This window comes from Nyctereutes procyonoides, unplaced genomic scaffold (genome assembly GCF_905146905.1).
Source record: "Nyctereutes procyonoides isolate TBG_1078 unplaced genomic scaffold, NYPRO_anot_genome, whole genome shotgun sequence".
In the NCBI taxonomy this organism is placed as follows: domain Eukaryota; kingdom Metazoa; phylum Chordata; class Mammalia; order Carnivora; family Canidae; genus Nyctereutes; species Nyctereutes procyonoides.
The window spans coordinates 29,047,916-29,336,273 of NW_026575135.1; the positions used below are offsets into that span (position 1 = coordinate 29,047,916).

The 288,358-nt window shown below is 36.5% G+C and overlaps 4 protein-coding genes and 1 long non-coding RNA gene across 6 annotated transcripts; 3 read left to right on the forward strand and 2 right to left on the reverse strand.

Moving 5' to 3' along the window:
- Positions 1-2,512: 2,512 nt before the first annotated feature.
- On the reverse strand, positions 2,513-84,047 carry IFT74 (intraflagellar transport 74). Of its 2 annotated transcripts, XM_055302613.1 has the most exons (20): positions 83,885-84,047; positions 81,388-81,526; positions 76,666-76,801; positions 74,186-74,234; positions 72,581-72,679; positions 72,360-72,420; positions 68,099-68,158; positions 66,324-66,385; positions 53,782-53,920; positions 52,217-52,279; positions 48,173-48,316; positions 46,458-46,498; positions 36,877-36,956; positions 20,289-20,342; positions 18,650-18,747; positions 17,749-17,875; positions 8,610-8,773; positions 7,918-8,043; positions 4,412-4,472; positions 2,513-2,809 (listed from the first exon to the last, which is right to left on the reverse strand). In XM_055302613.1, the coding sequence occupies exons 2-20, from the start codon at positions 81,505-81,507 to the stop codon at positions 2,691-2,693; spliced, it is 1,803 nt and encodes a 600-aa protein (XP_055158588.1). In that variant the 5' UTR covers positions 81,508-81,526; positions 83,885-84,047; the 3' UTR covers positions 2,513-2,690. The 2 variants fall into 2 exon arrangements, 1 of the variants encoding a protein (XP_055158588.1); XR_008661468.1 differs by lacking the exons at positions 2,513-2,809; positions 4,412-4,472; positions 7,918-8,043; positions 18,650-18,747 and having other exon boundaries at positions 8,644-8,773.
- Positions 56,401-65,695, forward strand: LRRC19 (leucine rich repeat containing 19). The gene is made up of 5 exons (XM_055302614.1): positions 56,401-56,448; positions 57,353-57,442; positions 59,279-59,792; positions 60,453-60,638; positions 61,164-65,695. The coding sequence occupies exons 2-5, from the start codon at positions 57,362-57,364 to the stop codon at positions 61,490-61,492; spliced, it is 1,110 nt and encodes a 369-aa protein (XP_055158589.1). The 5' UTR covers positions 56,401-56,448; positions 57,353-57,361; the 3' UTR covers positions 61,493-65,695.
- A 2,061-nt stretch (positions 84,048-86,108) lies between the features above and the next one.
- On the forward strand, positions 86,109-124,337 carry PLAA (phospholipase A2 activating protein). Its single transcript, XM_055301653.1, has 14 exons — positions 86,109-86,464; positions 93,015-93,208; positions 101,970-102,070; positions 102,161-102,281; positions 104,571-104,738; positions 105,175-105,310; positions 106,990-107,159; positions 110,879-111,036; positions 111,760-111,979; positions 114,147-114,218; positions 117,512-117,580; positions 120,630-120,731; positions 122,034-122,198; positions 123,611-124,337. The coding sequence occupies exons 1-14, from the start codon at positions 86,316-86,318 to the stop codon at positions 124,174-124,176; spliced, it is 2,391 nt and encodes a 796-aa protein (XP_055157628.1). The 5' UTR covers positions 86,109-86,315; the 3' UTR covers positions 124,177-124,337.
- Positions 124,338-127,293: 2,956 nt separating this feature from the next.
- On the reverse strand, positions 127,294-135,827 carry LOC129494715 (uncharacterized). Its single transcript, XR_008661393.1, has 2 exons — positions 135,728-135,827; positions 127,294-129,761 (listed from the first exon to the last, which is right to left on the reverse strand). It is a non-coding gene; the product is annotated as an uncharacterized LOC129494715 (long non-coding RNA).
- Positions 135,828-135,936: 109 nt separating this feature from the next.
- CAAP1 (caspase activity and apoptosis inhibitor 1) lies at positions 135,937-184,501 on the forward strand. The gene is made up of 6 exons (XM_055301654.1): positions 135,937-136,356; positions 141,365-141,565; positions 142,321-142,405; positions 143,461-143,536; positions 163,406-163,479; positions 182,099-184,501. The coding sequence occupies exons 1-6, from the start codon at positions 136,033-136,035 to the stop codon at positions 182,443-182,445; spliced, it is 1,107 nt and encodes a 368-aa protein (XP_055157629.1). The 5' UTR covers positions 135,937-136,032; the 3' UTR covers positions 182,446-184,501.
- The last annotated feature ends 103,857 nt before the right edge of the window (positions 184,502-288,358 follow it).

Genomic DNA, 288,358 nt, shown 5'->3' on the forward strand with positions numbered 1-288,358 from the left:
CCCGGTGCATGGAGCCTGCTTCTCCCTCTGCCTGTGTCTCTGCTCTCTCTCTCTCTCTCTCTCTCTCTCTCTGTGACTATCATAAATTAAAAAAAAATATATCTTTTTGGGGCACCTGGCTGGCTCAGTTGGTGGAACATGTGAATCCTGACGTCAGACATTGCAGTTATGAATTGGAGTCCCATTTTGGGCAGAGAACTTAATTTTAAAAATTAAGTTGTCCTTTTAAAGATGCTTAATATCTGTTCTCAAATGGTGAATCTGCAATTTCAAGACATAACCTACTTTTATTTAGAGAGGTGTATGAAAATGAAAGATACATCAATATTAAAATAAATGGCAATAGTGCTCCAGTGGTCCATCTTTATTTCTTCTTACTTTAAGTCTGTTCGAATTGCCTGGCAGGGAGATAGCAAGAACCCTGGGAGCTTCTATTAATTCGTCTTTTATCTCTAGTGTGAATGGCATTACTCCATGCTCTAATCCTTTAACCCTGCACTGAATTTCACACGTTTAAATGTGGTCCAAATCAAGGACTCCCCAGTTAGTGAAAATGAGATTCAAGAACTCATGTTTATTTATTGATAAAAGATAAGGATGGGAAAAACAAGGACTTGCTAATTTTCCCATGCTGACTTTCATTAGTAAAACTACTCAGCATGTTTGTTCAGTCTGCAGCTTCTTTCCCTATGACTTACAAGATGTTGTTTTAACAGGAATGGAACTCACTGAGCAATGTGACGGACTGAGGAAGAGCCGGTTCATGCAGATAGTAGCCTCCAGTCCTATCCTAGCAGAGAAATATTCTTGTTGGATTTGTTGAAAAGCTCTGAGAGGAAGGAAGAGACATTAGTGAGAATTTCCCTCAGATAACACATTTTAGTTTAAAGAAATCCTGCTCTATTATTGTTCCACAAACATCATATATGAGTAATTTAAAACAGAGGTTGGAAACTTTGCTTTTTTAAAGAAATTTTCTTCTTTTTCTGCCAAGCTTCTCATTCTTATAATGCAAACACATATGTTTATTAGATAGGTCACTCTTCCTCCTACCTTCTTTCTTGGTGAAGACTGGGTCAGATTTAGTTCAATAACAGCAGAGTTGTCTATCACACTTCCTTCCCACAGGTTAGAAGTACTAACTGTATACAGAAGTGTATTTGAATTTTTGTTGTACTTCTAAATATTTTATGTACATGATAAATGATTTTGAACCCTAAAATTTTCAGACCAAAAAGTCTGAAGCAGATTTAAACAACTGCAATCCCACCACTCAGGGGGAAAAAAATCCCTAAAACCTTAAACATCTATACTCCTCCTGATCTTATTGCACATTAGCATATTAAAGGCTCTTAGCAGTCAAGATGAAAGAAAATTATTTACCTTTGTTTAAAACCATGTTTCCCAAACTTCTTTGATCATGAATCCTTTGGTGGCATAACACCTATTAATAACCTGAAGAACTCAAGATCTGAGGAGCGCATTTTCAGAATGCCACCTTAATGACTCTATCACTTTCCAGGATCTTTAGCCATATTAGTAATCCAGAGTTAACCAAAATCAACAATGTTCACCCTTTCTCCTAATCTCACACACACTAAAGTTGAAGAGTTAATGATAAATGTTTACTTCAGGAAAGCAACATGTATGGGTAATTTACAGTATGTAAATTATATCTCAGTAAAGCCCTCCACTTTTCAAAGAAATATGCTTGTCTTTCAGGATTACTGAGATGTGGAGTTACTTGATGAACATGAAATCAGAGCAAAAGGAGTATAGTTTTAAGAAATATTTTATGCTGGCCAAGATGACTCATTCCTGCCCAAAGACATCTTTAGTTATTACAACATCTCCTAGATTTACACAATATAATTCTACCTCTTCTAGTTTTTCTTTTCAAATGTTCTGGCAATGCTCACAAATTAACCTACTTACAGTCCATAAGAGTGAATATATACTCCAGAGTGACAATGAACAGCAACAGCCATTGCCTAAAACAGACTACCCCAATAAAAATTAATTTATTAAAAAATAATAATAAAATTAAAAAAATAGGTGCAGCATTTCTTTTAAACTTCATGTTTTTCCTAGCATATACACATAAGAAAATATTTGTAAAATACAAAGGTCAAAGTTTTTAATTCTGAATCTTTAGGGATAACTGATATGCAAAGAATAGGAGTTAATATACTTACCTGCAACTTTATATTCCTTAGAATACATCAAATATACCCTATTTGAGAAATAAACCTCAAAACTAAACATCTGCCTTCCATTCTTTCTTTTTCTAGAAGCAAAACTTGACAAGATTGATCTAAGTGCTAAGTCAGAATCTCACTCCGTATATCCCTTCTAGAGTTGACACATTTAAAAAATGATCTCATTTGCTGCCATAGGTGGATTATACCAACTAAATCAATCTCAATGGCCACTTTTAGTTTATCTCTTGGTTGTCTGAGACATTTTTATCACTCACACACAAAAGAAATACGAAAAGATGCTTTTTTGTATGCAAACTTTTTATTGAACTATTATGCTGTTTAAAGTAGTATACCTCTTCAAAGAGGTCACAAAAATTATAGTAGTTAAAAATTTTAGGTAAAACTCTTCAAGGGTATGAGATTCTTTTTCAGTCAACATACAGTTTAGCAGAAAGCATACTATTATAGAGACTTGCAGTTGGTTCAGACTCAGTTTCTGCTCATGCTATGTAGAGCGTCCACAATGCTTTTATTGTACTCTGCAATCTGCTTGGTCACATTCTTCATAATTGACTGGTAATCACTCTCTTGACTCTTGGTTGCTATGACTAATTACATGAGTTAAGGGGAAACAGTGATCAACAAAAACAGTAATCCACTTTGGCTTAGGAAGGGACCAAATCATACTGGTATTTTTCTTATGGAAAACTGAAAATGGCCAGAAAAATAACAATTAGAATATATTTAAAAATATATATTAACAGATTAAGATCAACTGAAATCTAAAAGGCTAAGGAAAATGTGTTTCAAAAAAAGTTCACCTACAGTATGACCTGAGCCAAAATAGAGTTAGACACTTAACTGACTGAGCTACCAACGCACCCATAAGAGCTTTTTATATTTAATGTTGTGCATTTCAATCTAATTCTGGTCTGAGAACAACTGAATGTTCAGAAGAACCATGTTCTCTAGAGTACTGCACTGAGTTACAGAAGTCTCTAGAATTCACTCTATTTCAAAGTCCCCTACTTTGTGTTGCATAAACTAGACTGCTGGACTAAAGCATACTGAGTGAGAGTCTTTTGCTTTTAAAATAAGTAGCAACAACTGCTAGGAATAGAGCACCTGATGCATTTGATCTGGAAGTAAGCTGGGATCCATGCTGCCCTGAGCTGAAGTTTAGCAGTTTCCTGGAAGAGAATCTAAACTACCAATGAGTCAGGAACTACTTCTCCAAGCAGAGATGTCCTTAAAGGGTCAAAGAAAGGAACAGAAAATAACTTTCAAAGAAGTGTTTCTTACAATTTCAAAACATATGTCCTCAAATAGGTGCTTCCTCCTATATAATCACACAAAAAGATAAAGCAAGAAGGTGGGATGTAAGTGCCATCTTGGTAAAAACGTGAAGTTGAATTGGCTGAAACAGATGAGCTTGAAGGTCAAATTTCTCAGGATACGAATGTGTTTACTTCCCTTTGCTGCCCAGATATCCAAGGTACAGCACTATAAGCAACAGCAAACAATTATGCACATACATATTTCTGTAGGTATACATAATTCTCCCAATAACTCTATGAGAAAGAAATATTAAGTATATTTGAGATGATAAAGTTGAGGCTTAAACAAACTTTAACAATAATAAATTGTCCAAAGTCCATAAACTACAAGTAGTAGAGTCAACAATGAAAATTAGATCTCCTTGCTCCAAAACCTGTGCACTCAGTCACTATGCCACACTAACTTTGTATAGTCTGCTTTCTATTGTTACTTTGGTTGTTAGCGTGCATGTACACACATGCACGTGCGCGCACACACATACACACCCTAATTATTGTAGATTGGAAACGAAGTCTCATTCATTTATTCCCCACATAGTTTAGATTGAGGCTTTGTACATATTAGGTATTTGATAAGTGTATATTAAATTTCATTTCATTTCCGTCTTTAAAACATTCTTAGGAAAAAAATCACCCTGGGTGCCTGTGTGGCTCAGTCAGTGGGGTGTCAGACTCTTGGTTTGGGCTCAGGCTGTGATCTCAGGGTTGCGAGATCAAGCCTTGCATCAGGCTCCCCACTCAGCGGGGAGTCTGCTTGAGATGCTCTCTCCCTTTACCTACCCTGCCCCCTGACAGATCTCTCTCTCTCAAATAAGTGAATAAATTTTTATAAAACAAAAATCACTCAGTCATTTGTTTCTTTTTAAAGGATACATTCTTTCATCACAAAATTATTTTGCTCATGGTGTTGCCACTTCCTCTCCAAATTTGTAAGCTAAAATCACAAAATAGAAATATTAAACAGTACCCATATTCAAAACAATTATACACGCTTTTAAAGGATAAGAAAAAAAAAACATTCAAAATTTTAAATCTTATCAATTCATTGCATTTTAGTTGAGATAAAGCCATGGCAGACAAAAAGGAAAATTAGAAAGGATTAAACAATAGTAAATACATTAATAAATACAATGTTGAATTTGACAAGTTTTACTCTATGTGTTTATCTTAATTGGAAAATACTTAACAATATTTATTATGCCGATGAACAAGCCAACTGAAAGACACATTATGATTTTTCCCTTTCTTAAAAGAATTTGAAAGAAAAGAACGGGACATGATGGGAATCTCTCCTTAAAATCTGGAAGTCTAATGCCACAAACGTGATATATATTCTAACACTGTCAAAGGTTCAACTATATAGGAGTAACTTCCTTATTTCCAGGGCTAAATTTCCTGTCTAATTCCACAAGCTGTGATAAGAGCAGAGCTGCAGTGTGAAGATTATAAGAGGGCTGGTAAAAAGCTGGCACTGTTACAATAATTTCTGCATCAACAGGAAGCTAATGTGGATATTATATTGATGGTTGCTTCCTCAGAAGACAATTTTACTGTTATAGAATTAAATTGTTTTTCTGATTTAATTAACCTTGTAACTCTGGGTTATGGTCTTTCTTTTTTAAGATGCACATAGTATTTTTCCTAGGGAAAGGACTGTCTGAAAAACGAAACATTAAAATAATGTTCTGTGTGGACATTTCTAAGAGGTAATGATCATTTTTAAGAATTTGATAACTGAAGTAGCATTAATAATATTTCTTTCTACTCTTATGTTAAAATTATTTTCAGGGCATACATTCAGTATTAATGTAGCAACCAGCCCATTGTTTCCTCTAAAGAGATATATCTAGATATTAGGATAAATCCTAACTAATTAATTATGTAAACTGTATGTGCTGTGAGTTAACACTAGTAAATCAGATCTGGCTCCCTAGATAGGAACTCAAAGTTAAGATGGACTTAAGGAAGCAGTCAGCACTTTTTGGCAATAAATCTCTAATAACCTTTTGCAAAGTCAAGTACCAAACTTTTCCCCTTTGTTTCATACAGAGAGGAGGCCTTCTTAGAATGCAGACCTCTTAAGTACTAAATGAATAATGCTATAAAAGCAACACTGTGTTAGATGGTCAACTTCCTTCCATATTATACATCTATATTAGTGACCTGCCTTAAAACCTCCAAGAATATCTTGAAGCATGAATCTGTTTTTTCCCTACAACTTAGTCTGTTGTGTGTTCTTTATATATTAATCCCTTATCAGATAATTATTTGAAAATATTTTCTCCCATTCAGTTTTCATTTTGTTGATTGTTTCTTTTGCTGTGCAGAAGCTTTCTAGTTTGATGTAGGCATACTTGTTTATTTTTGTCTTGTTGCTCATGCAATTGATGTCATAAGCAAAAAACTGTTGCCATGCTGATGTCAAGGAACTTTATCCCTTGTTTTCTTCTAGGAGCTTTATAGTTTGTTCCAATATAAATATGTTTAAATGATATCAAATAAATAACAGCCATTCATCAAAAAGTCTGTTATGAAAATTATTCGTAGATGTCAAAAAACAGTTTTCAAGAAAATAGTTGCAAAAACGAAAGAGACCAGATTTTATTTGATCAGTGGGGATTCCCAAAAAGCAACAAATAATACAGAGAAGGACTGTAGATTGTGAGTTATGTTATGAATTCCTCTTACCTGTGTATGGTGTTAAGTATATGATTAGCACTTGATGTATGGTGTTAAGTATATGATTAGCACTTGATGTGTGAATAAACAAGGTAACCATTACCTGGCTCTAAGAAATTGTGTTTGTCAAGTGTTTTCCTCCTTAAGTGATCTATTCAGTGAAAGAAGAGGGGTGATATTCCATAAGCAATATCAGCATTTTTTCCTAAGAACCACTTAAGACAATGGCCTCATAAACTTTTTCTTAGATTTCTTCTCCAGCATCCATCCCAACTCTCAACAGCATAGGATAATTTTGTCACTTCCAAATCTAGACCTGTATATTATGAAGTGTAGATAGAATAAATGATGAATTTGGAAATGTAAATTAATGATTTCTAAGCTTTTAGTAGCTGTGACAAACTCTGATGAAACTCTACCTCTTTCAAAAAGAATATAAGGTACATCTCTGCCATGGTATAGTATGGTAAATCCATACAATAAAATAGCAGTCATAAAATATCAAAAAAGGAGTTTGCAAATACTTAAGTGACAAAATGAATCTTTAAAGACTATATGCATAGAATTTCAGTTTTTATAAAATAATATAATTAATATGGGTGTATAATGGCAAAGGAAAAAAGTTTACAAGGATAATATACCAAAATATTAACAGTGATTGTCTATCATGATCATATTACCATATAAAGAAAAGGAAGAATGCATTAATTATAAGTTGCAAATAGTTAACATATATACTAATTAGATGAGAATGATCAATTTTATCAGACCCTAATTACTGATTTTATACATGTCACACATGCTCATTTAATCCTCCAACAAATACTTATTGAACAGCTATTATATCCCAACCATTGGCACAGGGTGGGGAGAAAATGAATGAGACAGATATCAACGCTATCCTCTTAGAGTACTCAATCTAGATCTCCAACATTGTTTAGGTAATTCTATCAGATAAATGATATGAAAAGGGGGCTTGTCTGTGCATCCTGTGTAAAATAATCAGAAATCTAAGTCAAGAAGTTCAAGGACAAGTCTGCTTTTGACAGCATTAAACAGCTTTAAAACTAAAAGTAACCTAAATGTCCAATAATATGAAATTGGTTCAGTAAATTATACTAACTCCAAATATTATACATAATCATATTTTTAACAAATTTACTGACAAAGTAGTTATTAGGTATCATTAATAATGAAAAGCAAGCTTCCAAATATGTACAATATGATACCATTTCTATAAATACATAGAAATAATGTATACATATGTATATATATAAAGTATGTGTACATATAACATATACATACAGACTAGAAGGACCCACACAAAAATGACAAGAATTATGTCTTCTGTGGGATATTAGTCATTAAGGTTTATTCTATTTGTGGTTTTTGTGAGTTAGCAAAGTTTCTCAATTAAAAATGCTTTATTTTTGAAATATTTAAAAGCTATTATTTTAACAGCTGTGCCCAGAACAAGGCCTAGCACAGAGTAGTCCTTCAATATAGGTTCATAAAAGAAGAGCAAAAGTAAGTTCATTCTGAGTGGAGACTGTATATAATCTGGCTACCTTCAAATCCAGAAAGTCTGGAAGGATAAATAAAGCAAGTTAAAAAAATTGTTTTGGGATAGAAATATACATTAAGAACACAAGACAGTCTAAAAACAGAAATAAATTTCAGTCTTTGTTTTTTCTTTTTACCTGAGAATGTGTCTCATTTTCTTGCAACTGTGTTTTTAATGTCTCATATTCTATGTTTAGCTTCTCTGTTATTTTCTTAAAGGCATTTCTGCGGGTTGTTAATACTGTTCTCTCCTGATGTAATTTCTAGATAGGTCCAAAGAGAAGTGAATAACAGAGCTTAGCAAATAACTTGTTAGCCTATATAAATCATTTTTAACTTAAATAATTTCAACATTATTCTGGTAAAATTCTACCAAGACTATACTCCAAAGCCTGTTTGTAAAAATTATCTTTTGAGTTTAATAAGATAAATTAGCACTAACTGAATTAATAACACTATTCAGGCTAAATTAGTATTAATTGTGTTAATAATTCTATTAAGGCTGCTATATATGTGTTCCTATCCAAACAAATTTAAGTTAATCTAAATGGCAATGAAAAACCACTGATGAATAAGTATTAAGGAGGGAAATTTCATAATCAAACCTGCATTTAACAAAGTTCAGATTTGTTGAAATGCTCTTGCTTTTCCTTTCTTTTTACCTTTTGTTTAAAACTTACATCTCTCTAAATTCCTCCTACATACATAAACATCTTAGCTTATATATCAAATAATCAACTGAAAATAAATTCTATGAACTACATATATATTAAATTTGATCAAGAAAATACAATTCGAATTATAATTCTGTAAGACTGTTATCATTTACCTTTTTCTTTTCTTCACCTGCTGATTTTAAAGCTGGCAAATCATTGTATGTCTCCAGGTCAGTTGTCATTTGCTTAATTTTGTTTTTCAGAGAATGCTGTTCCTCAGTCATCTTACTTTCCAGAAGTTCCATTTTCTGTAGATCCAACTGTAGACGTTGACTATCTGAAACACAAGAAAATTCAAGAAGTCAAAACTTTATTCCTTTCACAAATAGAAATGCGATGCAACCATTAAAAAGGTTTTATAAGAGTACCTGCAAAAGGAACAAGTTTCATTGAAACCAGTGAGACAATACAAAGATAAATTAAGAAAAAAAAAATACTCATCCTCCAGGTAATCAATATAACCTGATATATATCAGCCAAATTTGTCTCCATGCTCATACAAACATTTAAGAACACACAGGTATTTTTTTCTTACTTAATAATATGTATTATGAGATAAAGACCCACTATTTTTAATAGGGGTATGAAAGCAAATTATGAAACATATATATATATATATTTTGAGCAAAACTGTATAACTATATATGTGGTCAAATCTCATTATTCACAGTAGTTATATTCTATAAAGTCACTGTAAATACTGAGTTAGCAAATACTAAACTATTGCTACTAGAGGAGATATGGGGTTAGGTTCCTAAAAGCCTCTGGTCACAATATTTTCATCAATCAACTAACACATAATCTTTTTTTATGTGGGTTTCTGTTTAAACACACCGTATTTAATATATATTTTTCAGTCATTAACCCTGAACTCAAGGCCAACTTATGCCTGAATGAAACTAATCTAACACACATTTTCTCTGCAAGGAACACTGAAGCCTTCTTGGGCCTAGGAACACAAGCCAACACTTCAATATGCTTGGGAGCCTTTTTTTTTTTTTTTTTTTTTTTTAAGATTTTATTTATTCATTCATGAGAGACACTGAAAGAGAAGCAGATACATAGGGAGAGGGAGAAGCAGGCTCCCCGTAGCGAGCATGATGCAGAACCCGATCCCAGGACCCCGGGGATCATGACCTGAGCCAAAGGCAGATGCTCAACCACTAAGCCACCCAGGTGCCTCTGTTTGGGAGCCATTTTATACAGCAAAATCACCAACAAAAAGTACAAAAATGTGGGAAAAACTAGCACTAAATATGCCACAAAAAGGATACTTGTTAATAGTATGAGGACTAAAACAAGAAGACAGAGTTGCCTTATGTGATCTCTGCTGCAAATGCAGTCGGGCAATTCACCTTTTTGACTCTGCACATATCCACAAATGACTGTGAAAGTGCTACAAGTACTGATTTTGGGATTACAAATTAATTATGGTGAGTAGGCAAATTTACAAATAGGAATCCATGAATAGGGCAGCCCCGGTGGCGCAGCGGTTTAGTGCCGCCTGCAGCCCAGGGCATGATCCTGGAGACCTGGGATCTAGTCCCACGTCGGGCTCTCTGCATGGTGCCTGCTTCTCCCTCTGCCTGTGTCTCTGCCTCTCTCTCTAGCTGTGTCCCTATGAATAAATAAATAAAATCTTTAAAAAGAAAAAAAGAATCCATGAATAACGAGGACTGACTACATATATGTGTGTGTATGTGTAGGAGGGGGTGTGCGCGTCTCATACTTTGTTTTAAAAGTGTTGAGCATCTACTATGTGCTAAGTGTCTAGAATATAATGGAAATCAACAGAGACATTGTTTTTGCTCAAGTAGCTATATTCTAGAGGTAGAACCAGAAAATTAAATACGCATTTACAATAAATTGGATAACTACTATGAAAATAGTGATAAAGGGTGCTATGAGAACATGTGGTACTGGTCAAGAGAGCTCTCTAAAGACATGCCTTTTAACTGAGTAAGGCCTTAATTAAAGATTAGGAATCAACCAAACCAAGGAGAAAGTAATTGTGTTCCAGAGAACACAATCAACATGTGCAAAGTCTAGAGGTAAGAAAGCATGATACATCTGTGCAAATAACAGAAGTTCAGTATGACTAGAACCCAAAGGTCAATGTAGGGAGAATTTCAGTTCATGGAGGGCTTTTGTAATGAAAATGGGGAGTTGGAACTTTATCCTAAGGGCTATATTAAGTAATTGATGTAAAATCCATTAGTGTGGCATAATTAAATTTTAGAAAGTTCACCCTGGTTTCAATGAGGGCAACTAATTGGAAAAGCATTACTACATGCAGGAAGACCAGTTAAATGTTGATTCAGCGATCTACATAAGAAATCGTAGACTGGTATAGTCACTTTGGGTTTTTTTTTTTCATTAACATTATTTATTAAGTGCTTTCCATGTGCTAGGCATAGGGGATACAGCAATGAACAACGCATATGAGATCCCTATCATTACAGAACCTATACTCCAGTGGAAGACAACTATATATATGAAATCTAAAGTTATATCACACAGAAATAAATGAGGGAAAAAATGCAGGAGATGTGGAGGGACTCAGGAGATATCAGAGATTTGGGGTTAACTAAATAGGCAATTGACCAGATATAGTAGTTGAGCAAAAAGAGTCAATGCAGAGTCCCATTTCCAACTTCAGTAAAAGAGTAGATGATGCGGAGGCAGAGGGAGCTACCAACTTTTGTTTGTAGGAGGGAATGATATGAAGGGTTCAAGTCAACTTAGGATATGTTCTCTGAATTACCTCAGAAGCACCCAAATAGTAAAAAGGCCCATGTATAGATATATGGGTCTGAAGTCCTGAGAGAAATTTGAAGATACAGATTTTGAAATCATCAACATAGAGACAGAACGTGAAACTATGGGGATGGCTGAAATCATCAAGAGAAAATAATTCATGATAGAACCTATAAGAATAACAAAATTTTAAAGAATAAACTGACATGGAGGACCCCATAAAGGAGAATAAGAAATGACTACAGAAATAAAAGAAAAATCAGAAACTATGGTGAAAAGTCATTTTAAGAACAAAGGAGTGATGTGTAAAGCAGAATACTACTTAGGGATTTAAAAAAATATATCGCAAAATACAAGTTGGACTTACTGTCCAGAAAAACCTTGATATATTTCTTGAGAACAGATTTCATAGGAAAAAAATGAGAGCAAGAGTGAGAGGAAGGCTTTTGAAAATTTGGATGTGAAACCCCTGAAAGGGAGGGATGATAGCTGGGAAGACAATACTTGGAAGAGGCTTTTAGGATTTTTTTTTTTAAAGATTGATTGATTGATTGATTCATGAAAGACAGAGAGAGAAAGAGAGAGAGAGGCAGAGGCAGAGACACAGGCAGAGGGAGAAGCAGGCTCCATGCAGGGAGCCTGACATGGGACTCGATCCCAGGTCTCTAGGATCACGCCCTGGGCTGAAAGCAGTGCTAAACTGCTGAGCCACCCGGGCTGCCCTAGGATTTTTTTTCCAAGATGAAATATAGAAAAAAGATTGGTGAAGATATTGGCAAATGAATGTATCTGCTAAAGGGTTAGTATCCAAAATAAATAAACAACTGATACAACTCAACACCAAAACCCCTCAAATAATCCAATAAAAATGGCCAGAAGACATGAACAGACATTTCTTGAAAGAAGACATATGATAATCAACAGACACATGAAAAGATGCTCAACATCACTCACCATCAGAGAAATGCAAAAACTACAATGACAGAATGGCTAAAATAAAAAACATAAGAAACAAGTGTTGGTGGGGATGTGAAGGAAAAAGAACCCTTGTACACTATGTGTGGGAATGCAAACTGGTGCAGCCACTGTAGAAAACAGTATGAAAGTTCCTCAAAAAGTTAAAAATAGAACTATCCTATAATCCAGTAATCGCACTACTGCGTACTTATAAAAAAAAAAACAAACCAGTAATCCAAAGAGATACATGCATTCTTATGGATAGATACTAAAATAGAACTGAAATATATGTATCATGCACATCCAGATGAAGATACCTGAATTCAAACCTGCCTAAGCTAGTTTCCTATGTTCCCAGGGCTAGGTATGGTAATAATCCTAAACATCCTGTAATTACTTATTTATAGACAGAGGCATGTAGTGATACATTTTCATCTTTGAACATGTTGCCTTCACTTTACTTCTATTTTAAAGTAGGGATATGAATAGCCTCAGAAAAATGTGGTGTTTCATTAAAAGACAAACAATGAAGATTTTCCTTTTATAACTTAGAGATTTAGGGGTAACATAAAAAAATTTTTAATCTTATAGTAGGATATATTATTCCCTGTATATATGTATTTTCTCTGGTATTTTTCATTGTTTTTTCTTTATGTTGCATTTTAGCAATTTAACTAGGATTTGCTTAGGTAAGGGATTTTTAAATCAATCCTGTTTGGAGTTCAAGAGCTTCTTATATCTGTCAAATCTGGTTTTTCATCAACTTTGGGAGATTTTCAGCCATTATTATTTCTTCAACTATCTTTTCTCCCTCATTCTATGTGCGTGCCTCCACTCCTTCTGGGACTCCAATTATATGTATGTCAGATTGCCTGAAACTGTCCCACAGAACATTTAGGTTCTGTTCATTTTTATTTCTTCTCCAGATTATATCATTTTTATTGATCCTCAAGTTCATGGACCCTTTATCTGCTGTCTTCAATCTTCTATTAAGGTCATTCTGTGAATTTTTCATTTTTGGTATATTTTCAATGCTAGGATTTCTACCTGATTCTCTTTTGTAATTTTTATTTTTCTGTGAGATTCTCCATCTGTTCATTTGTTGTTTTATTTTCCTTTAATCCCTTAAATATGTTTTTATACATTTAAAGTCTTCTGTTCATTTCAACATCTGGATTATCTCAGGTCAATGTTTATTGACTGCTTTTCACCTTGACTCACATTTTCCTATTTCCTCACATGGCTAATGAATTTTTATATTATTATTGACACTTTAAATGATATGCTGTAGAGATTCTGGATTCTATTGTATTCCTTTAAAAACTGTTGATTTATATTAAGTGAGCAATAAACTTTACTGAACTAAATAAAACTCTAAAACTTTTCTCCTTTGGAGTAGGCAGTATGCAAAATCTCTGTACTCAGCTTTTTCAACTTTTAATTGCTGCTTTTTCCTAGGTTCCCTAAAGTTACCTAATGCTTACATAGTTCACTGGTCAGATTAGGGTCTAAATAGAGTTTATGTATGGATTTTGGCACTTACTTGCCCTCTTACCAGGAATGTCTCCCTCTGTGTGGGCAGGCAATAACTTGCTGCTTCTTATAAAATTTAGCAAAATCTACTTGGAATTGAGTTTTATTATTTATACAGATTCTCTACAGGAAAAATCAAATATAAAGCTGCTATTAAATGCTTCCATCTATGAAACCAGAATTATGGATTAAAATATAGGTAGAAGGTGAGATATAGTAAAAATAAAACTTTCAAAAACTGAATGACTTCTTAGGTATAACGATTGCCATAAAGATTAAAATATCAAAGTTTTTTTTTAAGGATTCAAAGGATAGTGATCTAAGAAAGAAAGTTTTTACCAACCAAGTTGAAATTGGTATGATTAAACTTGAACATTTCCTTTTGTCCCTTTAATAGTATTAAAATTCAATCATATTGACATATATGTTCTAAAGAATATTATGGATATCTGGATTTAAATGTTGTTGAGTGGGTTTTGTTTTGTTGGATTCATATCTCAACTAGGGTTGGAAACCATTAAAATGAAAATCAAAGTGCTAAATCAAAGTCACTGAGGCTTATGGTGTTTCAATGCTCCAAAAAGGAAATGTACATAGCTTGTATAAATTTTGACTGTTCTGTGAAAATGCTACTGAACTCTAAGTTTAATTTGAAGATATATTAGGGACATACATTTAGGAGTCATACAAAATGTTTTTCCTAGAGAAAGGGAGAAAATGGTTGGTTGGTATAGGGTAAAGTTTATCTTCCTTTAACAGCAGGTCCCCTTGAAAAGCTAAAAACTTCTCCAAGGGAAGAGACAGGAAGAGGATGCAGACAAGTTCCTTCTGATATGCTATGAAGTTGCAAAGTTTACTAAGCAGTGTGTACATAGTAGCAAAATCTCAGAAGGAACCACTTTGACATGGGGAAATGTTTCTGAAATATTCTGCCATCAGTGCATTTGTTTATTCCCTGGAGTTTCCTTTCCAAAAATATAAATAAAAACTATTGCTGACAGATTCCTTGCCTCTTTACTCATGCAGTACACTAGCATTTCACAATCTTTTTTCCCCCATTACTGTCGCCCTAAGGAGCCTTTTGTAGACTATGTTTTTCCTAATCACCACCCTCCCATGAAACTTTTATATTACAGATACAATGTATATCTATGTATAGTGATCATTGGGGGGGGGGCGCCACAAACCATTATAATCAAGATATTTTTACTGTCCGCCCAAGAAATAATTTTGTCCCATTAAGAAACAGAGTACACTAAGAAAAGCAGGTGATTTACAATTAGAAACCCAAAAGCCAAAAGGGAGGCAAAATTCACAAGTGGAAATGTAAAATTCATTGTCTCTGAAAGGTGAACAAGAATATTATAGACTTCTTATGGTGATTTCTAGATACTAGAAATTTTTGATGGTGGATGGTGTTAAGAAAGAGAGAAAAAATAATTTATATGCTTAGTTTAAATTAAAACTTAAAAATAATTGAGTAAATGAAATTAATTGTAGGGGCCAGAAAATTCAGACCTTAATAAGGAATATTTTCAGTAAAATCTTTATCATAGTAATAAACTTGAATAAAATTAAGTCAGTTCTCAGTCTTTTTCAACCCTATGTCACTGTAGAAAATATAATGAGTAGTTTTTAAAAGGAAACATTAAACACAAAATATAAAAATATGAAAGGAATTAAAAGGCCTTATAACTGAATTCATTTCCTGATATTGATATTTACCTCTTAAAAAAATATGTTTTTCAACAGCCATTATATAAAGACAGCTTAGAGGAGGCAAAAACTTTCTAAATTAAAATTGACTTTAGATAAATGAAAACCTTAAAACTACCATCTAAAACACAAAACAGAGATTTCCTAGATGGAATAATTAAAGATAAAATGCTTTAGCTTTATAGAAAGAAGAAAATAAAGATGTAAAAATACTCATAATTGAAGAGGTCTCAAAGAAATATTTGCACACCCATTTCATTCCAGCGTGAATCACAGTAACGGAGAAGTAAAAACATCCTAAATGTCCATCAACAAATGAATAAAAAAATGTAGTACAAAAAAAATGTAGTACATATATACTATAGAATATTATTCAGCCTTAAGAAAAAAATACTGTCACATATTACACCACTAATGAACCTTAAGGACATTATGGTAAGTAAAATATCCATTCACAAGAAGACAGATATTGCATGATTCCACTTATGAAGTATTTAGAGTAGTTAAACTCATAGAAACAGAAAGTAGAATGTGGTTAGCAGAGGAGAGAAGTGAGAGGGAAATGGATAGTTCTTCAATAGTATAAGTTTCAGTTTTGCAAGATGAAAAAGTTCTAGACATCTGCTGCCCAACATTGTGTGTATAGTTAATGGCTAAGATGATAAATTTTGTTATGTGTTTTTTATCACAATTTAAAAAATTCTGATAGTCAAACCAGTAGTAGATATAAATCAAATTTAGAATGTACTTTTTCTATTTGTTTAGCAGAGAACTCAGATATATATATATATAAAACTACAGCAAACTCTAAATAAATCTGGGCAGATAAAATATACTTAAATGTATAAAATAACCATTAGCCACTTATATCATCAACCTGAATTCAACTGTATATTAATAACATTTAGCATGGATTTATAGGTCTACAAATGTATAAATATAAAACTCCTAGGTAATTGTTTTAGAATGCAGAATTCTTCGGATTTTACAAAAGTAATATAGCACATATATTGATTATAACTCCCACAGCAGGGTCTAAGGGAGCATCCTGTCATCAAGTACATGACTATTTCTGCAGCAAAAATTATGAACTGTCACTTTAGAAAAGATAATTAAAACATCATGTCAGTTCAGGTCAGGTTTTGGGATTTCACATAAATGAATATTATTGGACCCATTATTCTATTTCAAGAATCTCAACATTTTTAAGTTAGCAAGTATTCTTATTCCTCATAATTTCACTAATTGCCAGTTTAATTCCAAGTAGATAAAACAACAACAACAAAAAACAGCTGATTCAATACCACCACACACAAGCATTAAAAAAAGACCGAAAGGTAGAAACCATCAGTTCAAGAACCAAAGATTCTATACAAATTTTGACTTTATCCTAAACTTTTTTCCTCTTGAGTCTAGCTTTTTAAGCTCTATTTTGTGTATTTGTTTTTAATCTCTATCTATACTGTCCAAATGGCAGCCATTAGCCACTTAAGGCTTTTGAACACCTAACGAGGTCTAGATCCAAGCTGAGATGGACTGTAACTGCAAAATCTCATTGATCATTTTTGTACTGATTACATGTTTAAATAATAATCTTTTGGATAAACTGGGTTAAGTAAAATATATTATTAAAATTCACCTGTTTGTTTACTTTTATAACACACCATGAGGAAATTTAAAATTATGTGTGGGGCTGGCATTACATTTCTATTTAAGAAATGTATCAACATTTCTATTGAAGAGTGTTGCTCTAGTATCATGTAGTCATAACGGCTCAAACTAATTATAATTAAAATATTTCTTTCTCAAGGATATCTCTCCTAACTACTCAAGACTGGGGTGGATATAAACTCAGTGTAATTCTGTTGCTCTTAATGCTTCTATCCTAGTACTGTTTGATTATATTTTAATTTTTTGTCATTATTCCACCAAGTTGGAAGTTCCTTGAGGAAAGAGACTATTTTTCTTTTATCTTTGCGTACCAATGTTATAGTACAGGCACAAAGCAAGCATCCAGTAAATATTAAAAATGAATCAGAATGTCCCAATGAAATAGTATTAAGTTAAAAAAATACTATTAAGTTGATGTGAAAGGTCACACAAAATTCTGAGGCTATTAATGACTGGACTAATAAGCAATCCTAAATTATATTCTCAGCCTTTCAAAAAAAAATCAAATAAAATGACATTAAAATTTTAAACTTTCAATTTGTTACAGAAAAAAAGGATATTAAAATCTGTTTTCTAAAAAAATATAAATAAATAAATAAATAAAATCTGTATTCTCACCTGAAGTCAAATTCCTAGCCGTACTTTGTGATTTCTGCATTTCAGTAGATTTAAAATTGAGATCATCCTGCATCATCTTCAGCTCTTGATTGGTGATAGAAGAGATCTGTTTCATACGATTTATATTCTGTATTTGTAAAGAAATAAAAATGGAAAAAATTCCACTGATTTAACTCTCCAAAATAACTCTTGGAAAACACTGTTAAGAACTAAAAGTTTTAAATTGGTATTCTTTTTGAAATACATCATTTATTATATATGTTTTATGTAGGTTTAGAAGAGTAGAGTGAGACTCAATGAAAGTCAGATTTTCTCAAAGGAGGACTAAATTAAAGCTAATGTAAAAGAAATAATTCTGAATTTTATCTCACTGTAGAAAAAATTCAAATACATTACATTAAGAACTGCTTGGGAATCTTAAGACACTTAGAATATTTAAAAGAGACTGCACATTTTTCCTTCAATGTACCACTCATTAGTAGCTGCTCAATAAGCATTTTTCAATGAATCAAAAGATACTCCTTGATAACCTATATTTTTGTAGGTTCTTACTAGGAAAGAATACCTTGTATTTATATGCAAATGACTGTGTAAAAATGTATCAACATTTTCCATTATAACATTTAGATTTTTAAGTTAGCTGTGCAAATGTTACTTCTCCAAATTCAGATACATTAACATAGAAGAAAATCCTAACAAAAACTCTGAGTTAGTCTTACTTACTGCTAAATATTGACATTATACATATATCATCCTTTCCTTCTATTGTCCTTAGCTGAATTTTGCTAGAAATACACAAATTAATAGCTTAAAGAAATAAAATAATAAGTAAGGGAATTTAAAGGATACATTAAATGAGCAGATGCAATAGTGGACCACTGCATTTTCTGATGGTACTTACTCTACTACAGTGTTCCAAAAGTGCAACTATGTTGGCTTCTATCTGTGCCTTTCTTTCCAGTTCCTGATTCTTAGTTTCCTCAAAAGTCTCAATAAAAGCTGCAGATTCAAAATATGATGAGAAGCTACTGTTAATATAGTTAACAGTAGATAAATACTAATTTGCAGGTCTTAACAGTACTTTTTAGAAATTCAAAGCAAATGTGAAATTATCATTATTTAATCTTTTATTAACCCAAGGGTAATTAAATTAATAAGAACATTTCTACATACTCTCAAGCTTTTAAAGCTTAATGGTTATGATCTTAAGACAAATAAACCAAAGATTATAAATATGGACTCAGAAGTAACAACTGATAAAAAGGAGAACAGAAAAAAAATCTGTTTTTACATAGGATCATCTTGATACATCTATAATTATTCCTATTTATAATTAGCCACTAATTTTAATACTGAAAAGTTATTACCAGTTTTATCTGAAAATGAGTATTCTCTTTTTTTTTGAGTATTCTCTTTAAAATGTTGCATTAATCTCAACTAAATAAATTTAATAATTCATATTATATTCTAAGAAATCCTCCTTTCTCCTAATACAGAATCGGTATATAATTTACTTTTTTATATTCTTAAGGCATTTCTAGGACTCTTCCAAAAATAAAAACTTACAGTTAAAAATCACTTTACTGTTAGCATGAAACAACAAATTAATTCTGAGGTAATTTTTGGTACTTGCTGAGATTTTAAAGAAATCTTGGGATATTGTTGTATCAGTTGGCAATTACTACTTTATGGCCTGCTTCTATGAAGGTAACAATTGACACCACACCCACAGATTCTGGCAAAATGATTATTAAAACAGGAAACCAGTAACAGGTAATATAGCTCAATTTTGAAAATTTTCTGAATGTACAATCCAATTAAGTTTAAGTGAAGATCTAGTTACAAAGTTAAGACTTTTAAAAAGTAAATGAGAAGCTGCAACAGAAAGCTACTAAAGCTACAGTCAGTGATAGAACCAAGTAACAAGGTCTGAGGAGAAAGCTGATAAATAATAAGAGGGAGTACTATGAAAAGCTAAAAAATAAAAAAAAGCAAAAGATACTAAAGATGAATACAGTGAAGCATGTAAAACAGAACACTCAATATTCAATCAGTAAGTCATCTTTATACAGACAGTAAATAGAAGTACTAGCTTTACAATCTATCTTTACCACAAAAATACTCATACACACACAAACGTACAAAACCTTTTTCAATTTTTCTACCCATCCCTAAGTCATACTACATATTTATTAATTTTTCAAGGGATGCCTGGGTGGCTCAGCGGTTGAGCGTCTGCCTTTGGCCCAGGGCATGATTCTGGGATCCAGGATCGAGTCCCATATCGGCTCCTTGCAGGGAGCCTGCTTCTCCCTCTGCCTATGTCTCTGCCTCTCTCTCTGTGTCTCTCATGAGTAAATAAATAAAACCTTTAAAAAAAAAAAAAAGAAAAGAAAATAATTTTTCAAGGCAAATGCTTGTAATGTCTACACTTCTACATTTATTACTAGCCATTGTATCTTCCCAAGATAAGATCTCTGATTTGGTATATATGAATAGACATCTGAGAATATTTTCGTATCAATAAGATAATCACTTACTGTCCATATTTTCCTCTCGTTTTTTAAGTTCCTTATACTTCTGATTCATTTCACCTGTAAGAGATACAAAATATAACATTGATTTAAAAAACTTCAAACAGTGCTCTAAATGTAAAATATGCCTTAGGTTTTCCACATACCATTATATTAATATATGTTTGATATATATATGTTTGATAACTTGGAAAAAACAATCTCCTGACTGGAAAGGACTTAAAGGCTTTCCAGTGGTTCTCTGTTTCAGTCCCAACTTGGACCTATTCAACCCGTACATGAACACTACTGGTGATGGATTTTGGTGGAAGCACAAATTTATTCTGCTTTCTCTACCTGGGACTTTGAGAATACAGGGCTGCAGCTGTCTCATTAGTCCAGGAAAATACTGGAATGCTAAAAAACTGTATGACTCAGATAAAGAAATTATAGATTGATTGATGCAAGTGCAAATTTATTCTGCTTTCTCTATCTGGCCCTGAGAACACAGGCTGCAGCTGTTTCACTAGTTAAGGGAAATAGTGGTGTCCTTCCAAAACTCAGTTTTTGTTACTCTGAAAATCCTTTTATTATAACATAATCATGATCCATCTTTTTTAAAGATTTTATCTATTCATGAGAGACACACACAGAGAGAGAGAGGCAAAGACACAGGCAGAGGGAGAAGCAGGCTCCCCACAGGGAGCCCGATGTGGGACTCCATCCCCGGACCTGGGATCACGCCCTGAGCCAAAGGCAGACACTCAACTGCTAAGCCACCCAGGCATCCCTTGATCTGGATGCCTCTGTTAATGGCCCCTTTATATCACTAAAGTGTCCAGTTTCATCCATTTGTCAGGGTCTTAGATTTTTACTCTTTTAAACATGTCTTTCACATGTATTAAGTGTAACATGTCCAAACCTGTTGTGAGCAACCTCTTCCTAAACTTGCTTCTCTTTTCAGTTAATAACACCACCAACTCTTCAGTTGCCCAAGTCAGAAGCCTAGAGTCATATAAAATCCATTTTACTCTGGCTCTTAAGTATCTGGATCAAAAATCTACTTTCCATCCTAATTGCCCACTGCTCTACTCCAAGAAATCTTCATCTTTTACCTGGATTACTGTGACTACCTCCTAACTGGTCATATTGCCTCTAATATTACTTGCCTTTTCATTAACCAGAAATATTTTTCAAAAATGCAAACTGTTTTCTCCTTAAAATTCTTCAATACTTTTACCGTCGTCCCTAGGTGGAAGACCAAACCTTTATGTGTTTTATAAGGTCTCTCATGATTGCCTCCCCTTTGTGCCATTTTTTTACTTCACATTCCCTGCCTCTGCCATACCACTCTTCCAGTTCCTTGAGTTACTATATTCATCCTCTTTCTCTTTCTTTCTTTCTTTCTTTCTTTCTTTCTTTCTTTCTTTCTTTCTATTTATTTATTTATTTATTTATTTATTTATTTATTTATTTCATCCTTACTTTCAAGGTTCTCTACTTGAAGTGCTTTGAACCTCTTCACTGTTCCGACCAGGTACATTTATTTATTCTTTATAATGCAGCTTAAATATTATTTTTTAGAGAAAATTTCTGGAAATCTTTTTTTTAAAATTAATTTATTTATTCATGAGCGATAGAGACAGAGACACAGGCAGAGGGAGAAGCAGGCTCCATGCAGGGAGTCCGATGTGGGACTCGATCCTGGGTCTCCAGGATCACACCCTGGGCTGCAGGCTGTGCTAAACTGCTGGGCTACGGGGGCTGCCCTGGAAATCTCTTAACTAGATAAGTTGTCTTTTGCTCTGTGCTCTTATGTACCCCTTTTCATACAGTAGCATTGGGTATATTCTAATTGTTTGTTCAGATTTTAAGGTCTGTGAGGGAGGTTACTTTGTTATTTTGCCTGCTGTTGTGAGTTATTCAAAGATGGAATGAAATTTTTTGGGAGCAGCATAAAGGGGCCATTAACAGAGGTGGATCGTGATTATTTTATAACAAAAGGATTTTCAGTGTAACAAAAACGGAGTTTTGGAAAAACACCACTATTTCCCTGGACTAGTGAAACAGCTGCAGCCTGTGTTCTCAGGGCCAAGTAGAGAAAGCAGAGTAAATCTGCACTTGCATCAATCTACAATTTCTTTATCTGAGTCAGTTTTTAGCATTCTAGAAAAGCTAAGGAAACTTAATAAGATGATGCCCAGTAAGGATGGAGAGAATAATAGACTAGACATTCCTAAGGGCGTTCCTGATAAGAAGCTTGTATTCTGAAGAACATTAACAGTTCAAAGAAAATGGAAGCCAAAAGTTACAGTGCAGAGGTTAAAATGCAATGGCCAGCCTGTGTTCTGTATAAACTCCTATGCAGTTTTTCAAGTAGTGGCTAGAGTAAAGGTAGGAAGTAGAGGATGTCAGTTGGGGTAAAGTCTCAAATTACAGAGGCATGAACTTCTACTTGTATATGTATTTACTTGGGTAAGAAGTGAGCTACAAGTACATAAAGGTGATGGCACAGAAACTTGGGCCCCCAGTTTTATTGCTTTCTGGTCTAAATATTTTCCCTAAACTCACTGAGAAGGGCACTGATACATAGAAAATCTTGTCATGGGCCCTAAAACAGTACTGGCAGTAAAAACTTGAGTGTGAAATCTACTGCTTAAGAAGAGTAAATACCCAGTGGTCATGAATTCCCAGCCAGCAAATACCCAAAACCGATGGGAAACATAGGGTTCATTCCGACTGGATGCATTAAGGGGAAGGGAAGAGATAGTTTGTTATTAATAATAAATTTGTATGATTAAGTTTTTTAAAAAATAGATTATAGACAAATTAAAATTATAATGTCACCCCTGAATCACCTTATGGCAATAGTTTTTGAATGGGAAACAAAGAATTAGAGCTGAAATACCATGGGAGAGAAATTTGCAAGGAACTCTTATACAACATATGTGAAGTAGCAGAAAACCCAGTGTCTGCTGAACCTGCCATAGCCCAGGTTTCTAAGAAAGTTCGGTTGTCTGAGAAGTTCCACTCTTCAGAGATTGGTCAGACATTTAGGAGGAAGGCCTGCATCTTAGGCTTTACAAAAATTAAACTACCATCTTATCTTTCTTCTTATAAACCTAAAAGAATCTCCTATTCATGCTGTTTCTTGTTCTTCATCTTGCTATGAGACCTCAAGAGATGGTAATGAGGCTTCTCTTTCTGCCATTCCAATGAAATTTCTCTCAATAAGATTATGTGACTCTTTAATTATCAAATCCAAAGAGCAGTTTCCAATTGTTATTTTATTCTGCAATATCTGACAGTATTGATACATTCTTTCTTCAAATTTTTTTCTTATGTTTTTGTCATTGGGGTGGGAACTTCTGTGGTTTTTCTTCCTCTCAGATCATTCCTTCTGTCCTTTCTTCATGGCTTTCCCTTTCTTCTACGTTTAAATTCTACTCTCTGCCTTAGGTGACTTCTAATGCTACACTACATCCAAGAAAATCCCATTCATTCTTGTGGTTTAAGAACTCTCAAATTTGACCTTTTCCTTACTTCTCTGATTGTTTTATCCATCTCCTTACTAGATACATTCATGTGGGTATCTTTTAGAACATCCTAATAGTATATTAATAATTAAACTCATCATTCTTCCCTCTCAAAGTCCACACCTCTTGTACTCCCTATTATGTTTGGAAGTCCTTCACCACACATTATCCAAGTCAGAAATCTAAGAGAATATTTCTTTCTTCTCTTCTTAAATCCATGTTCTTAACTGTCATCAAATTGAGTTAGAAGACATATCTGGTCAATGTCTCCAGCTACACAGCTGGCCAGCAGGATTAGATAGGACAGAGCTCTCATATATCTTAGATTCCCAAGCTTCACAAAACCTTCTCTCTTATCACTGATGCTAAGAAGAAAAGAAATCAGGGTGCTAGTGAACTCCTCTATTTTACGATTTCTCAGTTGGAAGATTCATATCTGAGCTGCCCATGAGAGTCAATGTAGATGAGGACAGTCCTAAGATAAGGTAAAATACAAGAGTTATTACCAAATCTATTCTTAGACTATCGTAGGAGAGGAGATCATATATTGGAGAAGCTAAGTAATATGTCACAAGGTGCAAAAGCAGGCAAGCAAAAGGTCTAAAGATTAAGGAAACCAAAAGAGAAGGAAAACGGCATAATGATAAAAGCTATTTTAGAGCTGTCCTCAAATTCTTAACATTTAATGTGATTATAGTTCTACACAATTTAGTTATTCCAAATTTACTGAATGCCTGCTATGTGCCAGATACTGTTAGCAGGTGCTGGGGAAATCAAAATGAACAACAGTTACAACTCTCCTAGAAGGGTTTACAAATTATTAGATGTACAAAACCAAAAGTTATAATCAAACAAGAGTGCTTTGAGGTATATATGAAGTCCTGTAGATAGATGAAAGGGTTCAGAAGCTTCTTCCATAGTATCGTTATCAGCCAGGCACTCGAACAGGTAATGTAGAATTATAGCGATGATGAAGACTTTTGCCTTTAAAACATTTATACTCTACCAATACAAGTACCCCAAAATTATAAATTCAGGTTTTTCCCTTGCATGGAGGAAAAAAGAAATGGGTACGAACTATTACAAAAGACTTGGGGGGCAGCCCAGGTGGCTCAGCACTGCCTTCAGCCCAGGGTGTGATCCTGGAGACCCAGGATCAAGTCCTACATCAGACTCCCTGCATGGAGCCTGCTCCTCCTCTGCCTTTGTCTCTGCTTCTCTCTCTCTCTCTCCCTCTCTGTGTGTGTGTGTGTGTGTGGCTCTCATGAATAAATAAATAAAATCTTAAAAAAAAAAAAAAAGACCTGGGATACTGTAGAGGATATCATTGTTTTTTGATGCTGCCTGCCATAGAAAGCTAGTGGAGGAAGGGAGATATGCTCTTATTTTGCTATAAGGGGGCTGAATAACACCACAGTCTCCTTTGTCCTTACTGCCAGTACATCTGACTCTTCTCCACCATCAAATGTTCTACTGACTCTACGCTTACAGAGCTATCTTGACTTTTATATTCTGAGAAGTAGTTCTGCCCCTGGAGAAGGTGTGAGTACCACTAGCCCCCACTGCATCTTCTCTCTTGATCAATATATAACAAGGCATATGCTAATGACTCTTTTGGCCTCAAGCCCCGCAAATAGGCAGGCCTAATGATTTTGGAGGTGAAAGAGCAGCAAGAAGAAAATAAAATTAGAGAAGTGGGCCAAGAATAAAACCTCAAAAGACTTTTGCATATCCAAATTCTTTCCTATCCAGCACTTGCGGTACTTCTGAGGCAAGGTAAGTCTCCCCAGTGTCTTTGAGTATTCAGTACCTTTGAATGTGCCTTATGTGGCATGGCTTTAGTCTCTACCATTCTGCTCATTCTACTTTTAGTGAGTTCCAGGTCTTTTTTGTCCCTTTTAAAGTATAATGCCATGGGGCGCCTGGGTGGTTAGTCGGTTAAGCGTCCAACTCTTGATTTTGGCTTAGATCAAGATGGCAAGGTCATTAGATCTGGCTCTGCACTAGGTGTGGATCCTGCTTAAGATTCTCTCTCTCCCTCTGCCCTCCCTACACCTTAAATCAATCAATCAATCCAGTCAGCCAGCTAGCCAGCCAAGAAATAGGATTCAAAGCTATCACTTCCCATAGTTTATATACTCATCTTTTTGTTAATGATCCCTAGGATTTCAGCTGTGAATTAATGTATACTGAGTTGTTTAGTTGTTGTTTAAATCTCTGCTAACATTTTCACATATTTTGTAAGCCAAGATACTTTCTCCTCCCCTTTCCTACTTTGATTTTAATTAGTTTGGGGGTCCTGTTAAATTGCACCTTTTTATATTCAGTCTCTCTCTCCTGCCTACTTTTCACCTATCATTATAAAAGTAATAAACTAGCATATCAAAACTACCAAACTAGTATGTTAATGAGTCCATATAAGTTTATTTTTTTTAAATTAACTTTTAGCTTCAGGCTTCATCCAACTTACCAACCATACTTTCTCTGCAAAATGTTTTAAATTTAGGCAGACAAGTTTCTTTACAGCTATGCAGACCAAGTCTGATAATTCTATTTCTACACCCTCGAGGCACTTTAAAAGTAAATAATAAAAATTCTCTAAATATGTAAGAGTTAAATTAGTACTAAAAGCTTCACCATATAAAGAAAAGGAGGAGGACCATGAAGATAGTCTGTTTTAACAGAGTAATGTCAATTAAACCGGAATGGTAATAATGAGTGGTTCTTTTTATGTACTAAACACAACATGACTTCTTAAATATTTCCTAAAGCAGTAGTTATAAACTTTACCATGCATCATAATCATCAGGAGGGGTTGGTGAAACACAAACTGCTAAACCCTACCCCCAGCATTCACACTGAGTAGGTCTGAGGTAGAGCTCAAGAATTTGTTTCAGATGGTACTCATGCACCTGATCTGGAAATAATACCATCATTCTAAAAAAGTATAAAATGTTGTTTAACCAATCTCCAAATTGAACAATAAGCAAAGATCCATTCTTCTTCATTGAATCTATATTGAGTCTCTATAGATGGCAATGTATAAATACCATTTGATAGCTCAGAAATCAGAAAATAAACCACTCTGAAACTATTATTTCAGAATCAATTATTTTATATATCCTGGGGAAAATATGTTTTGGGAAAATATCTAGGAAAGCTATTCAAGTTTCAGTTTATAAATTAAGAGCATTAATAATCACAGCCAATAACTAACCTTATATGCACTTTTGTAATTGTATGCTATTCTCAGTCTCTCTCTCACACACACACACACAAACAACCCCATTCATCTAATCTGCACAGTGACCTAAGTAGTTGGAAGGTACTGTTATCACCTTCATTTTAAAAAATGAAGAAACTAGGGATGTCTGGGTGGCTTAGTAGGTTGAGCACTTGGCTCTTGATTTTGGCTCAGGTCATGATCTTCGGATCTTGAGACTGAGCCCCAAGTCAGGCTCTGTGCTGAGCATGGAGCCTATTTGAGATTCTTTCTCTCCTTCTCCCCTCTGCTCCTCCCCTGCTCGCACATATTCTCTTTCTCTCTCTCTCTCTCAAATAAATAAATCTTTAAAAAATAACAATAAAAATAAAAATGAAGAAAATAAAAAATAATAGAAAATTAAAAAATAAAAATGAGTAAACTAAGGTATAAAAAAAAGTCAAAAAGTATTCCAAGATCAGCCAGTAATATAGAACACCTCAGATTTGAATCTAGTCATTCTGGTTGTAGACATGTGCTCTTAAATAAAATTATCCTGTCCTTATAAATTCCGTATTACCTGACATAAGCAAAGAATAAAAACTTCTAAACTAGACCCTGGAACCCTCTGTATGAAAAAGTATCCTATAAACAAACCAAAGAAAAATGTTTTATATTTTTATTACTCTTTAAAGAAGCATATAATTATGGAGTAAACTGACAAAAGTTAGGATGGTAATCCAATGATTCTATTGCACTCTACATATATTTCTATCATAATACATATTTATCACATTCTAGTGGTTAGATATTTAGATGTCTGTGATCGGCTGTATCAATAACCACATATTTAGTTTTACAACTTAAGCCATCTTTGGAAAGATACTGTACTCTAAAAATGAAGGAATAATTTGTAGTAATGATGCCCCAAAATCCTTCCTGTAGGGATAAGTGCTTAAAAAAAAGATACTTTTTAAAAAATGTGACTGTATTTTTTCAACTGTATTCCTCAAACCTGGTATTTATAAGTACACATCCAGAAAATTAGCCCCACCTTGTGGATCATGGTAGTACTACAAATTCAGGCCTTTAAGAACTGTGAACTGTCAAAGTGTGTATTCTTTTGACAGACAAAACTAAGAAATTTATAAATAATTAACATTGGTGAGGAAGCACTTTCACATACTGTTATTGGTTGTATAAAATGACATTACCTTTCCTGGAAGAAATTTGCAAAAACAATAAAAATTGTAAACATAGGTAACATTATATTCATTAATTTCACTTCTAGAAGTTTATCCTATAGAAATATGCAAGTTAGTAAACGTATGCAACAAGGTTATCTACTACAGCATTATTCTTGGTAGTGAAAAATTAGAAGCCACCTAAATGTCAATGTGGATACAGTAAACACTATTTAACCATAATAACAAAGATGATGATGGCAGCTGACAGCTGTTGGGAGTAATAAATAAGTGCCAGGCCCCATTCTTGGTCTGGCTTTAAAACCCTGACAGTGACCTCTATGCTATGTTTCTTAGAATAAAGAATACATCCGCATATGGAAGAATGTACATTAAATGTAGTTAAATAAAAACCTCAATCTCAGAGGAACTATATAATATTACTCCATCTTAAAATACAGATGCTTATAAATGTACCCAAAAAGTATAAAAGGCTAGAAACACATCGAGTTGTAAATAATGATTACCTCTAAAGACTGGGAGGACTATGAGGAGAAAGGAGATGACTTTTTATACATTTTGTATTGCTTGAATTTTTCACATTAAGTACATATTAGATTTATATATTAAAAGTGTACAATTTTTAAAAATAAATTAACTGGAGTCTTTAAGATAACTAGTTTAAGGAACAATTTTTTTAAAAACAGGAAGGATAACCTTATACATGCTAAGGTTAACTGCATAGTTAATGGAAGCATGAGAATGGGCATTTGAAGGAACACAAAAACACACACACTCATAAAATGAAGTACATTCGGGTGATTAAAACTCTAGAAATTCTGAGTAAGTGAGGTTTATATCTGGTAATTTTTTGATAAAGATGGCAAGTTGAATATGTACAGCTAACTCTAATCCTCCTTGAAACTCAACTAAAAATATAGTAAAAAGAATTTTTAAAGGTAAAACTCCCAGCAATAAGGAATATTAAAAAGGAAATAATAGTAATAAAATTTTGGAAGCTTTAAATAGATGGACAAGTGGTAACTAACTGAGCAAAAGCCCAAACCTAAGCTAGCATTGGGTAAAGCTGAGAACCAACCCAACTTCAAAAGGTTTTGTAATTTTGCATAGAAGACTGATCACTTGTTCTGTGTTCCTACTTCATGAAAAGTTTTGTTACATCTGAAAATATTAACACTCTTCTTTCTAGAATTTAATGTAATATAGTGAAGAATAAAGTAAGGAGATCTGATTTAAGTGGACCAATAAACATTATTTACTTTGAGGAAACTTCAATATGAGATATATAAACTTTTAAGTATTAATTTGTGATGAGAATAAAAAATTTATCAGTCAACAATTACAAAAACAAATTACTCAGCTATATGTTAGAAGTAAACCCTGAGGTAAATGGATGCTTATTTGAAAGGGTATTCTGTGTTAAGTGAGAATATAGGCTACTATTACCTATTTTTTGTTCTTTTCTTTATCCAGAACAGTGCTGTTTCATACCTTCTCATTCAGAAGGAATATTTTTAAGAGTTTTAATTTAAATTCCAGTTAGCATACAGTGTAATATCAGATTCAGGGATACAATTTAGTGATTCATCACTTACATAAAACACCCAGTGCTCATCTTAACAAGTTATCTCTTTAATACCCATCACCCATTTAACAAATTCCCCCACCCACTTTGCCTCCAGCAAACCTTAGTTTATTCGCTACAGTAAAGAATCTGTTTTGTGGTTTGCCTCTCTTTTTTCCCCTATGTTCACCTGTTGTTTCTTAAATTCCACATGAGTGAAATCATATGGTGTTTGTCTTTCTCCAACTTATTTCACTTAGCATAACACTCTCTAGTTCCATCCACATTGTTGCAAATGGAAGATTTCATTTCATTTTTATGGCTGAGTGGTATTTCACTGCATATAAATATATCACATCTCTTTTTACTCATTCATCAGTTGATGGACATTTGGGCTCTTTCTCGTTCTGAACGTTGCCTTTTAGTTATGTTGATTGCTTCCTTTGTTATGCATAATCTTTTTATCTCGATGAAGTCCCAAGAGTTCATTTTTGCTTTTGCTTCCCTAGCCTCAGGAGATACATCCATCCAGTAAGAACTTGCTACAGCTGATGTCCACAAGGTTACTGCCTGTGTTCTCTAGAATTTTGATGGTTTCCTGTCTCATATTTAGGTCTTTCATCCATTTTGAATTTATTTTTTGTGTATGATGTAAGAAGTGGTACAGAAGGATCCAATTCTTGGAGTTTGCAGTGCCCGCAGCAGGGCAGGATCCAATTCTTCTGCATACTGCTTTTTTTTTTTTTTCCCTAACACCACTTGAAAAGACTGTCGTCTTTCCTGCTATGTCAAAGATTAGTTAACCATATAGTTGTGGGTCCATTTCTGGGTTCTCTGTTGTGTTCCACTGATCTAGGTGTCTGTTTTTGTGACAAAACCATACTGTCAAAAAAAAAAAAAAAAAAACCATACTGTCATCATCACTACAGCTTTGTAATATCGCTTGAAGTCCAGAACTATGATGCCTCCAACTTTGCTTTTCTTTTTCAAGCATGGCCCCTGCACAAGGATGACACATAAATTCCGTGATGCTTTTCTTTTTCTAGATTGCTTCAGCTATTTGAGGTCTTTTCTGATTCCATAGAAATTTTAGGATTGTTTATTCTAGCTCTGTGAAAAACACTGGTGGTATTTTGATAGGGATTGCATTAAATGTGTAGATTGCTTTGGGTTGTGTAGGCATTTTAAAAGTATTTTTCTTCCAATTCTTGAGCATGGAATGTTTTTTGATTTCTTTGTGTCATCTTCAATTTATTTTATATATAAGTCTGTTATAGTTTTCAGAGAACAGATCTCCTACCTCTTTGGTTAGGTTTATTCCTAGACATCTTACGGTTTTTGGTGCAATTGTAAATGGGAGTGATTCCTTGATTTATCGTTTCTGCTGCTTCATTATTGGTGTATAAAAATACAACAGATTTCTGTACATTGATTTCGTATCTTGTGACTTTACTGAATTCATGTATCAATTCTAGCATTTTTTTTGGTGTAGCCTTTTTTTTTTTCCCTAAGATTTTATTTAAGTAATATCAACCTCCAACGTAGGGCTCAAACTCACAACCCCAAGATCAAGGGTCCTATGCTCTTCAGACTGAGCCAGCCAGGCATCCCTTCTAAGTTTTCTACATAGAGTATTAGGTCTTCTTTCTTGCCAATTTGGATGACTTTTATTTCTTTCTGTTGTCTGATGGCTGAGTCTAGAACTTCCAGTACTATGTTAAATAACAATGGTGAGAGTAGACGTCCCTGTCTTGTTCCTAACTAAGGAGGAAAAGCTCTCAGTTTTTCCCCACTGAGGATGATATTACTTTTCAGTCTTTCATACATGGCTTTTAGGATGTTGAGATATGTTCCATCTATCTTTACTTTGTTGAGGGGCTTTTATTTAAAAGGATGCTATACTTTGTCAAATGCTTTTCTGTGTGTACTGAAAGGATCATATAGTTCTTATCCTTTCTTTTATTAATGTGGTATATCATGTTGATTGATTTGCAAATATTGAACCACCCTTGCAAACCAGGTATAAATCCCACTTAATCGTGATGAATGATTCTTTTAATGTCCTGCTGGATATGATTTGTTAGTATTTTGTTGAGAATTTTTGCATCTATGTTCATTAGAGATAATGGCCTGTAGTACTCTTTTTTTTTTTTAGTGGAGTCTTCATCTGGTTTTAGAATCAGGGTAATTCTGGCCTTACAAGATGAGTTTCAAAGTTTTCCATCTATTTCTATTTTTTGGAATAGTCTGAGGAGAATAGGTATTTTTTTATTTTTTTAAGCTTTTTTTAAAATTTTTATTTATTTATGATAGTCACACAGAGAGAGAGAGAGAGAGGCAGAGACATAGGCAGAGGGAGAAGCAGGCTCCATGCACCGGGAACCCGACGTGGGATTCGATCCCGGGTCTCCAGGATCGCGCCCTGGGCCAAAGGCAGGCGCTAAACCGCTGCACCACCCAGGGATCCCAAGAATAGGTATTAACTCTTTAAATGTTTGGTAGAATTCCCTAGGAAACCGTCTGGTCCTAGACTTCTGTTTGTTGGGAGATTTTTGATTACTGATTCAATTTCTTTGCTAGTTGTTGGTCTGTTCAGTTTTTCTATTTTTCTACTTTTTTCAGTTTTGGTAGTTTATGTTTCTAGGAACTTAATCATTTCTTCCAGACTGCCCAATTGGTTAGCATATAATTTTTTGTAATATTCTCTTATAATTGTTTGTATTTCTATAGTGTTGGTTACTTTTCTTCTTTCATTTGTGATTTGGATAATTTTCCTTTTCTTTTTGATAAGTCTGGCTAGAGGTTTATCAATTGTATTGATATTTTCAAAGAACCAGTTCCTGGTTTCATTGATCTGCTCTGCTGCTCTATTGTTTTGTTGTTGTTGTTGTTTCTATATAATTTATTTCTGCTCTAATCTTTATTATTTCCCTTCTTCGGCTGGCTTTAGGCAGAAGCAGTATTTTAAAAAGCAACAATTAAGCAGATTTTTAATGCCTGGCATTTAGCTGAGAAAGGAGAAATCTGGATGGACTCTGCCTCTTCTGAAAAATAGCACAACATCTGATGATAATGCTCTGCTTTAGCAATGATGCAGTTTATACCCAAAATCTGACCATTTTAGTAACTTTCAGTAGAACTGTTTCTCATTACTTCTAGTTTGCATAAATAATAACAAGTTACTCACAGGACAGTATACATATTTCAATCTAAAGCCTTTTAGAACCCATGTAACAAAATTACCTCATCAATCAATAAGGTAAAACTATTATCTGGCTGAGGGAGGTCTAACAAGTACTTAAGATGATAAAATTAAATCCTCAGCAGTTTGAAAAGAGTAATGCTATCTTATTATATTGAAATCTTTGAAAGGAGATTTTTTTTTAGTTACTTACGAAGCCAAGGTAAATATCTGAGAGCAAAGAAGTCCATCCAGAATTGGTCAAAAGTACAAGCGTATTATGAACATTGTTCAGCATCTGAACAATGAAGATTTTCATAGAATAGGCACTTAACTGTTAATTGGATTTACTTAGTTAGCTTTGGGAAATAGTTCTTCAGTGTAACTTCTGGCAAATTATAACATTAGGGACTTACCGAAATGAGTAAATATAATGCACTTTAGGAAGATAATTGGACTACACAGCCACCATTAATACATAGCACAGAACACAACTGTACCTAACCCAGTATCCAGGGATGCCTTTGAGTTTAAACTGAATTATGCAAAACTGAAAGGATGAAGCAACTACTAACAAAGTGAGACATAAAAATCATTTACAGTTTATATAACCAAGCAAAAGGTGGCATTAGTTGGATTATACATAAACAACAGAAGCTAAGGTAGCATGTATAAAATTAGTAAAATGGGCCAGAGGGAATAAAGCCTGGGGCAGGAAGAAGTATGAATTAGAAAGTTAAAATAACTTGATTATCCTCCACATCTTAAGGAGCAGATTTTTTACAACCTTGTGTCAAGAGACTGCTGAGAATGCAGATGTAGGAGAGAACCCACACTTTACTGGAAATCATATATCAGGGTAGGAATCCTCTAGAAAATAATGAAACCTTTGCTGGCAATCAAGCTGTCTCTGAAAAAGTGCGTATGTACATCCTAGGAACTAGAGGGTCCAAAGAAGTGATAGAGCCTGTCACCTTCTGTTCATTCTAAAAATCCTTCCTTGCTAAAATATAGCAACTGTTTCATTCATTCCACAAACATTTATTGAGTATTTATTTTCCCAGACACAGTGTTGCTGAAAGAGGTTATTACCAGAGTGAACAGACACAGTCCAGGACCTTTGAGGATGTATGGTCTCAGAGGAAAGACGAACATCCAAGCAGATACTGGTAATATAGTGTGGCCAATACAGTGATATATTTATGCACAATCTACTCTGATAATGGAGGAGGTCACTCACTTAGCTCAGCCCAGAAAGAGGTCAGGGAGGGAAGTCAGGGTTACTGTGCTGGATTAAAGTATAGCTGAAGTAGATTTTAAAAGACAAGAAACTAGTAAAATAAATAACAAGGAAAAGAACATTCAAGACAAGGGAATAAACAGTAGGAGCTGAGGACTGAGCATGAAACAGATTTAGAGTAAAGGGGGTGAGGTGTGGGGTACCACAAGGAGATTATTAGAATGTTAGGATAGGGCAGCCCAGGTGGCTCAGCGGTTTAGCACCGCCTTCAGCCCAGGGCCTGATCCTGGACACCCAGGATTGAGTCCCGTGTTGGGCTCCCTGCATGGAGCCTGCTTCTCCCTCTGCCTGTGTCTCTGCCTCTCTCTCTCTCTCTCTCTCTGTGTCTTTCATGAATAAATAAAATCTTTAAAAAAAAACACAAAACGCTAGGATAGAGATAATGAGGAGTAGGAGATTGACAATATTCAGGCCAGATTGCAGAGGGACTATGAAGCCATGCAAAGATTCTTAAACTTTATCTCCTAGGTCAGGGGGAGTCACTGTTAAACAGGAGAATCACACAGAATCAATTTCACATTAAGTCACTCTAGCAACATTGTGGTGGATGAATCTGAGAGGGGGCAAGACTGGAAGTGGGATAACCGTTAGAAGGCTACTTCAATAGGTCAGGCAGGAAATAATGAAGTCTTGAGCTAACACATAACCTTCTAACAAAACCCCCTGTGCTGTTATATCCATAATTCAGGATGTTCACACTATAGCAAAAGAACAAAAAATGAATGTATTTATACATACATATAGAAGCGTATATATATATATATGAACATATACATATATATATATTTATATATATAAACACTTTCTCACTACTACTATATTATAGATGGTCTTTTCTCACATTAATCAAAAAGTCCAAAGAAGGTTAGAAAACGAAAAGGAAAACAGAGGCTAAAATTCAAAACATTCTATTTATTTTAGAACTAGCAAATTAATAATAATTTGTAACCCTCAAAATGAGTTACTTTACTGGAAAAATAAATCAAATGTCATTAGAAATTTAAATTTAGGAAGAAGAAAACTTTAGAAAGTTTCATATACATATAAAGCATCTAAAATCAAGAACATGATCAGATTTCTCAGAATAATTTAAGCTATTAATAAAGAAAATCTAGAATACTAGATCTATATAAAGTAATAAAATAATTTAATGAAGAAAATAATATGACCTTAGTCTTAAAAATTCATTTTGAGCCCACCCTGCCATATATATATATATATATATCACTTAATATTCATAAACCGTAATGAGGAAGGATCATTATATATATATATATATATATATATATCACTTAATATTCATAAACCGTAATGAGGAAGGATCATTATATTCATTTTGCAGATGAGAAAATGAACGCTCAGGTAAGTTTATTTACCTAATAAACAGGACTTAAAGTTTGCCTGCCTTATATGCCTAATATACCTAAATATGTCTTACCTAAAGCCATTACAAGCTACATATAAATAAAACTATATAAATATTTCATAAGAATATTTTTATTTCACAAATGTAGCACTTCATATCAGAAAGCCAACATTAGGCTTGGAAATAGAATAAAACTCTGGGATCAAAGAGAACTTGGTCTAAATAGAGACTTTATCTCTTACTAGCTGTGGAAATTGAGTAACTTCTCTGAGCTTCATGTATAAAAGAGCTTACAAGATTTCAAAAAAGTTCTTGCAAAGAACACATAGTGCTCAGTCCAGTAATTAAATAATTAATCAATAGTAGCTAATGTTATACATCAAGAAAAAAATATAAATAAAACTAATATACTACCTTTAAAACTGGAATAAAAAAATAATTTAGGAATAGACCACCCCTCTTCCCTGCTATGAATGTTTCTTTAGCCATAATAGGTATACACATGTATGTATACTGTTTACAATACCATACATAACTCCTAAGAATATACAGTCAATTCTTACTAATCCAAGAGCACATAAATACTGGTTTTCAGTTAATTTGTGATTACAGTGCCATGAGGAACAACACATCTTTCTCTTCTTTATTAGAAAGAAACTAGTAAGCAAACTATAATGCCCCATCTCACCCTCCAACCACACATACACTATAGCTCTCAAATCACCACCACAAACATTTCCATTTCACACCTCAGGTTCTCATGTAAGTGTTCTAGTCCCTTTGGCTCTTCAAATCCCACAACTGAGGAAAGTTGGGAAAGAATCAGAATAATCAGTACTTGCTACCTCATTACTGGAACCCCTACATAATTAATTCTTTCTGTTTGTGACTTGATCCTCTCTCAATTCTTACCCCAGTTGATTGATAGTTCGGAGGTATTAAGGAGATATAAATTAGAAATCCAAATAACTTTCGACCTTTTTACATCAGTTTTTAAAAAACTGCTTTAGAAACCAAAATAAATTCTCATCATTAAACCATTTTAAGTCATTTCAAGTTTTTAGTCAGCTTAAATACTTTAACATTAATTATAGTATTTACTATTATAGTACAGTTATGCATTTTTGTAATTAAAGCCCGGGATATCAGTAAGAATTAAATAATAAATCCCAGTTAAATAGTCCCTGAGGCCCAAGTTAATACTAAATCAATACTGCTATGTATCTCTTACTATACATTATAAAAATAACAGAAAAGTTACCTTGGTGTTCTTCTAAATCCATGTCTAGTTGTCTAATTTCTTCACTAAATTGATTTATTTTTTCTTTTATATCTGTTAACCTGTTGAAAAAATTATTTAATACATTTATGACAGTTTATATATTTTCAGTAAAAACTTTTTCAGTAAAAACATTAAATGATGTTATGAAATCTTTTCTAAGTTGCAAAAATAGTATCTATGTGTAATATGCCCCATTCTGAAGACAATACAATAAATTTAGAGAGAAAACTCTTTTCTAGATTCTTTTTTTTAGGATAAAAATTTAAAGTATATATTCAGAAAATGTTAGGTTGCCTGATTTCAAAAGCAGACCTTTCCCCCATGCCTCTTTTGAGCTTAACTTGTGATATTAAAGTAAAAAATCTATAGAAACATTCTTTTTTGTTGGTTTGTACAAATTGAACTAAGCTGGCAAATTAGTCTCAAAAATTAGAAAATAAGAGAAAATTTATCATTGACTGAGGTATAAAATTTTAACAAACAGGGCAGCCCAGGTGGCTCAGCGGTTTAGTGCCACCTTCAGCCTAGGGCGTGATCGTGGAGACCCACGATCGAGTCCTGTGTCAGGCTTCCTGCATGGAGCCTGTTTCTCCCTCTGCCTATCTCTCTGTCTCTCTCTTTCTCTCTCTCTGTCTCTCATGAATAAATAAATAAAATCTTATTTATTTATTTATTTATTTATTTATTTATTTATTTATTTATTTTTAAAGGTTTTCTTTATTCATGACAGACAGAGAGAGATAGAGAGAGAGAGAGAGAGAGAGAGAGAGAGAGAGAGAGGCAGAGACAAGGCAGAGGGAGAAACAGGCTCCATGCAGGGAACCTGACATGGGACTTGATCCTGGGTCTCCAGGAGCAGGCCCTGGGCTGAAGGCGGCACTACACAGCTGAGCAACTGGGCTGCCCAAATAAATAAAATCTTAAAAAAATATTTAACAAATAGCATTTGTACTTATAAAGCTACAGTAATTAAGATAGTGTGGTACTGGAATATACATATATAAAAATATATATATATAAAATATGTAAGGAAGATATATATATAGCAATGAAATAAAATTGAGAATCTAGAAATGAAACCCTTTACCTATATATAACTGATTTTTGACAAAGGTGTCAAAATAATTAAGTGAGGAAAGAATACTAAATAATGTTTGTTGAAAGAATATTTCTACAAATGTTGCTGGGACAATTAGATATGCAAAAACAAAAGAATAAAACTGGACTCCTATCTCACACCATATACAAAAGTTTATTTAAAATGGATCATAGATCTACACATAAGAGCAAAACTATAAAATTCTAAGGTAAATCATAGGCATAAATCTTCCCAAACTTTGGATTAGGCACTGGTTTCAAAACCATAATCAACAAAAGAGAAAATAAACTATCAAAATTTAAAACTATTGTGCTTCAAAAAACACCACTAAGAAAATGAAAAGACAACCCACAGGAGAGAAACTTTGGAAATCATTTATCTGTTAAGAGACATGTCTCTGAAACATAAAAATATTTCTTACAATAATGAGAGATAAATAACCCAATTAAAAAATGGGCAAAGTGGGCAGCCTTGGGTGGCTCACAGGTTTTACGCCACCTTCAGCCCAGGGTGTGATCCTGGAGACCCAGGATCAAGTCCCACATCAGGCTCCCTGCATGGAGACTGTTTCTCCGTCTGCCTGTGTCTCTGCCTCTCTATCTTTCTGTGTCTCAAATAAATAAATAAATAAATAAATAAATAAATAAATAAATAAATAAAATCTTTAAAAAAGAATGGGCAAAGGAGGGGTGCCTGGGTGGCTCAGTCAGTTAAATGTCTGACTCTTGATTTCAGCTCAGGTCATGATCCCAGGGTGGTGAGACTGAGCCCCATATTGGCTCCCAGCTGCTGAGCATGTAGGCTGCCTGAGATTATTTCTCTCACTCTGCTCCTGCCTCCGCTCACATGCACACACTTGCTGACTCTCTTCCTTTCTCAATCTCTCTCTCCCAAATAAATATATAAATTGGGAAGAGTTAAGATGGCAGAGGAGTAAGGGGCCCTAAGTTCGTCTGGTTCCTGGAATTCAGCTACGTAGTTATCAAATCAATCTGAACATCTGAGAAATCAATCAGAGATGTGAGAAAAGAAATGTTGCCATTCTAGCAATAGAAAAGCACTACTTTTTGGAAGATAGGAGGTGTGAATCTGGGGCGATATATATTGGAGGATATTGTGAGGGGAGGGAGCCTTAAGGAGGCTACTGCAAAGTATTAAAGCAATGGAGCAGAAAATTGGAAGTCAGCTACGGTGGGGGAAGTCAGGTGACAAAATGGGGCAAAATCTCAGGTGGGACAGCAAGTCTCAGGATCCCTGGGGTCACAAAAAGAACGAGAGTGCCTGAGTACAACAGAGTTCCCAGGCATCAGAAAGGGGAAACTGGCTGAAAACAATGAGTCTAGGTGCCAGCTTTCAGCTCAGTGTTGCCATAAACAGAACCGCTGCATAGTCTCACAACTGCTCTCTGGACAGGGACCCGGCAATAGAAAGAAGCATGGCCAGAACCCCCTCCCTCCCCTGGGAGGAATGGCGTGGATCCATGCCACAGGAGTTAGAAAAGTTTGGAGACTCAAAACTGGGTCATGTGCCTGAGATAAAAGCATTCAGGTATGACTGGGTGAACACACAGTTCAGAGAGAAATCAGAAAGACAAGAGTGAATGACTGCCTTTCAGTGAGGGCTCTCTGAAGAGTGAAGGGCGCAAACTTCAGCTTCAGGATTAGAGATTGCAGTGCTGTCATCTCCCCCACCCCGCCCCCATCAGTCTTCAGGAAGCAAAACAGCACCACATAGTGCAATCTTGAGTTTTTTACACTGAGCCTGACCCTCCTGGCAGCAGTGGCGCATTTCCACCAGTCCAAGGACATTGGAGAATCAGCACAACAGGCCCCTCCTCAAGAAGAATAGCAGGAATGACTGGCTAGCACAAAGTTTACTGATCATAGAGAACAGAAAATAGGTATTCAAGTCCAGGATATATAGAGAGCCCTCCTTGAAATCAATAAAAATAGGTCAATACTGGTGCCCCTATCGGCTCAATTGGTTAAAAGTCTGCCTTGGGCTCAGGTCATGATCCCAGAGTCCTGGGATCAAGTCCCAGTCGGGCTCCCTGCTCAGCAGGGAGTCTGCTTCTCCCTCTTCCTCCACCCCTCCGCCCTGTTCATGTTCTCTCTGTCTCTCTCTCTCAAATAAATAAATAAAATCTTACAAAAAACCCAAACAGGTCAAAACCTTGACATATAAGAGTGAAACTTGCAAATTTCAAAGATAAAGAGAAAATCCTAAAAGCAGCTTGGGACAAGAGGTTCTTAATCTGCAAGGGTTAGAAACATAAGGCTGGCAGCAGATCTGTACAGAGACATGGCAGTCCAGAAAGAACTAGCATGATATATTCAATATGTTAAATGGGAAAAATATGCAGCTAAGAAAATTTTACCCAGAAAGGCTATCATTCAGAATAGAAGGAGAGATAAAAAGTTTCTAGGCCAAAAAAAAAAAACAAAAAAAACAAAAAAAACAACTAAAGGAATTTGTGAGCACTAAACCACCCCTGCAAAAAATATTAAAGGGGATCCTTTGAGCAAAGAGAGAGCCCAAAAGTAACAACGGCCAGAAAAGAATCAAGACAGCCTTCTGAGACAGTGACTTTACAGGTAATATAATGTTACTAAATTTATATCTTTCAATAATTACTCTAAATGTAAATAGGCTAAATGCTCCAATCAAAAGACACAGTGTATCAGATTGGATAAAAAAAAAAACAATGATCGATATGCTATCTACAAGAGCCTCATTTTAGACCCAAAGACACCTCCAGACTGAAAGTGAGGGGGTGGAGAACTATTTACCATGCTAATGGACATCAAAAGAAAGTTGGAATAGCAATCCTTATATCAAACAAATTTGATTTAAACCAAAGACTGTAATAATAAGAGATGAAGAACACTATATCATAATAAAAGGGTCTATCTAACAAGAAGATCTAACAATTGTAAATATTTATGCCCCAAAGCTGGGAGCAGCCAACTAAATAAGCCAATTAGTAACAAAATTAGAGAAACACATTGATAATAATACAATAATAATAGGGGACTTTAACATACCACTCACAGCAATGCACAGATAATCTAAGAGAAGATCAACAAGGAAATAAGGGCTTTGAATGACACACTGGACCAGATGGACTTCACAGATAAATTCAGAGCATTTCATCCTAAAGCAAAAGAATGTACATTCTTCTTGAGTGCTCATGGGACATTCTCCAGAACAGATAACATACTGGGTCACAAATCAGGTCTCAACTGGTACCAAAAGACTGAGATTATACCATTGTATTTTCAGACCACAATGCTTTAAAACTTGAACTCAACCACATGAGAAAATTTGGAAGGAACACAAATAAATACATGGAGGTTAAAGAGCATCCTACTAAAGAATGAATGGGCCAATCAGGAAATGAAAGGATTTTTAAAATACATGGAAACAAATAAAAATGAAAACATGACAGTTCAAAACCTTTGGGACACAACAAAGGTGGTCCTAAGAAGGAAGTATTTAGCAATACAGGCTTCTCTCAAGAGACACAAAAAAATCTCAAATACATTACCTAACCTTAGACCTAAAGGAGCTGGAAAAAGAATAGCAAATAAAGCCTAAAACTATCAGAAGAGAAATAATAAAGATTAGAAATCAATGATATAGAAATAAAAAAAAACCAGTAAAATAGATCAATGAAACTAGGTGCTGGTACTTTGAAAGAATTACTAAGGTCAATAAACCTTTACTAGCCAGACTTATCAAAATGAAAAGACCCAAATAAACAAAATCTTAAATGAAAGAGGAGAGATCACAACCAACATCAAAGAAATATAAACAATTATAAGAGCATAGGATGAGCAATTATATGCCTACAAGTTAGGCAATCTGGAAGAAATAAATGCATTCCAAGAAGCATATAAACTACCAAAACTGAAACAGGAAGAAATAGAAAACCTGAACATATCCATAACCAGCAAAGAAACTGAAGCAGTAATCAAAAATCTCCCAACAGGGACACCTAGGTGACTCAGTAGTTGAGCATTTGCCTTTGGCTCAGGTCATGATCCCAGAGTCCTGAGATGGAGTCCTGAATTAGGCTCCCCGCAGGGAGCCTGCTTCTCCTGCTGCCTCTGTCTCTGTCTCTCTGTCTCTCATGAATGAATAAATAAAATCTTAAAAAAAAAAAAAATCTCCCAACAAGAGTCAAGGGCTGGATGGCCTTCCAGCAGAATTCTACCAAACATTTTAAGAAGAATTAATGCTTATTCTTTTGAAGCTGTTTCAAAGAATAGAAATAGAAGGAAAACTTCCAAATTCATTCTATGAGGCCAGCATTATCTTGATCCCAAAACCAAAGATCCCACCAAAAATGAGAATTACAGACCAACATCCCTAATGAACATGGATGCAAAAATTCTCACCAAGATACTAGCTAATAGGAGCCAACAGTACATTAAAAGGATTATTTATCATGACCAAGTAGAATTTATTCCTCGGCTGCATGGGCAGTTCACAACATTCTCTAATCAACTCATGTGATACACCACATTAATAAAAGGAAAAACAAAACCATACGATTCTCTCAATAGATGCAGAAAAAAGCATTTGACAGAACACAGCTCTCTGCAGTGTAAGGATAAAGGGAACATATCTCAATATCATAAAAGTCATGTATGAAAAACCCACAAATATCCTCAATGGGGGAAAACTGAGAGCTTTACCTCTAAGGTCACAAACATGACAGGGATGTCCGCTCTCACCTTTGCTGTTCAACACAGTACTGCTGGAAGCCTTAGCCTCAGCAATCAGACAGTCAAAAATAAAAAAATCAAGGATCTGAAGCAAAAAAAGAAGTCAAACTTTCACTCTTCACAGATGACATGATACTCTATGTACAAAACCTAAAAGACTCCAACTAAAAATTGTTAGAACTGATACAGGAATTCAGCAAAGTTGTAGGATAAAAAATCAATGCACAGAAGTCAGTTGCATTTCTATACCCTAACAATGAGCCAGAAGAAAGAGAAATCAAGGAATTGATCCCATTTACATTTGCATCAAAAACCGTAAGATACCTAGGAATAAATCTGACCAAAGACGTAAAGGATCTATACTCTAAAAACTATAAAACACTTATGAAAGAAATTGAGGAAGACACAAAGAAATTGAAAACCATTTCATGCTCATACATTGGAACAACAAATATTGTTAAAATGTATAGCTACCCAGAGCAATCAATATATTCACTGCAATCCTTATCAAAATACCACCAGCATTTTTCACAGAGCTGGAACAATCCTAAAATTTATATGGAACCAGAAAAGACCCTGAGTAGCCACAGAAATGTTGAAAAAGAAAACCAAAGCTGGAGGCATCAGAATTTTGGACTTCAAGCTGGTTACAAAGTTGTAATCGTTAAGAAAGTACAGTACTGGCACAAAAACAGACACAAGATCAGTAGAACAGAACCCAGAACCCAGAAATAGACCCTCAACTCTATGGTCAACTAATCTTCCATAAAGCAGGATAGATTATCCAATAGAAAAAAAGTCTCTTCATTAAATGGTATTGGGAAAATTGGACAGCCACATGCAGAAGAATGAAACTGACCACTTTCTTATACCATATACAAAAATAAATTCAAAATGGATCAAAGACCTAAATGTGAGAAAGGAACCCATCAAAATCTTAGAGGAGAACAGAAATAGCAAGCTCTGCGGCCTATGCTGTAGCAACTTCTTGCTAGACATGTCTCCAAATGCAAGGGAAACAAAAGCAAAAATGAACTACTGTGACTTCATCAAGACAAAAAGCTTTTACACAGCAAAAGAAAGAGTTGACAAAACTAAAAGACAACCCACAGAATGGGAGAAGATACTTGCAAATGTCTTATCAGATAAAAGGCTAGTACCCAAAATCTATAAAGAACTTATCAAACTCAAACACCCAGAAAACAAAAAAAAAAATCCAGTCAAGAAATGGGTAGAAAACATGAACAGTCATTTCTCTGAAGAAGACATACAAATGGCCAAAAGACACATGAAAATATGCTCAACTTCACTCATCATCAGGAAAATACATATCAAAATCACATATCACCTCACATCTGTCAGAATGGCTAAAATTAACAGCTCAGGAATCAACAGATGTTGGCGAGGATGTAGAGAAAGGGGAACCCTCTTACACTGTTGGTGGGAATGCAAACTGGTACAGCCACTCTGGAAAACAGTATGGAGGTTCCTCAAAAAGTTAAAAATAGAACTACCCTACGACCCAACAATTGAAGTACTAGGTATTTACCCAAAGGATACAAACATAGTGATCTGAAGGGACACCTCCACCCCAATGTTTATAGCAGCAATGCCCATAAAAGTGAAACTATGGAAAGAGCCCAGATGTCCATTGACAGATGAATGGACATGGATGGACACACACACACACACACACACACACACACACACACACACACACTGGAATATTACTAGCCCATCAAAAAGAATGGAATCTTGCCATTTGCAATGACATAGATGGAACTAGAGGGTATTATACAAAGTGAAATATGTCAGAGAGAAAAACAGCATACAATTTCCATTAAATGTAAATTTAAGAAACAAAACAGGGGAAGGGAAGGAAAAATAAGATGAAAACAGAGAGGGAAACAAACTGTAAGAGACTCTTAACTATAGGAAACAAACTGAGAGTTGCTAGAGGGGAGGTGGGTTGTGGGGTAGGATAACTCGGTGATAGGCATTAAAGAGGGCACTTGATGTAATGAGCACTGGGTATATGCCACTGATGAATCACTAAATTCTATCTCTGAAACTAATAATATGCTATATGTTAATTAAATTGAATTTAAATAAAACAATTTTTTAAATAAAAAAAATTTTAAATAGTTTTTAAAAAATGGGCAAAGGATATGAATAGTCATTTCTCTAAAGAAAATATAGATATGGTCAATAAGCATAGGAAAAAAGGCTCAACACCAGTCACTAGGGAAATGCAAATCCAAACCGTAATATATCACTTCACACCCATTAGGATGACTCTAATCTAAAAAGACAGGGTATCCCTGGGTGGTTCAGCAGTTTAGAGCCTGCCTTCAACCGAGGGCCTGATCCTGGAGACCCGGGATCGAGTCCCATGTTGGGCTCCCTGCATGGAGCCTGCTTCTCTCACTGCCTGTGTCTCTGCCCCTCTCATTCTCTCTCTCTCTCTCTCTCTCTCTCATAAAAAAAATCTTTAAAAAATAAAAAAAAAATAAAAAGACAGGTAATAAGTATTGGTGAGGATATGGAGAAACTGGAATATCATACAAGGCTGGTGCAAATGTGAAATGAGTGCAGGTGCTTGGAAAATAGTCTACCAGGTCCTCAAAGAGTTATATATAGAATCAGCAATTTTACTCCTTGGTATATACCTAAGAGAAGTGAAAGCATATGTTCACATAAAACTCACACATCAATGTTCATACCACCATTATCCATCATAGGCAAAATGGAAACAATCCAAATGCCATCAATTCATAAATAGCTAATTGTGGCATAACCACACAATGGATTATTATTTGGCAAAAAAAGGGAAATTAAATACTGATGCATACTACAACACATATGAACCTTGAAAATATTATGCTGAGTGAAAGAATCCAGCCACAAAAGACCACATATTGTATGATTCTATGTATATAAAATGTCCAGGATGGGCCAATTTACAAGGACATAGAGTACAGTGGTTACCTAGAGCTAGGAGTGGTGGATGAGGGGGGCGAGGAAAGGGATATTGGGTTTTACTGGGGAGATTAAAATGTTCTAAAAGTTACTGAGATGATAGTTGCACAACTCTGAATACACTAAAAACAATTCTGAGTTGTACACTTTAAATATACGAATTGTATGGTATGCATTATATCTTAATAAAGCTATTTTTAAAAAATAAGAGCACGTGGATGGCTTAGTCAGTTAAACTTCTGGCTCTTTGATTTCAGCTCGGGTCATAATTTCAGGGTCATGAGATCAAGCTCCACATGGGCCTCTGCACTGGATATAGAGCCTGCTTAAGATTCTCTCTCACCCTATGCCCTCCCTCTCACTCAGCAGAAGCTCTCTCTCAAAAATAATAATGTAATAATAATAATACTATGCAATGGCTCTTAACATTAAAAAGGGATGCCTGGAATGGCTTAGTGGTTGAGCATCTGCCTTCAGCTCAGGGCGTGATCCCAGAGTCCCACAGGGAGCCTGCTTCTCCCTCTGCCTCTCTCATGAATGAATAAAACCTTAAGACAAAAAACAAAAAACAAAAAACCCCCAAAAACTAAACATTAAAAGAAATATTTAAAGTTATAAATAAGATTGAAAGCTGAATCAATAATATGCCATAGGAAGAAAATAACTATAACAATATGTACCTATTGTATATTTAGAATGTAATTTAAAAGAAGTGAAATGGATGTAATATGTCCTATTATAAATGTACTTACTGTCGCTCCATGCTGGCTATTTCCTGATTATCTTCTTTAACCTATAAAGGCATAAAAAGAAAATAGTACTTAAAGAATTACTCATTGTTAGGGTACCCTAAACACAATTTCCTTCTAAGGTATGCTGTATCAAAATGTCAAATGTAGTCTCTTTCTTGAAACCTAGTTCTTAAAACTCAACCTTTCAAGTTAAAAAACATATCATTAAGGAACTATTCACTGATTTTTTTTTCCTTTTTTCCTCAAAGGAAGGGTGATGACTTATACAGCTATACCTATCCACATGGCACCATGAGGTTAACATATCTTCAGGCCTAGATCAGTTTACATAAATATCCAGAATTTCCAAGATTTCTAAGACTGTTATCCCTCACCCCAACTCACACACATAAGGCAGAGGGTGCCAGATTTAGTAATTGCCATTACAACTGAATTTCAGATAAACAATGAGCAACTTTTAGGGCATGTATATACCATGCCCTAATACACCATGCATACACATATACACACACACATATACACACACACTACTCTAAACAATTATTCATTGCCTTCTGAAATTAAAACTTAACTAGTTGTTTTGTATTTTATCTGGCAATCCTATCTCAAGACCACACTTTCTCTCCCCTGCCTCCAACGATCTCTTTCCAAGGAAGTTCAGAGATTCTAGATTATAATACCTTTCTGGAATGACTCTAATACTTAAATAGCTCCCCCAAGTTGATCCCTAAGGTTCTTCCAAACCATTTGGGTTCAACCTAAGATCACAAAGGAGTCTCATTTGTAGGTTCCTGATGGGTGCTATTCCCAAATATATATATGCATTTATCCTAAGGGCCCTTTAGTTAAGAGGTCTCATTATAAACAGGCTAATTATAACAGTGCTAAAATAAAGCTAACCTTGGGTAGTAATAAATGTACTGAATACATGTGACACAATCAGGTGACATACTGTGATTTCACAGGACATTTTAGTTCCATTCACTTTCATGGAGACATGGATGATAATAACCACAAAAACTTATTAACCTTGGAATACTTCATTTTTTAAATATGAAGCCCCAAACACATAATGGAACAGATCTTCAATAAGATCATCAAACTGGGGGTACCTGGGTGGCCAAAATTGAAACAGGAAGAAATAGAAAACCTGAACATATCCACAACCAACAAAGAAACTGAAACAGTAACCAAAAATCTCCCAACAGGGATGCCTAGGTAGCTCAGTGGTTGAGCATCTGCCTTTGGCTCAGGACGTGATCCCAGGGTCCTGGGATTGAGTCTCACATCAGGGAGACTGCTTTTCCCTCTGTCTATCTCTCTGCCTATGTCTCTGCCTTTCTTTATATATCTCTCATGAATAAATAAATAAATAAATAAATAGTCTAAAAAAAAATAAGTGACCAATAAAGAGGGCTTTCAGTGTCCTTACATGGATCCAAAACATGAAAAAAAAATGGCCAAAATGTGCACAAAGACCATATAAAATTATGACTTAAATCAAGAAACAGTTTATATGAGAAAAGACTTTCACCTAGATTTTCTTTGTCAAATAGTTCATCTTAATTTAGATGAAACTCACTTTTCACTGTTTTTTAAGACAATAAACGTACTGGATTTCTGTTCAATTCATATGCCTTAAATCAAATAAATCAATACATTTACCGTATCTTGATAGAGTAAAATAAGTATTTTTGTTTTTTGTTTTTTTCTACCTGCTTAAGTAATCTCTCTCTCTCTTCCATTGGAGATCCCATGCTTTTGTCTTCAGCAATCATTTGGTCTCGATGGGACTCCAACTCATAAAGTTTCTCATGCAGCAATACAGCCTCCTGTTTTACTTGGGAGTGTGCTATTTCCTGAAGGGCACAAAAAGAAGAAAAATTTAATTAGGATTTTATCAAAACCTATTCTCAACTAGGTTTCAGTTTATAAGAATAAGGACAAATTTAAACCATCAGCATCCTTAAATAGAGGTATCAATATCTACAGTACTCAATAATGCTCCAAAGCACATTTGTAAATTAGAAGAATAAAAATAAACCCCTTTTCCTTCATAAGTTATTTTCAGTCTAAGATTCATGAGAAGATGGGAGTTTATCTTATCTTCTAAATATAAGACCTGAACAAGGATAAGGCAACTCTACCAGTGGGAAGATAATAAAGAAAATGTCACAATGTATGTACAACTTTAATCACAATATTAAAGTCCAAATAACTGATCTCTAGAGGGAATATATTCTCATATATATATATATATATATATATATATGAAATACACACATATATGTGTGTGTGTATATATATATAGAGAGAGAGAGAAAGAGAGAAAGAGTCATATACATACTCTACTACAATGTTATTGGTTGAATTGTGTCACCCAAAAAGATACGTTGAAGTCCTGGTAATCTCCAGTACCTGTGAATATTATATAACTTGGAAATGGGGTCTTTGCTGATTTAGTCATATTAAGACGAGGTCATTAGGGTAGACCTTAATCAATCCAGTATGACTGATGTCTTTAGAAGACATGCAGAGACATAGAAGAAGAGTGTCATGCAATGACACAGGGAGAAAATGGGGTGATGCACCTAAAATAAAGGAATGAATACCCAGGACCGACAGGCACCACCAGAAGCTGGAAAGAGGCCAGGAAGGAGTCTAAAAGTCTCAGCAGAAGCATGGCTCTGCTGACACCCTGATTTTAGACTTCTAGGCTCTAGAAAATTTGTTGTTTTAAGCCACACAGTTAGTGTTATCTTATTATAGCAGTACTAGGAAATTAATACACATAAGCAGAATAGTTATTGTGTATTCACCACTGTTCTACTGTTTACGAAGAGAAAATGAAGGCTGTGGTAACTTTATGAGATAACTAAAAAAGCTAGGGTTGTTCATAGTGTAGAGGAGGGAAAAAATGGCATTTGAAGCTGTTCTTTATTGATCATTCGTTCTGTGTGAGGCACTGTATTCTGTGTTCTCTATACACTATCTCTAATAGTCAAGGCAACTGTAATCAGATAGTTATCACCTCTGTTTTACAGATGAAGAAACTAAGGATCTGAGATCTAAATAATTTTCTAAGTTAACAAAAATAAAAGCTAATGATGATATCTGAAACTAGGTCCACAGTATGAACAAGGCCAAATTTTTAAGAGGCAAGACCTCCTCTTTTTTGAAAGCCAAAGAGAAGGAATCTTAAAAGGAAAAAGTGAATTAGACAAAGTCTGAAAGCCTATTTAAAAAACACAATATAGGAGCACCTGACAGCCTCAGTTGGTGGAGAGTGGGTCTCTTGATGTTAGGGATTGTAGGTTTGAGCCCCATGTTGACTGTAGAGATTACTTAAAAATAAAACCTTTAAAAAAAAAGAAAGCATCGTATATATAGCTCAATAATGGATTAGCTTCAAGTCAAAAAGTGTGATAATAAAATATAGACAGAAGAAATGCAGATATTTTGGGGTATCCCTTTTCATAATTATCTCCCCTTTCCTTTTGCTTAATCATCCTAACTAGCTGGTCGACATTTGACATGTTTTCTTGAAGAACAAGTCCAAAAAAAAAATAAGGAATCTGGCAAAAGTTAAATAGAATTAATGACATATATTCTTTACATATATATATGTGTGTATATATATACACACACACACACACACACATATATATACACAATATATATTATATATGATAAAATATATATTTTATTTATTTAAGAGATTATATATTTTATTTATTTAAGAGAAAGAGAGCACGCGAGCAGAGGGAAGAGAAAAGGGAGAGGGACAAGCAGACTCCAAGGTGAGTGAAGAGCCCAATTTGGGGCTTAATCTCATAACTATGAGATCATGACCTGAGCCAAAATCAGGAGTCAGATGTTTAACCAACTGAACCACCTCGTCACCCCACAACTTATATATTCTTAGAGAATACTGTAAGTTTTTGTAAAATTTCATGTTATTTTAGGCACACATGTGTGTACTGATGCCAAAATGTGGTATCAATACAAACACTGAATCCAAGGATATAGTTTACACCTCTTCCCAAAGATACTAAATTTGCCAACTGAAGTAAGACCTGACATTCCTCACACACCCTAAATCAGATAATGAATTCTGTAGGCCAGCTGTGTTAATACTAAATTGGTCCTTATTCTTCAAAGCATATTTCTATTACCAGAGAGATCCAAAAATATTAAAATTATATATACTCACATGTAAACAATAAGTATAGAAAGCCATCTTAATTTTTTTTAAGCAAACTACTCTTTCAAAAGCAAATTTCTAAAAGAATTCCAAAATACTCATGCTTATTTCTTTTGCAAGAGAGATGACAGCAATCCTGTCAATCTACAATTGTTACTAATCCTATCATCATGATACCTACCTGAATCCATAGGAAATCAGGAAAAGCAGGTAAGGTTTGAGGTATAGACAGTATACTGAAGTGTAAAGGACGTGAAAAGGTAGTTCACAGAAAAAGAAATACATTGGCCAACAAATATATAAAGAAATACTTAATTTCATTCATAAATAACTGAAAATTAAAACAAGATAGAAATGTTTACCTATCAAACTAGCAAAAATGGAAAAAGTGAATAATGCTTGCTATTAATGAGTGGACAGGATAACAGGCCCTCCCTTAAACTGAGTCTAGAAGTAGAAAATGGAACCACCTTTTTGGAAGGCAATTTGACAACTTTACATTTTAGAAGTGTGTATTTATCTTTTGACCCACTGCAAAAAATTCATCTGAAGACCTACTCATTTAACTTTGCATAAAATGCATGTTTTCACTGCAGCATTGTTTATAATCCCAAAAAACTATAAACAACCTACTCATCTACAAGGCTGTACTATAGTCATGCAATGTAACACAATGCAGTAATTTAAAATAATGAGGGAGATCTCTGAGAGCTTATGTGAATAAATATTCAAAAGAGAATGTTAGGTGCAAACAAAACCATGCTGCAGACAGTACATTATATGGGCATTCCATTTGAAGTTTTCCCAATAAAACCAAGATAAGGGGATCCTTGGGTGGCTCAGCGGTTTGGCGCCTGCCTTTGGCCCAGGGCGTGATCCTGGAGTCCCGGAATCGAGTTCCATGTCGGGCTCCTGGCATGGAGCGTGCTTCTCCCTCTGCCTGTGTCTCTGCTTCTCTCTCTCTCTCTCTCTCTCTCTCTCTATCATGAATAATTAAATAAAATCTTTAAAAAAAATTAAAAACCAAGATAAGACCATAAAATTGTTATAAAGACTAAATAATGCTGTTAATCTATGTAAAGAGCTCAAAAAGCACAGAGTAAGCACTCAAAAAATACAAAGTAGTTCTCTCTGGAAAGAGGGAAACAAAATAGGCATTTTCACTTTTCATCTTATTTAATTTTTTAACATAAACACCTTTTTTAAATTAAACTGCTTTAAATAAACAACATGTAAGCATTTACACCTTTAAAATGATGAACTGATCTCTTTCCTTCACTCGTTTTTAATTTCTTGTGCATGTCTTTAAATAACCATTAGATTTTGCATGTCTTAGCATGGCAGAGTGATTTTGCATACAGTAGGTACTCAATAACTGAAACTAATTTCTTACCAAAGTAGGATATTTGTGGTGCTGAATGGGAAAAAAATTATACCTCTCTTAGAAAATTACTAAATAAATATATACTTGAATGAGTTCCATTAATATATGTAATATGTAGCTGAATTATCTTTTGTAGCTAATAGAAGAACCCTTATTTGATTTTACACTTACAGCTTCCAAGCTCTCTTTTTTCATGTTCAGTGAATCTAATTGTTGTTGAAGTGTGTCTAACTCCTAAAAAAGGGAAAAAAGCAAATAGATATACAAGTTATATTTAAAATGTGTCTGTTTCTCAACATTTCAGATATAGATATGACAAAGTAAACTTTATAAACATATTCAACTCATATCTTGCTACTGATTAAAATTTAACATTATTCTATTTTTGATCATTTCATAATGTATAAAAATACTGAATCACTATAATGTACACCTGAAACTAATAAAATATTGCATATTAATTACATTTCAATTAAAAAAATAAGTTTGTGTTACTCGATCATAGGTTGAAACGTACCCATTCACAATCCTAAATTTTGAGTTTATAATTTGCCTGTTCTACTGCAAGCTTTTCCTAATTTCATCCAAAACAAAATTAAGTTTTTCAGTTTTTGAAAAAAAAAAAAAACACCCAAAACACATTATTTCTATTTTTGCCAATTTAACTATTCCTAAAAACTTTGCCAAGATCTACCTTGAAAAATACTTTGAGCTTGTCAAAGGTAGCCAGATCTTTTCACAGTGAATCATCTCAATCAGAGAAGGACAAACATTATCAATCGGAGAAGCACAGTGAATCATCACTGTGTTTTGAAAATATTAAATATCAGCAACTTTCAAATTCATAATGTTCTTGTTTAAAGTTATGATTTTTATTTTTTATTTTTTAAACCATGTTTCCACATCCTTTGCCTAATTTCTTTTAGGGCCAAGACATACAGTAATTTATGTGGCTCACTCCTCAGGAGAAGATTTTTTAATCTGATTACTTATTATTCAAAAACAGCTGTGCAAGATTAGCTACATTTTGATGGTATTTTGGCATTTCTATTACACTCTTTCTTCAGTGTTTTGTTCTAGTTTATAAATCTTGACTAAAATAAAAAGTTAAATTGTCCATGAAGTAGTATCTGAGAAACCAAAACCACATTCACTTTTGGCATTTGTGCGGACTCATTCTCTATTAACTGTTTGGTTAAGGGACATCTGGGTATGTAAGGCCACTAACTTGCAAATCCGAGTCAGCACCATGACTGTATGTTGGGAGAATTCTCAATAACCCCTCAGCAGATTCCCAGATTGCTTATTTAAACACCATGATTAGGAGGCAAGAGATGTTCAAATCAAGGACCCAGAGGTAAACGATGTGCTGCTTATTAGGCAGGAAAGAAAGTAAGCATCCCTATTGCTTTAGTATATGAGGTTCTTTATTATTTCCATCAACAGTTCATTTAAAATAAAGTGTTTTCATGTATCTTTATGACATGCAAAAGTGAAAGATGCATAGGAATGAATAATACAGTAAGATTAGGTCATTATGCAGCATAAAAAAAAGAAGTTTTCTAGATCAGTGCTTCTTAAATTTAAATGTTCATCCTTAAAATTATCTGGGGACTTTAAGATTCTAATCAGTAAGTAGGTCCAGTCAAGTTCTCAGGGATGCCAATGCTGCTCATCTTTAGATCATATAGTATTAAGACTTCTAAATGCTTGGACCAAGTAGTGATTAGTATTACCTGTAACAATTTCTCATTTGTGGTTTTCATTTCTATATACTTGACTTGTTTTTCAGGAGACATGTTTTTGATAATGCCATCTGCTGCTTGCTTTTCCTGTTCAACTTCTTCTTCTACACTTCTAATTTGTTTTTCCTTCCTGAAATCAAAAGTATCCAATATTCCTCTTACTACATTGAGGGGAAAAACATCAATACATTTTACTTAGGGTAAAATCATTCAACATAGTTTGTAATCCTTATAGATGTACAAAAAATTCTATTTGGAGAACTAGTGGTAGGTTGCCAGAGGGGAGAGGGTGAGAGATGGGCAAAAATGAAGGGTCCTTATAACTAGTACAGGCTTCAAATTATGGAATGAATAAGTCACAGGGATGAAAAGTACAGCATGGTAATAGCCAGTGGTATTGTGATAGTGCTGTATGATGATAACTTGTGGTGAGCATTGACTAACATATAGAACTGTTGAATCACTATGTTGTACACCTCAAACTTAACATTACGTGTCAACTATACTTCAATTAAAAATTAAGAAAACAGGAGAATCCCTTATACTTCTGAAAAAAAAAGTTGCCCTCATCAGCAGACTTATTTCACATCTTTCTCTTTTCAATCCCCAAATCCTTCTATTTCCTTATTGTTCATTTTCCTTTACTTTCTTTTTCTTTTTTTTTAAAGATTTTATTTATTCATGAGACACACACACACACACACACGCAGAGAGAGAGAGAGAGAGAGAGAGAGAGAGAGAGAGAGAGAGAGGCAGAGATACAGGCAGAGGGAGAAGCAGGCTCCATGTAGGGAACCTGATGTGGGACTCGATCTCAGGACTCCAGGATCACGCCCTGGGCTGAAGGCAGGTGCTAAACTGCTGAGTCACTCAGGGATCCCCTTCCTTTACTTTCTTGCCAAAAAAAAAAAAAAAAAAAAAGAAAAGAAAAGATTATCACAGAAAATCCTTAAAGCATTGTATACTTGAAGATGTATTTACACTTTGTCATACCTTCAAGACAAGTAAGACAATTAAATTTTAGAATAGTGGTTTTAAAACATCTTTTATCTACAGAATTTTGACCAAATGAAATCTTGCATGGTAGTTCGTCATATAAATGATATAAAGTAACACAACTCTGACTGATCTCTGAGTAGGGAAACCTACAGTGCAATTTGATTAAAAAAAATCATAACTTTAATATATTTTTCCTACCTACTACTTTAATTAAAATTGGTATTCCAAAAGCTATATATTTAGTGTTACAAAATAGTAAATTAATTTCCCAAAAAATGTAACAGAGACATCACAGGCATAATCACATAAAAGTAGGAATCAATTACAAACAAAAACCATGTTTATCATATAATCACAAGAAATACCAATGACGTGCCATCTACTACCTAAGCAAGGTCAATTATCAATAGGGCAGAGAAAAAATCTGAAAAAAATAGAAAGATGCTAGTTATCATATAAATACTTCAAGATTTACTTATAAAGACTACTTGAAGATAAATGTTTAGTCTCAGTATCAAAATTTCTATTTTGAGTTACAAAATAGGAGTAATATTCTACTATTTATTCTTTCACATGTAGTTACCAACTTCTACAATTTTTACATTCTCTAAGCCCTACAGATCCACCTATTTCCCACACAATTTTTACATACTCATATCCCACTGCCAGAATAAAGAATCTAAACTCAGAAATTTTCCTACAAACATCTCATAATAATCCAATAAAGGATGAACAAATCAACCTGGAATTTCTATTTATTTTTGTCTCACTATTGGACAAGGAGTGATAGCTTCACTTTGAACTTCAATTACTATAGTATAACAAATGTGTTTGCTGCTGAATTTATATGGGTTTATGGGCTCATAGTACTTTCAAGCAAAAAAGGTAATCAATTTCAATCTCTTTGCTTCACAGATTAAGGATACTAATGATCATGGGAGTTAATCTAGAACTAACTCATTCTGCACTCCATGATTATTCACTATCAACAATGAATCTTAATCATGTTTTGGCCGATATATCTGTCTACTATACTTACATGGGAACTAGTGTTATACAGAATTCCATTTTACAGAGGGGAAGCTGCAGCACAAGGAAGGTGATTCGTTTTTTGAAGGCCACCTATGGCCAGAGTCAGGTCTTTTGATGCTTTGAGCACTTTGCTCCTGTTATAACTTGGCAGTAAAACCACCAATGACAGTGTCATAAAAATGAGTAAACAACAAAGCTGAAACTTAGGGGAATACGAAACTCGGGGGTATCTTTTCAACTTGAATCTCTCTAAATACAAAATACCTTTAAGACTAACTTTAAATCACTTTAACAATTTATCTTTCAAAGTATGCTTGCATTTTCAATATTATATACTCTAGCTCACAAAGTACATTTGCTAATACATTTTTCAAGAGTAACTAAGAAACACAAAGGTTAAGCAAAGCACTTGTTATGCTAAAAAAGTCAAAGATGACTAAGAAATTATACTTCTAGTCAATCTTTTGCTAAGGAAGTCTAGCTTTTTTTTTTTATCACATGTTCATTGGGTACAAAGGTTAAAACATAGTGAAATGTGATCATATGACACTTTTTTTTTTTAATGGTGTAGAAGAAACAGTAGATTCCTTAGGACACGAGTCTCAAAGACAAAAGAAAAAAGTAAAGGTAAGATCCTATATATATTTACAGGTTTGACTGGTGCTGAGTTTTTAGAGAAAAAAAACTATATTTAGGTTTGTCAATCTATATAAAAATCTTTAATAGGCGATGAAAGAGCAGAAAATATGATTATATCTTCTCATGATCTACCTTAGAAATATAAACCTGGGAGCTAAAAAAATCTTTCCCAAATAAATTTATCATGTAATACAAAGTAATTACTTTTCTTTTGGGGGAAAAAAAAGGTTTCATATAGCTAATCAAATTTATAAGATCTTTTTATTCAGAGCATTCTGAAACACTGAGGATTCTTAAAGTGACATTAACTTAAAAAAAATTTACAAGATGAAAAAAGACCAAAATTATGAATAACTATGTTTGGGGAATGAAAAGATAGAAAGCATACATTCGATAGACTGAAGATGAAGGTAGGAAGTATATGAGAAAGCGGAAGCCTCTTATCTCCCACAGTTTTAAGTCAACAGGTTATACCAATAGACAATGCCTAAATTAAAAAACCAAGAGATAGCAATATAAATATATACTTAAACATGTACATATACATAAGTATAGAGTCTTGACTTTCTTTTATGCACATATACTAAAATTTTAAAATATACAACCACTTCACTTGTCTTATAAGTTCTTTTCAATTGATCTAGAAACTACTGAGACATTCTAAAAATACTTTCATTTGCCAGGGGCTTTCCAGTTTGTTAAGATTACAATGTTGGAAAAAAAAGAAAAAAAGATTACAATGTTGGGAGGGTGTGGGAACATGTACTTGTTTCACATTTCATATATTTTAAGAAAAAACAGATTTAAAAGGAGAAAAAAGGAAATCAAAATATCCTCAATGATCTCTAAAGTTCTTCTCCTACTAAGATGAAAATACTCTCTTTTCTATCAGGCCTGCGATATGAAAGCTACATGCATCACAATCTTGTTTTGGCCCCTCTTCATGCTATTATTATCAGAGGAAAGGCAGTCTTCTAAAACAGTAAGTTTTTACAGTCACGGTAGTGAAAATATTTCCAAAGGCATACTTTGTGTACAGTTAATAAAATATCCCAAGGCAATTCAAGCAAAAAAAAAAAATCTAAGCTATCAAAACTAATTGGTTAGCTATGTATATTCAAAATCTGTGATGTGTGAGCTAGATTCTAATTTGACAAAACCGGTTTTCATTTTATTTAAACTAAGTTTTTTTTTTTTTTTAACAGTTGGTTAAAGAAGTCTGTAAGTTTACACTATAAAATCTGAGATTAGTTTCAGGATTTAAACACCATTTTTATTTTTTATTTTTTTATTTTTAAAAAATAATCTCCATGCCCAATGTGGAACTCAAACTCAGGACCCTGAGGTCAAGAGTCACACATTCTACCGACCAAGCCAGCCAGTCACCCCCAAACACCACTCTTTAAAATGTCGGAAATATTTTTTAAAAAATCACATATTTATGAGGAAAATTACTGTTGTTGCATTACTATAACTAGGGAAATACTTCAATTGCAAAACAGTCAAAATAAGAACTATATTTTTGGATCTACAGCCACATAAGGGAAGAACTTCATGTTGCCTGGCTCTTAAATTCAATATATGGTTCAATTTGTTAATAAAATAAATATGTTCTGGGGGCACCCGGCTGGCTCAGTCAGTACAGCATCTGATTCTTGATCTTGGGTTCATGAGTTCAAGCCCCCACATTGGCTGAAGAGTTCACTTTAAAAAATATTAATGAAATAAATATTTTCTTTTAAAACACCAAGCTTTGGGCAGCCTGGGTGGCTCAGTTGTTTAGCGCCGCCTTCAGCCCAGGGACTGACCCTGGCATGGAGTCCCATGTCAGGCTCCCTGCATAGAGCCTGCTTCTCCCCTTGCCTGTGTCTCTGCCTCTCTCTCTCTCTCATATTAATAAATAAATAAATAATCTTAAAAACAAAAACAGAAACAAACAAAAAAAAACGAGCTTTAAGCTGTTAACCCTATATAGAGTTATGTCCTGAGTATTATTTCTTGTTTAATAGCCCTAGGTGTAGTGTTGATAGCTCTGATTTTTAAAAACAAAAAAATTTTAAAATAATTTCACTATAAATCACACACAAGTGATACACTATATATGTTAAGAGAATTATTTGCCATGTATTTCCATATATATAATAGAATTATACCCATATTTTCTGTAAAAGTATGTTATAACAGAAGATATCTATATGATTAACTAGAATCTCTTTGCTCAGTTATATATAACAGAATTTCTTTATTTTTTTTAAAGAAATTTTTTTTTAATTTTTTTAATTTTTATTTATTTATGATAGGCACACAGTGAGAGAGAGAGAGGCAGAGACACAGGCAGAGGGAGAAGCAGGCTCCATGCACCGGGAGCCTGACGTGGGATTCGATCCCGGGTCTCCAGGATCGCGCCCTGGGCCAAAGGCAGGCGCTAAACCGCTGCGCCACCCAGGGATCCCAACAGAATTTCTTTAATCTTCAGTATTTCATCCCAGTGAGGAAATAAAAGTATTTGCTTTACTTTTTACACACTATAGCATCAAAATATTAAAAAAGGAAATGTTTTTCTAAAACTATTTTCTTAAAAAAAAATAAAAAATAAAACTATTTTCTTCCAGGATTGCCTGGGTGGTTATGCATCCAACTCTTGATTTTAGCTCAAGTCATGATCTCAGGATTGTGAGATTCCCTTCTCCCTCTGCCCCTCCCCTCTAAAAACAAAACAAAACAATCTTCCAATGTCTAATTTCCTGCATATGAAAATTTGGCAAATTCTGTTAATATTTTTCCTGATTAATGCATTTCTCATTTTTTTCTTTTTTAGGAAGTCAAATATAATTTCACTGAAAAGAATTATTCTTTGATTCCAGCGGATATCAATAAAAATGTAACTATACTTGATCTCAGTTATAACCAAATTACTTTGAATATTATAGACACAGGAGTTCTACAGACATATATTTTACTCATTGAACTCTATTTGACTGAGAACAATGTCACTATGTTATATAATAATAGCTTTGGTAACCTCTCCAATCTAGAAATTTTAAATATCTGTAGAAATTCCATCCACATAATCCAACAGAGTGCATTCATGGGCTTAAATAAACTAAAACAGTTACATCTCTGTCAAAACAAAATATCTCAACTGAGTCCTGACATATTTGTGCCTCTAAAAAACCTGATACTTCTGAATTTGCAAGGCAATTTCATAAGCTATTTTGATGTACCACAATTGTTTCATCTGGAATTAATAATTTTATATGGAAATCCATGGAACTGCTCTTGTAGTCTACTGAATTTACAAAACTGGTTGAACACATCAAATGTGACACTAGGTAAGTTTTTATTATTTAAATTAATCAAAACCAAAATGTGATTGATTCTATCATTCTACCTCAGGAAAGTCTCTCACTTCATGTTTTAAAGAGAAAGAAACTATTCCTGTATAAGGGAAGCAGACAGAAACCCTGAAAAATACTTGTTGAACAGATATCCTTCCTCTGTCTTTCAGGGGGAAAAAAAGAAGAAAAGAAATTTAAATGTTCTGTATAATGAGATGATACTGTCACTTCATGTATTAAGTTTACAGTTTATTTTTTTTAAGTTTACAGTTTAAATATGAATTCATAAGAGAATTTTGTAAGGCATTTCCTTTTCTTAGGATAAAAACAGATATCCTATTTTCTTAACTGCAACCATGCACTGCCTGAGATCAATTTTTACCACAATCTTAATCATAGCATCTTTATTAACACAAACCAAACAATAGATACTGCACTTAAACTATATTTGTAAAATAACTTAATAAACAAGAAGGTGAACCTTACCCTTCCTGTGTTGCTAGGCAAATACAAGAGTTTCTAACTAATAATCTTTAATAATGACAGGTAGATATACCAAAAAATTCTAGGTAAAAATAATTATTAAATGCTAGCCATTATAACTTAATAATAATAATCCTATTTTCCATAATAAATCTTATTCTGATTTACTAGAAAATGAAAACGTCACCACGTGCATCCACCCAGGTATCCTGAATCACTACAGTATCAAAACAGTACCTTATAATGCTGAATGCTACTCAAAATTTCCTCCACCTATAAATGAAGATCTTTATAACCACTTTCACTTCATTAGCAACTCAACATTCAATAGCTCTTTGAACAACTTACAAAATTCAGGTAATGTACTGGTTTTGAATATTAATATTGCTGAAGGTAGTATACTAAATTAACTGAAGTAGTTCTGATTATTTTCTGAATTTTAAATTCCTAGAAACAATGTAAAAGAAAAATTCCTTAACAAAAGATTTACAAAATACTAAGTTTCCAAACTAGGCTTTCCTAGTTACCATCCAAATGCCATTATGCAACTTATTTAACTTCTTTGGGCCTTATTTTTGACTAGTTAAGTCACAATTCTATTTAATAGGTATAAATCAATAATATTCTTTGGTAAAATGATAAACAATACCTACAAAGACAAATAGTTATTTCAGAAAAAAAAAAGGTATTTTTTAACCACACTATGAAACACCTTTATTGTAGTTTTAGTAACTTTTGCTTAAAGAGAATTATAATGTATGTTTATTTCTAATACCAACATTATGGAGTTATTAGGACATATGATTAATGATTATTTTATTTTTGTCAATTTAACAAAATCAATCTCTCTTGCTTTTTCTCTCTCTTGGTGTTCCAATTCAGAACGTAAACTTCTTGGAAAAAGTTGGGCTCTTCTTGTTGGTGTGGTAGTTACTGTACTGATGACTTCACTCCTCATTTTTGTTGCTATCAAATGCCCAATATGGTACAATTTTCTGCTTAGTTACAATCATCATCGCCTGGAAGAGCATGAAGCAGAAACCTATGAAGATGGTTTTACTGGAAATTCACGTTCTCTTTCACAGGTTCCAGATACAAACTCTGAGGATACTACAGTAATATTTGAACAACTACATTCATTTGTGGTAGATGATGATGGGTTTATTGAAGACAAATACATAGATACTCATGAATTACATGAAGAAAATTAATTCCGTTCAATGTTTGATTTTTTAAAAATGTTATAAGTTCACTCACAGTTTAGACATAAATGGAGATTAAGCATGTGCCATACCAAACTGTGGCTAGTAGATTTTTTTTTTGCTAGTAGACTTTTATATTAATTGCAACACACGAGTATCATAAAATGATGTTTTATCATTGGTATTGAGTAAGTAGGTCCAAATACAGTAACAGTGATAATACTAGCATTACTATTTTCAGCAGTATTCCGACCATACATCCTAATAAGGAAAAGACCTAAACTATTCATTAATTAAAATGAACTGATTCTAATATTAGCCCAGATATTTTATGTAATACATATTAAATTATATTACAAGTTTTATTGATTGGAATCAGTAAATAATAAAGGTTTGGGGGGGGTGCCTGGGTAGCTCATATGGTTGAGTATCTGACTCCTGGTTTTAGCTTAGGTCATCATCTCAGGGGGCCAGGATCAAGCCCCATGTTGGGCTCTGTATTAGGTGCAGAGTCTACTTGGTCCTGTCCCTCTCCCTCTACTTCTCCCCCTGCTCATATTCTCTGTCTCCATCTCTCCCTCAAATAAAATCTTAAAAAAATTTTTTTCTAAATAAAGGTTTTGAATTTGTCAAAGTGAAAAAGCTTAAACATACAACACACTAAGACTGATTTTATGCTCGCAGAATGAATTTATGGAATTGGAAAATATTTAAATGCTTCCTGAATTAGCACAATAAATTTTCTGAAAATTTAGTACTAACTTAAGGTATAGGTACAATGTCCAAGCACAATGTTAATAAGTTACTACTTCTTTCAAATATAAAAAAAAGACTGTGACCATAAAGGAAGACCATCACAACTGAATAGTATGGTAGCTTCCAAAGTGGGTATTACAAGTCTCCATGAATCTGTTTTTAAAAAGCTGTATTTCTGCCTCTCTTTGGGAGAGTTCTATTCAAATGAGTCTGTGCTGGAGTTGAGGAATCTTCAGTTGGTCCATGGACAGCTGTTTGGGATCCTGTAGATAGAGCAATGTTTCCCAAATTGTTTATTCTAGAATATTAATTTCCAGGGAAATGCTCAAAAATATTGAGAGAGAGAAAACAGTACATGGTCAAAGTACTATAGAATTACTATAGGAAATACTGAGTTTAAACACGATTTATTCAAGATTCTAACAAACTAAAATGCTCTCTGCCCTTCAACAACTAAGCATTAAGAATTTTTCAAACTTACTGGACAACAAAACTCTTTCTTCGAGGTATGCCTACAAAGAGTCCATAGCACAATGATTGTCCAAAAAAACGTAGTTTGGACAACAATGACCTTGGGACTATAACAGGAAGAGTCTAAAGTTAATTATTTTGCTAATTCCTTATAATCAATTGGCTGTAGTCATAATTTTAAAAACTTAATGCAGAGTGGCATTAAAAATTGTAACAAAATCCATCATTTTTACCTTCCATGGTGAGAAAATTAAGTGTATTTACACCTTTTAGAGACTTCTAAAACACTATAATAAAATACATTTATAAATGAAATAATACAATGTCATATTTTCTTCACCACCATCATACAGGAAAGGGCATAGTGCCTAAAGGTCCATTGATTCAAATATAAAAAAAGACTGTAGGATTGAACATGAGCTGAGGAGCGGGGAGATAGATATTTAAGTGTATAATAACACTATTTATTTTTGTGTATGTTCAAATTTCCCTATAATAAAGTTTTTAAAATGCATATGTACTTGAGAGTTTCTCAGACTAAAAATAATGTATATGTATGTTATATTCTGCAGAATAGTTATTTTAAAGGTTACATCAATAGTAAATTCAGTTCAAATGTCTATTTAGGAAAATAAAAACTGTTTAGGATGACACACAGTCTGTGAAATAAGAAGACTCACTTATTTACAATGCATATTTGTATTTATGGAAACATGTGTTTTTTTTATAAATTAATTTTTATTGGTGTTCAATTATGGAAACATGTTTTTAATAAAGGATATAAGTGTTTTACATGTAATAGTTCTTACTAGAAGTGAGATAATTATGGAAACAAAATACATCTTTCTCTAAATAATCTGTTATTTTACCAAACTACCATTTCCTGATATGAGGCAAATATTAATATCTGAAAAATCTAGTAAAATGAAATATAATTATGAATGAACAAAGACTACATCTAATCTCTTAGGCCCCTTATAATTGAATGTTAGCATGTGAAATTGAATTAAAGCCGAGTGTAATGTTATAGTAATATTTTAAAGGCTGTACTCTATAACTAACTTATTTTGAATAGATGTTCCATAATAAACCTGACAGTTTATCCATACTACACTAAATGGAAGTTTTCTTAGACCTGCCTTCTCAGGGTATGGCATTACCTGCTCCCTTTGAATGTGTAGCCAAGGAAGATCCTTGTCTCACTGAGATGTTGGCCCTCTAATTAACACATGAAATAAATCTATTCACCTGGTGCATATAAAAGTAAATTTCATGAAAATAACTTTTGTTCTTAAATTTCTGCTTATGTCAGGAGAACCAATTATGTCCAGCCTCAATTACCAACTACAGATATTAAGAAACTGCTCACATTTCAGGACAAACTATCATATTTTAAGAACTCTTCCCTTAACTAAATGAACCAAATAGACATAAAAGCCTATGACAGTCTTAAATTTATAATCTGTGAGCTATCTTTCTGGATGAAATATCTATAAAACAGGTTCATATATTTTTAAATCTGACCTAAGTATTATATAACTGTAGATAAATGATGAAATAAAAATTAGGACCTTAATCTGGAATGTGTTCAACAGACTAAGTTCATTATTTACTTTATAGGTACCTAGGGGAGTTATTTTATGCATGATAAATGATAAACACTTGCTGAGTGGTTTAAACAGAACAAACACAGCAGTAAAAAGTTTTCAGGTGAAAGCTTGGTCACCATGAATATAGAATTTTCTTTGTAAATAGAAGAGTTTTCCAGTATTTATAATTTTTAAGGTAGCATTTTATAGCATCAAATGATAAAGAAGAGGTTCCTTTGTTTTTAATCAACAGAAAAAATTGTATTATCTTTCAAATGTTTTATCATTACATATTAACAATTCAATTCTTCACCAATTGTTTTCTCTATATGCATAAGTAAAAAGACAGTATATTTGGTGTTACAGAATGTCAGTAATTTGGGTTATTACCCTTGCTGTCAGAGATTAATACTGATAAAATTCTGAGACAAAATATGTACAGGGTGAGTGTATACAAAATGGTATATTTGGTGTTACAGAATGTCAGTAATTTGGGTTATTACCCTTGCTCTCAGAGATTAATACTGATAAAATTCTGAGACAAAATATGTACAGGGTGGGTGTGTACAAAATAGCTTATGTTTGTACTGCCTAGACAATATTTAATTAAGGCCAAAAATCAATGAATAATCATGTTAACTACCGTTATTATCTGAATATTTACGCCCCTCCAAAATTTGTATTAAAATCCTAGTCCCCAAAGGTAGATGGTATTAGTAGGTGGTCTCTGGGAAGTGATTAGGTAAGGAGAATGGAGGCCTCATGAATAGAATTAGTGCCTTTATAAAAGAGATCCCACAGACCTCCTTCTACCACGGGAGTATACAGAAAGGAGATACCTAATATGAGCAGAAAGAGGGACCTCACCAGAATGGGACCATGTTGGTGCCTTGAGCCCAGCCTCCAGAACTGTTAGCAATAAATTCCTGTTGTTTATAAGTTACCCAGTATGTGGTATTTTGTTATAGCAGCCCAAATGGACTAAGATAACTATATCAAATCTACCTATTACCTTTGTAGGCCTTTGTCACTGCCACATTGCCATTTATTACCAGAGTCAAAATTATTTGCTATCTGGTCTTTATATAAAAAGATACCTTTATGTGTGTGTATATATATATATATATATATGCATTAATATAACTATTAATTATAAATTAATAATTGAATACTGAAAAATGTAAATAGCTCACTAATAATGTGACTTTTATTAGACTGGGACTTGAATTCCAGAATTCAAACTAGTTAAAAGCTCTGGTTAAAATTATAAATGGTAGAGATGAACATATTCTTATTCATCTTAAAATTTAATATTATTTGAAATAGAAATTTTATTTATCTAATCTATGTAATAATTTTATTTATCCAGGATTTCGGTACTTAATGGCAAATGATAGTAATTTTATTTATATAAGACTTGGGTACTTAATGGTAAAATAAAAATAATAGATGTGTAACCAATAACATTTGTATTCCATATATTCAACTTTTTAAAATAAAATGCAAAGGAAGGGGTGCCTGAGTGGCTCAGTTGGTTGAGCATTCATTCAGTGTTTTCTTTTTTTTAAAGATAGATAGATAGATTAGTATTTATTTATTTATTTATTTATTTATTTATTTATTTATTTATTTATTTATTTATTTATGATAGACATAGAGAGAGAAAGAGAGAGAGAGGCAGAGACACAGGAGGAGGGAGAAGCAGGCTCCATGCCGGGAGCCCGACGTGGGACTCGATCCCGGGACTCCAGGATCGCGCCCTGGGCCAAAGGCAGGCGCTAAACCGCTGAGCCACCCAGGGATCCCCTCATTCAGCTCTTGATCTTAGCTCAAGGCTTGATCTCATGGTCATGAGTTTGGGCCTGCATTTGCCTCCATGCTGTGTGCAGAGTCTACTTAAAAAAAAAAAAAAAAAAAAAAAAAAAAAAAAAAAAGCAAGGAAAAAAAAGAGAAGATTTACAAAGAAATAAATGACTTCAAAATTAAACTAAGAAATGTTTGATTTCTAAATGGATTGTACTTACGCTTGTCTTTCAGTAAATATGATATCCATACTTTGTGTTTCTCGATCATTTTGAGCTTTAAGCTGAATAAAGAGTTAATACAGAAGTTAGTGATAAAAAATTACCATTTAACTTTAAAAGTTATTCTGATCATGAATAATTGAAAGATTATTGTAATAATCCTAATGCCACATGCAAAAATTTTTTTTAAAAATACAGTATCTATTTCATTTGACAAACTACTTGAAACAGGAAGTCTTTCATAGGTAATATAATCTCACATCAAAGATATTCACTATTCTTCAGTTATCAAATAATCCAATATAAACTTAATTTATATAAATAGAATTTCTAAAATTTATTGGGTGTCCAATAGTTCATTAGTAATACGTTGGTTTTAGACCCAACACAAAGTTTTATCCTTAAACAGAATTTTACCTGAGTACTCCTACTTGACTCTACTGTTCATACTCAGCCTAGAATTTGGTTCTTCCCCAAATAATTGACAGAACACATAAAGAAGTTTCCACATTTTACATGCAGCATTAAAACTTTTTTTTTTTCTTAAAGATTTTATTTATTTATCCATGAGAGACACAGAGAGAGAGGGAGGCAGAGACACAGGCAGAGGGAGAAGCAGACTCCATGAAGGGAGCCCGATGTGGGACTCAATCCCCAGACTCCAGGATCACACCCCAGGCCAAAGGCAGGCGCCAAACCGCGGAGCCACCCTGGGATCCCCAAAACTATTTTTTTAAATTGGGAATTCTCATGTGTTCTAAAGTTAAGACTAATTTCACCAAGTTATGTTTTTAGAACCCCAATTTAGAAAAAAGTCATTGTAGAAATTCTAGTCTGATTATGTAAGTTAGAAGCTATATAAGTTATAAAAATTTGTATAAAAGTTGTAGAAACTATAAACTCTATGTAGGTAATTTTCTTACAAATGTTTATAATCAAAAGAAGTTAGCTCCTAACATATTGTCATCTACCAAAGACTCAAAGAACATTAAACACCAATTCTCATTTATCAGTCAAGAAGTAGGGTTATATATGGCATCATAAGGTAACCATTCATTTTTCTCTCTCACTTATAAAATGTTATAAAGGTTACCTTATATTTCCAGTGAGTACTTAGCTGCTTTTGTGCAAATGTTAAACCAAAAGTATTCCATAAGTTGGAATACTTAATCTGTATACAAGGAATATAGATGAGACTCCCTAACACTGTGGTGTGAGACCAGTTCAACCTAGCCTTGTAGAAAGACACTAAAGCATCCATTATGGAGATCTAACAAACAGGAAGAAATTTAAAAAGAGCAACCTAAGGGGCATCTGGCTGGTTAAGTAGTAGAGCATGCAACTCTTGATCAGGATGTGAGTTCGAGCCCCACAGTGGATATAAAGATCACTTAAAAACAAAATCTTTAGGGGATCCCTGGGCGGCGCAGCGGTTTGGCGCCTGCCTTTGGCCCAGGGCGCGATCCTGGAGACCCGGGATCGAATCCCACGTCGGGCTCCTGGTGCATGGAGCCTGCTTCTCCCTCTGCCTGTGTCTCTGCCTCTCTCTCTCTCTCTCTCTGTGCGACTATCATAAATAAATAAAAATTAATAAAAAAAAATCTTTAATGAAAAAAAAGCAACTGAAGGAACTCAATTATAATAGTGGCACTTAAGATCAGAGTAATACCTATCTGTAAGGTGTGCAAAGTTTTATCAAACTATTTCTAGATATAACTTTATAGTGGAGGACATGATCTACTTGGTCTATTGCTTATACTTATAAATTTTCTTACCATGTTGTAATCATTCATCACTTCTTCCATTTCAGTATTGGTATTAAGTTTATCTACCAACTAAAAACAAAGATACAAAAAAAAAAAAAGCACTCTGTTAGTCTTTATAAATTTTCTCTATAATTCATAAGCTGGTATCTAATCTTACAAACAATGAGTAGTCATTTAAGCATTAATACAAGTATTTTATCTTCTAAGATAAAAACAAATACTGAGCTAAGTATATATTATGCATTTGGCCAATCAATAAATCACATTTTTAGGGTGGAAAAGTGAGTAGTAATAAACTATTCTTCCCTCAGACTGTACATTGAAGAGCTTTGCCTGCTTTGAAAAGATGTCTGGACTTAAAGGAAGTGTCTAAAGCATACAAAAGTTTGGGGAACATGTGTCTGTCTGTCTTTTCCTCAGCAGAGAGGGTATTAACAGAATTATAAACAGAGTTATATTATAATTATATAATATTATGATTATAAATATATTCATAATTATAATAATATAATTGTGATATAATATAAAAGTTTGGGGAACGTGTATCTGTCTTTTCCTCAGCAGAGAGGGTATTAACAGAATTATAAACAGAACTATAATTATATAATATATAATAATTAATATTATATTAACATATAATTGTAATATAATATATAATAACACAATATAATTATATAATTACAACATATTTATATTTTTAACAGAATTATACCAGTAAAAATGCAAAATTATTTTCTTGGTCTTCCAAAAAAAAAAAAAAAAACCAAAATACAAAAAAACAACAGGGTAAGGCACCATCAGCTTACTTATACCAGTAAGCTTATTTAAAAAAATTAGGCAATGATAGAAATAGCTAACATATTTACCTGTGACAAACATTATTCTGGTCTGTTGAATATATTCACTTAATTTTAATAATTACTCTACAAAGTATATACTATCCACATTTTGCAAATAAATTTAGCAAGCTGAAGAGCCAGAATTTAAACAGGAAGGCTACTAAAAGCAAACTATTTGGATATAACTGCGCCTAAAAAACTAAGCTTTATTAATGTACTATGTATTAGTATATATCCTATTTCACTTGATAAGAATAGTAAGTGCTACTAAAACCTAACATTCTCAAATGTTTTTCTATGTGTTAGATATGGACTAAATGTTCTCCTTATATTAGTTCATCATCCTACAAACAACATATTTTACACATTATTAATATTATCATACTAAGTAATTTACCTAATGCATTCCAATACAACTAAAAAATGGCTTTTATCTAATATCATTTCATATAATACAAAAAACTTTCTCATATTTAAGATAAAACATTTACTAAAAATATTGCACTGAATACTAGGCTCTACAAATTGTTCATTATGGATTATACAGTCCAATGTATTTGAGAATTACAATATTCCATAATCAGCAAAATTTGTTTATGAGTACAATGTAACAATATCAAGTAGGTACAGCATAATTTACCTAGCCATTATGGTAGAATGTTTTGTATTTTATGTAACACTATAAAGTGCACTAACATTCTTATCATAGAAGTCCCAGAAGAAGAGAGGGAGAGAGGGCTGAAAACTTCCCTAATCTGGAAGGAAACAAATATTCATATAAAAGGTGTAGAGAACATCCATAAAAAATCAACAAAAGCAGGTCAACACCAAGATTATCATAGTAAAATCTGCAAAATACAGAGATAAGGAAAAAAAATCCTAAAAGCAACAAGGAAAAAGAAATCCCTAACTTAAAGGGGAAGACAAATAAGGTTAAAGCAGATCTACCCACAGAAACTTGGCAAGCCAGAAAAAAAGTGGCATGATAAATTTAAGTGCTGAATGGGAACAACATGCAGCCAAGAATACTTTATCCAGCAAGACTGTCATTCAGAGTTGAAGATACAGTGTCCCAGATAAACATAAAACAAGTTTGTGACCACTATACCACCCCTGTAAGAAATATTAAAGGAGACTCTTTGAGTGGGGAAAAAAGACCAAAGGCAACAAAGACTAGAAAGGAATAGAGAAGATCTTCAGAAATAACAATTTAACAGGTAATAAAATGGCACTAAGTGTCATATAACCATTCCGAATAAAAGTGGAGTAAATGATCAATCAAAAGACAAAGGGCATCAGAATGGGAAAAAAAAAAAAAGAGACTCACCTATATTCTGCCTATAAGAGACTCATTTTAGACTTAAAGACCCCTGCAAATTGAAAGTGGAGGGATGGAGAACAATTTACCATGCAAGCAGATATCAAAAAAGAGCTAGAGTAGCCATACCGAAACAACTAGATTTTAAACAAAAGACTGTAACAAGAGATGACAGAGGGTAGTATATCATAATTGAGCAGTCTACCCAATAAGAAGATCTAACAATTGTAAATATTTATGCTCCCGACTTGGAAGCTCCCAAATGGATAGAACAATAACAAACATAAAAAAAATTGATAATAACACAATAATAGTAGGGGACTTTAACACCCCACTTGCAGCAATGTACAGATAATCCAAGCAGAAAAGCAATAAGGAAACAACGGCTTTAATGACACACTGGCCCAAATGGACTTAACAAATATATTCAGAACATTCTATCCAAATGCATCAGAATACACATTCTTTTTTCAAGTGCACTCTCCAGAATAGATCACATATTGGGTCACAAATCAGGCCTCAACAACTACAAAAAGATTGAAATAATACCATGCATATTATCTGACCACAGTGCTATAAAACTGGAAGTCAACCACAAGACCACTAAGAAAAACTTTGGAGGGGGGGCGGAGTGGCTCAGTAGTTGGGCATCTGCCTTTGGCTCAGGGCATGATCCAAAGGTCCTGGGATCGAGTCCTGCATCAGGCTCCCCTCAAGGACCTGGCTTCTCCCTCTGCCTATGTCTCTGCCTCTCTCTGTCTCTCATGAATAAACAAAATCTTTGAAAAAAGAAAAAATTTGGAAAGACCCCAAATAAATGGAAGTTAAAGAATATCCTACTAAAGAATGAATGGAAAAAAAAAAAAAGAATGAATGGGTTAACCAGGAAATGAAAGAAAAAACTTTAAAAATACATAGAAACAAATGACAATGAAAATTTGATAGTCTAAGACCTTACAGATGCAGCAAAAGTAGTCATAAGAAGGAAGTATATAGCAAGATAGGCCTACCTCAAAAAGCAAAAAAAAATCTCAAATACACAATCTAATACACATGTAAATACACACATAAGGAGTTAGAAAAAATAAGGCAAATGTGAAGCTAAAGCCGGCAGAGAAAGGGAAATAATAAAGATCAGAATAGAAATAAATGATACAGGAAACAATATAGGTTGGTAAGGATGCGGAGAAAGGAGAACGCACTGCTGGTGGGAATGCAAATAGGTACAGCCACTCTGGAAAACAGTATAGAGGTTCTTCAAAAAGTTAAAATAGAAACTACCATATGACCCAGCAACTGCACTACTAGATACTCACCCAAAGGATACAAAAGCACTGATTCAAAGGGCACATGCACCCAGGTGTTTATAACAGCTTTAGCAACAGCACCGAAACTATGGAAAGAGCACTAATACCCATTTGACTAATGAATGGATAAAAAAGATGTGACACAGACACACATAAAATGAAGTATTACTCAGCCATAAAAAAATAATGAAATCTTACCATTTGCAATGACATAATGGAGCTAGAGTGTATTACTGCTATGCAAAATAAGTCGGTCAAGAAAGATAAATACTGTATGATTTTACTCATATATAGAATTTATGAAACAAAACAGATGAACATAGGGGAAAGAAAAGAGAGAGAGGGAAGCAAACCATAAAGGAGACCCTTAACTATAGAGAACAAACTGAGGGTTGCTGGGGGGGGGGTGGGGGTGGAGGGCAGGTTAAATGGGTGATGGGTATTAAGGAGAGGACTTGTTGTGATGACCACTGGGTGTTATATATAAGTGATGAATCACTAAATTCTACTCTTGAAACTGATACATTACACTGTATGTTAACTAACTAGAACGTAAATAAAAATTGAAACATTTAAAAAAAAAAAAACGACGATGACTGGCAGAATACATATTGATCTGTTAAACCAAATTATCTCTGGGGAGGGCAATGAGGGAAAACGCAAAATGATATTTTAATCTCTAACTTTTCCTGTTTTCAATCTTTTACAGTAAGCATGTATTTGTGTATTATTTGGTATTTAAAATAACACATTTTTAAAGCAGCAAAAACCAAAAAAAATGTTCAAAAAAATCTTTGAACAAATACCATGTTGTAGTCTGCTAGTTGTCCTTGAAACTCTTTGATTTCAACAGCTAAAGTCTCAGCTCTGTAAGCATAAAATAGATTTATAAACACATAAACATGCAGAAGTGAATTATAAACATTATTTAACTACAAATTCAGTATTAAATTTCTGAAATATATTACATTAAATGTTGTTTGTAATAGGAAAGATCTTGTATGATTTTATCTCCAAAATCACTTACCTCTTTTCATATGACAAATATACTGAATTCTCTTGATTGTACATTTCTATTTCTTTCTGAAGTTTATTAATTTCCATTGTAAGTTCACTTATTTTACTTCTAAATGAAAAGAAATTAGAAAGTCAGTAATACTTCTAATCCAGAAAAGAGCCTTTCTAGACACACAAAACAAACTTCTCATACATGTGTAACATTATAGATGGTTTTATAAAATTTCACTAAAGGAAAAACAATTTATGTGGCTTATTTGACTAAGAATGAGGAATATCCCAACTTTGATAAGAAACTAAAAGAGATTCTCTAATCATTAAGATGAAATATGACCAGAATATAATAAGGCTGGTCAAACTAACAATCTTTAGACAGAAGCAGATGCCTTAATTGTCACCCTTAAACCACTAGCCATCCTCTAGGACAGGGCTTCTCAAAAGCAACACTATTGACATTTTAGGTCATTAAAGAATACTCTGAAGTATTCTGAAGAATACTCTGAAGAATACTTCTTTACTTCAGGGGAAGGGTCTATCCTGTGCACTCTACGAAGTTTAACTATATCTGTAAAAGTTGTCAGTAGCACAACCCGTCAATCCCAAGTGTGACAACCAAATTATTTGTCTAAAAATTGCCAAATATTCTCTAGAGAGCAAAATCAGTGCCAGTTGAGAACCACTGCTATAGAGTCAAACAATTACATAAATAGCTAGAACTATTTTTTTATGCAGAAACATAAATCATAGAAAAGCAAGGAAATGAAATGATGAAAAATAGTGCTATTTCTTTTCCTTCTTTTGATTTAAAAGTGGCTGGATATCAAGAGATGCTATACAACTAACATCCTATCTTTCTTGCTGATATTAGTTTAGCTTAATGCTAAACTTAATGGACTGATGGGGAAAATGTACACTTCTCTTTACTGCCTTCTAGAAGTTTGAGAATCATAAAGGATCCTGATTATCAGAGAAATGAAAGGATCCAGAACTGAGAAAGAAAACAGTACTTTTAGGATATGATAGAAGAATGGATTACATGAAATGGAAGTAAGAGAGAAAGAGGATACTGATAATGAGCCAAGAAGAAAACAAAGTAAAATGGGAAAATGGAGATAGGACAGTAGGACATCTGAGCAAGAAAAAGGTAGGTTGAGAATAAGAAAAAAGTTCTCAATTTAGAGCTTCATACTTTGAGACACATAATAAACCTTATTAATTAAAATAGCTCACATTTGTAGCAGTTGACCAAACATACATTTATGTAAAACCCTGCACTGATTAACATGTCATAAATAACTTTTCCCTTTCTTATTAGATGCAACTAGTGACATGTCAGTGGTATAAATAATATACTTCACAGTAATTTGTGAAAGAAGCATAAAAGATTATTCTTATCAATATATGAAAAACAGTGAACTTGACATAGAGTTCATATACATGCAAATATACACAATTTAAAATCTCAGCCTAATTGTATTATCACATATATTTTGTAACATAGCCAAATTAACAAATTATATTATAACACAAAATAATTCTTAGAAATCGAAAGATAATTATCTTAATAAAAGTACCAGAGTTAAAACTTCACGACCATGCATAGGAAAAAACATACCGAAGAAGCCCAAGATAATAAGATTTGTCTAAAATTTGCCTCTGAGGACCTAAAAAAAAAAAAAAAAAAAAGTTTTTAATTATTACTGTACAGTTTGGAAATGCTGCCAAAACACCAAAGCCAAAGCACAATAAAGTTACACTCCATAATTCTGACAGTTCTTATTTATGCTCCAATAAATCTGATAATCAAGACAAATCATTAAAATGGAAAAGAACACTGGAGCACCAGGCTGGCTTAATTAGTAGAGCATGGGACTCTTCATTTCAGGGTGAAATGAAAGGAGAATTAATATCCTGGCATTATGACATAATGGAAACTTGAATTAAGACCATGAAAATGGGATTAGAGGTAAGGCTGTTAAGACAGTAGACTCTATGGGTCAGGTTGACTGAATGCACACTAAGAAAGTCTAGAACAGGGTTATCCAAGAAAACCTGCAACAATCGAAATATTCTATATCAGAACTGTCCAGTGAAGTAGCTACCTGGGATTACTGAGCACTTGAAATATGGCTGATGCTACTGGAGAGCTAAATATTTATTTTACTTAATTTTATTCAATTTAATTTTAAATAGCTACATGTAGCTATTGATTATCATAAAGTACAGTACAGATTTTGGACTGTGAATTTCTCAGTGCAAGAGATTATGATTTTTCAGAATTTGTCTCAGACTTTTTTAGAAACATGATCTTATTTCAGTAGGAATAAGAAAGTATTCCTAAGGAAAAAAAAAAAAAAGAAGTATTCCTAGGTTAAATGTCCCAAACCTTGAGAAATGAAGTGCTCTGCAAGGTGGGAGAGGTAAGGGTAGAGAGTACTGACTGTGAGCTCTATGCTCAGAAGAGGTAGAGAATGTGTTAGAAAGGGAAATGGGGCACTGGAGTAGGTAAAAACAAGTCACAGCAGATAGTAGTACATAGTGCTAATAATCAGAACTCTTTCATGTAAGACTCTGAAATATACTGGTAGAAACTATCTTAACTGATATTGGTTCTGTTGTAAGGAGAAATCAATACAGTAATAAATATTTGATAAATTATTTATAGGATTATTTAATAAAATAAAATGTGCAAATATTTCTGTGAATATATTTTCAAAGACTATATAATTTTGACACTTTTTCACAGTACTCATTATTATTAAGCAAGCATTTCTAAATAACCGTTTATTAGTATTTAGTGAGCTAAGTGGTATTACAATAAAGAAAGAAAATTTGTCTTCTCAAAGGCATGGCATGCTATATTATACAAAGTAGTGTATCTTATAATTAATTTTTCTCAATAGAATATCTTCATCCCTGATAAGTCATTTGTCACAAATACAGAAAATAAAACTCATTATAAAGCAGTTCATCATGCTTTGATTTGTACATATTACAGACCAATTTTTTGAATCCTAACATACCATTATGTCTCTTTAAACACAGAGGCATAAGGAAAGATGCAGCAAAAATCTATACATTAGTCTCATTTCCTTACTTAAAGAGTTACATATTACAATGGTGCATTAGAAAAAGTAACACTCAACTAATTTCTCATAAAAATATAAGTATCTTAATAGTGTCACTTTTATATCAAAAAGTATTTCAGAGTATTTCTACATAGTACTAGAAATCTAATTTTCATTCCTAAGCTTTTCTTCAAATTATTTCAAATTTCTTCAAGTTATAACAAGTTACATGTTCAGAAAAATAAAGATTAAAATACCTCACATATGTATTTAATCTCTATTCCACAATGTGTTTTCACATTCATTCTTTTAATTACTTAACCCTAACCACAATTTTGTGAATCAACGAATAAAAATGGAGTAAAATAGCCTTCTTATAATTCTCATTTAGTAATAAGGTACTGTAATATATTTTTTTAAGATTTTATTTATTTATTTCTGAGAATACACAGAGAGGAGAGAGAGAAGCAGAGACACGGGCAGAGGGAGAAGCAGGCGCCATGCAAGGAGCCTGAGGTGGGACTCGATCCTGGGCCTCCAGGATCAGGCCCTGGGCCGAAGGCGGCACTAAACCACTTGAGCCACCCGGGCTGACCATAATATTTTTTTTTAAAGATTTTATTTATTTATTCATGAGAGACCCAGAGAGAGGCAGAGACACAGGCAGAGGGAGAGGAAGGTTCCTCACAGGGAGCTCGATGTGGAACTTGATCCCGGGACTCTAGGATCAGGACCTGAGCCCAAGGCAGACGCTCAACCGCTGAGCCACCCAGGCGTCCCTACTTTTCTTTTTTTTTTTTTTTTTTAGGTTTATTTGAGAGAAAAAAGATTTGAGAGAAAGAAAGAGAGAGCATGAGCAGGGAAAGGGACAGAGGAAGAGAGAGAAGCAGACTCCCCATTGAGCAGGGGGCCTTATCCTTGCTTGATCATGACCTGAGGCAATGGCAGATGCTCAACTAACTGAGCCACCCAGGTGCCCCTGTTTAATACTTTATACAAAATATACCCATTTTCTTAAAACAGATACCTTTCATTCCAGTTTTCATTCCACTCAAACCTTGCTGTGTTACAGGACGATCAGCAACTTTGATGTGAGAAGACAGAACACCTCCTGTCCCTATGGGACCACCACGAGAGCCTGGTCTTGCTGTTCCAGGTGGCATCTAAATGAAAAATATTATTTCAGTTTTAGTAAACTAGAAAAATACTGTACCTTCTACTACTGTTAAGACTGCAAAGAGAATATTTTACGAATTAAAATTCTATTTAATTCGTAAAATATTCTTTATACTTTTGAATTTCTGAAGTATTAAATATTAATAAAACTCTTTAACATTTAAAATTCCATGAACATTAAATAGTACACTTCCTTAAAATTTAAAATTCTAAAATAAAATTTTATTTTTTGTCAACTATATTTTAAGGAAAATAAGATTACATAAATATATAAATAAAATTCTATGTGTAGACACTATTTATAACACCCCTAAACTGGAAAGGAACTAACTGTACACATATTTGTCCTTATTTTAACCATAGGAAATGGTTGAATAAGTTGTAGTATATTAAAAAAGTTGACATAACAGTATTTATTTATTTATTTTAGATTTTATTTATTTTATTTATTCATAGAGACAGAGAGAGAGAGAGAGAGAGAGAGAGGAGGCAGAGACACAGGCAGAGGGAGAAGCAGGCATCATACAGAGAGCCTGACGTGGGACTCGATCCAGGGTCTCCAGGATCACGCTCTGGGCTGCAGGCGGCGCTAAACCACTAAGCCACCGGGCTGCCCTATTTATTTATTTTTTTAACAGTATTTATAATTCCATTTTGTAAAACAAAAAGTATGGAGAATTTTATAAAAAACAGTAACAATTGTTATCCTAATAATGCTGTAGTTCATTTTTATGTTATCTTTTCACAGCTTGATGTTTTCAGCATTATTACAGTAAATATATATTACCTTCAAAATTAGAAAAAAAAAAAAATGGGGCAGTCCTGGTGGCGCAGCGGTTTAATGCTGCCTGCAGACCGGGGTGTGATCCTGGAGATCGGGGATCAAGTCCCACATGGGGCTCCCTGCATGGAGCCTGCTTCTCCCTCTGCCTGCGTCTCTGCCTCTCTCTCTCTCTCTGTGTCTTTCATGAATGAATAAAAAAATAAAATCTTTAAAAAAATTAGAAAAAATATGAAAAATTTTCTTTTTCCTTTTTTCTTTTTTAAAGATTTTATTTATTTATTCATGAGAGACACAGGGAGAAGGGAGTTCTGGGATCACGCCCTGAGCCCAAGGCACACGCCCAATGGCTGGACCACCCAGGTGTCCCTGAAATTTTCATTTTAAAATTGAAATTATATATAATTCCATCACAAGATAGTCAAATAAGTGTTAAATGGCTTACATCATTCAGCAAGCATACAGATTATTACTCTACATGATTTTCTATTTCAGTTCTGCAAAATCCAATAGAATATTATACCCTCTGAGGAAAGAATAAAAGACTCCCTTCTTGGGGTGCCTAGGTGGCTCAGTTGGTTAAGCGTCTGCCCTTAGGCCCTGGAATTGAGCCCCATGTGGTGGGGCTCCCTGCTCAGCAGGAAGCCTGCTTCTCCCTCTCCCTCTGTCCTCTACCCCCTGACCCCTTCTTGTGCTCTCTCTCTCTCCAATAAATAAGTAAAATCTTTGGGAGAAAAAGATTCCCTCTTTGCCAGTTCATACAGCATGGAGAGGTTGGAAAGGTATGAGACAATCCAAAGCTGTTCCACATTATCCTTCTGTTATCTTCCATTCTTTCTTTCCTTTTTTTCCTCACTCTCTGCCAAAGAGTAAAGCAGTGATCTCTGGAAGAGAATGCTAAATCTCTTCCTGGGTAAACTTTACCAAATGAAAATACAGAGAAATATAAATTAAAATCAAACACATCTAAAAGAATGAATAGACATGTATGTATTCACATAAAAATATGCTTACAATATAGTATTAAAAATAATGGATAAGGTAGACAACAATGTATACCATTGTTTCAGAAAATATTAAAATCATACAATCTTATATGCATGTGTCTTAGTGTTTGTAAATTAACAGAAAAAATTTGGAGAGATACATATCACACTGTTGACTATCATTATAGCTGAGGTAGGAAGGAACTCTGGCACTATTCCTTTGTATATTTAATGACAGCACCAATAGTTTAAAAACTACTAACATTAAATAGGTGAAGCAGGGGCAGCCTGGGTGGCTCAGCGGTTTAGTGCCGCCTTCAGCTCAGGGCCTGAACCTGGAGAACCAGGATCGAGTCCCATGTTGGGCTCCCTGCATGGAGCCTGCTTCTTCCTCTGCCTGTGTCTCTGCCCCTCTCTCTCTCTCTGTATGTCTCTCATGAATAAATAAATAAAATTTTTAAAAAAGAATAAATAAATAAATAAAGCACCTGGCACTGAGTAGGTGGCCAGTAAGTGTCCAAATTCTTTTATAAATATTTCATTAGCAAGCATAAATTCTTACTAAAATAAAAATTCTTACTAGCTCAGTACCATGCATATGAAGACTTTAGAAAAATCATTTTAGTATAAGTTGATGTTGATAACGTTACATAAAACTCTAGAAAAATCTGAAAACATTAAGAAAACCTGACTCTAACAAAATCATTCCCTCCAAAAATTACTGTTCTTCTTATGAATTAAACACAGGACCGAGGGGCACTTGGGTGGTTCAGTCAGTTAAGCAGCTGCCCTCAGCTCAGGTTACCATTCCAGAGTCCTAGGACTGAGCCCTGCAGCAGGCTCCCTGCTCAATGAGGAGTGTTTCTCCCTCTCCCTCTGCTCTTCCACCCACTTGTGCTCTCTCTCAAATAAATAAATCTTTAAAAAAATAAAAATTAAAATTAAACACAGGACCTAGCATTATCTCTAGTTTGCAGTTAACCTACTGTATAAGCTTGACATACAAAGAGTCAAAACCATCTGTTGCAAGCATCAGAATAATTAATATGAATATTTTGGTGTATTCATTTCTTTCTATGTATGTATAAATATGCTTTTATGTTCAACGGGCACCACACTGCTTTTTTCACTTAATACTATATTATAAAGATATACAATTTCTTCAAATATTCTTTGAAAATAATTTTTAATGACTACTTCATAGCTTATTATAGGAAGAGATGCATCACATTTTAAGACTCACTTGCAAGGTAATTTAAGTTGCTTTCAAATTTTTACTGTTATAATTCTAATGAAACTGTAATAATCATCTTTATAGGATATTATTTTGCTTAGAATTATCAGTTTATAAAGTTTATCCAATTTTTTTCTAATGTGGTACATGTTTGATGACACTCTCCATTTCACATTAAGCTATTAAATTTTTCTAGTCTGTTTCTAGGCTGTTGTGGCAACCAAAATATAGTTTTACTTATTACTTATAATGTATTTATAGTGGAGTACTGTACTTTTCCTTATTTTCGCTTTATTGCTTTAGATGAATTTTAGAATAGTTTTAGAATGGTATCTCATATAATTTTGATTGAACATAGGGTTCATAGCCTTAGTATAGCAAGAGCTCTTATAAGTTTGCTTTTTCATCTATGTTACAAATAATTTTTACCCATTTGTCATTTTTAACTTTTTTAATGGTGTTTTCAATTTTTAAGAATTCAAATATAGGGATCCCTGGGTGGCGCAGCGGTTTGGCGCCTGCCTTTGGCCCAGGGCACGATTCTGGAGACCCGGGATCGAATCCCACGTCGGGCTCCCGGTGCATGGAGCCTGCTTCTCTCTCTGCCTCTCTCTCTCTCTCTCTCTCTCTCTCTCTCTGTGTGTGTGTGACTATCATAAAGTAAATAAATTAAAAAAAAAAAAAAAAAAAAAAGAATTCAAATATATAAATATAAAGATACTTTCCTTTTCAGTATTTGGTGTTTGTTTTACAAAGGCCTAGTCTACACCATGTTTATATGAAATACTTGCCTATATTTTCTTCCAATACATTTATAGCTTCATTTTTTAAATATAAAGTTTCGGTGGGTGCACGGGGGAGGGGGAATGAATGAATGAATGAATGAATGAATAAATAAATAAATAAATAGTTTCTAAAATATCTAGAATTGGGGCACCTGGGTGAGTCAGTCAGTTAGGCATCTGCCTTCAACTCAGATCATGGTCCCAGGGTCCTGGGATCCAGCCCCGCACTGGGCTCCCTGCTCAGCAGGGGAGCCTGCTTCTCCCTCTCCCTCTGCCACTCCCCTTGCTTGTGTGCTCTGTCGAATAAATAAAATCTTAAAAAAAAATAATAAAAATAAGAATAAAATATGTAGAATTCTGCGTGAGGGAGGGGTCAATTGTTAATAATCAATGGTTTACCCATTATTTGAATGCACTACTGAATGTTCTATGCTTTTCCCACTATTTTGAAATGTCACTTTAATCATTAAGTTCTTACATATGTCTGATTCTGTTTCTTGTCTATTCCATTTCATTTGATCCTGCCACCAATAAACTATACCACTTAAATTACTGTACCTTTAAACTAAATTTGAATATCAGTATGAGCAGGCATTTTCTCTCAATAATGTCTTTCAGACATCCTTCCACATTTATACTTCTAGGTATTCCCTCCCACAATACAAAGTCATATATAACACTATCCGGACAGAATAAAGCAAGAACAAAGAAGAATTATAATAGGCAGGCTCTCCAACCTCTACCAGGACATATGCATAAGAATTCAACAGAACTGTTTGAAACTTACTCCAGTTGCCACTCGAGTATTTCCTGACGGGGGTCGTATTCCAGAAGGAGGTCTTCCAGGTAACCCAATTCCACCTCGCGAAACAGGGCGAGCTGCTGAAGGCTTGTGATTACTGGCCATTGTTTGTACGCTTTAACCACTATTTGGAAAACAAGAAACAGTTCAATTCTCCTTTGGTGCCTTCTATAGTAAGACACTGGGGATCTACATAGCTTTCCTTCAAACATTTAAACCACAATAACTTTTCTTGCAAATGGCCATTCCAAGTACCACTATGAGGCCAAACCTGCTTCATTTTGTTCAAATTTGACATTAATGTTATATCTACAATGGAGTCATTGAAGTCAATGAAGTCATTTATTATAGTATGCCTTCTTCATTTCCCTGTTTTCTTACCAAAATGCAAGCCTCTCTAATTATCTGTCTTGAGCTCTTCCTATACTCTAATAAAATTTCTTTTTTGACTCATCCAGCACCTTTCTTCCGTTTAGACTTTTTCTCTGTGCTCTATGATTCACTTCCTTATATTCTCAGTTATCAAATGCTTCATTTTACTCTTAACCTCAGCTTCCCCGCAAAACACTTTTAGTAGTAAAAGCTATTTTAGCTTCTTAATCCACAAGTCAAAGCAAAGGGAGTACACAACACTCCCCTTGCTTCTCAGTGTCACTTTCAAAACACTATTCTTCCAAATGTTAAAAAAAAAAAAACAAGACTCTCTTCCTTTGACAACCAGGGAACGCAACCTTATTGCCTTGGATCTTGCCTGGTTGCTCTTATCCAAGGACCACCTAATCTCTAACACCATCTTCACTAAAGTCTTTTAGTGACACCTAGTTCAGTGTCTCTATTCCAGTCCCACCGAAGCCCTGGATGACTTCCACGGGGATACTGGATTCAATACCTAACATTCTAGGTCACGGTTCCCGGACCCAAATTTCAGTTACCATCTCAACTCCATTTCAGTCATCTATAGCTGTGTGTCGACCTAGAGCTTGTCATCATCTGGAATTGTTTCACCCCAGTATCAAATGAAATACTTCATTCTACGACCTTAATCTCCACATGCCTATCTCACCTTTATTCTAACTACATCTCCCTTTAAACCAGTTCCTTAATTCACTCATTCTCTTCCAGTTTATCAGCCCTCTCCTTTACCCATCAGAATACATTACTTAAAGTTTGGCTGATAATTCAGAACAGCATTTTTCAGATTATGGGTCATGACCTGTTAGTGGGTTGTGAAAAAAATTTGGCAGATTCTAACCAATATACTTTGTGAAATAAAAATTATAAGAATTTACTGCACATAAGAAGGGTGTTGTTTCATTACGTTTTGTTTCAGTTATGTTGACCTAAACAACGGTTTGAAGTATCACCAGAATTACCAAAATGTGACTGACATGAAGTGGGTGAATGCTGCTGGGAAAATGGTGCTAGTAGACTTGCTTCATGCAGGTTTGCTACAAACCTTCAATTTGTAAAAACAAAAAACAAACACAGAACACCCCGTAGTGTATGCGAAGCTCAAGAAGATGAGGTATGACTGTTGTCAGTGTAAAATCTAAGTCTATTAATTAACTCTAGCTTCCTTGACAACTTTAAAAAAATGTACAATATATAGAATTTCTACTTGATTGCCACTGCTTTACTGTCTTGGTAAAAGCTTAGCATTAGATCAGTCCCAGAGGGTAAAATATAAAGGGTCACTAGCAACAAAACAGGCCAGGAACTCGCGGGGTATTCATCACGCAAACATTCACACAGTCTCCACCATTATTCACACGGAGAAGCAGCCTCGCCTTTGGCTCCAGAAAGAGGAGTGATACAAACTTCAGTTCTGCCAAAACAGTTATCCAGGGCAGCCCCGCTGGCTCAGCGGTTCAGCGCCGCCTTCAGCTCAGGGCCTGATCCTGGAGATCCCGGATCGAGTCCCACGTCGGGCTCCCTGCGTGGAGCCTGCTTCTCACCCTGCCTGCTCTCTCTCTCTGTCTGTCATGAATAAATAACTAAAATCTTAAAAAAAAAAAAAAAAGTCACCTAATCCCCGCTGGATGTTTCCTCATCTGTGGGACCCAAGTGTGGCAATGAGGTAGATCTTGCAAAGCCTTTGTGATACTACATATGAAACCTCTAATCATTACTACCACTATGCTCCCCGAGGCAGCCATTTTTAACAAGGAAAGTTGCTAACACGAGAGAGAAATCTATTACTTTGAGTAAAATCCCTCAAAGAGAATTTTCTCTCCGAGGCTCTGGAATCCTTTCCTGCGGCCTCGCCTTGTCAGGTGTCCTCAGGGCACTGCCTGACGCGGTCTCTCCACACGCTTTGCGGGACTGGAGTCGGACTCCCCGAGCCTGGCGACAGGCTGAGGAGAACAGCCAAGAGCCGAAAAGATCGGATTTGTTTTGTTTGGAGCGGATCAGCTTCTCCAACGTGAGAAACCCGGATCCGGAGGGACTGCAGGAGGGACAGAGGAGAGCTGGGATTTCTCACCTCCTCCGTCGCGTCAGGAGGGAGGTCGCGAGGTCGGGGAAGGGCTCCAACTTGTTTCCGAGGCGGGCGCCTCGGCGGAGCCCACCAGCCTGTCTCGTACCGGTCGGCTCACTCGCGACTCCTCGCTCACCCTCGCGCAGCTCCCGAGGGCTCCGACCTAACCTCTGACTGCCCCGCGCGACTGCGTATCCCGGCAACGAGGGCGGGGCGGGGAGAGGGCCGTCGTCCTGATTGGCCAATCTTCGGCCTCGGCCCTGGCAACTACAGGGGAGGCGAGAGTAAACCGCTCTCGCGAGATTGGGGGGCTAAATTTTGTTGTTGTCCGGGCGCGTCCGTGCTTTTCTGGAAAAATTAGGAAACAGCGTCTTGGCTGGGAAGGAACACTTTATTGGAAAACCTCAGTTTGCTTTCTAGCTACAGCAACCTCTCTGTGTGCCCGACCTGAATTCACGCCTAGCGAGTTTTATTATAGCGCTATGTCCCCTCACGTGCTGTCGTTTTTATTTTTATTTTTCAGTCGTTTTTAAGAGACGTTGTTTAAAGCTATTTGTGATAGGAAGGCTTGTACGTTCTCTTCACTTATTAAAGGTCGCTTTCCTTCCTTTTAGAACCGCAAAACGTACACGACGTTAAGTATAGATGCGTTTCCGGGACCGTCTATTCCTCAATTGGTTGGAAGCTCCCTTTCAGAATTCTTTTGATCCAAGTTCGTGAGCAAGGATGAATTAAACGGACAATGGGTTTAAAATAGCTATGTCAGTATCGTTGTTTTAAAAACAAAAACAAAAACCACGATGTTAAGAACTGCTACATCTCATATCCCACCTCTCTAATAAAGTAACTTGCAGTTTGTTTTCTTCCAGTCTTCCTACAGGTGCGATTGCAGCTATATTTTACTTTTGGCGTGTTTTTTTTTTTTTTTTTTTTTACATTATTTCCAACTCCCGTTTGAACCCAACATCTTTGCAGCGATCATTTGTTATCCTTTTGTTCACTGTAGTGAATGGGAGTGGCATTTACCGCTCCAAAATATGCCACTTTGGAATAAGGATTATTTTGAGCTAAATGCAACTGGAAAGAAGGAGATACAAGAAAAGCTACCATTTCCCGACTTGCCTTAAAAGCAGGACATAAATTTTCGAAGGAAAGACAATAGTCACGGGACACAACTTTAGACCCGTTGTCAGGGGATCCCTGGGTGGCGCAGCGGTTTGGCGCCTGCCTTTGGCCCAGGGCGCGATCCTGGAGACCCGGGATCGAATCCCACGTCGGGCTCCCGGTGCATGGGTCTCTGTGTCTCTGCCCCCCTCTCTCTGTCACTATCATAAATAAATAAAAATTAAAAAAAAAATAGACCCGTTGTCAGCCTAGAGACTACATGAAAGAAGCTACATAACAAACTTTACCAACTGGCCTTTATTTGCCATTAGTTCCCATGTTTGCCTGTACATAATCGGCTGCTCTAAAGACTTTAGAACCTCTTCTTTTCTTCCGTAAATACTGTTCCTTTGTTAAGATATAAGCCCAGACTCTAGCCACCTCTTCTATTTATTATACATGTTAATAAATTTGTTTTTCTCTTGTTAATCTATCTTTTGTTGCAGCGCCCCCACGGATAGCCTAGAAGGGTAGTAAGAAAAAAGATTCTTTCCTTCCCACTAACCTCTGTCCAAGCACTCCGTACACAGAATCGTCGGAGAGAAGCTACTGACATTACGCAGATTTCTCCCCGAGTACCTCCAGACACATGGGAAGGGGGCCAGCATTGGATACTTTTATGTTTAAAAACAACGTTTAGCTTGGGAAAGTCTCAGGAGACCACAGAGTAAGTTCGAAGGGATCGGGACTGGGCTGCCCCGACGCAGCGTCCGAGGCAGCCTCCCGCAACCACAAGGGAGCGCGCAGCCACTCGGATCAGGATTTAAAACATCCGGATTCGGCGCGCCGGCCGCTCAGGTCCCGCTGGCGCGTGGCATTGTGGGATTTGTAGTCCCGGCCCGCATCTCGGACTACAATAAATAGTTCCCGCAGGACACAGAGAGGGGACTGGGGCTCGCAAAGGATCTGGATTGGGGCGACCGGGCCCAACGTCCGGCCGTTAGCTCTGCCTTGGCAGGCGGCCCACGGCGCTTTAGGGAAGTGAGGCTCACCTCGGCGGCGGCCTCGGCAGCCGGGACGCACACGCTTTGCGTCACGGCGGGCTGAGACAGATGATGAATTCCGGTGTGCCTGTCAGGGTTGCTGTGTCACTCGGCCCGCTCGGCGCTCCCCCTCCGCGTCGCCCTTCCGCACCGGCTGTCGGGCTCTTCCGGTGCGCAGCCGCCCCTCACCTGCAGGCCCTGCGCCCGCCGCGCTTGGGCGCACCCCCGGCGTCTCCCGCGGACTGATCTCGCGCGGTGCCTGGGCCCCGGGCGCCCGACGCACCAGGGCCATGGCGAGCAGCGCCGCCAGGTACCGGCTGAGCTGCTCGCTCCCGGGCCACGAGCTGGACGTGCGGGGCCTAGTTTGCAGCCTCTATCCGCCGGGGGCCTTTGTGTCCGTGTCCCGAGACCGCACCACCCGCCTCTGGGTCCCAGACAGGTGAGCGCTGCGGGCCCGGGGGCTCCCGCCGCCCACCCCCGCCCGGGGTGCGAGCTTCCTACTGTTGGTGGGAAAAGAGGGACGCTTCCCTGCTGTTATCCTGCGCTCTTCCCGGCCCGGGCTCCATCCCGTTCGCGCTCCCTCCCAAGTCTGCGCGCACAGTGTAAGAAACCTGTGAGACTTAGGTGGAAGGAGCACAGCTTCCGGGTAAATTCTTGTCCTTAACTTGACCACAATCGAGGAGGTGACCTTGGACGAACCTCTTATGTTTTGGGCTATGACTTCCCATGTTTCTTTTAGATTTGAAAGTCTACTGATGCCGGGTGCAGCACACACCCCCACCCGCCGCCCCCAAATGAGACGTTGTGAGACATCTGACGTGTAATTGAAGTAAATCCTTTTCTTTCCCTAGAATTTGCTCTGTAGTCAGCCTTCCCTCAAGTTTAATTTTTGAACTAGGGTTCTCAAAAATTGCATGGCAGAAAGTTGCATTGGCTCCTCTCCTCGTTGTCCAAATCAGAGTTTCTTAGTCTGGGGCCTGGGGTGGGCCTGGATGGCGGGGATGAAACTTATCACATATTTTATGGATGTTTGGGGATGTGCTGTTTCCTTGAGAGAAAGCCCATTGCCTTCAAAGGATTGTCACAGAGATTGAACAAAAAGAGAAATTAAGGAACGGAAGGTTGAGCTCAGGTTCAAATCAAGATCAAGGGGTCAGTCCTGATTTGGACTGGATTTTCTTGTAAACAAGAAATTTACAACCTGGGAGACGGATTTTGGTTCAGAAAGAAAATTTAAGGTGATTTGCTTTGTTATGTAGGACATCTCCCATTAGTATAGTTTTCACTCAGAGTTTGGGTAACCGTGCATAAATTCAGATAGATGGTAACTATTGGTTGTGTGCCCCCTATTTGTTTACAGTTCTAAAGAAGAATAAGACAACAGACAAGTTCTCTGTTTTAACGGATCTTTCTTACAGTCTGGGAGGGAAGGTGGATCAGAAAAAAAATGTAAATATAGAATTGTTCATTGGCATGTATACTATGAAAACGAATATAGGTAGAGAATTGAGTGGAGGAATGTTAAGGAAGGAAGCCCCTCCCAGGAGGGTTTCAGTTTGGGTTTTTTTTTTTGTTTGTTTGGTTTTTTTGTTTTGTTTTGTTTTGTTTAAAGCTCACACCAAGATGAACCTGGTCATGGGAGCAAGGAATGAGAAGTGTTGAATTCAAAGAGCTCTGTAGAAAGTAGTAGGATCAAGCACAGAGACCCTGGAATAAGAAGGAGGCAAGTCCCTTTGTGCAGGAGGGAATGCTCTGTGAGGTGAGGGCCGGAGCCAGATGCCATGATATGAGTGCTATGAGAAAGAGTAAGCAGAAACCTTCAGTGAGTTTCACACGGGGAGGAGCGTGATTTGATTGACCTGTGGAGAGGTTCTGCTAGCTGGTGGTGGAGATTGGATTGCAAAGGGATAAATGTGGAAGTAGATCTGTTTGGAGGCTTTTGCTGTAGTACAGCCAATACAAGATGATAAACAGACTAGAAATATTATAGAGCAAACTCCTGTATTGAATTGGAGGAGATGCTCTCTAACGTCTCTTTTAACTCTAAGATTCTGTGATATTCCAAATAACTTCGTAACACTAATAATACATAACGTTTTGTGTTTTGGAGTGTAATTACTGATTAACTTTGTATCCTTAAATTTTAGGGCAGTAGGGTTGACTGCTTGGCTCAGCAGTTGAGTATCTGCCTTCAGCCCAGGGCGTGATCCCACAGTCCTGGGATCGAGTCCCACACGGGGCTCCCTGCATGGAGCCTGCTTCTCCCTCTGCCCTCTGTCTCTGCCCCCCCCCCCATAAATAAATAAATAAATAAATAAATAAATAAATAAATAAATAAATATCTTTTAAAAAAAATTGAGTGTGGTAGAAGCATATACCCAGTAGGATAAACATTACGGTAAGGATGCGTGCTGTAGTAGTTGAGTACCTGTATGTATGTATGTATGTATGTATGTATGTATGAATGAATAAATAAATAAATAACTTTTTAAAAAAATTGAGTGTGGTAGAAGCATATACCCAGTAGGATAAACATTACGGTAAGGATGTGTGCTGTAGTAGTTGAGTACCTGTCATTAAACTTCACAGGTTTTGTAGGACTCTGCTAAGATTGTCAAGAACTTAGATCACTGAACATTTGCATTTATCAGGAGCTTCAGGAATTTAGGGCTGACATCATCTATTTGAAAAGTGGTGTGTTTTATTTTAAACTCATGTTGTTTTTGGTTTGGTTTTGTTTTTTAAATATTTTATTTATTTATTTATTTGAGGGCAGCCCAGGTGGCTCAGCAGTTTAGCGCCGCCTTCAGCCCAGGGCATGATCCTGGAGACCTGGGATGGAGTCCCACGTCAGGCTCCCTGCATGGAGCCTGCTTCTCCCTCTGCCTGTGTCTCTGCCTCTCTCTGTCTCTCTCCTGAATAAATAAATTAATTAATTAAAAAAAAGATTTTATTTATTTATTTGAGAGAGAGTGAAAGCGATCATAGAGAGGGAGAAGGACAGGCTGGCTCTATGCTGAGCACATGGCCCAATGGAAAGCTCAGTCCCAAGACCCTGGGACCAGGACCTGAGCTGAAAGCAGATGCTCAACTCACTGAGCCACCCAGGTGCCCCTTAGTTTTGTTTTCAAAATCATTAATGAATTTATTCAACTAGCACTGATTGAGAGCCTGCGTTGTGCCACACACACACACAGGAGTGAATAACCGGTGATTAGTGAGATAAGATTGTTTTATTTCTCACTTCCAAATGCTCAGAGTAGGGTATCTCATAGTCACTGGGTCTCATGGTCATGAATCTCTTCTACATCCATATCAAAAGCGTCCTCAAGGCTGATGTCCTGACAATTTCTATTTTATGGTATATTAATAAAGTTAATGTGCTGTAAATGTTTGTAGCCAAATAATAAATGAAAATTGTTTTCTCATGTACATTGTTGATAGAGTTCTGGATCAAAGTAGTTAGTGTACAGATAGATTGGGAATGTTGGGGGGGATTTAATTTAGTTTTAGTGCATCCCTTCATTCTGGGATGCTCTAAACCAGATACTATCTTTCGCAAAAGACCATTGAAAATCCAGGAATTCTCTGGGCCTTCTGAAGACCCCTCAGAATGACGATGTTATTTTTTGGGTGTACGTGGAACTGAACCAGTCAATATGCCATTGTTTCAGACTGCTTCAAACCTCCATAAGCCCACTTCAAATTAAACTGGATTTCTCAAGTCTGTTACCAACTATTGTGTTGCCTTTTGAAAACGACCTGTAAATGAAAGATGCAACTTCAAATTTAAGATTGTGGGCAGCCCCCGTGGCCCAAAGGTTTAGCGCTGCCTTCAGCCCAGGGTGTGATCCTGGAGACCGGGGATCGAGTCCCACGTCAGGCTCCCAGCATGGAGCCTGCTTCTCCCTCTGCCTGTGTCTCTGCCTCTCTGTCTCTCTCTCTCATAAAAATTTTTTAAAAATTTAAGATTGTGTACCCATCTTCTCTGACCAGGCTGAGTTTGAAATGACTTCTCCCTCATGTAAACTCTCAACACTTTGGGTCTTAAGTCAAATAGTTCCTTGGAGTTTGTTAAGAAGTTAGAGCCATTCTCTTCGTAACCTCCATTTCCCTTTCTTGGAGATAAAATTTTAATCTTTTTTTACCTGCTTATTTTTACTTTACTTCCACGTGTATGTATAAAGTGCTTTATTGTGTCTTTTTATTTTTTAAATATTTTAGGCATTTTCTATTCCTTCTATGCAGTATTAGAATTTAGCTCTTCCCCCATTAACCCTCGTCACATATGCATTTTTTCTATACTCTGACCCTTATAGTTAAACTTAATTTAGATAAAATCAGTATTTTATAACAGAACAGAGTCTATTTACACCAGAGCTGCGGAATAAACTATAACTTTTCCTCAACCATTTTATTATCTCCCTGTAGCTAGTAAGTGCCCTGTTTTGGGGTTTTCGTTTGTTTCATTTTCTGTGTATTTATCTCTAATTCAACTTCATATTCTTTGCTAGTTGTCTAAATCTCTTCTAAGACCTTTAGACACACTGGATATTTTACAGTTTCATCTTCCTGGCAATGAAAACTTTCTGACCCTGGTCTCTACTCCTGGTGCACAACCAATCCTGAGATCTCCCTTCATTGTACTCTCCACAGTTCCTTCTTTGGGGCCTTTGTTTTGGATTTCTATTATCTCTATCTTTTTACTTTCTTAGTTTTTTTCTTTCTTTCCTTTCTTTCTTCCTTCCTTCCTTCCTTCCTTCCTTCCTTCCTTCCTTCCTTCCTTCCTCTTTCTCTTCTTTCTTCCTTCCTTCCTTCCTTCCTTCCTTCCTTCCTTCCTTCCTTCCTTCCTTCCTTCTTTCCCTCCTTCTTTCTTTCTTTCTTTCTTCTTTCTTTCTTTCTTTCTTTCTTTCTTTCTTTTCTTTCTTTCTTTCTTTCTTTCATTTTATTTACTTATATGATGGGAGTGGAGAGGCAGGGAGCCCACACACAAGCAGGGAGAGTGACCGGCAGAGGGAGAAGGAGAAGCAGGCTCAGGGAATCTGTGGGGCTAGATCCCAGGGTCCTGGGATCATGACCTGAGTTGACAGCAGACGCTTCACCACTTCACCACCCAGGTGCCTCCCTAGTTTTTTTCCTTGATGCCTAATTGGAGCATATCTTCTAGGAGCTTCCTGTGAAATACAGTGCACTGATAATAAATGTATTAAGACCTTGCAAGTTTAAGAATGATTTTATTCTGCCTTGCTACTTGAGTAATAATTTAAATGTTTGTAGCATTCTAATGCCCAAATAATTTTTCTTCAGAATTAAGGAGCCATTGATCCTTTGTATTCTAGCCTCTAGTGTTATAATTGAGAAGTCTGAAGCCATTGTGATTCTTGAGCTGTCATTTTTTTCTCTCTGGCAGGCTGCGTATATTCAAGCATAGTTAAGGACCATTAGTGGGACCTTTAATGTGAAAACTCGTGTCTGTAAATTCTGGGACATTTTCTTAAGTCAGTTCTTAGGTTTCTTTCTCTTGATTTCCTCTGTCCTATTTTCAGGAGCTTGAACTTGTTTCTAAATTTATTTTCTCTCTCCCTCTCTCATTCTCTCCCTGCTGTGTTCTCTCAGAAATTGCCTTGACTTTTGTGAAATTATGCTCATATTCCATGGTTGAAATATCTTCTATCTCTAAGAATGATAGTGATTTTTCTTTTTAAGTTATTTTCTTCTTAGTGATCTGTTTTCTTTAAATAGGTTTTTCCCAGGATGCCTGGGTGGCTCAGCAGTTGAGTGTCTGCCTTTGGCCCAGGACATGATCTGGGATCAATTCCCACATCGGCCTCCCTGCATGGAGCCTGCTTCTCCCTCAGCCTTTGTCTCTGCCTCTCTCTCTCTCTCTCTCTGTCTCTCATGGATAAATAAATAAAATCTTTTATAAATAAATAAATAAATAAATAAATAAATAAATAAATAAATAAATAAATAAATAAATAGGTTTTTCCCCCTTCCTATTCTTTTTTTTTTTTAATTTTATTTTTATTTTATGATAGTCACAGAGAGAGAGAGAGAGGCAGAGACACAGGCAGAGGGAGAAGCAGGCTCCATGCACCGGGAGCCCGATATGGGATTCGATCCCGGGTCTCCAGGATCGCGCCCTGGGCCAAAGGCAGGCGCCAAACCGCTGCGCCACCCAGGGATCCCCCCCCCTTCCTATTCTTTTTGATCACTGTATTTCATGCTGGAGAGGGCTTTCCCCAGACCTGGTAATCCTTATTTTGTGCTCATTGTTAAAGAGTGGAGGACTTAAAAAGCTCCTGGGAGGCTCTGCTCACAGTTGAGGCTGCTGGCTGTGAGCTTCACTGTGGGGTTATCTGGCTAGACCATTTCACTGGACTGATCTACCTAAAGGAATGTGAATGTACATGCTCCTCATACCCCAAGGCTCAACTATGCCTTGTGTCCTCCTAGTCAAAGATTTTCAATTTTCCTAAAGAAGAAAACTTCAGGCTTTTGCTTTGTGCAAGAGGGGCTATTTAGATATACATACTGTACTAAATGGGTACTAAGTTAATGTTTTATAGTGTGAAAATATCCTAATAGTCGTAAGGCTTATCAATAGTAGATTCTATTATCCAATTGCATGAATATTTCGCTTCACTAGGTATTTCTGAAGGTAACAGTCACAGATAAATAGAAATAAAGATGGAATATGAGAAAAAGCTACTTGTTTCCCTCCCTTTCCTTCCTTATTCTTTCTGTTAATTGACATACTCTTCCCAATGAAATACAAATTAAACTTCAAATCTGATGTGAATCTCAATAGTAGCTAATAAAATTAAATATTTAATGTTTAACTTTAAAAACAATAGATTCTTAAAGTAGTATGTACCGTAAAGTTCAACCTAGATACTAAAAGAAAGTAAATACTTAGACAACTCATGTCCTATGCTAAGTAAGGGGAGAATGTATATCTTATTAATTACTATGTCATGTCTTTCTAGTCCTAACAGGGGCTTTACAGAAATGCACTGTATGAGTGGCCACTCCAATTTTGTATCTTGTGTATGTATCATACCTTCAAGTGACATGTACCCTCATGGACTAATTGCCACTGGAGGAAATGACCACAATATTTGCATTTTCTCACTGGAAAGTCCAGCACCACTTTATATACTAAAAGGTCACAAAAATACTGGTGAGTAGAATGCTTTGGGTTTTTACTATTTGAAGTTTTATCCTTTTGAAAAGAAAATTCACATATTTGCATTCCGTACAATTTATTATATTTGTTTTACCTATGGCTATAGCTTGGTAGTGAAAACCTTTTTGGACCATCATCATTCTGTAAATTCTATTTGCAGATTTGTTGTCATTGGTAAAGGTTGACGTGCTTATATGTAGAAAGTAAAGTGTTCCATTAAGCAGCTGTATAATTTTAATACCATTTCATTTGTAAATACTTTCTTACGTAGCTCTAAAATAGGGTTTGCAAACTTTTTCTGTAAAGGGCCAGATACTAAATATTTTAGTCTTTGCAGGCCATATGGTCATTTATACAACTATTTAACTCTGCTGTTGTATACAAAAGAAGCCACTGACAATAAGGTAATGAATGGGCATGTCTGTATTTCAATAAACCTCTGTTTATGGACAGTGAAATTTAAGTGTCATAATTTTTGCATATCAGGAAATAGCTTTTAATTTTTTTTCCCTCAATCACTTAAAAATGTAAAAACCATTCCTAGTTTGTGCACTGTACAAAAATAGGTGGCCCATAGGCCGTAGTTTGCTGATCCCTCTAAAAGATAAGAATTGTCTTTTTTTTTTTTTTGAATCATCATTACACCTAAAACAAAATCTAATTTCTTATCAAATATCCTGTGAAGGCTCAAATTACACTCTGTTATCTCATAAATTTTTTTTACAGTTTGTTTGAACTGTGACCCAACTAAGGTCCACATGTCTTTTAATCTATGGATTTCTTGCCTTTTTTCCCCCCTCTCTATTTGGAACCAGCTTATTTAACTTGTAGGATTTCCTACATTCTGAATTTTGTTGATTAAAGTCTCATTGTTTCCTTTTAACATGTTTGTCAATCCCCTGTATGTTTTATAAGCTATTAGATCTAGAAACTTAATCAGATTCAGATTCAAGTTTTTGGCAAGTACACATTATAGGTACTATTATGTATTTTCTGTTGTAGCACATTAAGAGACACTTAATATCTCTGTGATGTTAAGGTTAATTATAGATTCAAGTGTTGCGTCATTCATTTTAAATTTCCATCAGTCTTTTATGTAATAGTTTTTAGCATGTATTGATCACACACGGGTCTAGTATGTCATTAAGATTTGTGAAATCATTGTATTCTAATTCTACCATTATTTTTGCATTTAATAGCTAGCATTTTTTTAAAATGTAGAATTTCCTCATATTAATTCTTTGGTTACATGTGAGACTTTTATACAGGAAAAACAGGATAAATACTCTTTTACTGAGTTTCAGGATGAGTAGTTTCCTAGCATCTTTTTTTTTTTTTCCATTCTCAAATTTTCCCGTATTTGGATCGGAAACCTCAATTGCCCCTGTGGGCTTTTGACTAGATCTTTAGCAGCCTTCCTTGCTTTTGGTAGTACAGAATGTTCTAGGTTCACTGTATGCATTTTTCGTTCTAACCCGAAATCAGCTGTTTTGCCAAGAAGCCCTGTGTTTTTTCCCTTTTTTTTTTTTTTTTAGTGAGAATAAAAAGTGGAAACCTCAGTTCAGACTGTAATGGTACTCAACAGGATTTTTTAAAACTTAATCTTGTTTTATAATTCTGTAAAACATATATATAGTTTCAAAGAAAAAAGAATTCAAGGTATATTCAAAAAAGTCTATATTTAGTCTGTATTGCCTTCTGGTACCATCCCTTTCCTTATACTTTATTAGCTGTGTTAACAGATATGTATGTATATTTATATTGCTCCTTTATATGTAAGATAAAAGATAAAAAGATAACATACCCTATGCAATTTTCTGCCCCTCCTCTTTTTGCTTAGTAATATTATTACCTTGGAGATCTCTTTATTACACTGTATAGAAATCTTATTCATTCATTTTTACAGTGGCATTGTAATTTACTGTTTAGTTAGCTTTACCATGGCTATTCTAGCTTATTCAGCCAGTCCCCCATTAATGGACATTTGAATTTTCAATATTTTGTATAGATAGTATACAAAAGTATAGATATATCCATTATAAATGGTTCTGGGCATGTGTCATTTCATTCTTTTGGAAGTGTCATTTAAATTTAATATTCATTTCTGGATCAAAAGGTAAGTGCAGGGCAGCCCAGGTGGCTCAGTGGTTTAGCACCACCTTCAGCCCAGGGTGTGATCCTGGAGTCCCGGGATAGAGTCCCACATAGGGCTCCCTGCAGGGAGCCTGCTTCTCCCTCTGCCTGTGTCTCTGCCTCTCTGTCTCTGTGTCTCTCATGAATAAATAAATAAAATCTTAAAAAAAAAAAAAGGTAAGTGCATACTTAATCAAAGCTGAGTGTTCCCTATACTTATTGAAAGAGATTTATTTTGTTATTCATTCTTTCTGCCTGATCTTGAAAGAAATTTTAAGAAAGAAATTTTCTGAGTTCTCTAAAATAATGTTTCTCTTGAATTATATGTTACATTGATCTCTGGGAGAATATAAAAAAAGCATTCCCAGTTACAACTATCAAGATATGCTTATGGTTCTCTGTTTTTAGGCATTAATAATGTATTCATATAAGAATCAGATGATTAAATTTACTACCCTTCTGGATATTTGAATTTAAAGAGCAACTGATGATACATACACTTTAAGTTGATTTTTTAAAAAATTTTAACTATTTGAAAAGCAACTTTTCATATAAATGGAAAAACTTACTTTGTTTTCAATATTCAAATCGTATTTTTATGTGTATAGTAATCTCTTTCAGTCTTTGTCCCTGTGACTAAGCATGGGTAATACTTTACTGATCCATAGAAGATATTTTCTGTTCCAATCACCAAGACTATTTCTCGACTATCTAATTTTTTAAATTTAATTTTTAATTTTATAATGTACAAATATATTACATGTATATATATTTAGTCTCCAAGGAGGAGATATATATATTATATATAATAAATAATATAAGTGACTTTCTGGAGTAGAGTAGGGTAACAAAATTTGGGAAATGTTGGAAATGTTTATTCAATCAGTGTATATATATATATATAATTCTTAAATTATATCCGGTAAGAAATATCTTTTTTTTTTTTTTAAGGTTTTATATATTAATTCATGAGAGACACAGAAGCAGAGACATAGGCAGAGGGAGAAGCAGGCTCATTGCAGGGAGCCCAATGTGGGACTCGATCCCTGACCGGGATCACACCCTGAGCCAAAGGCAGACACTCACCTGCTGAGCCACCCAGGTGTCCCTATCTTATTGATATTTTACAAGAGTTTCAGGAAGTCTCCTAGATGCCAATTATGTTTTTCAAATAGTCTAACATATAATGAGTCAAAATAGGCTAAGTCATGGTATAGTAACAGACACTTCCATGATCTCAGTGTTCTCGCACAACAGTTTTTCTCACTCACCATATACATTCATCATGGATTAGTGAGGGGAATCTGCTCATCAGAGTTTCTCAGGGGCCCAGGCTGATGGAGACTCTCTATGTGCTTCAGAAGTTTGTTGTAGCAGTGAAAGAGCAATGTGATTAATAATGCATTGACTCTTAAAAGCATGTACCAAAAAAAAAAAAAAAAAGCATGTACCTAAAAGTGTCAGCCAACGTTCATACTGTTGACTAATGTAGATACAATTGACTGTCCCTAACGTCATGCACAAAAAGGGCAAGCTACCACAGTCTGCCTCTGGTTATCAGTTATTCAGCTTGTTCTCTGTCCTTTGTGCAGGCAGAAAATACCCACCATTCTCTCAATGTCAGAAAAGCTGAAATTCCCCTCCAATTACAGCATCAATCCCAAAGTTAAGAATCTCGGTGATAGTGTTTTAAGCATCAAGCAGATGAGGCTTAGGTGTTTTGACATCAGGTCCAGATATAATTCCTCTTAAAGTCAGAGATCTATGGGCTAAAAACACATGCTCTCTGTCATACTTTCACCCAGTCAGGATACAATTGTGGAACTGTAGGGTAAACACTACCATTCAGAAAAGGGAATGATGCAAGACAGCAGTTCCTAATCTGTAGTCATTCTGACAGCTAGATGGGCGGCTGTTTCCAGGACTTGGCTACTATGAGAGTGAAGAGATTTTTGTGATCTGGTCCCTCGGGTCTCTAAAAGGGGCTTGCTAGTCCATTGTCCTTTACAGCTCTACTTTTGGCCCTCCAAGGTATTCCTTCTTTTCTGTTATTCTCCTGGGTCATCTTGATGTATACCCTTCTTGGAGACTAAACTCAGCTTGCCTTCTCCCTGTGATGTTTGGTGCTTAGGGGTCATTTTAAGTTTTGAACAGTCACAGACTTTCTTTTAGTTCTTGGCAGTGCAACTCTCTTGTTGGCTTCTTGCCCATTTGGTTCTAGTCAGACCTCTGTGTCAATAGCCGTACCCTCAGTTGTAGTCTGATTTGTTGTATTTCTCCCCCTCTCTCCTTTCCTCTTTCCGTACATGCCTTTCCGGATTTTACTCTTGAGGCCATGAGCCTGTCAGACCTCAGTGGGAAGCTGCACGCTCAAGTTCTTTTCCCTGAGCCATTTGTTCAGCTGAAGGCAATTATTTTCATGGTGACAACCTAATTTTCTTTGCTTTGGGTATACTTAAAATCCACTTAGAAATTTTGGCACTGTACATGCTGGTCATGTTTTTTATTTGTTCCTCTTGCATGACTTAGTTTCAGTTGTCCTTTGCTGCTAAAAGGCCTTCTCAGGTTGGTATTTTATCATTTGGGGTTGAGAAGCAATTGGTTCTTCTAACCCCGCAAGTCCTTAAGTTTCTGACTCCATTCCTGCTTGAGAACCAGCCATGTCTTGTTCTCATTCCATTATTTTAGTACTTAGATGTAGCTGATACTGACACCTATCACTGAAGTCCCATTTTCCAACCTCTTTCTTTAGAGCTGCTAGTTTATCATGTCTTGGGTTCTTGCGAGCAGCAGTTTTACCAGATATCCCTCACTGCATAAGGATTACTACACTTCCACTCTCTGATTAGTGTCCTCCTCACCACCTGCCCATTAAGCTAATGCCATTTGTGGGTTCTTGTTTCATCAGGGCCTGGCTTGTGCTACCAATTTCTAAATCAGGCTAATTGACATTGTGGTAGCAGACAACTTCAGAATTGCTGGAGCTTAATACAATGAAAGTTTGCTAGTTACACATCTAGTGCAGTGCAGCAGGGGGCTCTGCTTTGTAGAACTCTGCAGGGATCTAGGATGACAGATGCTTCATCTCAGTATGTGCTTTCACAGACATTGGAGCAGCAGAGAGGGAACATGGCTTAATCGTGTACCTGTCCTTTAAGCTTTCACCGGCCAAATAACATTTCTGCTCATCTGGGCAGCCCTGGTGGCTCAGCGGTTTAGCCTTCAGCCCAGGGCGTGATCCTGGAAACCCGGGATCAAGTCCCATGTCAGGCTCCCTGCATGCAGCCTGCTTCTCCCTCTGCCTGTGTCTCTGCCTCTCTCCCTCTCTCTGACTCTCATGAATAAATAAATAAAATCTTAAAAAAAAAAAAACATTTCTGCTCATCTTTCAATGTCAGAACAAGTCACAAGGCATGCCTAAAGCCAAGACAACTGGGCAAGGTCAATATTACCATTTGTTTGGAAGGTAAAGAGCACAAAATATCTGATGAATATCACTAATGGCTACCACACACATCACAATATTATCTGTTCTGTGTTTTTCCTGGAAACTTAACCTCTTCAGGCCTAGCGTTGGATTGATGTTCTGGGCTGATGTCAACCCTGGTTTCCCTTTGCCAGTGTATTTCCTAGAAAAAATTCTCATATTTTTCTCATTCTTAACTTACACTTTTGTTTGGGTGTAATACAGCTATCACAGCTTAAGAAAGCTGTGACATAGGGGCTAAATATATTTGTATACTAGAAAACGACTGTATTCTCTCCTTACATTTGATTGTTAATTTGGCTAGATGTAAAATCCTGTGTTAAGACTATTTAATCTCAGAATTTTTTTTTTAATGATTTTATTTATTTATTCATGAGAGACAGAGAGAGGCAGAGACACAGGCAGAGGAAGAAGCAGACTCCACACAGGGAGCCCAATGTGGGACTTGATCCCGGTACTCCAGGATCACGCCCTGGGCCGAAGGCAGGCACTGAACCACTGAGCCACCCAGGGATCCCAAATCTCAGAATTTTGAAGGCATTGCTCTATTGGCCTTTAGTGTAAGGTATTAACTGAAAAGTTTGGTGCTGTTCTAATTTCCCATCTTCTCTGTAGAACATACTTCTGGTCTCTTTGTAAGCTTTTAGATCTTGTCTATTTCTGATGATACAAATTTTCACAATGTATCTCTGTCTCTGAAAGTGCCTTTCATTTGGCACCTTTGTGGGTTCATTGAATCTAGACATTCATGTCCTTCACTTTTGAGAATCTTTCTTTTGTACTGTTTCTTTGTCCTCTCTACCCTGTCCCTATTATCTATTTCTAGAATCCCTATTTGTTGGATATTGAACATTCTGAAATTATTTTCTGACTGTTTAAACTTTTTCATTTTTTGTTTCTTTTTAGTCTAATTCTCTGGGAGACTTTGTTTTTCCTAGTGTCATTTAATTTTGGCCTGGGTTCTTCTACTTTTAGCTTTTATTTTTCGTGTTCTCTCATTTCTTTTCTTATATAATATCTATTTGCAAATATTATAGTATTCATTTTTTTGTTTTTTGCTTCCTTTTTAAAAATTTTTTTTTTTTTTTTTTTTTTAATATCTGAGAGAGAGAGTCTCACGCAGACTCCACACTAAGCGTGGGGCTCAGTCTCAGGATCCTGAGATCACAACCTGAGCCAAAACCAAGTGTCAGATGCTTTAACTGACTCCATCACCCAGGTGCCCTCCCTGCCTCCTTTGCTTCCTGAAGTTGGGTTTGTCTCTTCTGGATTGCTTACCCCTTTCCCCCTTATTTTTATGTTTGGATTTTTCTCTTTCATGTTGGAGACTTTGATTAAATGGTTGTTGATATTAAATTGGCTGCTCATGTTTAAGAATAAGGTATAAAGAAGTTGAAATTTTTTTAGCTTGTGTAGATGGAGCTTGGTGATTGCTGGGCTTCATTAGAAGGCAATTTGATGGTGGTCTGACCTTTAGATGGGACACCCTTTTACATGTCTTTATCTGAAATTCTTTAGCATTATTCAGTCTTCTAGAGCAGAATTCTCCTGCCTCTTGCCTGGCTGCTGGTATTGGAGAAGGAATGAAGATTTTCCATTTATATTCCCTTGTGTTTCATGGGGCTTCTTATTCCAGACCTTTATTTTACCTGACTTCTTGAATCTGCAAACTGTGCTTCAGTTCCTCCAGTGAATAAACCTTGAGTTTCCTGCAGTAGATGAGGTTGTACTTTCCCGACACAGTAGACTGAAATGAGAGATCTGCATTTAAGTCCTCTGCCTAGCCCATTCTCCATCAAACCTAGTAGCTGGAAATTGAGTTTCATGAGAATTCCCTGGGGGAGTCACTTGATTTTGGTCTTTTTCTGTGGGTGTTTAAATTATAACGTCCACCATTTTGCTAAGTCAATTATGTTGTTTTCTGTTTTCTTTGTCCTTATGGATTAACACCATTGATAGCTTTACTCTGAACAATCTACCAATTTTTTTGAGAGATTTACTTATTTGAGAGTGAGCGAGTAAGCAAGCGTATGACTGGGGGGAGGGAGAGAGCATCTCATGCAGACACCTCATTGAGCATGGAACCTGACACATGGCTCAATCCCAGGACCTGAGAAAATGACTTGAGCCAAAATCAAGAGTCAGACGCTCAACCAACCGAGCCATCCAGTTGCCCCAACAATCGGCCATTTTTAACCAGAACTGTCTTTTGTTTCTGTATTTTTAGATAATTTTTCAAATGTTTAATTTTTAGCTTATATAATTTTACATTAAGATAATAAGACATTTAATTACCTATTCGTTACTCTTGAATATTTAGCTGGGCTGAAGTGTTTTGTGGGTTTTTTGTTATGTTAACTAAATATCGGGTCACCTGGGTGGCGCCTGGGTGGCTCAGCAGTTTGACACCTGCCATCGGCCCAGGGCATGATCCTGGAGTCCTGGGATCAAGTCCCACATTGGGCTCCCTGAGGGGAGCCTACTTCTCCCTCTGCCTATATCTCTGCCTCTCTCTTTCTATATGTTTCTCACGAATAAATAAATAAAATCTTTAAAAAAAACTAGACTAAATATCTGTATAAACAGCATTTCAAAATTATTTACATTATCTTTCTGTGTAGTTTTTTATAACCAGAAGGCACTGTGCAACCCCTTTGATCCTGCTTCTCATTTTACAGATGAGGAATCTAAGTTTGTCCCTTGGTCAGACAGTCATAAGTTGTACAGCCTCAACTTGTACCCAGACATTCCTGTGCAGAGTCTACTCTTGATCACTACACTCTTTTTCATCTCCATTCAGTAAGCTTAACTAGCCAAGGTATTCTCAGTTCAGAAAGTGTTTTTAAAATGCAGTGCTTTGGGAGCTCCAGGGTGGCACAGTTAGGTGTCTAACTCTTGGTTTCAGCTCAGGTCGTGTTCTCAGGCTTGTGAGATCGAGCCCCGTGTCGGGCTCCATACTCAGTATGGAGTCTGCTTGAGATTTTCTCTCCCTCTCTCTTTGCAGAAGTGTTTTCTCTCTCAAATAAATAAATCTTTAAAAAATTAAAAAAATAAAATTGCAATGCCTTAATAACCAGCAAGGTTGAACATTTTTCTATATAACACTGTATTAACTAATGCCTTTTCCCCCTTCAGTTTGTAGTCTTTCATCTGGAAAATTTGGGACATTACTGAGTGGCTCATGGGACACCACTGCTAAAGTCTGGCTGAATGACAAGTGCATGATGACCTTACAGGTATAATAGTAGTTCTTTGTGAATGTTCTACATGATAACTAAGTGTGATGATTCTGTGGCAACCTATATTAATTCCTGTTTCACTCACAGGGTCATACAGCTGCAGTATGGGCAGTAAAGATCTTACCTGAGCAGGGCTTAATGTTAACTGGATCAGCAGACAAGACTATTAAACTGTGGAAAGCTGGAAGGTGTGAGAGGACTTTTTCAGGTAAGATCAGAGTAGACAACTTTTATAGTCTTATCATTTCATATTCACTCCAGTGGTGTTTTCTCAAAAGTTTAGAAGAAAATGGCATTTGAGAAACATCAGTATTTGAATCATTTAATTTGGGTAAATGTAATTTTTCTGACAATATTTAAAATCTTGTAAAAGATATGAGACCTCCCGTAAAACAACTAGATGTGTACTAATAAATGGCTACTTGATGAGATTATAATATGGTATAAATTTTTGATTTAACAAGTTCAGCCTGAAACTTCCAAACATAATAATATATAACATAATCTTCTTTTTTGAAGATTTATTTATTTGAGAGAGTGGAGAGAGCGAGCATGTATATAAGCAGGCAATGGGGCAGAGGGAGAAGCAAGAGCAGACAGCCTGATGTGGGACGACTCAATCCCAGGACTCTGGGATCATGGCCTGAGCTGAAGGCAGACATTTAACTGACTGAGCCACCCAGGTGCCCCAAGTATAAGCTTTATGAATAGTGGGTCACTATTGTTAATTTCATATATAGAGGAAGACATCATTAGTGCTTTTGTGAGTTTTGAAGTACATTATTTAGTAATAACAAATTTCAGACTCACGTTGGGATTTTAGGTGGTTGGTCTTTTTGAACCTCACCTATTAAATAACTCCTGCACTGAGGCATCTGCTTACTGATACTGGTATTGCTGATTTATCTGTGGAGCAATTAAATTTTTGTTGTGAATTTTTTATTTATTCATGAGAAACAGAGGGACAGAGAGGTAGAGACACTGGCAGAAGGAGAAGCAGGCCCCATGCAGGGAGCCCAACGTGGGACTCGACCTCGGGTCTCCAGGATCATGCCCTGGGCCAAAGGCGGTGGTAAACTGCTGAGCCACCGTGACTGCCCCTTTTGTTGTTTTTCTTCTCTTTTATTTTTCCTTGAAAGTTGATCACTAGTCTGGGAAATACTTTCAAGAAGTCCCTTTGTGCAGATAAAAATATTTGTAGATGGACAAGTTATAACTAAGCATCACTGTGTTCCTGCTTCTGTACATACAACATATGTTATCAAGTTGTCATTAATCTTCAATAACTTGGTTGAACAGCAAATACTGAGCATGGGAAATATTTTTGATTCCTGATCTCTTTTATTAGATCATAAGCTTCAGAGAATTTTCTGTCCCTTGGGGGAAAAAAAAAAAGTAATATCTTCTGTACTGCCTCAATTAACATTAAGAGAAATTGAGTTTTATGAAGTTTTAAAAATATTTTAAATCTTTTGATTAATGGAATATATGTATTTTTCTAGTTACATAATTAAGAATATAATGAACTTTATTCCATAAAATACTGCCTTTAAAAAACTTGATCATTAGTTTTTATTGTATCATTTTAATGCTTGTATTTGTATATATTATGAAATGTTTTTGTTAATAAAGCAGTAATGTTTGTTTTTTATTTGTGTTTTGTTGAATCAAAAGAAGTGGGATTATAAGGCAGGAAACTTGGATTCTTGTTTTAGCTTTTCCACTAGTTGTATGGTTTCAGAAAAGTTAATTTCTCTCAACCTATTCTTTTTTTTTTTTTTAAAGACTTTATTTATTTATTCATGAGAGACACAGGGAGAGAAAGGGAGAGAGAGAGGCAGAGACACAGGCAGAGGAAGAAACAGGCTCTATGCAGGGAGCCTGACGTAGGACTCAATCCCAGATCTCCAGGATCAGGCCCTGAACTGAAGGTGGCGCTAAACCCCTGAGCCACCTGGGCTGCCCTCTCAACCTATTCTTTCATAATTTAATAAAGTTTACCTTTTTTGATAGTTTTTATTTCAAATTCTTAAATAATTGAGATCTTTTTTATGATTTAATTCTTAATTTTCATTAGTGCCTTATAAATGTTAATTTTAGTATTATGTGGTGAGAAATTTACAGGCTATTTGTCATGTTTGAATGTTTTGTTTGTTATAGATTACTCTTGTTTTGGGGGATGAAAAGTTGAAAATGAATTGTCAGGTAAAAAAAAGAATTGTTGGGATCAGAATCTTCTTTCTGGAGAGCTTTAAGAAGTAATTTACAGAAGATAAAATAAATGTAAATAACTTCCAAAGACTGGTAATAAAAAATATTGTAAACCTAAAATAACCAATTTTTATTACCAGGCTTTCCTACAGAAAAAAATGAATTTCTCTGCCTTGAGAATTGGTTTTTACTACTCACTGATTATGTTTTATAATGTTAGTTAAACACATAGATCCATCAACCAAATTATCTATCTTAACTGGTTTATATTATTCTTTTAATATAGGGCATGAAGACTGTGTAAGAGGTTTAGCAATTTTGAGTGAAGCAGAATTTCTTTCCTGTGCAAATGATGCTAGTATTAGAAGGTGGCAAATCACTGGCGAGTGTCTTGAAGTATATTATGGACATACCAATTATATTTATAGCATATCTGTCTTTCCAAATTGTAGAGGTAAGATTAGCACATAATATGCATTTCAAATTTTGTATTGAGCATTGTTCCATTCTTGAGGTGGGGGTAAGAGGGCTAATTACTTAAATCAGTTTACTGTGATTTGAATAATTTAGTAGCTTTATCTCATAAGCATCTTCTCATGAAGGAGAAAATTATGTGATCATGTTTATATTCACATTTGGTGGTTATGTCAAAGTTTTTTGAGTATTTAAGGAAAGACTGTATAATTGGTGCAAAGTATATAATATGTAAGGTGTGAAATGTAGAAAATGTGATTTTTGAAGTTGTATGTGTATAAGTGATAAATACATAAAATGTAAAACTAAAATAGTGTGGGGTTAAAAAGTATTCTTAGGCCTTCCTAGAAAAATGGTATATAATATATTTAATTTTATTTACTCAAGCTAATTTTACCTATATTCATTAATTTTAGATTTTGTGACAACAGCAGAAGACAGATCTCTAAGAATCTGGAAACATGGGGAATGTGCTCAAACAATCCGACTTCCAGCTCAGTCTATATGGTGCTGCTGTGTTCTAGACAATGGTGACATTGTGGTTGGTGCGAGGTATTTATATTCTAGTCAGTCAATAAATATCATGTATCTAGGCCTCTGGTGGACTCTCTAGTGCACAGAGATAAACTGAGGGAGCTTCAGGTGAATTGGGAAATCATATGTGTGTATCTGGACTGAAAAAACAGTACTAGGCAGGACAACTTTTACATCAGTGATAAATGTTACATTACACCGGTCTTATACTGCAGGTTGTGCAGTCAAAACATTGAAAACAAAAGAAATTGGAGAAAGAGATTAGTGTGGAAAAACTTTATGAAGAAAGAAGAAAAAAATTGAATTTAGTATTGAAAGATCCTGAGTAAGAAGGGAAATGAGAATTTCTCTCAAAACAAATAGTATGAATAAAGGTGTAGCATGGGCCCAAGAGTCAGATGTGTGTGGAAAATGAAGGAAAATAGTAGAGGACTCATGCTGGGAAATAGTAGGGATTACTGATAAGGTGGTAAGGCAGTAAAGTGGGGAACCTTGAATGCTGGGCATTTTTTAGATTCCGTGCTTGGGGTAAAGAGTTCTAGCTTTTGAAGAAGTGACGTGATTAAAGCATAACCTGTGAATTATTACATACATAGGCTGAATTTAACTAGTGGTGACAGTGGACAGGAAAGCAATTTAGAAAGCAGTTACAGTAGTAGGGATGTGTCATTATGAAATAATATCCTCACAGTGGTAACAGATAAAAGGCCAAAATACAAGATATTGCAGAGGAAGAATGATCAGAAGAAGGATGAATGAAAAAGGTTCTAACTTTGGTGATTGCATTAATAAATTGGGGCAGTGGGAGAATTGGTGTGGTCCAGAAGATGAGGACCTCAGTTGTAGACTTCTGAGGTCTGAGTGGGGATGAGCCACCCTCATGCCAGATCTGCCATGGAAGGCAAAGGAAAAAAGCAGCAACTATAAAGGATGGAGGTCCTAATAGAATCAAGGTAACTTACTTTTTGGCTGGGCGAAGGATAGATTTGTTGGCTTAGTCATTTTCTCCCTAAGCATATTTAAAGTTGAAGAAAAATGAACAAACTGAAAGGGTGAAGTTCCTGTTAGTAGAAGGTTAACTACAAAACCAAGTTCTCTGTAGAATTGAGCAGGATTAGTGAATTTGAAAGTGGCTAACTTGCCTTTCCTACCCAAACATAGGGGTTGTCTAGTCCAAGGCAAGGCTGGTATTTTCCTGATTAGGATTACATCGCTAGTTAATCAGAGTAAAGATGGACTCCATGTTTTCCGAATGGACAGATAATGAGCATCTACTATTTTCTAAGCTTTGTATTGAGTATTTGAACCCTTTGTACAAATCAAACCAACACATTGTCCTTCTTTATAGTCTTGTACTTATATAATATTGACTTGAAGTGTATATGAATGTCTCTAGATTTTTATGATGCTCAGTACTGAACTTGGAATTCAAAATTGTGTCAAATATATATTTCTCTGTTCTTTGCCAGTGATTTTTCCCTTAAATTATATATTTTTTTACCCTAAACATGGCTTTAGGAAGCAACAGAGGATAGTGTGTGAAGTTAGCATAGTGCTCTACTCAGCCATAAATACATAATAATGTTTTTCATATTCATAAAATACAGATTATTTTTGCTTTGGATCATTCATTCAGGTGTAATAATGTTCATGCACTATGGCAATGACTTCAGATGTGTTTGTTTTTTTCCTTATAGCGATGGTATTATTAGAGTGTTTACAGAATCAGAGGATCGGATAGCAAGTACTGAAGAAATCAAGGCTTTTGAAAAAGAACTCTCTCAGGCAACCATTGATTCCAAAACTGGTGATTTAGGGGACATTAATGCCGAGCAGCTTCCTGGGAGGGAACATCTGAATGAACCTGGTAAATACTTCAGCGTATATAGTAATAAAAAATGCTAACACGTTCGCCTTTCAGAATAATTAGAATGATAAGAAAAAAAGAGGTTCTTTTGCTGGCATTAAAGTGTTATTCTCATTGCTAGATGGGGATTTTTTTAGAATTTTTACTGTTAACCACTGTGAGAAACCATATTCTTGCCTCTGTCTCATAGTTTTAAAACTGTGAGCTAATAAACTCCTCATAAACAGGAATCCTATTTTTGTTTCAAATAAATCTCCTAGTACTTAGCTCATATACAGTAGGTACTCAAAAGTCACTCATTTAATACCTTTCAGTTGATTGGATTCTCTGAGAGAGGTTATATAGATTAAAAATGAGTTCAAATAAAGCAATGTCTGCTTAATGAGTTGGAGATCATTTGAGTTTATATCAGAGGATGGTGATTATTTCAAGTGAAATCTAGATATATGCCTGATCCATTATATCAGTGGTTCTCAGAACTTGGTCTACAGACCCTTAGGAATTCTGAGGCTCTTTTGGGATGTCCATAAAGTCAAACTAATTTTATAACACTAAGCTGTTATTTGACTTTTCCACTTTGTTAATATTTGCACTAATGATTCAAAAGCAGTGGTGGATTAAAAAAAAAAAAAGAACTGCTGGTTCCTTGTATACAAATCAAGGCAATGGCACCAGACTATTCTGGTAGTTATTATGCTCTTCTCTAGCATGTAGTTGTATTAAGAAAAAATAACTAAAAAGCCATTTGCCCATAAGAATATCCTTCATGGGGCAGCCTGGGTGGCTCAGCAGTTTGGCGCTTGCCTTTGGCTCATGACACGATTCCGGAGACCCGGGATTAAGTCCTGCATCGGGCTCCCTGCATGGAGCCTGCTTCTCTCTCTGCCTCTGTCTCTGCCTCTTTTCTCTCTGGATCTCTCATGAATAAATAAATAAAACCTTAAAAAAAAAAAGAATATCCTTGATTAAGCATTAAAAATTAATTTTACTACATCTTGACCCTTTAGTACATATCCTTTTTAATATTCTTGTTGACAAAATGTGAAATACAGATAAAGTACTCCAAGGTACCATGGTGTCTCAAGGATAAGTACTTGTGCATTTCTTTGAGTTTCATGTTGATCTTTTTCCATGAAATGCTATATTTATTTCAAAGAACAATTAACTATGGTTATTCAAGCTTGGGTTTGGGGCAGACATTTTTTTTGAAAAAGAACAAAATTACCGTGTGTCACTTTGAGGAAAATACGGACAGTATTTATTGCCAAAGATAAAATTCAAAACTCTGAAGTGAAAATTGAAATTTTGAAAAATTTGTATCCGCCACCAGGAGCTTATAAGATAGTCCAGTGGATTTTAGTGCTTAATAGAGCATGAAAAATGCACTGGTATGGTTTCAGATTCTAAGTTATAACCTTGAAAGACCTACTACTTGTAGAATATTCACATCTTTCTGAAAAGGCTATTATACTAGAGCTTTTTCTTTCAATTATACTATCTGTGTGAGGTTGGATTTTCTTTTAAAGATTTTTTTAAATTTATTCATGAGAGACGGAGAGAGAGAGAGAGAGAGAGAGGCAGAGAGGCAGGCAGAGGGAGAAGCAGGCTCCATGCAAGGAGCCCGATGCGGGACTCGATCCTGGAACTGTAGGATCACTCCCTGAGCCGAAGGCAGGCGCTAAACCGCTGAGCCACTCAGGGATCCCCTGGATTTTCTTAATATACTTCAAACAAAACGTATTGGAGCAGATTAAATGCAGAGGCAGGTATGATAATCTGTCTTCTATTAAGAGAGACAGTAAAGAGATTTACAGATACATAAAACAATGCCAGTCTTCTGAATAAATTTCTAAAACTATTATTATTTTTCATTAAAACAGTAAAATGTTATTTGCTCACTATATAATAGATCTATTATTGTTTTCCTTTAAAGGATATATTTACTTTTTTATTTTTAATTTCAAATCTAGTAAATCAATCGATATAACCCATGTTAATAAAAGTTCTTTGGGATTCTTAATAACTTTTATGACTGTAAAGAAATCTTGAAATCAAAAGTTTGGGAATTAATGCATTATACTGTCATGTTTTTAATATTGTTACAATTCTTTACAAAAATATAGTCTGTCACTACACACACACACACACACACACACACACACACCTCTGCAGTAAATACTTGCTAAGTGCCCAGTGTATGCTGTTGTTCTAAGCTCTGGGGAATATAGTGAATAATAAGAGGAACAAAAATTTCTGTTCTCATAAATTTATGTTCTACAGGAAACAGATAATTAAAAAGTAACTAAGTAAATATATGTCAGATAGTGGTAAGTACCATGGGAAATAAAGCAAGAATTGGGTATTTTGTAATTTTAAATACAGTAATCAGGAAATATGTAATACTTAGGATAGCATTAGTTGCTGTAACAGATAAACTCTTAAAATCTCAGTGACTTAATACAAGAGGAGTTTATTTGTTGCACATTCAAAGCTCAGTTGATGGCAAGGTATGTAAGCATGTTTGTAGAGCAGTTTTGCTCCTTGTGGCCATTCAGGGACCCAGGTTGATTGAAACCACCATCCTCAGCATGAAGCTTCCAATGTTCTCTTTTGTAGAAACATTCAGCCATCAGACAGAATGGAAGAAAATGGTAGAGGATGATGGCCTAGGCCTAGAACTGGCTCAGATCATAGCCACTCAGATTCCATTGATCACTTCTCAGTGTGTGACATCTAGGAACTTCACCTTGCTATAGCTACAGCTACAGCTCTATCCTATGGAATAGATGCATGAATCTCTGGAGGACACCTGGCTGTCTCTGCCACTAAAGGCTTTGCTGAGAAGATGACATTCAAGTTGTTAAGGAGGCAAGGGAGCAAATCTTGCCAACATCTGTGTGAAAGGTGTCATGGGCTGAATTAATAGCCAATGTAGAGACTCCATGGCTGAAGTGGGAAGATGGGTTGAGAGGAGCAGTAGTAGAAGGTGAAATCAGAAGAATGATGTATTTGGCCTTGTTCCTCATTCCAAGGATTTAGGCTTTAACCGAGAGAGATGGGACGTTACTGAAGGGTCTCCGGCAGAGGAGTGGCAGGAGCGCTTTCAACTTTTGAAAGAATTTTTGTGGTTGCTGGGTTGAATATAGATTGTAGGAAGCCCCAGGGCAAGAGTAGGAGGCCATTAAATCAGCCCAGCTGAGAAATGATGATGGCTTGTACCATTGGGTAGAAATGAAGATGGTGAGAAGAGATAATTTTCTAGATCTTTTTTAAAGATAGAACAGATAGGATTTGCTGAAGGATGGCTATGAGGGACCCTGCAAGCCAGTGCTTGTAATGCCAGGAAAAGGAATCAGACTCTTCTCTACTTTGTGGCCTGAGAAGCTAGAAATGTGGAGAGTCATTTACTAAAATGAAAATGTTGTCAGAAGATATTCAATAATAAAACTTGTTTTATTTTTAGTGGGCTCCTTTCTAGTAGAAACATACTTTTTTAACCTTGCTTTATTTAATACAGGTTCCTTTTAACCATTAAGTTTGTTTTGGGCCACTTTCCGGTAGAGGAACATTTTTAAATCTTTTAATAAAATTTTCATTAAAACAAATACATATTCTCTTTTCTGTGTAAATTTTAAAGTTAACTTATTTTTTTTTAATCTAAATGGATTTGAATTTCACTTTGCTATTCTACCTTTGATTCTTAAATGTTTTATTCTTAGGCACTAGAGAAGGACAGACTCGTTTAATCAGAGATGGGGAGAAAGTCGAAGCCTATCAATGGAGTGTTAGTGAAGGGAGGTGGATAAAAATTGGTGATGTTGTTGGCTCATCTGGTGCTAATCAGCAAACATCTGGAAAAGTCTTATATGAAGGGAAAGTATGTCAACTTCTACTTTCTAATTACCATTATCTTAAAGCATATGGTTTTCTTTTTCACTTTTGCCCATTAATTAAATTTAACATTAAAATCTATTTCTTTGGAGATTATTTTCTCTTCCTGCCTTGAACTTGACTTTTAGAAAAGCTCTTTCCATGTAGGAGCTGTATTTGATAGATTAACTACTATTTGTCTTTGGTACTTAACATGAGTAAACTGTTCCCAATCATTTTGGATTAGAAGCTTCTATGCCATCTTTTACCTAGTGCTTTGTGCCTAGCTATATTTAACTTAGCAAGATATACGGACCCTGCAGGGCAGTGCTTGTAATGCCAGCATGTTTTGCTGAGTGGGGCATGGTAACATTTAATACTTTTGGCCTTTAGATCAACCAATTGGAAACCCTTCTTTAGCCTTAGAGTTATTCTGTATGTTGGTAAATTGAACACCAATAAAAATTAATTTATTAAAAAAAAAAGAATTAATGTGTAGTTGTAATACATCCCCTGCCTCCACCCCTAGTGAAATGCTAATCTTGCAGCACATGCAGATGGTTGCTATCAATCATCATATGCCAAGTGGAAGATTTTAACTTCGCACTTTGGAGAAAGTTTATTATAATAATTATCTTAAAAAGGACACATAACATCCGTGATATATATGTTATTAATATGAACAGATAAGTTAGTAATCATTTATCTCCTTTTTGTATTCCTATTGAAGGAATTTGATTATGTTTTCTCAATTGATGTCAATGAAGGTGGACCATCATATAAATTGCCATATAACATCAGTGATGATCCATGGTTAACTGCATACAACTTCTTACAGAAGAATGATTTGAATCCCATGTTTTTGGATCAAGTGGCTAAATTTATTATTGATAACACAAAAGGTCAAATGTTAGGACTTGGGAATACCAGTTTTTCAGATCCTTTTACAGGTAAGTTAGGGTTTATATTAAGTCTTCTGTACTTTCATCAGCATTGGTTGATATTTTGTTTGTTTGTTTTTAATGTGTTTAAACATGCACTATGATTAGCTATTGAAGTAAAAACTAAGACCTAAGATCTGTAGCAGGCTTTTACTTTAAATTCATGTATTTAAACCTCAAATTACATAGTAATTCTGTATTTATAGAAACAGTTGTATGTCGTTTCAAGATTCTGCCTTACTCATTTATTTTAGAGCAGATGGGGAGAGACTGTGCATGTGCAGAGTGAGGGAGGGAGCGAGAGAAAGGGAGGTGGGGGAGAGAAAGAATCCCAAGCCAACTCCATACTGAGCACGGAACCTGATGCAGGACCTATCTGGAAATCCTAAGATCATAATCTGAGCTGAAATCAAGACTGAGCCACCCAGGTGCCCCTTTTCCCTTTCAAAAATACAGCTACACTGTAAACTAAACAAAATTATGAAATTTAAGTTAGTCATTTGAAATGAAAAGAAACTTAGAAGTTCCTTTAGATGGTTACTCCTTTTAAAAATACAAATTTTGGTGGATTTTACTAAACAAATTCTTTTTTCATGTGAGGCTAAGTTGGTTAGTTGGGCATCAAATCTAGGCCTGGACTATGAGTAGTTTTACTTTACATGTGATTTGTATTCCACATAATGATTTTAAAGTCAGTTATTTATAACAGTATACAGTGTCTAGAATGTTATAAATGGAGACTTGAGGGGAGACAGGAAAGGGAAAAGATATTATAAATGTCCCTGGATATAATCCTAGCAGTATTAGTCTGGCTCTTGATTCCTAGGAAATGGATTATAAGACTAGTTGTACTAGCCTGAGTTTTGGGGCCTGGGAATTGAGGCCATGGTACAGGAGGAAATAAAATGCTTCCGTTTTTCTTAGGTACAGAGCGAGCTCTAAATAAAATTCTAAAATTAGCACGTTATTGTCAATGTTTTCCTACTGTCATTTCTCACTTCATTTTTCACGTGCTAGTACGCTTCCTTGTTTTACAAGGATTCCATATCCCTTCCTATGTAAGTACTTACGTAGATCTTTTTTTTTTCTTCTTCCCTCACAGGTACTTTATGCTCCTAAGTTATATCCACCTTCTCTAGTTCAGAATTCCATTGCCCATTCACCTAATAAAGTTAATGTCCCCTGCATGTTGACTTAAACAGAATTACCAGACTGACTCACTACTGAATATAAGTGATGTAACCCCTCCCAGTAGTTGCACTTGACAGGGAAAAAAAAATATGTTTAATATCTGGGTATTCTGTTGATGGAATTTCAGACTACAGTACAAAAGAGTGAACACATGAGTATAGTCTTGTGTAAGCTATTTTGTGGAGCAGAAGACAGATATTAGAGCAGCTGGCTCCATATGGAAATCTTAACCCTGGCTTTTTTTTTTTTTCCTCTCCTGAATCTCATGCTGCATAATCTCATGAAGCATAACTTTATATGCATCCTTTCATATATATCTTTTACATATATCTTACTGTAGATGCCTCTGATTATTTCCCTAGAGGTGCTAACAGAACATATACTCACACATACCACACATTTATAAGAGTAAAATTGGAAATCTCTTTCCTTTGTGACACTCATTGCCTTTGTAATTCTCTTCTCTAGTAGGTTGTAAGCTTCAGTGGATACAAGCAATCTTGTTCCCTGCTGGATCCCTAGCACTGAATGCACTATTTGACAGATGAGTTAATGAACTCGGGGTTCTTTAAAAGATTAACATTTGATGCCTATGGTTTTGATGGCAACAGCAGCAGCAGGAATTCTAGTGAATTTGTGTAGGAACAGGAACTGATTATATATGTATATTATTGAGGTCAGAGACCACTTGTAATTTCTCCTTTTATATTTGAATTTCTAGTTATTTTAATATTTAAGGGCAGTGGCTAACACTTAATAAAGTAGTAAAGGTGAGAAAAAGAAAGTTGGAGAATCACTGAAGTTTTAGTTTCTTAGTAGTCTTTCCTATTGTAAGACTGCTGACTAATTTCTGTTATTCTCTCATGTGACAGCGTTGCTCTTCTGTTTTTTCTCCAAGCTTGGAGTCTTCTAATATAAGCATTGTGTTATTTGTGAAATTCAAAATTTTGGCATTCTTCAGCTTTTCCTTTGTTTGCATGCATAGGTGGTGGTCGGTATGTTCCAGGGTCTTCATCAGGATCTTCTAACATGCTTCCTGCAGCAGATCCTTTTACAGGTGGGATGAAGTTTTGATAAATACATCTTTCTTCACTTAATGAATAGCATTTTGCAGTATATGGCTTTACATTTTGGAGACATCACCCAATAATTAATAATTCCCTTATCTATATTTCTAATTTTGATTCATCTCCTTTTCTTTAACTTCTAACTTTTGCTTTTTCCTGGAGTGTTTTGTAGTTCTTCTTATGACTTACATAGCATATTGTTAGAACTCACCGTTTTCTCCAGTGGTCCTTCCTGCAAGGAGAGCAAGAGTCATTAAGGGCATAGTTTTTAGAGTCGATAGACCTTGATTCAAAATCTGGCTCTACCACTTACTTGCTATGAGAAGTTGGCAAGTTGCTTAACCTGTCTGAGCCTAATTTTTTTATCTGTGAAATTAGATAATAGGGGAACCCAGCAACCAAGACACAGCATGAGTGCTATTACTGGCAAGATTCTACTGATCACAAGCAAAGAAGGAGCCATGTGAGTCCCTGCCACTGGATGATGCAGTGCAGTCAAGAAGCCTGTTCAGGTGTATTTTGCATTAACGTGGGAGGACACAAGTCCACCCAGGATTAGTCTTCTAGCCTTTGTTATTAATGGCCTTCATGAAGCCCTGGAAGTGTTGGTGTATCTCTTCACAGTGGCTTTATTTATCAAGGTATGCATGCCTCGACATCAACGGTACTGGAAAAAAATTGCCAAGCTTGGACTTGAATGCAGCTGAAGAAGTCTCTGTTTTCAGAATAGCTTTTGATGTATTTTATGATGCTATTGTTGGATCAGCAGCCAGAGTTTCTAGACAATATACCCAATTTGGAAAGAGATTTTTGGCACTTAATGGTATCCACTGGCCTTGCCAATATAGATACCTGTCTAAACCATAACTGGGAGCAACACACAACCTTCAGTCAGTCTCATGAAGTTGTGAATCGTTCTCAGTGAGCTGCTTCTCTCCTGTGAATGAATTGGTGGCCTTGATGCACGTAGCTGTACCTTGTGCACTGGTAACCAGTATGCTATAATAACCAACCATCAAGACCAAGCTAAATGTTATGATAGCACAATGGTTATTAAGGAAATCTTTGATGACATAATGCAACTTGAAAAGGTAGTAAGGATCCGAAAAGTAAATAAAGTGATGATTTACTCAGACATAGTGATGCCCTGAAACGTAGAACAACAGAGTTCTTAGATCTCATTAGCACCTTTTTCTTGGAACAGAAGAAACATACCAAGCTTCAAACAATACCAACAAAATTAAGAGAACTCCTGGGGCCATCATCACTGGAACATGTCTTACTGTTGTGCAATGTCAGTAACACAGAAAATTCAGTGATAATGGAGATATGCAAGATAGCATGCCAAATATCCAAGAGAATTATGGAATTATTAGGATAACTGAGCCTAACTGAACAATTATCAAAAATAGATAACAGACCTGATATTGAGCTGTTAGGAAAATTAAATGGTACAGTACATGTGAAGTGTTTAACAAAACGCCTGAACTATATTTAAGCAGGCCCTCAGTATATTTTAGTATATTTTCCCCCAATTTAACCAGTAGCCCTGGGACAAAGAGTTTTTCCCATTTACCTTAAGACTTAAGGTCAATCTTAATTCTCTTTTCTCTTCCCTATTTATGTGGTTCTCAAATTTCTAATGTCCATTCAAATCATCTAGGATGCTTGTTTATCTCATCACAAGGTCCTTCTCACAGAGATAATCTGATACACTGGGTTGGTGAGGAGGTTAAAATCACTCATGCCCTGATCCCTCACCCATGGATTCTGATTAAATGTTCTTTTGTTGTTTGGTCTGCTGTTAGGTAATTTTAAAAGCTCCCTATGAGTTTTTAAAGTGAAGGGACACCTGGGTGGCTCAGTGTTTAAGCTTCTGCCTTTGGCTCAGGGCGTGATCCCACATCAGACTCCCTGCGAAGAGCCTGCTTCTCTCTTTGCCTATGTCTCTGCCTCCTCACTCTCTGTCTCTCTCATGAATAAATAAATAAAATCTTAAAAAAAAAAAAAGGTTTCTAAAGTGAAGCCAATTTGGAGAGCTACTAGGTTGTTTTGGGTGGGCCCTGGGAATCTGCATGTTGAACAGGTGACTCATTCAGGTGGTTGGAGAGCCACATGTAGAAAAGTGTAGGATTGTACTGTGTCTCATAATTAAAGCCTTGGGCAAGTTTTTCAGCCTTCTAAAATATTGTTAATAATCATGGTTTCTAACTAATACTTAAATGAGTATATAAATATAAGATGCTTAGCATGCAGGGCACTTGGGTGGTATAGTCAGTTAAGCAACTGGCTCTTGGTTTCAGCTAAGGTCAGGATCTCAGGGTCATCGAGCTCCACCTCGGGCTCCACTCTCAGCATGGAGTCAGCTTGGGTTTCTCAATCTTCCTCCACCTCTCCCCACTGCACATGAATGCTCACGCTCTCTCTCTAAATAATAAATCTTAAAGATGCTTAGCATGCTACCTAGCATATTAGTAAAAACTCAACAAAGCCTCTTACTCTGTGTTCTTCATTATTTTAATTTATTTACATCTGCAGTTTTTGTGAGTTTTTTTTTTTTAGTATTATATATGTTAAACTGGTTATATCAGCTCCTAGATATTAAATTCAGAGAGGCTAGAAAAGTAGCTCATCTTTCTTTTCTCGCAAAGGCTCATCCAGGACTTGAACATCTCCAAATCATGATAATTCTTTCTCTACACCTGTTTTTCATGTTCCTTTCTTTCCATTTTCAATTAGGATCTTAAATATGAGACCGCTGTTATAGCATCCCTAAATCTTACTAATCTCTTGTTTGCTTATGTGTCAGCTAATCCTATTTCAATAGAATAATCACATTTAGTTTTTGTTTTTAATTTTTTAAGGCTTTCTTCTTATGTAATCTCTGTCCAATGTGAGATTGGAACTTAAAATACTAAGATCAAGAGTTGCGTGCTCTACCAGCTGCCAACCAGTCACCCCATGTTCACATTGCATTATGAAAACCTTTTTCTTCTCTCCAATCCACTAATGCTTTTTTAATTCATTAGCATCTGTAATTATAATGTTTAAGGCATCTAATGTTTATTTTGTAATTTGAGAATTACTTTTAAGGCTAACATTTATTGGTCACCAACTATATGCCAGGTACTATTCTAAACAAATTTATAGCCCATTTATTATGTATATAAAGATGCCATTCTGAATTGTGACTCATGAAAATAAGTTATTCTGTGTAGAGAGGAGCATTTTGAACTTTAATTTGCAGTTACCTTTACTTATTAGATGTGTTACTGCATTTTAGGTGGTGGTCGTTATGTGCCAGGGTCTGCCAATATGGGAACTACCATGGCTGGAGTTGATCCATTTACAGGTACACACTTTTCATTTCTTTTTCTTCTCCTCCTCCTCCTCCTCCTCTTCTTCCCTATTTTTTTTTTTTTATGTTTTTAAAATTCATTAAAAATTTCTCCTTGCTAGAGAACTTTTCATATGGTAGATCAAGGGCAAACTTCTTGACCTGGCATTTAGAGTGTTCTCAGAATTGTGTCATACTGCACATTAGACTCATGTAGGAAGCTTAAAAAAGTACTTCAACCTCATCTCGAGAGATGCTCATTTGGTGTATTACTGCTGTGGTTTGGGGCCTTGGCAAAGTTAGTTCTGATAATTTTCCAATGTGATTCTAATGTGTAGCCAGGATTGAAAATTGCTATTCTGTCATAGGTCTGGTTTTCTCACTACTCTTATAAAAACTGAGTTTTTTCACATCACGCCTTTGTTCATTTTTAATATATTGAGAATTTTATTCACTATGCTACATATTGTTCTATTTAAGAGGACCCAGAAAAAAATTACTTTTATGATTTAGGCCTATACTATCTGGCCTTCTCCTGAGCAATTAATTTTTCTTTTTTATTCGTAGTATCTTGCCTAGAGTCTGACACATCTTACTTGTTCATCACTGTTGAGCATAGGCAAAGAAGCTTTCCTCTGTATCTACTGCTAGTAAAATGCAGAACTAAATTTGTGGTTAATCTTTTACAAGTTTGATGGCTGTCTTGCTATATGTTTTCCTCTACTTGTTATTTTCTACAAAAGTCTAATAGATGTGAAACATAAATGTTCTTGACCGTATTAAGATTGATAATTACAAACCCAGCAGTCTACTTCAGAACTAACTTGGTATGTGATTTTTGTAAGCTATTTTTTCACTGCAAAAGTAACATTGGCTGGCATATTGAAGTATAAGCATAATGATTAAGATTGGGGACTCTGGAGTGAGAATGCTTAGATTGAAATCTCAGTTCCACTATTTTTTACCTGTTTTGCCTTGAGCCAGTTATTCTGTTACTGTGCCTCTGTTTTTCTCATTTGTAAAGTGGAAGTAATATCTACCTCTTGGAGTTGTTAAGAGTTGTAATTTAAAATTGTTCAAGTTGGAATTTAAAATTGCAAAATGTATACAGCACTTTATATAGAATAAATGCTTAGTAATTGTTGGCTGTACTTGTATTATAAAGTGTAAAGTTAATAGTGCTTCCTACCATTTTTCAGAAGTTACAGTTTTTAACAGTTTGGTGTATATACTGAACCTTATATAGTATACCTTAGTCCAACTTACTGTCATCTCTTACTTAGACAAATGAAGCAATAGCCTCCAAATTGGTCTCTCCGTGGTCCATACTTCAGCCAGTGATCTTTTTACAGTCGAACTTTATTTATACTGCTCCCTTGATTAAAACCCTTTAATGATTTCTCATTCAATATTTTTTCTTTGCTGTATCACCTTCCTCTCTGCATTTTTTCTGCCAACCATACTGGCCTGTGTCTGTTTCTTGAGCATCTCATGCTGTTTTCTACCTCAGAAGTTTAGTACATGTTGTTCTGTTTTAGAATACTTGAGCCCTTTGCTTTGTTATTTAGATCACAAATTATTATTTGTTTTTTTCTCCTTTTTCTTTATTTCGCACATAGTATTTATTAAACGAACATTCTCGGACACTCATATATGGCCCTTGCTAGATCACTTACTCTATCATAGGCTCTGTTACACCCTGTACTTTTCCTTCTCATTTTACTCAGTTGGACAGTGTTTGATTTGCATTCTCCTTACCACTAGTCTCTAATGACCAGGACTCCAGGCAATGTCTGTTAGCTCATCTTTGATTGTACCAATAAATATTTTATGCTTTATAAGCAATGAAAATTAATTTTGTGTATTTATTTCATAACTTCATCTTTACCTACCCTATTCCCCTTTCTGATATATATTCAGAAAATTAAAATGTTTTATTCATATTTTTGCAAAATGCCTTACTTTTTGCATTGGAACGAAAGTAAATAAGATTTGAAATGCAGGCAAAATACAAATTAGGTTTAAATTATGCTTTAATTGAAGTAACTTTAGATATTATGTATTGTGATAAATTTTTATCCTATGCCAGTTGTTTGTTAGACACTGCATTTTGGTTACTAAAATAGGGACTTAGGAAGTAAAAATGTATAAAAGACTAGGGCCCTTTCACTTTTCAGGAACCTACATCATTTATTAAAATGATGGAAATCATAAGTTGTTATTCTTTCTCTGACTGGCTGACTTCATTTAGCATAATACACTCTGGCTCTATCCACGTCGTTGCAAATGGCAAGATTTCATTCTTTTTTATGGTTGAATAATATTCCAGTGTGTGTGTGTGTGTGTGTGTATGCCACATGTTCCTTATGATTTCACTCATAATGTGGAATTTAAGAAACAAATGAGCAAAAGGGGAAAAAAGAGGCAAACCAAGACACAGGGTCTTAACTCTAGAGAACAAACTGATGGTCACTAGAGGGGAGATTGTGGGGGAGGGGTTAAACATGTGCTGGGGTTTAGGGGAGAGTACTTGTGATGAGCACCAGGTAATGTATGGAAGTGATGAATCACTATATTGTACACCTGAAAGTAATATTACACTATGTTTAAACTGACTGGAATTTGAATAAAAACTTAAAAATAAATAAAATGATGGAGAAAATGACAATGTGGACTATATATCATTTGGAATAAGCAGTAAAAGACATGAGAAGAAAGAGATCAATATGCCTTAAGATGGGAATGGCAAGTTTTGTAATTGTTATATATTCTTTGATCTTTTAAAAATTTGTGATTTAGATTGAATCTTAAAGGAATGAGAGATGTAGAGAATACGAAATGGAAAGGCTTTTGTTTTAAATTTTAAGTTTACATTAAGAACTAAAATTTATTATGTCAACAAATATATACAGTATATAAAATTTTATGATTTTTCTTTTTTCCATAGTTGTTTTATTGTATGCACTGAGTAGTTCTATATTTCAATAATCGTGAAAAAGTCATACAATTAGAAAAATTTCAGTTTTGACTATTACTAATGATTTTCATCATCTTTTTTAAATAGGGAATAGTGCCTACCGATCAGCTGCATCTAAGACCGTGAATATTTATTTTCCCAAAAAAGAGGCTGTCACTTTTGACCAGGCAAATCCTACACAAATATTAGGTAAGTACATTTTAATTAAATAGTTTGCTCACATATCCATAGACTCTTTGCAGTGCACTCAAGACTGTTTCTCCTCCTCACATGAGCTAGGAACTGGGTGCTTACATGATAGAGACTTCTGTTGTGGGATTACACAATGGCGTCGACTACAAATACACAGTCTGATAATGGACCCTTAATACTTGCAAGAAGCCTTATACAAATATAAGGTAAATGCTTTATGATGATTTTAATGAGAAAAAAACTAAAGGGAAAAATATAAATCCCATTCCCTAAGATCTTAATGTTTTCAGGAAAAAAAATAATGAAAACGAATGATTAAAGCACTTAAAAAATTTTTTTTCTCTTAAAAAAATTAATGGCCCTTAGGAGTAGTAAAAATTACATTAAAAAATGAAACTGCTCAGTTGACTTTGCTTTGTCTGTTAACTTGTTTCTCTGAAACAAAATTACTTATGTGTTTGCCACTATTACTTCATGAGAATTAATTGAGATAGCATATATACCTCAATATAAGACAAGGGTTTTTGGTCAGAATTGACCTTTATACCATCTTTATAAAAATCATAAGGGGCACCTGGGTAGCTCAGTCAGTTAAGCATCTGACTCTTGGTTTCAGCTCAGGTCATGATTTCAGGGTCATAATAAGGTCAAGCCTTGCATTTGGCTCTGCGCTCAGCGGGGAATCTGCTTGAGATTTTCTACCCTCCACCCCCACCCCTGAGTACTCTCTCTCCCTAAAATAAATAAATCTTTTTAAAAAATTGCTTCATGAAATGTGAATATGGTGACAAAAGGCAATATTTCCATTAAATATGTTTTTAAAGCCGGGTGATGTCAAATGTACATATGGAACTAAATTAAATATTAGGCATTTAACTCTTCAGTTAATTCATTGACAATCGAAGAAGTTAGGCAAAGTTGGCTAAAGGTTGTTACAATTTTTTTCTTTGAGGAAAATAGAGCATTGACTTATACTTGGGTATAATGACATGATACTGCTTCAAAAACCAAAATGATTACAAATATGATCTACTTTAAAACTTACTTGAAGCAGAAAGTTTCATAAGATCTTAGACAATAACAGGTAAAATCATCACAGTAACCTTTTTCTCTACTGTGTTCGAATGAAAAATATTAATAGGCCTTATCCTTATTTTATGGTCTTTGATAATTGCCATGAAATGTCTTACCTTCCCCATGGTGTATAGTGGAATACTCTTAGTGAAAGTTTAGACATCTTTATATTATATCTGGCTAAATACAGTTAGAGAATTTTGAAAGTTTGGGTTTGGGTTCTAGGTAAACTGAAGGAACTTAATGGAACTGCACCTGAAGAGAAAAAGTTAACTGAGGATGACTTGATACTTCTTGAAAAAATACTGTCTCTCATATGTAATAGCTCTTCAGAAAAACCCACAGCCCAGCAACTTCAGATTTTGTGGAAAGCTATTAACTGGCCTGAAGGTATGGAAACCGTTTTTAAAATGTAATCCAGAAAGTAGTAAGTATGTCTTTTCATTTCTATCAGTATTACTATCAGTATTACTGATGTTTCTAGATTGAGTAAGTATGTCTTTTCATTTCTATCAGTATTACTGATGTTTCTAGATTGTTTTACCCAGAGTAAAAGTTACCCTGGGTAGTTGTAACTCACATTGTGTGAAACTTAACAAAAAAGTACTCACCATGCCCCTGTAATTCATAGTCTTGATTTGGTCCATGCTTTATGAGCATCTGAAAGGAATGTAATGATCCCCATACCATTTCATGTACCATTTCAGAGCATTTGTGGGTCCCCTGCAAGCCACCCAAGAACGTCTTGTGCACTATTAACCCCAGTCTACAAACGGTTGCAATAATTATTTTTTTGACTCACTTGATTCCTTTTAAATTCCAAAAGTGTCCTCTCTCATTACTTTTTCATGCTATTGATTAGAGAAGAAAAGTCATTTGTCCTGCTTAATATCCCATATTGTGATTTTGGCAGCTCACTTAATGTGTACCATGATCTCTGTAGCTCCTGCTAGACATAATTAGATTCTGGTTAAATAGATTTTTTTTTTTTAGGTGAATATCCTTTATTTTTTTTTATTTTTTTATTTTTTTGGTGAATATCCTTTATAAATGATGCTGCATACTACCTTTATATCACAGGGCACATAATTTCTGGATTCCTTACTTTTAGTGGTGCTAAGATTATAGAGTGGATTCATTCAAATGGTGTCTGCCCAATCTTTTGAATGTAAAGCCCTCCACCAACCTGTAAGCATCGTATATTATCATTTGTCAACTGGAATTCTATTTTAAAAAAAACTTTCCCTCATGGAGCACCTGGGTGATTCAGTCAGTGAAGCATCCGACTCTTGATTTTGCCTCTGGTCATGATCTCAGGGTTCTGAGATTGAGCCATGAGTCGGGCTGTACACTAGGCATAGAGCCTACTTAATATTCTCTCCTCCCTCTCTAACCCTCCAACCCCAATCACACGTGCATGTACTCTCTCTCTTAAAAAACAAAGAAAAGATATACTTAAAAAAAAAAACTTTCCTCTTGAACTCTTTGGTCTAAGAGGATTTTTACAAGCAAGGTCCCCATCCCATTCATTCCACAGGGATTTACTGAATACTCAATATATATATCAGGCCAGTTGATAACCCATTTACATCATCTCATAGCAATAAATCGTTTCTATAAATATGAAAAATCAATTAACAAAAGTTTTAGAAATACATATATTTTGTAAAGCAAGCACATGGCACTTGGTTTTTTAACATTTTCTGAAATGGTCGTGTGTTAATAAAATTCATAAAACCAAATGATAGTCATAGGAATTTTATGGGTTTTTGTAAACATTAATGAATTTTTCTTTTTAATAGATATTGTCTTTCCTGCACTTGACATTCTTCGGTTGTCAATTAAACATCCCAGTGTGAATGAAAACTTCTGCAATGAAAAGGAAGGGGCTCAGTTCAGCAGTCATCTTATCAGTCTCCTAAACCCTAAAGGAAAGCCAGCAAACCAGCTGCTTGCTCTGAGGACTTTTTGCAATTGTTTTGTTGGCCAGGCAGGACAAAAACTCATGATGTCCCAGAGGGAATCACTAATGTCGCATGCAATAGAACTGAAATCAGGGAGCAATAAAAACATTCACATTGCTCTCGCTACATTGACCCTGAACTATTCTGTTTGTTTTCATAAAGACCATAACATTGAAGGGAAAGCTCAATGCTTGTCAGTAATTAGCACAGTCTTGGAAGTTGTACAAGACCTAGAAGCTACTTTTAGACTCCTTGTGGCTCTTGGGACACTTATCAGTGACGATTTAAATGCTGTACAGTTAGCCAAGTCTTTAGGTGTTGATTCTCAAATAAAAAAATATGCCTCAGTATCAGAACCAGCTAAAGTAAGTGAATGCTGTAGACTTATCCTAAATTTACTGTAACAGTGGGGATGGGCTGAGATTTTAAATTGATTAGTGTTTTTTCTCACATTTTACATGACTGATTACAGATGGTTTAAAAAAAATGCTGTGGATTAAGTAAAATTTCAGATCTTGTAAAGTGGGGGGTAAGAAGAGACAAAGAAATAAAATTTTTGCACTGATGAACTGTGAGATTTTCCTGTGTAATGTGGGTAAGTTTTCAGGAGTTTAGAAAGAATGAGATAAAAAGAAAAACAATGCAACTGCTACAATGGCATAATTTCCATACCTTTGCCACAAAAGAGAAGATAACTTTTATTTATATACTCTGCTTTTACATTACTTGTTGGTGGTTGTCTTTTATTTAATTTCTGCTCTACTCATTTTCATTGCTGATTCTTTGAACAGCACCAGCACATTTCAAGATCTTATTTTAGGATAAGTACTTTAGAATTTTCAAAAATTAAGTTTGTTGTAAATTATTCCATATATAGAAAACATAAAATAATTTCATCATTTAAGTTACTTGTATATAGAAAATTACATTTGATGGCTCATTTTTAGATGAAGGGAAAGCAATTTACTAAGCTGCATTAGGTTATGTATCAATTCAGACAAATGAGACCCCTAATTAACTCCAGGTTTATAATCCAGTTTCTTTTGCCCCTCCCTATTTGAGGTAACTTCATTATTCATTCCAGTTTTGATGTTAGTTTATTTTTGGTCATTTCTATTGTCTCAAAGGGAATTTGCAATGTGTTGACTTTTATCAAGCAACTACACAAGCAAAAACTGTTACTGGCAAGTCCAGAGCCTATCATGTAAAACTAGTATTTTTGAGCTCCTAACATGGTCCAGGCACTGTGCTAACCACTTTTGAGATTTGATCCCCAAAACCCCTTAAATGAAGAATGATGGTGTCTCTATTTTCAGAAGTAAAGAAAATGATATAAATCATGGTAGGAGAAAAAAAAAAAGTGCATACCATACCATACTTCCTAGAGAAAGGCATCACAAATTTGTCTCTGAATATCCTAACAACTAACACGAAGGAACTACCACTTTAATTATATAATTTAATATGTTTAAGAGAACTTCAGTTTCTTAAGAGAAGCATAACTATTCCTATTTTTGAGTGGGAAAGATCTTTTCACAAAGAGGACTTTGCCTAAAATAATGAGCAGCATTCTCAACATTTATGGTATACAGAACCATCAATTTACTGGCTTAATGACAAATTGTAGTCAAAGAACAGTTCTTCCCCAATATGGGAGGGAAGATTTTCCATCATCTGGATTAATTCAAAGAAAAACTTTTGGAATATCAAGAGAGAATGGGTAAAGTATAATTAGAGGAATGTGTATTTTGTTGAGTAGTAAATTGCAGCATTCTGACATGTGCTCAGACTTTAAAAATTCTGTTGGCTGGGCTGGTTAGGAACCTTTGCTTTACTTTTTGTTGAATCAGGTTTTAGGTGGTTATGTCACAGTTAAATGGCAAAGTCAAGAGTTTAACCCAGGTCAGCCTAGTTCCATTATAATACACTGCTTTCTTATTAACATGTCCAGTCTAGCATGCAGTTCTGAGTACAAAGAATTTATCTACAATATATTTTGAAATACCAGATAGAACCTTTGGATGATGGGAGGACATTAAGAACATGAGCTGACTCTTCAAAATGTAAGGGGTGGCAAATTGTAAACATTGTTTGCTTCTTGTAGAGTACAAGTCTTTACAACAACTTTTATAGTACCAGTATTTCATGTTTATTGAAGAAAAATTCTAAAATACAGTTTAGCTAAAGAACTAAGATAATTCACCTGAAAAATAAGTGTTATATGATGGTTTTGTGAATTTTGAAGTCTTTTTCAGTTAAACTTTTTTCCATGGTTCCCTTAATATATTTTTGTGAATATAAAAACATAACATTCATCTAATAAAACAGACACACATCAAATAAAAATTGTAATCCCACTACCCACAGAGAACCATTCTTAACATCTTGTGGTATATTAGTAGGTATGTAAATGTATTTTTTTTTCTTAAAGGACTGTGTGATACACATTGTTCAACAACCTGATTTTTGAACTTGACAATATATAGTATGCATACCTCTACCTTAATAAACATATATCCATTATATGGATATATCCATTTCCTATTATCTGATATTGTTTTCAGTTTTCAGCTATCAAGCACTGCTCAGACAAATATCCTATGTCTTACTAGCTACTTAGGCTACATTTTATACATGGAATTGGTGGGCCAAGTTAATGCACATTTTTTAGGCGACACATGCTGTCAAGTCACTTCCAGTGGTAAAAGCCTTGGAGTTAATATCCTTCATATTGCAAATTCTGGGGATGAAACTTGGACATTCGCTTCCTTAGCAGTTATCAATGTTATAAATGGTTATTTTGTTGAGAAATGATAAAATGTAAAGAGGATCATTTGTGATATACTTACTAACAGTCTTGAGATTAGGAAATGTTATTCAGTCTTTTTAAAAAACAATTTATGATCTAAAAAAATAAAAATAAAATAATTTATAATCTAACTTCTAATATATTTTTCTATAGAAGGGGATCCCTGGGTGGCGCAGTGGTTTAGCGCCTGCCTTTGGCCCAGGGCGCGATCCTGGAGACCCGGGATCGAATCCCACGTCGGGCTCCCGGTGCATGGAGCCTGCTTCTCCCTCTGCCTATGTCTCTGCCTCTCTCTCTCTCTCTCATGTGACTATCATAAATAAATAAAAATTTAAAAAAATATTTTTCTATAGAAGATTACACACAGGGTGTTAGTTTATTTGGGCTGCTGCAACAAAAATCCAATAGATTGGGTGGCTTAAAAACACATTTTCACCATTCTGGAGGCGAGGAAACCCAAGGTGAATGTGCTGGCATATTTGGTGTTTGATGAGGGTTCTTCAATGGTAGGAGGAAGAAGCTCTCTGTGGTCTCCCCATTCCTGAGGATTCCACCCTTATCACCAAATTATCTCCCAGAGGCCCCATCATATTGGGAATTAGGTTTCAAAATAATGAATTTTCGGGGTGACACATTCAATCTATAGTATAGTGTAGTTGTGATTATAAATACAATTTTGAAGATTTTTTTCATTTACCATTATCATTCCATGTGTTTTTCTTAAAATTTTTAATGAAAATGTTCATACATCAAAGTTCAAAGAGTACAGTGAACACTCGTGAACTTGCCAACCAAGTTCTACAGTTGTTAACATTTTGCCATATTGGTTTTATCTCTACTCTTGAGATTACAGATATCACCTTTATCAACTAAATACTTAAATATGTATCTTCTAAGAATAAGGACATTTTAAAGAATGTTCTTTATAACCATATCGCTGTATTACCAGTCAGTAATTTCATAGTATCTAATATGTATTCCAAACTCAAATTTCCTTGTTTCATAGTAACTATTATCACTTTATTTAAAGGATCTAATATAAATAATCAAGGTTTATGTATTATATTTATTTGATTATATGTTTCTTCAGTCTCTTACTCTAGAACAGTTCTATTTTTATTTTTTAGTGTCATTGACTTTGAAGCATCTCTGCATTGCAGAATGCAAGGCACCCCAATTTTATATTTGTAAAACATTTCTGTAACTCTTCTGTATTAATTACCTATTGCTGCTTAATAAATTACCCCAAAACTAAAGTGGCTTAGAACAGCACACATTTACTATCTAAATTTTTTGCAAATGAAGAATCCTGGCCCAGCTTAGCAGGATCCTCTGTATCTTTGTTTCACATGAGGCTGCTATGAAGAGTATCAGCCATGGCTGAGGACTCATCTGAGGGCTTGATTGGAGAAGGAAGCATTTTCGAGCTCATTTACATGGTTAGTGTTCAGTTCTTTTCCAGGTGTTGGATTGAGGACTTAAAATCCTAGCTGGCTGTTGGCCAAAGGCTGTCCTCAGCTTTTTGGGTGTTTTGTCTTTTTAAGAATGTTTTCCAGGGGTGCCTGGGTAGCTCAGTCTGCCTTTAGCTCAGGTCATGATCCCAGGGTTCTGGGCTTGGGCCCTGCATTGGGCTCCTTGCTCAACAGGCCCTCCACCCTTTCCTTTATTTGTGCTGCTCTCTCTCTCTCTCTCTCTCTCTCTCTGAAATAAATAAAAGTTTTTAAATGAATGTTTTCCTTTTTTTTTTTTCAGAGAAGGAGGTGGGGGAGGGGCAGAAGAAGAGAGAGAAAGAGAATCTTATGTAGGTTCCATGCCTGCATGAGGCTCGACCTGAACTGAAATCAAGAGTCACTTAACCAACTGACCTACCCAGGCTCCCCTGCCCTCAGTTTTATGTTTTATGGGCTTCTCCATCATGTCAAGTGGTTTCATTAAAACCACCAAGGGAGAGTCTGCTAGCAAAATCAAAGTCATAACATTTACATTTACAAACTACAAATATGCCACCCTCTCAACATCAAGGCTGGAAGCAAGTTACTCAAGGAGAGTGGATTACACAGGCTGTATCAGAAAAGAGATCACTGGGAGCCTTCTTAGAATGTGCCTGCCATACCTATTTCCTATAAACTAAAAGGTAAACCCAAAGGCTTGGTAGATTAAGATTAAAATACTGTAGCAAGAATACTTCATGGGTGTGTGTACTTTTTTTTTTTTTAACTTGATGGCATCATACCTGTGCTTCCTTAAAGTTTATGTTCCCCTTACCATAACTAAAGGAGGCTGAAAGAACAGAACAGAGTGTAATTGGCTTATTGACCATCTTCACAGAGATGGGTGAATATTTTTTAAAAGTTTTTTTCATTCTATATTTTTCTAAGTGATTATCAGGTTTTGCTTGTTTAATAATTGAAATCAGGGTGCTTGTTTTCTGGAGGTACTAAGGCAGAATCTTGATTTTGAGGGCAACAAGTAAAAACCACTTTGGTGCTTCTCATGGAGGAAAAAGAGTCTTTAGCATACAGTGAATAAGGAAGCTTTAAAGAGGAGAACACCAACTAATGCCCTTCTGTAAAGCAGGTAGGCTGATACTTAGGCCTAAAATGAGGTCCTGGAACTTAAACTTAAACTTGATCTTGGGGCTCCTGGGCACATTGTAATAAGTCAGAAAAGTAAAATGACCAAATGGCAATACTTTCATTGTACATACATCACTTAGATGTAAAGGCACATGATATAGCAATACTTATACAATGGTTTGTAACTGAATTTAAAGCAAACTAGTTAAGTACCTTTGCAAAAAAAAAAAAAAAGACAAGTTTAAGTAAATTAGCATGCATTAAGCAATTACTTTATACTAGTTTCAGGTTTATCCTCATTATCCCTATGGGGTAAGTACTGTTAGTAATCTTACAAGTGAAGAAGCTGAAAGAGGTCAGGTAACAAGTCACTAGTAACAAAACAATGGAGAATAGTATTTAATAAATGATGTCGGCAAAGCTGGATATCAAGATGAAGAATATCGGTTTGTGGGGATCCCTGGGTGGCGCAGCGGTTTGGCGCCTGCCTTTGGCCCAGGGCGCGATCCTGGAGACCCGGGATCGAATCCCACGTCGGGCTCCCGGTGCATGGAGCCTGCTTCTCCCTCTGCCTGTGTCTCTGCCTCTCTCTCTCTCTCTGTGACTATCATAAATAAATAAAAAAATAAAAAAAAAAAAGAATATCGGTTTGTGGTAGCCACTTCACTTCATCATAATAGCAACTATGGTGGGTGGTAGTGAAATGTATGCTTGATACATAGAGCAGAAGGTCGCTTGAAATAAGCTCTCCCACGTTTCTTTCATTCTTGTGTCTTCAAAGGAACTAATAAATTCAAGAAATGTGGGACACCTGGGCGGCTCAGCGGTTGAGCATCTGCCTTTGGCTCAGAGCGTGATCCCAGAGTTCCTGGATCCAGTCTCACATCAGGCTCCCTGCAGGGGCCTGCTTTTGTCTCTGCCTCTGTCTCTCATGAATTAAAAATAAAAAATAAAAAAAATTTAAAAATTCAAGAAATGTTTTGCTTATTTCTATGACTTTTAAAATTTTTCAGTAGTAAAAACAACCAGGGGTACAGTACAATATGGTGAAAGAATACTAGCTTTGAGGTTAAAAAGGCATACATTTCAATGACATTTCCACCACTTGCTATTGAATTAAGTTGCTTGATCTCAGCCCCAGTTTAAGCAAAGATATGTTAGGATTTTATAAAATAGAAGAATAAAATATGTAAAATGTCTACCACATGAGTACTTATCAAGCATTGCTTTCACAGATAACACAAAGCTAAAGTCCTCTTTAACAATAAAAGTGCTGTATACAAGGAACATTTAGAAGAGAAGTATTTTATTGCTACTGGAAAAAAAAATGCTCATGAGCAGGGGTATCCTGTTATTTTGCAAAATTGGTTATTTGGAACTCTGAACACAAATATCCTTACACTTCATTTAAATTTCCTATAATGCCACAGAACCTCACTATGAAATATAGTTTGTTTCTGTTGGAACATAAGAATTATATCTGCCCATATTACAGCACTGACATTGAATGACTTAGGCAGTATAAAGCTAGTTTTGAAGACCCTTCTAATGCCTAACAGAAATACAGAAAAGGAGGCTTTAGAAAGTGTGTATCTGTTAACTGTAGCCACCATAATACTACTGTTCAACAACTAACAACCAAAACAATAGCATTTATTGACCTAAGAAATTACAATCTTAGAGGTGGCTGATCCTGACTGGGCTCATTCATGTCTGCAGGCTGGAGGAGGACTCTGTTCTAGGCTAGGCTTGACTCAATAGTTTAGCTGGGCAGCTCAGCACTATTTGTCTCTCATCTTTCTCCTGGGACCAGTGTGCTGAGTATATCATTTTCATGGTGATGGTGGAAACATAAGAGTGAACCATCACAATTACAAGATTTTTGTTTGTCTTGTTTTTGTTGTGTTTTATTTTTTATGTAGGCTCCAAGCACAAAATAGGGCTTGAACTCACAACCCTGAGATTAAGAGTTATATGCTCTACCAACTGAGCCAGTCAGGGGTCCTGTTTTTGTTTTTTTAACATGTGCTTGCTACATCTGCTAGCATCTCGTTGGCCAAATGAAGTCAACTTCAAAGGCAGGTAGGAATTACATGTTTTGTCATAAGTGGAAGGACACTGCCAAATAACATGGCAAAGAACATGAATACAGGAAGAGGTGAAGAAATGGTGCCCTTAATGCGATTTACCTAATTGGTGTTTGGAATGAAGCTCTGAATGTATCCTGAACTTCTCAGCTCAAAAATTAACATTGCATTCCTAGCGCATGCCGAGCACTCTTTAGGTGGTGACAGTACAAAGATATATAACACACAGCCTCTATTCATGAGAACTAACAGTATATTGGAGAAAATATGTAACAAATACCTGCAGGCAAGAGTTTTGGATGCTCTTTAGGGAAGACAATGTCTTACAAAGGAAGAAGCATTTCAACAAGATTAAAAAAGGTGATTTGGAAAGGTTTTAAGTATGAAGTGATACTTAAAAAGAATTTTAGATTTAACCAGATGAGAGGAACTCTGGACACAAATATCCTTACAGTTCATTTAAATTTCCTATAATGCCACAGAACCTCACTATGAAATATAAAGTTGAATAGGATTGTTGAATAGGCCCAGAGGGCATATTTCTAAAAAAGACATAGGGCTACACAGAAAAATGCTGTCCGGATCATGCCAGGTCTTACATGTTGTATGTTGAATTCATCAAGAACCTAGATTGCAAGTGGCAGAAACCAATTCAGATCAGCTTAATAAAAAGGAATTATTGGCTCATTGATATGAAAATGACAGTATTGGGACTTCTAGGTCTTGTTTCATAAGTGTCTTTTGTTGACCTTCCACAAGACAGATAATGTGACATCTAGAGGTAATTTCCTTACAGTTTATTTAAGTGGAAGACTGAATTTCTCAACTAGTGTCTCTTTATAAATTCCAGTTAAGTACTGAGTGGCCATAGCATTAATGCATGCATATTCCAGGCGGATCATTGTGACTAATGCTCAGTGAGTTGCTGAAAAGCAGTTATAAAAAAGGGCATGTAAATTCCAATCTCTGCCCACCCTCCCATGTATTTGTTCTAGGAAAAGCAGGAAAAAACAGAAAAACAGTCCTGCATTAGTTTGCTGAGTTTTAAATCTGTTCAGTGCTGGGTCTCTTCAGCTCTATAATATACTGAACATATGAAACTATCCACATCAATCAGTTTTGACCTCCAAAAAAGGCAATTTCCTATAGTTCAACCTAAAAAGAAAATGGCGTCTCTGTAGCTTCAAGCCAGCTAACCTTGTGATGTGTCTATGTCATGTTCACACCAAAAGTCAGTTCTTTCCCTGTTCTCTGCATGAAGAACTCCATGTAGAATTATCCAGTTTCTGTTAGAAAGCTGTTTGTACCTACTCTTCCAAACCCTGCATGATTGCCAGTGTCACCGTGACAGCTAAGGCCCTGTAGCTAAGTGTCTCTGCCATGTGATGAAGGAGCACTGAACTATTCCCAGCAAAGTTCCTACTGACCTCCTTTAATAAAGGAATTTCCCACCATTAATTTCACTAGGTAGTTCTACGCTCATAATTTAGTGAGTTCATTTAATCCTGCACAAATCTGGTTCTTGTTCTCCATCTGAAATTGTGTTTCATTCATTCACTTATGCAACAAATTTTTTAAATTTTTTTTTATTTATTTATGATAGTCACACAGAGAGAGAGAGAGAGAGAGAGAGAGAGGCAGAGACATAGGCAGAGGGAGAAGCAGGCTCCATGCACCAGGAGTCCGACGTGGGATTCGATCCCGGGTCTCCAGGATCGCGCCCTGGGCCAAAGGCAGGCGCCAAACCGCTGCGCCACCCAGGGATCCCTGCAACAAATTTTTATTAGGAAACAACTATAAGGGAAATTTTTCTATTAAAGGTATTTCGGTAATGGGAATACAGACGTGAATAACACCAAGTCAAAACTTTCATGGAGCTTACATTCAAGAGAAAGGAGACAAATAAATGCATGTGCAGTGGTTAAGAGCACTGAAGAAAAATAAAGCAGAGTAAAAAGAATGCAGAATGCCAGAGCAAGTGATGATGGAGGCACTTCCTGTTGCGTATGTTTTTTGGTTTGCTTCTCCCTGCTAGAATATAAGCTAATGAAGACATGGATTTTGTCTATTTTTTACTCTATCACCAGTGGTCAAACAATGCTTTTGCATTCTAGAACAAGAATATGGAAGAGTGGACAAAGACTGGAATTCAGCTGCCAAATTGATAAATTCTTTAGCCATCTAGTTGGCAGTGCCCTGGTTTCTTGCTCCAGCCAAATAAATATGGGAACTCTTTGTCAAGCTGCTATAAAATGAGGTAGAAACTGAGAAGCTTCTCAACTGATTTTATAAGGGGATAATTTGCAGGCAGTAATTAATAAGCAACTATTTTTATCCAGTACTTTGTTATGGCAACTTGAGATGACTGATATAAACCTAAAATGGTATAGTTTGCCTTAGAGGGCAAAACTAAGGGTGGAATCAGGGGGTAGAGACGGCTGTTTTCCCAGGGCTGGAATTACCCCTGTATCTGGTTTGTTTTACACACTAATTAAATAGTTGTTGAATGGCTAAGACAGGTAGGAAATGAGGTCAAAAGGAAGTCTCTTTTTTAAATTACTTTCTATACCTCAGGTGAAAGACGTAGGATTACTATCACTCAGTGTTGCCCCAGGCCCTGTCTTTTTTCTTCTGTGGCTAAAGTCCCTGATGAGACAGACCACTCCTGCCAAATGATAACGCATTTTTGAAATATGTATTCTTGATCCTGGTTATAGAACCTGACTTGTGTTTCCAAAATCCTACACATTAGTCCACAAAATCTAACACTGATAAACCTATGACACATACTCAGTTTTGAAAAACTCACTCAAGTCCTTTACTTGTCCTTCATGTACTCTCTGCATGAAATAAATAATCTCCAGAAATACCCCCTAAATTCTCTTCAGTTGTCTTCTATTTGTTGCCGTTATGCACTGTTTTTCTTTTGCATTTCTTGCCTCAAATTCTTTCTAAAAGTGGCCTGGGACTTCATTACCAATTCTGTGCACTCCTAAACTCTTCTTGTTTTCCTCTCCTTTGAAAAGTAAGAACTAGTCTGAAAAGGCAATTTGGGGGGAAGGAAGGGAGAGAGACAAGATAGGAACACTGATATACCAATAATATTTTATCCCTGCTCCCCTCTCTGTCTCACCAACATAAATAACTTATGTACATTTAAAAGGGCAAAACACTAACTTCAATAGAAAAATGGTTAAACTTATTTGCACTTGATGAGGAAATAGTGTTCCGACCAATGGTAAAGTATTCAAAATTACAAGTCAAAGGATATATGCATCCCAATGTTTACTTTGGCATTATCTACAATAGCCAAGATACAGAAGCAACACAAATGTCCATTGATAGATGAATGGATAAGAAGATGTGATACTATATATATAATGGAATATTATTCAGCCATTAAAAAAGAATGAAATCTTGCCATTTGTAGCAATAAGGATGGATGTAGAGGGCATAATGCTAAGTGAAACAAGGCAGTCAGAGAAAGACAAGTATCATAGGACTTCACTCATCTGTGGGATGTAAGAAACAAAGCAAATGAGCAAACAAATGGAAAAACAGAGACAAACAAAAAGACATATTTTAAATGCAGAGAACAAAATGGTGGCAACCAGAAGTGGTTGCTGGATAGGTGGGGGTATAGTTGAAATAAATAAAGGGAATTAAGAGTACACTATCTTAATGAGCACTGGGAAACGTATACAATTGTTGGATCATATACAGCTGAAACTAATAGAAGCGTCCATTATACTTGAACTAAAGTAAAATTAAAAATGTAAGATAAAACCCTTTATATTAGAAAAAACTGTAAGGTTTCAGTGTATGGGTGACATTTTAAGTTAGCTTACTCTTTCTTCAAAGGAATCTGATTAAATAGGACAAGGAAAATAGGCGTTGATCAACTTGTTTTGGGGGGGGGACAAAAATGCCATAAGGAAAATGATGTAAATTTTTTTCGTAAGCTGTTCATAGCTGCATTATTGTAAAATATAACAGATTGACAACTTAAATGCCAGCATTCGAATATTAGTTGAATAAACGGAGAAAGTATACAATAAAATAGTAGATCCAAATGACTTTAAGGCAAACGTGCCTAAAAATTAGTGTGAAGGGGGAAAAACAAGGAAGCCCAAATTCCTATTGCAGTATAATTCCCTAAAATATACATTTCTTAAAAAATGTGCTCCGGTGATAATAATGAGATTTCCCCTTAAGTTCTCTTTGTTGTTGAGAAACATTTTAGGGGGACGCCTGGGTCGCTCAGTGGTCGAGTGTCGCCTTTGGCTCAGGGCCTGATCCTGGAGACCCGGGTTCGGGTCCCACGTCGGGCTCCTTGTGGGGAGCCTGCTTCTCCCTCCGCCTGTGTCTCTCATGAATAAATGAATAAAATAATAAACAAACAAACAAACAAATAAACAAACATTCTAGTGTCATGTACTTATGACACTAAACATTGGAAAACAAAACAAAAGCTACGCCGTACCTTACTGTGTAGGAGTATACGACAAAACCTGAAAAGAGGCATCAATCAATAGAGCAAAGAGCTACCGTAAAGCTCCACCTTCCGTCCTCCGCAGAGAGGCTCCGAGACCCGAACGCGAGAGGCCCCCCGCCTCCTGCCGGAAGCGCTGCGGGCACGCCTCCCGGGCTCTGCGACGAGGCCGGAAGTGACGCACAAGCTGCGACGCCGGCGCCGGCGGTCCGCAGCCGCCGCCGCCGCCGCCGCAGCTGGGTTTCGGGAGCTTCGGAGACGGCGGGCTCGCCGCGGATGGTTGCAGCAGCGGGATCATGACGGGGAAGAAGTCTTCCCGGGAGAAGCGGCGCAAACGAAGCGGTCAGGAGGCGGCCGCAGCGCTCGCGGCGCCGGACCTGGTGCCCGCCTTAGCCAGCAGCGGCAGTGGAAGCACCAGCGGCTGCGGGAGCACCAGCGGCTGCGGGAGCGTCACCTGCTGTGGAAACACCAGCTTCAGTGGCAGCGTCACCGGCGGCGGGAGCGGCGGGAGCGGCGGGAGCGCCGGCAGCTGCTGGGGCGGGAGCAGCGTGGAGCGCAGCGAGCGCCGGAAGCGGAGGAGCACGGACTCCTCCTCCAGCGTCTCGGGGTCCCTGCAGCAGGTGCGTGCGCGCCCTTCTCGCCGCGCCCGGAGCTGCTGCGCCCTCTGACCGACGCAGGCGGGAGCCGAGGCTGGCGACCGTGGGGCTCTTGCGGGAGCGCCCTCCGCGCCGACGTCTCGAGGTTCCGCCCCTGCTTGAGGTTCCCGTCCCTGGGTACCGGTGAACCGCACACTCCCGGGCCTTGGACGGAAAGTTCCTGGCCTAGCTGGTCATCTAGCTCTTTGCCTTTTGTCCCTTTCCCTCTCGTAGCAGTCCGCCCGCAAAGTACGGGTCGGGAGCGCGCCCTCCGCGCCCTTGAAAGCCACGGTTCGCTTCTCTTTCCCTCTTCACCTTTTAGATGATTCTCTTTTAGATCATACAGGATGAGAAAATTGAGGCTCGGAGAGATTAGTGAAGTTTACCCACAGTCACAGTGTGTTACCGACAAATTTGTTACTGACTAAATTTGGATCCAGTCCCCGATTAGAAAAGCCATGAGCTCTCTACTCCATCGATCTACCAAGATACCGCCGTCAAAAAAAAAAAAAAAATGCAGTTTGCTTTTATTATAAAACGTAAGCATGAAAACATAAAAGTCATACAACACAGAAATCAAAAACGTGAGAGTCTGTTTAAGCCTCCCCATTATTTGCTACGCAGCCGCGTTAGCTTGTTACATGTGTACTTAAGTTCTTACACATAAGCTTTATAGTGCTATTACCCCCATCGATTTAGATGTTGCCGTATTTTTCAGTGACTGTGGGATATTCCATTTTATCTTTATTGATGAATACTCAGATTTTTAGTTTTCTTGGCGTTACAAGAGTTGATGGGAGAATGAACCCTTGTTCATATGTATTGTGCGACAATTACTTTAGGATAGAATCTTAGTGAAGTTGTTGGGTCAAAGTTTATGCATTGAAACAGATTTGAGAGGTACCACCAAATGCTTTTCAAAAAAGACTTTATTGATTTTATAGTATGAACATTACAAAAGAATCCCCGTTTCTGCAAATACTCACTATACCCATTTTTGAAAAAAAAAAAAAATTGTCAGCTTAGTGGGTGAAATCTGTATTTCATTTGTTTTGATTTATGTTCTCCTGATTAATAGATCGAACATTTTAACATTTTTATTTGCCATTTGGTTCCTTCTTATGTAAATTGCATGTATATATTCTCTGGCCATTTTCTTTTTGATTATGTTGAGCTTTTTACTGATAACTTCTGAATGTCTACAAAAAGTCTTGGTTCTGATCCTCTCTGTTTCAGATGTCACTGTAACTTTATCTGTGGGGTACTGAAGTTTTTTATTTCTTTGTGGTCAAGACTAACAGTATTTTCCTTCGCCTTCCAGATTTTGTGTGTTGAGAAAGATCTTTCTATACTCTCAACCTATCCTAAAACTATTCTTTGTTTTCTTACAATATTTTTAAATGTTACATCTTTAAGTTGGAAGCTGTAGAAACACAGAAAACCATTTATTCTTATGTATTTTTTATATTTAGCCACACTATTATTTAAAATTGACTCAGAAAAATGTGTGTGAACAGGGGATTTTTGTCTCTTTTTTTTTTTTCAGCACTAATATTTGTTTTTGTACTTTCACATTATTTAAGACTTTTAGTGTGGTGCTGAACAGAAGCAGTGATAATAGGCATTTTTTTCTCATTTAGTTTTTAGTGGGAACACTTTTTATGCTCTATCCAAAAGTGTATTTGCCAAAAGTAATGAAAGATACTTTTGATCAAGTTAAAGAAATTTTTTTCAGTTCCTAGTTCACTGAAGGTTGTAGAGTTTTATCAGATGCTTTTTTGGCATTCTGTGGAGATGATCACATAGCTTTCCTTCTTTGATCTGGTAATGCAATTTTTAAAAAAGATTTATTTTTTTGAGAGAGTGAGTAAGAGAGATCACAAACGGGGGTGGGGGAGGGGAGGCATAGAGGGAGAAGCAAACTCCCTGCTGAATGGGGAGCCTGACATGGGGCTTATCATGGGATCGTGACCTGAACCCAAGGCAGACACTTAACTCACTGAGCCACCCATTCACCCCTGAGAATGTAATTTTTAATAAATTGGTAAATTAACTCGAGTTGAACTGTCTTGTCATCCTGGGATAGATCCAATTTGGTTTGTCGGTTTGGTTATTATACTCAGAATTCAGTATTGTTACTTTTTTGTCTATGTCCCTAAGTTAAATCAGCTTATGGTTTTTATTTTTGTAATTATCCTTTTGGTTTTGGCATCAAGACTATGCTAGCCTTATGGATTGATTTGGGAAGCTTTGCATTTTTGGAATGTGTTCGAGAATAGTCTATGGCTTTTCCTTGAAGACTTATTAGAACTGGCCTATTGGACCGTCTATCTGTGTGGGTCTGGTGGGTTTTTTTAGAGTAGTGTTTTTGTCCCCACCTTCCCCCCACTCCTAATTCTTTAATAGTTATAGATCTATTCAGTTTTTCCACCCCTTCTAGATTCTATTTTGGATATCATCATTCTTATCTTTTTTTTTAAGATTTTATTTATTTATTCATAGAGAGAGAGGGGCAGAGACACAGACAGAGAAGCAGGCTCCACGCAGGGAGCCCGATGTGGGACTAGATCCCGGGTCTCCAGGATCACACCCCAGGCTGCAGGCAGCTCCACCAGGGGCTGCCCTCATCATTCTTTTTTTTTTTTTTTTTAATTTTTATTTATTTTATGATAGTCACACACTCAGAGAGAGAGAGAGAGAGAGAGAGAGAGAGAGGCAGAGACATAGGCAGAGGGAGAAGCAGGCTCCATGCACCGGGAGCCCGACGTGGGATTCAATTCGATCCGGGGCCTCCAGAATCGCGCCCTGGGCCAAAGGCAGGTGCCAAACCGCTGCACCACCCCGGGAGCCCTGCCCTCATCATTCTTAAATGGTTTCTGTATCTTTTGTACTCTTTATCCTGATGGAGAGACCAATAAGTTAAATATTATAAACATTTCCATACAGAACTAAACCCTACTTCTTATTTGTGAAGAAAAAAATAAATCATTATATATTAGGCATGTAGGTAATATCTCACAAATCTGAGAGTGCCATTACGTCTGTTGTATATTGTGTTTCCTATTGTTGTTTTTGGTAACAGCTTTATAGATATGTAATTCATATACCATACAATTAATCTATTTCAAGTATACAGTTCACTGGTTTTGAGCATATTAATGGAGTTGTGCAACCATCGCTTTAGTCAGTTTTATTTTCATCACCCCCAAAAGAAACTCAGCTATCATCCCTAATACTCACCTCCACCATGTTTCATCCCTAGACAGTCACTACTTCTTTTCTCCATAGATTTTCCCTTTTAGGGACATTTTTATATATGAATGGAATAATATTTCATTGTATGGCTATACCACAGTTGGTTTTTCCATTTGTTACTTGATGGGAATTTGGATTGTTGCCATCTTTTGGCTATTATGAATAATGCTGCTATGAATACTTGTGTACAAGTTTTTGTGCAGGTGTGTAGTTACATTTCTCATGGATATATATCTAGGAATGGAATTTTTGGGTCATATAATTTTTCAAGAAGCTGCCAAACATTTTTCAGAGCAGCTGTACCACTTTCTATTCCTACTAGCAGTGTGTAAGAGCTCCAGTTTCTCTACATCCTCACTACTTAAATTACTTTATGAACCATTAAAATGAGAACTGACCTTTATTTTTTCAGTCTAATTATTACAGTATTCTTTAAAATTGGTGTGTTTTTAAACTACTTTTAAAACAATTCTATTAGAAAATATAATTTAAAAAAGCCCTACCTAAACTATATAGTCAGGGAAGATTTTCTTGAAGAGATGACTTTAGAATTGATATCTAAATTTGTTAATTTTAGTATAATGTTAATTTAGAAGTATAGCATTGGGGGGAAATGAAGAAGAAAGACTCTCTTAGGCAGAGTGGTACATACAAAAGCCCTGCCTGAATGAGGTGAAGGGAGAACACGTTATATTTGAGTAATTCTTTGAATTACTTTGTATTACTTTGTGCTTGTAGCACGATCAGTGAACATGTAGGCCAAGCTAGGTTTCATTACCCTAAGATCAGTGTGAAGTCATTGAAAGGTTATAAATAAAGAGGATGAGTATATATATATTTCATAGAATCTATTCTAATAACAGATTGGAGACACCTCAAGTTAGATTCAAGACCTCCAGTTAAGTAGCTGTTGAGGTGATCTAGGCAGAAGATGATGGTACTTTGGACCAGGATTATGGGAGTAGATTTGAGAGACAGGAGGTGAAATTGACAGAAATGTCTTAAATAACTTGGCTACTTTGAATATGATTAATTTATATAGCAGTTTTAAAAATGAGTGTAGCTCCTGGGAAGCAATAATACTTTATAATTGTGATGTTTAACATTTTTGCTGTCATCTCACTTTTTATGAATTTAAGAAGAATAACCATGGGGGCACCTGGGTAGCTCAGTTGGTTAACTGTCTGCCTTTGGCTCAGGTCATGATCCCAGAGTCCTGAGATTGAGCCCCAGATTGGGCTCCCTGCTCAGTGGGGAGCCTGCTTCTCTCTCTCCATTTGCTGTTTCCTCTGCTTGTGCTCTCTCTCTCTCTCTCTCTCTCTCTCTGTCAAATAAATAAATGAAATCTTTAAAAAAAAAAAAGAAGAAGAAGAATTCATACTTAAAATTTTGGGTTGAGTGGCATGCTAGAGGAATATCCTAATTCTTCAGAAGTCTAAAACTGTAGGAGATCACTCAATATTTCTTTTATTTATTTATTTTTTAATATTTAGTGTATTTTCACTTGTGTGTCCTGAGATAATATTTCTTCACTTTATATCAGCTCATCGAGTTAATTGTAGTTTGGACAGTAAGACGAAAGTATACTGAACAATTAAATATGCTTTTTAATGGTTTTAGGTAAATATCCCAACAAAGAATTTGGAAATATTAGTGAAGAAGTAGTTGTTAAATGTAAATATATGACATCATATACATCCTCCTTTATTTAATGGTTCTTTGTGTCTTTTAATTTTAGGATACCAAATACCTTTTGCCAACTTTGGAAAAAGAATTATTCTTGGCAGAGCACAGTGACCTTGAAGAAGGTGGACTGGACCTGACTGTGTCATTAAAACCAGTTAGTTTCTATATATCAGACAAAAAAGAAATGCTTCAGCAGTGTTTCTGTATCATAGGCGAGAAAAAGTTACAGAAGATGCTTCCTGATGTGTTAAAGGTATTTCATTACATATATCATTGAATCACACACATATATAGAAAAATACAAACACATTTTCTGTAGCAATCATTTTACTTCATGTAAATTATAATTGGATGTTTTCAACTCAAGCTACTTCAAAAAGATTTAAAAAAGGAATTTTAGAGAATTAGTATAAATGGCCTTGTATATTTAAAAGTTTGCCAAGAAAAAAATGGAGCCGTATACTGTGTTTTGGTAAGGAATTTATTAACCTTTTAGAAATAATTCTACTAAATGCAGGTAATTTTAGTGACTAAATTAGAGATATGACTCTGGTGCCTTAAGAAGTAATACTCTGCTATGTAACAATACACATTATTGGTTAGTAAAAGCTTACATTTCATTAAATTCACAAATGTTTTCATATATTTATTTATGGTATTCGAATTTTACAGTTATGGAAATAGGGCTTGGAAGATTCAAGATGTATAGAGCCAGCACTTGTGTATTTAAATCTTTAGAGGAATTACCTAACATATAGGCTGCTATTCGTTATGACTTACTCTTTAATTTGTTCTTTCATAGTAAATGTGACTTTATTCTCATCAAATGTCTATAAATTATAACATTTACATATTAAGTGACAGTTTTCAGATTTCATGTCATGAAAAGATTTATGTAACTTTTATTGTAAGATTTTGCTAACCAGACTTTTTTTTCTGATTGCTATATTCTAGTTTACATTGGCATTATATTACATAAATGTATATTTTTAATGTTATTTTCTTTAGAACTGTTCAATAGAAGAAATTAAAAAACTATGCCAGGAACAGTTAGAGCTCCTGTCTGAAAAAAAAATCTTGAAGATTCTTGAGGGTAAGAATACATATTTTTATGCTCTGTTAACTCATTACTTAACATATCTAGCATAAATCCTAAGTTACTCTTTTTTTTTTTTTACCTGATTATTAGTTTAATTTCATTACTGGGTAACCATTGAGTAATTTTACTTCTGTTTGTACTTTGAAATATAGTTTACATAGCAGAACAGCATTTCAAGAGTAGACTTTTTGATGTATGTATCATTTTCTCAAATCAAATGTAATCAAAGGTAAGAGCATGTTTGTATACAATAATAAAATGAAATAAAAAATTTTACCCAAAGTGTCCTAAAAAGTATCAATTATTGAGATGGCTTTTCTTGAAATAATTTTTTATTTTCTGCTTTACATTCCTATTGCTTGTAATTGCCTGTTGCTTTTGCTCTAATAAGACCTGGCTGCAGAGTTGGAAGGATTTTTGCAATTTGCCTACATTTCTCTCTCTGCCTAAAGTATGACTCTTCTTTGTGATTCTCTTACCTGTCAAATTTTAGATTTTCAAGCTTTATTTTTTTCTTTTGGAACTGTACATTAGCATTACAAGAGAAGAAGCCAAAAAATGGAGACTTTAAATTTCCAGAGATAATATATTTTTTTTAAATATAAAATGCCCTAATGGACACACTTGGCTCTTTCACTTGGTAGAGCATGCTTCTCTTGGACTCAGGGTTGTGAATTTGAGCCCCATGTTCAGTGTAGTGGTTACTTCAAAATAAAATCTTAAAAAAATGGTTTAATGGAATTTATAACTTTGCTAATAGATGTATAAATCTGGGTATAGCCTGTAAAAAAAAAAAAATATATATATATATACACATGTTTTGTGTGTTTCTGTGTGTGTGTGTTTAAAATAGGTAACAGGAAGGCAGTGAAAAATACCTAATAAGCCACTGAAAAATCTCATTTTAAATATAAGCAATTAAAAAATGTCATCTTTCAACAACTATAAGTTTCTTTAATCTGTATACTTTATAGATGGCACTTTGTGTAATGCTTAAATTGTTCTGATATGTTATAAGCATGCTTTCAATAGTTTATTTTATTTATAAGGTGACAGTGGTATGGACTCTGATATGGAAGAGGAGGCAGATGATGGCCCTAAGATGGGATCTGATTTAGTCAGTCAGTAAGTTAACTTTCATTTCCATTTCAAAATTTCTTTGTTGTTCCTTCCATGATACCTTACCTCCGGAATGTGATTGTTTTTCTGTTGTATTTATATAAAATGATTCAACAGGTTGGAATTGATTTGTTTACTTATAATGATTGGTCTTTTTGGTATATATGAGAATATAGTTCATTGCTTTTAGGGTTAAGATGATTTTCTTAAACTACTACTTACACATATAAGACAGCAGTGATGCCAGCCTGAAGCAGAATCACATCTCTCATTTGGAATTTGAATTTGCTACTAGTGATACTCATAAGTGCTTACTCTATCAAGTTATTATAGTAGTGGTTTAGAACACTTAAAATTCTTCTAGTACTCATTAATGTCAGATGATAATTGTCTCATTTCACAGATGAGATAGTAAGGTGGTTCATTTTACATAGGTACATAAAATTTTTCTATTGTGATGGTAAAAATGCCCAGAGTTTTGGGATACTAATATAAACCTTTTTATTTTGGAAAATTTCAAACTTACATAAAAATTGAAAGAATCATAGAATGAAATCAATAACATTAATGTTTTGCTATTTTTTTGCTTTCTCTCTTTGTATTTACTGTTTTTCTGCCAGAGCCATTTGCATTAGCTTGCTAGGGCTGCCATATCAAAATACCATAAACTGATTGACTTAAAGAACAGAAATACATTTTCTCACAGTTCTGGAGGCTGAAAGTTCAAGATCAAGGTACCAGCAAGGTTAGTTTCCTCTGAGGCCTCTCTTCTTGGCTTGTAGATGGCCACTTTGTTGCTGCTGCTGCTTTTTTTTTTTTTTTTTTTTTTTAAATATTTATTTGAGAGAGAGAGGGTGGGGGGGGCAGGGCAGAGCTAGAGAATCCTCAAACAGACTCTTCTCTCTGAGCAGGAAGCCTAATGTGGGGGATGTGGGCTTGATGCCAGGACCCTGAGATCATGCATGACCTGAGCCAAAACCAAGAGTTGGATGCTTATCTGACTAAGCCACCCAGGACCCTGAGATCATGCATGACCTGAGCCAAAACCAAGAGTTGGATGCTTATCTGACTAAGCCACCCAGGTGCCCCTTGCTGCTGCCTCTTGAGTTGGTTGCCCTTATGTGTGTGTGCCCCCTGTGTTCTAATCTCTTTTGATAAGAACACCAGTCAGACACCAAGGTCCCACCATGATGGCCTCATTTTAACTTAGTTACGTCTTTAAAGGTCCTGTCTCCAAAATAGCCATATTCTGGGGTTTGGGCTTCAGCCTTCAAATTTTTTAGAGGGGAGACACAGTTCAGTCCACAAATCATTTAAAAATTCAGATGTCATATATTTCATGCGTAAACAGTTTAGTAATGCCTTTCCTAAAAATAAGGACAGTCTACATAGCAACAATATAACATGGCTTTTAAGAAAATAAGCAATGTTTCAATAATGTTTTCTAATATATTGCCCATATAAAATTTTCCTGATTACTAAAAAAAATTTTTATATTATGTTTATTCATTTTAATTAACAAACTGATTCTGATCCAAGATTCAGTTAGAGTTCATGTGTTTCATTTGATTGTTAGCATCACAAAGCTGAGTTTATTTATTTATTTATTTATTTAAACATCACTGCCCTCGTCTTTCCTGCAGACACGGCCTATTGGTTTACTTTTTATTTTTTTTTAAGTTAATTATTTTTAAGGTTATTTATTTATTTATTTATTTATTTATTTATTTATTTATTTATTTATTTATTATGAGAGACACAGAGAGACACAGAGAGAGAGAGGTAGAGACACAGGCAGAGGGAGAAGCAGGCTCCATGCAGGGAGCCCGATGTGGGACTCGATCCAGGGTCTCCAGGGTCACGTCCTGGGCTGAAGGCGGTGCTAAACCGCTGGGCCACCTGGGCTGCCCCCACAAAGCTGAGTTTAAAGGGAAGGGTTAGATATGAGAAATAATAAGCTTAATGACTAGCCCAGGAACCCAGTGCACATTTTAAAGGAATTTAAAAAATAACAAAGTAAACCAAAAGAAAGTAGGAAAAATGAAACAACGAATGTAAACATTAAAACAAAGAAATAGAAAACAAATAAGCAAATGAATAAGTCCAAAAACTTGGTCTTTGTAAAGAAAGTCCAGATTGTAAACTCCTCCTGGATCTGATAAGGGGGTAAGGGGAGAACCATTATAATTGAGATTGAGAAGAAAGGAGATATAATCACATAATCATAGGCTGGTTGTGAATCCACATACAGCATTGTATGAACAAACTTGAAACTAGCAAATGGATTTTTTTTTAATCAAAATACAAATAAACCAAATTGACTTTCTGCAAAAGTAGAAAACTTGAAGATTAACATAGAAGAAATTAGAAAGGTGAATAGAGATCTACCATTGAAAAAAACACCAAGATAAGGTGGATTCATAGCTGAATTATTACTTAATGTGGGTCAATACATGTAATGTGTTTACCTCTAATAAAATATTCAATAATGCTCTCTGTTGTTATTTTTGAACATATTACACCTGTTATTTAAATTATTCCAGGCCCTAGGAAAAAATGAAAAGTTCTTAATTTACTTTATGCCTTCTACATAGCTTTAATACCCCAAATCTCATAAATAGTGACAAAGCATATGGGGGGATTCAGGCGTTCTCACTTGTGAATATAGATGTAAAAATTATAAGTACATATTAGCATGTAGAATCCAGCAGTGTATCATCTGAATAGTTATACCACTAACCAAATAGAATTTATTACAGGAATTTACAGGAAATTTAATTAGAAAAGCCTCCTAGAGTAATTCATATCAGCAAATTAAAGGAGAAAAATGATGTGGTCAGATAAGTATATACTAAAAAGACCTTTGGTAATATTAGGCAGTCATTTCTAATATAAGCTATAGGTAAAAAAGGTACAGGAGAAAACTGCTAAGATATAATTAAGACAGTTGACCAAACTTAACTACCCACTTAGTGAATTAAAATGAGAGACTAGACAGGAAGTCTGTGTGGTCATTTATTTTAAATATTTTCTTAGAGGTTCTAGCAAATGTAATTAGACCAAAAGAAAGATGGGTGGTGGAGATGAATTAATTTTGACATAAAAAACTTTGGAAAAGAAGAAATAAAATTATTTCCCTTTCAGTTTATAAGATTATAAACCTAGAATAGTGAGAGATTCTAGGTTTTTTAAAAAGGTAGAATTTGATAACATGGTTCGTATAGAAACATAAGAAAATCAACAGCTGTTCTCTCTTATAGCAGAAACATCTGTAAAGGGAATGTGTTAGGATTTTCCAGAGAGACAGAACTTTTTTTTTTTTTTTTTTTTTTTTTAATAATAGTTGTTTTAGAAATACAGGAGTACTTGTTCCCCGGGGGTGGGGTTGCTGGGACCAGCCTGAGACCAGTGAGGGTGTGAGGGGATCCCAGGGGGCCACAGTCATAGGGGGGACATTGGAACATCTCTTCTGTTGTTTCACACGTTCTAGAATAATAAAAAGATTCCTTCTGGCCCAACTGTTTGCCAGAAGGGTAAACAGAGACTGCAGATGGGTCAGAGCAGCACAGGGTCAGTCACCTGTGGGCAGCAAGGACCCCGCCCTCCACCATCATTACTCACAGCTGAGGCCAGGAACCTCAGTACCTGCCCAGGAACCCAGGGAGCAAATAAATAAACAATAAATACACATAAATAGGAGGGGCCCTCTTTGGCGAGACCCCTGATGTATAGATATGTAAAATTTTTAAAGGAATTGGCTCCTGTACTTATGGATGCCAAGGAGTCCCAAGATCTGCTAATTTGTTGTCTGTAAGCTGGAGAACCAGGAAAGCCATTGGCAAAACACAGTCTTAGACTGAAGGCTAGGGAATGTGGTATAAGTCCCAGTCTAACTCCAGAAGCCCAGAATCCAAGAGTGCTCCTGTTCCAGGGCAGATGGATTTCTGAACTCTAGCAGACAGAACTAATTTAATTTGCCTTTCTGCCTTTTTTTTTTTTTTTTTTTTTTACCTGAGAGAGAAAGCACAGGGAGGAACAGAGACAGAGGAACAAGCAGGCTCTGCCCTGAGCTCAGGACCCTGAACTCTGTACCTGAGCCAAAACCGAGAATTGGTGGCTTTTAAAAAAATTTGTATTTAAATTCAATTAACATAAAATATATTATTGGTTTCAGAGGTAGAGGTCAGTGATTCATCAGTTTTATATAACACTCAGTGCTCATTATATCACGTGTTCCTTAATATCCATCACCCAGGGGATCCCTGGGTGGCGCAGCGGTTTGGCGCCTGCCTTTGGCCCAGGGCGCGATCCTGGAGACCCAGGATCGAATCCCACGTCGGACTCCTGGTGCATGGAGCCTGCTTCTCCCTCTGCCTGTGTCTCTGCCTCTCTCTCTCTCTCTGTGACTATCATAAATAAATAAAAATTAAAAAAAAAATATCCATCACCCAGTTACTCCAACCACCCCCCTCCCCTCGTGACCCTCAATTTGTTTCCTATGATTAAGAATTTCTTATGGTTAAGAATTTGTGGCTTAACTGACTGAGCCACCCAGGTGCCCTGCCCTTCTGCCTTTTTAATTCCAACCCTCAAGGGATTGGATGTTACCTACCCAGGGCTACCTGCATTACTCAGTTTACCAATTCAGATGCTAATCTCTTCAGGTAACATCCTCAAAGACACACAGAAATAATGCTTTACCAATTATTGGGCATTCTTCAGCCCAGTGATGGAGAACTAAAAGAAAAATATTCCATTAATACTAGTTACAAAAACTCTGATATGCTTTCAGATATATTTAACAGAAAACTTATGAAGAAAACAGTAACATTTTACTAGAATACAAAATCATGATCTGAAAAAAATAGCATACTAGTTGTAGAATCTGTGGGGTGGTAGGTGAAGTTCTTAAATAATTTAAGACTAAAAACCCAGAAGCCATAAAAGAAAAAAAAATTTGTGTGAAAAAATTTTGTTTGGGTGTAGTCATAAATAAAATCAGTAACCAAACAAAAGATCTGGAAGAAATAATTGCAAGCAATGTATGATAATCCTAATGTTAGTGAAGGCTGAATTCAGGGCCAATTTATAATAATGTGAAACTCACAAAGAATATCCACAGGAATATATGCCTTACATATGAATCTATCTGTATTTCCTTTATAGCTTTTATAAGGCAAAAACTACGGGAATCATGATGTGAAACAAGAAGTGCATGAGTAGTAGAAAAATAAGTAGGGATATTGAAGACCTACATGAATTGATTGCTATAGATCACATCCTGTATTCTGAAAACATATCTCCTGCGGAGTATCCACACACATTGATAATAAATTTGGTCATAAAATGTCAGTAAAGTTCCCTAAGAACTATTGTCCTGATTTTAGAGCAGTAAAGAAAAAGCCTATGGAACTTCACCATCTACATATTGTAAAACTCAACAGCTTTTAGATTAAAGAGGAATTATAATCCATCTAAAAACTAACAAAAAAAAAAAAAGCCTTAATGAGCTCTAGGGGATACAGCTAAAGTAGTATCAGAGGAAAATTTTAGCCTTAAATATGTATTATTAATCCCCAAATATCTAAAATAAGTCAACTAAGTATTCAATTCAAGAAGTTAGAAAAAAAAACAAAACAAAATAAACTTAAAAACAAATGCATACAAATATGGCATACTTAAATAAAATCTGCATGGTTTCCAAGATAGAACCAAGCAAAAATATCTTCTCTTATTATTCCTACTCAGCAATGTTCTGGAAGTCCCAACAGGTTTAACCAAGCATGAAAAAGAAATAAAAGTCACAGATTAGAAGGAAAAGTAAAACTCTCTATTTGCAGAAGACTTAATGTGTTAATCTGTTGGGGCTGCTATCACAAAATACCACAGGCTGGATAGTTTATAAACAGAAATTTATTTTTTAGTTCTGTAGGCTCTGAGATCAGGGTGTCAGCATGATTGAGTGAGGGCTCTTCTGGATTACAGATTTGTATTCTTACATGGTGGAAAGGCCTGTGAGATCTATGGAAAATCTTTTGTGAGAAGTGTAATTTGTTCCTGGCTGGCTCAGTCGAATAGCATGCAACTCTTGATCCTTAGGAACATGCGTTCAAGACCTATGTTGGGCGTAGAGATTACTTAAAAAAAGAAAAAAGAGATAATCCCATTCACAAAATCTGCAGTCTCATGATTTAACCACTTCTCAAAAGGTTTCACTTACTAATACCATCACTTTTGAGAATTAGGATTTCAGTATATGAACTTTGTCATGGACACAAACCTTCAGACCATGGCACAAAACTATCTACACAGAAAATCCCAAGAATCTATCAAAAAACTCCTAGAAACACCTATGCAGTAGACAGAATAATGACTTCCCTCCAGAGATGTCTGTGTTCTAATATCCAGATGAACATATTAATTTACATGCACAAAGAACTTTGCTGATCTGATTAAATTAGGAATCATTAGATTATCCTGGATTAGCCAAATGGGACCAGTATCATCACAATCCTTATAAGACGGAGGTAAGAAGGTCAAAGACAGCCAAAAGAGATAGGGTGATAGAAGCAGAGGTTCCAGTAATATGTTTAGAAAGGAGTCAGAAGCTGAAGAATGCAGGGTGGCCTGTTAGAAACTGGAAAAGACAAAGAAATGGATTCTTCCCTAGAACCTCCAGAAGGAGGCAGCACTGCCTACACCTTGATTCTAGTGTCCTAAAAACTCATAAACTCCTATTTTAAGCCACTAGATTGATGGTAAGTTGTTGCAGTGGAAATAGAAAACTAATACTTGATTAAAATGTAGATGGAAGCCAGAGTTATAGGCTAGTTACTTCCAGCTATAGAGAGGTTTTGTTTGATTTTAAACATTTAAAACTTTTAAATGGTTTCTAGCATTTAAAAATAAAGTGATATCATACCAAAAACCTGGATTTCCTAGGAAGGCAAAAAATTATTTGAAGCTGAGTGTAGCTACTATCTTTCTTTATGGTATATGTGTATGTCAGTGTGCTACATAGTACTTCATTTGCCTGTGTGTTAATATACAAAATATCTATAAAATGAAACTGTAAAACAATTGATTAAAGGAAAAATACAAAAGGGCCAAAGGTTGGCCTTGGAACCAATAATGTCAGTTTGTCAGTTTCTTATCAACTGAGATGTACCTTTTCTACCTTTTTATCACAATTTTGATGAGTAAAAATAATTTCAAAAATAGGTCTAGCTAAAGCAATCTGTCATTAAAACATGAAAATTTGATACTTTATTTTATTGGGCAACCTATGTACTTTTGTTTTCATTTTTATTGGAAAGCACATAACATTAATAGCTCCTTGGACAATTGTAATTTATACCTTTCAGTATAAGGTGTGTGTATGGGTGTGTGTATGTCTATGGTGTTGAATATGCCCTATGTAAATCAATCTTGTTTTAACTACCAAAAATAACAAAAGAACAGAAGCAGTAGTTATAAGAAATTTTTGATAGTGCACTACTTTAAAAGTTGAAATTAATGAGTGTTAACTTAAAACAATTACTATAGGAATGAGATTTAGGAACTATTAAGGTAAAACATCCATAGTTTCTAAATACCTTCATTTTCAAAAGGGTGAGGGATGGGATTGCCATTTAAGTTCTAAGTAAACGAATGAATTTATATTATGTTAAAGTCTAAAAACCTCAGTATCTATGATTTTGCAGTATTTTAAAACTGCTAGATATTGTGACAAGATTTGCAAATATTACAGATCATGACAATTGCATAAGAAGGACAACAATTTCAAGTAAGTAAGTTACATAAAGACCTGGAATTAGAGTGCTGTCTCCATTTGGAAATGTGCTGGAAAAGAAGCTTTATATCTAAAATAGCACTAAAAATGAGAGGTATTAGCTTGGCCTATAATGTAAGATGATTATACTGTAGAGAATATGTTTGTAATATTTAAATTTTGAATAGTGCAGTAAAATAATCAGGATTGGGGTTTATATATAAAGAATAAAAATACAAATACTTTAGGGAGATCTTAGCAATATTTTAGAATTGCTAAGATCTAATAAATATCTTTTCATGAATTTTAAATTAAGGTGCTTTTAGTGAGCAATATTGAGAGAATTTGGTGGAAATGAAACTGTGATTCCCTATAGTTAATAAGCATAGTTGAGATAATATCACAGTTCTAGAAGATAAAGAAATTTAAAAATCCAGGTTCTTAAAATAAGGTATACTGCAAAGTAGTTTCTATATTAGTGTTTTGGAAGTACTCTTCCTAGTCATTGCTACTTTCTTAGCAGAGGATGAACATGTTCTAAAGTAGTTATTAGATTCCAGTTTTATAAAAAAAAAAAAGATTCCAGTTTTATTTAATTTATTTATTTTTAACAAACAAATTGTATTCTTTTTTTTTTTTTTAAGATTTTATTTATTCATGAGAGAGAGAGAGGCAGAGACATAGGGAGGGGGAGAAGCAGGCTTCTCACAGGGAGCCTGATGTGGGACTTGATCCCGGGTCTCCAGGATCATGCCCTGGGCCGAAGGCAGGAGCTTAGCCACCAAGCCACCCAGGCGTCCCTGGATTCCAATTTTAGATATTAACTTTTTAAAAAGAAAATAAGAGTAGACTGAATAGACTTTAGAGATTTTAGGTGACACATAAATTGAACCATTTTATATTCACTAGAATATTAAACTAGTGAATAAAATACACAGGAAATTGTTTTGCAAAGTGAATAATTCTTTGGCAGGAATTATTTTTAAATCTTCATTCTTCATTTAAGATGATTACATCTGTTTTATGAATTTCAGATGTGAATATATTTGTTCAAAATGGAATACTTGGGTATTAAATATAAACGGTTGAAAGAGAAGTTGGTGTCATCTACTACTAGTTACTTCTTACAGAGTGCTGGTTACTAGTTACAATGTACTAGGCTTTAGGAACACCTGAGTGGCTCAGCGGTTGAGTCTTGGAATCTTGATTTTGGCTCAGGTATGATCGCAGGTTAATGGAATTGAGCCCCGCTTCAGGTTCTAGGCTCTACCCTAGACTGAGAATCTGCCTATCCCTCTCCCTCCCCCCTTTTGCACTCTCTCTCTCTCAAATAAATAAATCTTAAAAAGAAAAAAATAAATTCACTGATGTTTATAGTATGCTAAACAGGTTGTTAATGACTATTCTCTAATAAGCCATGTGAACTTGCCCCACCATTTAAAGTGTTTGCTTACCAAGAATCATTTATGTTTGTTTCCAATTCAGTTTTTGTAGTAGCATAATTAGCTAAATGTATAAACAGATGAAATATCAATATGAAAAGAGTGGTTGATTGCTTTGAAAAACTCAAAGTAGAATTATTAAAAAGTTGTCAGCTGTGGAATAACAATAAAAGTTTGGGGAAACTTGTATAAGGGGTCATTTTTTTTGCACTCAAATGTTTGCATTTTAAGTAAGGCAAAAGTAGAAATGGTTGATAGTAGGATGAAATTGAACTATTTTCCGTAGATTCATAATAAAGGCAAGGCTGTGGCATCAGTTCTAAAGATTGGTAAAGGAAGGTAACATTTCTGTTTTATGTTAACCTAAAATGCTTAAATTATATATAACTTTTAAAGATATTTCGCTATGTTAGTAAGAACTTTTTTTCAGGTAAATGACATTACTTGTCTGAGTTAAGTAAAAAGGAATTTCACTGTATTATGTTTTTGTTTCTGTTTACTTTTATAAAAAATGACAAGGGTATAGGTAGGTAGAATAATAGTGTAATGACACTCCCATATACCTATTGGCTAAATCTAACGATTATAGCAGTTTTCGTTTTTTTCACTTTTGTTTCATCTTTTTTCTTAAAGTATTATAAAATGACTTATAGATATCTTAATTCTGACTATTTAAATTTCCATAAAATAAGGACATTTTCCCACATAACCATATATCTAGTGTCTGTTTTTTAAGAGTTATTTATTTGAGGGTAAATGCATGCACATAGTTTAAAAATTTTTCAAGTATGTAGTGAAAATAAAGCTTTTTCCTATTCCTCATTCTACTTTTCTATAGGCAACCATGGTAAGCTAGTTTTCTGTGAATCCTTCTAGAGATATTCTATAGTTTATAAATATGTGTGTGTATATTTTTTCTTTTCATACATAATGGCAGCATACCTGCAAACTATTCCATACCTTTTCCATTTATTTTTTTCTATATAATAGTATGTCTTTTCTTGGATTTTCTTTTTTCTAATACATACAAGGCTTCCTATATATACCTACTATTCCATTGTTGGATTTAGCAAAACATAAAGTCTGTTGATGGACATTTAAATTTTTAATCTTTTGTTAACCATAAATGGTATAAGTATTTCTGTATATAAGTAATCTTGTTCCTCTGTGATTGATTATGTGTAGCATAAATATCTCCAAATTAATTGTTGAGTCAGATGTTTGCACATTTGAAATTTTAAGATTTTGTCATAATTGACTTAACAGTCATAATTGACTTAATTTATACCTCTAAATGTGGAGTACATGTGTTCATACACTTTACTCAATGTACTCAATGTAGTGTTATCTAAGATTTTGATCTTTGTTCATCCAATAGATAATAGTATATCCTTGGAATTTTGATTTGTAGTCTCTTATTTTGAGTGAAATTAACCATCTTTCTATATATTATAGAGCTATTAGAGTCTTATGTGAACTTTGGCATTTATTTACCCTTTGTGTATATGTAGTTGGAGAACTTTTTTTTTTTAATCTATTTTTGGTGATATGGGTTGCAGTTATTTTTGCTTGTTGCTCTTTTTTTTATACTTTTATACTTTGTTCAAGGCTTTTACTTTTTTGCATGCATAAATATTTCATGTTTATGTAGTCTAATATGGCAATCTTTTATGTTTTCTGAGTTTTATATTTAGATAAGGCATTCTCTATTCTGAAGTTAGAAAGTATTCTTCATATTCCCTTCTAGTACTTTATGGATTTTTTTTAGATGTTTAATCTTTAATTCATTTGAAATTTATTTTGGTCTAAGTTTTAAAGTAGGGCTCTAAGATCCCCTTTTAATTTTCATTTTGCCATATTCCTCTTGACATTCATGAAGAATTCACTTAGAATATTACTTTTACAATTCTTGATTACACTATTATTCAGTACGTTTATTCTATATGTTTATTTCTTTTTATTTGCTTCCTTGTTTTCTGTCACAAACTTGTGTGAATTTGTACTTCAATTGACTTTTTTAATGTTAATAGCCAAATATGTGGGCATGTTTTAAAAAAATACAAATAGCACTCTTTCTGCCATCTTTCCCTGCTGCCATATTGGTGTGCATGAATATCTTGGCACATGCTCTCAAAAGTATAAACAATGTCCAAAAAACCCACAAAGCCCCAAAACCCCACAAAGCCAGAAAGAGAGGCAAACTCCAGGTTCTTAACTAGTCCGTGCTCCAGAGTCATTGTTCGTTTTCTAATTGTGATGATGAAGTATGATTATGTTGGCGAATTTGAAATCATTAACAATCACGAGCTGGGGAAATTATTGGGAACCTCATAGGCAAATTAAACAAGCATGGAGTGATAGCCCCCAGATTTGATATACAACTCAAAGATCTATAAAAATGAAATAATCTGCTCCCATCCCACAAGTTTGGTTTCATTGTACTGAATGAAAACCTCAACTGGCATCATGGACCATGGAGAAGCATGACAAAAACACACAGGAGGAAGAATTCTGGGATTATTTTTCTAGGGATATAATACATATGTACAAATAAAATGCCTCAGTGGTGGTGGTGGGGAATCAAACAGTGCTATTTGTACAAAATGTATAAAAAGGTATACAGTTTTAAATGTTTCCTTCTTCCATTTTCATTCCTATCCCTCTCAGGCCCTTTCTTGAGGGTTTGGGTCTTTCGTTGTTGTTACTTATGTCTGTCATTTCATTAAAATTTTCAACATTTAAAATAATTCTATCTTCTATCTATTCTATCTATATCTAGATAATAATTCTATTATCTATCTAAAGATAATAAAATTATCTTTAATAATTCTATTAAAACTTAAAAGCTAAGTTTTGATAGCTTATCTTAGTTTACCCAATAAGAAGGAATTTTCTGATGCCTGGGTGGCTCAGCAGTTGAACGTCTGCCTTCGGCTCAGGGCATCTGGGATTGAGTCCCACATCAGGCTCCTTGCAGGGAGCTTCTCTGCCTGTGTCTCTGCCTCCCTCTGTGTGTCTCTCATGAATAAATAAATAAAATCTTAAAAAAAAAAAAAAAGAATTTTCCTCTGGAGCCTTGAGGTCAAATTCTGAGTAAAAACTGACTTAATGCTTTGAGATATATATAGCCATATGAATATGTATATAGCTATGGCTACATGTAATTTTTTTTTTTTTTTTTTTTTTTTTTTTTGGTGGGCAGCAAAGCAAAGTTTATTGAACAATAGTACAAAGTTCCTGAAGAGGGAGGAGACCTGAGAGGGTTGCCTGGCTACATGTAATTTTTAGGTATTACTACTTGGAGAAGTATTTCTGTAGGTAATAGGAAGTCTAAATAAATGTAAAGAGTGAAGTTTCTAGAAATAAACTGCCTGAATTTTAAATTTAACTTAAATTTAATGCTTGCCAGCGTAACTCCACAGCTTGCTTTCTCTCTGATGTTTGTCAAGTTACTTATACCCTACTGGGCCTCAGTTTCCTCATCTGGAGAATAGGGCTAATACCAGTACATACCCTATACGATTGTGATGATGATTGAGAAAAAGATTGTAAAGTGCTTACAATAGTACCTTTCACATGGTAAGCATTGGAAAAAAAATATATTACTGTATTTGTTATGTGATTTTTACTCTGAATCTATAATAATAACTATTCCTAAAATTGCACTTTCTGCTGATAAGTATTGGGGATTTTCCCCACATTTTTTTTTTATGAAAGCTTGAAGAAAGTGAAATAATTCATTGTGTTTTTTTTATTATTATTCTTTACTGTTACTGCTTTTTAAAAAATTCATTGCTTACAAGTATCTAATTTTTTCATTTATTATAAATAGTTTAAAACTATTATATATATTTAAGCATAAAAAGATTTTTCTCACAAATGAGATCAATTTGTTATGTTGACATTACTTTTTTATAAACTCATTTCTATTGGATATATCTGAATTATAAAGAGCTGACTATGCTTTTAGGCTGGTAAAGAATAATAAATTGGTTATCTGTACTCCACTTATGTTCTCGTGTCCTTTATAAATTGCTGTTAGGCTATAATACTTAGATGTAGACTATTCAACATAATATGGTAAATTTATCAGAAATGAGAGGATAGGTTTTTCAGAAACCCTCATGGAAAGTATTAATAATCATTGACAAGATTGTGACCTAATGCTTAGACTCCACACAATAGTAGCATGTTTGTACATCCTACGTGTTGGTACCTTTAAATGCACTTATAAACTGATCTCATGCTAATTCCTTAAAAACATAGGGATATAGAGATAAAACAAAGAGAAAATCCTCTTTGATTTCCTTTAGTCACTTTTATATAGAAAAGAGCTCCTTATTTAAGGAATTAGCTAGCTATTCATGAAAACAGAGTTACAGGGCTGCAGTTTACACAGTAAACACAAGTTCTTAGGGAATCTTGGATTAGAGAAAAAGGAGTGGTAATTGTGATTCTTTGCATATTCAGGGAGAGGAATTGGAGGTAAGAGTTACATTTTGCCATCCTTTGCTGAAGGAAGTTTCTGAGGGACACAGTGGAGATGTGGATTTATTTGATCTTTGGAAAAGCCCTTTGAGAAAAATTAAGATTGTTTTGCCTCATAGTGTTTGAAGATTACAGTTTACCAGTATATGATTTAATTTTTTGAGTCCACTTTAAGATTTTTGTGGTGTTTCAATTTAAAAAAAATTAAAGTATCATTTAGATACAGTACAATTCATCTTTTTTACTATATAGCTTTGTAAATTTGGACAAATGATGGTTTTTTATATACTACCATAATCATAATATAGAATAAGAATAGTTCCATCACAGTAAACATTTCCCCCATGACTCTTTGTAGTCCACTTCTCCCATCCCTAGTCTCTGACAACCACTGATTTGATTTCTGTCCCTATATCTTTTCTTTTTCTAGAGTGTCATGTAGAGTAGTAATACAGTATATAACCTTTTGAGTCTGGCTTCTTTCACTTAGCATAATGCATTTGAGATTCATTCATATTGGTGTGTATATCAGTAGTTCATTTTATTGCTAAGTAGTTAGTATTGTGTGGGCCGATTATAGTTTATCCACTCCCCACTTGAGGTAATCTTGTAAGCAAAGCAATGACCTTTCACAGGTGTTTAGTCTGATCTTCAGAACCTGAGAGTATGTTACTTTATTTGACAAAAGGGACTTTGCAGATTTGTTTAAGGTTAAGGACTTTGATATGGGAAGATTATCCTGGATTATCTAGGTTATCCCAGTTTAATTCCATGAGTTCCTTAAAATTGAAGAGGAAGGCAGAAGAAGTCAGAGAGATCTAACCTGAACTTGACTAGAATCTGGGAGTGTTCCTCAGTTTATAGCCAGTAAGGAGTCAGGGACTTTGGTCCAACAAACTCCGTGAACTGAATTCTGCCAGCAGCCCAGATGAACGTAAAATGAATTTTCCCCTAGAGCCTCCAGAAAGCAATGCAGCCTGTGGACACTTTGATTTTGCTCCAGTGAGACTCATACCAGACTTAGGACTTACAAAACTGTAATATGTTCATGTTGTTTTAAGCTACCAAGTTTGTGGTCATTTGTTATGGCAGCAATAGAAAATTAATAATAGGACATTTTAGTTGTTTACAGTTTGTGGTAGTTTCAAATATTGCCACTATGAATGTTCACATACAGGTTTTCCGTAGGAACACAAGTTTTCGGTTGGAACTTAAGTTTTCATTGTCCTTGGTCTAGTACCTAAGAGTGGGCGTTGCTAGGGCATGTCTGCATCCTCACTGATACTGTATATGAAAGTTCAGTTTGTTGTTTTGATTTTAGCCATTTTAATATATGTGTAGTGGTATGGCATTGTGGTTCCAAATTTGCATTTCCTTAATAACAAATGGCATTGACCATATTTGTTATATTTATTTGCATCTGTGCATCTTCCTTGGTCAAGTGCATTAATATTTTTTTTAAAGGTTTACTTGTTTATTTGACAGAGAGAGAGTACAAGCTGGGGAGGGGCAGGCAGAAGGAGAGGCAGAAACTGGCTCCTTACTGAGCAGAGAGCCCAACAGGAGGAGAGGCTTAATCCCAGCACCCTGAGATCATGACCTCCATTAAAATTAAGAGTCAGACGTTTAAATGACTGAGCCACCAAATCACCCTTGAGTGACTTAATTGTTTAACCAGTTTTTTTAAGTTGGGTTCTTTGTTTTTTTGTTTTGTGTGTGTGTGTGTGTGATTTCAGAGTTCTTTACTTACTCTGAATACAAGTCCTTTTTTATCAGATATGTGGCTTGCAAATATTTTCTCCCAGTCTCGCTAGTTTTTTATTCTCTCAACATTTCCTTAGAAGAGCAGATGTTTTTTATTTGGGGAAAATCCAAGTTGATCAATTATTTTTTATTTATAGGCCATGCTTTGGTGATATCTTTGCTTATTAATAAAGTCACAAAGGATTTTTTCCTGCATAATCATCTAGAGGTTTTATAGGTTTACATTTTTTATGTCTGTTATTTTGAGTTAGTATTTGTATATAGTGTAAGATATGGTTGTAAAATTATATACATATGGATATCTAGTTGTACCCATACCATTTGTTCAGTTCCAGTGAATTGCCTTTGTACTTTTGTTGCAACTCCATTGATCACGTAAATGTGGGTTTATTTCTGAACTCTCTTTTGTTCCATCAATATATATGTTTAATCTTTCTCCAATATCTTAGTGTCCTGATTACTGTAGCTTTATAGTCTTGAAATCTGATCATGTGTATCCTTTTTCCAAATATTTTGGCTACCCTCGTTTCTTTGTTTCTTATTTTTAATAGAAAGCTCATAGAATGATAGGTTGGCTTCTTTTAGCCTCTGTTTTTATTCTAGGAGACTGAGGAGAATTAAGAGTTCTACTTTTTGTTATGCCAGTTTGCCCGATTGTCAGCTTGCTTTTGGCAAATTAGGAAAATGCTGGTATCTTCTTTATCCTTCCATTGAGATATCTTCTCTATGTTTTTTTTTTTATTTGTATAAGAAATTGGCTTTTTTCCCTCTTTAAGAATATATTTTAAACTTTTAGTAATTCACATATGTAATTGTTCTTAAGTTCCACAGATCTCCCCAGTGTATTACTCTGACTTAAACAAACGAATCCATTGAGTTCTGGAAAACAAATAAAATTCATTGAGTGTTGAGTTTTATAAGTTCTTTATATATTTTGGATACTGACCCTTTATCAGATAATGTCATTTGCAATTATCTTCTTCCATTTTGTAGGTTGCCTTTTAGTTTTGTTGATTATTTCCTTCGCTGTGCAGAGGATTTTTATTTTGATGTAGTCCTAATAGTTAATTTTTTAATTTTGTTGTAAGGAAGGATCAAGTGCATAATTGTGTATGGGTTAAAAGAAGGAAAGTCAAATTGCTATTGGTTTGAGGACTTAAATCCCAGAGATGGGTATATGGTTCTCTTATAATTCAAAGCCAAGATTGTAAATTAAGCTGCTTTAAGGAGGAGCACTGTGGATGGAAGAAGGGAATTAGAAAAATAAAAAACGTGCTTTCCCCCACCCTCAGTGGAAAGAAATACAAAAAGCCATTGCAAGATTCTTAAACCAAAGCAGATGTAACAGTGTGTTCTCTCCCTCCCCTACTTTTCTGTGTTGCCTTCTCTCTCTCTCTCCCAATTGTTATAAAATTCTTTTTTATAAAAAGATTTATTTGAGAAAGGTGTGTGCACACATGAGCAGGGGGAGGGGCTGAGTTGGGTGGTGGGAAGAATCTCATCCCTGAGCCTGAGTGGAGCCCTAAGCAGGGCTGGATCTCCCAACCCTGAGATCCTGACCTGAGTCAAAATCAAGAATTGGATGCTTAACCAAAATGAGCCGCCCAGGCGCCCCTACAGTTGTTATAAAATTCTTACATAAAGTATTTGATAGAAATATTTAAATGTCATTTAAATATAAATTAGAATTATTTTAGTTTTCCTGACTGTAACACCTAGTATGTCTTATCTGAGAGTAGACATTTTTTATTTTCATGAAACTAGAAATAAAAAGACATCATATGTACTTAAATGGTTTTCTTACACTTTAAAACATTTCCTTTTTTTGTGTATATCATCTCTTTCATGCTCTTTGGTGAAAATCTTTAAATTGTTTTAGAGAGCTCTGGAAGTAGTTGCAAAGCCTACATCTTGGAAAAATTAGTTGGTATAGATTTTAAAATTCCAAGCTATTTTCTCTAATATTTTTTCCAACTTCAGATAGTACTGGTGGAAAATCAGCTAGCATTTCATTTTTCAGCCACAAGATGGTGGACTTGTACTGCATCCACTGTCTGAAATTCTGTTTGGTGACTTTCTTCAACACGTTCAGACCTAACTAAAGAAAAAACAGAATGTTACAAAAGTTCACTTTGGGTACGAAAAGAAATTCTTTATAGCAGCAGGTAATCTTTATAGAGATGTCCAGTTTTATTAGAAGGGGAACCAACAGGTTTTCACAAAAAATAAAATAATGCATACAGTAACGCATCTTACTACATTATTTTTAAAAATGTTTATTTGGCAATAACTTCAGTTATTAAAATGTTAGAAGAATAAGAGCAGTATAAGAAACATCCATATATCTTTTACCTAGATTTACCTATTATTAACATTTATTTATTTATTAACTTATTTGCACACCCTCTTTTTATAGATGTGTATTTATTTTAAAACAGTTGAAGCTATAAGTTACATACATTATGACACTTTACCCCTAAAGACTATATTGTGCTTTTTTTTTTTTTAAGGATAGTGATACTCTACGTATATAGCCACAACACCCTGTCTATTTCAGTAAACTTAACATTGGTTTGATACTTTTATCAAATCTACCTTCAGTATTTCATTTTGTCATTTGACTCAATAATGTCCTTTATCACATTTTCCCCCTTTAGTTTACCAGTGTCATGTCAAGTATAACATTTAATTGTCATGGCTCTTTTTAACTTCCTTTAACTTGAAATATTTTCAACCTTTATTTGCCTTTTATAAAACATTGGCATTTAACTCCCCACCCTCTTTTAATAGAACAATACTTCTTTTTTTTTTCCATTTGGGGTTTAACTGATGATTCCTTCATGATATAGGTCATACATTCTCAGCTTTAATATTGCATAGGTGATATTGTATCCTTTGGGTGTTACATATACCCATGGCCCTCCTCCCCACTTTTTAAGTTTAATTATTTAAGTAATCTGTCCACCTGACATGGGGCTCAACCTTATGACCTTGAGATCAAGAGACCCAGGCTCTTCCCACTGAGACATCCAGGCATCCTGCCCATGGCCTTTTTAATGGTGATGTCTTATCTGGGAGTAAACATTTTTTTTTTTACATTATATTTCTTTTTACATTATGTTTTTGTTCAAGTCATTTAGATATATTGCTTAGAAGAATATTTAGGTGCCCATTCAAGGATGTGTAAGAGCAAACAAACATTTTCTCTAAAGGAAGATACTTAGGAATAGATTAATGCTCCCAGTAGGTAAAAATCTAATTTGACTATAAGGCTTGAGGTAGCACATTTTAACTTTATTCCTTGCAAAGCTCTTAATGCACTATATTGACATTTTATCTGTCCCTGGATTGCCAAAGAATATTTGTTCATTTCTTCGTTGGGATCTGCCAGTTATTCTGGTGAAAGAATAAAGTCTGAGTAGGTGATATTAGACAGAAATATAAAACAGGTATCTCAATTTTAAACTTTTTATATATTCTAACTAATAACAGATCCAAATAATTTTGTAGTCTCTATTTGAGTTTGTGTTTGCGTTACTAAACACGTTGAGTGCCAAATAAGTTGCCAGGAAAGAATATTGTAAATTCAAGGAAGTGATCATAAGTCTTTATCCTTTGGTTATTTGAAAGATTTGTTATTAAGTGGATAGAAATAGTTTTGTGAGTAGGAAAATTCCCAAAATACTTTTTGTATGTTAGTTTTAGGATATGTATAGCAATTCTCTAGAGGGTGTAATACGTATTTATAAAGAAAATAGTCATTTTGAATATTTGCACCTAATTAATTTCTTTGGCTGAAAAGTATTTGTAACATTAATATTTAGATGGTATAATGCCCTCTAAGAAAGAATATTAGTTTGGGGTTCTGTTGGAGAACATGGTGAATCAAAACTTTTTTATGATCTTATACTTTAATCCATTTACTTTGATTACATATGTATATTACATATAAAATATGTATTTCCCACATATGTATTTCCCACATACTGTAGACATCAAAGCATTTGAGGTATGAAATTAGATGAATATGAAATAATTTGAATGCCAAAGTGCCCATTAAATTTAACAGTTGAAGTTGGAAAATTACTGGATTCCTCTGTAAGTTATGATTTCTCCTACCAGCTATCCTGCAGGGTATTGGAAAGGAGAAAGTTACCTCCCTATTCTTTCCAGTTTTGTCCCTTGATTTTTACAAAGACATATACTGCTTAAATTGGTGGTGGTTTATAGCTACTGCTTTTGACATGTATACATGTTTCTGAGTTTCCGAAGTGCACTGAATGGTGTCCTGGGGGCTCAGAAGAATTCAGTGTGTCTTCCCAAGTGTATGACTTAATTCTGGGAACCTGAGCAGTAAGTATTATTTGATTGAATATAGTTTTAAAAATGGTTTTTATTTTTATTCCTCAGACAAGACACCTCTGTAGATTCTACTTCAGCTGTGAGAGAGAACAAGCAACCTGAAGGTTTGGAATTAAAACAAGGTATGAATAAAGTAGTTAATTTTTATATAACGTTTTCTTGAAGATTATGAACATTTTACCAGTAATGAATTTTCACTGCTGCAGGTCACGTCCATTTTATAGATAAGGAAACAGAATAATTTATTTGGTCCAAGATCAAAAAAGTAAAGAACATATCCTTTATTTCATGACTCCTTTAGCTACTGGAGTAGTTCTACCATAGTGATATGTGGCTACAATATCACCAGAAAGCTGTCATCTTGAATAGTTTTAATTTTGTAATCTCTGCTATATATCATCAGCTGCAGTATGTATATTGGAGATTTGGAGATTTGTTAACTGGATAGTTTTGGGTTATATAAGGAAAAACAAAAAAACTTTATGGGGTTTTGGTCTTTTCTGTGGAGATACTTTGTTATTACTCTCTTATTTGTTTTCTATAAATCAGTAGTTTTTGACATTATCAGCCAGCAGAAGTGAAGTGGTAGTTTGTAATTTATTCAAGCCAAGTAGATCAATAGGGTTGATCTTTCACATGTCTTTTTTGTTTCTCTCGTTCTCGTAGGGAAAATTGAAAGTAAAATAAATTTTTATTAGTTACTCAAAGACCACCTCACATTTTTCCTCTGTTTTGATAAAATTACGTCAGAGCAATGAGAATCTCCTGCAGCCAAAATGATTGTTTTACAAATTATGTAAGCAACTAATCTTTGATTGGCTTAAAATAGTTTCTCTGAAACTTGAGTTATAAGAACTTATTTGATAAAGGGAAGTAGGTCATCAGTTTATTTAGGCGGAATTTCTTTTTTTACTTGTGGCCTGGGTTATTGATGCTTAATTGACAAAGTGAAAAATAATTGGATAACTTATTTTGTGACTCATTAAATTTATAGATAGAACAAAATTAAGATTTTCTGTAATTCTAATTTATGTATTCTGGGGTTTTTTATAAATACTTCTGATGGTTTCAAGAATTCCATTGTTTTTCAGAAGTCCTCTTGTGTTGTTAACCTCTTAGATAGACCAAAACATATATATATATATCATTATGTTCTGACTACTTCTGAGCACCCACCAAAGACATAAACTCAAATTCATAGTTTCATTTACATTTATTTGTCATATATAAATGCTAAGCACACATTATTTTCATGTAACTCTTATACCCCATGGGTAATTGGACAGGTCTGCTGTTCTTACTGTCTTTGTTTCTATTCTTTGCATCTAATGAGCAGGCAGTGTGGAGGGTATGCTGTTAGATCATCTACAGAGAGAAGAATGTCATGTAATTGACATGGTTGATTCCAATTCCTAGGGAAAAAGGAATGGAGACCTCAAAGTACAAATTAGCCAGTGCTGCCTTCTTTCTTTCTTTCTTTTTCTTTCTTTCTTTCTTTCTTTCTTTCTTTCTTTCTTTCTTTCTTTCTTTCTTTCTTTCTTTCTTTCTTTCTTTCTTTCTTTCTTTCTTTTTTCTCTTTCTTTCTTTCTTTCTTTCTTTCTTTCTTTCTTTCTTTCTTTCTCTTTCTTTTCTTCTTCCTTCTTCTTCCTTCTTCCTCTTCATTTATTTATCCATGAGAGACACAGAGAGAGAAAGAGACACAGGCAGAGAGAGAAGCAGGCTCCATGCAGGGAGCCTGATATGGGACTCCATCCTGGATCACGTCCTGGGCCGAAGGCAGGCGCTCAACCACTGAGCCACCCAGGCATCCCGCCAGCGCTGCCGTCTAAGGGTAGATGTTTACTCTTATGTTCAGGTACTTGGAGTTCTTTAGAATTCACTTCCTACTGTCAAACGCCTATTTTGCTTTGATTTTATGTTAACTTCAGTCATTTAAAAACCAGCCATAGAGGCAAAAGGGAGAGAAAAATTGCTCAGAGTAGCCAGAACCTATGTAGACCACTCTCAGGTTCACATAGGCTTCAGAAACATCAAGAACACACTGTCATCAGTAAGTGATAGCAAGCAGAGATGAGTAAACATAAGATCAAAGCACAGCAGTACCATCTTGCTTTTTTTTTTTTTTAAGAAAAGAGGGAAATAATGAAGTCTTCTAGAAAAATGTCTATAACAGTTAAAATATAAAATGTTTTGTTGCATAATGGAACAAATATAAGTTATTTAGAATATTCAATTACTTAGAACATCTAGGTAAATATTAGTATAGCAAAAATCTGAACCAGATAGTAAGTAACTTGATTGGAGTTTCCCCAGGAAGCTGAGGTATACCAGGGAATAGAAATCCTAGTAGTCTCAATAAAGACTGTTGCCTTTTTCCCTAAATGAACTAATATTGTCTATTTTTAATATGCAAAACTTGCAGAGTTTATTTAATATTATCTCTAACTTTTCTTGCATAGCTAGCTGTTCGTGCTCACAGTGAGCTCAATAAAAATAGAATATAATACTCCTTGTGAATGTATTGTTGTTTTGTTTAATGGCTTGACCATTCAAGAAAATTCATGGAAGCTTAATTAGAATTACAGTAACCCTTTGTTCAGTAGACCAAAATATAAAGCAGCATTGAATTTTTCTTTGCTCTTTCTGAATAAAATAAGTCTTATTATATGACCTATTACATAGTATGTGATACTGAGACGTTACTTAAATTACACTTTGAATTTTTTTGGTTTCTTAGCTTCTAAAATACTCAAATATTGAGAAATATTAACTATGAATTAGTTAATTGAAATTGGCATTTTTTGTTTAGTTTTTGTTTCATCTGTCTTGTTGATAAATATCATAAACAAGTTGTGCTGAAGATGAGTATCAAATAGCGTGCTAACTTCTCCCATACTTTAATGGTGGACTAATAGCCGAAGATATACCTTCACTGTGCAAAAATTATTTAAATGTAAATTCAATCTACTGGTTGATTGGTACTATAGTAAAATAGGAACTCTTCTGTTGGGATTAGTTTCCTAACTCATTTTTAGCAAGAGGGCAGCTGTATAAGAAACATCAGTTACAGTTTTGCTCTTTATCTTTGGCACAGCTGTGTTTGTGTACATGAGCACATATACATGTACAAGCCTGAGATCTTTGATTAATTTCCTGGAAGATCTTAGGGTTTGTATTATTGAAAAAGTTTAGCTAAGTTTTAAAAATAATAATTATTTGATTTTATTTCTTTAGATTTCTTTATTTGAGAGAGTGCTCGAGAGCAAGGTGGGTGTGGCAAAGGGAGAGAAGGAGAGAGATCTCACACAGACTTCCCACTGAGGGTAGAGCTTGATACATGGCAGGATGCCCCAACCCCAAGATCATTGGCCAAAGCTAAAATCAGGAGTCAGTCGCTCAACCAACTGAGCCACCCAGGTGCCCCTGAAATTTATGTAAATTTTCTAAATTGATCTAAATAGCACTATTTTTAAAAAAATGAAAACTGATATTTGTTGGAGGTATTTAATTTGTAGAAAATATTTTTAAAATATCAAATCTCTGCTAATATTCTCTTTATATATATATCTATAATAAATTTGCTTAAGACCTTCAGTAGTATTAAAATAATGGTCTATATTTAAATTATTGCTTTAAGCTTTACAACCAGGTCTATGTATAATTTTGCAAATTATTCTCCTTTGTAACGTAAGAATTTAGCTCCCAATTTTGCATTTCTTCTTGGAAGTGGTCATGAGAAATATTTTTAACTATACATGAGAAATAGCTAAGTCAAATTTGGATATTTAGGTTGAAGAGGAGGTGAGGTTTTTAACACTCATTTTAAAATATTTGAAGGGCTGTCAAGTGGAAGATTGATTAGGCTTCTTCTATATTGCCTATGAAAATAAAAATAGGGCCAGTAGGTCAACTTATCATTAGATTTAGGTTCAACTTATCTCAAATAAAAGTATCAGAAAATGCATAGGCGGTCTTCCTCATTGCTGATGGGTGTTTGAACACAAGTTACATAAACTAACCACTTGGTGGCTCTGTTGTAGAGCAGATTGAAGCAGTGGTTGGATCTTTAGCCTTAATCTTGAAGTTTCTTTCTGGTTAGATTTTGTAAAGACCAGTGCCTAGTGCAGTGTCTGTACTTTTTCTTTCTCTATATTTTTTATTCTATTAGGAAATTACTCTTCCTATTAGAGAAAGACATGCAAATATACACACCAAATTTTGCTGTGGTTAGGCTCAAATTCTCCCACTGTTGTGTTTTTAAAAACTAATGTAGTTGCCTCATGTAATTAAATTTTGACCTTGCAGTTCATGAATTAGTGTATGATGGACAGCTTTAAGAATTCTTGTGTTAACAAGAGCTTCAAAAAGTTGAAAGGTAGACTTTAGGGGAAAAATGTTTATCAGTGGTTGAACTGTGTGGTGGAAGTTTAGATATTTTCTTTGGGCTTTTTTCAGCCTTCTAGACTGTGGTCACCAAAGTGTAATTATACACTTCAGAGATTGCAGGAAAAAGAATACCAGTACTTTAAAAAAATAATAATATAATATATATATATATATATATATATATATATATCAATTAACATAATGTATTAAATTCAATTAACATAATGTATTATTGGTTTCAGAGGTCAAGGTCAGTGATTTATCAGTCTTATATAACACTCACTGCTCATTACATCACATGCCCTCCTTAATGCCCATCACCCAGTTACCCGTCTTCCCTACTGTCCTCCCCTCCAGCAACCCTCAGTTTGTTTCCTATGATTAGGAGTCTCTTATGGTTTGTCTTCCTCTCTGATTTCATCTTATTCATTTTTTTCCTGCCTTCCCCTATGCTCCTCTGTTTTGTTTCTTAAATTCCACTAGTGAGATCATATGAAAATTGTCTTTCTCTGATCAACTTATTTCACTTAGCATAATATCTTCTAGTTCTATCCATGTTGTTGCCAATGGCAAGATTTTTTTTGATGGCTGAGTAGTAGTCCATTGTATATATTTATATATATATGTATATGTATACATATATATAAAAATATACACACAACACATCTTCTTTATCCATTCATCTGTTTTTGGATGTCTGGGCTCTTTCCATAGTTTGGCTCTTGTGGACATTGCTGCTATAAACATTGGGGTGTGGGTGCCCTTTTGGATAACTACATTTAATACCAGTACTTCTGAAGTGAATGAATACATATAAGCATATATGTTTTTCTCTCCATTTAAAAATTTCTGATTCCATATATCATTATATTAGTACATACTAATTTATTATAATCTTATTTTATAAGTAAGTAAAAATATATACTGGAGCAGATACTTAAAAACATTTTCACTGATGTGTTTATATAAGTAATGAAATTGAGAGACTCCTTTTAGACTATCAAAGAATTGATGGTCACAGCTTACTCACTTATTACTTGTAAAAATTAGATGTGATGGAAGAGATTTTTGCCAATATTTAGCAAAGGTATTAAATATAAAACTGTATGAGGCCATTTGAATCCTTAAGGTGAGGGATAAATGGAAAAGTTCAACTGATCTTTGCTCTTATTGCTGTTATTGTTACTGCTGTTGTTCTAACGTAGTCCTGCATCAGGAAGAGCAAAGGTGAGTAAGTAGACTAGAATGAAGAAATGAATTTGCAGTTAAAATTGAGTTTTGCTGGAAAGAATTTCATAACCATAGCTGAAGGAATATATATAAGTTATAAGAAGTTAAAAAGATAATGAGAAGATAGTATTAAAGATGATCAGAATGCCCTTAGAGACTTCTGTTGCTTTGTGAAGAAAGAGAGAATGAAGATCATCAGTTAATTAAGCAGCATTTGGAAGAGTTTTATATGTATGTGTTGCTGTCAAAGCCTCTGGATTGGCAAGTGAGCTCTGTGCTGTGTCTTCCTTTGAAGACCTAAATCGCAGGCATGAGTGTGTGAGAGTGTGGGAAGACTGATAAAAAGTGTTTCAGGCCGTTTGGAGCTGGAAGCAGAGAAGCAGATGGACAACTGATTTGTTCTCCAAGTTTTTAGTCTAATTTCTTTTTTGTTAGTCCTTGATTATTTCCTTGACTGGCTCTAACCAATAAGTATTCATAAAATGCAGCTTCTTAACATGAGTTAACTTCTTAAAAGGATTTTTAGAAACTCATTCTGGGGAAATGACGTCCAGTTCAGCAGTTGGTGAAGTAAAAAGAGATTTATGGTATAACCGTCAGTGCGATTTAAGAATTTACATTTCTCTTCTCAATTCCTTTGAGCTTTTTCACAAGTTATTACTAGCAGTGACACCAAACAGGATCTTCCCGCCTTTTCATCTGTCCCCTTCTGTGTAGTAGTTTCACAAAAGGGTGAGAATTACGTTTTGTGTGTCAGATTAGCCCATACTGTTTCTTTTTTTCCTTTTGAAGATCCCTGTGTTACATTTAATTGTGCAACTTCTCTGTATTTAAAAAAAAAAAAGTCAACTGGCAACGTTTTTTGGTGCATAATGGTTTGTGTGTGTGTGTGTTATTAAAAATCACATTTTGAAGAGTTTGATTTAGTATATGAAGAAAATGTTCGTTTCCATGTTTCTTTAAATTCTACCCATTCTATCTTGTGATGTATTTCAAAGGATCCTAGACATAGTTTTAGGGCAGCTGCTTTGGAGGTTACACAGTTCAAACCTTTGACAGATGTTTGAATCCCCTTTGGATCCACTCTGCTTTTTAGTAATTATATTCTTGTCCAATGGATTAGCAAAAATGCCTCCTTATATAGAAATATTCCTACCAAAGGAAAGATAGTAAACATTAGGCTTGCAATTATATGTTGCCAGTTTCTGAACTTTTTCCATGTCCTATACCACAGTCTATAATTTACTTAGAAGTTTTAGTTGAGATATCATATGTAGTATATGGTCTTTTCAGGTTAATTCCTTTCACTGAACAGTATGCATTTGACATTCTTCCATGTCTTTTTGTGGCTTGATAGCTCATTTCTTTTTATTGCTGAATGATCTTCCATTGTATAGATTTATTGCAGTTTGCTTATCCATTCACCTATTAAAGGGCATCTTTGTTGCTTTCAGATTTTGGCAATCATGAGTGAAGCTGCTGTAATCATTTGTATACAGGTTTTTGTATGGATACAAGTTCAGCTCTGGGTAAACACCAAGTTCAGTTTTGTAAGAAATTGCCATGCTGCCCTTCAAAATGCTGTACCACTTTGTATCCTGCCATCAGTGAATCAGACTTTGCTTTGTTCCACATCCTTGCTAGCATTTGGTGCTGTCAGTGATTTGGATTTTGACTATTCTAATAGGGGTGTAAGTGGTATCTTTTTGTTTTACTTTGCAATACCTTAATGACATATGATGTTGAGCATCTTTTCAGGTACTTCTTTGCCATCTATGCATCTTCTTTGGTGACTTGTCTCTTTACATCTTTTGCCTATTTTTTATTTGGGTTGTTTGTTTACTAATTGTTGAGTTTTATGAGTTCTTTATATATTTCAGATACCAGTCCTTTAACCAGGTGTGTTTTGTGAATATTGTCTCCCAGTCTGTGTCTTGTCTTTTCCTTCTCTTAATAATTTTTCATATTTAATACATTTTTTAGCTCTATGTCTACTACATATTTTATTTATTCAGGTGCGCTTAAGGGACCTACAAGAAGAAGATAAATTCAGTCTGAACCAGCATTTTCATTTGTGATGCTTCAGTGGGCATTCTGATTCTGTTAAGATTTGGGAGGCACTATCGAATATTTAAATTGCATAGATTTTTTTGAAATATATTTGGGTTTGGAGTTTGGTTCTGCCACTTCAGTTTTGTGAACAATAGGGCAAGTTACTTGAACTCTGTTCCTCAGTTTCATCATTTGTAAAATGGAGATAATAAAGATGAGTGCCTATTCCAATATGTTGGCAGAGGGATTAAATGAGTTAAGACATGTAAAGTGCTTTAGAGAAGTGATCAGTACATAGTAGATGCTTAGGAAATATCAACTCTTGTTATAAATATTTCTGCCATCATTATTATTATCATTAGAATTTTCTGCTACATGCCCTCAATATCATCCTTGCTGTCTCTAATTGGTAAAAGGGTCTCTATGTTGAAATATAGGCTGCTATTATGTAACTCCTGCTCATTTGCCCTTATGTGTCCTTTGGGTTATAGAAAATGAACTTAATATTTTTTCTTTTTTTCTTTTTCCTTTATTTTTTAAAATATTTTTTGTAAATGATGTTTGTTCAGATTTTGAAGCTGATCCCTTTTTCCAAAAAACAAATTATGGTTTTGTGTTAGGCACCAGAAAGATAAAATATGGCCTGGCTTGGAGAGAACTTTTCTAATAAAGGAAAACAAAGGTGTAAATTAATTTTTTCTATGTACCTGTGTCTGAAAATAAATTATATAGTCCCCGTCTCTTCTCTTAAAATGAGTGAACTCTTTTTGCTCCTGAGACCAGCCCCTCTATTTGTGTAGTGAACTCATTCTCTTTTGGTACCTACAGGTGTTTTTTCTGTTCCAATGATTGCCCCTCTCTCTAGTGAACTATTATTGACAGCAGCTATTTGAGTGGTATTGCTGAGTCCTTATCTTGACCTATCAGCCATGTGTGATACCTATTGATTATTCCTCCTTCCCTGATACTCTCTTTTCAGTCTGCTTTTTGTCATGTTCTCCTCTACCTGACTTCTAAAGGGTTAGTGTCCCACCACCTTCTCTTTGGACTTTTGTTTTTAAAAACACTTTTTAAAAAATTCTTAAAGGATTTTTGTTAGAAAGCTCAAGCCATGGGGGAGGGGCAGAGAGACAAGCAGACTCCCCCCTGAGCACAGAGTCTGACATGGTGCTCAATCCCAGGACCCTGAGATCATGATCTGAGCCAAAGACTGAGTCACCCCGGTGCCTCTGGACTTTTTCATTTTCCTACATCTTATGTAATTCTAAGATTGGCAGCTACAAATTCATTTATCCAATTCATACTTCTTCCCAGCCTTTTATATCTAGCTTACTTATTAGATGTTCAGTAAGTATCTTAAAGTTACTATGTTCCAGAGTAAATTCTAGATTGTTCCCTGACCTCTCTCCCCCCACCCAAAGCAACAAAGAAGAAAACAATACCACTCCCCCTACAAATCTTGCTTCTCCTACAGTCTTCTCCATCTCAATGAATAGCAGTTACATTCCTTTGAGTGTCTAATTCAAGAATCTCTGTTTCATTCTTGAGTGCTTTCTTTCATGTCTGTCAACAAATCATGTCCAGCTCTACTTTTACAATATTCAGAATCCAACCATTTGTCACCTCTTCTTAGACATATTTTTGTGGTGTTGATTCTTTAAACATGCTGATTCCTCTATTTCTACCTGTGCTCCCCTGTAGTGTCTTCCATTTCTGAATGACTATAAAAATTAAAAACTCAAAATGGTCATGTCACTGTTATCAAAGCCTTCCCATATCTTCCTATCTCCAACAAAATCTGAAATCCTTCCTTCCTGTGGCCAGTACAAGCCATATGTGATATGGCCTGTCACGCTCCCCCTTACTCATTCTCCTCCTCCCTTTTCAGTTTCCTCTGGCACTACAAGTACTGTTTTGTCAGGGACTTTGCTTTTGCTATTCATTCTGCCTTTATGCTCCTCCCCAAGATAACCATGAGTCTTCCACATGTCATTTTGATCCTGGTCAAATGTTACCTTCTCTGTCTAAACTATTTAGCACTACTTTTTTTCAGAATTCATTAACCTCTTAATAAACCTAGAATTTTGCTGAGCATTGGTGTCAGATATACTGTATTATAGTTTTGTAGAAGTTACCTTTTCTTGAACATAGAACTATGTTGCTCAGGCACTTGGGTGGCTTAGTGGTTGAGTGTCTGCCTTTGGCTCCCGTTGTGATCTCAAGGTGCTGGAATCAAGTCTCGCATTGGGCTTCCCATAGGGAGCCTGATTCTCCCTCTGCCTATGTCTCTGCCCCTCTCTGTGTCTCTCATGAATAAATGAATAAAATCTTAAAAAAAAAAACTTATGATGCTTTATCATGTGTCTAGTTCGCAGCATATCTCAGAGTATAAATGTGAATCTGTCGTTTGTGAGTACAGGTTTTAGTGCTTGTCATTCAATTTGTCCAAATCTGAGAAACTCATACACCAGTGATGTACTCTTATTTAGGTCAACTAGTTGTTATTTAAGATGCGACATCTCCAGATCAACTGTGGCCTTCCCTACCTACTTATACTTTTCCACTTCTCTTACTAAATATCACCTAGTTCCTACTGCTGTTGCCTATTTAATTACTTATCTGATCCTTTGTAAAGACTGGCAAGAGGTCACTATTGTGCTTTTTCTCCTAGAATGGTGATGTCTTCAGAGGCAATAATATTGGATACTAGCCTTTTATATATTCTCACTTGTGTATTTTATTCTGTTAGGCTCACATATTTCTGAACTAACTTTATCTCTAGCACCTGTCTTTCCATTCTGTCCCTTACACTTGGAGTTGTTTCTTCTGTCAATATCACCTAATAGATTCTAAGACCTACTTCATATCACATGTTTATGAAGATCTCCTTGACTTTTCCCTATTGTCTTAAACACTCTGAAATTCTGGCATACTTTATATTTGTACAGTTTAGTACTTGAAGGTATCCTGTCCATATTTTAAGCAAACATAAATACCACAAAGGCAAAATCTATGCCTTAATCATGCTACAAATACTGAGTTTACCTTACCTGTAGCATTTTGTAAGGCCTGTCTCTTCTGTGGCCTCTCTAGCATTATTGTGGCATTAATAGACATTGAATGAATATTTATTGATTCTTGGAGTAATCTCTGAATTTATCATTTACAAAAGTTAGGTTTATAGGCTAGAGGGCACTTAGTTATCCAGAAGTTCAGTGTGGGTTTGGCAGAATTCTAGATAGTTGTTCTGTATTAAGTTGTTTACATTTTCTTCTGTATCTTAGTAACAGTGTCATGATTAAATTTTGAGTATGGTGGTTAACATGATACACTTAAATTTAAATCAGTAGTTTAAAACACTGCATGAAGGAATAACCCAAGTTCTGCCTGTTTTGCTGAGAGGAAGATTAAAGTCCTCTACAAAAATTATTTTTATATACTAAAAAAAAAAAAAACACAATTGTTTCTTTTCTTTTTCTTTTTTTTTAAAGATTGTATTTATTCATGAGAGACACACAGAGAGAGAGAGAGAGAGAGGCAGAGACACAGGCAGAGGGAAAAGCAGGCTCCATGCAGGGAACCCGATGTGGGACTCATTTCTGGTCTCCAGGATCAGGCCCTGGACTGAAGGCAGCGCTAAACCACTGAGCCACTGGGCTGCCCCTGTTGTTTCTTTTTCAGAAAATAAAGTTTTGGTTTCTTGAAAAGGCTAGAACTCACTAGAACTGTTGCAAGTTGACTTTCTACTAGAATACAGTAAAGTTGTGTTCCTTGTAAGTTAAAATTTAGTAAAACCAAACTTTTTTGTTGTCTCAGAAAAGAAATCCATGGAAGCATAGCATTGCTGTCCAATAAGCTATGGACTTTGTTACTAATGAGATTCTAGCAGGTTGATAACACTAGAAGCCTTGGAGAGTTAAGATTCTACAGGAAAGGACCTAGAGGGGAGGATGGTAAAATGTGCTATTCTAAATGGCATAACCACTGAATGTGATTAACTTAAAATAAGAGGAGAAAAACTAAAAGAGAAAACAAAAGACTTTAACTCTTTTGATAACCAGCTCTATGATTGCCTAGTAGGAATATAGGATTTTGATTTTCTTGTATTCTCCTCCAAGATATATATATTTTTAGATATTTCCAAAAATGTTACTTATTTAGGGTTTCTGAATAACAGTCAACTTAAAAAAGAACTTTTTATCTTGGAAATTTTTAAGAAAAAATAGCATTAACTTCCATTACTCTCTCCGACTTCAGTTATCCACCTGTGACTAATTTTTTCATCCATACCACTGCCTGCTTCATATTGCTAGATTATTTTAAAGCATATTTTAAACATCTTTTCAGTTGGTTTGTAAATATCTCAGTGTTTGTATCTCAAAGATTAGAGATCTCTTTTTAAGCATGATCATAATGCCTTAAAAAGTTAACATTTCTTAGTATTAGATATTCAGAGAGTTTTCACATTTAACCTACTATTCATTGGTTAGTATTGTGATATTAAGATTGATTGGTATAAGTTGTCACCCTACCACCTAACGGCTTTAGTAGCTACTAATTATTGTTGAAATCCATCATTAAAGGTTACAGAATATTTTTAATCCTTAGGTATCCAGGCTCAAATTTCTTTGGTTATCTTTTTATATATTTTTTTTAACTTTTTTTTTTTAAGAGAGAGAGGTATGGGCAGGGGGAGGGACAGAGGGAGAGGATCCCAAGAAGGCTCCATGCCTAGCATGTAGCTTGACATGGGTCTTCATCCATCTCAGGACTCTGAGATCATGACCTGAGCTGAAATCAAGAGTCAAATGCTTAACTTACTGAGCCACCCAGGCACCCCGTCTTAGAATATTTTGTAAACTATATTCGTATGAATGGAGATCCAGATAAGTTCCCTACATTATAATTGGTTGATACTGAGTTTCTTTTTAATGTGTATGCTTGTCCTTCCCATCCTACCCTCCTTTACCTCCCTCTCTGTGCAGTTTATTTCTTGAAGAAACCAGGTTGTCAGAGTTGCTCAGTTTAAATTTTGCTGATTGCATCCCATTGTGTTATTTAATATTATTTTTCTTTAAATTGGTAGTTAGATATAGAGGCTTAATCAGATTCATGTTCAATTTTTTGACAATATTTTAGAAGCAATGTCGTGTCCTTGAGGCACATAATATACCACAACTTCTCTTTTTTGTGATCATGTTCATAGCCATTGTGATATCTTGTCCACAGTGGCTGATAGTAAAGCTCTTGATTTCTTGAGTCCAGCTGTTGTTGGTAATCTAGCTTTTTCCTCTGGGGATTTTTAGTAATTTCTTTTTACCCTCGAGTTCTGATTTTTTACAGGATGTATCTTAGATATGATACACTGCAGTTGGCAAGCCTTTTCAGTGTGAAGAACTTCTTCACCTCAGATCACTTTTGTTCTCATATTTCTTTATTTTCCCTCTCCACTGTCTCTTTTTTTGTCTTTTGACTTTATCACTTTAGTCAATTCTCTGCTCAAATATTACCTTACCAAATCACATTGATCACTCTCTGAAAGCATCCTACGACTGTCTTCTTATCTTGGCTTTATTTTTCTTTATAAAACCTGATACGAATTTATAGAGTTTCCCATGACTTAAATATAATGCAGAGACTTTTTTTTTTTTAATTCACTGATGTTTCCTTAACTTTTAAAACAGTGTCTTCTACATAGTAGGTGCTCAGTAATATTTGCTAAATTAATTATATTAGGTTTTTGGACTCATAGGTCATTCATCTTCATCTCTTTTATAGCATATTTTAAACATATTTTTATTTCTTTTCTACGTTTAGAGCATCCCTCCCCCCCCCATTTTTTCCAGTGTCTTCCAGCAACCACTGAATGTTTGCTTTTGATAACTATATTTTAAATTCTAACATTTCTTATTCTCAGGTCTTCTTTCACTACACCCTGTACTTACTTTATGACTGTAGGGTCCACTTCTGTCTCTCTATAAATATTAAATAGACTCCTCCACCCTTCCTTCTCCCCCATTGGGTTATTATCTTTGGTCCCTAAATTTTCTTTATTCATCCTTTGTTTGTCTTGGTTCTTCATTTTTTGTAGCTGGGTTTTTTTCTGGAAGCTGGTTTGGGTTTCATCAGTAACTGTTTAGATATGTTTTTCTAGGAGAGCTCTTTAAGTGGATGAAGTGGCCATGGAGAGGGAGGGAAAGAAGGAAGGGTTCAGTTGGCCCAACCATTCTGAATCAATTTAATTTAATTATCTTATTGTGTGTTTCACAGCCAACCTTCCTTGGTTCTAAGACTAAGAATTATACTTACCTGTGATGTCTTTGGCTATGGTTTTGCTTTGCTTTTATTTTTTCTGTTAATTTTATCCTGCCTGCTTACATTTTGTAAAACTCTTGCAAAATATCTTTTTAGATGATATCCTTTTTTGTTATCTAGTATTATGGTTTCATTTCTTCTTTTTTAACTTTTCACAAGGTTATATTCTTGGAAATGGTTGAAGAAATACATATGTTCATAGAGCAAAATTGAAAAATTCATTTTCTTCTCTTCCCCTACAACTTTAACTTCCCTCCCTAGAAGTAACCTCTATTAATAATTTACATATGTTATTTTTAACATAAATATGATTATCACTCATTAGCTTACTTTGTTGACTTAATCATGTCTTGATCATTTTTCCATCTTATGAATTTATTAAATTTTTCCAGATGTATAAAATTCCTCTTTTTACTAATGAATTAATATCTTGTTCTTTTAATTTGCATTTCTTGATTAGAAATTACATTGAGCATTTTTAAATATATTTTCTGATGGTTTGTATTTCATACTTTGTGAAATGCTTGACTTTTTTCTACCCTTTGCCCATGTCTTTAGTTGTTTCTTAATGATACCTAGACATTGTATTCTTATATTTGCCATGAAAAAATGTATTTCATTAATATTTTCTTGTAGAGTACCTCTGATTTTGCCCTCCACCCCCGAGGTCTTACTATTTATTTAGGTAAATTTGTTGAATTTTTTTCCCCCTTTATGGATTCTCCATTTTGTGTTTTACTTAGGTGGGACTGTTGTTAGTTTTATCCTCAATTATTTTACAGTTTTTATGCTATTATTGTATTTTTAAGTATCTGTCTTCTGTCACTCAGTGGGTTCTTGGTAGGGAAGGGAATTAGATAGGTGTGCTCAATTTGTCATCTTCCAGAGGAATTCGGACAGATATTTAATTATTCCATGTTCTAGGGTTTGTCTCCTAGATTAATTTAATAATTTACTATTAAGTTTCACAAGCATGCAGTGACTCATTAGATATGCTTCCATTTTATGCATTAAAACTATTCTAAGTTGAATTATTAGCAAGTAGAATGTAGGCTCTAATGAGGGTTAAATATGCTAGCATAACTTAAAAATTCTTTTAAAATTGTATCCCTCAAAATCTTTGTGATTAATAATTCTTGTACATTTGTGTACTTCCAATTGGGTATTTAAAACTTTTATTTTTAACAAATAGCAAACCTAAGATAATGCACACACACATACCCTTAAAGTTTTAATTTTAACAAAAAACAAACCTAAGTCACATGTGCACACACATGCATACATGCATGCAGAATGGGGGTGTGGAAGGACAGAATATGACAAGACTGATATTTTAAGGATTTTGAATGAGGCATTTTGATATTCTTTCTAAAAGAATGTACAAGTTTCACCTCTTCTACCTTGAAGATTATAATTGATAAGAAAAAATTTTATAATTCCTAATACTAAGGATGAGGTAAATAAATTATCTTTGGAAGTGTAGTCATGTATTTGCCAATGATGCTTTAAAAAACAAGTCAATAAAATGATGAAAATTAAGGAATAGTGAAAAGACTTGAAGTATGATCCTAGATCACATTTCAAATAATTTGTCCTGTTACATTGTACAAGTCACTTGTTTTTACATTGTGAAATGAAGTGTTTATGCTAAGTTACTTCAGATACAAATTGTACAAAGCTTTGGCATCTATGTACAGGTATCATAGGCAAATGGAATCTGTGAATGTGTTCACTGGTACTGTGTTACAGAGAATCCATAAAGGGAAAAAAATAAATCTTTTTTCAGTTTGTTTATTAATTAAGGTTTTATTTATTTATGAGAGACACAGAGAGAGGCAGGGACACAGGCAGAGGAAGAAGCAGGATCCATGCAGGGAGCCTGATGCGGACTTGATCCCGGGACCCCAGGATCATGCCCTGAGCTGAAGGCAGATGCTCAACCACTAAGCCACCCAGGTGTCCCTAAGAGCTTATTTTTAAGTAATCTCTACATCCAATATGGGGCTCGAATTTACAACTCCGAGATAAGGGTTGTGTGCTCTACTGACAGAGCCAACCAAGCACCCCAACTTTGAATAATTTTAAATGTAAACAGAACACCAAATTTATGGAGCACCATTTCTTCAGTTATAGGATATGCATAGCTGTTTAAACTAAAGAAATAAAGTAAAGCCCACCTTCTGCCCACTAATAACTTTGAAACCCATAGAATATAAATGAAAACAAAAACCATGGAGAGTGTATATAAACATTTTGATCCTGAATCTCTGGTGCCAGTAACTTAAAAAATAAGGATTTTATTATTATAAATTCAGAGCAGAACTCTTTAGCTGTGGTTGCTTCTTAAGCTTATATAAAGAGGCTTAAAACATTATCTGAATTAGTTGAGAATGTATGTAGCTCAGTGGTTCTTAGCCGTTTGAAGTATTTGGAAAAACACGCAAATATATGATGAACATAATATACATCCCATTAAAAAATATTTATACACACTCATATATTCTTATAGTCTTTTGGTAAGAAATATAGACTGATAGTGATATTTAGCTAGAAGATTTGCCATGTGTGTCTAAAGGATGGACTAATGTGAATTCTCCACTTAATGAAAATATCTCTAAGATTTGCTGTTATTTATGTACCTACAGATAAATTCAAAGCAAATTAATTTCATAAAAGTACAGCTACTTCAAAATTTGTGATTTAGCATATAAGGGATTCCATAATTATATCATTACACATTGAACCCTGGACCCAAGATGATAAGTGAGCTTCAGTTATATTGCCTGGACATTGTAAATGTACTTCTTTTTTCTAGAATATCTATTGTCAAGAAGGTGGGAGGTTCCTGGCTGGCTCAGTAGAGCATATGACTCTTGATCTCAGAGTTGTGAGTTTGAACCCCATGTTGGGCATAGAAATTGCTTAAAATAAAATCTTAAAAAAAAAATGTTGGGTGAAAAAAAATTAGAGCATAATTTAGTGACATGTTACTTATCTTTCACTGGCTGCTACTGTCAATAGGAAATTCTTTTGGATTATTATCCAAGTGATAAATGTTTTAAGTGAAAGGTAAGTGGTAACCATATCTTGGGAGAAAAGGAAAATAAAGTACTGCCATTTTATATAGACTTACTGTATTACTAGGCTTGTATTTTAGAGATGTCCTAGGACAATTTGCCTTAACTTTTATAGCAGAGAAGGTTGGGATGGTAAGTGATTTGCCCAAAATCACCTACTTAATAGCACAGTAAGATTTAGAACTCTCAGGTATTCCAACTTTCAGACCTCCTTCCTCCCCACCCACCATTATATTCTTCTGCTCTTAATTCATTATCAGGCAGTGACTCCTAGTTTGAAAAACAAGTCACTGTTTTTCAAAAAGTTCTGTTTTAAAATCTTTTGAACAGACTACAGATTTCCCCTAGGATCAGAGAGTACAGATTTAGAATTTTAGATTAAAGACTACTAAGCATGAAAATGAACTTTTTGAGACTGAACAACTTAGCTCTTCACTTCTTAATTTGTTTTTGTCTCAAATTGCCAATACTTCTATAAAGCATTATTCCTTTATGCAAAGGGCTATATTCCTTTTTTTTTTTTTTTAAGGCTGTTTGGAGATATTTGTCACTGTGGGGGAGATATGTAAAATCTTCTTTGGCATCAAATAATTAAAATTGCAACTTTTTTTTTTACAAGTTCTATTTGTAGGCACAAATATAATTTATTGATTCATTTTTCCATATTAATTATGATATAGGGAGTAGTTTTTTTAATTATTAGGATGTAGGAGGATCAGTCAGGGTCAGTAAATTGTTATTACAAAACCAGTGGAGTAGAATTGTTTATTACCTTCCCTAAACATTGTATGATGAGAATTTTCCATATGTCAGTAAGTTTTTTCTTGTATAACACTAGCAAAGCTAACATTTGGGGGATCATGACTTAAAACATGTTAGAGATTTAAAAGATAAATAAATTGGAGATATAAATGAGCGCTCAAAGTTTAAATGACAGCTGGACTTAATGTCCAAAGCCAGGGTAATTGAGGGCTGTAAATTTATGTCTAGATTCAAGGTTTTAGCATCAGTTATAGAAGTTTTATAACAAATGCATTTTTAAAAATTATAGTGTACTAACTTTATTAATTAAAATCCTCTTGATGAAAACTTATTTCATCTTAGAAAATGGCCTTAGGCATTCTCCTTTAATTTATTGATTTAGAACAAAGTGTTTGAAAAAGCATATGAAAAGATTTAGGATAATTGCAGTGCACATGGTGTCCAGCTTGCCAATGATATTTTTCCTTTTTTGTAGTTTATAAAAAGAAAAGTATTTTAAACAACTCCTAGAATGGAATTTTACTTTTTCATTAATAAGCAGTGCTTTACTCAGGGGTTCTAACATCAGCTTTCATTTTGTATTGTAGAAGCTTCCCTGTGGTATAAAGTGTTGGGAAAAATAATAATAAATATAATTAGGAAAAGAGATCATGGAACTTCATATGGTGGTATAAATCTTCCAGTGCTTCCATGTTCTACTAAATTGGAATGAAAAATACATTAAAATTTATATTAAATTATATCTGTTTTCAAAGTTGAGGAGTCAGGGGAAAAGAGGATGGGATAGAGATTATGGAATGTGTTTGGGACTCCATGGTGGGAGGTGGGATCAAAGTAGCCTTTTAATCACAAATAGAAAGGAAATTTTGACCAGGGCATTTAGGTTACATGGTTCTTTCCCCTTTTTTGTTTGTTACAGGCAAAGGGGAAGATAGTGATGTACTCAGTATAAATGCAGATGCTTATGACAGCGACATAGAAGGCCCATGCAACGAAGAAGCTGCTGCTCCTGAGGTCCCAGAAAATACAGTCCAAAGTGAAGCTGGTCAGATAGATGACCTGGAGAAAGACATTGAGAAAAGTGTGAATGAGATTCTGGGACTGGCAGAGTCTAGCCCAAAGGAACCCAAAGCAGCCACCCTGACTGTTCCTCCACCAGAAGATGTTCAGCCTTCCGCACAGCAGCTGGAGCTGCTAGAACTTGAGATGAGGGCGAGAGCTATTAAAGCCCTAATGAAAGCTGGTGATATAAAAAAGCCAGCCTAGTTATTTGACTTGAATCTGAATTCTAGGTGTGTTTGAGCAAAGTCACATCATATAATTTTGTATATGAAGTTTATTTTGGGTCTTATGTGATATTTCTCATGTAATCCTTATTAGATAAACTCATCTTAACCCTAAAATACCTGTGGTTTTTTTGGTTGTTGTTACTTTTATATATATGTTACTGCTTTATGAACATGGCAAATATCATTGGATAACCTGGATACTTTGTTAGTTGAGCATTTAGCTATATCTGCAAATTAATATCTGAAAAGCCATTAGCAAAGAGTCACTGTAATTTTTTTCCTTCATTTTTAAATGTTTTGGCATCCAGCCTAAAAGCTTAAGAAAGATTGACCAAGCATGTTGCTCCTAAGGCTACCTATATTTTGTGGTAGAATATTAAATTATTGCTCCCTAGATTTGTTAACAATTTAAGAAATTTAGTCATGCTTATATTCACTTCTAAAATAAGTCTGTCTTAAGGACCCCTTCTGTGGGTGTGGATTTACTAGTAAAAACTGATAACATTTTTTTGTGGTAAGGCTTAGAGGTCTGAAATGGCTGAGAAAAATGTTTTTTATAAAGGAAAAAAAGGACTTAATTTAAGGCCATTTTTAAAAATGTAGAAGTAATCGCCCTACTTTAATTCTAGCAGACAAGCCATTCTAACCGGTACTTGGTATTATTGGACACTTCGTTCAAGTTCTTTTCTTCAGTAAAAAGGGAACATATTTTAATTTACATTCCAAGCTATCAGGAAAATAATACTTTATTGTACAGGCTTTTATTTCATGTTTTTCTTGAAGATCTGATGTGCTATAATTCCATGAATTAAAAATAATAAAGACTATCATTCTGGATCTGAAGACTTTTGATACATTTCCAAAAGCAAAATTAATTTCAGGAAGCTTTGATAAGTCAATGTTATAATTAATCTAATTTTGTATAGTTTTTGTAAATAAATTAACGTCTTGCACAGTAATGGATGATTTTTGCCCCATCACTAATTGTAGTTGTTTGATACTGAAATAAATTTAGGTAGAGACTCTTAAAATAAAGTAATTTTTTTTCTAAAATATAAATCTGAAACCACCATTTTTATACTTGCTAACAAATATAGTATATTTTATTTGTAAACCATGCTCTACTAATGTATGAAAATTTTCCTCATACATAAAACTTGCTAGGATTGTGTTTTGTTAGCTGGCTTAATTATATATAACTTTTAGAGTTTCTTGTGGAAATAGAAAGTGCTTATGAAACATTAGAGTTGCAAAGTTACAAATTTATTTTTTTGTTTCTGAACCTGCCTTTAAATAATCCTATCTTTTTTTTTTTTTTTCCTGGAACCTTCCTAATGTAGCACAGGCCTATATCATTTGAAGTACTTCTCTTAGGCTGATAAATGCAGGTATGATTTGAATAGTGAATTCTCATAGTTACTGCTTCAGGATGAAAAAGCATTGATTATGGCAAAATAATTTTTTATTCCAACCAAAAGTTAAAATAATAACAAAGTAGTATGGAACAAACTATTGCTGCTTACTAATTATAAAATGCAGTGGGTGATATTTGTGTGATTAAATATACAGTAGTAAACAAGGATCTGAGTGCTTTGTAGCTGCCCAGTTACCACTTTCATGAAGCATTGTGTCTGCTCTGTTCAGTTGCAGAATGGTCTAGAGGCCATTTGACTAGAGTAGTATGTGTGACGTAGAATGAGCTGAACAAATTAGAAGCCACTTAGTTTCCTATCTTGGAAAATCAGCTCTTCCTTTTACTCTTTTTTTTTTTTCAATATTAAAGACACGACCTTTTTGAAAAATGAATAGCTTTAGAGAATAGGAATATTTTTATGTTAGGAAAGCCTAATAGGAAAATACTATATATTGATCTAATGCCATTTAAATCAACAGCTTACAGGTGTTTATTAGATACCTCTGAGGTGTTTAGTCTTATTCAGAATCTCAAACTCAGGAATGTTATAGTATAGATTTTAGCACAGAATAGACTGAGTAATAATGACAATTTTGGTGCTACTACTTTTTATGCTCCTCCCTTTTGCCAAGGTAAGGAGAATTTTTATGTAATGTGTAATTAGTAAATTAGAAGAGCAAAAAATATTTTGACAGCCTTGTTTTTTATCCAAATTGAAGTTCCTCCTGATATTTGATGAGGAACTTGACCCAAACTTGAATGATAGGTAGTAACTGATAATAATGGGTCCTCTGCATTAGCTTTGGGCCACTTTTTGATATTCCTGCTAATTCACACACTCAGATATATCTTAAAAACCTATTACACCAAGTAGCCAGTGTAACGTACTATTTATCAAAAATCTACTGAACCCCTCCCCAAATCCTTTTGTTGAATCAGTTCTTTTAAACTATCAGGCACTGTATTTTTTCCTTATGAAATTGTTGCCGAAACCCACTTTCAGCAAATTATAGATTCTAGAGCATGACTAACTATTTGAGTAAGGGTTTTCTGAATCATTTGAACAGTAATACAAATTGCAGGAAAATACACATTTCTTTCTTTTTTTTTTTTTTTTAAATACACATTACAAGGTACGTAAAGAAGGAATGAACCCACAGCTTGGGCCAAATAAAGTTGACAGCCTAAAAATTTCAAAACTTCTCAGTTCCTTCCATTCCATCCTATGAGAAGTAGGAAAAGAGTTCAGTTACAGATAGTTTTCCTTTATTGTACTTGTTTAATGCTTAAGTAAAACACCAATGTGCTTTAACTTAAAACTTAGGTTTTTACTTTTTTTTTTTTTTTTTTTGTGGTGAGGGGCAAGTTATTTTTTTTTATTTTTATTTTTTATTTTTTTATTTTTTTTAAATTTTTTATTTATTTTATGATAGTCACACACAGAGAGAGAGAGAGAGAGAGAAAGGCAGAGACACAGGCAGAGGGAGAAGCAGGCTTCATGCACCGGGAGCCCGACGTGGGACTCGATCCGGAGTCTCCAGATCGCGCCCTGGGCCAAAGGCAGGCGCCAAACCGCTGCGCCACCCAGGGATCCCTTATTTTTTTTTTTTTAAAAAGATTTTATTTACTTATTCATGAGGGACACAGAGGCAGAGACATAGAGGGAGAAGTAGGCTCCCTGGGGGAGCCTGATGTGGGACTTGATCCCAGGACCTGGGAATCACACCCTGAGCCAAAGGCAGATGCTCAACCACTGAGCCACCCAGGTGCCCCTATTTGCTTGTTTTAATGTTACTCTTTTCCCTATAAAATGCCTTTCTTGAACATTTCCAGTCAATGAAACAAGGCATAATGACATATGTAGCCTGGCTATGTGATACCTTTGTTGGATCTACAATCACCTCTCTCTATATATTTTCTTTCAAGTAGACTCCGTTTTTAAAACAAAAAAGTACTAATGAATATGTCACTAGGAACGCAAATATATTTATTTCATAATCATTATTTAAAAATGCATTGTGATGAAATGAAAAGCATGTGAGAGTTCAGAGCAGAGGGTCTGATTCTGCACAAACCATCTGTGTAACCCTGGACAAGTAACTGTAAAATGAGGGAAATAAATTGTTAGCCAATATAGAAGATTTCTTTCTGCTATAATACTCTGTGATTTTACTACAGAATACTATACAATTTGGTAAACTTCTTACCTCTTCCCTTCCCCTTTCCCCTGATTCAAAAATGAATTAGTCTGTTTAATCATTTTTTTGTACTCCAGTGTTGGTGGATATGAACTACAATCCAGTTTTTGAGTTTTTTCATTTTGCCTGTTAGAGTCTTTATTGTCAGGATCATTTGGTAAGTATACTGTATAGAATTATTTGCATTAGCCCATAAATGTAACTTATCTTTCATTTATTGTTTTATTTAATTTCATGATACTAAGTAAATAATTTTAAGTTAATAAAGTTTTTCCCCCAAGACTTAAAATGAAAAACAGAACTCTCCTCTGTTCCTTTTATTTTTTAAAGATTTTATGTATTCATGAGAGACACAAAAAGAGAGGCAGAGACACGGGCAGAGAGAGGAGAAGCAGGTTCCTTGCAAGGAGTCCGATGTGGGACTTGATCCCAGGAATCCAGGATCAGGCCCTGAGCTGATCCTGATCTGATCAGGCCTCAATGGCTGAGCCACCCAGGTGTCTCTTTCCCTATTCTTTTTATACCTGCTCTTGCTAAAGAGATAACCACTTTCAAATCTTTTAGTGATTTTTCTATTTATCTCTGTATTATGACTTATCTCTATAACATGATTCTAAGTAACACGATTATTAGGCTATTTCTTGATATTTCACTTTTAGGCTTTATTGATCTATTTTGGAAGATGAAGATGAAGATGTATTCCTTTTACCTCTTCCCTAAACACATAGCTTCCTTCTCCATCATCCCAGTACAGTGCAATCACATCACACTTTTGGATAACATTCAATATTTATACTATTTTGACTATGTAAATACTATTCACAACTGGGTTGTGTGGTAGCTGTAATTACATTTTTTTGGGGGGGTGTCCAATTCCTGTTTTAAGTTTTTTGGAGTTAATAATGTAATTGCTTTACTGTTTCATTTGCTCAGTGTTCTGTGTAGCACACATTAACTTAGACCCTAACTGTCCTCCAGGAATATAAGTCTCTTCTTAGTGGGTTCAAAGACATCATGTAATCTAATTTTTTTTTTTTTTTTTTTTGCCTCTAAAGACATTGTCTCCTGGAAATCTCTGCTATAATAATCTGGGTTGGTTGCTCTTCACCTCTCTCATGTTGAGTATTCCAGTTTCCTGAATCTTCTGTCTTAAATGAGTTTATTCCCTCATTTTGGTGGTGTACCTCTTCCAACAGCTTCCTGTGAAAGAATACATGAACAATAAATTGTTTTGATTCATTGGTATAACTCTGCATGGCTCAGTTCTATCCATTCACTCAACTGGAAGATTACGTATGTTGATGTCTAGGCCTGGAATCATTGTCCCAAACTTTACAGTATTACTCCTCCCTTCCAGCTTCCACTGAAGCTGTTGAGAAGTCATTTGTCTTTTTGATTCTTCATATTCTCCTCTGTTTATTTCTTTTCAGATGCTTCAGGATTCTTATTCCCAGTATTCTGAAATTTCTTGATGCTGTGTCAGAGAATGGATTCTTTTTCATCCATTTGAGTCAATCACTGGTGAACTTTTGTAATGGGGAAATTCAATGTCATTTGGTTCTGGGAAATATTTAGATATCACTTCTTGGATAAGTTCTTTCCCTATATTTTTTTTCTAATCTCTATTTTTGGAACTCCTTTTATTAAGATACTGGTACCTAGCCTGATTACTTCATTTTTTATTTCTTATTTTGTGTTTTTCATGTTTTTCTTCTACTTTCTCATATATTTTCTCAGTATTCTCTTCCAGTTTCTCCACTTATTTTTTAAAAGATTCTATCATATTTTATCTCAAAGATCCTGTTTTTTATTCTCTGAGTATTCCCCTTTATTTAAAATTTTATTGATTGATTGATTTATGAGAGACCTAGAGAGAGGCTGAGACAGGAAGAGGGAGAAGCAGGCTCCCCACAAAGAGCCTGATGCAGGACTCGATCCTGGAACCCCGGATCATGCCCTGAGCTGAAGACAGATGCTCAACTGCTGAGCCACCCAGGCATCCCTAAATATTCCATTTTAAAACTAGCATTCTGCTCTTGTGTCTGTAGGGCAGTGGCTCCACCCTTGTGTCCAGGTGACCCTGTACGTATTCTACAAGCAGAGCTCGAACCTTTGACCAGCCTACGTCTTGGTGTAACAACCTGCAAGCTTCCTAGGAACATGGCCAGACAGGTAGTCTTGTGAAGAGTCTCACAAGAACATTTTATTTGGGCAGCCCGAGTGGCTCAGTGGTTTAGCACCTGCCTTCAGCCCAGGGTGTGATCCTGGAGACCTGGGATCGAGTCTCATGTCGGGCTTCCTGCATGGAGCCTGCTTCTCCCTCTGCCTGTGTCTCTGCCTCTCTCTCTCTCTCTCTCTCATGAATAAATAAATAAAATCTTAAAAAAAAATTTTTTTATTTGCCTTTCTGAAAGACAGGAAGGCTCCCTGTCTTGCAGGAGGATGTCCTTAAGCAGTTTTCCCATCCTCCCTGGTTTCCATCCTCCTCCCTGAAATCCAAGACTTGAGACTTGTTACCATGCCCCCACTTAGGGCACAGCTGCGTGCTATAAAATTGTTTAGCTTCAGCATAGCATTAGCTCCTCAGGAGTAGGGTGTCCCATCAATCCTCTTCCATCTCGTCCCTTTTACTTCGGTGTCTCCCCACACAAGGGCCATGAGGACTTGGCACCTTTGACTACTGTTTTCTCACTGTTTATGTAATAACGTACCTGAATCTAAAAAGAGCTCATTGTTTTCCTTAAATTGGCTAAATTGGCCAGGCCTTACTTGGCCCTTGCCTGCTGGCCCTTGGAGGTAAAATGTAACATTTTACCTCTCTGAGGATGTTAATTTTAGTGATTGTTTTCAAGTTTCCTTCTGCCTCTTGTCTTCTATTTTCTTCAAGTTAATGTTTTTCATTTGTTCTCTAATGTTTTCATAGATTTCCTTAAATCTTTGGTAGTATTTGGCTGATTCATATATTGGAGTAAGACCCTAAAAAGTTGATGGGAAGTTCTGTTTATGAATGAGGCTCTTTCATGGGTGTAATTCACATTTCTCTGTTGACTAAGGATATCCACAGTTCACTCTCAAGACTTCTTACTTAGGGCAGCCTGGGTAGCTCAGCGGTTTAGCGCCACCTTCAGCCCAGGGCGTGATCCTGGAGACCCGGGATCGAGTCCCAGGTCAGGCTCCCTGCATGGAGCCTGCTTCTCCCTCTGCCTGTGTCTCTGCCTCTCTCTCTCTCTCTCTCTCTCTCTCTCTCTCTGTTTCTCATGAATAAATAAATAAAATCTAAAAAAAAAAAAAGACTTTGTACTTAATCCCCCAATTTCTATAGGCTAACCCTGTTCTTAACCACTTGGTGTGCCTGAGTTTATAATATCATGCTTCAACTTTGCTCAGATCTTCTGGGAAGTTAGTGAACAAATGGTTGCCTTTTGTGAGGAGACCAACTATCTTTTCTTTTTTTAAAGATTTATTTGCTTATTTTAGAGACAGAGCATGTGAGTAGGAGGAGGAGCAGAGGGAGAGAATTTTTTTTTTTAAAGATTTTATTTATTTATTCATGAGATCCACAGAGAGAGAGAGGCAGAGACACAGGCAGAGGGAGAAGCAGGCTCCATGCAGGGAGCCCGACCTGGGACTCTATCCCGGGTCTCCAGGATCAGGCCCTGGGCCAAAGGCAGCGCTAAACTGCTGAGCCACCCGGGCTGCCCAGAGGGAGAGAATCTTAAAGCAAATTCCCCACTGAGTGTGGAGCCTGATGGTGAAGCTCAAATCCTTGACCCATGAGATCACGACCTGGGCAGAAACCAAGTCAGAGGCCGAACTGACAGACTCCTGGACACCCCAAGGAGACTAACTTTTATGTTTCATCCACTGATCTCTGTCTTTGGGTCTTTGTTACTGAGCTTGTTTTTGTCTTTAGAATCAAGTGGCTTCTTAGTTTCATCATTCTATTGGCCCTTAGGTTGCAACCTTCACTGGCTAAATCGGTCATACTCATTTATTTGTATTTCAGCTTCCCAAATATTCTTGACCCATCACTGTCTTCTCTGCTACTGTGTATCTGAATAGGTTAGTGCTTTTAATTTCTTGTCATTTCACTGGACTTTCATAAAGGAGCAATAACAAATATGTTTTTAAGCAGATACTACTTGGTTTTTTTATCTGTTTTTATTTTTGTCAGTTGTAAATATTTTTTTTCTAAAATCCATGTTTAGATTAATGTAGAATCTTAATTACAAGTGGAAAGGTGAAAGAAAGAGAATAGACAAAAATGACAGCTGATTAGAATCAATGATAATGGGGTGCCTGAGTGGCTCAGTTGGCTAGGTGTCTGCCGTCCACTCTGGTCATTATTTCAGGGTCCTGGAATCGAGCCCCAAGTCAGGCTTTCTGCTAAGCAGGGAGCCTGCTTTCTCCTTCTCCCTCTGTGCTCTCTCCTGTGCTCTTTCTCTCTCTCAAATAAATAAAATCTTTAAAATAAGTCAGTGATAACCTGAGGCTAGCAAGAGCATTGTTGCTTAAAGTGGCCATATTTACTTCTTTCTTTTTTACCAGAATATGTGTTGGTATTATTCAGTGTTCATGTTCTCAGACATGTAATGCACTCTTCCATTATGTAATTTCACATCCCTTTTTTTCTTTCTTCTTTTTTTTAAAGATTTATTTATTTGAGAGAGGAGTAGGGAGGGAGGAGCAGAGGGAAAGGGAGAGAATCTTGAGTAGACTCCCTGCTGTGTGTGGAGCCTGATGCAGAGTTGATCTAACAACCCTGAGATCATGACCTGAGCCAAAAACAAGTTGGACGATTAACAGACTGAACAACCTAGGTGCCTCCCCCCGCTTTTTTTTAATTTGAAGAACATTTACTTGAATTATTGTTATATTTGTTCTTTTGCCTTGCTTTGGTTTTCTTCTGAATTTCCTATTATTTGCATTGGGTCTTGTCTATCTTCAATATATTTCACTTTTTGTGAGTTGTTTTTCATTTTGAGTTAAAAAAATTTTCCCTTTTCACCTATTTAAGGCATTATCTGTTGTGTTTATTCACTCCTATGCTTCTAGTTTAGTTTTCATGTCCAAAATGTTTTTTTTTTAATTTCTAATTCTTCCCTGAATTCTGTCATCTTATATCTAATTCTGATTCATGGTTATTTTTTTGTGGCTTTTATCTTTTTTTCACATGACTGTCATTTTAAATACAAGTAATAGTTTTGAGACATTCTGTGTGTCTGTCTTTCTGGTGAACTCTTATTGTCTATAAGGGTGTTACTCTGCTTATTCTCTTTTAATTTTTAACAGTATTGCATAGGATTTGATGTTGATATTCTTGTCTCCCATTTTTTATGTGAAGCTCATTTTTCAGAAGGAACCTGATTCAGATTAGCTTTCCAAATTCATGGCCCCTTGACTTTTCTTATTCTCTAATGTTCAAATTATGGTGGCTTGCTTTCTGAGATTTCCTGACTCTGTTCCCCTCCTCCACATTATTTGGACTTCTCTTTCCATCTGTTATTTTTCTCTGTCCTGCTCATTTTGATTGCACGATCAGTTGATTCATTCTCCTTAGTGTGGATCTCTGTCCTAGAAGGGAGTCCTGGCTGATTAGTTTTAAGAGTTCTTAGGGGTGAGATTTTCCCAGGTTCTTTAGACCTTATACCTTACATTCATCTGGTATTTTCACCTTCCAGTTTCAGTTGCTGTCTCCAGTTGATTTGCCATGATTTCTACTTATTTTGAGTTTCTCCTCTTATCAAATCTGTTAGGTTCCCAAAGGGCTTCCCTTCTCTTTCTCCCACAGAAGTGCAATATTGATATTATGGTTTTATGACTTGTTAGTGGTTTGTTCTAACCTGCTTGTATTTTGGTGGTGTAAGGATACCTATAACCTATACTTTTGTTTTCCATGGCTTTTGGTTTTCTTTCTATTGGTCAGCCTGGTATTATGTAGGGACTTGAAGAGATTTAGAAACTATATTTCATATTAAGGAGAAGTAATTTATAGGTAAAATAGCTTACTTAATTATTTATAAAGTATTCTTAAAATTATGTGGTAAACTTTGACATCTTTTTTTAAAATATAAAGTGATATGAGAGCTTTTATTTAAATTCCAATTAGTTAACATATGTGTCATATTTGTTTCAGGTGTACAATACAGTGAATAAAAACTTTAAAAAATGAATTAAGTTTGACAAGTCTTTCTTATTAAGTTTTTAGTTATTCTAAAACCAAAGCCTGTTTATCTTACTGGGTAGAAACAATTGTTAGGCCAAAGGAAAAACGAGTTAATATTATTCCTCAATAGCAAAGGAATTTGGCTTTATTAGGTATATTTTTAAAATTGATAGTTATTGTCAATTGAAAGATTTTTTAATCTGTTAAGATTGAAAGTCAGTTATATGAAAATAAAAAGATAACATGATAGAGTCAAAGGACCAATATGTCAATGTTTTAAAATTTGAGGAATAGAATTGAATTCACTGTGTCACTTTAAAAAATAATAATTTCTTCTTTGAACAATTTATATTTATTCATTACTCTTCAGTTTTAATATATTTTCTCTACCTGGAACATATTTTCTCAAAGTCCAGAAGAGAAGAATTTTAGCAACTGATTTTTTTCCCCTTCCAAATACATTTGATGTAAGATTTTTAATAAGATTCTATCTATGATATTTAGAATCACCAGATTAATGGAAATTTGGTATTATTGCCTATCATGTTTATCAGTCTGTCATAACATATGAAATAAACAATAAACAAAAAACAAACGAGAAACACTGCTTGAGACAAGATTCACAAAGTATCAGTACCTACTTTCCTATAAAGTTTTTCTCTCTGTTCTTAGTGAAAACAATTGCTTGATGTAATTGATAGCCATAAAACAATTTCGGTCTTGAACACTTGTGTGATAAATAGCTTATTTATTATGGGATTTTTTTCTATTAGGAAATATGGAAGAGGACAGTATAATATCAAGAACACTAAGATACCTAATTAAAATCTGATTATGAAACCTTTTGGCTTATTCATGATTATCTCAACCTTCATGTTTATCTCTAGGACAAATCTGCAGTATGTAAAAAGAGAAAAAAAAGTGTGTTACACTTATTTATAGCCAAACTTAAACGTTAAAATACCACATTTTCTTTTCTGGTCAAGTTTCATGTTTTATAGTTCTTTCTTGCCATTAACATTAAAATATGTAAATGGAATACTTTTGCATTCTGAAGCCTGGAAAAAGGTTTTTGCTTCACACTAGTTAATCAGACTGCTGCTGTAGTCACAGGAGAAGGAACCGAGATGACCACTATATACAGCACAGTTGAGACTGGAGGACAAATAATTACCCCTGTTTTTTTTTTTTTTTAAGTATATTACTACTACCAGCTATTCTCTTTTTTAAAAAGATTTATTTATTTGAGAGAGTGTAGGAATTGCCGAGGGAGAGCAAGGGGGAGAAAGTGAATCTCAAGCAGACTCCCTGCTGAGTGTGGGGCCAGGATCTCAGACCTGAGATCATGACCTGAGCCTAAATCAAGAGTCAGTTGCTCAACCAACTAAGCCGCACAGGCACTCTGGTATTCTCTTTTAAATATACCCTAAGATATCCTTTTCCACCTAATCTGTAGACTCATTAGTTGAAACTTAATGTGAATTTTAACTTACAGCAAGAATCAGTCTCATATAACTTAGTATTTTCCATGTTGAGTAAGTGAAATCAATTCCACTTGTAGAACATGTTTGTATTATCAACATAAGACAACCAAGAACTTGATTTTCATATTTCTCCTTCTATATTAATATTAATTTATTTTTTAAAAGAAAAGCCTGCCAGCCTTTAGTGAAGGAATTTCATTGATAGTTATTTTTTTAATACCGAAAATGAACCTTTATTAGGTGCATTAATTTGAAATTCAGGAACCTTTGAATTGTGGCTCCTCCTTGAAGTATTTAAACATTTGTGAGTTTTCGATCTTAAGCACATTTCATTATGAAATTGTGTGCCTTTCATAGCTAGACGGTAACAGAAAACAGAGTTTTGGTTGGTAGAAAAATGAAGTTGACCAGCTTAAGGAGAGGAAGTAAGGTGATGCAGTTACCCACATTAGCCTGGTTGATGTGCCTGCCTCGAACCAACCTACCTGACCAACCTTCTTATTTGATCTTTTTTTTGTCTTTTTTTTTCCCCTTTGCTCTTCCACTTCACTGTTAACTCTTTCCTTTGCTCTTCTGCTATTTCCTATCCTCCACTTTCTTCCTTATTTGAGACAAGAGCTTTTTTCTTTGTTGTATACTCAACCTATATACTTTAAAAAATAAAAATACATGTCAAAAAGCTTTAACAACCTGACTTTCATTTTTAAAGTAGATAATTGAGAGTTTTGTAATTGTAGAAAACCAGAGAAACAATTTCCAATTGGATGGGATATTAAAGATCTAGTTCAAATACCAAGAAATTTAGAGGCACCTGGGTGGATCTGTTGATTAAGAGCCTGACTCTTGGTTTCAGCTCAGGTCATGATCTTAGGGTCCTGGGATTGAGCCCCACATCAGGCTCCACACTTAGTGGGGAGTCTGCTTAAGGATTCTCTCTCTCCCTCTACCTCAGTGCCTCCCTCCCCACTCATGTGCATGCATGTGTGCTCTCTTGCTCTCTAAAATAAATAATCTTTTTTGGGGGGATGCCTGGGTGACTCAGCGTGGTTGAACATCTGCCTTTGGCTCAGGGCATGATCCTGGAGTCCTGGGATCGAGTCGCACATCGGGCTTCCTGCATGGAGACTGCTTCTCCCTCTGTCTATGTCTCTGCCTCTCTCTCTCTCTCTGTCTCTCATGAATAAATAAATTCTAAAAATCTTTAAAAAATAATTTAAAAATAATCTTTTAAAAAATACCAAGAAATTTAATGTTTATTACATATTGTCAAAATTTATTTTTTTATTGTTTTTCTGTTACAATAAGAGATTAAAGTTTTTGGTCATGCCACTTCCTTTCCCCATTTCCCACAATAATTTCAATGCATATGTCATTCAAATATTTTCTTCCTCCTGCTTTTCTCTCACAACTGTTTAAATCATCAAAAGTACATAACACTTGAGATGCCTAGCTGGCTCAGTCATAGAGCCAGCTATGAGTCGTAGAGCATATGACTCTTGATCTTGAGGTTGTAAGTTCCAGCCCCACACTGGGTGTAGAGATTACTTAAAAATAAAATTTAAAAAAAAAAAAAAAAGAAAGTACCTGAAGACCAGGAGATTTTAAGTTCAAAGGTTTTTTTCCTAATTTCTTATTTCTCATTTTCAAGTTTATTACATTTGTAGATTTATTGCAAATATCATGCAAAAGAGGAAAGTATAGAGAGGAATTCCACTATCTAGATGTAACCTATAATACTCTGGTTTCTTTTCAGATCCCATAAATCTTTCTAGATGTAATCTGTTAGCTGTTTTGCTTTGTTCTCCAATATTTAAAACCATTTGTTGATCAAATTAGCAGTAAACATGCACATACACAGACTACAGGAGATACTCAGTTTTGGCGGGAGCATAAGGAGTTAAAAGGTAAAAGGCACACAATCTGGAGGAAAAGCATTTACACAGATATGAAAGCCTTAGGTTTGATATCCTTCAGATAACAAGATCTAATGCATAATAATCAAGAAATCACAAAGTGTCAGCATCCTAGAATTGTGTATCAGCTATGGTTGCTGATTGTCGAGCTCAGAGAAGGTAGAGGTAAGTGCTACACGGTGTGGAGAGGAAGCACATAAAAACGGGGGAAAGTGACACACAACGAAGGAAGGGAAAACTGTGGGTATGTGGTCTTTGGAGACCATTTAGTGCGGGAGCAGATAGTCACCCACTCAGCTTTTGTGTAAGTATTTCATTATATGATAATCAATGTTTCTAATGTCTCTGAGTCTGCAAGATGTAGGGTTCCTGTGCAAATAAAGTTTTTTGTAAAAATGTATAAAAATATTTTGGTGCAAGAACACTAGATAGGCAACTTTTTTCCTTGATTTCCTGGATAAATGAGTGTCATCTTCATGGAATAGTTGAAAATACCCTATAATATCCACATACATTTGCTTTGAGTCCTCTCTGAGTCAGACTTTTTAAGATTGCTGGAAAATATATAATTTCTGTTCACTGAAACAATAGAATAAAGAAAATGTACTTGTGTACTTTGTGGTGGATGGCCAGTTAATGTCATTTGAAGCATAAGATATGTTTATCACTGAAAGCTGAAATTAGCCCCAGAACTAGTGGGCTGTGTTTGACACTTTAAAGATATAAACTCAATGAGGAACATAATTAGGGATAACAGGCTTTTATGCTTGACGGGGGTAGGCGGCACACTTACTTAACATACTTTGCCTAATATTACTGTCTTGACAGACTCTCCAAATAGCATCCCCCCCCCCCGCCCCCATGACAACATGTGCCCCTGTATGTCTGGTACTTAATATGAACAAGATTTTATTTTTTTATGGTTGATTGCAGTTAAATGATGAGACTCTGGTGGTACAGTGAAAGTGACATATGCTTTGTACGTAACAAGTATGAATATTATAACTTATCTGAAACAGTTCATTTACACCTCAGTCAAAAAAAAAAATCAAAATTTTTATTAGCTGGGAGTTCACCGTCTTGAGCTTCCTCACAATTCAGTGCAGTGTTGTGTTGAATACTTTCTCTGAGTGCCTTGTTTTAAAATTTTGTGTTTGTAATATCCTGAAAGGAGAGCTTCCAAATTATATTTTCGTATCTCGTCCCTGTAAATTTTTAAATTTAGCCAAAGAGATGAATAAGCTTTGTTGCAGAATGTTTAATAAACAAAGCCTAAGTAAAATGATAGAAACACAATAAACTTGAAATGTTCTTTTAATGTTTTAAATTTGTGTCATTTCTTTCTTTTTTTTTTTTTAAAGAAAGGGGTGGGGAAGAAAAGAGAACTTCAGATTTTATATTTAATTGAACTAACAGCATGTGCTGACAAGTAATAAATAACAGCCGTTCGAAGTGACTAAATAAATTGGTTTCCACAAGCAATGATTCATCTTCTGTCTTTCATTGCCATCAGGCTAAGAAACAGCTTTTTTTTGTCAGCTTATAGGAAAAATATTTGATAGTATAACAATCCTGTTTCTATTTCTGCAATAGAAGCTCTTTGGTTTCTATAGTAGTTGCATTTTAAAGTATTTAAATACGATAATTAAGTTTACATTTGGTTGTTCATTTGCTTAAAACTTTGTGATGCTAATATTGCTCAGTCTTTGTGATGATTAACAATATTCTGGTAGGTTTATTTCCCTCTTAATTTTTTCTTTGATTCATGGGTTATTTAGAAATGTGTGACTTAGTTTGCTAATATTGAGGATTTTCTAAAGATCTTTCTATTATTGATTTTTGACTTCATTCTGTTGTGGTCATTGGACATATTTTGTGTGATTTGAATCCTGTGATACTTATTGAGGTTTGTATTATGGCCTAATATATGGTCTATGTTGATAAGTATTCCTTGCACAGTTTAAATGCGTTTTCTGCTTGTTGTATAAATGTCAATTAGGCCAAGTTGGTTAATAGTGTTGTTCAAACTTTCTATAATCTTTTTTTCCCCAAGTTTTAATTTAAATTCCAATTAGTTACCATACAGTGTAATATTAGTTGCAGATATAGAATTTAGTGAATCACAATACAACACCTGGTGCTAAACCTTCTATATTCTTACTGATTTTTCACCTATATCTTCTTTACTTGTTGAGGGAGGGCACATTAGTGTTGTAGTGCTGCATAACAAATTAGAAATTGGGCATTTATTACCTCACAGTTTTCCGTGAGTCAGAAATATGGAGATAGCTTACCTGGATTCTTTGCTCAGGGTTTTAGGAGATAGCCAGCTGCAGATGTGGTGTCATCTGAGGCTTGGGGTATTGTTCCAGCTCATGTAATTGTTGACAAAATTCATTTCCTTGCAGCTGTAAAGCTTATGGTAGCCTTTTGTTTTGTTTTGTTTTGTTTTTAAATCCAGTAGCGTAGAGATCTCTGATTTCCGTCTCTAATCTTTAGGCTCTACTTTAAAGGTCCCACCTGATTAGGTCACACCCACCCAGGATAATCTCTCCTCTAATAAACTCAAAGTTAATTGATAAGTGACCTTAATTACCTCTCTAAAATACCATCACTGTTGCTGTATAACATAACTTAATCATGGGAGTGAAATTGCATTTTATTTACAAGTCTTTGCCAGGGATTATATAGGGCATGTATAGCATGGGATGGGATTCTTGTGGATGCACGTAGAATTCTGTCTACCACAGAGGGATATTAAAATCTCCAACAGTACTGTGGATTTGTCTATTTCTCCTTGTAATTCTGTAAGTTTTGCTTTAAATATTTTGAAGCTCTGTTAATTAGGTAGATAAATGTTTGGGATTATTACATCCTCTTTAAAAATTCATCTCTTTATCATTGTGAAATAACATTATTGTCCCTGATAATGTTCTTTGCTCTGAAAGCTATTTTTTCTGTTAGCAATATAACTACTTCTGCTTTCTTTTGATTAGTGTTAGTATTGTGTATCTTTCCCAGCCTTTTAATCTAGTAGTTCCTTATATTCAAATTGGAGGCTTTTTCCAATGTTGTAGTCTCTACTTCTTAATTGGGTTATTTTGACCATTTACATTTTTAAAAGTTTGTTTATAATTTATTTTTAATCATATTTGTACATAGCATATCATTTGCAGCATTCTCACCTTTTAGGTATCTTCCACAGAATATCTGGCATTTATTTTGACAGCTTTGTTGATATTCACATACTCTATAAAGCTCGCCCTTTTTATTTTTGTTATTTTTATATTTTATATTTTGTTATTTTTATTTTTTTTAGAGAGAGAGAGTGCTCTAGTGGGAGGGGCAGAGTAGGGAGAAAGAACCTTAGGCAAGCTCCACACACAGGGCAGAGCCTGATGCAGGGCTCCATCCCATGACCCTGAGATCATGACCTGAGCTGAAATTAGGAATTGGACACTCAACCACCCAGGCACCCTAAAGCTTGCCCTTTTAAAGTATAAAATTCAGAAGTTTTAAGAATTATACATCCATCAACTCTATCTTAATTCCAGAACATTTTTATAGCTTCAAAAAGAAACTTCAAAAAAAAAAAAAAAGAAAAGAAAGAAAGAAACTTCATACCCATTAGCAGTACTCCCCATGCCCACCTTTCCTTGGCCCCTGGCAACCACTAATACACTTTTTGTTTAGGGATTTGTCTATTCTAGACATTTCATATAAATGGAATCATACAATAGATAAATTTTGTATCTAGCTTCTTTGTTTTCAAGATTCATCCATGTTGTAGCATAGGTCATTATTTATTTCCTTTTTATAGACAAATAATTTTTTTTTTGTATGGATACATCACACTTTGTTTATCTGTTCTTCAACTGGTTGACAGTTGGGTTGTTTCTGCTTTGGGATATTGTGAATAATGTTGCTATAAACATTAATGTATAAGTTTTTGTGTGGACATATGTTTTCATTTCTCTTGGATATATATCAGGAATGGAATTACAAGGTCATATGGGAATTTTATGTTCAACTTTTTGAGGAACTTGCAAACTTTTTTCCAGATGACTGCACCATTTGGCATTCCTACGAGCAATGTATGAGGTTTCTAGTTACCTTCCCAACACTTGTTATTGTTTGGCTTTTTTCTTTGACTATTTTAAGTATGTTGCTTCACTGCGTTATTTGCTTGTTTTCCGCTCTAGTATCTCCTATCATTACTGCTCCTCTATAAGTTCTTTCTCTGCTTTTATTACTAGTTTTGAACTACTATGTGGCTTAATGTAGTTTTCTTGTGTGTGGGGTTCATGTTATTAGATTTGTGAGTTTATGGGATCCCTGGGTGGCGCAGCGGTTTAGCGCCTGCCTTTGGCCCAGGGCGCGATCCTGGAGACCCAGGATCGAGTCCCACATCAGGCTCCCGGTGCATGGAGCCCACTTCTCCCTCTGCCTGTGTCTCTGCCTCTCTCTCTCATTCTTTGTGACTATCATAAATAATAAATAAAAAATTAAAAAAAAAGATTTGTGAGTTTATAGATTTAGAAAATTGTAAGCCATCATTTGTTCAAGTATTTTTTATTCTTTTCTTCCTTTGAGGATTCTAGTTACACATAACAGTGTACTTCAAGTTTTTACCCTAGCTCACCAAGCCTCTATTCACTTTTTTTAATTCTCTTTTTTCTTTTTCAAGCTCATTGTTCCTTTATTCTCCAAAATTTAACCTGCTGTTAATCCCACCTAATATATTTCTCATATTATACATCATATTTTTCAATTTAAGAAGTTTGATTTGCATCATTTTGTCCTTCATGTCTTTGCCTAACATTTATAACATACAGAAAATAGTTATACTAATTTTTTAAAGTCCTTGTCTACTCATTCTCTGTCAGTTCTGGGTCTCACTTGATGAGTTTTTTTCCCTAATTATGGGTTTGTATTTTTCAGGGTTTTTTTATAGGCCTAGCAGTTTATGTTTGAATGCCAGACACATTGTGAATTCTGCTTTGTTGGGGTCAGATTTTTTTTATAAAATTTTATTTATTTATTTGACAGAGAGAGCCAAAGACCACAAGCAAAGGGGGAGGGGCTGAGGGAGAGGGAGAAGCAGATTCCCTGCTGAACAGGGAGCTGGATGCAATGTGGGGCTCCATCCTGGGATCCAGGGATCATGACCTGAGCCAAAGGCAGACACTTAACCTACTGAGCCACCCAGTTGCCCCAAGGCTGGATATTTTTATTCGTATAAATAGTTTTGAGCCTTTTTTACTGAGACAGAGTTAAGTCACTTGCAACCAGTTTGACCCTTTCCATTTTGGCTTTTAGGATTTATTAGATCCCAATGGAACATGCTCATTGTAGGGCTGATTAGTCCCCAAAACAGATAAAACTTCTTTGGTGTGCTTAATGACCTGAAAATCACGAAGTTTTCCATTCTAGTTGTTGTGAATAGGCACTACTCCTAGCCTCATGTGGGTGCTAGGCACTGTCACCTCCTGTCCTTACGGTGATTCTTTCCTGCCCAGTGATTCTTTCCTGGCCATGGTAGTTGTCTCACATGCCTGCCTTGTTCACTCCTTGGCTGAAGACTCGAGGGGTGGTTGGCAGCTCCCCAGAGTTCTCTCCCTCTGTTGCTTCCTCATCTCTGGTTTAAAGTGTACCTTAGAGTTTGTCTTCACTGCAGACTTTCCTTTGGTTGGTTTATTTTGACTTTTGTGTTTTTTCTAATCTTAGTAAGTTTGGTTCAAAACATACTCTGTTCAGGAGATCTAAGCCTCTCCACCTCCACTTATTCTTCTTTTCTCTCTTCCTGCCTAAATAGGAAAGAACTGTCTTTCTATATATCTTATATAGTATATTGTCTGGCTCTGGAGACATCCTCATCTCTGTGCTTTGAAGAAGTAGAGAAGTGAAATGTTAATTTGTTTATCCACGTTCTGTTCTTCTGCAAGAGGATACTTGCCTGGGTGAGAGCTTGGTTCGTAGAACTGGCAACTGGTAGCTGTTCACGCCACCGTTATTTCCCTTAACAGTGTCAACTGTGATTTAGATTGTCATCTTTCCCTTGTAACTGTTTCCTCAAAAGGCAGTGATGGATGCTGCTAGTAAATTTTAAAAAAACTCTTTAAGACCTTCTTCATTTATAATGAAATACTGTATTTTCATCTGTTTTTCTTAATATTGCAGGTAATGAATTTTAAAAAGAGTTGAAATGATGGTAACTTTAGGCCCTTATTAAAGTGGCAAAGAAGAATTATTGGGGAATAAATGTACAATTCTATGAATCATTGCTTTCTGGTTGTAAAACAATGTTTATTTGTATGATGTTTAAATAATACAAAGGCAGGTGGTTAATAACTCCTATCTGAAGCCATAAAAGTAAAATAAGTTTGTTTAAAATTTTTTTTATCAAATGGCATGTGGGCAATTAATCTGTTGCTATCTTTCATTGGGAACAAATTTAAAATGGTATAAAATATTTAGAAATTTCTCAGTTGTGGAACATAGTTTCCTGTTTTGCTCCTCATTGATTCCTCTTTGTTCTTGCTGGAAATGCTCAAGCATTGAAATACCTGTTTTCTGTAGGGGATGGTCTTCCCTTTTATCCAGGGATAGGTTTTGTGGCAAATCATTGAGTCAGCAATTACTTGGACTCTAACTGAAAGAGATAAAGTTCCTAAGAATTTATTATATATGTGTCTTGCCACTGAGTGAGCAAGAAAAATACATACCCATCAGTGCTGACTGGTTGGTAATTTCTGAAACACGATGCCACAGCTCCTCATAAATAATAGAGTAACAGAATCACGGAGAATTTGGCAGAGATCAATCTCTAGATGGATGAGTTGGTCTATAAGCAAATAGCTACTCAACTTCTTTTGACTTTTAAGAATGTTCTATGCACTTTCTGATCCAGAGCCTTGGATTTCACTGAGTCCCCAGAGATCAAGTAATTTTTATAGAAACCAACAAGGACTAACGAGTCAGCAACTGTGCATTGGTGTATGGAGGCACGTTTTTATCTCAGTGGGAGACCCCCACATGCTGCTTTTAGAAACTCTACTTCTTAACTTGATATTATGGACATCTGCCATGACTGGTCAGTGAGTTGATTTGACCCTGATGTCATGGGATGAGAGATTTCATCAGTGTTCACAAAAACCTTCCAATAAAATATTTGTGCTGCCAACTTGTTTTACTTTTGGCATATTTGTGAGACTAGTTATACGTTGTATCTATCATTTTGTCAAATGTCAATTAACTCCTTTTTTTCCCCTCTAAGATTTTACTTATTTATTTGAAAGAGCAAGAGCACGTGAGCATGCGGGGAGGGGAAGAGGGAAAAGCAGGCTCTTCGCTGAGCAGGGAGCCTGATGCAGGACTTGATCCCAGGACCCTGAGATCATGACCTGAGCTAAAGGCAGATGCTTAACCAACTGAGCCACATATGTGCCCCTCAAATGTCAATTAACTTTTATAGAAGCACAACCTTGGAAGCCAAAGACACTTCCAGCCCTTGCTACCTTTCTTTAGTACCTGAGCCCAAGGAGGATAAACTTGTAGCTGTCTGATAGGTATGTTGCTTAGTAACCCCTGCTTCCCTGTTGTGAACCTGCCAACACTCTCGACTCTATAAATGAACAAGGAGATGATCTAAAAGTAAGCGAATGTGATTTGAATGTTCAAATGAGATATGAACCCAAGCAATCCTTTATCCATCTGCAGACAAGGAAAGAGGTGGCAGGAGATGTCTGGAAATGTGCCCTGAGGTGCCATCAGCTATCATCTCAGGTCTATGGTAGGTGTGGGCAGGCTGGGTGCTTAGAAATTGAAAAAACGTTTAAAAAATTATGTCGCATTTTACATAGTCTTTATACAGTGTTTGCTTCATTGTAATGCTTCTCATAGCTTTTTTACATTAGAACTAATGGAGGTATTTTTTAAAAGGGGTTTTATTCCAGTAGGTCACTTCATAGGAACAAAACTATTGTCTGGGGATTGTTAACTAATTTGGGGAGGAATGACCTTGGAAATAAGCCAGGTGCCTTCCAGGCAACCCTGCCTCTTCCAATGTGTCCTTTCTGCTGAAGGGACTTGCACTATCTCTACTGGCTCCGTAGAGGGAAAAAACTCATTTACACAAAGGTAGTAGGGACTTCGTGTGTTGCTCACATAAGCAGTGTCATTTTAACAGACAACCAAGGGAAATGGCAATGCTAGCAATAAAGGTTACCTACTGTGTGTGAAGCACTGTGCAGGAACTTTATATACATTGCCTTCCCTCATGAAAGCCAGCTTATGAGAAGCGATCGTTATCCCATGTAATAGATGCCGTGCCCATAGTCACAGGAAAATAGCAGAGCAAGGTTCATCTGAGATGCCAAAGCCAGGCTCCTGCCTTTGGGTTCTGATTTTCTATTATGAATGGCTGATAACTGGAATTTTGGATATCCCAAGAGGATTTAATTTTAGAGTAGGAACTCTTTTCAGCTTCCTTAAATTATGGAGTGACAGAGTTCATTCTGGAACCAGAGACTCTTTCACAAACCATACAAATGTTTTCCTGGCTCTGAGACCATGGATAGGTTCCAATGTGTAATAGAGCTATGAGCCAATGATAGAAAATAAAACAAACTAAATACCTTGGTAGTGATAGGAGATTTTGTCTGCTTACTAGAAAAACACCCTGGAAAGCATGGTACCCATGGGCCATTGATGATTTTGTCCATTTGTACCTGATGCCAGTAGGGCCTCTCTACGGATATCAAGGGAGCAATGTTTCTGTACTTGAGTAGCTTCAAAAAGGGGTAAGAGGACCTTCAATCATTGACAGAGGTGGTGTTTTCTAGCTGTTCTGGTCCAACAGCATAGAGGTCAGTAACCAAAGACTGTCTTGAGAGAATTCCAAGTGGATCTACTGGCTTAATTGGGAAGTAAAGCAAGGGCAGGGAATTGATGGCTACAGGTCTCTTTTTAGTCACTTATTAATTTTTATGGGAAGGATGGCAAGTTTCTCACATGTCAATTCCAAATAATGGTAAGGCCTGCTCTGAGCACATTAAAATGGATTCTGAGATGCAAACCTGGAGAGCCGTGATCCATTAGTGATTCTGACAAACTTGCAAAAAGGAGTGAGTTTGCCACCTCTTGTTAGGTCATTAAAATACATTCCAGAAAGACCCTCAGATACCAGGGTTTTTTTCTCAGAATATTAATTCTGAGAACTCAGAGACCAAATACTAATAACCAAGTACTGATTGTGTTCTGACTGCTTGAGTTATAATCTAATCCTGGCTGTGCTATTTTTGTGATATTTGGACTAAAATTTTTCTGTGCCTCGGTTCTCTCAGCTGTAAAATGAGGAATAATAATAGTATTTACCTCAAAGAGTTGTTAGTTTAAATAAGTTAATACATGTTAAGTTCTTCAAACAGTGCTTGGCAGGCAGCCTGGGTGGCCCAGCGGTTTAGCTCTGCCTTCAGCGCAGGGTGTGATCCTGGAGACCCGGGATCGAGTCCCACGTCGGGCTCCTTGCATGGAGCCTGCTTCTCCCTCTGCCTGTGTCTCTGCCTCTCTGTGTCTCTCATGAATAGATAAATAAAATCTTTAAATAAATAAATAAATAAATAAATAAATAAATAAATAAATAAAGGCAGCATGAGAGAACTAAAGCCCCAACAGTCACTTCAGCAGTCCAGGATGGCAGTAGCAACGGTTGACCTTGACCAGAAATTCTTTGTCTAGGCAGGTGACAGTGTGCCTAAGATGTGTTTTAACAGTCAAGTACTGAAGACTATTATTTTTTTGTAAGAGGAAAAAGCAGTATTCAGTTTGGAACATTCATTTGGAGAACTCTGAAGATCTGAAATCATGAAGTACAGCAGTCTAGGTGTAGAAAGTATCAGGGAACAAAGATCTAGAGCTCTCTCTGTCTCTGTCTCCATCTCTGTCTCTGTCTCTCTTTCTCGCCATCATAAAATTTCCCAGAAACTTTTCGCCTTATTTTTTGTGAAAAGGTTTGTGGTAGTGTGACAGCTTTGTATATCCGTCTGCCTTTAAATCTTGGTTCCTCTCCTGTAAACTATAACGAATTTGGACAAAGTCACTTACTGTTGCCTGGTCTTGATTTTCCAACCGTAAGTAAGTTTAAACTTACCTGGAGGAGTTGTTATGCAACCTAAATGGAATAGCATGAACAAAACCTGGTGTGTAAAAGAAGCGGAATAAGGGGATCTCTGGGTGGCTCAGCGGTTTAGCACCTGCCTTCGGCCTAGGGCATGATCCTGGAGTCCCGGGATCGAGTCCCTCATCGGCTCCCTGCATGGAGCCTGCTTATGTCTCTGCCTCTCTCTCGCTCTCTCTCTCTCTCTCTCATGAATAAATAAATAAAATCTTTAAAAAAAAAAAGAAGCAGAATAAAAGATATTCCCTTGCCATCTTTTTGCAATATCTGTTTGAAGTAGTTGAAAGATATGAACAGGATTATGGAATGTCAAATGTAGGTTTGCTCTGAAATTATGTGAGAACCTTTTGAAAACTACTGAATCACTGAATCAGAATCCCTGAAGTGTAGCCAAGAAACCTGTATTTTTTAGGAAACTCCTAGGTAATTCTGATGCCCAACTGAGTTTTAGATCAATAGACAACATGAACATTCATTCTTTTCTGTTGCTAGTTGCATTGCTCACCACGTTATCTCTTCCCCAATTGATGGACACTGGGACTGTTTCTAGCTTAAGCTATAGGAATAAAGCATCTATGAACATCACAAGTCTTGTGGATGTGTTTTCTTTTATATGCATAAATACTGGTGTGGGGGACAGCTGGCCATAAGGTAGAAGAAACCTCCAGGCCTTGTCCCAGTGTGGTTGTGTCATCTTACCCTGCCATCAACCATGTTGTGCCAGATCTGTTACCTCATCCTTGATTGGCAGAGTCAGTCTCTTTATAGCCATGTGGGGGGTGGGTATAGTGGCATCTCCTTCTGGTTTTAATTAGCATTTCCTTGATGAAAAATGACATTGAGTATTTTTTTCATGTGCTGTTGGCCATTCATGTATATATACTTTTTGACTCTTTAAGTCTTTTACCCATTTTTAATTCATGTGTTTGTCTTTCTGTTGTTAAATTGTTACAGTTCTTTGTAGATCCTGGATAATAGTCCTTTTGTCAGATGCAGATTTTGCCAATGCTTCCTTCAGGTCTACAGCTTGCCTGTTTATTTTCCTAATGGTGTCTTTTGATGAGTAGAAGTTTTTAATTTTTTGATGAAGCCTAATTTTTTTATGATTATTGCTTTCTATGACCTAAGAAATCTTGGCTATCTTTAAGTCATGAATACATTCTCTTATACATCCTTTTTAGAAAGCCTTAGGGTTTCACCTTTTATGTTTGAGATATTTATTTTGCCTTTTCACAAGTTTTAAAGACTAGATCTTCTAAAAAAATAATATCCAGTTAATGTTACTTTTATACATAAACAAATAAATGAAGGTGAATCATGTTATGAGAAACCTATTACAATGGCTTTCCTGAGAAAATAGGCACAAGTGTGGAATTACTGAAAAGATCAGACCATCTTCCATGTTCATGTTTTCTTTTTTTTAATAAAATTTTATTTTTAAGCTATCTCTACACCCAGCATGGGGCTTGAACCCACAACCCTGAGATCAAGAGTCCCATGGTCTACCAACTGAGCCAGCTAGGCATCCCTTCATGTTTTGTTTTCAAACATATAATTTAAGAAGAATGGCTTCTCTGATTATAGAGCAGCCTTGAATTAAGGAGGTGTTCTAAACATATGTTTGTTGAGCTAAAAGAAATTGACTATTTATGCATTTGTACATAATGGTGAATGGTGGGGAGAGAGGAGTAGTAGTCCTACACCCTATATATGGAATCCAAGAAGAAGAGGAGCAGAAACCATATCCTCCTTGATTACATGGAAGAGAGAACCTTATCCACATGTTCCCAGTTGTCTCCATACTTGTTTTCTTCTGTTGCACACGTTGAGATCTGAGAGTCAGAAGATGACTCTGGCCACACTGCTTGAGGCAGAGAGTCACGTGTGTTCCTTTGCAGGCTTGGCTCCCAGCTGTTACATCGGTAGAGGACTCTGACACAGTGATAAGTGAACAGGCCATCTGATATTCTATCCAACACGGGGTAGTGGCTCATTTCAACTCTCACATAACACATAACATTTGCTCCAGAAATGGATTTTCTGAAACTTTCCACTTAAATAACTGTGGATTAACTTTTAGTGAGGCCAACATAGTGGGAACTAAGCAGAGCATATAACCCCAGACTGTTGGGCAGGAGCACATTGTCACGGTTCTGACTTAATTCACTGCATATTACTTCCTTTGAAATTTGCAGCCAGATTTTACACTATTCACCTTTTAATGTCTGGAAATGCATAAAGCATTTGGCCATTGGTTCACCTTGTTTAAGTTGTACACCTAGATAGGATAAGACTATATTTGCCAAAGCATAGTGTACTTTTCTAAAAGATTAGAATTGTTCTTCTACCTTAGATAAGCCATAGAATGTTAGTGATCGTGTTTTTATGCAATCCTATGAGTGATAACATTACATATTATCATGCCTCCCCCCAAACTTTTTTTATACGAACTTAGAAAAGTTTCTAATAGAAAGGTTATATTATCAACAAATGCTAGTTTGAAAGAACCAAATAGGATTTTGAAGATTACTCTTCTTTAACAATGCCTTAAATTTTTATCTCCTTATCCATTCCTCATTGCTTTCTTTCTCAAGACATTATGGTTTATTGTGTCTCCACTAGGTACCTTGCATGTGATTTACACAGTGAATGGCCCTGCTTTCGGAGCAAGTTAATGATATAATATCCCCATTTATATTCAGAGCAGTCAACACTTTCTAGCTCTCAGAATAATAAAAGCACCTGCATTTAATATACATGGAAGAATGGGAAGGCAGATAGCAGATAAGGCACAATCAGGGAAGTGTAATCAGATAAAATATCACAATATTATAGTAGATCAGCATCTGGTAATGACTCGAATTTTGAAAGACTGACAAACAGCATGGCCTAAAGCAGCCAGGCATACCTCATTCAGAGCAACTCTTCCCAGAACTGATTGCTCCTCTCATGTGTTTTCTGGCAGATTAAGCAGGTAGGGTTTCTTATTTTAACTCTTCTGGAACTGCTTTGTGCCACTGGAAAAACACTGGCAATCTTCCTTTTGAGCCCAGATCAGAAACAAAAACAAATGACGTAGCCGAAAGTAAAGCCTTGCATCTCCCAGCAGTTATCTCAAATTGATCCAAATCAGTTTTATTAAAAATAAAAATAAAGCCTGCAGTGATAGACAGAGCTTTCATTTCCCTCTCCGTACTTGCCTGCGTGGCATTGACATTTTATTCTTTTTTTTTTTTTAAAGCAGGGGAAAACAGTTTATTAGAAACTGATTTGTCTCTGAGAACTTCCTCACTTTTGGCCACTGGCAGCTGGTAAACCTAGCTGTGTATCTTAGCCTTGTGTGAGCCCTAATATAACACAACCATATGGAGTCATATAGAAAGCTTCAGATTCGCAAGTCAGAACTGAACAAATCTGTAGTCTGTACAGTGGGGTTTAGGACTTTTCCTCTCCTTTTAAGTTATTCTTTGTTGGAGGCCAGTCATCTTCAGTGAACTCCCTTGAGTTTATCAGATACCACTGAGGAAATGGGGAGTGCAAGATACAAGGCGTGGGCAGGGCCCAGGTACAGAAGGACCGTTGAGCAAACATAACCTGGCCCACACTCTGCCCTGATGTTGACCCCTTCCATGGCAGGGTTCCGGCTCCTTCACAGAGGGATCACAAAGCGCCTTTGCTCTTACCTGCTGCAATTGGAGTAGGATACCTTGTGTAGAAAATGGAATTGCCTCATCTTCTGAGAAGAGCTGTATTCACTCTCTTGTTCCCCAATTCTGATGCTTTTGTTTGCTTTTCTAGAGTGGCAGCCCTGGGCACTAGTCAAAAGGTGTGTGTTTATTTTAATTATTTATTTATTTGTTGAGAGTGTGTGTATGTGTGAGAGAGAGAGAGAGGAGGGAGAGAGAGCACAAGTAGTGGGGGAGAGGGAGAGGAAGAAGGAGACTCCCCTCTGAGCAGGGAACCCCATGTGATGCAGGCTCTATCCCAGGATCCTGAGATCATGACCTGAGCAAAAAGCAGTAACTTAAGTGACTGAGCCACCCAGGCACCTCAAAAAGTGTGTGTTTAAATGAAAATTTCATAAGTATGGACATGAAGGAGGTGAAATAAATGTCCATTGAGTTTAGAGCAACTCTATTTTTTGGAAATGACTCTTTCCAAAATATCTCTGTCTCTTTGGCTGGTTTAGTCAGCTCAGACTGTGATAACAAAATACTGTAGACGGGTTGACCTAAAGAACAGAAATTTATTTTCTCACAGTTCTGAAGGCTATAAGTCTAAGACCAGGGTGCCAGGGTGGTTGGGTTCTGGTGAGAATTCTCTACCTGGTTTGCAGACAGTGGCCATCTCAGCGTGTGCTCATATGATCTTTTCTTTGGAAAGAGAGGAAGAGAACAAGCTTTCTGGTGTGTCTTCTTATAATGACACTTATCCCACAAGCCCCTCCCTATGACCTTGTCTAAACATGTATAACCTCCCAAAGGCCCTATCTCCAAACACCATCACATTGTGGGTTAGGGTTTCACCATAGGAACCGGGAGGTGGGGGACACAAGGCAGTCCATAGTATTACCCACTAGTTTTATTGTGGCAGTGTTAGTAGGGCTGGGACAAAGAGAGCCAGTGTCTGGCCAAAAAAGGTTGACTTTGAAGAGTTAGTAGTTTAATCCAAGATGGACACACGCCCACACCCTGCCATACCCACGTTAGACTTGAGAGAAAAAGGATTAAGTGCTGCAGGGATGAAGTAGAAAAGTAATAACTTTCTGGATGTTTATGGTGTCAACATTCTCTTATCTTTTCTACTATACTTTCCACCTTTACAGTTAATAGGGACTAATCGCTGATTTCAGAATGATGAATTAACCCACAAGGGAGCTTCATTCACCAAGAAGTTTTCAGTATATTATAAATACCAAAAAGGGAACTAATTTTCAAGAGTTCTGATGACCTGAGTGGAAGTAAGGAGTTGGTGGGGAATCATGGGTTAGTTACAACCCCCTCTTTTCAGAGCATCCCGTTTTGTATAATGTTTTCTTATACAGAATTATTCATTATTGAATGCTTTTGGGAGATGGGCTGAGATTTACATTTTACAATTGAAAAACTGTAAACTCCTTCAAGGTCATTAGAAGAGATCTGGATTATCAACTGAAGCATGAACTGCACAATACTGAAAATTGAAAACACCTCCCCCAGAGGTTTGTTTATTTGTTTTGCTTTTTTGTTTTTATTTTTTGCTTTGTTTTGCATTTTAGTTGTGGCCTAAGAGGAACAAGCAAAGCAGCCTATTATTTTAACTTGTCATTTGGTGAGTCTGGGCCATGAAAAGCCATGCTAGTCACATTAAAAAGAGATGTATCACTATCTGATTTGTGATTAGAAATGGCCTTAGATAAAGCACAACTGGGGCTATTTCAGCCTCTAAATTGAAAACATTTCTGCTTCTTCTTGAAGCTCCATTAAGAGGTATTTAATAAATAGTAAAGATGATCATGCAACCAGTCAAATTATTTTCTGGTTCCATTTGCATTCCTCATCCTTTCCTCAGTCTTCTTCCTGGAGGGGGAAAACAGTACAGTAAGTAGTAACACAGTTATCTGAAGGATGGCATGAACATTGATTCATCTCAAGCGTTTAGGTAGAGATTATGCTGTATGTAATGGGGGATGATTCATAAACTTTTCTAACAAGACTGTGGTTTATGCATTTTGCCACCATCATCCCATTTTGGGGCAGGTAAAGTACTGATCTGTAGAAAAGATAGTGGGAATAGATCGAGGAGAATAAAAAGATGTATGTGTGATGGCATTGACTGTAAAGTGGGATAAGAATCATTTCCTGAAGACAGAATTTGGGATTACTTCTTAAGGACTGAGTGATTTGTTCTTTTCCTCTGTACATAATTTGTGTTGAAGGTTTTGGGTGACAAGAAAAAGATACTTCTCAGTTACTTCTGCAATTATATGTGAGTCATATTTTCTAAGGGAAGTACCTGAGTCTGCCTTTGTTAAATGCACACCCCAAATCTAAATCTCAAGCTTCAGGAATGAGAAAAGATTAGATCTTCATGCATCTTAGTTGTTAGAAAGTCATTTAACTTTTTGCTTTAGCTTTCCTATTTCGATAGCAGAAACATATTATTTTCTGCCAGATTTAATAATCTCCTCATTTTTTAGCTGAATTCTCTAGGTATTTGTCAGAAGATTTTGTCATTACGTGATGGTGCATAATTGTTTAATAAATCGTTGCTATAAAGACATTATAAAAATACATATATGAATACTTCTAAGAAATGAGCGTGCATAGTTGGAGATGACAAATTGTTAAATATTGGAAATGATTAGTGGAGAAAAACCATCTGAAAAAAGTAACTTAGCTGAGTAATGAGTGCTACGGATTAACATATTCCACAAATCTATCAATACTAGGGCTTAGCATGTCCTTGTTACTCTCTAAAATTAATAATGACAGATACCAAGACCCCATTAATATTTTAATAGTCTAAGAAGCACAGGCAAGCATGCAGCAGGGAAGAATGTCAATCAGTGGTCAGGGGTGCACGGCCATCTTGAGAGAGTCTGTCAGGCAGGAGAGTGAAGTCCTCGTACGACTTTCTTCTTCCTGGGTTCATTCACAGATCAGCACTCAGTTTCAGAAAATGTACTAATTTTGAACAGAGGGATGTGCTGGCACAGGGCAAACCCCACAGAGTATTTAGCATTCTTTATGCCCACTATGTGTTTTAAGAAATACTAATGTTCGTGTCAGTGTGTATCCTTCAATGTCCTGTCCTCTGAAAAATAGTAGGGACTCTTACAAAGAATATATATCCTGGGAGTCTGAAGAAGTAGGTTTTTCCTCTGATTCTGGCACTGACAGTCTCCTTGCTCGAATCATCTCCAAGATCCTCCTTAGTAGAAATGATATAATGTGTGCAAACTACTGTGAGATACTTGGAAGAATAAATCTGAGTGAAATAAGGAGAGAAGGGAAGAAAACCGTTAAATAACACATGTAAAGGACTTATGGTGGTGCCTCACTCAAAGGAGGTCCACAAGCAACACTGGCTTCCCGCTCTTTTTGCTTCCAAGGGGCCCCTTTCTACAACGACCTTTCCTTGACCTTCCTATGTGGCTCACAACATGTTTTGCAGCTCTCATAAAAGTTTCCTCAGAGTCGACTTTGGATTTGAAGCTGTAATGATAGTTCCCTCTTGTAATAATATGTTCCTATAATTTGACACCCACAGAGGTGGTTCTGTAGAGAAGGAGGGTCTGCTTCTCGAAGGCTGTCAGTCAGCACTTCATTACTGGACGGGTTTGAAGGATCATTTGTTAGAGGCTCTACAGGACCAGAGACCACATCACAAAGACTGAGTATTTTTCAGTTGATATTTCTAATCTAAATACCACAACTGGTTTCTACCGCAAGAAAGTAGAAGCCAAAAGAAAAGAAGCAGGATTCCAAAGAAAAAGGAGAGAAAAAGCAGTGTTTTGCCAGGAACTGGTATGCTCACCCCAGGACTAACACCCTCAGACATAGGTTTGGTAGCAGCTGCCAGGATCTGTACAAGGCCAGTATTAGTTCTGTTCTTGGAGTTTCCTTATACTTCCACTGGTAATGATTCGCCTTTTTTTTTTTAATGATTCCCTTTTAATCGCTTGATTATAGTTAAGAGCTCAGAGACAAGATATACATTTCTTCACTCTCTTTTTAAAAATATTTCCTTACGACTTAAAAGAGGTCGGTTTCTACTTTGGCCTTGTCTCTGCTGCCGGGTTGCCTGATGGATTTTTCTCTGCACAAGCCCAACCCGGCTCCCACCCCTGTGTTTACTTGCCATGTTTTCTGGTAATTCTCGTGATTTCAGTCCTTTCCCTGTGCTATTGTGCTGGACACCTACTGGAAACAGCCACCTTCTTGTCCCTACCTGTTGATCCACTCTTCTGTCTCGGGGTTTCCTCCAGGATCAGCCATCAGGGAGGTTTTCTTTTCCTTCTGCCTCTCTCTCTCTCTCTCTCTCTCTCTCTCTCTCTCTCTCTCGAGGTCTGATGAGTTCTATTCTCTTTCATTCCACAGTGTATTGAGCATTACAAAGTGTACTTGTAGGATTAAGCTTATTTGTTGGCAAATTCGTCTTCTTCACTGGCCTGTTGGCTCCTTGACCACCGGCCTGAACCACTTTTTTTTTTTTTTTAAAGATTTTATTTGTTTATTCATGAGAGACACAGACATAGACAGAAGGAAAAGCAGGCTCCCTGCGGGGAGCCTGATGCAGGACTCCATCCTAGGACCTCGAGATCATGACCTGAGCCAAAGGCAGACGCTCTACCACTGAGCCACCCAGGCACCCCTGAGGCACTCATTTTTATAGGCCTGGCCATAGTAGTGCTGATGGAATATTTATTGAACAAATGTTCAGTACATTCTCTTTTGTTATATACAACAAAATAATTCAAAGTTAGCAGGGAGCATTTGATGTAAAAGAGATTTGTGAAATGAATGAGAGCTTATGTTTTATTGTTTGTTCTGAGACAGGGAGAGCAACATATATTTATGAAATATGGGTAAAAATAATTGACTTGGTGATTATGGGGCAAACCATCTTGGAAGATGGCATAGTGAGGTATAGCAAGTTCACTGGCAGAGTTCTAGGCAGAATTTTGCCACAGAGCCTAGCCACAGTCTGTGGAAGCTCCCCCTTCTGGCCTTAATATTCTCATCTTGTAGAACAGAGAGAAAGGACAAAATAGTCTTACATGAATTTCAGGTCATTCAAGCTCTGGAGCCCTATTATCCATCATAACAATTGTCATTAGGGGTCGTCTGTCACTGCCAAGGAGGCCTGGCTCTAGCCCTATATAAGGGTACCTACCCATTTTTTGTACCTTATGCAGATTTGGGGTCCTCTAGGTTCTTTTTCTTAGTTTCCTCTAGTCATGCTCTTCTTCCCCCTTCCTTTAGACTTGTAAGTTTTGCCCTGGAGCTGCTGAATAGTTGAACATCATATTACATGGCCCTCCCATCCTCCTGTAGGGTGACCTCATTGCCTCCCCACTGCCTGCCTCTGCCTCATTGCACCAGACAGGCCTTAGCACCTCTCCAGCTAGTTCTTACACTGCAACTGGCCCAGGTGGGATTTTAGGGCCCCATGGCAAAACGCCCTGTCTTCAATTTTGTGCTAAAGCTGTATTGCCATTGGGACGCCTGAGTAGTTCAGCCGTTGAGCATCTGCCTCCGACTCACGGTGTGACCCAGAATCCCGGGATCAAGTCCCAAATCAGGCTCCCTGTGTGGAGCCTGCTTCTCCCTCTGCCTTTGTTCTCTGCTTCTCTCTCTCTCTCTCTCTCTCTCTGTCTCTCATGAACAAATAAATAAAATCTTAAAAAAAAAAAAACTGTTTGGCCATAAACGTCTCCAGTTGCTTCACCATCAGCACACCTCCTTTTCTTCTCTTTTCCAGAATCCACCTCCCTTAATATGACAGTTAGTAAATAGTTCTGATCACAGAAAGTTTACTGCAGGTGATAGATATTTACTTACCCTGCTGATCCTTGCAGTGTCCCCGAGGGTAGATATTTTATATTAATTTTAGAGATGAGGAAACTGAGTCTCAGATTGTTTAAATAACTTGCCCGCATTGCCCAACTCCAAAGCTGGTGCTGTTTCTGCTGCACTATGTTACATTTCAGCATATGGAGGCCCAGGTCAATTTTTGTTGTTTTGTTCATGTCAGCTCTTTATGTGTTTCAGAAACAGTGTTGTCTCACCAAAGAGAAAGACATTCCACTGCATTTTATAATACATCAACTTGCTATTTTATTTTTTCTTTCATAGTCTTCTGCTCTGTGTATCTTTACACATATTTTAAAGAGTTAAGATCATAATATGGATATAGTCCTTATTCTAAAAATAATTCCATAAGCACTTTCTTTGTTGCTCTTTTCTCTATTGTCATCTTAATGGCGCATAATTTTTGTCAGATTGGTTTATCATACTTTTAAAGATCTTTTTCCTGCTGCAGAACTTTGAGGTTATTTCCATTTTGTGCTGTGATAAATTATGTTATAATAATGATATTTATGTACTTTTTAAGATTAATCGTAATACATTGGCTTTTAAAACCTTTTTTATCATGGAAATTGTGAAATATTCACAAGAGATTAGAAGGGACCTGCATCTACCTGTCACTCTGCTTCAACAAAAATTAACATTTTGCTCATGTTGTCTCAGCTACAATACCATTTTTTTTTTTTTTTGGAGAACATTAAAGAAAATTTCCAAGTACCTTGTCATTGCACTTCAAGATAGACTTGTAACTGATAAGGACTTTCCCCAGTGTCATCTAATAGTCTGTGTTTAAATTTCCCTGATTATCTCCAGGGTGACTTTTCACATTAGGTTTGTGCAAGGTAGGATCCAAATACAGTCTACATGTTGCAATTGGTTGTTAACGTCATTAAAGTTCCATTTATTCTAAATGGTATATACACACACACACTCTCACTCACTCATTTTTTAATGCCATCAATTTGTTGGAGAAGCTATGTCAGAATTTCTGTAGAATGTCCAACATTCTAAGATTAGTGGTTTCTTCAAGGTAGCCTCAACTGCTATCTTTATCTATTCTATTTGTTTTAACTGATAGATGTGAGTGCTTTCAATAAGATGGTGGTTCAATTTCTTAAGAAAAATATTTTGTAAGTGCTGCCCATTTCACTTTGAGGTCAAACTTCTTAGAACATTTTACCAGGTCACAAGCTTCTTTTCTTTCTTGTTCTGCCCCAAAGCCTCTTGTATAGGCAATTTATTAATATACAAGCCCATTCATGTCAGGCACATGTAATTAGATCCCTGCTAATCCCAGCCTCTTCTGTCCCACATACTGGACCCAGTGTTAACATTAACCAATTTCCTTGTAGCCCAGTCAACCTTATTAGAAAACTAGGAATTGCCTGAAATACTTTTGAAAGCAGTTAGTGGCCCAAGAAAGCCTGGATTTGAAAGAGAAATAATTGAGAATTGAGGAAGGATGCCTCAATTGTAGACATTGAATGTTCTGGTTCATAGGTTAAGTTCAAGTATATGGGGCATGACTGTTATATTGATGACTTCACATGTCAGAGGAGGCCTGAGACCTACATCTGTTTTTATGCTTCTACACTCTTTAAGCTTAGGGTAGTTTGAGGTTTCTCTTTCTTAGAGTATTAAGGCCATTATCATGAACCACTAAGTTCTAATGGGTCTGCCTCCATCATACTGAATCTCTGGGCAGCACGAGGGAGCCCTGGCTAGAGCAGGAGAGTAGGACACTTTCTTTTCTTCCTAGGACACATCCCACCTTGTATTTTAGATACAGCATTTCAGGGCCTCTTCAGGGCCACACATGATACCCAAAGTCCCACCAGACAGAACAAAGAGATGTCCAAGACTTGAGATTCCCAGAATTGTCCAGGAATTGGGAGAGGCAGAGTGAGTCTCTCCTATCTTCCTGGTCCCAGAAAACTGTAAGGCATGTGTGGCTTTCCCTTTAGGTCATTAGGCACAGTGAGATCGTCCACCTGGTTTGCCTGACTATTCCAACCTCCTGTATTTTTACACTCTGGATAAATCCTTAGCATTAGTGGACAAGTACCAAAAATGCACAATCAGTTTCTGCCTTGAGATCTGGTATGGACTTAACTCTTTGCTAGAAAAGAAAAGCAACCCTTCCATTCTTCTTCTGTGAGCTTATCCAAATTTTGTCTTTTTCTTTCAGTATCTTCTATTTATTTAATTCTTCTGTTTGCTTGTGTTGGTAAAAACCACTTTACTGAGGCATAATTGACATACGAAAACTGTACATACCTACTGTACACAACTTGAGTTTGGAGAGGAGTATACACTGTAAAACCATCACCACAATCTATGCCAAAAATCTGTTCATTACCCAAAAGATTTTTGCTGCCCTCTTATTTTTTCTCATTTATTTAATTCTTATCTTGAAAAGAACCTTTCTATAATCCATGGATACCTTTTGCTCTTTGTTTATAATGTTAACTTGCTGTATCCTCATCATTCCCTGTGAATATATACAATTGGTAATCTGGGGAATTGGGTACTCCCCAGAAGTGTTCAGTCTATACTCATTCCCTTCTATTGCATAAGCAGTTCTGGCTTTTAAGCAAACAAAGGAGTAAATTTTGGAGTCAACTAAAATAAAAAAACTTGACTATCAGACATGAATCAAATGTGCTCTCAGACTAATCCATTATTCGAGTACATCTCGGACTACATGAATTAATCTTAATCATGTTTATTCTTTTAAAAACATCAACAGTTAAAAACTGCATATCTCATTATTAAAAATGGTTTTGGAGCTGAGATGTAATCTCCTAAATTAAGGAATAAAAATAAGAGCAGGATGATCCAGCTAACCATTTTTCTTCTTAAAACTTGAAATAAATGGAGATCAAGAATGTTAGACATCTTTAAATAAATCAGAGGTCTTATGACATTTCTAATATTTTATTAACAAAGTTTTGATTTGATTTATCTATGTAAAATAACTTGCAAGGTATTCTCTAAGTGCTGAGACATAAATTACAAACACGAAACCTTGATTTATGTTAATGGTAGATAATATGTGGGACATGGCAAGTTATCACGGATTTTACAATATTCCCCTAGTTGGGGATGGAATCATAGAAAAGTACTGGAGAAACTGCTGCCTTAGGCTCCATTTGTTGATATATAGATGATGGCTGTCTTCTAAGAAATGATATAATCCTGATGATGTGAACTTGCACTTCTATTCCAGGCACCTCCAGATTTTAGCGAAATCTGCTCGACATTTCCGAGTCCCTGTGATGGATCAGAGGCATTCAGATCTCTGCAAGGATGGCAGAGGAGGAAAAACAAAAAACTGTCAGCATTGGTAAATATTGGGTCTCTCCAATCTCTTGCAGAATGTTAACATTTTCATATTTCTAAAGTACCTTCATCTCTCCCATCTCCTAGACGCTCAGTGACACCCAATGCCCAGAATTCCCAATTCTGTGTCAATCCAACGTAGGCCCCCTGTATTGTTTGCCTGAGCTGCTGAGTATTACTGGGGAGAAATTGTATGGCCTGCAGATCAGCAGCAGGGCACATTTTCACTTGTCAACCTCAAGAGCTGTTGGCCTCATGAACCATCTCCCTGTTCTTTGCCTGGCCGACCTCCCCCCGGCCTTTAGGGCTTAGCCTAAACTTAAAGCTTCAGAGAAACCTTCCCTGATTGCCCTCTCTGATTAGACTCCCTCCTTGCCCAGTATCCCATTCATTTTTTTCCCAAGACACTTGGCACTCTATAATTCTTTATTTAAGTCTCTGCCTGACTTTTTTTTTTAATAAATTAATTTTTATTGGTGTTCAATTTACCAACATACAGAATAACACCCAGTGTGCCTGACTTATTGTTTGTCTCCACAACTAATTTCTTGTGAATGGGGATAATATCTGTTTTATTAATTACTGTAATATAGCTCTTCTTGGCACACAGTAGGCACTCAGGGAGAATTTGTGTATAAATGAATAAATTGTAAGATTGTGTTTGGAAAAAAATTATCTAATTTAAAAAAAGTTTAAAAACCATCACTTTCAGTGAATATGGCCATAGCACAAGAGATATCCTTACAGATGTCAGGTTACATATACCTGTCAAATAAACATCTTGTATGTGGTGAAATAGTTTAAGACTCTTGGGTTCTGAATTCGGAACATACAGCAGTTGCTAAGCCTTTATAACAGCAGTTCTCAACCTCCTTTTGTCTGCAGCTGCACACAGGCTGATGCTCTGTTGACCTGTGCCATGTGAACAAGCCAGCATTGTGCATGGCTCCCAGAGCCCTGGATCTTCCTGCACTTCTTTCTCCCTGACTCAAGAAACCATTTGGGGATGTGAGTGAGTGAGTGTGAATGTAAGGCTACTAGAAGGATTAGCTCAAATCTGTTCTAATATACATTAAAAAGCAAAGGATAAACCAGTTATAAATTTGGGGGTTTGAAAAAAATAGTAATAGTAATTGCTGCTACCTATTTCACAACTGATCAAGATATATCAGTGTGTCGTGACGTGATTTTTGAATTGGTGGGGTTTTTTAAGGATTTTATTTATTTATTTATTTATTTATTTATTTATTTATTTATTTATTTTTAGAGAGAGCAAAAGCAGGAGAGAGGGGCAGGGCGAGAGGGAGAAGCAGACTCCCTGCTGACCAGTGAGCCCACTATAGGGCTTGATCCCAGGACCCTGGAATCATGACCTGAGACAAAGGCAGAAGCTTAACTGACTGAGCCTCCCAGGTGCCCCTGGAATGGTATTTTAAAAATTAATCCCAAACCACTGGGGAGAATTTTATTGCTCATGTAACCTCTGAGGAAGAAGAAAGTGCATGAGTTGAGAGTGCAAAATAGCAAGCCCTGTAGGAGAGGAACTCATGGAAATGATAATTGCATTAAAGTGTACACTGTGGCTTGTAAGATATTGCCTGTGATGGCCTCCCTCAGTGACTAATGTAAAATACTTATTATTTAAGTTGAACTATATTAATGCAGATATTAGACATTTTTATTTAAAAATGCAATTTCATAGGAGTCGAACTAACTAGTTTATTAATATTTTCTGTTGTTCATCAAAAATGCGCTTGGAACTGAGCTATCAGCACTTGCAAAAATGAGAAAAAGCAGCGTAACAGTGAATTTTAGGGTGTTCCTTTTAGTGCCTTTCTTTCTCAGAACAAGTTAACTAATCGATGAACCTGTTGATCTTGGTTGCACATCCTTAGCCCAGCGCTGGTCTAAGTGCTATCTGGGGGATAGATACAGAGGAGCCCAGGGTAGCACTGGCTGTAAAAAGTTACAATCTAGGTGGCAAAACAAGATACATCTGGAAAATAAAACATTTTATACATACTAAATTATGCAGTCCTAACAAATAAAGACAAATGGCTTATCTGTCACTGTTGTTCCTCTTGTCTTGCCATATATGTATTTTTAAAAGCTTTTTACCTTGAAAAATAGTTTTATATTTATAAAAGAGTTGCAATGATAGCACAGAGATATATTTAGCTCTCCATAGTGTTAACATCTTACTTAACAATGGTACAGTTATCGAAGTAAGATATTGCCACTGGTATGTAACTATTCACTAAGGTACAGACTACTCAGATTTCACACGTTTTTCCATTATATACTTTTTCTGTTCCAGGATCCAATCTGCTGACAATACCACATTACATTTAGCATATATGTATTTTAATAATGATACTGTATAAAAGTAGGAAGGAAAGCATTTTACCCATACTCAGATATGACTGCTGTTAATATTTTGGTGTATTTCTTCCTGAGACACTCACGTAAACACACACCATGCATGTCAGGATCAAACTGCATACCTGTTTTTGTACTCTTATTTTTATAATTTAACAAATCATAAATATTACCCTATGTTATTAGTGTTTGAAAATATGCTTAATGTGTATATGATTTTTACCATATGGATATGATAACAAAAGCTATGTTAACATTACCAGATTATTGAATACTCGCATCCACTTTCCCTCTTACGAATGTCACTGTGATGATATTCAGTACACATGAGCCCTGGGCAGCTTTCATATTTCTGCAGGTTGATGACAAGGAAGACTATATAAGGTGAAGATCTATGGATTTTCCCCTTTTATTATTTTTTTATTGAGACATCTTTTATTATATTTTTAAATTCAAGAGCTACACATTTAAACTATACTGAAATCTCTAAAATGGAAAATGAAAATCTTCTACTCTGGTAGACTTACTTCCCTGAGGAAAAGAACAGTGTCATGAGGTCTCTGGCTCTCACTTGAACCTGTGCTCCTGAAATTATTAGGGGTGTTTCCAGCAATGGTATAAAAATGTAACTTCAAACCTGAGCTTTTTATAAGTGTGCAAAGTTCCCAAGGGTTCTCAGGAAGAATATCCTAGCCCGGTTATCTTTTGATTTGTGGCCAAAGAGGCCATTCCTTGGACATTTCCTATAGTTGCGGATAACCATTTTTATTTTCAGGATTTAGCTGCTCATTTGTTACTGAGAGATTCATTATTAGGTAACAGAGCAACACAGGGGGAAAAGGGATCCTCTGATTGTTCCTACCTTTTAGAATAGATAATTCATCTGTTCCCAAGACACTGAGGCCCACAGGTGCAAGGCCCGGAGCTGCCATCCACTGACACCGTTTTTGGCCATGAAAGTATGAGGGGAGCATCTTGGGCCCCTGGCTCCTACATTCCCTAGCCACAGTGGCTGGACGCTTAGCACACTGTTGATGTTGGGGCTTACTACAACCAGGCAACAGAGCATGGGTAGCGAAGATGGCAGAGTGTAGCCTCTGAAGTTAGGCCTGGGCTCAAATTGATAGGATCCAATGCCGACTAAGAATTCTTTGACTTTAAGCAAGTAACTGAGCCCCTCTAAACCCTTCTCAACTGTAAAGATGAGATTGTTATACCGGCTGTGATATAATTTGAAGAAGATGTGAAAATGTTTGGTACTGGGCACCTGGCACATAGTGTGCCATCAAATAAAAGTGTGTTAAATGAAGGGATGGATGAATGACTCATGGAGCCAGTTGAACACCCTATTTTTAAAAGAGGAGTGTGGCCATTTGTGATTCAACGTGACAGAAATCTCAGTGCCATGAGTAAATTGTCAATTTCATTTCTTCCCCAGGATTGCAGAAAACAGAAACCCAACTCCAGCTAGCTAGCATGAGAGGAATATATTGATGGGACACTCAGATCCTGAAATCTAAAAGTTAAAATAACCAGTCTTTGGATCAACTAGATCCAGGCAACTCCGGGGACGTCAGAAAAAGAAAATTATGGACCTCTTCTCCAGGACACTGACATTCAAATTTCTCATTTTTAGTGACCTGCAGCATCAGATGGACCAGCTCTGGCTAGGAAGATGGGTTGTGTGGTATATACATGATTGCTGGAGGCTTCTCCTCTGTATCAGGGGCAACAAGGCAAGGGGAATATTGGGAGCTAAGAAATTTTTAAGGCTTTAATGAGATGTAATTGTCATATAATAAACTACACATATTTAGAATGTACAAATTGATGCATTTTGATATATACATAAAATTATATACAATTATATTTATGTTATATATATTAATCTGGAAAACAATGACTGATGAAAATAATGACTATATTCATCATTGCTGAAAGTTTCTTTGTGCTCTCTTGTATTCCCTCCCTCCTACCTCTCCATGCCCCTCTACTTGTTCCCAGGCAATCACTGATCTGCCTCTTACTATAGATTAATTTGCATTTTCTAGAATTGGGTATAAATGGGATTGTGTAATATGTACTCTTTTTTGTCTGGCTTTTTGCACTTGGCATTATTATTTTGAGATTCATTCATGTTGTAGCATGTATCAGTACTTCACTCCTTTTTATGAATGTGTAATATTCCATGGTATGGATACACAACAGTTTGTCCTTTCAATTCTTCATGGACTTTTAGGTCGCTTCTGGTTTGGAGCTATTACCAATAAACCTGCTATGAAAATTCATGCACAAGGCTTTGTTTAGACATATGCTTGCATTTTTCTTGGTTAAAAACCTAGGACTAGAATGGCTGGGTCATATTGTAGGTGTATATTTAATTTTTTTTTTTTTCAGAACCAGCCAAGCAGTTTTCCAAAGAGACTGTAGCATTTTACATTCCCACCAGCAATATATGAGAGTTCTAATTGTTCCATATCCTCACTTCTACTTGGTATTTATCCAGAATTTATTTTTAGAAAATTCTCAAAATTTAATTCTAAGAAGACCAACAACCTAATTTTTAAAAATGAGTAAAAGATTTCAATAGATAATTTCCAAAGAAGATACACGGTGGCAAATATGCACATGAAAAGATACTCAACATCATTAGTCAGTAGAAAAATGAGAATTAAAAGTGCAATGGCATGCTTATTCAAAAAATAACATCAAAAGGAGGCTAATAATTTGACATTATGATGCCCATTTTATAGATAAGAAAACTGAGGCTCTAGGAATTACATGCCTTGACCAAGGTTGACCAGCCATGAAGTGGTAGAAGTTGAATTTGAACCTAGGTCTGCTAAATCCCTGCTTAATATTTTAAAAAATATTTTTATTTATTTGTCTGAGAGAGAGAGCACAAGCAGGGGGAATGGAGGAGGGAGAGGGTGAAGTAGACGCCCTGCTGAGCACAGAGCCAAATAGGGGGGCTCGATCCATCCCAGGACCCTGCCAAGATCAAGACCTGAGCAGAAGTTGGATGGTTAACTGACTGAGCCACCCAGATGCCCGCCTCCCCCCGCCCCCAACCTGGCCGCATAATCTTGATGCTAGGCCAGCAACAGTCCTTTGAAGTAGGCTTCACAAGCAAGATTGAAAACAGAGAAACTCACTTATTATTCAGGAATACATCCATTTCCTCTCCTGATGAGACAGGCTATCACCATTCACAGGGGACATTATGCAACTTTAAGTTTTAGTGTCTATTTTGCCTAAAGGATAAATTCTGTTTTTCCAACATCCAGCTTGTCTAGATGCCTCTGAGAGAGGTATTCAAAGTGTAGAATGCCCACCAAAGCTTCATTGTTCCAACAAAGACTGTTTAACCACAATAATTACAAATATGAGGGTTTTTTTTTTTTTGTCTCAGTCTTCATTTGAATCACAGATCTACTGTTTCTTAAATATGTGATCTTGGACAAGTTACAAGTTTGATATCTTTGCCCGTAGATTGAATGATACTGACCTTATGGTGTTTTAAGGGTTAGAGCTGATGTACATATAGATTTTACCACAATGTCCTATACTTAATGTATTCCCAAAACACTGTTTACCACATCACAAATAATAATATATAACCACCCTAATAAGAGGTGTGTTAAGCTTCTCACTCACTATGAAACCTGAATAAAACACAAATTCATCACTAGCTGATGTCTTACTCCCTCCTTTAGGAAATACTAATCCACCGACAGCCAGTGTTTTGTTGTTTTTTTTTTTTTAGATTTTATTTATTTATTTATTTATTTATTTATTATTTATTTATTTATGAGACACACACACACACACACACACACAGAGGCAGAGACACAGGCAGAGGGAGAAGCAGGCTCCATGCAGGGAGCCTGACATGGGACTCAATCCCTGGTCTCCAGGATTAGGCCTTGGGCTGAAGGTGGCGCTAAACCGCTGAGCCACCCGGTCTGCCCAGTGATCTTTAATTCTATAGAAACTACTAAGCCAGTGAAACATTTACCCTTTAGTTGTAAATTTATCCTTTAGTTAGAAATATTCTTTGAAGGGGGTGTCTGTGATTGCTATTGGACCACATCAGCTGAGCACCCGCATGGAGTTTTTAAGAGTTCTGTGATCGGATATGCAGGAATCACATGGTGTAAAGAAATCAAAGTAAGTGTGATAAAGAGCTCTGCAGGGGCGCCTAGAGGTCTCAGAGGTTGAGCATCTGCTTCACTCCGGGTCTGGTAGGTGGTGATCTTCGGGTCCTGGGATCGAGTCCTAAGTCTGGCTCCCTTCTCAGCAGGGAGTCTGCTTCTCCCTCTCCTTCTGCCCTCCCCCTGCTTGGGCTCTCTTCTCTCTCTCTCTCAAATGAATAAAAAAATCTTAAAAAAAAAAAAAAAGAAAGAAAAGAAAAGAAAGAAAAAAGAAAAGAAAAGAAAGAAAAGAAAGGAAAAGAAAAGAAAAGAAAAGAAGAAAAGAAAAAAAAGAGAAGAAAAAAGAAAAGAAAAAAGAAAAGAAAAGAAAAGAAAAGAAGAAAAGAACTCTGCAGAATACCATTGCTCATGTTAAGGCGACTGCAGCCCGGCTGCAGTTTTGTGTGGCTTTTAAACCTTAGCAGGCACTCTCACTCCTTTTACTTCCTTCCCCCTCTCCCTGCTCTCCTGCCACCAGCTCTCTTTCCAGGCCCCTGGAGGTGCTGCTTTAGCCACCAATGATCTGTTTTCCTCTGCCCTGTTGTTTCTGAAATACAATCAGGGTTTTCAGTAGATACCTGGGGAGTAGAGTGAACTTCTCTAAGCACTGGGATGTAAGATTACGAGGAGAGAAACTGGTTTTTCTCTCCTTGAAACAAGCCAGTTTCTCTCCTGGATGCCTCCAGCAGCTTTCTCTCAGGTGGCCCAGTAAAGGGCTGGTCCTGTAGGGAGGGCCAGCAGTTCTATGGGTCGGCACCAATGTTCATAGCCCAAACTTCGCAGAAGATAGCCACTGAGAATAGAATGATTTTCACACTGACAAGGTTGGGCTTTGTTTTCAGAGTACCTGGGTCAGGTGATCTCCATCACCTTCTGGCTATTACTGTGTGAGGTGACTGGAGCTCTGCAGGGTGGGGTGGAGGGGTCCTTCTCCTAGAACATGACTGAAATTGTCTCCAGCCGAACCAGTCGAAGCTGGACACACTTAGCTTAGCTCTTGGGATGGCCGGAGACTAGAAGACTGCCTCCATCCTGTTTCTTGAGCCCAAATGTTGACATTTTCATCATTAGGTGTCATTGTGGTGTTTGACCCCATCTCTTTTGCAACAGGAAAATACTACTTGTTTTTTTTTTTTCATAGTTTGATTGTAAAACAAGCACATAACACTTTAGAGTGGTGATACCTAAATTCAACCCCAAGATCTGCAAGATATGCTTGAAACTCATCTGATGGATCCATTTATTCCTTTTTTAAAAAAAATGGGATCCCTGGGTGGCGCAGCGGTTTGGCGCCTGCCTTTGGCCCAGGGCGCGATCCTGGAGACCCGGGATCGAATCCCACATCGGGCTCCCGGTGCATGGAGCCTGCTTCTCTCTCTGCCTGTGTCTCTGCCTCTCTCTCTCTCTCTCTCTCTCTCTCTCTCTCTCTCTCTCTGTGACTATCATGAATAAATAAATAAAATCTTTTAAAAAATGTGGTAAAATACACATAAAATTTACATCTTTCCCATTTTTAAATGTATGGTTCAATGGCGTTAAGGACATTCATACTGTTGTGCAACCATCACCACCATCCATCTCCAGAATTATTTTTTTTGTCTTGGAAAACCAAAAGTCTATATACCCACTAAAGAATAACTCCCCATTCCCTCTCCTCAGACACTGGCAACCACCATTCTACTTTCTGTGGCTATAAATTTGACTACTCTAGGTACCTCATGTCTGTGGAATCACATACTATTTGTCTCTGTATTCCATTCATTCTTTGATAGAATCATAAATTAGTCAGAAGATGTTCTAGAACCCTTAGTAAGGAAATCCATGTGAAGGGGCACCTGGCTGGCTCAGTCAGTGGAGCATGTGACTCTTAATCTCAGGGACATGAGTTTGAGCCCCACATTGATTACAAAAAAACAAAAAACAACAACAACAAAAAAATAAAAACCAACAAACTTTAATTTAAAAAAAATGGAAATCCATGTAGAAAGTTGGGTGAATCTTACTACTTACCTTGATACCATTAAGCACTTGTGTATCTGTTTTTCTTCATTCTGATTCCATGTCACAAAGCAACCCTTTGATTATGGTATGGCTTCTTACAGTAGACAGATACAGTAAGTTGCCCCCCAAGCAACCATCTCATTCCGTATATCCTGTACAGCATTGTATCACAGTTTGGGTGGTATTGCTATCCTTTAACTCAGAGATCAACCATAAACCAATTCTTCTAAGCCCATACTCTCTGTCATAGTCATTGGCTCAGGGGTAGACACTGACTTAGGCCTAAACCAATCCTCTGGCTACAGTGATTAATCCAGGGTTAAGTTGGCCCAATCAAAGTGAAGTCTAGGACCTTTGTTTGTTAGCTGGACAGAGAGAAGCCATCTTTCTTTTTTTTTAATTTTTTTAAAATTTTTATTTATTTATGATAGTCACAGAGAGAGAGAGAGAGAGAGAGAGAGGCAGAGATACAGGCAGAGGGAGAAGCAGGCTCCATGCACCGGGAGCCCGATGTGGGATTCAATCCCGGGTCTCCAGGATCGCGCCCTGGGCCAAAGGCAGGTGCCAAACCGCTGTGCCACCCAGGGATCCCAAGAAGCCATCTTTCTTTTACTGAAGTTGAATTGTTAAAAATGTGCATACATCTTATTGCTGCAAGCAATCATTTTGTAGCCATGAAAAGAAGTAATCCTAAGAGTGTGCCAATATGATGAAAAATAGAGTGAATAGATGGAAAGAAATTTAATCCTTGGTGATAGTCTAAAACTGCTGGATCAGGCCTTACCTGCAATACTCCCTACCACAGACTTTTTGAGCTCTTGAGTCAATAAACTCTATTTATTGTTTAACCAAACTTGAGCTGTGTTTTCTATTACTTGTTTCTTTTGGGGGGGAAGAAGAGAGAGAGCTTGAGTGGAGGAGGTTGGCAAGGAAGGCAGAGAGAGAGGGAAAGAGAGAATTCTAAGCAGGCTCCACACCCAGCACAGAGCCCAACACAAGGCTCAATTTTATGACCCTGAGATCATGACCTGAGCTGAAACCAAAAGTCAGATTCTTAACCAACTGAGCCACTCAGGTGCCCCACTATTACTTGTTTTTAGGTACATTTTAATAGATTATTCATAAATATCTCTGTACAGAGTCAGAAAACAATGATTGCATGGACCTTATACACTCTTTGATTTCTCACTGAGAAAAAATAAATTGGTATTTCAGTTTGACATACTATTTTCTTTAGCTTGTTTAACATGAGATGTGGATTCATTCTTAGGATCCTGACAAATTTTAATTTCCGACTTTGTCCTGCAAGGGACCACAGCAATATGGTCAAGGTAAAGAATAATATGGTAAGGAGGTGTCTTGGGAGAAGACCTTGGTGACCATGCATGTCTGCCTTGAAAGTTCTTCTTGAACTTGAGCTTTCATTTCATCTCTTTGAATTTCTGTAGCCTTTGGAAATTCTTCTGAATATCAGTGCTCTATCAATTGCTCTAAATTAGCAGCCAGTGCTAGCTGTACTGTTGGCTTCCCTGGTCTCTGACACTTGGCCTCTCAATCCTGATAGTCTCTTACTTTAGGTCCTATTGCATTCTCTGGTTAGCAAAGGGCAGCCAAATCTTTCTACAAAGGTGTAGGTCCTTTGCCTGTGGCTAAGATGGAAGTGATCACATCTAGCACAGTGCCTAGTAGATAGTGCATTGACTTTGAATCTGAGAGCCCCCTCTGCTTCTGTCATTGGCAGCCCGAGAAGTTTAGAAGAGTTCAGTGAATGAAGGTTCCAACTTTTTCCCCATCTTGTTATAGATACTCTTCCCAGCTATCTCCAGGTAGTAGTTGAGAATTTTTTTTTTACAGTAAAATTGGGTGTTCTCAGTGTCTCCCTCTTTCCTACTCCCCTTAAGGAGAACTGTGCATCATTTCTTCTTTTGTTCACCATGGGTAAAAATATATTACACACGGAATAGAAACAATACATTAACAGTAGGGTCATTTCCATATCATGTGCTCATGAAATATTTCTTTCTAAAGGGACTCAAGATGCAAACGGAAAAAAAAGTATTTCGTTATTGCTAACAAAATACTGTAATTATAAAGAAAATCTGAGTGTTTATTGCTTTTAATTTTACTCTAGAAGTTGAGGGCTCCTTGAATGAAGGGAAAATTGTGGATGAAATTCTGTTCATCCTTTCTTTAAGAAATGTTTGTGGACACATACTCCATCAGTTGTGGCTAAATGCAGAGTATTTGCCCTGTCAGCATCTAAACAAGATGCACTTGGAATTCCAGTCCACAAACCTTTAAATGTGGTCACTCTAAACCTAGTGTGGCCCTGACTTGTATTTTCTCATTCCCAGTGATGGGACCATTTTTTAAGAGAACGTGTTGTATGAACTGGTTGAATGGAGTGCTGTGAAGGTTTTTAAATAAATTATAGGTGGATTTATTGGTTCTTTTCAGGGCCAAGGTAGGTTGGCTGAGTTGAAATGGGAAATATTCATCCAGAAGGTCCAGTGGGTCCTAGGAATTAGGGAAAAGAGATTCATGAATGGATGCTGTGTTTTTCACTTCATGGTCTTCCTATTCTACATGGGCAATTGTCTCTAGGACTGAATAATTCCATACATTAATGTGACACATTGTCTAGTTGGTTACTTAAGACAATTTCTTCAGAATAACCCAACTTACCTTCTGCAAAATCATAGAAGGGGGCAAAGTCTCAAAACCAGCCTCATGGTTAAAACAGGAAAGCATCAAAGCAATCCAAGATGGATGGGCCTCTTTATATTCTCACCATCTCTAAGGACAGATGTTTCACAACCTCTCTTGTGACTAGTGTTTCCCAGCATGTATTACATTTTCTACCTCCTGTGCTCTCATTAGGAGGAAGAGGTGACTAGAGATGACAGGTCAGAGCTTCTGCTGAGCTTGGCCACTTGTAGGGATGTTGCTGACTTTGTCAGTCCATTGTGACTTTCCATACTCATTTATAAGTAAGCCTCTGTGAATTATGCTCATGAGAAAATGTGAAGATGAGAAGGACCAGGATTCTAAATTAGATAGCAGTGTTTCCCTAAACTGGGATCAAAGTGTTGACAGAAGCTGTTTGGAAATTACTGCTGAAGTAATTGGGATTTTTTTTTTAAGATTTTATTTTATTTATTCATGAGAGACACGGGGGGGGGGGGGGAGAAGCAGGGAGCCCGATATGGGACCTGATCCCAGGACCCTAGGATCATGCCCTAAGCCGAAGGCAGATGCTCAATGGCTGAGCCACCCAGGCACCCAAATAACTGGGATTCTTGAAGGAAAGGTCAGGAATCCTGAAGATCATGTATGTTGACTATGCATATTGAAAGAGAGAAAGCTGTTCTATCTCCCACTGAAAGCAGTTACATGGATCTAATTCGTTCCTAGGTGATAATGATATGCATTGTTCCTCTCCTTTCCTTGACTCGAGTTTCTTCAGCTCTCTCTTTGGGATGGTTGAAAGTTAACATTGGTGTTTGCTATCTGCCTTCATTCAACTTGCGTGGTCAGTTTATGCTGCTCAGGCCAGTGATCTAGCCAGGGACACCATTCTGCTCATGACGAGTGTTTCTGAAGCAAAACAAGGACAATTTTATCTAAAAGAAAATTTTCTTCTCTTATTTTCCTCTTTCAGAAGATGGCTAGAATGTATATGTTGTGTGTGCTCTAGAAGAGCTCCTGGTAGGTAATGCAAAGGACAAGGGAAAAATGAAGGGATGATAATGAGCTAAATTTCTTTGTTGGCACAAATATTTGCTGTTTTTCTGCCTCCAAAGTTTTCCATAATGTTTCTGTTGACCTAGAAGCTCGAGTGCGTTCTGGTGGGTATCTGTGAAGATCCTACTCCATGGAGAAAGGCCAACCAAAAAGCAGTTCCTGATGCATGGGATTGGAATTGTCTCTCTTTGCTATAAAATCAAGTTGTAAAACAAATCTGGACATTTGCCAGTGTCTCAACAAGTAAGAAAGAAATGAAATTAGTGATCAAAGTGCATCGATATTTTTAGACTCTTGATACATATTGCCAGTTTATGTCCAAGAGACTTATACCAATTTATACACATGCTAGCTGTATCGGAGCACGCTCACCAGCAGTATTATTACCTTTCACACCTTTACAAATGTGATAGACTGAAGAAGACATTGAGCCAGACTCAAAAGGCCGCTTACTGTATGGTTCTATTTATGTGACATCCCAGAGAAGGAAAAACTATCGGGGGGAAAAATGTTGGACAGGGTTTGGGTGTGAGAAGGATTGACAGGAGAGAGATCTGAGGGAATTTCTTGGGGGTGATGGAAATGTTCTATATCTCGATTTTGCTGGTGCTTTCATGACTGTATATATTTGTCAAAACTCACTGAACTATACACTTGAAAAGGGTGAATTTTACTGTACATAAATTATACTTCAATAAACCTGACTTTTAAAAAATGACATTGCCTTGTGGTTTTAAGTCACAGTTCTTTTGCTTTGGAGTGCAATTGAAGAGTTTTATATTTATTTGCCATTTATATTCCTTCTTTGGAAAATTGTCTTTTTATTCCTTTGCAGAATTGTCTAGGGAGTCTTGCGCTTTTTTCCCATTAATCGGGGTGATTTTTTAATACTGTCTATCAAACTTGCTAAAAATATTTCTCTAGATTTCCTTTCACTTTGTGAATACTTTACATCTTTATCTGACCTAGCCACATTTATTGAGTTCTACTCTAATGGTTGCTTTATGTTTCTAGCAGAACTTCCTGATAAAAACCTTTGGAACACTGCAATCTTTCAGTAGATGCTACTCTGGGAATTCATCAGGTACGATGTGGGTAGACATCTCACACTGAAATAAGAAAAAAAACCCTCTGTGCATCAGTGTAGCTGTCGACCTCCCTAAAAGATGCTCACTGGGCTCATCCTCTCTTCCCGCTCATTGGGGGTCCACTGGGCTGAGAACTGAGCCACATGGTGGCTTCACTGACTCAATTTCTCTGGACAGTGGCAGCAACAATAGTTTAGGCCCACGGTCCCCATGAAGTGATATATAGCAGATGTCAACAAAAGCCTCAATCAGTCGAAAACCTCATTTAACATCTCCCTCTCCTCTCCAGTTTTTGGAAGTCCTGTCTTGTCTTGATTTACTCTGCAATAAGATTTGGGGAAAAAAATATTACCTTACTAGTACATTTCAGTAATTAATTGTTTAGCTAGTTATTTTAACTATTTTATTTATTTATTTAGAGAGAAAGAGAGAGGGAGCATGAGCAGGGGGAGGAGCAGAGGGAGAGGGAGAGAGGATCTCCAGCAGACTACACATCCAACTCAGAGCCTGATGCAGGGCTTGATCCCAAGACCCTGAGATCACGACCTGAGATGAAACCAAGAGTCAGATGTTTAACTGACTGCATTACCTAGGCGCCCCTCAGTAGTTATTTACTGAATGCTTGCCATGTGCCTGGAGCGTGGCCGGGTGCTACAATGGCAGGTACAATAGACTTAGTTTTTGTCCTCACAGCCCTTACAGGCTTGTTATGCCAATAGTCAGTGAATAAGTATCACATTGTGACATAAAATAATTGGAAATTATGATAAGTGCTGTGACAGGAACAAAGAGGATGTTGGTCCTCTGTTGCAAGTGGGGGTGCAGAGAGTGGCAGGGCTCCCCCTTCTCTTGCTCCAAACAGAAAAGTTTTATTTGGCCCCAAGCTTCCTATAAATTTTCGCCTCTAGGAAGACTTCAGCAGAAGAAAAATGTCTGCAAAACCAGTGCCCTGTGTAATTAGAAACAAATATGAGAAGCTGAGTGAGCTTGGGCAAGGTCAGTTGTCTTCACTCTGTATAATCTAGATGGTGTTACCAGTCCTGGGGGTTGCTGTGATAATTAGCAAAAATAGATGGGTAAGAGGCAGAAGGGATGTTGGCTAAAGACTCTGGAGGCAGATAACTGGGGTTCAAATCCTGGCTCCTCCTTGTAAGAGCTTCTCTTGTCTCAAAGAAGTTATGTATCCTCTCTATGCCTCAGTTTTCTCATGTAGGGAGTGGAGGTAACAATAGTTTCTAACTCTTAGGGTTGATTTGAGAATTAAATGAGAGAGAAAATATATGGCTTTTGCAGTAGTGCTTGGTGTGTGGGAAGTGTTCCTCCCAAGCCTGCTTCTACCATTTCCACCATATCATTACTGGGTTCAGATCCTAACATAAGAATGAACAAATCCTCTCATGGACTAGAACCATGTAGTTAGATTGCTCTGGAACAGCCAAGCCCTGGGACTGTGAGCCACAGTCCAGAGAGTGAGCAGCACATTTCTGTGGCTATAGACTCTGTGTGAAAGGGGTCAGGGATCTCATCTCAGTTCCAATCCTATTTCCCTTACTCTGCTTTACTGGGGAAATGACCTTGAAAGAGGAACAATTGCACTCTGAGTCGATAGAACAGCATTGGCTACAGCCCAGCTCCACCACCCAGGCACAGAGGAGGGCTCTCTGATGTCTCCGGAATGATTTAGCTTTATTGGCTATTGTCTCTCTCTCCAAATTGCCTTCAGGATGAATGTCATGGCCAGAACCCATAGAGGACACCAGCTTCCCAAGGAGCTCACGGGAGGCAGATATTCTCTCCGTTTATGAAACAGGCTTCAAATTGACCATTAGTGGAGGCTGTATTTTGCACCTTACGAAGAGGAAATTACAGTGCATTAGAAGTTCTGCACTGTGGCTTAGGCAGTGCATTAGAGGCGGGATACAGACTGGGGTGCTTTCTTGCTGGGCATAATATCCGATTTATTTTCATTTACATTACTTTCTCTACATCACTGACTGCACGAGGCATGAAACTGTTAAATGCAAGCAATTCCCAATTGCTTGGCACAAATAGAAATGTTTAATGAATAATAATAAAAAAGGAGCCTATGGATGAAGCCGATATGCAAAAATTGTGAGAGCGTGTTAATCAATTTTTCTCATTGCATACAGCTCAACAAGTCTTCTTTCTCTCTTTCTCCCTCCCTTTCTCCCTTTCTCTTTCCTCCCCCGCCCTCTTTCTTCATTTCTAAGTTCTTTTTGAAAAGACAAAGCAAGTAATTTAGGTGGAACAAAACAGAGTAGTACAGTATTGTTTACACAGTAGATAAAATGCATGAATGTGAAAGGCTTTATCTGGAGGATTTCAAGAGGAAGGAAGGAAGGAAGGAAGGAAGGAAGGAAGGAAGAAAAAAAGGAAGGAAGGAAGGAAGGAAGGAAGGAAGGAAGGAAGGAAGGAAGGAAAAGGAAGAAAGAAAAAGAAAGAAAGAAGAAAGAAAGAAAGAAAGAAAGAAAGAAAGAAAGAAAGAAGAAAGAAAGAAAGAAAGAAAGAAAAAGAAAAAAGAAAGAAAGAAAGAAAGAAAGAAAGAAAGAAAGAAAGAAAGAAAGAAAGAAAGAAAGACAGCTGGGCAACTCAGTCAACTGTCTGATTCTTGCTTTTGGCTCCGGCCACGGGTCATGATTGCAGGGCTGTGAGATTAAGCCCTGCCTCTGGCTTTGTGCTCAGCAGGGAGTCTGCTTAAGATTCTTTCTCTCTCCCCCTCTACTGCTCTCCCTCATCTCTAAAAGAGAAAAATACTCTATTTCCCTTCTGCTCTATGGATGAGAGCAGTTTGCCTGCTGTTATGAAAGGGGGTTTTAACTTAATTTGTGCATCTCATCTCAGTATCAGTGACATCTAACTAATGTTTTCCCAGCCTCGTTGGCTTGTTAGGAGAGTCAACTTAGGAAAAAGGAAGACTGGCTCTCCAGGGGAGGTTCCTCAGCACCACATTCCAAGCTTCTGGTTCTCTTGTGGGTTACCTTCAGCAGTAGAGGATTTTTTTAAAAAGATTTTATTTATTTATTCATGAGAGACACAGAGAGAGGCAGAGACACAGGGAGAGGGAGAAGCAGGCTCCATGGAGGGAGGCTGATGTGGGACTCAATCCCAGGACCCCCCACCCCCAATCATGCCCTGAGCCACCCAGGGATCCCAGCAGTAGAGGATTTTAAAAGTCTCCATCAAAATTGATGGATTCCCCCCTCTGCCCACCTGTAGTTTTACTCCCACTTTGGAACTTCACAGAGTGCTGGGGTAGAAGAGTTGTGTTGATAACCAAGATCTCTGTTGGAATCCAGACTCTGTCTTTCATGAGCAGTGTGACTGGGCCACCAGTCTGAATAACCTCTCTGGTCCTCAAATTCCTCATTTACAAAGTGAGCAACAGAAACCCGTCTCTCTTGGTTATTTCCCACATTCTGATAATAGAAGCTCAAGTATATAAAAATATACATAATAGTTTATGTATATATATAAATATACATGAAAAAGGATGGAATGTCACCAATGGCTGTTTATTTTTCCTCTTTGTATTTTCCAACTTTCTGTATAGGCAAGCAATATCTTTCAATAGGAACATTATAGTTTACAGAACACATATTTCCTAGTTTGAGCAAACATAGATGATAATAATATTGATTATAGAGTTTCCTTTTCCTTTTCCTTTGTTCCATACAATCTGCCCTTCTCGCTTTCTTTTTGGAGAGGAAAGCAGTTAAGGGCTGTATTGGTTTCCAGCTGCTGCTGTAACAAGTGACAAATTTAGTGGCTTAAAACAACACAAATATATTCTCTTACTGTTCTAGAGATGAGCAGTCTTGAAATGAGTCTTAGAGAGCTAGACTCAAGGTGTGGGAAGGGCTGTTTCTCTGGAGGATATGAAGGAAGAATCCATTTCTTTGCTTCTTTCAGCTTTTTGTGGCTGCCTATATTCCTTGGCTCGTGGCTCCTTCTCTGTCTTCAAAGCCCATGGTTTCAGTCTGCGCTTGGCATTGCCTTCACCTTCTCTCCATAGAAGGAGATGTGCCTGGATAATCTGCCATTATCTCCCCATCTCAAGATCCTTATTCATACCTCCAAAGTCCTTTTTGCCATCTAAGGAAATGTACGGACATCTTTAAGTGTGATGTTGTCATTCAGCTGAACAGCCAGGGTTTATTAAAAGGTGAAGGATTAAGCAAAGACTGAGCAAGAAAAAAAAGCAACAAAGTTTCTGGTAATGTGAAATAACAAACTAAGTACTTTATAAGAATATCTGTTCAGTTCTTACAGAATTTAACTGTGCCGGATCAAGTGCCCTGGAAATACAAGGCACTTGGGTCTGGTGAGAACACAGGATGTGATGTATTTTATTTAAAAAAAACAAAATCATAGGGTGTCTGCATAGCTTAGTCAGTTGACCGTCTGACTCTTGATTTTGGCTCAGGTCATAACTTGGGGTCGTGGGATCGAGCCCCACATCCAGCTCCACACTCAGTGAGGAGTCTGTTCTAGATTCTTTCTCCATCTCCATCCCCCGCCCAACCCGACCCCGCTCATACTCTCAATCCCTCCCTCTCTAAAATAAAAAACAAATCTCAAAAAAAGAAATCATAACAGACAACAATGAAAAATGATCAAGTCCCTTCTCCCCAAATCTCAGAAATTCAGTCTAAAATTATTATTATTGCTATTATTTCTTTGAAATGTCAATTTTTATTGTTGAAAGGCCCCACAAAGTCCCATCTCAGGGATTATTCCTTGAATCAAAAGCAGCCTATTTTCTCCAGCTTGGTACTAAGATGTGCCAGGAATGATTTTTTTTTAAGAAAGCAAAAAAGTTAAAATTATTATTTGTTGTTGCAAAAATGCCACAGGTTATTAAACTAACATCAGGAATGGATATAATCAGATCTCATCTATTATTAATGAGGTTCTGCCTAATGTGATCATTATAGGTATGTGCCTCGTACCTAGAAGCTACCATCTAACATAATAACAACCTGGAATAATGAGTTGCCAGCATGATATTTTTCTTTTGTGAAGGGTTATACCTATAGGGTTGCCTTTTCCTTTTCTTAGAACAACAACAATAATAATAAACTGTAACATTTTAGACAGAGACAGGTGTAAGTTTTATTTGTAATATAATGGTTACTGCTTAACATCTTTACAGTTAAGATTTGTTACACAGCCAACACAAAAATGTTTTGGAAACCATATTATTACTACTTAAAATGATGATCCAAGAGCCAATAAAACTCGTGTAACTTTTATGACATCTGCTATGTGTTTTCCTGGGTGTGAAAGAGACAGAGAGAGACAGAGACAGAGGGAGACATGTACAACCCACACACAGACCTTCCCCCCACACATACACACATCAGAGTTTTAAGATATGACTATACTTATAGATCAATTTACTAAGAAATTTTAAAATATTTTTTTCTCATGGCACAAGCCTTTTAACTGCAATCCCTTCCTTCCTCTAAGGCATAGGCTCAGAAAAGACATAAATTAAGCCTTTGTGAACATAGGCAGAGCCAGACCACGTCCTGAATAGTTTAGCTTCCTTTGGAGCAGGTTATTACAAATAGTTGTGCTGAGGCTTGCTCACAAAATCCTATTTAATCCTTAATGCAGTTGAATTCTATGGGGTACAGTTACCTAGAGACCAGATTAGGCAAATTTAAGTGTCAGTAATGAGAGTGAATGCAGAACTAAGGGGATGAGACCCAAGAATCTGAGCACCTGAAAACAGTAGAATCCACTGAGAAAAACTCAAGGTTGGCCAGCTATAGCCTTCATCTCTCCAATGGGTATTCCACCACTCCCCCCCCCCTTTCACTGCTGGGCTCTGCTTCCTCACAACCTACTTGCTTCAAGCTCGGGGTATGACTTTTGCTCTTCTGGCCTGGGTTTGGCTGCCTCCAGCTTCTCTCCAAATTATTCCTCAGACTTGAGGTCTCTGTAGCATCAGCACTATTGCCCAATTATGGCAATCTAGAAGCTCTCTTCTCTTCTGGCTTCTTCAGCATGAGGCAGGAAATCGGTTCTTTCCTTGTCTTTCTCCCCTCTGTGCTCTGCTGGCTCCCGTGCCTCCATCTGCCCTGTGAACATTGTCGTTCCCCAGGCTCCCTTCCCTGTCCAGCTTCTGTGGTCACATCTGTATTCATAACTTCGAAGCCTGTTATCTCTAGCCCTGTCTCTGCTAATGAGATCTGACTTGAATTTTCACGCACTCACCACGTGGCTCCACACCAACGTTCCCATAGCCTCACAAACCACGAAGTCCAGTTTTGCTCATTAGCTACTGTTCTCTCTCATTTTCTGTCCTCATCTACTCAGTTCTTACTGATCCTCTTGATTAAAGGCCTCACCTTCCTCTGACTCCTTCAATCTGGAAACACCTTTTTCTTCCTTTGCTAGATTCCCTAATTCCTGAATTCTGCACTTTCTAGTTTGATAAGGAGACACGTCTCCCCTCACTCCCGGTTCCTGCTATCATTGCCTGGATGATTATTGTAACCACTTAACTGGTCTCTCTACTCCCAAACCAGCCTTCATTCAGCTTCTAGAACTAACTTCTACTGGTGGACTCATGATACTGCTAGTAACACTACTTTATATAGTAGTTGCTCAATACATGCTACTTCATTACTTCCTTGGCTTCAGTGACTTTATTTGGTAAACTGAAAGGTTTAGACCAAATAGCTTTAAAATCAAGCTTTCATCTGATACTGCATACAACTCTCAGAAATAAAGGAGGGGATTGCATCTGATTTCTGCTTGAACACCTTATCTTGATGAATCTGGGCCCATGCCTAAAGAGTGGTCCCAACATTTGAGGGCCACTTTTCACTCTGAACCTCCTTGTCTCTGTTCATGGATTTAGCCATATGAGAATACCCCAAGCTCTAAAATCAGTGATACACAGAATATAAGATATAATCTACTGAGAAGTAGGACATTGGGCCATTTTCTATAGGGTGAACTATTTGAAATACCTTCTTCATACCTATAAAATAAGGAGGTTGAATTAGTGAGCTCTCATTCTGCTTCCAAAAAGGAAATTGTCTCTTTGGAACCTCATTTATATGCCGAACTGGGTTGTTTTTTTTTTTTTTTTTTTAATGACCTATCTTGGGGCACCTAGGCATGGAGCCTACCTAAAGAAAAATAATAAAAAAAGTAAAATGACTTATAGCATCACCACTTTTGTGTATGTGTTCTTTACAGTTTTCTTTAGGGTGACCATGATGACACATCTATCTCTGAGTGTAAGGTGTACAATGATTCAAGGCCCCCTCTTCTGGCCTTGGAATCCATCCTTACATTTTCTCGTGGCCACGCTATCCCCTGCTCAGCCACCCTGCCTCCTGTTCCCAGTCAGTGACTGTAAATGGCTAGGAAACAAAGCATGCTCATCACTTGGAAATGTGATGGCTCTGCTCATGAGTAACTGGCTCAAGAAGTTCCTCCTCCACCTTGCTGAACTTTTAGAACTGCACTGCATTCCCAAATGCTTCCATCCATTCCTCCTTTCTTCCTTTTCCTCTTCTACTTAGGGTCAGACCTATAGAACAAATCTCACCCAGCCTTTCTTTATTTCCTCTCCTAAACATGACCCACATCTTGGATACTGCTTCTTGATGACCTGCACAACCTATATTTGGTATAAAAAATTCACCTCTCTCCATGGAAGAAAATAGAAAATCGCGTCTGGTTTTAATATCATGTATGTAACTACAACCGGTCTCTCCGATTGTTTTCTCCCATAGCAAGAGCATCCATTCATTTTTCTCTTAAAAAAAGTTTCTCTCCTTGTTTTGTGTTTACAGAAAACACATAGCGTTTGCAGAAAATACACATATCTAAAAGAAAGGAAAAATAATTATCCATAATTCTTCCATCCCCCAAATAACCACTGCTTTCTGGTCTTTTCTGCAAGATGCAAGTAATTCTTACATAACAATAACAAATAACAGTTGATACAAACAATGGTTTAGTGGAGGAGTTGGCAAACGTTTCCTGTAAAGGGCCAGATTAGTGAACGTTTCCAGTTTAATTGGACACAGAGACTCTGTTGCAGCCTTTTGGCTCTGTCAGATTGTGTGAAAGTAGCCATAGACAATATGTGAATGAGAATGTGGCTGTATTCCAATAAAACTTTATTTAAAAATCAGATGGGGCAGGGCTGAATTTGGCCTGGGAACCATAGTTGGCTGAACCATGATTTTGTAAAAAAAAAAAAAAAAAAAAAATCTTGTAGGGAGACAGTATCTGTGGCTCAGTGAGGATTTTCGGGCTTTACTTAAAATGACTCATGGGAGCCTGGAGAAATCAGCCCGTGACTTTTGTAAAGGGGCAGCTGCAGCAGAGACCCTAGTGGTACAGCCACAGGCATGGCTAGCTTATCTCTGTCGGGGGATCCCAGGCTGCAGGTGGCAGGCCAGAGGACGTGTGAGAGGCTCCTATCTGTGTGGAACTTTCCCAGAAGGACTAGTCGTGACTTCAAGTGGGGAGAAGTACTAAGCTGGCAGCTGCCTTGTGGTCTTCTGCTGTTGTCAGGCATGAGTTAAGTAGGTTTCCAACCTTTCCTAACGTGCTTTTCCCGTTTAATTTTGTGACTGCATAAACTTTCATAGCAAATAATGAGTCGGGGCTGCAGCCCAAATGTGATGGACTCTTTATGTATCTGGAGAGCCTGCAAAGTGTGGCTCTGCATTCTAATGACACGCTTAACCCACCGGCTGGGCCTGCAAGCTGGTTTTGGCTGGAAGAAAGATTCTGTAGAATGTGAGGGGAGCCCACCAGAGAGCTCCTCAGCCTCACTGTCTCTGTCCCCTCTCCACAGGAGCGCTTTCCCCAGGACTTGACAGCTGTTCCTCTTGGGTCCCAGTGAATCTGTCCCTCAGCTAGAATTCTGACTCTGTCTGTCTTGATTTGAGTGTTGAAGGATAAATTCCTACCTAGGAGTCCTGTTTTCAACATCCACACTTGATACTCCTATTTGTCCACGGAAATCCACATTGACTACCTATTCTGCAGTCCATCTGCTGGGATGGCACGGTGCCTAATTCTTGGCAGGGCGGGCATGCTCCAAAGGCCTGCGGTTTCAGTGCTCTGTGTTTGGGGGGATGACTGGGAGGGTGGAGGAGGGTGGGGGTGTGAGAGGAGACATGCTGCAGGATGCTGCTTTTGCTTGCTTTGCTTGGCCCCTTGCATCGGCAGACCTTGGTTTACCCTTTAGGGGTCAAGCCCTTTGGAGAAGCTCAGCAGGAACTGCAGGTCTGCATGGGGGATGGTGAATGTTGGAATCTGGCTTCAATGCTCTCCCCAACCACAAACATCTAGAGGAGTCATCACCTAAGATAAAACATAGTGAAGGGGAAAAGGCAGATGACAATACAATAGCAGAGTGCCACCCTAAGAAGGTGTGTGTGTGTGTGCGTGTGTGGGTGAGTGTGCATGTGCACCCATACATGCACACTTAGTGTTTCTGCAGGTAAGTGGTATGATTATAGGTCATTTTTATTTTTCATTTCTTTTTTATTATTTACTTTTACATTTTTCTATGATAGATATATATCGATGACAACAAAAAAAGCAAAGCAAAACAAAATAGCTTCAGAATATTAGATATAAAGAAAAGAGTTCACTACAAGGCCGAACTGCTCACTGATGAACTTTTTTGTTGTTTTACTGCTTTAATTTATTTTTATTTTTCTTTGTGGTAAGACATCTATAATATAAAATTTATCATCTTTCTTTTTTTATTTTATTTTTTTCTTTCTTTTTTTATTTTTTTTAATTTTTTTTTTTTTTTTATTTATGATAGTCACACACAGATAGAGAGAGAGAGGCAGAGACACAGGCAGAGGGAGAAGCAGGCTCCATGCACCGGGAGCCCGACGTGGGATTCGATCCCGGGTCTCCAGGATCGCGCCCTGGGCCAAAGGCAGGCGCCAAACCGCTGCGCCACCCAGGGATCCCATCTTTCTTTTTTTAAAAAAAAGTTTATTTATTTAGGCAATATCTACACCCAACATGGGGCTTGAACTCACAATCCAGAGATCAAGAGCCACATGCTCTACCACAGCAAATTCGTACCCTTAAAATTTACCATCTTAATCATTATTTAAGTGTATAGTTTAGTGTATTAAGTACATTAACTTTGTTGTGCGACCATCACAATCATCAATATACAGAACTTGTTAATCTTTCTCAACTGAAAATTCATACTCATTAAGGAATAATTTTCCATCCCTCTTCCTAAGTCCCTGGCATTCTATTTTCTGTTTCTATGACTCTGAATATTCTAGATGACTCATATAATTGAAACTTCACAATATTTGTCTTTTCGTGACTACTTTACTTCACTTATTTTAACATCCTCAAGGCTCATCCATGTTTTTAGCATGTGTCAGAATTTCCATCCATTTTAAGGCTGAATCATATTCCATTGCAGTATATACTCCATTTGGTTTATCCCTTCGTCTGTCGATGGACACTCGAGGTGCTTCCACCCTTTGGCTATTGCAAATGATGCTGCTATGAACATGAATGCACAAATATCTGTTCAGGTGACTGCTTTCATTTTTGGGGGGTATACACTTAGAAGTGTAAGTGCTCAGAAAGCTACTTTTTAAAGTATAGCTGTAGCCTACCATGAGATAGAAGCAAGATGTAAGAGGGTTAGAGCCCAAATTTAGTTGGAGAACTGCCTATCAAATAAGAATCTTTCAAGAACTGGGCTAGCAAGTTGTATTTTTATAAGTACCCTGAGTAATTCTGGTGACCAGCTAGGCTCGGGGATCATAGAACTCCATGATTTTCAAGATCTTTTCCCACTTTACAATTGTATAAAACTCTGTTATCCCTGCTACTTATGGGCATCTGTGAAATCCTTAGATATTTCCCTGGCAGATGGAAAACAGAATCTTAAGAGTGGCTCACTATCTAATTCTCACAAAAGGAGTCAGAATGGTAAACCAAACTGTGCCTACTTATGGGTTATTTTTGTCCATGAGGGGAAACAGAAGTCTCCAAATTACACCTTAGGTACTTTGCTACATCACTATCTTTGTTGTTGATTTGTTCAATATACCATGCAGACCTATAGAGTAAGACCAGCTGCCACTAATTATACAAAGAATATTCTTGGCATTTTTAGAAATATTGCATCCAATTTCCACCAAGTCTTGGAAGGCAGGTATTCTATTTTACAAATGAGGTCACTAAGGCATCAAGAGCTGATGCAACTTGCCTTTGGTCACATGATAATATTCATTTGTTTGTATGTATGTAATGACGTATCAGAAATTTAGTTTGAAGGAAATCTAATCCAGTGCCCTCATTTTCCACAGAGGTTGAGGAATGAAGTGTCTAACAGAGAACCCGTGGTGGACAGTGCAGGGATCATAATTCATATATCCTCATTGACTTTCTATGTGTCTGTAGAGACTCAGTCCCTTGAAATTTTTTTTAAAGATTTTATTTGAGAGAGAATGTGCATGCGTGAGCATGCAGAAGTGGGGATGGGGGCAGAGGAAGAGGGAGAGGGAATCTTAAGTAGACTTTGTGCTTGAGTGGGGAGCTTGACGTGGGGCTTCAGCATAGGAACCTGAGATCATGACCTGAGCCCATATCAAGACTTGGATGCTTAACTGACTTAGCCACCTAGGGAACCTCCCCTTGAAATTTTTTTGTTTCTTCCCAGGTAGGCTGTAAGTTTCTTATAGGAATGACCTCATCTTGTACCTCAGCATCCCACTGTGCCAACAAAGGGGCTAGGCATGTAATGGGGTGATTCAGTGAGAGGGAGTGGCAGTGCAGTGAGAGGAAGCCAGATCTGGCATGCAGAATGACACCCCCTCCCACACAAATGATATAATTTTTATCTACAAATGCTGTTCCTATTTACTATTTATGTAGTGGGAAGGTGCATGGGATTTAGAGCCCAAAAGATTTGGATTTTAATCTCATTTCACTGTTTACTACTGAAGAGACAACACGTCACCCCCAAATATGTCATTTTTGCATGAAGGTTATTTTAAGTTGTTGAGAATCGGCAGATGCAGGAAGGGTTCTCTGCCCTCTCCTTAAGTTGTCTAAAAGCAGGATATAGATTTCTCTTTGTGAGAGTGTCCGCCTTCTACCAGGAAGAGGAGGGCACTCTTATGACCAGAGGTGGAGAGTCAATGCCGAGAGAAGCTTGTGTAAACAGACCTTACTAAAATAACCTTTATCTTCATTTATTTCCTCCATATATTTCCTCATCACTTCCCCACAATTCATGTCTCTTGAAGCCCCCTTCCTTCCCCAGAGGCTGACCACTTCTTTGAGTTTCACTTCTGTAGAGTCCTGTGCACGTACATATCAATAAAAGTTGTGTGCTTGTTCTTGTCAGTGTATCTTATGTTTAATTTGTAGTCCCTCATACATTGAACCTCAGAGGATAGAGGAAAAGTTTTTTCTTCCCTCCCACTTTGAGATCTTGAGCAAATTATTAAACTCTAAGCCTCAGTTTCTGCATCTGTAAAATAGAGAGGTCAATATCTATTTGAAAGATTTTTTAGAAATAGAAGCAAAAGGCCACCTCCAGAGCCTGATACCGACTGGACATAGTAAACAATTGATCTTTCCCCATCTGTCTCCTAGGAGAAAGCTCGTCAATCTCAAGGAGAAGGCTGGTTTGTAATCACAGGGGTGTGCATTGCCAGTGCAATGGAAGCAATCAGAAGTTGAAGTAAGGATCAAGTTTTTGACCCAGAAAATGTGTCTGCTTACAACAAATCAACAGAGAAGTACATGTTTGTAAAGTAGTATTCACATAACCGAAAGGTGGAAACAACTCAAGTGTCCATTGACAGATGAATAGATAAAGAAAATGGGGAACATGCCTACAATGGAATATTTTTTCAGACATAAAAAGGAAGGAAATTCTGATACACCCTACAACATGGATGAACCTTGGGAACATTATGCTAAGTGAAATAAACTAGGAACACCACACAAATACTACGCAGTTCTACTCATATAGGGTAAGTAGACAAGTGGAAACCACAGAGACAGGAAGTAGAATGATTGGCCAGCGGCTGGGGGCAGGAGGAATAAATAATTGTTGTTTAATGAAGACAGACTTTCTTCTTTGCAAGGTGAAGAAATTCTGGAGACTGGTTGCACAACAATGAGTATGCTTGACACCACCGCACTGTATACTTAAAAATGGTTCACATGGTAAATTTCATATGTATGTTATCAGAACTAAAAATAAAAAGAGAAGAGTCCAGGAACAATAAATATTATTTTATTCCAGCAGCACGTGAAACCACATCTTATCTTTCTGAATCCAACCTGAGAATCTGAAGCCATTTCTGTGGTGGCAGAGCTCCATCCATGATGCAACAGGTGAGAAATAGCTTCATAATTTTCAGATTAGCAGACTTTCTCTGCTAATGTCTCGCTAATTACCGTGTAGACTTAGCATTGAACCATAATTATTATCAGTTAATTAGACCTTAAAATGTATCTTTGATAACACCTCTGGCATTTAATTATGTAACTGGTAACTTATGAATGTTATTAAGTGGATATATGACTACAGTAAAGTGTAATTAGATCTCGTTTTTGTTTCTTGATATCATATTGATTATGATAATAGTGTTGTAGTTTTTACAGCTTATATGGAAATGGTCATATTAAATTGATAGTCTATAAAGCAAATGCATTTTGGCAAATATTTTAAAACCATATTAAAAAAAAGAGTCTGTGGAAAAGGAAAAAAGTGAATATTATTCGTGATACTGTTTTAAAAAGTTCGCAGTAAATACATAGCCTGCTTTCAAGACCACTTTTTATCTAAAAACAAAAAATACTCAAGAATTTATGTAATAAGAAATTATTTCCTACTGTTTTATACTCAAGAATTTATGTAATAAAAATTACTTCCTACTGTTGGAAAACAGAAAATAACTACTAAACTGTTTCCAATATTGTGAGAGTAACAAATATGGTTTCCCAATAGTTGTATGCACATCAACTCATTTTTTAAATGTCTATTGTCATTTAGGAAATGTATAGCAAATTTTTTTATAAGATTAAGAATCCCTTTTTAAAACAATGTGGTTAATTTCGTCTCTTTGTAGGAGAATTAAAGTCAGCTGGAAATCAGATTGTCTAGTTAGATTGGCTGATAGATTCTAAGCCGTTTGAGGGTAATGTTCTGTCCCTTTTGCATCTTATCATTTACAATGGTGGTTCACGCAGAGTAGGCATTTTTTTCAGCTTTATTGAAGTATAATTGACAAAATTGTTAGATATGTAAAGTGTACCTCATCATGATTTGAGATACATATACATCAAGAAAAGATTCCTCTCATCTAGCTAATCAACACATCCATTTCCTCACATATTTAATTTGTATGTGAGAACATTTAAGTTTTAGTTTCATAGAAAATTTCAATTATATGATACAATGTTATGAACTATTGTCATCATGCTATCCATTAGATCTTCAAAGATTTTATTCATTTTATAACTGAAAGCTTTTACCCTTTCACCAACCTCTTCCTATATCTCCATTCCCAGCCCCTGGCAACCACTTTTTTACTCTATGTTTCATCTCTTTTTCTTTTCTTTTTTTTTTTTAAGATTTTATTTATTTATGAGAGAGAGAGAGAGAGAGAAAGAGAGAGAATGAGTGGTGGGGAGGGGCCAAGGGAAAGAGAAAGGGAGAGAGAAATAGACTTTCCTTCTGAGCAGGAAGCCTGATGTGGGGCTCAAACCCAGGACCCAGAGATCATGACCTGAGCCGAAGGCAAATACTTAACCAACTGAGCCACCCAGGTCCCCCTCTACTCTGTTTCTATGGGCTTGACTCTATGTATGAGTTTGATTCTACATGTAAATGATACTATACAGTATTTGTCTTTGTCTTAGCATAATGTTCTCAAGGTCCATTCAGGTTGTCATAAATGGCAGGATATCCTTTCTCATGGCTGAATAATATCCCATTATATGTCTAAATCTATATCTATATCCATATCTATATCTATATCTATCTATATATATCACACCTACTTTTTCCATTCATCTATTGACAGACACTTAGGTTGCTTCCATATCTTGGCTATTGTGAATAGTGTTGCAGTGAACATGAGAGTGCAGATATCTCAATATTCTGTTTTCTTTTCCTTTGAATATATACCCAGAAGTGGGATTGATGGATCGTATGATATGAATATTCATTGTCTATTGAGTGAGAGAGCTTTGAGGAAATTAAAGAAACTCTGCTTTATGTGCTTTCTCTCCAAAATGAGGATGATGAAACATGCCTTGGAAAACAAGTAAAGATTCTTCTGTGGAGAGGAGGTTCAGAGCCTTGTAAACTGAAAGATATGTAGTCACAGAGAATATTATGGGATATATAATAAATCTAAGACAAATAGATGGATTGGTTTATATAGTTTTAACTTCATATCCTGATTTGTAATAAAAATGTAATAAATTAGCTGTAATTTTGGGTACTACTTGAAAAGTAACATGGAGTAAAAGTTATTATTGGAGATAAATTTTATCTGAGTGATCTGCATGGACAGACAGACATGTAATTATCAAATATTTGTTCCTCTGATCATTCTGTGAATTGCCTTCCTCTTTTTTTGAGGTCCTGGGTCTGTATCTCATTCCTTAGCTCAGGATTGCATATATACCTCCTTTGATCTTCCTGTCTTTGAATCTCTCATTTATGTGGGGTTCCCATACATACAAATTTAATTTGTTTTTCTCCTGTTAATCTGTCTTATGTTAATCTGATTATTAAACCAAACAATCATGAAGGGTAAGGAAAAATTTTTCCTTCCCAATATCTCCAAACCAAACATCCATGTGCACCATCAAGAGGAAATGTATAGTTACAATGTAGAAACCCTCTGAACATACTAATGTGTAGCAGAATGACTTTACCTTTTAATAGCAAGTAATCCATTTCTGAGAAACCATCTCAGGCAATTGGTACAATTGAACTTCGTCTTTAACCTTCTATTATGATTTATGTGATTAGGCCACTGGAGGAAGTGGTTTTCAACAGCATGATTAAAGCACTTTAAGGAAATAATTTCTATCTTCAAGCACCTTGCGTACATTTTTGTTTTCAAGTGTTTGTCCTTTCTCATTAAGAAGGAGAAGCAGGAAATGGAGAAATATTGGCTTTTAAACGTTGTCTTGGATGGAAAAGAAAGATCTCAAAATAGTAGAGTCAAAGTCAGGATATCGGTCTTTAGCAGACCTGTGCAACATGGTTTTTAACCTGGTGAATCCTGGAAATTGGGGTACAGCTAATTCAGCATTCTGCAGGTTTGAGAATTTCATCCATCCACCAGGGATTTTCCTCCCCCTCACCCTCCCCCTCCCTCCTCCTCCTCCTCCTCTTCTTCTTCTTTCTTCTTCTTCTTCTTCTTCTTCTTCTTCTTCTTCTTCTTCTTCTTCTTCATTCTTATCTTATTCTTATTCTATTCCTTCTTATTCTTCTTCTTCTCCTTCTTCTTCTTCTTCTTCTTCTCTCCCTACTCTTCTTCCTCCTCTTCCTCCTCCTTCTTTTTTAATTCAAGAGACCTACTAACTTTTAAATTTACTAAGCAAGGACATATTAAAATACAAATAAACATGACTATCACCTACTAAAAGCAAATCTTATAAAGGAGACATTTTAATACCAGAAAAATAGGAAGGAGATAATTTTATAATAATGGACTGTTTTATCCAAGAAAATACAATTGTTGCATTAGTATCATTTTGCCAGGAGATGAAATTGGCAAATTGAGCTAGGTTTAGGGTTCCCAGTTCAGATGACTTGCTCAAATACAGTTCAGACTAATTTTCGGCCAAAAATATTTGACTCTGTTTCCATATGTGCCACTGTGCCTGAAATTATGTCCAGAGGTCCCCAAATAGTGTTCAAAATCAACATAACTTATAGGCAATATGGATTGTTCCACATTTTGGGGAGGAAGGAGGAAGTTATAAGACTGTAGCTGAAAGTGGTGAGATTTGCTAACCTCAGTTATCATTCTGAACTCTTCCTGTCCTTTGCCATTTTCTTTTGAGAAAAAGAATCTTGTGCCACTGCCCCACAGTACTTTACATCTCAACAAAAAGAAAAAGAGAATATGTTCTTTATGGAGAGAGTAGGTTGTGGGTGACCTATCTGAGTTCACCGGCTCACTGAACAGTGATTAACATTTAAAATGTATGCAAACTAGACTCCTAATTAAAGTCCAATAATGTAAGACTTTGAACCTATTCACTGCCTTTGGAAATAATCACAGATGCCGGCTGCTTATCATGAAAAAGTCATTATGGTAAATGACCAACTCCCCCACCTTCTCCTTTCCATCAAGTGCAAAAGTGATTCTCCATTGCAGGGATTTGCAAATGGTGCATGTTGCAGAGTCAAATGTCTCCTGGTAGCTGTAATTGTTATGCAAATTATCTTGGTTATAGGAAGACTGAAATTTATAGAGCTCCTGTCATATGTGAATTTGCAAGCATGTACCAAATTTGAGGAGGGTGGACACTCATGTTGATGTGAGGGGTCGTCAAGAACTCTTGATAGCAATTTGGACATGGCAGTGATGAAGGATGAGTGACCTTCCTCCCATTCTTCATTCTTCCTCCCTTGCTTTGCGACTCTTGTGGGAGGGTGGATATGAGACACAGAGAGGGGATTGAAATAAAGTAATGAGATCCAAAATAGGTCAGAGGACAGAGATATTCAGGAGCCAAATTTTACTTGCAGATTGAAGAACTAAATTCAATTTGTTTGTCAAAGATAGCAAATCCAGATAAGAATCAAACTCCGCTTCAGAAGAGAAAAAAGGGAAAAGTGAGAACCAACATTTATTGTGCACTTGCTATGTGCCAGAGATTTCAGTGGGTGTGTTACCCATTTTTTCATTTGACCTGTAAGATAGCCTGATGAACTAGGTCATATTATTTTACAGGTGAGGAATCTGAGGTTCAGAAAGTTGGTGTACATGACAAATAAGGTTCTAATGACTCAGAGCTAAATCTCAACTCTCTATCTATCCAATTTGAAAATTCATGGCCCTCCGTATGTCTAAATTGCTTCTCAAAAATACTAAAAAATATACTTTGAGAAATGAACTTCCAGGAAATGTGGTTTCAGGGCTGTGATTTCACTCTCTTATTCACCTGGACTTCAATACCACAGAGATAATGTGGCTCACATAGCTGTTCGTAGCAGAAGCAGTCGCTGGTGTGACCAGTGCACCATGGTCCTGGAATGGAATGTGATGGAATGTATAACTACCTAAGGGGCTCTGGGGAGATCTTCAGTGTGGTTCATCAAGCCCTCTTACCATACTCTGTGGGTAGATGTGGAATGGGTAATTTAATGTTTACTTGTTCTAAGCAAATTTTGAAATGTAGTCAGCAAATGAAATAATTTTCACCTTTAGGAAATCATTTATTTGATGGAGACATTTAGAGAATGCAAGTTGTTTATTTGAAGATTTACTAGCAGAAAAAGTGAGAGAATAAATTTTTCCTTCTATTCTTGTCTTTTTCTTTTGTCAGGCAGGCTTTCCCAGATTTTTGTGAGGCTCGGGACCAAGTATAAATAGAGGCCTAGATATCATATGTCTAAATATTTAAAGTTCTAAGTCTAGTGAGCAAATGCCTTCATAATGACATGGAAGACAGGTTTGCATTCAGCCTTCTTGGACTCCATGGAGCTCCACTGTAGAATGGGTGAGTACAAGGAGGGCAGGCCCAATTCTTGGAAGGCAGTCCACCTCCTTCCCTCCTTCACATATTCCTATATTGTAAGAGGCCTCAGAGGCACTCACGAGTACATCCCAGGCTATCTGTGCAAGCTCTTCCCCAAACTCCACAAATAAGTACCTTCTCTGCATTCACCCCTTAGGCCTAGACCTGTGCATCCTGGTGGTGTAGTAAGAGGGAAGGTATTGGTTTTTGGTAGGCATGTCTTCTTGGCCATGTAGATTTCTTAGCTCATGGGAAGGAGAGTGGCTGAAGAAGCATTCTGGAGTCGTGCCTTTTTTTCTTTTCTTTTCAGAGCTTATTTAGTATTGAGAGAGAGAGAGCATGCATGCAAGGAGGAAGAGTAGAAGAGGGAGAAGGAGAAGTGGTCTCTTCGCTGAGCAGGGAGCTTGATGTGGGGCTCGATCCTAAGACCTGGGATCATGACCTGAGCTGAATGCAGACACTTGATAGACTGAACACCCAGGGGCCCCTAGAGTGGTGTCTTTTTAAAAAATTTTATTTATTTATTCATCACATACACACACACACACACACACACACACAGAGAGATGCAGAGACACAGGCAGGGAGAAAAGCAGGCTCCATGCAGGGAGCCTGATGTGGGACTCGATCCTGGGATTCCAGGATCACACCCTAGCCCAAAGGCAGGTGCCCAAACGCTGAGCCACCCAGGTGTCCCTAGAGTGGTGTCTTTTAAGCCCGGGATCCAGAGCATGCACCTTTTCCTGGGTCCAAGAGTGGCACTCCTGTCCATGATATGTGATAGAGAAGGGCAGCCTACAAACGGGAGACAGGAGTTGCAATTTGTTACAGGGGAAATATTCTTCAAAGTTAAAATAGATTTTCATGTATTATTATTGTACCAATTCCTCAATATTAAAATCATTTCCATTCAGCAGGGTCTTTTTTTTTTTTTCTAATGAAACTAACCAGCTAGTATTATGCTAATACAACTGTAGAGTTCTTTGCAGTCGCAAGAAGTGTAAAGGTCACCAACTAGCTTTTTCCAGACCTTATAACTTGCCTGTAGAAGAATCTGTCAGGGAAAAAATTGTTGATGTGTGTACCCAACAACTTTAATCTTGAAGTTATTGGAAGAAAATGAGCACAGAATCCATAAAGGCCATTTTCAGAGAGTCACTTTTCTGAATCCAGTTGCATTCTAATTAATATCACGGAGCGTCAGCAAACTAAGTAAGGAGCAATTATTAGCTATCAGATTCTGGGTTTGGGAGAGAAATGATGGTATATTGTGCATAATTTTTGCATCATTAAAAATTAAATCCCATAAGCATAATGACTCAAACATCAGGCTCTGGCAGTATCTGCGGATGATAAACTGTGGTATGCAAAAAAAACAATTTACTAGGTAATGGTGCAATATTTTCTGTATTTAGACAGACTATCCCCCATCAAAAAAGAGGCAAATGATATTTTATATCAAATTATTTCTAAACAGAAGTTAGCAAAAGAGTAAGGATGGTTACCTAACAGTATTTTCTTTTACATAAAAGTCCATGGATGTTAAGGATAAGCTGTTGTATAGATTACATTCACAGTTTTTCTCTTTTATAGAAGGTAATTTAATGAAAAGAGCATGGATTTCTTTTTTTTTAAAGATTATTTATTTACTTATTCATGAGAGACACATAGAGAGAGGCAGAGACACAGGCAGAGGGAGAAGCAGGCTCCATGCAGGGAGTCTGATGTGGGACTCGATCCCGGGTCTCCAGGATCACACCCTGGGTTGAAGGTGATGCTAAACCCCTGAGCCACCCGGGCTGCACGATCATGGATTTCATTGTCAAATACACTCATGTCTGAATCTCAGGTTCACAACCTTACCATTAACTTGAGTAGGTTTCTTAGCCTCACATGTCTTCAGTTTCACCACCTGCCAAAAATGAGACACTCAACCTTACCTTATGGGGGTTTTGTACCAATTAAATGAGATAAAATAATGAAAGCACTTCATGTTGCACAGTCCAGTCCTTAGTAGACATTTAATAAATGTTAGTTCATTTCTTCCTTCTTTTTTTTCCATGTTGTTGAACTCTTTCTCTGAAAAGAGTATTTTAAAATAAGAATCTGTTGCTACAGCAGAAAGTCAAACTAATAGGATGAATCACAACAGGGAAAAATGTTTATTGAAGTCTGCCAGGAGTTCCTGAGGATCCACCTGTGAGATCTCTGAGCTCGAAGTCAGAGACTGAGGCACACATGATCAACCTCTGTGAAGGCTGCTGAGATTTCCAGGAGGTGGGAGAATGACTGGCATTGGTGTCTCTTGGTTTGCTTTTCTCGTGGGACTTGTCAGAGTTACCTCAGTGATGATTTTAAATCTTCAAGGAAATAAAATGTAGTTTATGTCTGAGAGCACCCATAGTGTTAGGGCATGTGCTAATGAGAGCAAGACCATGGACTTGGACTTGATCTTGATTCAGTCCCAGAGCCATAGCTCACCATTCTAATCTCTGATTGGTCATCTGATAAATGTGCACTCTAGGTCCAAGCTGGGACTAGAAGAGAGACTGTGGGTAGTGACTATAGTAAGTGGTGATGAGATGACTTCCATTCTTGAATGGCTCTTGTGACTTCTGTGACCCAAGGAATTGATATGTCCCCTACATTCTTCAGGGTTTCTTACTATAAACCAGATTAGCCATCTTTGTCTTACTCAAATTCTTCCTGGAAATTCCTGACTCAAACCAAACCACCTGCATAGTGCAGTGTCATTAATAATTTTGCACCTGGTCCCATGCCTGCTGTATGGTAGTGTGTAAAAAGTGCTTGTCTTCCCATTATGTGGGGGGATGACTTGGTGTAATGGAAATTACTCAGGCTTTAGAGCCAGAAACACCTGTATTCCCATTCCCATTCTGTCACTTATTAGCTCTGAGGACTCTAACTTCTCTGGAACACAATTTCCTCATCTGCAAAGGAGGAACAATAACACCAAATTTATAGTTATTTTGAGGATTAAATGAAAAAATGTATAAATATTATTTCCTTTCTCATTCCTTTTAGCTCCAAGCTAAAGGTCAAATAATATAATGGAGAGTGGTGTGGTTTAGTCATGAGGTAATTAATGAAGTATTGTAGTGGGCATACAGAATTGCTCTGTAGCTTCAAAGAAACTTTATATATTTGAAGGATTTCCTACATTGTTTGTGGTCTGTTGAAAGTTCCTCTTTTCATTTCTAGCCATCTATATATATCCATTCTATGTTTATTTTCTTTCTTTAAAAGATTTTATTTATTTATTTGAGAGAGAGAGCACAGAGGGAGAGTGAAAGGGAGAAACAGACTCCCTGCTGAGCACAGAGCCTGACTCAGGGCTCTGACGCAGGGCTTGATCCCAGGACCTTGAGATCATGACCAGAGCCAAAGGTACAGGCTTAACTGCCTGAGTCACCCAGGCACCCTGCTGTGTTTATTTTAAAAACATTTATTCTTTTGATACGTAAGGGGAAATGTGCCCAGTCCATATCATCTTGAAACTGGAAGTCCCAGGCTTACATGTTTTTAACATCTTAGTTTTTTTTTGCTTTGCCTCAGGTTCCCTCCCAATTAAGAAGGCTGTGCATAGTGACAGTGGCGGGCAGTGTGGTGCTGAGAGTCATGGGTATATTTAAATTTTGAGGTAGAAAGAAATATAGAAAAATTATACAACAAAGTGGAATGAAGAGAGATTAGAAATAATAGAATAGTTCCCTCCAGATATTCAAGATTTGAAAGAAGCCTTGGAGATTTCCAAAGAAGTTATAGGAGAAAGGTGAAGAGAAAGAACATTGGCTTGTCTTTCAGGGGAACTAAACTTCTCAATTTTGCCACTCCTGCTTTGGAAATTGGCCAACTTGTATCAGCCCTCTCAGCCTTGGTTCCATTCTCTTTCTTTTTTTAAGATTTATTTATCTGAGAGAGAGAGAGAGAGCAAGCAAGAACAACAGGGTCAGAGAAAGAGAGAATCTTAAGCAGATTCCATGCTGAGCAGAAGCCCATTTGAGGCTCGATCTCACAACCCTGAGATCATGACCTGAGCCAAAACCAAGAGTTGAATGCCCAACTGACTGCACTATCCAGGCTCTCCCCCCTGCCTCCCCCCCACTTTCATTTTCTTAGAATGGTGGTGTAGGAAGGCCATTACACAAATGGTTTCCATTGTCTCAGTTGGGTCTTGAAACAATTAAAATCAACACCCAATTCATTAAGTCTCTGGGGAATTCATTGCTAAATATTTAAAAATAGAGTTCTGTGGAAAAACCGGATAATAAATCCATGATATGAGGATTCTATTTTAAGATGAGAAGTGAGGGTGAAAACAAGGAACCAAAGGTGCCATAACATTCTAGTAGGAATATTAATATGGAGATATTAAACTGTGAATCTTTAGGTTCAGTGTGACCTAACTAACCATAGGAAAAGAGATCTGTCACATTGAACAATTAAAAATATATATATATATTTGAAGATTTAATTTGTTTATTTGAAAGAAAGATAGAGAGAATGCACAGACCTACGTGCTTTCGTAGGGGAGGGTGTTGGGAAGGGCAGAGGGAGAGAGAGAGAGATTCTCAAGCAGATTCCATACTGACCATGGAGCCTGACATGGGGCTTGACTCTAGGACCCTGAGATCATGACCTGATCTGAAATCAAGCATTGGACACTCAACTGACTAAGCCACTCACATGTCCCTAAAAAATAGTGTTAAGAAAAGTGTGTCCATTTCATCAGTGTCTGCTTGTGTTACAACCTACAACAAGGTAGATATAAGTAAATAAAAAGATTTTTGAAAAATGAACTCACCAAATATTTTATATATATAAACACAAGCACATGGCTACAGAAGCTATCCTTAGATATCAATAACCAAATATGGCTTGTCCATGCAGAGACTGTGCCTAAATGCCTTACCAAACAATAGATTATACAAAAAATAGTGTTTTTTGAGTAAAAGAAGATCAGACATAAGGACACACTGCCTCAGATCTTGAAATATCTCATATCCCTTTGCATCTTTGAAGTTTTGTTTTTGTGTTATAATATTAACGGAGAGTAGAACAGATTGGGGAATGTGACCCATGTTTATTCTTCCTTGCTCTGAGTGAGAAAATAGCAGCTTTCAAAAGGTAAAAGCCAAGGCATTTGGAGAGGGTTTAGAACATAAAACATTGATGATTGGGATACATGGAGATTTCATTAATTTTTTCACTCAGTGGATATTTATCGAGAGCCTGTTATGAACCATAGTCTAAAAGCTTCACAAAGGAAAAGTGATGGGCAAAGAGGAATTTCATATTGATAAAAGATAGGTATGACCTGAGGTGCAGTTATTTTACCAACATGTCAAGTTTCTAGGGAGCAAGGGGATAAGTGTGGGTCTGAGGGGCGAAGGGAGGTTGCATGGCGGGCTAAGACAAGGAAAAGGACAGCTCCAGAAACCATATAGGGAGAGAACAAGAGATGCAGGAGTGTCTGAAAGAAAAATGTCAGGAGCATTGGCAAAATAACTCGAAGACAGGCTGACAGAAGACAATGGAAAAGAATATGGTTAACATAAAAAAGTATTGACAGGATCGGGGGAGTTATTGTGATGATTGCACCTGGAATTAAGGCATTGTGGAGGAGCTAACAGGGGTGATTTGAGAAATACAATTGCACAATATAAGTTGTCAAGAGGGATAAAGAATGAATTTATTCTCAGGGAGGAAAGAGCATAATTTTTATCTGTTGGAAATGGGAGAACCTGAAACTATAGAAGGGGAGGGGGAGGAGGTAGGGAATTGCCTTTTTTGCCCCTTCTTATGTATGTCACTTGGCATGAATTATCTCCTGAATCCTAACAATTCTAGGATATTACACCCATTTTGAATAATGAGGAAGACTTAGGGAGAGTTTAAGTAACGTGCCAATGTCCTACCGGTCATTTAAGTGGTCTCTCTGATTTGAGAAGCAACAAGGCATTAGACACGACAAATACCCACCATTTGCTTCGAGGTGGATGGAACTGGAGGGTATTATGCTGAGTGAAGTAAGTCAATCGGAGAAGGACAAACAGTGTATGTTCTCATTCATTTGGGGAATATGAATAATAGTGAAAGGGAATAGAAGGGAAGGGAGAAGAAATGTGTGGGAAATATCAGAAAGGGAGACAGAACATGAAGACTCCTAACTCTGGGAGATGAACTAGGGGTGGTGGAAGGGGAGGAGGGCGGGGGGTGGGGGTGACTGGGTGACGGGCACTGAGGGGGGCACTTGACGGGATGAGCACTGGGTGTTATTCTGTATGTTGGCAAATTGAACACCAATAAAAAGTAAAAAAATAAAAAAAATGAAAAGAAACAAGGCACATCCAGTGTGGTGCCGCCAGGAGCCTGAAAGCACGCCGATTAATTTTCAGAAGTCAATATTAAAAATTATAGAAAAGGGGCACCTGGGTTCGCTCAATGGTTGAGCGTCTGCCTTCGGCTCAGGGCGGGATCCCGGGGTCCAGGGATCGAGTCCCACTTGGGGCTCCCCGCATGGAGCCTGCTTCTCCCTCTGCCTGTGTCTCTGCCTCTGTGTGCGTCGCTCATGAATAAATACATTTAAAAAAATATTGTATGAAAGGTATTAAAGAACTGGAAATGCAAAACGTGGACAGTAAAGTATTAGAGAAATAGCAGCTGCAGGAGGCGGCGATCCGGGGCCCCTGGGCTGGGAGAACAAGGGAAAGAGGATGGACGCATCAGAGCTGGAGGCTTGGAGGAGGAGCGGCAGGTGCGGGCCTGGCCTGCGGGGGGTGCGCTGCCGCCAGGGGCTGCTGCGTGCGACCAAGTGAGACGAGCCTGCTCCTTCCTGCGTGTGTTGGAGAAGCGGCAGGTGGGGTCGGGCTGCCCCGGAGCAGGGTGCGCTGCGGGGGAAGCGCGGGGCTGGGGTGGCGCCCGGCAGAACTGGCCGCGGGCGGGGGTGGGGGCAGCTGCCTTCCTCCCCGGTGGCCCCTAGCGCCCCCTGTTGGCGGAGTCGCCCCGGCGGCCCAGCGGAGAGGGGCTCCGACGCAGGTCCCAAGGCCCAGGCACCAGGCTGGGTCTGGGGCAGGAGCCGGGGCTTGATGCCTGGAACAAAGGTGAGGGGTGCAGAGACGCAGCCTCAACATTTCACCCCCTGGAACAGTTCGGAGGTGTTTCAGGACCGATTTTTAATACTGGTTTTGTTGAAAGGGGGCGTGAATAGCCACGTTTCACTAATTTCTGCAAATTAATGTAAAATCTAAACTGGAGAGTAGGTTTGGAAGAAAACATAGCTTTAGAATTTTCACATATATACAGAGCTGCTTTAATTGGGTCTTAAACAATAAAAATGCATATTAATTGCCCTGAGCAGTGAGGTAGGAGAAGACGATTAATTGTTTAGCTATTAAAGATTCTCTGTTATTAGGACAGAAGGACAATTGGCTTTAAAAGCATTGCTCAGAACTTGTGCTTTCTCCCCGCCCCCCACCATGTTTCTATTTTCCAAAAGAGAAAAGAACAAATCCAAAGCCTTTTCCACGAGAACTATGCTTGTGAAGAAGCAAATGCTAAACAGGAATTAGGAAAGAGAAAACATCTCCCAAAGCCCCATGGGGATGACAATTCTTGGTTAACTGTAAAAAATGGAGAACATAATTGAGACAGATGACCAGATTTAGGAAAAATAAACCTCACCATTAAAATCTAATTAAATATTTGCATTTCAGCATTAAGTTTCTTCTCAAAAGTTTTGTGAGCAGCGGGGTGACAGTGAAGATTATTGACTATAATTTGCTGAAGTTTTTTAAACTAAATTACTTTCGTGCAATGTATGGAAGGTTTACTCAGCTGCGCTTATCCAGTGGCTGCTTTATTATTCTTTTAAAGTGAATCATTTATAACTGTTCTCAGAGATCTTTTATCAGCCACTTATCTCCTTCAACTGGACTTGTGATGCCAAGGGATAAAATGAATTGCTGGCTAATATTGTGAGAATTAATCAGACCACAACAGCGGGAGAGTAATGACTTACTTACACTTAGATATTTGCATTTGGCAGTAAAATCACAACAAACATATAAGGATGTTTAATCTTTGGCTTCGACTTGAACACTGGAACATGTTGGCAATACAAAAAAACTAAATATGAGAACCGTGTGTTTTAATTTTAGGTGATTAACGAATCTGAGGCATTTATTCTGGGAAGAAAGCTCTTATTTGAGCAAAGTATTTTGTTTTTCATTTTGCAGTACCTTTGAATCAAACTGGCTTAGTTTTCTTAGTTTTTTTTTTTTTTTTCTCTTAGAGGCCTTTGGATTGACGAAGTGGGGTCCTGTCCCTCACCTTGTATCCTCCAAAGTCTGCTGGTTCCATTCAGTTCTCTTTGTTTCTTCTCTGCCTTTCCCACTTCCACTTGCAGTCCCTAGGCTTCACAATAACTTAGACAAAACCATGACCAAGGTGGCAGAAATATGCTTGCTGCTGTGCTGTTGAAAGGGTTTCTTTCATACACTGCTTGCTCTCAGAGATCTTCAAATAATAGGATTAGGTTCTTGGTTGCTGTATAAGCAGTGGAGAAGGTGTACAACGAGAAATTTCCTGATTTGAGTCCATTGAATCAAACACTTTGGAGAGCATTTCCTATGATCAGAAGCTGCTTTCTTCAATTTCTATGTCTGCAATCAGTGTGTTGACGGCATCTATTCCTGTTCAGTGGTAATTTGTTGAAATGCAGATTCCTCCTCAGTAATTGTGTGGTGTTTGGCCTTTACTGGGCACATGCCCATGTATGTACCATATATGTGTGTGTACTTGTGAGCACACCTGTTCACACAAACTCATATGCATATTTTTTCCCTTTTCAGAGATGGGCTGCCCTGCTGTAATTAGCACCTGGACTCAGAAAGACCTAAGTTTAAATTCCATTTCTACCTCATAAAGACAATTTCCTGGTCTTCATACTTCAGGCTGTTGGAACTTTATCTTCTCATGACTAAAATGAGGATGATAATATCTACCTTGCAGAGCTGTTGTGAGGATTAGAGTTTGTAAATGAAAATATTGGACACTTGCACAGCAAATGACATTGCTGACTATTTCTATAGTTAGGAGAGAGTCAGCATCTTTGGATTCCCTGCATTCCTCACATTTTTGGGGTATAGCAAAGAACAAAGCATGTACATTAACTGCAACAGCCCCTGGGTTGTAGTTCTTGGAAATCTAAGCTCTGAGTTTACCTTTGGAAGAGTGTAGCTCTAGCCAAGGAAAAGGAGCCCTCCATAGAATCTTGTGCATCTTGTTTTTTTGGTCTTTCTCAAATCTAACTTCCTAATTTCTAAACTAATTTGCTCTTTTTATGAACTCTTTAAGGCCAGAGACTGTGTCTTAGTTTTCTTTGTATTGCCAGGGATGGCACACAGTAGGTGCTTAGTAGGTGCTAAATAAATTATATGACTATTATCATTCTTTTTCTTAGATTTCCCTCACTTCTCCTTTGGTGTTTTGCCAGCAAACAGCTCCTTTGGCCTTTGGTTGGAATTTGTTCCAGAATAGGACCTAAAGATGTCAAATACCTTTCAGGTCATGAATCAACTCTGTAGGGAGCAGACCCCTGCCAAATTGTCATCTAGTCTCCAGTCTGAACGACTGCCATGGTCAATTATGATGACTTTCACAGACCTGGGAGTAGGGAGCAAGTACACCATGCATTTGCTCTCTATCCTAGAGTTACTTCTTTTACCCACTGGAATTTAACCCCCTTTGGATGTTTCCCTTGTGTTCCCAAGGCTTGGCTGACTGGAGCAGAGGGAGGTTAGAAGGATGAGAATCTCTTCCTGAATCTCATTACTTCTCTAGCATAACTTGAACGTCAGTGGAGCAAAGGATTACCTCTTGATACATGGGGAGGGAACACTGGTCTTGAGATCCTGTTACAGCCAGGGGTTGGTAAATGTTCTACCTATCAGGTAGGATAGTACCTGGTGATGTCTGAATGGAGTCAAACTTCCTAGAGCCTCTTGCTGAGAGAAGGAAATGTCTAAGGTAATGGCTGAAAATGATACTTCGCTTTTTGCAAACTCTGGGCTTAATTTGGAATTTTGATCCAAAATTGTTAGTGACATTAGGAATGGTTATTTCCCTGACCCTCCATTTTCTTTAAAATAAAAATAGAAATCTCAGATTTATCACAGGCACTGTAATAATGGTGAACAGGGGAGAGCGTGAAGAAGGAAATATTTGTTATGGGGTAAAGAAGGAAATTTTTGTTATGGTGTAATTTTAAGGGGACACTGTTACTATTATTACTATTACTATTTTTGTTGAAAATAGCTTATGTTTAAAAATACAAATCAATCATCCTTAATGTTAAAAAATCCCAACAACAGATTTCTTCAAAACATGAAGAAATCAACTCAAATAATACTACCTAGAAATAACTAACATCTTAATAAACATTCTTCTGGGAATCTCTCTTTAGGATAAATCATAAGATACCAGCATGTTTGGTGACCTATTTTATTCTACTCAGCCATATGTTTATATATCTTTCCACATCAATAAATATGTAAATCTACATAGTATTTCTTTTTACCTTTCATTATGGGAAATTCAAATATATACAATGCATTCAGAATATTGTGTAAGTCCCATGTATTATTATCAATTTATTTCATCTTTACCTCTCTCAACTCCAACCACCCATCATCACTGGATCATTTTTAAACCAATCCCAACATTGTATCTGGGTTTGTTTCCTAGAGTTGCCTTAACAAATGACCACAAACCGAGTGGCTTAAAATAACAGAAATTGATTTTCTCACATTCAGGAGACCAGAAGTCTGAAATCAAGGTGCTGACAGGGCAAGTTTCTTCTGGAGACTTTGAGGGAAGATCTGTTCTGTGCCTCTCTCTTATTTTTTATTTTTATTTTTTAAAGATTTTATTTATTTATTCATGAGAGACACACAGAGAGAGGCAGAGACATAGGCAGAGAGAGAAGCAGGCTCTTCACAAGGAGCCGGACACGGGACTCGATCCACGCCCTGAGCCAAAGGCAGAGGCTCAACCGCTGAGCCACCCAGGCATCTCTCTATTTTTTCCTCTCTCTCTCTTAGCTTCCTGTGGTAGCTGGTAATGCTTGGCATTCTTTAGTATAGACCTACAACGCTCCCATCTCCGTCTCTGTCACCACATGGCCTTCTTCCCTGTGTGTGTGTCTGTATATCTCTCAATACCTTCTTCTTTTCTTATAAGGATACCAGTCACTGGATTTAGAGCCCACCCAAAAACTCAGGACAATTTCATATTGAGACCTTTAACTACATCTGCAGATATTCTATTTCCAAATAACATTACATTCTGAAGTTTGAGGTAGATATATATTTTTGGAGGATGCTATTCCATCCTTTTGTTAACTAACTCAGAACACATGTTCTATTGTCTGATTATTCCAGTTTTTAAACCTGTTCTGTACTAATAACAGAACAAGTTATATATAGTTTTTCATGAAGCATACATCTTTTCACTCCTGTGGGAGATAGCTGGGTCAAAAGGATTCACATTTTCCATCTTTTTAAATAATAAATTTATTTTTTATTGGTGTTCAATTTGCCAACATACAGAATAACACCCAGTGCTCATCCCGTCAAGTGCCGCCCTCAGTGCCCATCACCCATTCACCCCCACCCCCCGCCCTCCTCCCCTTCCACCACCCCTAGTTCGTTTCCCAGAGTTAGGAGTCTTCATGTTCTGTATCCCTTTCTGATATTTCCTACCCATTTCTTCTCCCTTCCCTTCTATTCCCTTTCACTATTATTTATATTCTCCAAATGAATGAGACCATATAATGTTTGTCCTTCTCCGATTGACTTATTTCACTCAGCATAATAGATTTTCCATTTTGATACACATTACCAAACTATCTCCTGGGAAAAGTATACTGATTTACATTCCCAAGATGGTGCCTGAGTATGCACTCACCAACCCTGAATTTTGCCCATTCTTCAATCTTTGTCAATATGGTAGGTGGAAAATATTTTTTATTTGCATTTTTAAGTGAGTTGGATGATTTTTTTTTTAAAGAATATGCAATAGTGGTGGAAATAAGAGGGCAAAACTGCTAGGAATGCTTGAATGCTGTGGCTCAAAAGTGATTCAGATCAAATCATTTTCACGAGCACCACTTGTATTGAGAAGTTCAGGGGAAAAGCACTAAAGAAATGCTATTAATCTTCTATATGTAGGGTATATACATTACACTGTGGGATGCTTATAGTAGAAAATGAATGCCCTGCAGATCAAGGAAATAACCTCTTTAAGTTTCTGTGGACAATTGTAACAAAATGTTCAATCTAGAGGAATTATTGCCCATTGGAGGTCACTTTTTTAACCAAGGGGCAATACTTTTTCCAATTACATATTTCACAGCCAGGTTGTATATTAGGCTTTTGTTCATTTTGAAAAAAAAAAAAAGAAAGAAAAAAAGACCATTCTAGGGAGTCTCCTGTCCCATTTACCATCAGCCAGACCTATCAGGTTAGCTAACAGAGTTATAGGGCATGGCCAGTTTTCTGGCTCAAGGTTAGAGGGCTTTGGGGACAAGAATCATCAAAAAGGATAGTTGAAAATTTTTAACAAAGTTATTCTTTGTTCCATATTTTACCGTCCTTCCCATTAATAACTGGGATTTTAAAAATAACATTTTTTGTTTTTTAATCACCAAAATAATTAATGCGTGTTCATTTATAATATCTAATGATAAGGTACTGCATTAGAAAGTGAAAGCACCTGATAGCACCCTAAAATAGAATAATTTTGAATACATTTTCCAGGTTTTTTCCTATGTAAATACAAAGGTTATTATTACCTTTTTTTTTTTTTTCAAAATTGGGCTCCTATTGCCCCGCAATTTGCTTTTGTCACTTATTCATACATCTGGCACATTTTTATCATGGAAATATACAGAGATCAATTTCATTCTAACAGCTGCAGTATATACCACTGGAGGGATGTATCATAATTTATTTAGCCATTTCCCTATTGATTTGGGTTGTTGCTAGTTTTTCACTCCTACAAACAGTGTTTCACACTATTCATCTATAACTGCAAATTTGTATGGGTATTTTTATAGGATAAACTCTTAGATGAACAATTACTGAATCAAAGTATAATGCATACACTACATGTTGATAGACACTGTCAGTTTGCCCCTCTCCTTCCCCCAAGAAAAGCTTTTCAAGGTTCTTCTTCCATTAGTACTGTATCTGAGTCCCTAATATTTTCACTTTTGTTTGCTTGTTTGTTTTGTAATTTCTTGTTTGTTTTTTTCTTGTAATTTCTTGTAATGTTTGTTTCAGAAAATTTCTTTGATTACATGAAACTAAGAGGTCACCAAAGACATCAACTTTCAGTTTTTGGGACACACACTACATCTGTGTCATTTTTCTTGACCAAGAGACAAAATAGTCTAGTAGATGCCTTTCAAGGCAGATTACCCAGGAGATCCATCTGACCACTTGGAGGATATGGGTTCATTACTGTTACAGGCACTGACTGGTGTTAGATCTGAAGTGAATTATCAGCAGCTTACGAACAATCCTTAATTTTGCACTTTCATGCTCCTGTAAGCCACTTATAGCATACTAACTCTTCACTTAATAGGCTGTGTGATAATGATGACAGCGAATATTTATTGAATGTCTGCTATGTGCCAGGCATATTGCATATTTTATCTAATTTTGTCCTCAAACATCAGTATCATCCTATCAGTTTTACAGATGGTGAATCTAAAACTCAGATGAAGAGACTTTCTCACAAAACCTCTAGGTAGAAAATCCAGGTTTTACATCTATTGCCTATCCCCAGATTCATGACCCAGGACTCTCTCTCTCTTTACAGCAGCACCTTTAACTTGGGCTTTGATTAATTGATTCACAATACTATAGTTATGTGATGGTGACTTTGAATGTCACCAGTGTTTTGAAGTTAAACATCATCCACGAACCATTGGTTATTTAGTTCCTTCCTTTCCTCCTTCTTTCCCTTCTTCCCTCACTCATTCATCAGAGGATCTCAGAGTCAAGTGAGGGTGACAGACATGTAACCTGAATGTTTACAACAGTGAGATAACTAACTTATTAGGAGGAATGTACTCAGGAGATCCCAGAAGCCCAAAGAAGAAGCATCTATTTCTGCCTCCAGTGGTCAGGGAAGACTTTGCAAATTAGATTTGCACATCTGAATAAAGACAAATCCTTCATCTCTAACAAATATCCCTTGATGTCACTGTCAAAAGCTGGGCAGGATTGTAGCAGGACTTTGACTTTTGAGGGAAAAAGAGCAGGGAACTTAGTGTTTCAAACAGAGAAATTTTATCTTTTTTATCTGATACTATAGTTGTTTAACAATTTGAAGAGAATGAAACCACTGGTGAGTTTGCTCTGTCTTTCTCCCCTAACACACACATATAACATATACATATACGTATGCATATTTCTATTATAATTTTCTTCTATAATTTGCTTTTTTCATCTCAAAATAAATAGGAGTTATATATCAATATATACCTTACTTGAAACTTTTCTTCCTTCCTTCCTTCCTTCCTTCCTTCCTTCCTTCCTTCCTTCCTTCCTTCCTTCCTTCCTTTCTTTCTTTCTTTCTTTCTTTCTTTCTTTCTTTCTTTCTCTTTTTTTCTTGAGACTGAGAGTGAGAGAGTGCACACACATATATGAGTGAGCGAAGCGGCAGAGGGAAAGAGAATCTCAAGCAGACTCCTTGCTGAGCAAGGAGTCCCCTATAGGGCTGAATCTCACAATCCTGAAATCATGACCTGAGCCGAATTCGAGAGTTGCATGCTTAACCTACTGTCCCACATGGGCACCTTACCTTGAACCTTTTAAATAGATATACATCATCTCGGTATGCGGATTTATAAAAATCAGTTTTTTCAGTCTCAGGGGACACTTTGGTGGTTGCCAATTTTTTATATCATAAACAACATTGCAATAGATTTCTTTGTGTATATTGCTTTGGAATCTTGTTCAATTGTCCTAAAAAGGATTATTGCAACTCCTGTCATTTATGAGAACTCCAGAAACACTTTGGAATCAGAAAGAACCAAGGGCAAATCCTCAATCAGCCACTTTTCTATCTCAAGTTACTTATTACCTGAATTTCAGCTTCCTGGTCTCTGAAATCTATTAGCAACACTTATCTCAAAGGGTTATATAAATTAAGTGAGATAATCTTTGTATCCTTTGAAGGATCTAGTAGAGTGCTTGGTACAAAACAATCACTTAATATATGATAGCTACTGGATATATAGAAAGCTACAGCTCCAGGAAAGCAACAAGAACAATTTTTCACCCTCATAATAATGAAGCTATTTCAGGCTTCTGGTATGATGAACTATCTAATGCTCTTTTCTACAAGGAGATCTTAGAAATTGCCTTCCCACAAAGGGCTAAGACCTGTCCACACATGCCTTTCTATTATGTATCCTTGCATGGTGGTTCCCTCAAACATTGCCCTCCTTCCATCTTATTTATCAGATTTAATGTGTCCAGGACACCACCCTGTGTGCCTTAATGACCAGGCTTAAGAATGCTTTTTCTTTTTACAACATAAGTCTTTAACGGGTATCGGTGATCTGTAAGCTGGAGCTGTTTCATGAAGTCCTAGATCACTTGCAGTGAGATAAATTGGCCCCACATAGTAGCAAGTTAAAAACAGGGACATCTGCACAGCTTCCCCCTAGTGCTTTATAACTGGTCTCTTCCTTTTAAATCCACATCTGTTATATAGCTCCCAAGTAAATGGAACACATTTTGCTTAAAGACAGGACAGACTGCAAGGACTAAATTTTATTTTTTCTGACCATTAGTGCCTGCCATCAAACAGATTGTGAAAACGCACACATTTTTGAGCTGTAAGCAGGCATTTTGTATGCATCCCCACAAGGGAAACAATTCATTCTCCTTAAAAATATGTGTGTATGTATAAGTTTATTTGTTAATATACATATTTGCTTCCTTATTTAAAAAATATTTTGAGTTTTGCCGTGGGGACCTCTGAATTTATACATTGTTACATGAGTCAAGACTTTTTTAAAACTACTTTTCCCCCAAGAATGGCAAAGATCTCCATAATTGTTGAAGCTGGGTGATTGGTACGTGTGGGATCATTATACCCTCTGCCTTATGCATGCTTAAAATTTTGCTTAATAAAAATTAGATTAAAAGATGATATTTTTCTGAGCCAAAATATGGCCTGTTTTACTGTGCTCTGTCCATTGCAGAATATATAAAATTCCACTTTAGACTGAGAAAAGATCCTTAGAGCTTTGTGTAAAATCAAATGACTGAGAACAACCAGTGTTCTGTTGGCCTTTGATTAGAGTCAAGTGTTTTTGTGGTATTACAGTCTGACCGTGCTATGGAGAGTCAGGGTAATTTACTTTGAATTGTAAATGTCCAACATAAGAATTTTTTAATCCCATTCTGTGCTCTCATCTTTTGATTATTTGAGATTTCAATCTCAGTCCCATTTACCCTCTTTTTTTTTTCCCCTTTCTTTCTTTTAAGGGCTATTTAACTTTTCAAGTGATACAAGCCAGACTGAAAACATGAGAATTAGCATTAGAAAATCTGGTGTTGAATCTCAGCTCTGTGTAACCTTGAGAAAGAGACTTAATTTCTCTGAAAATCCATTTTTTTTCATATAAGAAATTGGTATAAAAGTAATCCTTACGGGACTGCTGTGAAGATTAAAAAAGAGAGTCCATAAAAACACGCTTTACAAACTGTAAAGCCTCTGCAGCTGGAGGATATTGTGATTGTATCCTCCTAGGGCTCTAGCATCTCAGAGAATAAAGAACACTTGCGCACCCAGAGTACAAAATATGCACAGGATAGGATAATATCCTTCTGGAACAGTGCTGAGGCAAAGGGTCTGGTAACCTTATCCACACCAAATAGTAGTTTTTAAATGTTAACTTGCTCCTGGGAGCTTGTTAAGATTCAGACTCCTAGACCAATCTCTGGGATACTGATTCGGACGGAAGGTCTAGGGTTGGGGTGAGAAGGTACATTTCTTATAAGCACCCGTGGTGATTCTGATGTAGATGGCCCAAAGATTACACTTCGGAGAGCATGGCCTCAAAGGGATAACAAGTTATCCTTTTGAAGGATATTTCAGTTTAAAAGAAGACTGGGAGAAGTAAGTAAGTAAGTAAGTAAGTAAGCCAGAGGAGGAAGTCACCAGGGATGGAATGCCAGGCTGCCTTGTAGGAAAGTTTTGAGAGGCACCTCTCCGGGGGTCCTGCAGACTAAGGCCCACCGGGAGGGCGAGGGCGCGTGGGGGCGGGGCTGTAGGTGCCAACCTTCTAATCACCGGGTTGGTTCCCGTGGCAACTAGCCCCGCCCCCTAGGGGGTTTTCCAAAAGTCACCTCATTAACCTAAACTTAGTGGTGGTTGAAAGGGGCTTGTTACGATTAACAAAAAACGCCCCCTTTCACCTATATTCCACTTACCGATCAGGAAATTGCTGTTTGCAAACTGGCCTGGTACTGGAGGTCCCGGCCTGGGGTAGGGGGTGCAAGGAGATACCGAGAAAAAAAGGCCGCCGCTCCAGGTAGGTGGAGGGTGCTAGAGGTTTTAAGGAGCCAGGGGATTACGGCGCCGGTCTTGGGGCTGCACCGGAGCGGGACGACCCCCACCCACTGGCCAGAGTCTCCCAAGTTCAAAGGGGTGAGGCCGCAGGGACTGTCCAGAGGCTCTGTGTCCTTGAGGTGGCCCCACTGTGGGAAGGCGGGGGCGAGGAGCCCCTGGGAGGCGGGGCCCACGGGGGGGTCGCCGGCGGTCAGCCCCCCCCCCCCCCCTCCAGCAGAAAACCTGAGGGTTTCAGGGACCGTGCCAGGGAGGGGAGGAAGACCACGGCCTTCCTACTGTACGTCACCACATCACAGGCTGCTTTACAGTAAAGCCTGGGTGGGTTGATTTTTGCCTCTCGGTGGGTCTGTCCTTAAGAGAATGTTGTTCCAGAGACTTTATTCGTATTTTTTGAATTATTTTGAATGCGACTATCGTTCCGTCAGAAAACGATGGCTTTTACTTTAGTTAATTGACTATAGAAGGGTTTATTGCATTGTTAAATGTGATTTTTATGTAGACTTAGGGTTAAAATGTTTCCTGTGGGGAGCAAATCTTTGGTTTTATGATGTAAGTCAATGAAAAAATAGGTTTTGATTAAAAGAAAATTGCTTTATGGTCAAAAAAATTTTTTTTTTACCAGAATTGAGACAATTGCGTTAGATGAGATTGCTCTACACCTGAATACCTACTCTCCAAATGTTATTTACTCTTTACAATACAGCTATTTTTCACTGTTCTCTTTATCTTCATGGGTTTCCATTCTCCACTCAGACCGTTAAGAGTTTGATTCTCTAATTATGCAATATTCAAGTCAAATAATATGAAGGATGTAAAAGCATTTTGGAGACTATAGTACTGTAAAAATGTAAGAGATTATTAAGGAGACTCCCTCTTCTGTAGCGTCATGCCTAGGTACTCAACAGGTTAGGGAGTATCTTTTTTTTTTTTTTTTTTTTTTTAAGTATTTAGCAGCCTTCCTGATGAGCGTGGACCCCAATGACGGGCTTGATCCCTAGATTCTGAGATCATGACCTGACTTAAAATCGAGTCACATGCTTAACGGATTGAGCCACCCAGGTGCTCTGAGGTTTGGGAATATTTTAAGGATAATTCTAATTACATAGTATTCTCTGCCTAGAAAGAACCCTACCCAGAATTTCTGCCTCCTGTCCTGGTAGTTTGAGATGAGCAAATTAGAATGCAATGTTTCCGTTTCTCTGTCTTCTATAAATTCAGGGCCAGGGGTGGAGCTGAAAGTGGAGAGAGAGAGAGAGAGATCTGGGAAAAAATGTCTTGCCTGGCTATTTTCCTTAATGCTAATTTTAAGCTGTTTAAGAAAACAGCTCAGTTTGATCTATATGCTAGATTTTGGTGATGACCTCTTCTCAAGGTGATTATAAGAGGAGCATAAGGATATCTCCTTCTCGTCAATGCTGTTTTAATCAAGTTGCTATCAGGAGATAGAATTCAGCCTAGATGGCTCAAATGAAGGAACTGTAATGGAGTGGTTATTTTCAGGTTTAGAAGAGTTGAGACACCTAGACGCTAGCAACAGTGGAAAGTTGTTGCCAGTCAAATCCCCTAAAGAACAAGGGAAGGAAATGGTGTTGTGGTTAGTCAAGTAACCATGAGAGCCACGAGGAGAGGCCGTCTGGCTTTAGCTGCGATAGTTGGAAGGACACAGGAACAGAGACTGGAGCTGTTAAGGAGTAGGAGAGAGAGCTCAGCTTCCCTTTCCACTGTCTCCTATTGGCTATACCCAACTAGAACCCAGTTGGTTAGAAAGCCCAGCTGATGCAGTCAGCAAATTTCAACTTCCTGAGACACAGAACACAAACAGGCAGGGAACAGACTGGGAATAGGGACGCTGATTAAGGATAGCAGTATAATTGTCCTCTAGCATTGACCAAAAATCCACCCCTCCCATTTTCTTAAATCAGGTAATATCTTTTTATAATGCAACACATTGAGTTATTATTGGTTCTTTAAGTTAGAGTATTTTTGGCTATAATGCATGAGTGTAATGATTGACCTGAGAAATATTAGTCAAATCAAACCTTTCCATATGGGCAAGCTGGAGTTGGGGAATTCCAAATGACATGAAAACATTTTATACGTGAGTTTGTGTTCTTTGTCATAAGAAAAAATTATTTGGATAATGTTTTTTGCAGGAAAATAGACTATTGGTAATCGTTGTGATATATTGTCAATTGTCTGCATGTGAATAAAGCTTTTTCAAAGTGGGCATTTCAGTGTAAGCCTTTTCATTCCAGGGATTTTTGACATTGTGATTTTGATGTGGCTCTTTTGATTGAAGAATTAAACTTTCTGCTTTTATTAAAAATATTGCCAAATGCATAAACTAGCTTTGTCCCAGTCTTGAGCCATATACTCTTTCTGAACTTCACTCTCAGTAATATATTGTGGAGTGACAGTGAGGGATGGATGAGTTTCAAAAAATGGTAACCACATTAAAAAAAAAACACATTAAAAAAATCAAAATAGTAGTAAAGTGGCTAGATAAATAAACATAAAAATGTCCTGCTTTTTTGCATGTTATTCTCTACCCTAAATTGTGAGTACTTCTCAGAAACTGAGTTTCTGCTCACCGTAGGAATGTAAGTTGATCAATTGCTTAATGACTAGATTGCAATATTCCATTTGTCCCACAAAGGTCTGTAGCGTATCATACAACTAGAGGTCTGCAAAGAACTATGGTGGTGATAGTGATGGTCGTGGCTATGGTGGAAGTATGGAGAGATAGAGTGCTAGCTACAGCAGGTAACATTGAGGGGATGGTGGACATGGTGTGTTGGTTGGTGATAATGATGGTGAGGGAAATGTGGATGGAGATGGATATAGGGATGATGGTGATAGTGGTGGAGGTGGCAACATTAGTGGTTGAACTTTTCTTACTGGTGGTAGAGCTGATGATGTTTGCAGTGGTTGAAGTAGTGAGGTTGTAGGGGTTGAGAGGGTGAGGTGGGAGTAGAATTGGTGTTGGAAGTAAGAATGTTAGGGGATATGGGGAAAGTGATAGTGATGATATTGATAATTCCAAAAGTGGTGGTGGGGCTTTATGAAGTGACGTGATGCCACATGACCTTTACATTTTTTAATGTATCTTTGGTTGGAAACAAATAATGAAGTGCAATAAATTTACTTGCAGAGCGATTTGTCAAACTAAGCACTCACTTTGCAGATGCTCTTTAAGCTTTTCCTTAATTACAGATATTAGCATCATGCTGTGCCAAAAAGCACCACTCCTGTCAATTTCAACACAGTACACAAGTTCTTCTAATAAATATTATTCAACCCCAATTATTGGAAACTTTTAGAATAAACCTGGCTTCCCCTATTCAATACAGTGCACTTGAAAGTTGATTTTTATCTTGACAGTGATGCTATTTAGTCAGGGATTATCTTTTATCTCTGTTTGCGAAACAGCTGGAAGTGTAGCTACTGAGATTTGATATTTGTCTTCCTGCACTTGACTGCCAAGCAAAATCATTTCATTTGTAATCAACAGAATGTACCTTCATAAATTAGCATAAACATATACCATTGAAAAACTGAATCTACAAGCTTGACCTTCTAGTACATGATCTTTTTTTTTTTTTTTTTTTTGGATAGACAGAATTTTCTTTCCCTCTCTGACTATATATTTGAAATTAGACAAAAATGCTCAGAGTAACATTTTCCTTTTTCATTGTTTAAGCCTCCTTCCCTCTCCCTCACAGCAGGTGACTTATTCTTCCAGTTATGAGACACATTTAGTTCTAGAGATTAGCAGGAACTTTGCTCAACAAATTTGTGCTACTTAAACAATTAAAATATGTTTTCCTATTTGATATGTAGTTAAGAAAATCAGATACAGAGAAGAACACATTTAATTACTATCGGCTTGTATTTACTGGATATTTGCTATGCAACCAGCACTTTTCATGGTATATTCTAAAACTCTCCCATCTTCTAGATAAGAAGAACGAGGCTTATGGAATCACCGTAGCTCAAGGCTTAGCCCACTGGAAACCACCCTCTTAACCATCATGAGACACTTTCTCTCTGGTTTCTGACAATGTAGAGTTTATCTCCATCTTCCATTTTTCCTGAAAAACCAAGCAGATTTATTCTTTTACAAGCTTTGGGTTTATTGGAGGAGAGCAAAGATTGCCCTCCTAGGAGACATGGAAACCATATGTAAATTACCCATTTTACCCTTAACTTGGAAAATATTTATATGAAGAGATTAGACTGGGAGTTAGGCATCCTTGTTCTGCAGTCTGATCCATGTGATCATGACTTGTCTCTTAATGTGGAGACTGAGCCTTTTGGAGGCAGGGGCTCATTTTCCTTCTTCCAAGGAGAGAAGAATCTGCCTTTTCCATCTTAGACACAACTTTCTGTAAAGACCAATTATGCCAAGTAATTCTTTACTGGACCACTGTAGTGATGTTTAATCAGTTTTCCTTTCCTTGATCTCCGCCTTACAAAGTTCTCTAAACTTTTGCCATGATACCTTTTCTACATTAACCTTGGCTCATCTGCTCAAAAACCTGTATCTGTTATCTGTAGGGTAAAGTAAATGTGCTTATCATGATACTCAAGGTCCTTCTCCATCTGGTCTCAACCTAACCTTCCAGTCCTACCTTTCACTCTTCCCCTCAAGTAGCCTGTATTTCTGTTAAATGGGATTATTTGTTGTTTCATTATTCTATGCTTCTATGCCTTTGCTCATACCTTGAATTGCTTGTAAATTACTTAAATATTTATTGAGTATTGCTATGGGCTGAATTGTGTCTTCCCCCTCTCCCCAAACTCATGTTGGAGCCTCAGCCTCAAATTTGACTGTATTTGGAGACAGTCTTTAAAGAGGTAATTAAATTTAAATCAGGTAAAAAGTGGATCCCTAATCTGATACGGTTGGTACCCTAGAAGCAAGATTGCCATCTGTAAGCCTCACCAGAACCCGACCCTGCTGGCACCCTGATCTTGGACTTCCATCTTGCAGAACTGTGAGAAAATAATTTTCTTGTTAAGTCACCCAGTTGTGGCATTTTGCTATGGCAGCCTCAGCAGGCTAAGCCAAGGACCTACTTAGGGATGTGGGTCTATAGGGAGCAAAATCTCTTCATTTTTGATTCTGTGGTCTGCTGAGTTTTGCTGGCTGGTGAGTTTTTCCTCATTCTGTGTCACCTGGTCTTGGTTAATCTCTTGCTCAGGGGAATTTCCAGTATGTCTCAGTGCAGAGCTCATTTATGATCAATATTTTGAGAATTATGGGAAGTTTCCCTTGAAAGGAAGGTATATACAGAGGCGTATGCCCTCTCCCTGTTTGAGTGGATAAATGCAAACTGAAAAGGACCAAATATTCTGTTAGCCATTGGTAAGATGGATAGCTGAAGTGATCATCCAAATGATTGGCATGGTCTGCTATTTCAGCAAGAATATAAGTGAGAGCAACTACTGAAGGAGGATAAAGAAGGGATGATACAATATCTAATTAATTATTTTAGAAGAAAGTGAGATAAAGTAATACTTGAAATGTTATTTTAGACAAGTCTTTTTTTTATTTTAAAGAGAATTAGGTATTTCTCTATCTCATCCTCGCTTTATATTGTTCTTTTATCTGACAGAGCATTGGTCTTCCTTCTCTGGAATCATGGTGGGAAATTAATCTAAATTCTTAATTGCAATGTGTTAGTGTTAAGATGGGCAAATTGCCTCCAATGTGGTTGTTATTAAGAGTGCAGTTATAGCTTTATACAATAAAACCTCATTAGTGACATCTTCATCCTTGGGAGATTAACTGAATTGTTTCTTACACCTGGGTGAATACATTTTATCCAGGTCATGGAAAATTATGAGACCGATTTGCACTTCTAGTACATTTCTGCCTCTGCTTCCAAGTCTTTCACAAACAAATATGTAGTAGTAGGAGAATAGAAACATAGGAGATTCCCAGGAAGGTTTATTGCACACTCCTGTATCCTAGGACCTTTTCTAATTTTTATAGCAACTCTTCCAGGTATAAGTATACTTGTTTTACAGATAAGGAAGCTGAGGGTTGAGAAAGAGAAATTTTCTCTAAAGAGAGGTTGCCAAAGGTCCTAGAGCTTGTCATTGGCATGGAAGCAGTTTAAAACTAGTCCATCATCTTTTCATTCCACCCTACGGCTCCCTTCACTGGAATCCTATTGTTAGTCATTTTTTTAATACAAGTTGGATCATCATGTTGCTTTACAGCAGCAACTCAACCAGCCAAACCCTCTAATGGACTCTTTATCTTTGCAAATTAAGGCAATCTTCTTTACACAAGAGCCATTCATGGGTCTGATTAGTATGGTCCAGGCTCTAGGGTACTAATCATCTCTTGGCATACTGACAATTGAGTTTGGAGGCATAAAAGGCAGATGACCTGACTAAGGAGCATAGGGGCTGCTCTTACTTAGACTGCCAACATGGGTGGAGCTGTCTGTATAGCTAACTCCCTGCCCTTCCCTTGGTAATAGCATTATCTTGTGGTTTTGCCCTTTCAGAGTGCACCGACCATATTCAGCAAAGGCAGGGCAGCTTTGTAATGATTTGGTTGGCTGCTTCTTGATATATTTATCTATATTAAGCCCTGGATCCCATCCTACTATTCCCATAGGGTAGAAACCCATAGGGTAGAAACTTTCTAAGTTTAAGTCCTTGCCCAGAATTCCAGGAACTCTGAGTGCAACTTGACAACTGGTCCCTCCATTGTTTTGTGTGTAAGATTTTTTAATGGCCATAATTTCTCCCATGCTGGTATGTATTCCATTTTGCAATTTGACTTTGCTGCTCCTCTCCCCCAGAGTTGGAGTCTATTTCTCCATACCCTTGAATCTTGGCTGGCTTTGTTACTTGCATTGGCCAGTAGAATGTACTGAGAGTGAAAGCAGTCTAGGTCACAAGAATCCTGGTAGCTTCCACCTTTCGTCTTCATGGACCACTGCCCTGAGACCATCATATAAGGAAGCTTGCAGAGAGATGAGCTATTAGAGGAGACCAAGACACCTCTGCCCACAATACCAACTTCCACATGTATGTAAGGTCCTCTTAGACCTTCTAGTCTAGCTGACTTTGCAGCTGAAAATGGACCTAGGCAATAATCATCAGATAACTGCCCACCAACCCACATAATCATAAAAAAACTCTAAGTCATTATTCACAAGGTTTTGGGTGATTTGTTAAAAAGCAAAGGTAACCTGATACACTATGTTCTTTGGTTCCAGTAATTCTGGAACTAAGTTTTCTCAGATGAAAATGAATAATTTGTAGTGAGTCATCTGCAAGGATGTTTCCATTGCTAGTATGCAAGGCATTACAAAGAACAGAGTGAGGAAAAGCGTGGAAGTGAGAACACAGAAGCTGTGTTCTCTCACTGTTGGCTAGGACAGGAAAGGACAAGAAGCTGTTTGTGGGATACAGGAGAATATGTTAAGAAAAATAACTTTGTTGGAATAGAGTCTTCAGAAATATGATCTAACTCTAGAAAGGTAAGTTCGAACAAAATTGAGGAAGGTTGCATGCCAAGATGGTGAATATTCATTTTAGCTGTTCACCTTTGCAAAAACTATAATGAAAAGAAAAGTGGGAATGAGAAAATGAGCTTTTGTGGACATTGGTAAAAGAGCCTTGCATGGCTGGTAAGATCTGAGGGAGGAGATTGGATGTCAGAGCACAGAGTTTTCTTGGCCTCTTTTGTGGATTAGGATAGAGCTCAAACTGCACACTGGTGAACTCTAGGGTAGCTGAATTTGTGGAGGCCAAAAAGTTCCCACCAAATCCCCTAAAGTGAGTTTTTGCCAAAAAATCAGTAAGACCAGCTGTTTCATCCCATGACTATGCTAACCACCACATAGACACCATCTGTGTATAATGAGGTAGAGCTCTGGTAAAGATTTTAAACTGCGTTATTATTCCACATGTTGTCTGGATTTGGTTGTAATTATGATTTTTCACTTTTTTAGCAGAGCCATGGGAAATGAATGCTTATAAACATAATAATTCGGAGCACCTGGGTGGCTCAGTCAGTTAAGCATCCAACTCTTGATTTTGGCTCAGGTCATGATCTCAGGGTGGTGAGCCCTGTGTTGGGCTCCCTGCTGGGCATGGAGCCTGCTTGGGAGTCTCTCTTCCTCTGCCCCTCCCAACCCCACTCACATGCCTGAGTGTTCTCTCTCTCCCTCTCTCTTAAGAAAAATTAAAAATAATAAATAAATATAATAATTCATAAGAGGAGGCTCAAGCCACAGGGGAAAGTAAAAGTCAGTTATGAAGGAAGCTGGCATTAAGTGTTAAGAGTAGTGCAATATTGACTTTTTTTTTAAGATTCTATTTATTTATTCATGAGAGACACAAAAAGAGAAAGGCAGAGACGTAGGCAGAGGGAGAAGCAGGCTCTATGCAGGGAGCTCGATGTGGGACTCGATCCCGGGACTCCAGGATCACACCCTGGGCCGAAGGCAGGCGCTCAACCGCTAAGCCACCCAGGTATCCCTAATATTGACTTTCTTATGAAAGGAAAGCCTTAGATGGTCAAAGATTAGATACTGAGGCTTTCTGAGAAGGAACTTCACTTATATTCTCACAGATCCCACTTCACAGTGAGATCCCACAGTGCTTGTCCCTTCCTTTGGAAGAGGAGTTGCTGATCTTATTGTTCAGATTTCATGTATGGATTAGGCCAGTGGGCCTCTTTACATTAGAGGATCAAGCACATAGGTGTGACTCTTTTCTGCTTTTGTCTCCTATGTGGCACCTTGGCAAGGTGGCTAATTAGGCTCCCCGCTGCTAGCAGAACTTCAGGACATCCAGTGTTCACCTCTTGTTTCCCACTTGTGTGTACCCAGGGGCACTACACTCATTTTTTTTTTTTTTCTACAAATGGAAGGCTGGAGGTGAGATTCGACTTTGAAGGTTTCCTCTAGGGCCTTACACTCAAACCAAGGGGTTCCCACTGAATTTATCAAAGAGTTGTATTTTGGGGATTGGGGCCCAAGCCTAATGAATAAAGGAGTATTGCATTTTCTTTTTCATTGGTGCTTGAGTACACATAACCTCAACACCTAATTAGGAAGGTGGGTAAGAGTTGGAAATTCTTGGTTCCTTTATTACATGTCATTTAATGGCACCCAGACCTCCTTCTTACTTCTAATAGACATCAGCGGCAATGAAGTTGTGCTTCCATAATTACTGAATGAATCCAAACTCTTAAGGGTAAGAAATCTTAGGGAGGAAGCTTTAACCCAGGAATTGAGTAATCCTACCACCACTGATCTTTTAAGAAGGCCACCTGTAGTGCTCCCATCCACTGGGACTAACAAGTCACTGTTGGCTAGGACAGGAAAGGACCAAACCACACATGGTAATTTACACAAAGACTGGTGACTAATTTACTTTTCATTATGTCATTTGTGTTTCTTTCTATTGTAAGTAATAGAGAATCCCAACTCAAATGACTTAAACAATAAGCCATTTATTACCTGATAAAAAAGTTTAGAATTAGATATGTCCTAATTCAGAGTTGGCCAATTCAGCAACTCAATGACATCATCGAGGACCCAGAACTTTTTTGTTATTCAGTTGCTCCTAGTGTGTTAACTATGTTGTCAATCTTGTCTGCTAGTATGACCAGCTTTCTACAGTAAATTCAAACACAGAACAGTATCCAAAGGCGATAAGAGAAAGAGTCCTTCCTCATGGACCTGTTGAAGAATAAGGAAAACTTTTCCAGAAGCTCCCTTTCAGACTTTCCATCCTGACCCATGCCCAGGATTGTGTTAAATTCCCTCTTCTAAACCATTAACTGGTAAGAGAAAGGGAACTAACACAATTAGCTAAGATTAATTGAGGCATCCTCGGAGTCTTGGGAGTGTCTACTTCTCCTGAAGCACCCAGCTGCCTGAGGACCAACCTTAGTTGAGGTTCTGTAAAGCAAAGGAGAAGTGGGGAAAATGACCAAAGGTGTCTGCTACAAATGAAGACCAGTTACACAGGTAAATTTGACACAACCCTGCATAATGGTGAAGTAAGTCTGCATTCTTTCTCTAATCTGGAGGGATTCTGCATTGGTTTCCTATGGCTATTGTAACAAATTACTGCAAACCTAGCAGCTTAAAAAAACATATATTTAATATCTTATGGTTCTGGAAGTCAGAAATCTGAAATGAGTCTCACTGTGCTAACATTGAAGTGTCCACAGAGTTGGATTCCTTCTGTGGGCTCTAGAGAAGAACCAATTTCCTTGTCTTCTCCAGTTTCTAGAGGCTGCATTCCTTGGCTTGTGGCCATCTTCAAAGCCAATAACATTAGACAGCATTCTTCTCATGCTGCCCTCTCTCTGGTTCTCTTTTTTTCTGCTTCCCAATTCCACTAATGACCCTTGTGGTTACATTAGGCCCATTGGATGATTGAGGATCATCTCCTATCTCAAGATCAACTGATTGTCAACCTCATTTCCACCTGTAACTTTAGTTGACCTTTGTCACAAAATCTAACATATTCTCAGGTCTGAAGAGTAGGTATGTAGACATCTTGCAGGGCAGGAGGTATTATTCTGACTACCACAGATACCATTTTTACTTCTCAGATGCTAGGGGCTCCTGTGGCCCCTAGCACTGTCTGTGGGACGGAACACAATCTTGGGATTCAAAATTCAGCTGCACCACTTATACATAGTATATACACTGTATGACTAAGCATATTTGACAAGTTACAGAAAGAAATTATTTAAGATGGTTTCCTCATATATAAAATGAAATTAATATTGTTTATTTCAAAGGGTAGTTATAAGATCTTAGTAAGGCCATATATGGAAAATGCCTAACACAGTGTCTAGCTAAGAATGTATCTTCAGTAAGATGACATCATCATCATTCTTTTAATCTCTGAAAGCCTATGAATATTATAACCATTGCTTCTATTACTAAAGATATGGATTCTAATATTAGCCTTCCTAGCGATCTAATAATTGGTTGGCTATTAAGTTTTTTTGAGATTAAGTTTCTCATCTGTAAAATGGGAATAATAAAACCCTCTTCGCAGAAGAGGAAAAGATGAAATGACACAGCATGTTATTTATTGCCTAGAGCAGTTCCTGATGTATGGCAAGTCATCAGTTGAATTCAGTTCACTTCGTTTTCTCAAATCCTGTTCACCTGAAAGTTCCACAACTCATTCGTAACAAGGAAGTGCTTCTCAAACTTTGTGTACTGCAGAATCATTTAGAAAGTTTGTTTAAAATAACATTTCTTGGGTCTTCCTCCAGGCCTATGGAGTTAGGCTTTTGGAATGATAGGGTGAATGGACCGTGCGGATGAAGACGTAAATAACTGACCAAACTTTAATGTAGTGTTTCACAGAAATACTTGAATTTTCACGCTGAACAAAGCAGTTAAAGGCTTAACTAGGAAATTTCACACATCATCCAGAAGGTAGAGGAGGTATTTTGAGGGAGATACTAGATTTTGCCAGTTTTTTTTTTAAAGATTTTATTTATTTATTCATGAAAGACAGACAGAGAGAGAGAGAGAGAGAGAGAGAGAGAGGCAGAGACACAGGCAGAGAGAGAAGCAGGCTCCACGCAGGGAGCCCAACGTGGGACTCGATCCCGGGTCTCCAGGATCATGCCCTGGGCTGAAGGCGGTGCTAAACCGCTGAGCCACCAGGCTGCCCCGCCACTGTTTCTTTAAAAATTTTTTTTTTACTTATTTATATGGGAGAGAGAGAACACAAGTAGGGGGGAGGGGCAAAGTGAGAGAGAGAAGCAGGCTCGCTCCTGAATAGGGAAGAGGGGCTTGATCCCAGGAACTAGAGATAATGACTTGAACCAAAGGCAGACACTTAACTGACTGAGCCACCCAGGAGCTCCTAGACCTTGCTAATGTTTCTGAATTAGAACCTACATCAGGCCAGTAAGAGCTTAGATGAGGAGATAGAAGACCAATGATTCAAATGAGTTACTTAGATTTCCTGTGTCTGTATCCATTTTCATTATTAACTTTGTCCTCATTAATGAGGAAAGTGAGAAGTCGGTGGTAAAATTTCTAGAATTAGAGTAGAGAGATTGTTTTTTTTTTTAAGATTTTATTTATTCATGAGAGATGGAGAGAGAGGTAGAGACACAGGCAGAGGGAGAAGCAGGCTCCCTACAGGGAGTCCGATGTGGGACTCGATCCCAGGACCTCAGGATCACACCCTGGGCCAAAGGCAGACGCTCAACCGCTGAGCCACGCGGCGTCCCTGAGTACAGAGATTTCATATAGATGACTCTTGTTGATGTTTCTTTGTTATGTGATAAAAGTATTTAATATTATCTCATCATGTTCCTCACTCTGGGCAAACTACAAATACTTTGATGGTGCTTTATGTGTCTTCCCATTAGGAATGTTCTCATACAAATGAAAAGAATGAAAGAATGTAGAAGGAAGCTGAATGTTACCTTTTGTTCCGCCTCCTAATCCCTTGCTGGCAGGTAGGCTCATTTTCACTCCGCACTGATCTCCACCGAAATAATAACTTCACTTTCAGTATGTAAATCTACAGTGTTAGATTTCATTTTTTTTCTTTTTTTCTTTTTTGGTTATCAGGAATATTAAGTGCAAAGATGCAAACTGCAACATTCTAGATAATATCCAATAGACATTTCCTCAGGGAATTTTTTTTTAACTACAATGGCTGCTAAAGAGGAGAAATGTAAACTCCCATGCTATTGGTTATGTGTTTTGTTTTCCAGGATGAAATGGGACGCAAAAGTGTGATCAGGGAAAGGGACAGACACTAAAGCCGGACTAACTGAATTCCCAAGTTTGTAGACTCAGAAGGGATTCTTGCAATTCAGTTATGCCTGGCTGAAGACAGTGCATTTTCTTCTATGATGTATATGTCACTTTTCATTAATTCTGAGAGGCCTGTTCCTTTAGAAACCAGGGTAAACAGAGTAGTGTATTGGATTAGATCTCTACCGTGAATAAATTTATTTTCTAGCAAGTGTAAAAAATGAGCAAGGCCAAAACCCCCCAGAGCAGAAAATGTCACAGTGATTGCTAATACATTACTGCACAGAGAAAGGCCTAATAAAACCCCTATTAGGATGTCATACCTGCTTACGACTGAATTCTCCAGAAAGTTTATTTGATATGTCTAAGCCAATTATCAAAGTCTTAGTGATAAGAAGCAGCTCGCTGGGCCTGAATGTGTCAGAATAGAATGACTAAATTGTGGGAATTCATGGGCCTCTGCTTTGAATAATTAACTTGGCTCTTTGTAGAATGCATACACTTTGGAAACTAATTTTCTCTTTGCACAAAGCATTTTGCCCTTGTGCTGCCTTTGAAAAGTAAACTGTTTAGCTGTAAGGTTATTCCCTTTTTCATTATATTTGGCTTGAGCCTCCTTCCCTGTCTTTCGGCCCGCCCTTCTCCTTGCTCTTTGTCTTGGTGGCATCATTCTGACTAGACCCATGTAGCCCTCAACCGGAAATAGGACACACAGTGATGACATTTCCTCTGAATGGAAATTAAGCATTTGCTTCGCAATAGTATTATAATGCCTTGTCTGTTTTTGTGTTATGCTATGACTAAAATGCCAACTTTATTTTTAAAGGATTTGAAGTTTTGGGTGTTTTTCTCCCCCCTTAGGAGAGAAGCGGAAGTGTTGGGTACATAAATAGTTCTGTAGATAAAAAACCAGAATTGATCTAAATTTATTTGGAATGACAAAGCCAGTGATTTGGACCAGACTGGGTAGCCAGTTTGTGCCAACAGCGAGGCAAATCAAAGGGCCTTTTTTCCCTCATAGGTTCCTCCTTCAAAATGGACCAAACAGATAACCATGTTTTGGCAATGGGTAGACACCTGTTTCTCAATCTTTAGGTCGTGATGTGCCAATGTGTGGGTTGCTGTGTGGACAGATGGGCTTCTTGTGCTCCCACTCCAGCTCCAGGGTATATCCCATAGCTGGTTTCATCAGTTGTGCACTGATACCATCCCCTTACCTGGCTCATTTGGAACCTATCAGTCTGCTACTGAGAGAAAAAAATGGCTAAAAAGCATGGATAGAGACCATCAGGGCAATGGGTGCTTTGCTTGTTTCATGATCTAGGACTTGAAATCTCTTCTCTTGGCACCTTTGTGAGGTAACTGCAGTTAATATCTGGTGGCTATACACCTGGCAAAATGGTCATGAAAATTAATGAGAATTTAAAATTCATTGGAAGAAATAACAGTGTCATATGTTATATTTATGGATGACTTATTCCCATGTAATAGAACAAGTCCCTTCCAATTCTGATTCAAAGAAACCTGTTTAAGGGGTGCCTGGGTGGCTCAGTCAGCTAAGCAGCTGCCTTTGGCTCAGATCAGGATCTGGGCATCCTGGGATGGAGTCCCGTGTCAGACTCCCTGCTAAGCGGATACTCTGCTTCTCCCTCTGCCCCTCCCCCCCCACTTGTGCTCTCTCTTGCTTTCTCTCTGTCTGAAATAAATGAATAAAATCTTAAGAAGAAAAAAAAAAACCACAAAAAAATCCCAAAGGAACCTGTTTAAGATTACTGGCTTTCTCCCGGAAGAATTGAATTCCTTGGCATCATGTCCTGCATTCTGGCTTGTACAAGGAGCTTCTAACACAATCTTATAGGAAGAATTAAACCTTACCTTAAAATCAATTGCAGAACCAAAGGTTCTGTATCTGGATGCTTTTCTTTCACATTCGCACAAATAATCAATAAGGACTATGGAAATGGCTTAGCATAATGGAGTTTGCAATGAGGTAAATCACTGAAGTAACCTCTGTGGAGACTGATTTTCAATATTCATAACATTTGTCTAAATGGAACGGTATGCAAGTGTATGTGGAAAAAATATGCCAGTGTCTGTCCTCTTCTCTTCTAGGTTTATTTTAAAATGTCCTGTCCAGACTTTGAAGGTTTCTTGGAGTAACAATTCCTACTCCAGCTTTCTTCCTTTTGTCTACACTCTCTGCTGAGACAGTGGATATTTTATTTTATTTAGTTTTTAAAAGACTACTTATTTTTATTTGGGAGAGAGAGAGAGAGAGAGAGAGAGAGCAAGTGCACAAGCAGGGGAAGCCACAGCAGAGGTAGAGGGAGAAGGAGCAGCAGACTTCCTGCTGAGCAGGGAGCCCTATGTGGGGCTCAATCCCAGGACCTGGGATCATGACCTGAGCTGAAGGCAGATGCTTAATCAACTGAGCCACCCAGGTGCCCCAAGACAGTGGATATTTTTAAATCTCTCTCTTAAGGAGAGAAGACAAAGAACAGAAGCCTCTGGATTCTTGACCACTGATAACTGGTATGATCCTCTAGGGTGATTCTCAAAGAGAGTAAAAATAAAAGCAAATGCTTGAAAATAAAATTAGTCCTTCTTATTTAAAAATAAAATTTCAGGAGGAGGTTGGTGATGGTCATAAAAGGCAAATAAATGATGATAAGATGTCAGAACTCCAAAAATGAGTAAGGATCACTGCTCTGAGAACTTACTTCTAAAGAAAGCATCCTGCATCTGCACAAGTGTCGCTTATACATATGCTAATCAGCTCCACCGATAATTTTAGCTTTTGATTTGTTTTCTTCCTGTCATTGTTTTATGTTCTTATTTGCTAGACTTCATATGCACATCCGGAGAGGAACACACTTGCTTATCATCAAGTCTGGGATTGGGGGGGGGGAGTATGTTGGGAATATGTAATAGTCCTTTGTGCTAGATGTTCCCTTTCATGAAGTAGAATTTGGTGTAATGCTTTTGAATAATAACGGTTTTGGGTGAATGGAAGAAATCAGGGAATACAGTATGGATTTATATCTCCATTCATCTTAAAACATTTAAATATTTCTGGACATAATGACCTACCAATTCTCTCATCTTTTCTCTAAATAGATCGTATTAAAATGAAATATTTGAAGTGTCGCATTGCAGTGGATTCATGAAGCATTTATTCTTGTGCTCTTTTTGCACCTGGAAATACGAAACACTTCTCTTCAACTATAGCCTATAACAAGGCTTCTAAAGTCATAACTAAAGCAGCTCTCAGGGATGCCTGGGTGGCTCAGTGGTTGAGCATCTGCCTTTGACTCGGGTTGTAATCCTGGAGTTCCAGGATAGAGTCCCACATTGGGCTCCCTACATGGAGCCTGCTTCTGCCTCTGCCTCTCTCTCTCTCTCTCATAAATAAATAAATAAAATCTTAAAAAAAAAAAAAGCAGCTCTCAGAGGCTAATAAAGACCTTGCATTGAAAACGGACATACCTCACCCAATTCTTTGAGAATATAACTATCAGATGGCATTCAGGCACATGAATCCACACACAGAGCCCTGCCCCTTGTGCAGCATGGATCGAGCAGTTCTTCTGTCTGTCTTGGCTCCTTTGGAGAGCTAAGTCTACCTCCTGGGTTTCTTATCCTTAGCTTTGTTGCCCCCTTGAGACTCTCAGCATCATATTTAGTTCCTCTTTCTGACTTGTTATCTTTATCTTTCTCAGCTCTTTCCATCTTTCTGACTTGGTTCCTACTTATTATTTTGTATCCTGCCCCAAGCCTTCTCCCCCCACTCTCCTTCTGCCCCGCCCCCCCCCCCAGCTCCAGATCTTAAATTCCATTGGTCAAATCCAGCTAGAGGGTACAGGTCCCACTGATGCAATGCATATGGGTTAGTCTCCTAGGTCACTAAGCAGGCTGGTGAATAACACCTGGAGAGGCCAACAGAAGATATCTAGCATATTGGGCAAAATGCCTGACATGCAGAAGCTGTTATTCTTCAGCTCTATCTACTCTTGCTTTCATGTACAAAGTCCTAAGCACATTTATTTTCTCCTTATTTTCTTATTTTTTTAAAGTACTGTTTCTCAGAAGACCAAAGTGCTTGGAGTATATATGTTGATTATTATCTTAAGACACTCAGATATCTAGACCTTGACTCTACTCAAAAAAGGAAAGTTTTCTGCTTCCTCATCTATACTTGGTGACTTCTCTAGCTGAGAGGGTCAGTGTTATAGGATCTTTCTAAAGTAGCTGTCTCAGTGAAAAATCACTTTAGAGCAGGTTGCTATTGCCGTATAAGACCCTCCTAGGATTTGGTAAAGTGGAATTTACTTGGAGGAAGGCAGTATTCTCAGTGATCCCAAGAGATGAGGGTTATCGCTTCTGTGATGTGTACCTCTTCTGCCTGAGAAATGCTGACTGGAATTCTTTTGATTCTTTTAGTTTTAAGATTTTTCACATATATCTTTGCATAAATAGGCTTGACATATTCGACTCCAAACTTCTGTAGAAATCCCACTCTGTCTTTATTTTAAAATTTAATTAAGACAACCTCTGTCTTAATGTACATTACTTTGCTTTAGTTTTAGTCTGAAAATTATTTATGGAAGTATCATTGAGTCAGAATTTTCCAGTGTAGTGGTTTGCTTAATTAAGTTCACTAAAAGTTTATTTATTTTTGTTTGCTTTCCTGCAAGGCAAATATTAAGACAACTGGGAAATAGGAAAAGCTAAAGTCATGTTTGTTTTCATGGCACTGTGTCCTAAACTAACCCAATCTCATTTCAATGACTTGGATTTTCAACAGTTCTGTGTGCTTGGGCTGAACGGTGAGCTCCTTCTTGTCCTTTGAACAAAGTGGTCTTAAGGAAGGTTGGTCCTGTATTCTGAATGAAATCGTGGTATGTAAAAAAGCTAAAGGAGAACTTTAGATTTAAGGTTAGGTGATCTGCCACACACAAGTCAAGTTATGAAACCTGTATCCTCTGAAAAAAAGAGAGGAAAAACTGAGAAAAATTTTATGTATAATATTTGCAGTTTAACTTCTGTGGATTTAGTGTAATAGCTCTAGTTTGTCCTATTAAATTGGTTTGCTTTCTTACAATTTCTTGCAGTTTTGGAGATACCTTTTTTTGTGAAATCCTAACTAGGCCCGATGTTTTAAAATAATTCCATATTTATTGTTCAGATATTGCTCTACAAAACATGGCCTGATGAACAAAGCCTTTTTTATGACAATCCTAAAATCATTAGATTAGCACTCTGTTAGAAGTGAGGTTTGGGAAATTTGCTTGGAATTTCTGATAAATGTTATCCATACCACATATGATTCATAAAACTCTATTTTGGATGATATAATCTGGCTCAGGGTCTAGCTGAGTACATGTTATGGTGGATGGCATTGGGTTGGCAGGGACATTTTAAGAGATGTGGCAGGAGAAGTCTCTGAGCTCTTTAGCAGAACAGATAAGGCTTTCTTAGCCTGAGAAAACTCTGCCAAGTATCACCTTATGGACTTGGCTAATTCTTAGGAAGCTCTGCATCAAAGGTTCTACCTTTACTATAGAATCTTACAGCATGAGCTTTGGGTATTTAACCTTATAGATTTATCTTATTGTCCTCCCCCCATTTCTTCATTTATTTATTAAATTTTCTATTAAGAGAGGATTTGTGTGAGTGGAGAGTCTTGCCTAGCAGTATGATCATGCAAAGCTTCTGGGTTCTATTTTGTGCCAGTTCTTCATAGAAAAATCAGACTTAGAGTCTAATCCTTCACAGAACAGACAAATGATGTGGCATCAGAATAAAGCCAGTAAGTTCACAGTGTGGATTTTGTGCTCTGTTTAAATTAAATACAAATCTTCTGTACTTATTAAAAATGAAGCTCTCTTCCCCTTTGGAATCAAATACTGTTGTAGCTACTCTCTTCTTGGGATCTAAAGAAATATGGCAAATTCTCAGCCCATTTGCTTCTTAAAGCATTTTTTAAGTGCATGTTTAAAGAAACCAAGTAGGATATTGTCGTTGCCTAATTAAAAATGGATGGCAAAGGATTTTTAAAGATCATTTCCCAGTAAAGGTATGTATATATCCATATATCATTGATCCTTAATATTGAACATTACTGCTTTGTGCCAATTAGATGATCACTGTAGTGACCTGTAGGAAGTCAAGTTTTCTGCTTAAAGACAGACTAAGGATCAAAAAACAGAGAGGAATATAATGAACAAATAAGAGCTTTCTTAGGTATAATTCTATCTGATACAGTGATAAAAAAAATCACAAAATGAAACAAGAAAAAATTGCATCCTCTTGAGGGACAGTGTTTCAAACAAGTAGGAGCAGGAGGGCATTCAAATCTGGAAGGCCTGTCTGGGTGGCAGTTGTGGGGCTGAATCACCACTTCTCTTATCTTTAAATAAGCTCTCTATCTAGAAGCTTTTGTAAAGCTAGAATGCTGTTTGTTTATTTAAAGAAACTCATTATGTATGGACTCTACACATATCCTTTGGCAAATCTGAGACAATCTTGCTTAGAGCCTTATGGAATTTATTTTCCTTTTTAAATCTGCAAACAGACCTAGTGGACGTGGTTTCCTATTTCCTCCTTCCAGACATCTCTTGTCAGTCCAGATTATTTTACCACTTTCCTCTGCTCCAGATGGTTGCCAAAGCACTGAATTTCAAGCGAGTGGCATTGCTTAGCTCTTCTGCCAGTGTTTAGGAGGGTCATGCTCTTGGTTTTCCTTGTGCCCTGTGGTCAAGAAGCTTGCCTGGTATGAGTCACTTGGGTTCACTCACTGAAGCTGGTGGAAATGACAAGAAATCCCCTTGTACTCACGTATGACCCATTACCATAAACGATGACTGGGATGGCCAGTGTTTCTTTAGGTTATGGTCCATAGTTCTGTGACCCTTGAAGCTTCTTGATAAACAGCGGGTGCTCAGCAAATCTTGGTTACACGTATAA

What these genes read in the sequence shown, in the direction of transcription:
- PLAA (XM_055301653.1), top strand. Translation starts at nt 86,316, where the DNA reads ATGGCGAGCAGCGCCGCCAGGTACCGGCTGAGCTGCTCGCTCCCGGGC. An exon ending in GACATTGTGGTTGGTGCGAG is followed by an intron (nt 105,311 to 106,989) that starts GTATTTATATTC and finishes TTTTCCTTATAG; the next exon opens with CGATGGTATTATTAGAGTGT. An exon ending in GGAACATCTGAATGAACCTG is followed by an intron (nt 107,160 to 110,878) that starts GTAAATACTTCA and finishes TTTTATTCTTAG; the next exon opens with GCACTAGAGAAGGACAGACT.
- IFT74 (XM_055302613.1), bottom strand. Translation starts at nt 81,507, where the DNA reads ATGGCCAGTAATCACAAGCCTTCAGCAGCTCGCCCTGTTTCGCGAGGT. An exon ending in ATACTCGAGTGGCAACTGGA is followed by an intron (nt 76,802 to 81,387) that starts GTAAGTTTCAAA and finishes TTTTTCATTTAG; the next exon opens with ATGCCACCTGGAACAGCAAG. An exon ending in TATTATCTTGGGCTTCTTCG is followed by an intron (nt 72,680 to 74,185) that starts GTATGTTTTTTC and finishes CTTTTCATTTAG; the next exon opens with AAGTAAAATAAGTGAACTTA.
- LRRC19 (XM_055302614.1), top strand. Translation starts at nt 57,362, where the DNA reads ATGAAAGCTACATGCATCACAATCTTGTTTTGGCCCCTCTTCATGCTA. An exon ending in AAAGGCAGTCTTCTAAAACA is followed by an intron (nt 57,443 to 59,278) that starts GTAAGTTTTTAC and finishes TTTCTTTTTTAG; the next exon opens with GAAGTCAAATATAATTTCAC. An exon ending in GAACAACTTACAAAATTCAG is followed by an intron (nt 60,639 to 61,163) that starts GTAATGTACTGG and finishes GTTCCAATTCAG; the next exon opens with AACGTAAACTTCTTGGAAAA.
- CAAP1 (XM_055301654.1), top strand. Translation starts at nt 136,033, where the DNA reads ATGACGGGGAAGAAGTCTTCCCGGGAGAAGCGGCGCAAACGAAGCGGT. An exon ending in TGCTTCCTGATGTGTTAAAG is followed by an intron (nt 141,566 to 142,320) that starts GTATTTCATTAC and finishes TATTTTCTTTAG; the next exon opens with AACTGTTCAATAGAAGAAAT. An exon ending in AATCTTGAAGATTCTTGAGG is followed by an intron (nt 142,406 to 143,460) that starts GTAAGAATACAT and finishes TTTATTTATAAG; the next exon opens with GTGACAGTGGTATGGACTCT.